The sequence below is a fragment of the Balaenoptera musculus genome, chromosome 15 (assembly GCF_009873245.2).
Source record: "Balaenoptera musculus isolate JJ_BM4_2016_0621 chromosome 15, mBalMus1.pri.v3, whole genome shotgun sequence".
Lineage (NCBI taxonomy): Eukaryota > Metazoa > Chordata > Mammalia > Artiodactyla > Balaenopteridae > Balaenoptera > Balaenoptera musculus.
Genome location: NC_045799.1, coordinates 48,683,261 through 48,971,618, shown reverse-complemented (window position 1 = coordinate 48,971,618; position 288,358 = coordinate 48,683,261). Strand labels below are relative to the sequence as shown.

The window sequence follows — 288,358 nt, the reverse complement described above, 5'->3', positions numbered from 1 at the left end:
ATCCATTCGTCTGTCAATGGGCATTTAGGTTCCTTCCATGACCTGGCTATTGTAAATTGTGCTGCCATGAACATCGGGGTGCATGTGTCTTTTTGAATTATGGTTTTCTCTGGGTACATGCCCAGTAGTGTGATTGCTGGATCATATGGTAATTCTATTTTTAGTTTTTTAAGGAACCGCCATACTGTTCTCCATAGTGGCTGTATCAATTTACATTCCCACCAACAGTGCAAGGGGGTTCCCTTTTCTCCACACCCTCTCCAGCATTTGTTGTTTGCAGATTTTCTGATGATGCCCATTCTAACTGGCGTGAGGTGATACCTCATTGTAGTTTTGATTTGCATTTCTCTAATAATTAGTGATGTTGAGCAGCTTTTCATGTGCTTATTGGCCATCTGTATGTCTTCTTTGGAGAAATGTCTATTTAGGTCTTCTGCCCATTTTTGGATTGGGTTGTTTGTTTTTTTAATATTGAGCTGCATGAGCTGTTTATATATTTTGGAGATTAATCCTTTGTCCATTGATTCGTTTGCAAATATTTTCTCCCATTCTGAGGGTTGTCTTTTCATCTTGTTTATGGTTTCATTTGCTGTGCAAAAGCTTTGAAGTTTCATTAGGTCCCATTTGTTTATTTTTGTTTTTATTTCCATTACTCTAGGAGGTGGATCAAAAAAGATCTTGCTGTGATTTATGTCAGACAGTGTTCTTCCTATGTATTCCTCTAAGAGTTTTATAGTGTCCGGTCTTACATTTAGGTCTCTAATCCATTTTGAGTTTATTTTTGTGTATGGTGTTAGGGAGTGTTCTAATTTCATTCTTTTACATGTAGCTGTCCAGTTTTCCCAGCACCACTTATTGAAGAGACTGTCTTTTCTCCATTGTATATCCTTGCCTCTTTTGTCATAGATTAGTTGACCATAGGTGCATGGGTTTATCTCTGGGCTTTCTATCTTGTTCCGTTGATCTATGTTTCTGTTTTTGTGCCAGTACCATATTGTCTTGATTACTGTAGGTTTGTAGTTTAGTCTGAAGTCAGGGAGTCTGATTCCTCCAGCTCCGTTTTTTTCCCTCAAGACTGCTTTGGTTATTCGGGGTCTTTTGTGTCTCCATACAAATTTTAAGATTTTTTGTTTCTTGAGGTAGGCTTGTATAGCTATAAACTTCCCTCTTAGAACTACTTTTGCTGCATCCCATAGGTTTTGGATTGTCGTGTTTTCATTGTCATTTGTCTCTAGGTATTTTTTGATTTCCTCTTTGATTTCTTCAGTGATCACTTGGTTATTTAGTAACGTATTGTTTAGCCTCCATGTGTTTGTGTTTTTTACGTTTTTTTCCCCTGTAATTCATTTCTAATCTCATTGTGTTATGGTCAGAAAAGATGCTTTCAATTTCAATTTCAATTTTCTTAAATTTACTGAGGCTTGATTTGTGACCCAGGATGTGGTCTATCCTGGAGAATGTTCCATGCGCACTTGAGAAGAAAGTGTAATCTGCTGTTTTTGGATTGAATGTCCTATAAATATCAATTAAATCTATCTGGTCTATTGTGTCATTTAAAGTTTCTGTTTCCTTATTTATTTTCATTTTGGATGATCTGTCCATTGGTGTAAGTGAAGTGTTAAAGTCCCCCACTATTATTGTGTTACTGTCGATTTCCTCTTTTATAGCTGTTAGCAGTTGCCTTATGTATTGAGGTGCTCCTATGTTGGGTGCATATATATTTATAATTGTTATATCTTCTTCTTGGGTTGATCCCTTGATCATTATGTAGTGTCCTTCCTTGTCTCTTGTAACATTCTTTATTTTAAAGTCTATTTTATCTGATATGAGTATTGCTACTCCAGCTTTCTTTTGATTTCCATTTGCATGGAATATCTCTTTTCATCCCCTCACTTTCAGTCTGTATGTGTCCCTAGGTCTGAAGTGGGTCTCTTGTAGACAGCATATATATGGGTCTTGTTTTTGTAGCCATTCAGTAAGCCTGTGTCTTTTGGTTGGAGCATTTAATACATTCACGTTTAAGGTAATTATTGATATGTATGTTCCTATGACCATTTTCTTAATTGTTTTGGGTTTGTTTTTGTAGGTCCTTTTCTTCTCTTGTGTTTCCCACTTAGAGAAGTTTCTTTAGCATTTGTTGTAGAGCTGGTTTGGTGGTGCTGAATTCTCTTAGCTTTTGCTTGTCTGTAAAGCTTTTGATTTCTCCATCGAATCTGAATGAGATCCTTGCCAGGTACAGGAATCTTGGTTGTAGGTTCTTCCCTTTCATCACTTTAAGTATATCATGCCACTCCCTTCTGGCTTGTAGAGTTTCTGCTGAGAAAACAGCTGTTAACCTTATGGGAGTTCCCTTGTATGTTATTTGTCATTTTTCCCTTGCTGCTTTCAATAATTTTTCTTCGTCTTTAATTTTTGCCAATTTGATTACTATGTGTCTTGGCATGTTTCTCCTTGGGTTTGTCCTGTATGGGACTCACTGCACTTCCTGGACATGGGTGGCTATTTCCTTTCCCATGTTAGGGAAGTTTTCGACTATAATCTCTTCAAATATTTTCTCTGGTCCTTTCTCTCTCTCTTCTCCTTCTGCGACCACTATGATGTGAATGTTGTTGCGTTTAATGTTGTCCCAGAGGTCTCTTAGGCTGTCTTCATTTCTTTTCATTCTTTTTTCTTTATTCTGGTCTGCAGCAGTGAATTCCACCATTCTGTCTTCCAGGTCACTTATCCGTTCTTCTGCCTCAGTTATTCTGCTATTGGTTTCTTCTAGTGTAGTTTTCATTTCAGTTATTGTATTGTTCATCTCTGTTTGTTTGTTCTTTAATTCTTCTAGATCTTTGTTAAACATTTCTTGCATCTTCTCGATCTTTGCCTCCATTCTTTTTCTGAGGTCCTGGATCATCTTCACTATCATTATTCTGAATTCTTTTTCTGGAAGGTTGCCTATTTCCACTTCATTTAGTTGTTTTTCTGGGGTTTTATCTTACTCCTTCATCTGGTACATAGCCCTCTGCCTTTTCATCTTGTCTCTTTCTGTGAATGTGGTTTTTGTTCCACAGGCTGCAGGATTGTAGTTCTTCTTGCTTCTGCTGTCTGCCCTCTGGTGGATGAGGCTATCTAAGAGGCTTGTGCAAGTTTCCTGATGGGAGGGACTGGTGGTGGGTAGAGCTGTAATGTATTTTTAAAAGAGGAAGAGAGATCACACTGTACTATATTTTAACCTGTTTTGTTTCCTTTAATACTATATCATAGATATATGTTCCATGTAATTAAATATGCATCTAAGGACCATCTTATCAGCATAGTTTATCTCCCTGTGGCTTTTACATACACAAATAAGCTTGACTCTCAAATTAGGTCTGTCCTGAATTTCTTCTGCCTAAGTCAGCTTCACTTTGCTCCACACACAATTCTAGTGAGTTCCTGGAATCCACAAAGTAGAAAACCACCCTCATCACAGCCTAAGGAATAGAAGCCACAGCCCACAGCTCTTAGACATCAGGAAAGATGCTCAGTGTTGTACATGGGAAGAGAAATGCATATTAAAATTGCAGTTACCCTCTTTCTCCTGTTAAAGTGGAAAAGATCAACAAGCCTGACAACACATTGCAATGGAGAGCACGCCGAGCATTGGAAATCAGCTCTGACTGATGTATTGCGGGTGGGAAGGGAAGTCGGTACAGCTTTTATAGAGAGACATTTGGCAAAATCCATTAAAATCCCAAGTACACACATTTTTCAATTCAGCAATGTCTTTCTAAGTCTAGGAAATATCATTCATGTTTATCTTCCCAAGTACAAAATGTCATGTGCTTGAAGTTAATGATTACAGCACAGTTTCTAATCAAGCAAGACTGGGAACATCTTAAATACCTATAAATAAGGGACTGGTGGCTTCTCCATAGAATGGAAAAGCACACAGCCACAAAGAATGAGGAGGCCTTCTATGTACTGATTTGGGACAAATGCCAAGAATTAATGTTAAGCGGGAAAAGCAAAAAATAAGATAATATATAGACTGTGTTGCCATTTGTGTAAGATGAGAAATATATTATCTCAAGAACACTCAAGAGATTCCTTTGTCATTCAGAATCTTGGGTACCTTGGATGGGGGTATAGCTCAGGGGTAGAGCGTTTGACTGCAGAATCTTGGGTACCATGGAAATTGATGTCTTTGAACAAGTAGCAATTTAGGTCCAAGTTTTGGCAAGTCTACACCAATTAGCAGCAAATGAGCTGTGCTTCTTGTGTCACTGTGTTGTTTATATATCAGTCTGCTTTTTTTTTTTTTTTTCCTACCGGTGGCTGTTTTTCTTATCAGGAAGATTGGGCATATTCAACAGTGTTTAAGGCTAGAAAAGGTAACTTCTGTATTAGGACAAGACTTTGATTCTCAGGCCAACACTTGTGTTTTATAAACAAACCCTTTGACATGAGTCCTAAATCAGTTCACAGGACTTCAATCAAGCAATGAGTTTGGAAATAGAGGTGGGAAACTGTGACAAGCTTCTCATCTGCTGCTGATTATTGGATGTCCGTGATTCAGACAGGGAAGTTCTCTTACAAATAAAGACAGAGCAACTGAGGCAGGGCACCCTGGACTTACCACCTGGTTATGCCTGGGGATAAACAGGGCTTGTCCCTGATGCTTTCCCTAGTCACACATGATGTCTTTCAAGCAGGCTCTGACCTTTAAACGGTAAAGCCACAAGTCTCCCATTACAAGAAAGAGTCCCACTGTGTGCACCCACTTACTATCAGCTCTGATCTGCGAAAAGATCCCGGCCTGTCGCCATCCTTCTCCAGGTCCATAGCTTTGTCTCTTCCCTTTACATCATTCTTCTCATAGCACAGAATTCCATGTCTTCCGCATATTCCTACCTTACCCTGGAAGTTGATCAATTATACTGTCAGATGGCTCAGCCAGCTCTTTGGAGCATCAGTGATCTTGAAGTCTGTTCTGTTCAATTAACAAAATTATCCTTCCATATGTCCTTGAATTGCTGAGGACAAGAAACCGAAAGCCTAAGTGCTTAAAGTTTCAGGTTTGCTTTAATCTTGATGTCACCCGGTGTCCTGTGGCAGGTACTATGAGGATCCCTTCCGTAACCTCTCAGTACTCACCTCCACGTGCTGAGAGCAAATCCCAGTGATTCTCGGCCTGAAGGCTCTCTTTTTGCCTGTGAACAGAGCAAGCCAGAGCAAGCCTGTTCCCACGTCCCTGGAATTGTCTTCAACCAATGATGAATGGGGAGCTGGTCCCTAATGATCTCAGTTTCCTAATCCTTCACTTACGATAACTTTAAGCGTGTTCTACACAGTCTCCCAGAGTTCTTCAGCTACATCGCACTCCAGTTGGCCAAAGAGGTAACCTCCTTGATCATATACATAGTTACAAATGCAGCAGTAATGTGGTATAATAAAATGTGAGGAGAAATTCTAGTTAATAGTACATGGATCACCCAATACTGGATTGAAAAAAATAAAGCAAACAAATTAAACTCATGGGTAAGTTAGCTGGCAAAGGAATGAGGGAATTCTTTAAAAAGTAGAAATAATGAAAAGCCAAATCCAAAGAAGTAAGCAATGCTGATGCCAACATTTTCTCTGTAGTTATCTCTGATCTCAGGTGCTCTAAACCTTGCATTTTAGTGCAAGCATGTGATAGGGAACAAGAGACAAAACTTGGGCCCAGACTGGGCGGGAGACTTAATCAAAAAGCCATACAAGAAGTGGAGACCTTTTGAAGACAATGTTCTGGGGTGTAGACCAGGAAAAAACACTCTGCCAGTGGAAGAGAGGGTGGTGATCCATTCATGTCTGGCTGTGGCAATGGGAGAAACATTAATGATAATAATAATTTTTAAAAGAAACTTGAAAATCTGTAACCATAAGCCACCATCACCAAGCTGGGGGCAAAATTTATATAACCCATGTGTCCTGAAATAATCTAAGCTCTGACTGTAAAGTTAAGTGTTCCTGAGTTGGTAGTACCCTAAGAGCTGACAGAAACAAAGGCACATCATATTGGGAGGACTATTATCTTGACTCAAAAATCCAAAAACATTCCCAGAGATGAAGTTCCAAAGAAAAGAGCTCACAATCAAATAACACCAGACACACAGGAAACAAGGTACCATGAGTGACAGTCAGGAAAAACAACAAATGAGATCATCAGACTGGTAATGAGAGCAGACATTAGGATTAACAGAGATAAAATCTACGATAAATAGGTTTAATAAACGTACAGATAGAAGAGAGTTAGAAATACGATGAAGGAATAAATAAAAGACACTCAAAATTGACTAAGCATATTTGAAAAAAGAACCAAATGGAACTTCTTAAGAAAATTGTTGTAATTAAAATGAGAAATTCAGTGGATGGGGAAAACAGCAGATTATACACATCTTGAGATGAGAGTTCATGAATGGAAAATCGCTCTGAGGAAAGCACCCAGAGATGTAGGTACAGAATGCAGTACAGTGACAGTACAAAGGAGGAGAGGGTAAAGAGGTTTAACACATGTGATCAAGGTTCCAGAAAAAAAAAACAGAGGCAGTATCTGAAGAACTAATGACTAAGAAATTTCCAGAAAAAAAATTACATTAATCCTCAGATTCAGAAAACACATTGATCTTGATTATCAGAATAAAGAAAAAGAAACCCATATGTAAATATATCCTAGTAAGACTGTATATTCTCATATTTTAAAAAAATCTAAATAGGCAGAAAAAAAGAAAAATATATGACAATTAGAAAGAGAGCTGTTGTATCAATGACAATAGAAAGCACAGGACTGTGGAATAAGATATTTCAAAGCACTAAGAAAAAAGTAACTACCAGCATAAAATTGTACAGCCAGTCAAGATAAATTTGAAAAAAAAAAGATTAAATAAAGACATTTACAGGCAAAAAAAATGGAGACTTTTCTACTGATAGATACTAACCACAGAAACTTCAGAAAATAAACTTCAAAAAGAAAAAAGTCATGCTTGGAAAATCTAAGATGCAAGAGAGAATGGTAAGCAAAGAAAATGATAAACATGGTGGTAAATTAATGGTAATTTAAATTTATTTTTTAACACCATAGTAAATTAATGGTGTTAAAAAATAAAGTTGAACTAAAATTCTTGACAACAATAGTATAGAGAGCAGGAGGTATAGTGACTGGAGGTAAAATATTCTAAAGTAAAATCTTATTTTGTATGGAAGAAACATAAAGATTATGCTGAATTTTAGAACTTGTTCAGCTTATGTTAGGTAAGTGTGTTTGATTTTCTAGGGTGTATAAGGAGGTCTTCTGGGCATGGGCTGTATTTCTTGATCTAGATGCTGGTTACATAAGTGTGTTCATATTGTGAAAATCCAGGAAGCTGTGTACTTATGATATGTACATTTTTCTATATGTGAGTTATACTTCAGAAACAATTTAAAATATAAGGATGGAAATATCTAGAGCAAATAGAATATATAAATAGGATATATAATTTTCCAACCATGAGAGGAAAGAATGAATTAGAAAAACACACACATGATACAAAAGACAGTAAACCAGGTAAAAAGTAAAGTAAAACAAGAAAAGAAGCATGAAAAGGTAAAATAAAAAATAAAATATAAAATAAGATAATAAAAGAGAATTCAAATATACCTGTAATTGCAATCAATGTAAATTTGGTTAAAGGACAAAAATTTACAGTCTGTTAAAAGACATAAATTTACAGACCACCAAAAAAATATTTACATACAACCATATAATCTTATAAATTGTCAAGCAAATGGTATTTATAAACACACCTAAAACAAATGACATGAGGTATTATGTACATACTAACTAAAGGAGAGTTGGTGTACATTAATATTAAGCAAAATAGACTTTATGGGCAAAGCATTATTCAGAGGTAAAATGGATCACTAAAAATTGGTAAAAGTTGCAATTCACAAAAAATATTATAGGAACTGTAAATTTGTATGATACTAACAACAAAGTTCTAAAACAAACACATTTTTCAGAAGGCTGGAAGAAACTGGCAAATCTACCATAGTAGTAGGCGATGTTTAACTCCCCCTTCTCGGTAAGGGGGAGGGGGGAGGAAGCATAGGCTAGAGAAGCTTTGAGTAACAGCAGGCACCAAAGCTTGCTCTTAAAATAATACCATTCTTGGGAGAAGCAAAAACCATTCTAAAACATGACAATACCTGAGATAAAAACACCTACGTATCTCTGGATGAGTTTGTTTAGAATGTTCTTTTAAAAAATAAATAAAATAAAACCCTATGGATTTTTTTTTCTGATTCCAAAACCAGTACAATATGTGCAGATAAAATTGCAAGGTCTAGGGGACTTCCCTGGTGGCGCAGCAGTTAAGAATCCGCCTGCCAATACAGGGGACACGGGTTCGAGCCCTGGTACGGGAAGATCCCACACGCCGCGGAGCAACTAAGCCTGTGTGCCACAACTACTGAGCCTGAGAGCCACAACTACTGAAGCCCATGTGCCTAGAGCCCGTGCTCTGCACCAGGAGAAGCCACCGCAATGAGAAGCCCACACACTGCAACGAAGAGTAGCCCCTGCTCGCCACAACTAGAGAAAGCCCGCGCGCAGCAATGAAGACCCAATGCAGCCAAAAATAAATAAACAAAAATAAATAAATTTAAAAAAAATTGCAAGTTCTAATAAATGTACTGTTAGGCAGTTGGTTTTCCTCAGACCTCCTTAATCTCGAGTGTGAGGCAGGAAGTGTTCTTACGGAGGCTGTGTACTGAGTCCGACACAGTGTCAAGCCCAGCACAGGTGACCACAGTCCTATCAATTAATTAGGCCTCTCCACTCTGCTTTGCTGCCTGGAAAATCACTGGTTCGAAATTCTGGAGGGAAAAAAAACAGTTCAGTGTATTAGCTGGGATTACAGGATCCAATAAAGAGATGGCTTTTTCTATCCAATTAGAGAGTGGATTTAACAGCAGGGTAAAAACTGAACAAATACTGTTTTTATCAACTGGAATTTTCCAGAGACCCTTCCTGAACAACAGTCTAGATGTACATGCAGCTTCTAGGGGGTCAATAAGATTAAGCAGAAGAGAACAATGAGAAAAGAGGAAGAGCCAGGTGTATGTCCTGGTGTTGTCCAGTTAGAGGAAACACTGAGAACAGATCCACTGGTTTCAAATCATGCACCCAAGTTCTCTCCCTCTTTTCCCTGATAAGCAGAAGTGCAATATGTGATTTGGTAAAGTATTAGTCTCCCTGTATTAGCCACCTGCAGGGAGCTACTTGCAAAGGTTTGCTTTCTCCTCTCAGAGGACTCCCAAGCAGGGAGAAAAACTCTTTAGATGGTCAGTGTATTCATTTCTCATTGCTTCCAGAACAAATAACTGCAAACAGTGGCTCATGGAACCACAAATTTATTTTCTTAAACTTCTTTAAGTCAGAAGTTCAACAGGGTTCACTGGGCTAGAATCAAGGTGTGGGCAGGGCTGTGTTTCTTTCTGGTGGGTCTGGGGGAGCATTCATTTCCTTGCTCATTTGGTTGTCGACAGAATTCATTTCCTTTGGGTTGTAGGACCAAGATTCCTTGCTTCTTGTCAGCTGAGGGCTGTCCCCAGCTTCTAGAGGCCACCCATGTCCCCTGGCTCATGACCTCCTTTCTGCATCTTCACAGCCAGCAGTGGGGGGTCAAGTTCCACTTATGCTTCAGATCGCTCCTCCTTCTTCCAGTGTATCTCTCCCCAGCTGGGGAGAGTGCTCTGCTTTTAAGGATTTATGTGATTAAACTGGACCCATCTGGATAATTCAGGCTTCTCTCTCCATCTCCAGCTGCATCACCTTAATCACATCTGCGTCATCTCTTCTGCCATCCACGTAAGGTGATGTGTTCACAAGTTCCAGGCACTAAGGTGTGGAACCTTTGGGGGAAACCTTTGTTTTGCTAAGCACAGTGGGATAAAGGGGTGGACCTAGCACAGGTTAGATCTCACAGTTTGGGGATCAAGTTGGCACTTCAGCTACAGAAAGGTTCTTCTTTGAGCTGGAAGCCCTGCGGTGGAGAAGGCACGTGGGTAGTCCTGTTCTTCCTTCCCCTTCTCTACTCCCTCCCTGCAGGGTCCAAGCCCTGGAGTAAGGAAAGCCAAGAAGGTAGTGCAGTCATCACTGGGCTGTGGGTCTTTCACTCACTGTCCTGGCCAATGGTTAAAGGACCCTTTCATGGGTTCCTCAGAGAATCTCTGCAGGGCCTCGCTCCCCTGCAGTTCTCTTGAGCAAAAGAAGGTACATCTCTATCCAAGTGGTCAAATGCACTCCTCTCTCGGCTTCTGTGCATTCAGCAAGGTTTGTCCAGCATATTCCTGCTGAGGTCTCCTCACCCCTTCACCACACCAGATCTATTTCTCTGGTGGTGGTGTTGGTCCATGAGAAACAGCTGTAGTTTCTCTATTCTTCCAAGCTATGTGTGATGGAAAGGAAAATAGGAAATCAGACTTCAGGGAGCAAGCACAAGGCGACAGGTGGGGGTCCGAGTGGGGACTTGACCACAGGACAGGGAGCTCTGAAGAGAAGGAGGCAGCTAATGCTGCCTTAATAGAGGGTGTGGAGGGAGGTCAGCGAGTGTGCAATGGGCTCTAAGACAACATCTTAATCTCAGGTGGGCGTTCTAGAAGCAGACGCTGAGATGAAAATTTGAAGGCAAGCAGTTTACCTGGAAGTTTCCTTCATCACTGGCCAGGATGTGGGGGCCTAACACAGGAATGGAAGGCAGCCTACAAAGGATGTGTTGTTAAGTTAGCTGTATAATGAGCAACTGGAACTTCACGCCACGGGAGAGCCTGAGGAAACTGTAGAACACACCTCTGAGCTAGCTCACCTGAGGGGCGAGGGGGCTGGGGTATTTGTACACCCTCTCCCATCACTCATTTGTCAAGTGTCCTCCTGGGGGATGCTTAATCCCCAGGCACTTCTGGCCTGTCCTGAGCCAGAGTAGCCCTATTGAAAGTCTCCAGTCACGGAGATGCAGGAGCAGGCCTCTGAAGCCATCAGCTGTATGTTGACATAATAGAATTCCAGGCAGACAAGTGACGCATCCAGGGCCTAGAGTGAAAGGGAAGGGAAGCTTAAGAGGAAAGCACGTGGGCTGTTGTTGAGCCCTTTAGAGATGGAATAGGTCCTACTATCTGGATAGGGATGAATCTAGAAGTGGACAAGAGGGCATCAAAGTAGAAAGATACAGGGTTCCTTTTGACTGAGGAGCCAAGACCAACACATAAGATGGCAGCACTAGAAACCAGCATGTAAGAAGAGCTCTTGTACGCGGCATGAACGAGAGTAAACGCTGTGGGGAATCAACAAGGAGGAAGAAGTGAGCACAGCCTTGATGGAGGAAGACAGACTGGCCCGTGTCTTCAAGGATGGGTAGAAGATAGCACAACTCTTCTTGTCATTTGCTTTGGTAATCTTCTTCAGCTGTGATGCTTAATTAAAGCCAGGAGGGAAAGTGAGAGAGATAATAAATGTGTCAACACCAGGAGGGGAAAGGCACATCACCCAAGGTTCACACTAGACACGGTCGTGGGGATGTCCCCTGGGCACGTGATGCAGAGCTCGTGTGTTACCTCAGGGCTGAAGTGCCTTTCTCAGCTCCCTCGCCTGAATTTTCTGGAGACTAGTCCAGAGAAAATAATTAGAGTTGTTTTGATAATGTGTATGCTTTACCACTTTCAATTAAGGACAAGAATACAGTGAGAGAGAGACAGACAGGGACAGAGACAGAGACAGAGACAGAGAGAGACAGAGAGAATGGATCTGAGCACATACCCAACAGTGAAAGTACTTTGTTGTGTCACCACCACCATTTCTCCATAGAAACTGGCACAATGTTTTCTTGGTTATTTTTAAAGTAATGAATTCCTACATTGTTTCATTTTAAACAACTTAATTAAGGTATAATTAACATACGATAAATTACACATATAATAGAGTGTACAATTTTGATGTTTTGATATGTATACATGATAAAACCACTACTACAATCCAGAGAGTGACCATATCCGTCACCCCAAAATGTTCTCCTCTGTCCCCTCCTACTGCTACTGGCACCCCTGTCCCAGGAAACCACCTGCTTTCTGTTGCTATAGGTTAGTTTACATTGTTAGAATTTTATATCCATGGAACCATACAGTATGTACCTTTTTTTAATCTGGCTTCTTTCACTCACCATAACTATTCTGAAATTCATCTGTGTTTTTTATATGTGTCAGTAGTCCATTACTTTTTTTTTTAAAAATAAATTTATTTATTTATTTGTGGCTGCGTTGGGTCTTCTTTGCTGTGTACAGGCTTTCTCTAGTTACGGCGAACGGGGGCTGCTCTTTGCTGCGGTGTGTAGGCTTCTCATTGCGGTGGCTTCTCTTGTTGTGGAGCAGGGGCTCTAGGGCGCACGACCTTAGTTGCTCCACGGCACGTGCGATCTTCCCGGGCCAGGGCTCGAACTGGTGTCTCCTGAATTGGCAGGCGGATTCTTAACCACTGCCAGGGAAGCCCAGTCCATTACTTTTTATTGCCGAGTGGTCTTCAAGTTTGCAAGTTTGCAAAATCAGGTACCTCTTAATTTTGAGGCCTGTCCATTGTATTAGTTTCCTAGGGCTGCCTTAACAAATTACCACAAACTGCGTGGCTTTAAACAACAGAAATTTTTTTCTTTCACAGTTCTGGAGGCTAGAATCTGAAATCAAGGTGTCAGCAGGGCCCTGCTCCTTCTGAGGACTAAAGGGAAGAATCTGTTCCGTGCCCTTCTTGTAGCCTCTGGTGCTGCAGCCGTCTTTGGTGTTCCTTGGCTTTTAGATACAGCATTTCTGTCTCTACCTCCTCGTCACATGGCATGTGTGTGTCTCTGTGTCTTTCCTCCTCGTGTAAGGACACCAGTGGTATTGGGTTAAGGGCTCACCCTATTCCAGTATGACCTCATCTTAACTAATTACAACTGCAATGATCCTATTTCCAAATAAGTTCACAGTCTGAGGATCCAGGAAGGACATGAATTTGGGGAGACATTATGCACCCAAGTACAGTCATCCCTCCCCATTAAACGCTATATGGCTCTGTTAAATCAAATTAGGAAGAGAGGGGCTTCCCTGGTGGCGCGGTGGTTAAGAATCTGCCTGCCAATGCAGGGGACACGGGTTTGAGCCCTGGTCCAGGAGGATCCCACATGCCGTGGAGCAACTAAGCCCGAGCGCCACAACTACTGAGGCCGCGCTCTAGAGCCCGCAAGCCACAACTACTGAACAAGAGAAGCCACCGCAATGAGAAGCCCGGGCACTGCAATGAAGAGTAGCCCCCGGTCGCCGCAACTAGAGAAAGCCTGCGCACAGCAACGAAGACCCAACACAGCCAAAAATATATTTAAAAAAAAGAAAAAAATTGGGAAGAGAGAGTGATTTAAAAAAAAATTCGTGACCTACCTTGAGATAATGTGAGCTGAGAATCACATTTCCCAAAGTGTGTTCCAAATAATTACGTATGAAATTGCATTCTCTAAAACTAGGATAGCATGCTCAAAAAAGTCTGGTGAATGCTGGGTTTAAAAAGAAGAAGAGTGTCTTTATTGAAGCCTTAACAAACCTTTAACATGTAAAACCGGAACAAGCTTGTCCCTTTTCATTACCTTTCTTGGCACAGCATTGCTTTCAGAAGAGCTACAAAAGAATTGAAAAGCAATTTAAATCTTTATTGCAGAACTCTTGAAAAACACCACAGGGGAAATATACTACATTATGTACAGTAAAAATGCCCCTAAATCCTCATTCATTTTCCCCAAGCCTACTGATCACCTCACAGCAACTGCCCCCAAACTGTAGTCATCCTTTTAAATAAACCTCCCCAAAGCTTTCTCCCAAGATGAACTCCAAGCTGATCTTGTCCCCTTTGTTCCCTCCTACCCTCCTCCCTGCACAAATACACATTTTTAGAGAGAGGAAAAGCTCTCAGTTCTTTCTAATGTAGAAAAATTTAGCCTTTAGGAACATCTCTGGTTTTCCTCCCTAACTTCCTTGCTAATGCAAACACACTAAGACTGTTTTAGAAAGTACAGATGCAGCAGGGTGGGGGGAGGTTGCGAATAATGAGGAATTCTAGCAGGTCACACGGTGCAAGTGCGGCTGAACCAGGAAGAAGGGCCAAGGGAAGGAAGATGGCGGACGTTTGAGAAAGATGGTCCATCCCTTTGCTCCAAGCCCAACCTCCAGGGCTTTCTGGAGAATTCCTACACAATGGAAATTGCTATCTTTGATGCCCCTAGTTGGCCTACTCAAAACAGTCTGCCCAGATGGACCTCCCTCTGCTAGCTTCCAGATAATCAGTTTATGCAAAAATGGTGCAAACAAGATTTACTGTTCCCAGACTGTACCAATCTCATTTTCTCCCTTCTGTCTTTGACTCCTGCTTTTGCCTTCATTCGTTGGCTCAAGCCAAGCAGCTCCTTCTCATGTGAGTAAACAATCTGCCTGCAAAATAAACTAACAAATGTCTCTGAATTGTTCTTTGACAAGAAACATTATTTTCGTCTTAGTCACATAAACTATCCTTCACTAAGAATATCCAAGTGGGGTATACCCTGTACTCTTTTTCTAAAGTTCTACCTTTGCCTTTTAGAGCCTTTTTCATGATGCACGAGAGGCTTTAAATGCTGACACCTGCTCCCCCACCACTTGACAGTGTTGGTACCAGAGCTGCTGAAGACCCACGATGTTTTCGGTTGGAAACCACCAAAAAGTAGGCGACCAGCCCATTGAACATTCACCATTCACAGAATATACTCAAAACACAATTTAATTTTTTCTACCATTTCCCTTTAAAGTAAATTCCCTGCCTGTTGGTAAAGATTGGGATACGTCTAATGAATTAGGCAATAGACAGTTTTACGGCTACTTTAAACAACACACAAAGCTTCAACATAGAATTTAGAAGGACCCTTCCTTGATAGCAATGAAATATCTGAACGTGATGATTTCGTGTCAAATCTCCCACTTCCCAGCTCAGCCACTGCAGCCTGTCAGGTTGCAGGGGTGGAGGCGGGGGTGGTCCTTCTTCACTCCTACCCCATCCTGCTCTCTCCTCCTGCAGGTACTGGCCCAGGCAGAGCTGGGCTTGTGAGAACCTCGCTCTTCAGTTACCTTTGCGGGTCCTTCCAGGTGCAGATCTTACAACACAGACCATTCTTCTCCTCTGTCCAGATACTCCACGTCCTGCCCATGGCGCACATGCTCACCGTTGAGGGTCTCATCATCCCTTCAAAGCGGTCCTCTTGCCCCGGACCTGAAACGGCTCCAGGAGGGTCTCTTTCTTCCAGGGTCAATAGCTGGTCCATGGGAGTCACTCATACATGCTATGTCCAGGGGTGAAGGGAGTATACTTACTTCCCACATGCAAGAGCTACTCACAGATGAACACCAAAGGATCTCACCAGCTTTCCCCTGACCTCCAGATTTCCTGGAGGGTAGGAGACAGACTTCCAGCTCCTGGGCCTCCAAAACTCAGGGGATATATCTCAAGTTCTCTGAGGGGTCCCACTGAGCCCTCCCCACAAGCAACTAGGGTTCAGACGTGGGAATCGCTAACCTCTCTAGACCTCTCAGGAGCAGTTTTCTCTAAAAAGTACTCATCACAAAATCCTCTCTACATCTGCACACTTCTTGAGCCTCTAGATGACATGCCCAGAAGTCTTGAAACTGATTATCTTCTATTTTCTTTATTAAATGATTATTTATTAATTAAATAATTAATATTTTTAGAAATTAAATTATTTGTAAATTAAATCCTCATTTTGGATTCCATTTCTATTGTGCCTTGGTTCTTTTTAGGAACTTCAGTTTCACAATCCTATTACAATAAGACATGTCAGAGGACAAAATGCTAGCATACCCTTTCTCTAAGGAAAAAAAAGCCAGGTATCAGACAGGTCTAGCACTATGTGATTTTTTTCTTTGATGCTGAGCTGGCCTGATTCTCTATGTTCATGTAATGTAGAAAAATAAGACCTATGTAAACGTGAAGAAAATCATGGCTCAGAGTAAAAACAAAGTTAAATTTTTTAACTACTTCTTTGAAGTTTTAAACAGTGTGTTCTAAGTTCCAATACAATTTTTGAGATAAAACATTTAAGAATAATTAATTTTTAAAGTGACTTTGAGAAATAATCTAGATGTCCCAAAATAAGTTGTTTATGAAGTAAATAGATGCATTTTAGTTTTTGGAGAACCATGAAGTAATTACGAATAATAATCTGCATCTAAGTTTATTGACTAAGAAATGTTCACGCTATACTGTTAAATTTAAAAATTAATCAAACAGTTCTTATGGTGTGATATCCTTTAATAAGTGTGTGTGTATGTATGAGTGTGTGTGTGTGTGTGTGTGTGCTCATAAAAAAATGTATGAAAGGATATATACCTATATATTAAAAGGAGTCACTTCTGAGTGATAGGATTACAGATAATTTTCAGTTTTGTTTTACATTTTTCTGCATTCTCTGATTTTTGTTTTTTTTAGAAGAGAGAGAGAAGCAGAGGTAGAAATGTGCAGAAACATTAAGAATCAACATTCCTTCAGCAGTATGTGCAGTCTTGTTTCACTAGCAGCTGTCTGTCTTTTAAATTTATTTATTTATTTTATTTATGGCTGTGTTGGGTCTTTGTTTCTCTGCGAGGGCTTTCTCTAGTTGTGGCAAGCGGGGGCCACTCTTCATCGCGGTGCGCAGGCCTCTCACTATCGCGGCCTCTCTTGTTGAGGAGCACAGGCTCCAGACACGCAGGCTCAGTAATTGTGGCTCACGGGCCTAGGGAAGCCCCTCTCTGATTTTTTAATATTGAATACTTTTACTATTTGTAGTGAGAATAAAAACAAGAAAGATGTTTTTATTGAAATGAAATATACTCTCAAAAATGTGAGAGTTTTTAATCAACATAATTGTGCTTGAGTTTACTGTTATGAAATTCAGTAAGAGCATTTATATATTAACTATAATTTGGCTTCGATTCTGAATTAGGCAGTTTTTGCATGTGAATACATCCTTGACAATTTTTTTAAAGATATTGATGAGCCAGACCATTTGCAAATGGGTTTATTTATAGTCTCACAACTTAATAGATATTCTTTTTATTCAGTGGTTGTAAACTGATTGTAGGCAAACCTTTAGCTATAAAATTAAAATTTGTAAGCATTTTCCCAAACCATAGGAAAATATCTGTAAGAATTGGGTGGCTTTAATACACATTATCATTCAAGGTTCTTGTTAAAATAGATTGCTTATCAAAAGACATACAGATGGCCAACAAACATATGAAAAGATGCTCAACATCACTAATTATTAGAGAAATGCAAATCAAAACTACAATGAGGTATCACCTCACACCGGTCATAATGGCCATCATCAAAAAATCTACAAACAATAAATGCTGGAGAGGGTGTGGAGAAAAGGGAACCCTCTCACACTGTTGGTGGGAATGTAAATTGATACAACCGCTATGAAGAACAGTATGGAGGTTCCTTAAAAAGCTAAAAATAGGGGCTTCCCTGGTGGCGCAGTGGTTGAGAATCTGCCTGCTAATGCAGGGGACACGGGTTTGAGCCCTGGTCTGGGAAGATCCCACATGCCGCAGAGCAGCTGGGCCTGTGAGCCACAATTACTGAGCCTGTGCGTCTGGAGCCTGTGCTCCGTAACAAGAGAGGCCGCGATAGTGAGAGGCCCACGCACCGTGATGAAGAGTGGCTCCCGCTTGCCACAACTAGAGAAAGCCCTCGCACAGAAACGAAGACCCAACACAGCCATAAATAAATAAATAAATAAATTAAAAAAAAAAAAAAAGCTAAAAATAGAACTACCATATGACTCAATAATCCCACTCCTGGGCATATACCCAGAGAAAGCCATAATTCAAAAATATACATCACCCCAGTGTTCATTGCTGCACTATTTACAATAGCCAGGACATGGAAGCAACCTAAACGTCCGTCGATAGAGGAGTGGATAAAGAAGATAGGTGCATATATACAATGGAATATTAGCCATAAAATAGAACAAAATTGTGCCATTTACAGAGACGTGAATGGACCTAGAGTCTGTCATACAGAGTGAAGTAAGTCAGAAAGAGAAAAACAAATATCATATATTAACACATACATGTGGAATAGGTGAACTTATCTGCAAAGCAGAAATAGAGACACAGATGTAGAGAACAAATGTATGGATACCAAGGGGAGAAGCGGGGGCAAGATGGATTGGGAGATTGAGATTGACATATACACACTACTATGTATAAAATAGATAACTACTGAGAACAGATTGTATAGCACAGGGAACTCTACTCAATGCTCTGTGGTGACCTAAATGGGAAGGAAATCCAAGGAATAGGGGATATATGTATACGTGTGGCTGATTCACTTTGCTGCACAGCAGAAACTAACACAACATTGTAAAGCAACTATACTCCAATAAAAAGAATAAAATTTTTAAAAAAATAAATAATAAATAGAAAAAAATAAAATGAAAACCTTTTACTTAGGAAAAAATAAAATAAAATAAAATAGATTGCTTATCAATATTTGATATATCATTGTGCCTACAATTTCTGCATGTTTATTTAAATACATATTTCATAGTCACTCACTGTAATATAACTACATGCTTCACTGACATCAGTTCTTCCTGGATCCCACAAGGAGGGAATTTAACTGCTAATGCAATTCATTCGGAGAGAGAGTAGAGAGCCGCAGCCCGGCTTAACATGTGCAGTGCATTCTTACTGCGTCTTCCTTCGGTATCACGGAGCTTATGGATGTGGAGTAAGTGTGGAACAAGAATGATCTGGTATAGCATTATCTTTTAATTGGAGTTTCTATTTCTGTCACTGTTTCATTTGCTCACCATAATAGCTTAAACCATAGCAATTGGCAGAAGCATCGTTGTTGGTTTGGACTGCAGACAAAAGGACACGTGCCAAGTGTTTTATTTCCAAAGAGGCTGGGGGAGGAATTTAGGATTTTGCCTAGATTTTGCTTGGGGAACAAATTAGATCCGAAAATAGCTAAGTGCACATTTAAACCAGGTTCCTGAGGTGTCTTTGCATCCAACAAGACCTGATGTGTCCTCCCAACTCTCTTTACCTATGCTACCCATTTCTACCTAAAGGTTAATATTTGTAACTTGAAAGATGTATTTTCCTGAAAATAGTGTATGAGGAAACTTGGAGCCCTTGTGTTTGTTGGGAGCTAATGTCCAAAAACATCAACACATTTGTACATAAAATGTGAGCAGGCAACTTTGTCCTCACATAAAAGATGGCAACATTTCTGGTAATTCCTGTATCTGGAGGCAGTTCACAAATGGAGTGAGATATGCTGAGTCTAATTCACCTGGAGAATTGTATTTATATCTGCTGTTCATGGGTCAACATGAGCTATTAAGGAATACTTTCTAAGTACCCTGTCCTTTTTTATTCGAAAAGTTGAATCCTGTCTTACAGAGTCAATTGTGCTTGTTCCCAAACTTGTTTATCCACGTTTCTCAATTTTTAAAATCATGCAAGCTATTAAAAACTCATATAAAACAACGAGATGTGAATGAAAAGAGATTTTTAAAAATAAAACTAAGTTGAGTACTTTGGAAAATCTCAGTAAAGATGAATGACTTTAAAAATTGCTCTCAGATTAAAAGTGGCCTCAATGTGAAATATTGGGGAGAAAATGTCAAAAGCAGAAAGATCCCACACTCAGGTTATGTCCCTCTTGTTGTTCCTGCTGTTGTCATTGTAATTTTATTCTTGTCCCTCTTTAAAGAGATCAGAAATTGGAACTGATAGGTGAATCATGGCACGGTTTATGCGAGAAACACAAAGCGGTCCTGAGCACTGGCAATTGTTAACTGATCTGTTTGCAGGATTCTTCCTGGATCCTATGTCCAGAGATGCTGATTTAGTTGGTCTAGACCCAGTGAGATATGAGCCTCCAGATTTTTATAATTTCCCTAACTAATTCTAACATGTAGTCAGGTTTTAGCACTAATGCACCAGAACAGGGATTCTAGAACTTCACCTGCAGATATAATCTGTGGATTGTAACTCAGTAGGTCTGCAGTGGCGCGGCCCCAGGTTCCGCATTTATAGTAAAGCTCCTGTGGGATGTTGATGCTACTTGTTCTGAAGCACGTTTTGAGGGGCCCAGGATTAAAGAACGAGAAACGAGTACCCCGTCTAGCATTGGTTCTCAGCCTTCAGTGCACCTGCAATGACCTGGACTTGTCTCACTCACGGGGATCCCGGTTTGATTTCCAGGTGTTGTCACCGTGCACTCAAGGCCCAGAAGCACTTCTCTGGAAGACAATGTGTTAAAACAACAACAACAACAACAACTGTGCATGTGGCAAAGAACATTTATGTTGAGGCACATTGTCTGTGAATTGCTGCTAAAATATGTTGTTTGTTTTCCGTCCTCAGGATGGTTCCCCACGCCTCCATCCTCTCCCCTTCACTTATAAAGTCTGCTGATTAAGGGTCCCCTTGAATAGCCCATATCATGACACCATTATTCTCCCAGGACTTGCCCTACACAGTCAATCAATTCTGTAGACTTTGAAAGCATGAACAAGCCATCTGAAAACAGAACCATGTGTTATTCTTACCCAGATCCTTCAAACTCAGCTCCTGGAGCTGTAGAAATAGCACACGGATTGAGGCCAGATGCCGTGCTCTCCAGCAAGCTGGTTTGGTAACAGGTTTCAGCTGTGTGAGCATTCGACTCCCCGGTGAGTTGGGAGGCCTGGAGTGGAGAAGAGTTGGAGGAAGATTAACCCTCTCAAGAGAGGATCTCTGGGAGTGCAGAGAGCAACTTAAATATCTAAATTCCACACCCAAAATTAGGAATGTTGAATGTGATCTCACTCTTGGAATAACTGATTTAGAGCTTATTATCAAGTTTCAAATCAGCAAAGATTTGCACAAATGTGTGATTCATTGTAGCAGATCAAGAGCAGAAGTCTTTCAGACATTAAACATTTGAAAAGAATTTGTTGGACATTTATCATGGATAAGATGGTGGGCTGCTCACGGGAGAAATGCCAAAGAACCAGTGAAAAAAAAAATGTCAGAATAAACTACGAGTGTGTGGTAGATTGCATTTTCCAAAAATGGCCACATCGGTTTCTCCCCATATGCTCCTCTTGCATGGTGATTTGACACTCCTCTCGTGGAGAGATGGGGTCTATGTCCCTCTCCTTGACTCTGGGTAGGTTCTGTGACTACAGCAGAAGTGCCGCTATGTTTCTTACAAGGCTAGGTCGTAAAAGGTGATATAGCTTTCAGACTTTCTCTTGGGGTACTCCTATTGGAATCCAGCTGCCACGCTGTGAGGAATCTCAGAGAATCTCATGAACAGGTCCTGTGTAAGTTCCTGCCAACAGCTAGTTTCCCCATCAGACGGGTGAGTGAGGACACCTCCAGGTCATTGTAGCCCCAGCCATCCAGACACACGTCTCCATCTATCCTCTTCAGCTAAGATCCCCAACATCCTGGCACAGATGCGAGCCATCTCCACTATGCCCTGCCCAAATTTTTGGCCTGCAGAACTCACGGTCGTAACAAAAGGGCTGTTTTATGCCCTACACTTTAGGGTAGTTTGTTACTCAGCAATAGATAACCGATAGAGGATGACTGAGTTTTCTTTTTTTTTTTTTTTTTTTTTTGAGTTTTCTATCATTTCTTATGACTATCATATCAAGCTTTCAGGGTAATTAAACCATTAAATCTGAGGCTGTCACATGTAATTTAAGGACGTTAGAAATCCAGATGTATAGCTTATAGTTTCTGTAGTAAAATTAAAATGATAAGTGTGTTTGAAATAAAAGATGAAACAAATCTAAACACTAAACACTGTCTAATGCTAACCACACATCATTGAATAGACATGCAATTAATAATGGGCAAAGAAATTGTGAATACCAAAGTATAATTCAAGTTCAGTATAGTATAGAACAATAAGGAAAATGCCTGGTTATTTTTTTAATGACCTACTTAGGAATTAAAAGGCACAGTTATAGCCAAGGCTTAACTTTCAAATAACAAAATACTAATTACATTTTATTTAAGGAAAATGAAGACAGGTAGGTAAACTAATTAGAAATGAAGTTCATTTTTGTATCATTTGTTCATGAATGTAATGTTATTCTATTTATCTGTTTTCTCTTCTAATTAATATGGGAAATGGAAAAAATGAAAGGGACTTGGGAAAATTGGTTTAGAGAAATATAAACATATTTCTCTATATATATTAGTTTCTATAAACATATTAGTTTTCTAATACATATATCAGTTTCGTGTGTGGATTTCAGCTCCTTCAAAAATTTAATGAGCTGCTAGCCTCCCAAGTTTCAGAAAACTGCAAAACTAAAGGTGGCTCACAGATATAATGAACATAAAATAACGAAACAGACCAATCAATTACATCACTACTGTGTTGCCAGGTACCTGCCTAGTGACTGACTCTTTTCTTCTCACAGATTCAGGAGCATGGACCTCAGGGTGAACAGGCTAAAAAGGGATTCTGTGGACACTTTCTCCATCATTCACCTCTCCTTCTAAAGCTCTAGCACTGAGGGATCCCAGTTCTAAAGAGCAGTCCTGTGTACCCCCTATTTATGGTTTTTTAATGTTCAATTAATATTATGGAAACAAATCCTTTCAGCAACTTTCTTCTAAATCAATTTTCTAAAATCTGCTTGTCTCAGAATTTACAAACAAAACTACAGCTTTTTGAAGATGCAAATGTTCACAGCCCTTTATGCCACTTTATCACACCTCATGTTCTCAAAGCCCCGGAGCAAAAGGAATTTTTCTTTGTTTATTTACATTTCTGGGAAAGAATTCCCACTTGCTTCTGTACCTTATCACTTTTTTGCCAAAATCAAACCTAAAATTTATAGATAATACCTTTTTCTTCATTAAAATCATGAAATATATTAAAACCCTACCTGCTAAAAAAAAGGAGGGGGAATTTCACGTGGCTCAAGACAAAAGGCATGTTTAATAAAATTAATCAAATTAAAAAGTGAAATCAAAATAAGAATGAAGTTGAATTCCAGCTGCCAGCCAGGGCCCTCCTCTTCCAATAAGTCACCAGACAGACAGTAATGTGAACCCTGATGTCTACTGCAATCACCAGTGCCAGGTGTGGTAGTAGGTACACATACCTACCATAAGAAGAAGAAGGTGATATTTAGAACTCTTAAAATTTTTCTTTTTTTTTACTTACAGAATTTCCCTCTCCAACAAGCTGCCTGCCTTAAAGGCTTGCTTGTTGGGGATATTTATGGTACTGGAGTGAGTCTTATTTATTTATTTTTTTCTCTTAATTTTGCCTCTAAGGCCAGATTCATATCTCTTTGAATCCCAATAATGTAGATTGTGGATTTGAGTAGATCTAGAGGAAGGACAGGAATGAGAAACACTTCTGGGATATTCAGAAGAAGTTGAAGCAAATTTGGTTGATGGAACATCGCCTCCAGTCTTAGCAAGCATGGAGGCTAAAACCTGGAAAAATGGCTAATGAAGGCAAGATTTGCACCTTGTTTTCAGGAAACAAAAAAGCACCCGCTGTTTATTTCTGCTTCCCCAAATGCAGGTGTTTTGAATCTAAATACCAGGGGGCTGGCATTTCTTCCAAACAAGCTGTGCTCTGCAGCTCTTAGAGTCCTAAATCCTCAACACATTTACAGGTAAGGGTCTAGCCTGGACCACACATCAAACACAGCCACTGCTGTCTTTGCTCCAGAGCCATGAGCTTGCGGGATTGTGGTTTCGCTTCTCATGAGGCTGGCTGAGAAATGGCAACTATTTAATGGTGTGTTGAAGAGGTAGAGGCCAATGGAAGCGGAAGTTAAAAACTAGAACTCAGCCCTCTCCTGGTAACCCAAAGAATTTCCCCAGTTGCCATTGATGCTGGTTTTTCTTGTGTGTGTGCGTTCATACGAATACATATACGCCTCAGCAGATTCCATATATGTTCTCATGCATGTTAATAACAGTGTTTTACCACAGACGGAGTGAGAGAGGGGGCACCGAATTTGAAGTGATGTGCTTGTAAAGGATGTCTGTGATTTCCAATCCAGCGAACCACTGGGGAGTGAAGGAATTATGTGGAATTGACATTTCTCAAAAATGAAGCCCGAGAAACTACAAAGGCACACAGTTTCAGCTCTCAGAGTTCCCCGTGGGAAAGAAGGTGGTTAAGAAGGTGGCATCTGGAGTCAGATGGCTTAGGTTCAAATCCCAGCTCCATTGTGTAAGTTCTCTGTGCCTCAGTGTCCCCATCTGCAAAATGGGATTGTTTGGGTAGTCAGTGAGCTAATACCTGTAAAGTGCTGAGAACAGGGCCTGGCCTCAAGCTAGAAAACAAGATAGGGCAACACTGAAGGACTGGCCAGGCTACACTTGTTTTCCTTCTACACTGTTGTTCCAAGGAGGCTGTTTCTTCCATTTTTATAACAGAACTTTTAGATTTGTTTTCTGAAATGCAGCTAAGCTTTGTCCCCTTTATTCTTTTCTCACGGCCATTACCCGAGGAGCGAGGGTTTTCCTCAGGCGAAGCTGGTGCAGTAACTTCCCAGGTGGTCTCTGTCTCTGCACACCTGCCGTCCCAGATCTTCCAGGCTGTCCCAGGTGCTGTTTGCTCAGTGCTGCTTTCACCTCACCACACTCAGTACCCCTGCCCCGCTGCATGCAGCCTAGGGCCTCTGCCTGGTTTCCACACCTTTCAATCCAAACTCCTCATGGCACCCCCAGCCCCAAAGCATCCCCACGTGCAGGGCAGGCCCAGGAATACCTCCTCTTTTGCTATGTCAGTGGCCTCACCAAGGACGGGGTCCTGTAGGATCTGCATTTTCTGAAAGGAGAAAGGAAGTGTTTTCCAAACAGAGGGTGGTAGCTGTGAGAAAAGAAATAAAGGAAACCATGAATCAGATGGACATTCTGAAGTCGAGAAATGGCGCCATTCCAAGACTCAAGGAAGAATGGAAAGCAGCTTGATACTATTAATTCTCTTTTGTCTTCACATCAGTGAGCTCTCCTCCCTCACCCAGCACCTGGGACATAAGAAGAAACCAATGCACATCAATGTATTGACGATGCCACAGGAAGAATTAATGTGTTGCAACCCTATGTTCTTTGAAAAAACTATAATGGTTATGAGAGGAAATAATTTTGAGCATAGCTCTTAGTTTTCATGTCTTCTACTCTTCGTTCCCGTGGTGTTTTTGGTTTTGTTTTTATCTCTGCAATGGCTGAGTGTACATCCTCTGTTCACACCCACACCTTCCTCTGGGGGGCTACGTCTCCTGACCCAGTCTTGGGTTTCAAGGAGGAGCTGCTGGTCATAGAATCCTGTTGCTCTGACTGTAGCTGAGCCAATCGGAGTCCTTCCCTGGGGTTTTTCAAAATCTCACCCCAAAGCCTAGTCACGTCGCCTCTCGCAGGCCACTGTGACACCACTGTGTAGTGTCCAGCTGGTCCCTGCAGCCCTCCGTCTGCTCCTCTCTCCACAGGCTGCTCTGCTCTCAAGAGCCAGACGAATCTTTCCTCCAAAACTTTATTCAAATGTCAGTTGTCTTCTCAGTTCTCTTTTGACTTAGCATCCCATTCTGATGAAATTCAGAATTTTCACCACTTCCCACTGGCTCCCCCATTTCATTTCCTGCCACTCTGCTCCCACCGCCACGCCATTCCTCGTACACACCAGACGCACTTCCACCCCAGGGCCTTTGCAGGAATCATCTGCTCTACCTGGAACACTCTTCCCACCAAGAGTGGCTCACCCTTCCCCTTATTTAAGTTTCTACTCAAATGGCACCTTCACAGAGAGGTCTTCCCCAAAGTTCCTGTACAAAATAACCCCTTGCTGCCCCCCTGTCCACACTCCCTGTTTTCTGACTCTTCCTAGCGCTTAACACTACCTGATATAGGTAGTTTTGGGATTTTGTGTATTGTCTATCTCCTCCTACTAAAATTTGTTTAAAAAAAAATTTATTTATGTTTTATTTATTTATTTTTGTCTGTGTTGGGTCTTCGTTGCCGTGCGCGGGCTTTCTCTAGTTGTGGCGAGTGGGGGCTACTCTTTGTTGCGGTGCGTGGGCTTCTCATTGCGGTGGCTTCTCTTGTTGCGGAGCACGGGCTCTAGGCATGCAGGCTTCAGTAGTTGTGGCATGTGGGCTCAGTAGTTGTGGCTCGTGGGCTCTAGAGTGGAGGCTCAGTAGTTGTGGTACACAGGCTTAGTTGCTGCACGGCATGTGGGATCGTCCCAGACAAAGGATCAAACTTATGTCCCCTGCATTGGCAGGCAGATTCTTAACCACTGCGCCACCAGTGAAGTCCTTCCTCCTACTAAAATGTAACCTTTACAAGTGAAGGAACTTTGTCTACTTTTGTTCCCTGCTGTCTCCCCAGCATTGAAAACAGTGTTCCACATAGTAGGTCCTCAATAATTATTATGTTGATGAATGTCTTACTGAACTATTGTTGAAAACTCCTACCCCAACGTCTTCAACCAAGTCCTAAGAGCTTTTGAAAGGCCACGTTAATAAATGTCTTATGCAATGAACGAACAAGAAGAAGATTCAGAAATAATCTTATCAAACCTCCTCTTTTTAAAGATGAGAACAAGGAACCCAGGTGGGTTGAGTGCAGTGCCCAGAAGCACACACGTATTCACTGCACAGTTGCTTTTGGCAGAAAATAAAAACCCAGGCTGAAGCTGTTTACCAGCCTCACGTAGGAAGGCACCCATGCCGCGTGTGAGCCCCTCCTGATTTCAGTACATCTGGGAAGCTTGGGGCAGGAAGCAGGTGCAGCCAGCTGGCTTTGTTTTCTCACAGGCCAAAGCGATATATGGCCTCCCCGGAGCGTGCTTCCAGAGAAGGGACTTGGGAAGCATAGAACCGAAGGTCTCCCTGCCCCTTCTCCTGTCTCTCATTATCTTTGGCTGCACAAAAGGATTGAATAAGTGCCTGTCACATAAAAGACTCCCACGCCCCCAGAGCCAGAAGTGGGACAGCACAAGGGAACGCGCCCGAGGTGCTTCAGTCCCCACCCCCGGCTTCCTTCTCCCACAAGGAAGTGTCCCTGTTCCCTCCCCACATCCGCACTGCACATCCACACCCCCAGAAGGATAGAGCATCACAGTGATAAATGATTTCCAACTTGTTTGGTAACAGAGCTCGCAGAAGGCAGTGCCGTTCTTTTATAGAATTCCTTCCATTTCCAGGTGAGGGAACTGAAGTCTGGGAGGTTTAATGACAGGCCTCAGGATCACCCATCTGGTTACTGCACAGTGCACCCCAGGCCTCGAACTTTTCCTCTAAACCTTCCTATCAAATTATATCAATTTTGGTTTCTGGGGAAGAAGCAAATTCAATTGCATTGTTCCCGTACAATACAATTCTTAAGGTGCTCATGGTAGATAATTAAACACTGCAAAGAGTTTTGTGCTAATTTACTTAATGAAATGCAACATATACATAATACATATGTGTATATATATGTTCTTTTTAAAAATATTTATTTATTTGGCTGCGCCAGGTCTTAGTTGCCGCGTGCGGGATCTTCGTTGCAGCATGCAGGATCTTTAGTTGTGGCATGTGAACTCTTATTTGCAGCATGTGGGATCTAGTTCCCTGACCGGGGATCGAACCTGGGCCCCCTGCGTTGGGAGCGCAGAGTCTTAACCACTGGACCACCAGGGAAGTCCCTATATGTGTTTTTTATACATAAATATATTATATAAATATATGCATATATATATGTATATACATATATATGAAGCTTCAGATATACAACAAGGCAAGTAGAATAATATAATGGACACCATGCACCCACCATCCAGCTTAAGATATAAAACATTAAAAATACCAGCAAATCGTCCTGTGTAACCCATCCAGAACATTATGGTTTTAATTTGAATTTCCTCATTACTAGTGAGGTTGAATGTATTTTCATATGTTTATTGACCGCTCATGTTTCCTATTCTAAAAATTGCTCATGTAATTAATTGATTTTTCTATTGGAGTGATCATCTTTGTAAGAGTTCTTTATATATTCTGGAATTGAATCCTAATCATGTATATTGATTATATTACAATCAAATACACTGATATTTTTCCCCAGACTGTGGCTTGTCTTTTTAAGTTTTTGTTTTGGCCTACAATGAACATAAGTGTTTTGCCCTAGTGTAGTTGAACTTACCACTTTTTTAAAGATTTGTGACTTTTAACTCTTAGAAATCTTTCCCTACTCCAAGTCCATAAAGATATTCTTTTACAGTTTCTTTTAAAAAAATTTAACGACTTGATTTTTGTTTTTAATCCAACCTGGAGTTTATATTTACATACATTAGGGAGGAAGGACCGAAATTAAATTTTCCGTACAGTTACTTATCCCATCACTACTGGTTGAATATTCCAGTCTTTCTCAGTACATCTGCATTGCCTACTCTGCCGTTTATCAAGTTTCCATGTGGGCACGGACCTGCTTCTGGGTCTTCTCTTTTGTTCCACTGTGTGATCTCTCGGAGCCATAAAGCTAAAAGCAGACATGAATTTCATTTTCCTTTAATAACACAAAATCGTTGAAGCTGGATGATGGGCCCGCAGGACCTCATTATACCATCTCCTCTACTTTTGTGTATGCTTGTTAGTTTGCATAAGAAAGAGCTGCGCAAGTACTGCATCTTGGACCGTAGTGGAATACAGACGGCATCACTGAATGCAGGTGCTCATGGGCCATGCTATTAGGGCACCAAATCTTTGCTGATCAGTCCTTCTCTGGGAAACGCCCTTCTTCTCATACAGCACCTATTCTCCTGGCTAATGGCACTCACCCCCTGGAAGCATTTGCTGACCACTCCAGGCTGAAATGTTTGTGGGGGGGGGCTTTTGTCCATGCCGTGCTCCAGCAAGACTCTTACCCCAGCTGTCTGGGGCCTTGCCTTTCCTGTCTAAGCTTGCCGCTACACTGAGCTCCCTGAGAGCAGGAACTGTATCATATTTATTTCTGTTTCCCTACAATAGAGCAAATTGCAGATATCGGATGCTTATTGATTACTCAGTGAATGAGCAAATGAATGTTCAAATATTCTTTTAGGACTAATGATAAGCAATAGGAAAGAAATGGGGAGACAGGCAGGTTTCTTTTTTCTTTTTTTTTTTAAATCTTTATTGAAGTATAATTCTTTACAATGGTGTGTTAGTTTCTGCTTTAAAACAAAGTGAATCAGTTATACATATACATATGTTCCCATATCTCTTCCCTCTTGCATCTCCCTCCCTCCCACCCTCCCTATCCCACCCCTCTAGGTGGTCACAAAGCAACGAGCTGATCTCCCTGTGCTATGCGGCTGCTTCCCACTAGCTATCTATCTTACATTTGGTAGTGTATATATGTCCATGACACTCTCTCACCCTGTCACATCTCACCCCTCCCCCTCCCCATATCCTCAAGTCCATTCTTTAGTAGGTCTGTGTCTTTATTCCCATCTTGCCACTAGGTTCTTCATGACCTTTTTTTTTTTTTTCCTTAGATTCCATATATATGTGTTAGCATACTGTATTTGTTTTTCTCTTTCTGACTTACTTCACTCTGTATGACAGACTCTAACTCCATCCACCTCATTACAAATACCTCCATTTCATTTCTTTTTATGGCTGAGTAATATTCCATTGTATATATGTGCCACATCTTCTTTATCCATTCATCCAATGATGGACACTTTGGTTGCTTCCATGTCCTGGCTATTGTAAATAGAGCTGCAATGAACATTTTGGTACATGACTCTTTTTGAATTATGGTTTTCTCAGGATATATGCCCAGTAGTGGGATTGCTGGGTCGTATGGTAGTTCTATTTTTAGTTTTTTAAGGAACCTCCATACTGTTCTCCATAGTGGCTGTATCAATTTACATTCCCACCAACAGTGCAAGAGTGTTCCCTTTTCTCCACACCCTCTCCAGCATTTACTGTTTCTAGATTTTTTGATGATGGCCATTCTGACCGGTGTGAGATGATACCTCATTGTAGTTTTGATTTGTATTTCTCTAATGATTAAGGATGTTGAGCATTCTTTCATGTGTCTGTTGGCCATCTGTATATTTTCTTTGGAGAAATGTCTATTTAGGTCTTCTGCCCATTTTTGGATTGGGTTGTTTGTTTTTTTGTTATTGAGCTGCATGAGCTGCATGTGCTGCTTGTAAATCTTGGAGATTAATCCTTTGTCAGTTGCTTCATTTGCAAATATTTTCTCCCATTCTGAGGGTTGTCTTTTGGTCTTGTTTATGGTTTCCTTTGCTGTGCAAAAGCTTTTAAGTTTCATTAGGTCCCATTTGTTTATTTGTATTTTTATTTCCATTTCTCTAGGAGCTGGGTCAAAAAGGATCTTGCTGCAATTTATGTCATAGAGGGTTCTGCCTATGTTTTCCTCTAAGAGTTTGATAGTGTCTGGCTTTACACTTAGGTCTTTAATCCATTTTGAGTTTATTTTTGTGTATGGTGTCAGGGAGTGTTCCAATTTCATACTTTTACATGTACCTGTCCAATTTTCCCAGCACCACTTACTGAAGAGACTGTCTTTTCTCCACTGTATATGCTTGCCTCCTTTATCAAAGATAAGGTGACCATACGTGCGTGGGTTTATCTCTGGGCTTTCTATCCTGTTCCATTGATCTATATTTCTGTTTTTGTGGACAGGCAGGTTTCTGACTCATATGTTTGGCCTTTAGAGTGTAATCAGTGCTGGGATGATTCCAAATGCTAAGACCCAGACTCCATCAGCAGAAGGGCTGGGAAAAACTCATCCTAAAAAGCAGGAGGTGTCTGCAAGCATCAGCAGAATGTGTGACCTAATGCACATGAAAGGATCTTGGAAACGTAAAATCCCTATGCTCTTACACAAAGTGGTGTGACTTATTATCAGTAGCTTCTGGTAACTCATACTATTCCTGAGTATCTCTTGCACTTCTGAAACTGTTTTTTTTAGGAATTCAAGCTGCATGTGAAAAGTCATCAAGATTATTTTCTAAAATAGCTAAGAAAAAGTACAAGATCTCTCAACCAGGCAGACAGCACAATTCGTCAAGGAGCTCAAAGGTAATATGACCTGCCCTGCCTCAATGACAATTTGAAATGCACTTAGGAGAAATAAAAATCTTTACCGGCAGAACTGGTTAATTGTCAAAGCAGAGCAATAGTGTCTGTTTTGAGCGATGCAATGCTTTCTTTTTGTTTCCAGGATCAAACACAAGTGTTTTCATGTGGCTGCTCAGACTTGTTTTCACCGACAGAGGAAAAAGCCTCCACTGGATAAGACACTCTTACCACTTCCCATCACAGAGTAAACCCTTTACTTTTCTTTGGTGTTTCTTTTACTTCTCCAAAGGAGTAGCAGGAAGCTATTTCTAACAGAATAAAGAGGACAACCTACGACGTTAATAATTAAATACCAGAAAGTAATGGTTGTCTTCGGTTTAGAATCTGGAGCCCAGGGAGATGAAGGGACTGGATCCAGGATCACAAGGTGGTCAGTAAGTTGCAAGATTTCCTGACTTCAGATCCAGTGATCTCTCCCCTCCCAGCCGGATTTGTTTGTAATTAATCTGCGTTACAACCCACTTAGGATGAATCAAGCAGATAATATGTGATGCCTTTTTGGAAACAGAAAAAAACTTGGACAGTTTGGTAATTGGACCGCAGATGAAATCCGTGAGAAATTAGGGGAAGATTCCAGGCATTCTGGCTGCGGGGTAACCCTGCATCAGATGGTGTCACTCCAGAAGCTTAAGACTAAATTTTCTACCAAGAATCTGAAAAATGCCTTGATCTACCTACTTAGCATAGCGTGAGACTGTCAGAAGGCAGAGAGGTGTGGCATGTGGTTTGATAAAAATTAGTAAAAACGGTGCCAGAAGAGAGGGAAAAACAAAAACAGATGTGTAGGCATGTATAATCAGAAAGGCATTATGTACATAATCCTACCAGCTTTATTCAATGGCTCATTCCATCTCGGTGATCATGTTGGTAGATGAGCTGATTGCAAATTTGTGAAATATTCATAACGAGCAATTTCTGCTAAGGGACAATGAACTGTCACAGTCGAAAGGATTACAGCCCCTAGTGTGACGCGATTCATAGGCTGCCTCCTGCCTTACCCAGAAATCATACCTGCCCGTTTCCTGCCTATGGCACAGGTATGAAAGAGCAGGGCACGGTCGGAGAAAGTGCCCAGGGGCGGAAGGACAGAGCGCAAACAGTGGCCTCTCAGTTTGGACACCAAGTGGAAAAGTGAGACCGATGTTCACAGGTTTCAACCCCAAGGCTGTCCTCCAACGCCCAGGCTTTCGCAAGTGGGTTTGAGGACTATTTTGTTCTGAGATCTATTACATTCTCAACTCCTCTTTTTTTTTTTTTTAAATGACATAGCTCTTTTAAAATTTATTTATTTATTTTTGGCTGTGTTGGGTCTTCGTTTCTGTGCGAGGGCTTTCTCTAGTTGCGGCGAGCGGGGGCCACTCTTCATCGCGGTGCGCGGGCCTCTCACTGTCGCGACCTCTCTTGTTGTGGAGCACAGGCTCCAGACGCGCAGGCTCAGTAGTTGTGGCTCACGGGCCTAGTTGCTCCGCGGCATGTGGGATCTTCCCAGACCAGGGCTCGAACCCGTGTCCCCTGCACTGGCAGGCAGATTCTCAACCACTGTGCCACCAGGGAAGCCCTGAACTCCTTTTATGTAAACACTGTCCTTTGGAGGCAGAAAAACTAGAGGGACAGGTGAAGCTTATTTTCACCCATGAGTTCTTCTGTCACATGGCGCCTTGCTTCTCAAGGCTGTGATCAGTGGGCCAGCAGCATCGCCTGGGAGCATGTGAGACGCCCAGCATCTCAAGCCCCACCCAGACCTGCTGGGTGTGGATCTGCATTTTAACAGGATTTGCATCCCAAGTGAATATTATGCGCTTTAAAAATCTAGAGCAAAGGACTTGCACTTTTTCAAGGCGAACAAATAACCTTTTGTGATTCAAGATCCCATGGGCTTAGAGCCTTAGATGAAATAGCACACAAGCCTGGGATTTTGATTTTCAGGAGATCTGTTAATACCCAAAGTGTATTTGGAGGCTAACCCATCTGGTTTGCATGATTCTGTCACAGTTACCACAGTTACTGTAATAACTGTCATTAGTGTCTCTCCTTTATCCAACGTGTGGGAATTCCACTGCTTGCTTTGTCGGCTTTCTCGATGCACTGCTCCAAGTGAGGTAATTCCTAGGTTTTCCATGTGACGCAAAGTACATTTTGTCAGTTAATTCCTCGACATCCTTACTCTTTGTTAGGCAGTTTCCTCGTGTAACCAGAGTCTGCTTCCATCTCCACATAGACTCCAACCCTTCTTACAGACCTGGTCGTTGGCAGTTTTACGTGTTGATTTCAGATTAGTCTGTTCACATGAATGTGGTTTTCATTTCACTCCGACATTTGCCATTATAGTCACAATTGACCAACTAGTTCATTGCTCTTTCATTGTCACAATGATCTGTCACTATTTATCAAGCACCTACTAGGTGCAGACACGTTGCTCAGAGATAACAGAGATGTCATCTCTAATCCTCCACGCAAAACAGCATGCGGTATTTCCCCAAAATACAGATGAAAAAATCATCTCAGAAAGCTCAAATGGTGAGAGAAATGGTAATGTCACGATTAGGACACAGGTGTGCCTGAGTCTAAAGTGGTGTCTTCTCACTGCCTCACATGCCCCCGTTAGCATTTGGCAACTCACATTGTTGCAACCACAATTTTGCATTCATGTAACAATGTTATTGATCCCTTCTCAGTGTTACAAGCATTGATTTCACATTGTGTGTTATGCATACATTTCATTTGGGAAAGGAATGTTGAAAAATGAACCCATGTTCTAGTCAGTTCTCTTAGTGTTGCAAGGAGAAACTCAAATTAGCTGGAAAAAAAGATAAGTGTGAAGGTCCAAAGACAAGGAGCTCACCTGGGCCCCAAAGGGGCTGAAGCAAAAACTCATAAGACAGGCATAAAGGCAGCCCTGAGCCCAAACGTCTCTGGGGGTCGCGGGGTTTGTCTCCATCTTGAATCTTTCTGCCCCAGTTTCCTCTGATTATGGACCACCCCCAACTACAGGAAGCGACTTTCCTGTATCCAAATAGAAAGGGCCCTGCTGTGCAAAGAGTCTCTCTCAGCGGCACACCCATTCCTGCTAAACAGACCATAGTCCTGATGATAAAGAAGTGAGCTACAGAAATGCCCTAACTTGAGGCAAATCCTAGGGAGCAATGCCTGGCCCTGTGTTCCTTGACCTCCTGTGTTTTACATCTCACCGAGCTCCCCTGCAAACCAAGTCCCTTTAAGCCGGAGAATCCTGGCCCAATTTTCAAAATGTTGTCATAAAATTAATGTCTTACTGCCTTCTCTTCCAATATCTGGTGGCCCCCAGATGGTTATCTTGACCTTAGCTTTGTATCACTGTATCTTATTCAGAGGGAACCGGACAGTTTTGTGGACAGAGATGCTTAGGCAGCATAGATGCTGAAATTCAAGGTTAGAGTAATGTGGCAAGTGGCCACCGGCAGCTGAAAAAGGCAAGGAATGGATTCTCCCCTAGAGCCCCCAGATGAAGTGTGGTCCTGCCGACACCCTGGTTTCATCCCAGTGATGTTAATTTCCTACGTCTGGCCTCCAGAAATATGAGAAAATAAATTTCTCTTGTTTTAAGCCACCACGTCTGGGGTAATTTGTTATTGCAGCCACAGAAAGCTAGCATACTTGGACATACAAAAATTCTGTACATATATGTGAGTATATCTCTACCATAAATACTCAGAAGATGCTGTCCTACAAATGTCCATTTATAATCTTTACAGGTATTGCCAATAGCCCCCCATGGTGGCCATTGAACAGCCCCACCAGCAAGGTTTAAAGCTTCTATATGCTAACACTCTTGCTATCACAAAGTTATTAAATGCTTTGATTATAAAATTAAAAATTATATTCTAATTATAGTTATAATGTGAATTTCTATTATTCATGGGCTTGTTATTTAAGAGTCATTTGTATTTCTTTTTTCTGAAATATCCGTTTGCATCCATTGCCATTTTTCTGCTGTGGTTTTCATATTTTGCATAATCAGTTTGTATGAATCTTTATATGTTCAAGTAATTAATCTGAATATGAGTAGCAATTAATTTTTATTTGTCATTTGTCTTTTGACTTTGCTTTGCATATAGGATTTTTACCATACAAGATTTTTTAAAAATTAATTTATTTAATTTATTTACTTTTGGCTGCATTGGGTCTTCATTGCTGTGCGCAGGTTTTGTCTAGTTGCGGAGAGCGGGGATTACTCTTCGTCGCGGTGCACGGGCTTCTCATTGCGGTGGCTTCTCTTATTGCGGAGCATGGGCTCTAGAGCGCAGCCTCAGTAGTTGCGGCACATGGGCTCAGTAGTTGTGGCTCACGGGCTCAGTAGTTGTGGCTTACGGGCTCTAGAGCGCAGGCTCAGTAGTTGTGGCACACGGGCTTAGTTGCTCCGTTGCTTCCCGGACCAGGGCTCGAACCCGTGTTCCCTGCATTGGCAGGTGGATTCTTAACTGCTGCGCCACCAGGGAAACCCCCATACAGGATTTAAAAAAAAATTTTATGTAGTTAATATTTATAGCTGCTGGCTTTTGGATCATGCTTTGAAAGTCTTTCCCACATTAAGATTATTTTTTAAAGTGCTTTCTTCTAATTATGAGCAGTTTCAGTTTTCACACTGAAACCTTTGATTAGTTTAGAATTCAGTTTTGTATTAGGTATGAAAGATTAAATTAAATGTAATTGATTTTCCACACATCTATCTTGGAGTCCTAATACTACTATAAATGATCCATATTTTAATCTTTTTTATGTATTTGGGTCTATTTCAGGACTTTCTCTTTGCTACAGAGATCTTTCCTTCTACACATTGTTTTAAATAAAATAAAGTAGGCTGTAGAAAGTGAATTCTGGTTATGGTGTTCGAGTCCCCCCGCGGCTGACGTGTCAGCCACCATCAGGTCTCCTGTTCCTTTGGCTCCCAGGCCCGATGTGCGGGATACTTGGGACCCTGCAGCGTCAGGAATCCTCCACAGACAGGCACCAGGCTGCACTCTGACGGCCACTTCCACTCCTGCCCATCCTCCTGGTGAAGCAAGGTTGCAGGGAAGGGCCTGGTCGTGAGGGAAACTAACTTCAGGACGCCTTCCTCTTGGCCTCAGGAAAGAGTCCCTTTGAAGGGACCGGTGAGAAGTCGGGTCAGCACAATTGTGGGGCACTTGGGAGATAAATGAATAAAAACCATCACTGTTTTTGCCAACATGGTTACACAGATAAGAAATTACAGTCTGGGCTGGGGACATAGCCAAGCACAGCCACAGGATGTCTCGGGAATCCTCTAAGCTTCCCGCCACAGGAAACATGAAATCTCTAAAGCCATTCCGGGAGTGAAAAATAAGGTGGTACATAGGGTCAACTGAGTTCTCTGCATCAAAGACTTGAATTGTGTTAAAAACAGCAGCGGGACGCAATGCCCCCTGCTTCCCGTAGATCCAAATGTGGGAGGGGAGATATAAAGAATTTTCTCTGACATATCCCTTTCCCGTGATTGTTTACAAATCTTGCCGTGTTCTATGATTTATGCAGCTCCTTTAACGTTTTTTCATGTTTGTTTACTCCTTCGGTTAAGCCTCTTTGAATGCACAGGCATGCATAATATGACTTGATATAGCAGGACTTCTTGTTCTAAAAAGTAAAAATAAATAAATAAAGTCAGCTAGCTAGATGCCTGTCACAGGCAAATGCAGATAGGTAGGAGAGGCTAGCTTGCTTGTCATGGTAAATGTGAAAAGAGGCTCCTGTCAATCACCGCCGTGATAACATCAGTCTTTGGCCTTGTCTCAGACTACAGACTGCACACAGAGAGCTCTCAAAGTGTCGCAGGACCTGCACAGTCTTAAAGATATCTTCAGAGCTCACGGGAAGAAAGGGATCCACCCTCTTTCCAGTTAGTCTAGATGGATCCCCATCTCGGGGGCAGCCACGGCAGCAGAAGTCTCTATTAAAATCAAAATTAGCTAAGGAGAGAAAGATAAGCATTTCCTCCTTCTTCACCTTTAAAGCAGAATGGCTTATCCATTGGGCTCAGGGAATTGCACAACTCTCAGGGAACTGTGTGAGAGGAAGTTCTGCCTGGGGTCTGCTGGGAGAGGAGCAAGAGGGTGATGGGAGAGACCAGACGCAGATCACAGATGGTGCCGCTTAAACGCATCCGGTCACATCTCAGACCTAGCAATATCGACTTTCTATGGTAACGTTTCTCATCCCTGACAGCCATTTACATTGAGCTACTAACTCTTCCTTAGAGAGGCTATACCCAGTTTGATAAAGATGTAAGGGCTGTCTTTGGGCATCTGAAATAAGTGGTAAGGAGTAAGACAGGAAGCTCTGCCACTTGGAATCTGAAGACTCACATTTCTGGTGATCGTTATACAGACACACTCGTGTTTATGTGCTCTCATACACTTACACACGTGTATGGCTATCTCTCCGCTCAATATTTTAGATAATTAAGAGATGATTAAATTGGAGAGTACTTTTTCAGAGACAGCGAAGAAAGAATAGTCTTTTCACTAAATGGGGCTCTAATAATTAGATATTCATATCTTTGATTCATACCTGGCATAGTATACAAAAATTAACACAAAATGTACCATACAGTTCAATGTAAAACCCAAAACTATAAACAAATTAAACATAAATATTGGGCTTCCCTGGTGGCGCAGTGGTTGAGAATCTGCCTGCCAATGCAGGTGACAGGGGTTCAAGCCCTGGTCTGGGAAGATCCCACATGCCGCGGAGCAACTAGGCCCGTGAGCCACAACTACTGAGCCTGCGCGTCTGGAGCCTGTGCTTTGCAACAAGAGAGGCCGTGATAGTGAGAGGCCCGTGCACCGCGATGAAGAGTGGCCCCCGCTTGCCACAACTAGAGAAAGCCCTCGCACAGAAACGAAGACCCAACTCAGCCATAAATAAATAAATTAAACAAACAAACAAACAAACAAACAAAAAACCACATAAATATTAAACAAAATATTTGCAGCTTGGTTTAGGCAAAGTTTTCTTATATATGGCAACAAAAGTATGATCCACATAAGAACAAATTGCTAAATTGAACTTAAACATGTCTGCTCTTTGAAAGACACTACTAAGAGAATAAAAAGGGAAACTACAAACTGGGAGAAAACATTTGTAGAGCACATAACTGATGAAGGACTTGTATCTAGAATACATAAAGAACCTTGAAAATTCAATAATAAGAAAATAAACAACCCAGTGAAAGTAAGAAAAGATTTGAACAGACACTTCACAAAAGAAGATACACAGATGGCATAAAAATACATGAAAAGATACTCAACATCATTAGTCATTATGAAGACGCAAATTAATACCACAATGAGATCCCACTACACACCTTATTAGAATTACTAAAATCAAAAAGACTGACCACTCCTAGTTTTGGTAAGTATGTGGAGGAACTGGGACTCTCAAACACTAATGGTGGGAATGTAAAATGGTCCAACCATGGTCCAACCGCCTTGGAAAACAGTTTGGGAAGATGTTACAACCAGTTCAAAGGAGAATCCAAAGCACCACACATAGGTATAGACAAAAGATGCTAAAATAAATTGACAGCTAGATGCAAAACCAGTCAATAGCCACAAGACATTAATCAATTGCATTCCACTGGACTGAATTTGCATTTCATGGACAAGAATCATTTGTATTACTATCAGTTTTCTACAAGTTACAGAGTTGTGAAAAAACTCAGAGACAATGGAAGGTGAAGATAACCAAGATGGATGAGCTATGAGTTAAATAAATCTTTGACAGGTGCTCATTTTTATCTGTATAAGTGTCACGATTTTACCTGTTAAAAAATTGCCCTTTAATAGGAACTTTGAACAATGCCTACCTCATAATAGATACTCAATAAATATTAGCTTTTATAGTATTAATTTTATTAATATTTAAAATGACTCGAGTCACACTTTAAATTCATCTGGGGAAGGTGCCCTGTGAAGATAGCATTTATGTGTTCAGTCACTTCAGATGTTCATCTAGTCATTATTGAGCTATTCCTGGAAATAAGGCCCAGTGTTAGTTGTAACTTATTTGATAAGACAGAGCTGAGTTTATTCTTCTGCAGTGAGTGAGAATATTACTTAGCAGGCCTTTATAGCATTTCAGAGGCGGCAAGGCAAAGTAGAGGTACTTATGAGATTTTGAAATCTAGTTTAAAGTGAATCTTTCAATAGGAGGGGCTGTGGGCTTGGTTAGGAATGGGTAAGGATCATGACATCATACTTTAATATTGGTAGATACAGCAGGGTAGGGAATTTGTGGTGAAGGTTAAATTTGTGAGGTTCAAAGCCTCGGGGTATAAAAATGTCATTTGATTCTTTCTTTGAAGAGTTGATGGGTCTTTCAGGAAGTTTCTGGAATGATCAATCATGTTATTTGCAACTTCCTGGGCAAGAGTTACCTGAAATAGTGACAGCATGTTAATAAAGACAGTGGAATACTAAAGTCATACGATGTAGGCTTTACTCTGTGTGGGTATAGATGGTTTGGTTCTCAAGTAACATCTTTCTTTTATACTTCTTATTGGTCATTTATTATTTATGGCCTATTTTGATAATTACATATCTGGTGCAAATGTCTAAATACTAATAGTACTGTTAATAATAATAACAACTACTGCTACTACAGCAACAGCAACGGTTGTGTTTATCCCATGCTTACTTGGGTCTGTAATTCTGAAAGCAGTCCTATAAGGTAGTACTCATTATCCCTACTTTATAGATGAGCAAACTAAGGCTCAGGGAGTGGCAGAACACAGAACTGAATGCAGGACAGCAGGCTCCAAAGTCTACATTATGCTTCACAACTAAACAGTGAGCTTCCAAATGCCAGGCCCTTGGTCATGATCTTCAGCATCCAGTACAGTCCTGGGCACAGAGTGTTAATAAGCACTGAGTAAGCATTTGTCAGGAATACTGAATAGTGAGACAGTTTGTTCAAAGGCATCTGAGAAGCCTTCCAAAATGGGAGCATCTTCTGACTTTCAACCTAAACTCTATCTATCAGCCACAGTTGCTGCTTAGTTGGCTGACCAGGAAGAGTACTGCACAGTTTTATTTCTGTTTAACGACTGAAGTCCTGGATTCAGCTGCATAATGCACAGGGAAAGCTATAAGGACTCTATTACCAGCAAATTGGTACTTTAAGCCACAACATTCATTCAGTCTGGATGCATTAAAGGCCCAGGGTGAGGTGGAAACCTTCGTTCTCTAGCTTTTTCCATTATATACCGAAGATCATTGATCCCCAGGGTGAAATAGAGGGAAAGATGAATTTAGAGCACACGACAAGGAAGGAGAACAAAACTCATGCTTGTTGTGTCATTTTCACCCCAGTCTCCATGAAATTTTTGTAGCTTTCAGCATGTGATTTTGTTCATTATTTTGTTTGCAGTATTTTTTACCTGGTGCAAATTAATAATTTGTCTATCTGAACATAATATTCAATGTTAATGATCCGACATGCCCTGTGCTTTTCATCTGGCCACATAAAGGACAAGTGCCATGGAAATCTATCATCCACATCTTGTTTTACGGTTCTGTTGGGAATCAAGTTTTAGTTGATTTGTCATATCAATTTTCTCTCCAAATCTTAACTCTTTTGAACTTTTCATTACCTACCCTGAAACTGTTAAAAGTAGTGACAGTACATGCTTAGGATTCACAGTGGTTTTTATTCACCTGAAGCCTTGAGTTCACTTTGTAGTTTAATTCTTTTGGGAAGTAAATCAGAACAAGGTGAAGTGGTGTTTGTATTCATTAGTGTGAGATGAATCACTTATGGGATCAGATTCTTTCCTTGAATTCATAAACAGTTCAAGGGAAAATAATCCACAAATAGAATAATCAGAATATGGGATTTAGCATAATTTCTTTTGTATTTAGGTAAAAAAATTCATTTTAAAACGTTCTAACAGATTTGATATAGATTTGATAGAAAAATTAAAAATAAAATAATTTATAGGTTGAAAATATTCTAGAACTGACTGTGGGAAGAGAAAATGATTAAAGATTATGGAATACTGCATTTTGTTTTATGGGCTTAATCCTATCAGAATTACTTCCTAATTTGTTTTTTACAATACTTTTTTCTCATGTGAAAACTAATATAAAATTTGTCCTTTTTTAAATGAAAAATGTAAGTTAGGAAAATTTCTGTTCCTGGTAATGAATGACTAGGTAATATCTAAACTAGACAAGCAGAAAAAAAAATACATAAAAGCACCAAAAGCTAACAAAAGTAAAGAATTTCTGGATCAAGTTCCAGGAGAGGAAGGGAATCCAGAAAGGTAAGCCCAGCATTCCAGGCCACCTCCATCCCAAGGACAATTGCCAGTCCTAAAAACAGGCCTGACAATCGGAATTGCACTTTTGAAAAAATCTCACCTGGCTACACGTGCCAGAGTTCTGAGCCTGCCACAGTAAACCACCCCAAATTTTGGTCTAAGATTCCAAGAGTAAGAGTGAAATTAAAATAAGCCAGCCTTTACACAGATGGTAGCCTTGCTTCAACTATTTTGGGTAGACCAGAAAATTGCAAATCTTAAAATTGGGTTAAGATCATCCCAGACTGCTGGTGCCACTAGGTGCCTAAAAAAGTCAACAGAAAATCTTTGGAGGAGGAAAGAAAAGTCATCCTATACTGTGAAGTATTTCTACAAATAATATTTCAAACACAATGCCCAGCACATAGTCAAAGATAAACAGGCACACAAAAAGACACGACATAATAAATGAGAATCAGCAGAAACAATGAAATGGAATAGCTAGAATATATGAAAATCAAAGAAAGAGATAAATACATAGGTAATTCTAAGTAATGATTGACTGCATAAGACACTAATAATGATAATAATAATATTATTTGTAATGTGCCAAAAAAAATGAGAGCAATCAAAATGGCCTTCATCGTTAGGACTGAGTATTAAATCATCTGGTGGAATGCTACAGAGCAGGGTTCAGCCAAATCCAGCCTGTGACCTGCTTTTTCCATAGCAAATACATGACAGACTTTGTGGCCCACAAAGACTAAAATATTTACTTTCTTGTCCTTTACAGAGAAAGTTTGCTTACCCTTGCTACAAAGAAATGAAAATAAATGAGCCCAACCTACATACATCAACAAGGTTGGATGTTTAACGTACATCATTCAACCTAAAAAAAGCAAGACCAAAAGAAAAACTCCAATATGATTCCATTGACATAAAGTTCAAAAAGCCAACAAACTATAGTTTCAGGACACATTTTTAGGTAGTATAATTACAAAGGAAAGCAAGGAAGTGATTACCATAAATGTCAAAAGAATGGCTACTTCTAGGTGGGAGAGAGGAGAATGTAATTGGGAGAGACTGCATCTCAGAAGTAGTGGCAGAGTTCTTGGCCTGTGCGACTGTTATTTGAGTGTTTGCTAAATTTGCTAAAATGTAGGTTTATGTTTTATGCATTTTTCTGTACATGTATTCTATTTTATAATAAAAGAGATTTAAAAGGTGAATTGTATGCAAATTAAAAGGAAAGGAAAGAAGGAGAGAGGGAGGGAAGAAATTGTATAATTTAGCCCACTGGCAAGACTGATGTTCTTTGCCTAAATGAAAAAAAAATCCTAGGCAATATTTTCAACTACTCTTTGATTTGAAAGGTAATTTCATAGGAAATGACTGCCCATTTATATGTTTATAAAGGGCTTAGCTTGGAGAAAAGGTCAGTGTTCTTGCTGTGAATAAAATATTTATGAAAATAGCCTTGGCTTTTCTTTCTTTGTTTCCCTACCTGGGTCCAGCCACCCAGACTTAGGATGTGCTAAAGACTTGCCCTGGTCTCCGTGCCGTTCAGAGATATTTTTGCCACATCCTCTCTAAAGGAGTTGAGCCTTTTTTCCACCGTTGGCAAGGTCTTCATTCTTTTATTCATTACCTCTCTCTCTCTGAAAATATTCCACTTACCTTATTTCACTAAGGTATATTAGTATAGTGAATGCCAATTTTAGTTCATGTGTCAGAAGAACTTCGGAGCTGCCATGTTGCACAGCTCCGGGGGGGTGGTTCGCGTCATGCCACTCTCTGTCGTTGTGCAGTGCTCAGAGCGCCCCCCTTAGGCAGCAGCCTGGCTAGCACCGTGCAGAGGAGTTAGCATTAATATTTCTATGGGTTTCAAGTAGAGGGGAACGGATTAAGTCTATTGCATAAAAGATTCAAGTTAAGCAATATATGAACTTCTTACTTTAAAAAATTCCAAGATAATAGTAGGCGCAATGTATTTGTAACACTCTTTAGGATACAAAGCTATATCCAATTTATATACCTTCTAGATTTTCACATAGATTGTTGCAGTTGATTCTCACAATCAAAACTAATAGCAGTAGCCAAAGTAACTTAAGTTTATGTGAACTGCATCAGATAGACCTGCCCTAAGGTCTGGGCTCTACCTTCTACTGTGAGATCTTGGGCAAGTTGCTTAACCTCTCTGAGCCTCAGATTCTTCAAAAGAAAATGACGATGATAAGAGTATCTATCTACCTTAGAGAATTAAGTGAGATGATATACATAAGGTACAGTGACTGGCACATATGTGCCCTATAACAATTAGATAATACTCTTTTTTTATTTATTCTCTGATCATTCCTGCTTCTCTTCAAAAAGGTTCCCTTCGTCCTGTATCCATCCAGTCCTCCAGTCCAGAAACTGGGAGGGATCCTCTGCACCTTCTAATCCTTCAGTCTCCTCACCCCTGTCTCTGCCATAGCTATGTAATCACCAAGCACCATTCATTATCCTGAATCCCCCTATGCTCATATTACTTCTTCTCAGACTCTTACAAACTTCCTGAGGGACACTTTGCCTCCATCCATCCATCCATCCATCCATCCCCCATCCATCCATCCATCCATTCATCCATCCATCCAACCATCTATCTCCCATCCATCCATCCATCCTTCCATCCAACCATCCACTGAAAAATCATACTGAGTACACAGAGTGAGTGGCTGAAGAAGACCTCTCTGAAGAGGTGACATCTGAGCAGCTGGGACAACTGAGGGAGTGAGCATGGAGATTTGGGGGTGGGGTGGGGAAGCATTCCAGGAAGAGAAAACGATACATGCAAAGGCTCTGAGACAGACGTGTTTGTGAGCCAGTAAGAAGGCAGAGAATCTCTGCTGAGTGCCAGGAGATGTGGCTGGAGCAGCTGCCAGAGGCTGAATCATACCAGAGGTGGAATGATTGACAGGTTTAAGCCAAGGGGAGACATTTTTAGAAAATCACACTGAAGAGGCAAGGGGGAAGCAGAGGGACAATGTACAAGACCATTGCATGGGTCCACGTGGTGAAGATTAGCATGGCAGCAGACAGTCTTTCTAAAACACAGTTCTGAGCAGGTCACTCTCCCTACCTGGCCCCTGCATGCACTGAACATACACACACCTAAAACCAGCCAGAGTTTTCTCCGCTGCCCCTAGAATAAAGTCAAACTCTGGACCCGTTTCCCACCTCCTGTCCTACATGATCCTGTCAGAGCTCATGATTCTGTACCCCTCCACCCGCTGCTCCCTCACCCTGAAATCCTCTTCTCTCCCTTGTCTTTCCATTTATTCTCCAAAACTCTGCTTTATGAGCTCCCCATAGAAGCTGTCCTTGATCCCCTTCCTTCTCCCCTCCCAGAAAGACATAACTACATCCTCTTCTGAGACATAAAACTATAATCATATTTATCATTCTGTCCTGTACATTGTGAGCCACTTATGTGCAATGTTCCTATGTTTTTTTTTGTTTGTTTGTTTGTTTTTTTGGACGCCTCGGGTCTTAGTTGCGGTATGTGGGATCTTTTTGTTGCAGCGTGTGGGCTTCTCTTTAGTTGTCACGTGCGGGTTTTCTCTCTCTAGTTGTGGCGCGTGGGCTCCAGGGTGCTTGGGCTCAGCAGTTGTGGCGCACGGGCTTAGTTGCCACGCAGCATGTGGGATCTAGTTCTCCGGCCAGTGATCCAACCCGCGTCCCCTGCATTGGAAGGCAGATTCTTTACCACTGGACCACCAGGGAAGTTCCCAATGTCCCCATGTTTTAATTTTTTATCTTGAGCCCTCTGCATAATTACTGCTATCAGGTATGTGTTTAATTTGTGATTAATTGTATAGTAAATAGAATTTTCTCTCTGGGTGATTTTTCCAGTGAAGCAGATTGCCTGAGATTGTTTGGGTATCTCTTGGCTGGAATGTCCAAGAATCTCAAAAGTATCCTTTTGATACTTTTGTCTCAGTGTTCACATATGGCACTGCCAGCTGCTGGAGGGCTAGGATTCAGAATTTAGCAGTCAGTGCCTCCCCCACATTCACTTTCTCTCTGCCTTTCCTGGGCTGTGAGTTCAGTTTCAGTAGTGAACACTGAGTCTACTGGTGCCACCCTTCCTGACCTCCAGCTAGTCCTAGACTAACTCTTCCTTCTCAGTCAAAACCAAATAAAAGTCATATACCCTTGTTGATTCGTATTGACTTCAGCTCTAAGAAATTCTCCTCTAATATTCTGTCTTGAAATCCATCATAAATGTTTCCCCCAGTCCTTTGGCAGGGGTCGGCTCCACTTCAGTAGGCTTTAAAATGCTGTCTTTTACAGATTTTTCACAAACTCCATGGAAAATGAACAGAGTTATGCTGAACCATAACCTGTGTCTTATTGTGTGATGTGCTGTGGTTTTGGCCTGGCCACAATTCTTAAGTCGTGATGTGAATTTCATTTCCTGTTGCTTATCCTGCATGTTAACTTTCTGCTTGGTAAAGTTGCAAATTCCCAGTGAAAGCATTCTGCAATTGATTAGACCCAGGCCGCTTGGCAATTTCTTTCTAATCTTTTTTTATTGTGCTTTCCATAAAAATGACAGCCCTGGTATAAATCCTAGTTTAAATCAATACCAGTAAGTGCTAATCTCTTCACAGCACTGGAGATGAAAATGTCAAATGGTACCTGCTGGGCATTAGAACTCTCACTGTAAATCATAAAAAATTAAAGCAACACCAAATTGATTTTATTTCCCGTCTTTTAAAAAAATTACTTTCAGATTCATTATTTTTCCGTTGAGTTATTCTTTTTTTCCAGTTATATTCTGATTGGATGAGATTGATGAACTGAATTTGGCATGGCAAATGTGTTGACGTCTGGTAGTAAAATGTGTAGGACCTGGCCTGTACTAGGAAGAGCCTTAGGATAAAGTTGATATTTTAAAGAATGATGCATATATTTAAGTTATATTTCAATCATTATTCATGTGATAACACCTCAATAAAGTAGAATCTTGGGTGAAGAAGCTATACCACATGAAGGTACCTAAAAATGGTACAATTACGGAAAAGAATTTCTAGCCCTTTGTCTCCCATCTTTGAAGTTATTGTCAAAGCCACTTAAGCTATAACTAAATGATACCTCCTCTAGGGGTTGGCTGCCTGCGATCTGGGCATCACAGTCAAGATATAGGGCAATGCATAGCTTAAATATTAAATTGTCAGGTGATCCTGGAAGAGCTGGGAAATCATATGGCTTTTAAATCCAGGAGGAACTTAACTAAGCATCATTTCCAACTTCCCACACTATTTATTTGACTAAATAAGAAACTGAAACCTTAGGAGATTTAGTGACAAAATGATGGTCATCACAGATTTAAAGGCAAACCAGCAGCTCTCTAGATGTTTAATCCCCATCTCTTCTTGTTGCATCACAGAGAAAAATATAAGAACTATACCCACATTAAGCAAAGGGCATACAAAACTCTGATGTGTGTGTATGTGTGTGTTCATAAAAATAGTTTTATATGAGGATAAACTCTTCAAATGTGCTGATAAAACGGAAGAGTGGCAGGAGAAAACATGTTACAGATTAGGCAAAGACTTAATTTAACTGGTCAGTTTCAGATTTACCTCCACAAAAAATATTATTTATGCTTCTTGCATGGTTCCCCTCCATCTCTCAAAGAGGATGCTAATTAGCAATGCAGTGCTTAAGAAATACGTAGCCCAAGGGAGTGGCAGAAAAAACACATCCCATAGACAAAGCAGGTCATGAAGGACCCAGCTCTTGAATAATAGAGGACTAGGGAAACTTCCACGAACTGACAACAAAGATCTCTCCAATCCCTTTTAGTTCCTCAAGTTATTCATCATTTTAAGTTCATTAACAGCAGTAACTAAAGTGCAAGGGTCTCAAAATTACCTGTCTCTTCTCTTATCAGCTTAAGCCTTGCAAGAGTAGCAAGTGCAGGAATGAGCAACGTGGACTGGGTAGAGACTGGCAAATTCAAGAGCACATCCAAAGGAAACAGCTCTTTTGCCTACAGTTAAGACAAACTCTGAGACATAATTTATACTCCAGAGTTTCCCTGCAGGGCCAGGTGGAGATTTTACCTGAAATCACACAACTGTTCCACCTACATCCCCCTCTCTTGTCTTGCTTCCCCCAGTCCTTCATCAGAGTGTTCTGGGAGCACATCCTTTATAAACCACTTACACGTGAACCCTTTGTTGGTCTGCTTCTAAGAGTCTGTCCTAAAACAACCACAAATGTATTGCCTTATTTTATTAAGAGCTAGATTTCCATCCAAATGTTTAAGATACTTTTACAAATGAAATGATTGTGTCAGCTCTGGAAAAGTTGTGGTGTGGTATGCTGTGTGTGTGTGTGTAAACAATTACACTTTAAAAATTACATAAGAAATATTAGTTACAGGACTTCCCTGGTGACAGAGTGGTTGGGAGTCCACCTGCTAATGCAGGGGACACGGGTTTGATCCCTGGTCCGGGAAGATCCCACATGTCGCGAAACAACTAAGCCCATGCGCCACAACTACTGAGCCTGTGCTCTAGAGCCTGCAAGCCACAACTACCGAGCCCACAAGCCACAACTACTGAAACCCGTGTGCCTAGGGCCCATGCGCCACAATAAGAGAAGTCACCGCAATGAGAAGCCCAAGTGCTGCAACGAAGAGTATCCCCTGCTCACCGCAACTCGAGAAAGACCGTGCGCAGCAACAAAGACCCAATGCAGCCAAAAAATAAAATAAAGTAAAATAAAAAACAACAAGAAAAGAAATATTAGTTACATTCTTCATGACATTCTATGCAACTAGAAAGTAGTGAGTGATACAAATCTCACTGTGCAATTAGAGACATTTAGGTATTAGACAGGATATAATGGCCCAGAAAAGCAGAACTAAGCCATTTTACCTGATTCCTTAGAGATGGGATATTATGATGTAAAGTATGATTCTATCATTTCTTGGATTTGAGGACCAAATATGTTACTTATTTCAAAAAAAGAGATAAATAATATGGCGTTTACAATTGCATTATTTTCCCATATCCCAAAATCAAGAAAATGTTTCTTCAACAACACAAGCTACATCAATTAACCAATTCCACAGTAATCTGCAAATGCATAGTTACATAATTGATCTAACAGATATTTGGGCAGCCAATGGGAACAGAAACAGTACTGAAATCATAATGTATTTTTTTAAACATCTTTATTGGAGTATAATTGTTTTACAATGGTGTGTTAGTTTCTGCTTTATAACAAAGTGAATCAGTTATACATATGTTTCCATATCTCTTCCCTCTTGCATCTCCCTCCCTCCCACCCTCCCTATCCCACCCCTCTAGGTGGTCACAAAGCACTGAGCTGATCTCCCCGTGCTATGCAGCTGCTTCCCACTAGCTATCTATTTTACATTTGGTAGTGTATATATGTCCATGCTACTCTCTCACTTCGTCCCAGCTTACCCATCCCCCTCCCCGTGTCCTCAAGTCCATTCTCTATATCTGCATCTTTATTCCTGTCCTGACCCTAGGTTCTTCAGAACCACTTTTTTTTTTAGATTCCATATATATGTGTTAGCATACAGTATTTGTTTTTCTCTTTCTGACTTACTTCACTCTGTATGACAGACTCTAGGTCCATCCACCTCACTACAAATAACTCAATTTTGTTTCTTTTTATGGCTGAGTAATATTCCATTGTATATATGTGCCACATCTTCTTTATCCATTCATCTGTTGATGGACACTTAGGTTGGTTCCATGTCCTGACTATTGTAAATAGAGCTGCAATGAACATTGTGGTACATGACTCTTTTTGAATTATGGTTTTCTTAGGGTATATGCCCAGTAGTGGGATTGCTGGGTCGTATGGTAGTTCTATTTTTAGTTGTTTAAGGACCCTCCATACTGTTCTCCATAGTGGCTGTATCAATTTACATTCCCACCAACAGTACAAGAGGGTTCCCTTTCCTCCACACCTTCTCCAGCATTTATTGTTTGTAGATTTTTTGATGATGGCCATTCTGACTGGTGTGAGGTGACACCTCATTGTAGTTTTGATTTGCATTTCTCTAATGATTAGTGATGTTGAGCATCCCTTCATGTGTTTGTTGGCAATCTGTATATCTTCTTTGGAGAAATGTCTATTTACGTCTTCTGCCCATTTTTGGATTGGGTTGTTTGTTTTTTTGATATTGATCTGCATGAGCTGCTTGTAAATTTTGGAGATTAATCCTTTGTCAGTTGCTTCATTTGCAAATATTTTCTCCCATTCTGAGGGTTGTCTTTTCATCTTGTTTATGTTTTCCTTTGTTGTGCAAAAGCTTTTAAGTTTCATTAGGTCCCATTTGTTTATTTTTGTTTTTATTTCCATTTCCCTAGGAGGTGGGTCAAAAAGGATCTTGCTGTGATTTATGTTATAGAGTGGTCTGCCTATGTTTTCCTCTAAGAGTTTTATAGTGTCTGGCTAAAGCAATCTACAGATTCAATGCAATCCCTATCAAACTACCAATGACATTTTTCACAGAACTAGAACAAAAAACACATTGCACAATGTGTATGGAAACACAAAAGACCCTGAATAGCCAAAGCAATCTTGAGACAGAAAAACGGAGCTGGAGGAATCAGGCTCCCAGACTTCAGACTACAAAGCTACAGTAATCAAGACAGTATGGTACTGGCACAAAAACAGAAATATAGATCAATGGAACAGGATAGAAAGCCCAGAGATAAGCCCACACACATATGGTCACCTTATTTTTGATAAAGGAGGCAAGAATATACAATGGAGAAAAGACAGCCTCTTCGATAAGTGGTGCTGGGAAAACTGAACAGCTACATGTAAAAGAATGAAATTAGAACACTCCCTAACACCATACACAAAAATAAACTCAAAATGGATTAAAAACCTAAATGTAAGGCCATAATGCATTTTTCAAAATAACTTAGTTGAATACTTTAGTTCAGACATATTTGGTTATAATAATTGCAAAAATCAGTGGGGAGAGTTTCCACTCTGTGCTTAAGAGCCATGTGCTATTTGTTTTATTTTAATGGCCTGCTCAGTTGTAGGTGTATCAGATCAGAAAATATATCCTCACAGATAGTATAATTTCAAGTCATTTTTAAAGAGACTAGAAATGGGAAGACTATTAAAATGTGAAAAATATCTTAGGCTGCTGAAGTATGTTTTATGGTGCTGAAGTAGTTTGCTAAGCCTTATTATTGGTGTCTTCCCTCAGTTATACAACCAACTGGTTTTTCTAGGGCTGTTTCAAAAATAATTCAGTAAATATGAGCACAAGTTTTTGCATCAAAAAATCTGGCATAAAAATCTAGTAAGAAGATGGAGTGGGCTTCCCTGGTGGCGCAGTGGTTGAGAGTCTGCCTGCCAATGCAGGGGACACGGGTTCGAGCCCTGGTCTGGGAGAATTCCACATGCCGCGGAGCAGCTGGGCCCGTGAGTCACAATTACTGAGCCTGCGCGTCTGGAGCCTGTGCTCTGCAACAAGAGAGGCCGCGATAGTGAGAGGCCCGCGCACCGCGATGAAGAGTGGCCCCCGCTTGCCGCAACTAGAGAAAGCCCTCGCACAGAAACGAAGACCCAACACAGCCATAAAAATAAATAAATTAATTAATTAAAAAAAAAAAGAAGATGGAGTAACACCTTCAAACTTAGAATCTACAAGTAAAAGTTACATTCAGCAAAACTACAATTTAATTGCAAAGGCAAAATATCAGTATTCTCAGACACTTGAGGTCTCAGGGAGAACAGCGCACACACGCACGTGTGCGCACGCACACACACACACAAACACTTTGCTGACACTTTCTCAGAAAAGAGAGAAATTAGTTCAGGACAAAGCAATGGCTTATGGGAAGTAAGGGTGTATAATGAAAAGTAAGCCACACACCTCTTATCTTTCCTATTAGTCCCCCCTATATTCCAATGAGAAAAAGTTTGGGAGCTCCAATCAGTTCTACAATCATTTGTTGAGCAAATATGAAGTGGAAAAAGCCTTAGTTATGCTCTGCACAGGACCACACTCACACATACACACATACACACACCAGACAACCAGCACTCTCTCCTCTACTTCTCCCCACTACTCAAATTCCAACCCTCTACTCAAATAAAAGTACTACTTGCTTTCCCACCTGCCAATCAATCCCAGCTCTTGCACATGGGCCCCTCTTGGGGGTGTGGTGAGGTCCTTCCCTCTTGACCTCCAGCAGCATCAAATGGGAGTGCTATTCCAGCCCAGACCACTCCCCCGACACACACACACTAAACTGCAAGGCGGGCTGGAGGTGGGTGGGCAAGAAGAAACCTTGGGAGGAAAAGAGTTCCAGTGGCCTTTCCTAGATTTTCAGACTCCATTCTAAGAACGCTCCACCACAGTAGGGATGGTGTTTCACAGGTGGAAAAATAGACGTTGGAAAGTATGGTATTGAAAACATTGATCCCTTGTTTAAAGAAAAAGCACCTGTATGGAGGTTCCTTAAGAAACTAAAAATAGAGCTACCATGTGATCCAGCAATCCCACTCCTGGGCATATAACCAGAGAAAGCCATGGTTCAAAAGGATGCATGCACCCAATTTTCACTGCAGCACTCTTAACAGTAGTCAAGATGTGGAAACAACATACATGTCCATTGAAGGATGAATGGATAAAGAAGATGTGGTGCATATATACAATGGAATATTACTCAGCCATAAAAAAGAATGAAATAATGCCATTTGCAGCAACATGGATGGACCTGGAGATTATCATACTAAGTGAAGTAAGCCAGACAGGGAAAGACAAATATCATATGATATCACTTACATGTGGAATCTAAAAAAATGATGCAAATGAACTTATTTACAAAACAGAAACAGACTTAGAGACTTAGAGAATGAACTTACTGTTACCAGGGGGGAAGTATGGGCGGAGGGACAGATTGGGAGTCTGGGATCGACATGTCCACACTGCTATATTTAAAATACATAACCAGCAAGGACCTACTGTATAGCACAGGGAGCTCTGCTCAATACTCTGTAATAACCTAAATGGGAAAAGAATTTGAAAAAGAATAGATATATGTATATGTATAACTGAATCGCTTTACTGTACACCTGAAATTAACACAACATTGTTAATCAACTATACTCCAATATAAAATAAAAATAAATAAATAAATAAATAAATGCAGTTAGAATGCTTAAAAAAATTTTGTATAGGTCATATTTTCTACTTGTTTTATATGTTTCCTGATAAATAATTTTAGTGTTATTAAAAAAAATAAAGAAAAAGTACCTGATGTCGATTTAAGCCATGCCTCAAGAGTGCTCAGCCTGGAAGCAACCAGGTCTCCTGTCTGCTTCTCAATTCTTGCCAACTGAGCAGGAACCCAGAGGCCTCAGATGGCAGATTCATTTAAGCCTTTCTCTTTCATTTGCTCTCCCTTTGTCTAAAAAGCCTTGGTGATTACACAGATTGGGGCAGAATTTCAGTCGCCAGAAATAAGTGCCTTCTTTGTCCTGTGGCTTCTCTTTATTGGACATGTGAGTGTTGCTTTCATACATCCTGGAGATTATTTAACAACCTGAGACTGATCGGGCTGGGTGATCCATGCCATATGCCTTATTGCCACCAAACTCAAGGAAGAGAGGAAAAAAAGAACAGCTACAATCTGTCTCTTGGAACTGCTGCCTTCCCCTTGCTCAGAGCCAACTCACAGCCTCTCATATCTTCCAGGAACCAGTCTTCCACACTAGCACTTGCTGTCGTGTCACGGCCAGGATGCTATTTTCCCAAAAGTATTAACGTAGGGATGTGAAATGACATCCTTCCTGCTCTGCTACACACTCACAGTCCTCTGAAAAGTCCTAGTGTCCAGGTCTCACAGTGAGGGCCATTCATAGTGAGGGGCCTGGGGTGCATTAGTGATTTGTGAAGGTGAATGTAGATGGTAGATGTTCAAAGGAATTAACATTGCCAAAGGAATACAGTAAAGAGAATTCTCTAAGACAAGGATGCAGTGGATTGCAGGGAGAAAGTGAAGAGCAAAAGGGAAGAGTTTCTTCAATAAGAGCCTTACTTGTCTTCTTACGGGAAGCTGGAATGAGGACCAGCTGCAGAAAATTTATTCCAATTAAGCAAGTATTTTCGGCATCTTTATACTTGTGTTCGTGAGCAAAACTCTTGACTAGTGGTTTAATTTTTCAGCCCATGGCACCTAGCTTAGTTCTTTGCTCATAGGTGCTCAATGAGTAACTAAATGGTTGATTCAAAAGAATCCTATCTCTTGGTACTGAAAACAACCCCAGAGAAACTGAGAATTAAAGAGATTAAGCTCAAGGTTACATAGCTAGGAAGTTATGGAATCCAGATATGAATCCAAATCTGCTCTTTTTCCTGGTCATTGGAAAGAGAATGAGGGACAAAATCATGCTTAAGAGCATAGACTTGGGGGCCAGACTCCCTGGGTTTGAATTCTAGCTCCACCACTTGGTAGCTCAGTGATCTTAATCAGGGGAGTAACTTAACCCCTTTGCCTTGGTTTTAGCATATGTAAAATGGGGATAAGAAAAATATCTATTTTAAATATGAAATGAGTTAATGTGTGTAAAGTGCCTAGAACAGTGCCTGACATACAGTGAGCACTCAGTTAATGGTTTTAGCTATTTTACATGATTATTGAAGTCAGGAAATATATTGCATCCAGTAATAAAAACCTCTGAATCATGATGTAAGTTCCCATATGCTGTACCTCTTGAAAATATATACACAATGAGGGAGTAAAGTGACTGAAAATAATCACAATTTTTCTTTGCAACTAAAGTGATACATCATCCTCTTCATCACCACCATCCTCTTAATCATTTTCATTATCACCATCAATTTCATTATCTTCATCACCAACTTCCATTTCAAAACACGTTTGCTTTATGTTTCACTTATATGCACAAACTTCTCTGCCAGACAAAGAAGGGACCCACGTTGAGGTCTCCATTCTCAAGTCAGGTTAAGAGGGACAGAGATGCTTATTTCTTATTTCAATGTGTCTCCTGTGTTTCTATCTGACTCTTTCAGTCCATAGGACAGCCTGACACAGCCTGTCATTGTCCATTTAGCATCCCCTAATCTAGTGGAAACTCAGTTTCCTTGTATGTGAAATGGAAGAAAAAAATAAGATAGAGAGAATGTCAAGCCCAGATGACACTAGGTAGGCACTGAATAAACAGATTTTGCCAATCCTTTGTTCTGTCTCAACCATTTCCTACTTGACACAAGTTAAAATAAAGGACAGATATACTCTAAGATTAGTTAAATAGAATTAATTAAATGCATAGAAGAGAGGAATAACCAAATACATTGGAAACTAAGATGATTCCTTTAATTAGGCATCATATATGTCTCTGAGCCTCCTAGAAGCTAGGGCAAAAATTGAACGCTCCAGAAAGGAAGAAGTATACCAATGCTTCAAAAGAAATAAAGTCTAAACTGGCCAGAAATAGTGATATTTTTCTCATGTGGAATCTTATAATGTTGAGTGACATGATAGGTCTCTTGATACCAGTTTCATTTTTAAAATGCTGACCAGGTTTTTACATGGATCTTTTAATAAGGAACTTGCCTAACAAGTTGAGAGGTTAACATCAAAATCCATTTCAGTTCGAATGATTTCTTGAGGGGATTAAGCTGATATGGTCTAAGAATGATGCTGACAGTAATCCCATGTAATACAAGGGCAGAATTCAGAAAGCATAACCACTCTGAGTGCTATGGAATAAGGAATTTCTTACAGGAATTTGACATTACACAATTGTGGGAGGTGCTGGGGAAGAAAGGGTCCAAAAAGAAGAGAAGGAAGATCAGGGGGAAATCACCAAGCTGGCCTCTGGTAGCACTGCCACGAGTGGATGGATGTGTTGGGGTTTTCAGGGGAATTTGAAGGCCAAGCACATCCTGCAACTGGATTGGGTTGTTCACCCTGCCAGGGCTGTGTAATAGCAAGATGAGAAACTCTACGTGCTTTGCTTAGAGCTGCCAGGCACACTGCCACTGACATCCTGGTTCTGGGAATTCATCTCAGTATGCCTGGGAAGCTAAACACTTGAAGTCCTCCTCCTTCAAAGTCGCACAACCCCAGTCCGTGAGTTGGGCCAGGACATTATGTGCCCACTCACACATCCATTTCAAGACATTCTTTTAGGACTTCCCTGGTGGGGTAGTGGTTAAGAATCAGCCTGCCAATGCAGGGGACATGTGTTTGATCCCTGGTCTGGGAAGATCTCACATGCCGTGGAGCAACTAAGCCCGTGCGCCACAGCTACTGAGCCCAGGTGCCACAACTACTGAAGCCTGTGTGCCCTAGAGCCCATGCTCCACACAACGAGAAGCCCACGCACCGCAACGAAGAGTAGCCCCTGCTTGCTGCAACTAGAGAAGCCCGCGCGCAGCAACAAAGACCCAAAGCAGCCAAAAAAAAAAAAAAAGACATTCTTTTAATATATTGTTCTTAACGCTATTGCATAATTAAGGTCTTTGTTTTATTGTCCATACGTCGGACTCTGGTGAGAAGGTGGAATTTTGTTCTGATTTTAAAAGCACAGCCTCCCATTCTGCTAATGGGGTCAAGGTACCAATGATCTGGACTGAAGCATGGCAAGAAAGAAGGGTGGTAGTCCTTGTTTTGCATCCTCCATAACACTGTTATCCAAAAAATTATGACCAAAATCATCAAAATAGACCCTCCACAAAGACCCCAGGAACCCCTTAGGACAGACCACCAGTTTCAAAAAGGAATTTATTAAGTGCACTGTACTTAATTTTGTTCGTAAGCAGAGAAACTTCTCTTTTTTTTTTTTTGGCCGCTCAGCATGTGGGATCTTACTTCCCCGACCAGGGATCAAACCTGCGCCCCCTGCATTGGAAGCATGGAGTCTTAACCACTGGACCGCCTGGGGAAGTCCCCAGAGAAACTTCTAATAACCCACATTTCTAAGAAAAGGAGGGGCTGTTATCTAAAAACAACTTGCAAATTAAGTTCAAAGGCTGCGCCATGTGCTCTGAACATATTTTTTCTTTAAAGCGTCTGCTAAGTGTCAAAGGACGGGCATACCACAGGATTGTTTGATTTATCCTCTACTGACATGAACATATCATGACAGAGACGGAATAAGTCTATCTCTAGTTCTCAGTGTTTTCTTCCTGTAACATTTCACTGGACTGCACCAGTCAGTATTTATGTAGCTTTGTTTGAGTAGAGTCTATGAATTCTTGTTATTTATTTTTGTATCATCTTAAGAAAGTTTCCATGGTTCTGTTGTATGATCAGTTTATTAGTGGTCATTAAAATCAATATAACAGGAAAAGTATTTTTACTTTCCGTAACTCACCTGCTTTCTACAGAGAGTGCCTCCTGCTAAGTCCACAAGCAAACATACTCTTGAGTACCTGCATGGTTTGGGAGAGAAAATTCAAGGCAGTCTTGAGTTCCACATCTGAGTTAATACAGTGTTGTGAAAAGCTGTCAGTGGGTACCAGGAGTCCAGCAGTGAAGGCAAGTATGAGAAAGTAGTCTTCAGGAATTTCCAGACACCTTGAGGACGATTAGGATTCCTCCAGGACATCCAATTGGGGCTTGGGACAATTCTATTCAGGTCCCAAAGGCTGGAAGAGGCAGTGGTGATCTCTGGGTTACTTTTTATCCATGTTTATCTCTTTTACATTCATGTGTGCTTGTTTAAAACCCAAGATAACCTTGTGAACAAGATAGCTCATGTATTTTGGGGACAAAATAAAGTTGCAAAAGGTTATACAGCTTGTCCAGCATCTTTCTGATAAGGCTGGGAACCTGGGTCCTGAGATACTTTAATGTTCCTGTCACCACACCAGAGACTTTTCCAAAATCAGAGGATGAAAGGCATAAGGTTGAACACAAGGTGGCTTTCAAGTGCTTGCATTTCCAAGTGATGATGGTTGGAACTGTGATTGTGAGGGTATTCTGTGCTTTTTGAGAACATGATCACAAAACTTGGAAGACACTTCCTGCTTCTGTTTGGTAACTTCATCAGATGAATTTTCTCCTCCTTGTTGCAATTTGTTCCAGGTTTCTTTTCCCCTCTTCACACCAGTTCATTCTAATCTAAGAAGTCACTACAGTGCTCCCATTAATATTAAATGCTACATTTTAAACTTAAGATCTTTAATATCAGAGCTGCAAAACTGCTCAAAACTGCCAGATGCATAAACTTTTCTCACTGACTATACGATATTTTCCTGAGAATCTACATTCTTTGCTTCTTTAATAATGATCAGACTTTAAAGAAAAGACCTATTTCTTTCCCTTGGTTAGTGTTGTTACATGTAACAATTACGTAAAAGGTAAAAGATTAGATTTAAATTTTGATTTCTTCCAAAAACACAAAAGTATCCTTTGTTGTATAAGCTAATTTACTTTTTTTTTAATAAGTTTTTTTTTTTTTGGACCAGTATTCTTTATTTATTTATGGCTGTGATGGGTCTTCGTTTCTGTGCGAGGGCTTTCTCTAGTTGCGGCAAGTGGGGGCCACTCTTCATCACGGTGCGCGGGCCTCTCATTATCGCGGCCTCTCTTGTTGCGGAGCACAGGCTCCAGACGCGCAGGCTCAGTAATTGTGGCTCACGGGCCCAGTTGCTCCGCGGCATGTGGGATCTTCCCAGACCAGGGCTCGAACCTGTGTCCCCTGCATTGGCAGGCAGATTCTCAACCACTGCGCCACCAGGGAAGCCCAAGCTAATTTACTTTTATCCTAACCTTTAACTTTTAAAAATCATTTTTGGGCATGTCATTACATAGAGTAATCATTTTTTTCAGCCCAGAAAAAAATAATGGAAGAAATAGGAGAAATTCAGTCCTGTATTTGTGTACAGACATTTGAGTATTTCCATCCCACGATCTTATTTTCACCCTGGACTCTTATTTTGAAACTGCTCCTCAGAGTTCTCACATTCACGCCTATCTCATGGTAGATTGTTGTAGCACGGTAGCATGCTTAGATCAATTGCCGGCAGCAGTAATGTTAGTATCAATCATGTACAAACGTGTAATAACTGGGAGACAGATGATATTACCCCCCTTCTTTTAGCCTGGTACAGTTTGCTCTTCTGGAGGATGCCTTTAGTACAAAGTAATTTCCCGGGAAGTCTGAAGGCACATCAGTCAAGCATTAAGAGTTCTTTCAGCTCACCTGGTCCTCAGAGGGAGAGGAGCAGTCCATGCAGAAGCTCGGCCAGCACCATGGACAGAGCCACCAGGCGGATTCTTTAGATGATTCTGAGTGCAGGGTCTTGCAACCTCCATCCCAGCGCTTTATGCCCTTCACACACACACACACACACACACACACGCACGCACACACACACACACACGCAGACACACATCTTTACTGACATGTCTCTTCTCTCTCCCGCCCCCCCCCATCTCTTTTTCTGTCTCTCTCATTTCTTAGCCCTCGATATTAAGATTTCCTGGTTGTTCACAATTTTGAATTCTGGTATTTGGTCCCGGGAACTTTTCCCCCAAATCCTGATTTTCCCATTTTATCTATGCCTCTGAACACAGCTTTCCTTAATATTATTCCACTGGCCCGAGTATATGTTACATTTTTGTTCTTGTTGGTTTGTTTGTTTGTTTTTACCTTGGCTACTGCTTTTATTCAGCTGGCCTCCCAGAAGGCTGAGATTTGTTTTGGTTATATTTGTCCTAAGTGCAGCATTTAAGTATAAATAACTTTAATGTAAATGTATTCTATGTCCTGAAAATATGTAGCATGTGTCATATTTTGCATAGGTAATATGTCAGTCAAGACGTTAGCAAAAAAGAGATGGAACATGCAGGTGGAATAATTAAGGAGAGCATATTAAGGGACTGTTTACAAATGTATGGGAGGATCAAGCAAATCCAACGAAGCATAGTCAAGTCTCTAGGACTAGCAACCTACAGGAGCCATTATCCCTTCAGCCTGAAGAGACAAGGGAAGGGAGGGGTCAGTGGAATTTGGAGAGGGAGTTTGTATGGAGAGGGCTCCCCAACAAAGCTGTGGCATTTAGAAAAGGGATGAAGTCAATATATAGTGACCCAAAAGGGAGGGAGCCTAGAAAATAAAAACCTTGAGTTGATTCTCCTGCCTTACTCTCCAATTTTTTCAAACGGTTCTTCCCATTGGCTGAATCCAATGGGATGCTATAAAGCAATGAATCTCATTGATGTGGCCCATAAAAGTCAATCTCCCAGGGCACAGCACACATTGGAGAAAGGTGGAGCGGAGATCTGAAGAGGAAAACAGAAATTAACAGACAGATATAATATGCATAGTTGACATCTACGTAATAAAACATAACAATGTTGAAAATTACAAAGATATTATACACTCAGATTGTATTACAGAACCCAGTGTATCCATATTCACCACCTGATGGCCTTATAACAAGTAGCTGACCTCAGGGGTCTCTTGTTCAGATATTTTGTTCTCTCTCTCTCTCTCTTTTTTTTTTTTTTTGGCTGCATTGGGTTTTCGTTGTGGTGCGCAGGCTTCTCATTGCGGAGGCTTCTCTTGTTGTGGAGCAGGGGCTCTAGGTGCATGGGCTTCAGTAGTTGCGGCACCCAGGCTCAGTAGTTGTGGCTCGCAGGCTCTAGAGTGCAGGCTCAGTAGTTGTGGTGCACGGGCTTAGTTGCTCCACGGCATGTGGGATCTTCCCGGCCCAGAGATTGAACCTGTGTCTCCTGCATTAGCAGGCGGATTGTTAACCACTGTACCACCAGGGAAGTCTCGTTTTGTTCTCTCTTGAGTATCAAAGCCCATTATTCTTCATGGGATTCCTCACTCAATACTACTCACTCAATAAATCAGACAAACATGAGTAGAAAACTCACCATTGTCTAATACTCTAACATATGTTTGAAATGCCTTCAGGCCAATACATTCAGCTACATGAGAACGATTGACTTCATGTTCTACCAAAATCTTTTCCTCAATTCATTCAATGATTTAGCTTTTAAAATTCCCCTTGATTAAGGCTGAACATAACCCTTAAAATCTGAACATAGCCACAGTGCTGTGGTTTTTGACAAATCACCTCAGCTAAAAGACGCAAGCTCATGCTTCATATTTATTCGTCTGTTCTTGCCAAGTGAACTTGCCAACTCTTCCTGGTGCATGTCTCCTGGGAAAGATGAGAGGAGAAATAAGGGCACCTTGAAGAAACATTGTAATTATACATAAAGTACTGTGGGCAAGGCATCTCATGTGGAACTGAGAACAAGAGCCCTCCTCTCCCTGCCAGTGAAAGAAATATGAAGACTCATTCTAGCATAGATGTATATCTTTGCAAAGATTTATTCTTATCACCATTTGAATCCTGGAATTTACATACTTCTACATAGTAAAATGACTCGTTGACTTTCCCTCTTAAAGACTGAACCCATGATTTGACTTTGCTACAGCTGTACCCAGAACAGCTGAGTCAGCCCATCACCAGCGTCACCAGATATGAGTTTGTGACATAGGACTAGGAACTATCATTGCCAGTTGGGCCCATGAAAATGGAATGATCTTTCTTAACATCCACAGACAAATAACTGATGCATCAAATCTCTCTCTCTGCCCAGCATTTAGAGGATGTGTTAGTATAGCACCAGATAATTTACATCTTAGCTTTATTGTAGTCAACACTTTTCAGTATAGTTCTGCTTCATAAATTGTCCCTCACCCTAATGCATTGTCCATCTTTGCTGAACAGGAATTTTAATAGACACATGTTGTTTTTACCCACCTAACATCCTTGCCCCTTTCTCTGGGGAAAAGCCTCTTGTTTTCCTTTGTCTAATAAAAATGTCTTTATACTTAGTTCCTGCAGTTCATGTCATGTGTCAGCTCCAGGAGAATGCACAACACACAGGCCTGGCCAGTAACTGATTCCAATCCTCTGGACCCTGTAATTGGGGAAGAATTGGTCTCATGCCATAAGTCAAGTTAATGAACTTCTATGCCAAGATTTTATAAAAATTACTGGGGAAAAAGCTCCCTCTCCTCTGAGGTTAAGCCAACAAAGAGGATAACAGATCCTAAAAATGAAGATGGAGAAAGTTCTGGATTAAGCCGTACCTAAATCTGTTTCTACCTGTGGACTGTTTAAGTATGCAAAACAAGAAATTTCCTTCATTGTTTAAGCCAGCTACTGTTGTAGTTCTATGAAGAAGAAGAAGAAGAAGAAGGAGAAGGAGAAGGAGAAGGAGAAGGGGAAGGGGAAGGAGAAGGAGAATAAGAAGAAGAAGAAGAAGAAGAAGGAGAAGGAGAAGGAGAAGGAGAAGGGGAAGGGGAAGGAGAAGGAGAATAAGAAGAATAAGAAGAATCAGAAGGGGTGGCACAGTGGATAAGAATCTGCCTGCCAATGCAGGGGACACGGATTCAAGCCCTGGTCTTGGAAGATCCCACATGTCACAGAGCAACTAAGCCCATGTGCCACAACTACTGAGCCTGCGTGCTGCAACTACTGAAGCCCACGCGCCTAGAGCCCGTGCTCCACAACAAGAGAAGCCACCGCAATGAGAAGCCCATGCACCGCAATGAAGAGTAGTCCCAGCTTGCTACAACTAGAGAAAGCCTGCGCACAGCAATGAAGACTTGCTACAACTAGAGAAAGCCTGCGCACAGCAATGAAGACCCAATGTAGCCAAAAATAAATAAATTTAAAAAAAAGAGAGAGAAGAAGGAGGAGGGGAGGAGGAAGGGGGTAGGAAGAGGGGGAGGGGAGTGGGGGGGGAGATTTGTGTAGGGTTGTTGTTTTTCTTCTTTTTCTTTTCTTTTTTTCTTCTTTCTTTTTTTTCTTTTTCTTTCTTTTTCCTCTTTCTCCCCTCTTTCTTCTGATTATAAATCTGGAATGTGTTCAAAAGTCTCAGGTCACATAACTAGATTCCATTACCTTGTCTCAACTCTGGGCTTCATATATTGCATTACGGCTTAGTCTGAGTTGATCCATTTTGAGCCAAGATCAGCCTTACTTCCATCATCCTCAAACTGAACATTGCCATTTAAGTCAGATTCAGACCCCAGCAATGCTTATTTGGCTATTCTGAAGAAAATGTCCAAAAGGACTCTAATTCTTGAGGTCTCTAAGAGGAGACTGATTCATTGTTCCACACAGAAATTGAATTATTGAAATGTTCTTTCCCAACACTTTAAAACAACATACCGCAGACACATTATAGATATCATTTTAAAATTAACACTTTAAAATGATTCTGGAGTCAGTCGTTCAAATTGGTCTTCAATCATTTAAGTTGGCTTGTGAAAATATGCTTTTCAATTAAAATGTCTATAGATGCTGGACGTTGCTTGGTGTTAAAGTCTGGGTTACTGTTCAACAACTATTCTTTCCCTTCACTCTCTCACTATGGACAGAGTTAGGCTTGGCCATGTGACTTGCTTTGACCAATAGAATAATAGTGGGCATGATGCAATGGCGGCTGTAAGTGTTGTTCCATGGCTTGGCTTGGGTTTTGAGCTCCATTGATAAGTCATAAGATGAGCATGCCTCAGGTAACCACTGCCATTTCAACCTGGGCTTCAGAAAAAAAACACACATGGAGAAGATCTAAACCAAATTCATGGGTTAGAGCCAAGCTGAGCCAACCTGCAGCTTGAAGTAAAGCCACTCAGCCAAGCCCAGCCTAGATCAGCCAAACCACAGGCAACTGTAACATAAGAATAAAACACTTGCTCTAAGCCATTAAGTTTAGGGTGATTTGTTACACAGCATCATAGTGGCAATACTGGACTGCTATACTTTGTATAACCACATTGCTGTGCTTCATGTACCATAGCATAGCTCATGCAGCCAGTAGATCTTAAGAGATATGACAGGCACAAGAGAAATAAGTGCTTGGTCTAGAATATTATTATTGAAAATTAACCTTAAACAGCATCTTAGGCACAATCAGTCTAAGCAAATACTGCACCCAATTTACATTGAAGCTTAGAAGATGAAGCCACTTACCTCAGGTCACATGGCTAAAATGACAAAGAACGAGCATTAAACAAAGGAATCTTTACTTCCAGTTTCGTGATCCTCCCACAAAGCCTCTCTACTACCCTCCCTTCAGTAGTTATAGACTAATAATTCATACTCTACTTCAATATCTCACTCTTCTCACATTGGCAACCCCGATTCTGTCTTCCCCTGGCATTCCTCTAAGAACTACTCTGTAAGCAGAAATGCAGAAATATAAGAAAAACTAACCATATTAGACATTTGGCAAAGGTTTTCACTACAAGAGAAGGGAGGGAAATCCCAATATGTCTACTCTGTGTTATCTAATGTGGATGAAGCGTGCCTTTGGCAGAGACTGCTTCCATTTCCCTGAGAGTCTGTAGTCTGGAAATCTGAGTCTAGTTTGTTAGACTTTCTTACATCTATGATGAATAGTTTGTTTTAAAAAGGATACATTCTTATTTCCATGTTATTTGAATGTGTCCCATTAAAGGCATTATAAAAATCTTTCTAGCAAAAGTAATTGAGACCATCATAGACTGTTTAAAAACCAGAAGTCACAAACTCAAGATGACTTTATGATCCAGGTCAGGAATGTAAAACACATGAATCAGAAAGCTGGGTGAGAATTCCAGCAAACTGGGCAGCTCAGGCCCTACTACATTTGAGGGTGGGTGATGGTAACTACTAACTCTAGCTAACTGTGACCATATTGCCAAATCTTTAATTATTCCAAAGGAAGCCGCATCTTGGAATTTTTTATGGGAAATGATCCATTTTTAAAGGATGGTGACTATTTTTTTTTTTTTAATAATCTAGGCATTGCTTTTTTTTTTTTTAAATTTTATTTATTTATTTATGACTGTGTTGGGTCTTCGTTTCTGTGCGAGGGCTTTCTCTAGTTGCGGCAAGTGGGGGCCCACTCTTCATCGCGGTGCGCGGAGGCCTCTCACTATCGCGGCCTCTCTTGTTGCGGACGGAGCACAGGCTCCAGACCGCGCAGGCTCAGCAATTGTGGCTCACGGGCCTAGAGTCCGCTCCGTGGCATGTGGGATCTTCCCGACCAGGGCTCAAACCCGTGTCCCCTGCATTGGCAGGCAGATTCTCAACCACTGCGCCACCAGGGAAGCCCTATTTTTTTTTTTTAACATTGTGATCCATACAAAAAATGTTTGTGGACCAGATGCCACTAGCGTAAGTTAATACATCATAGAGGGTGTTATTAGACATTGAGTACTGTGGATTAGGGTCCTCTATGAATTATAATCTCCTGACTGTAGAGTTTTAAAAGAGAAAATAATTCTATAAAAGCCACTAAGTAGGGACTTTCCTCATGGCGCAGTGTTTAAGAATCTGCCTGCCAATGCAGAGGACACGGGTTTGAGCCCTGGTCCAGGAAGATCCCACATGCTGCAGAGCAACTAAGCCCGCGTGCCACAACTACTAAGCCTGTGCTCTAGAGCCCATGAGCCACAACTACTGAGCCCACACACCTTAGAGCCCGTGTTCCACAAGAGAAGCCACTGCAATGAGAAGCCCGCGCACCGCAGTGAAGAGTAGCCCCCACTCGCCGCAACTAGAGAAAGCCTGTGCGCAGCAACGAAGACCCAATGAAGCCATAAATAAATAAATAAATAAAGCCACTAAGTACTGTTTTGAGTAGCTAGTTCTAGAAATGTGTTTCTAAGGTGTACTTTTTGGTTCAGTCTCTTTAGTATCATAAGAAGATAAAATGGATATTATATGATGAAGTTTCCTAAAAATAGACTAGGCCATGTTTCCAAAACCATGAAATTTTAGAATATTTTCAGAAGAAATAGAAAGTGGGATACCCGAGAGAACAGCCATAACTTTATAGCTGTTCTTCCAGCATGTTAAATAACATCATACATCAATTTCTCCACTTGGATGAGGTCATCCAAAACAATACTAAATGTTATATAATTAACGAAAGAATTTAGGTCTAAGTAAGGACTTTCCTCGAATCAGATGTTTCTTGCAATGGCAGAATTAACCTTAAAAAACTAGTATATACATTTTTAATGTTTGAACTATTATTTCACACATAAAATTTTTAACTTTTCAAATTCCAGGTTATATTTGCTAACAAGCCATGTACTTTGTTCTCTCTGAATTATTTCTATGTTATAGGTAGTTTGAAGAGCTCAAAAAAATCTCCCTGTTAAAGATAATTTCCATAATCATTGAAAAAAAAATGAATTGAGGAAGATTTGCTGTATTTTTAAAAAGACTATGAAACAGAAAAGGAAATAACACAAGGTAGAGAATTCATGAATAGGTAATCACTTTCTACAGACAATAAGCAATCTCCCAATAAGCCCTGAGAAATAACTAATTAATTTTCCAAGTGAGAAAACATTATTTTGTAGTCCTGTAGACCTAAAGAGGAATCTAAAGATAGTGAATAGTAATGTGTTCCTAATTTTCAAAAGGAGATTAAAAGGGCCCTTGGTCCTCATTGTTTAGCTTCTTCAAATCCTAGCAAAATAGTAGAACCTAAATTAGCACAAAAAAATAAATTTTTACTGTCCTGAAAAATAAGGAAGCAATGAGTAGCTTCTGTTTATGAAGAGTTGATTAGTCCGAATAAATTTGATAGCTTGTTGATGAAGTTATAAAATGAATACAACCCAAAGCATTCTAGATTTAATGCCTTGTTGATAACAAAACTCTCAGTAAAGCCCCATGAGTCCTCCGCACTATATTGATTTGACAGCTTAGATAACAAAAGTCAGCTGAGATAGAGTCAACAGAGATAGGTCATTTAAGGAAATGGTATAAGTTGGTAAAAGCTATAGGAATGGGAGGCAGGACCAAGTGAGTCCCGGTGATTTAAAAGGAGTGAATGTATGCCAAGGAAATAAAAATTTTTGAGCGCCTAAATTTTAAGTTACAGCAAATATGAGAATGTCAATACATAGTACAGGGAAATGAAGTGACATCTTGGAAAATAAGAATTATCTGGAGAAAACTTTTAAAAAACGTGATCAGTATTGAGTTCAAAATCTGGTAGAAACCTATAAGGTGAGAAATCACAGTACTTGAGAAAGCCCAAATATGGACTAGGGTGGAGAGGAGAAGGAGGGCAGTGTCATTAGGAGGGATCTTCCTGAAAAGGTTGGTAATACACTATGATTGTAGAGAGTTGTGGCACCCAAAGAAATTCTTATTACTGCACTGAAAGTGCTCAGAATGAACTCAACAGAAATGGAAAAGCCCAACCTGATTTTTAACAAGGCTGTATTTTAAACTGTGCATTCTGTTGTTCTTACCTTATTCCCCTTCATCTCACCCAATTTGATTACACACCCATCCAACTGAAGAGAAATGAATAGAAACATAAGATCTTTTCCCTAATGGTCCAAAGAATATTCAAAGATCCAGCAACCTCTCCTCGGACTGCTTCTACCTTTCTCTCTCCTCCTCAGTGATGGGTTTCCCTTCACCTGAAGCTCCCTGGGCCCAAAATTCTCCCCAGAAATACATCTGAATGGGAGGATCCCAATCATACTTTGGGTGATTTTGCCTCTTTTAATTACACATAAGCTTACTGATTTACAGTTATGAAGCCATAAAATGGGAATATTCTGGTCTTTTCAGGACAATGTCTTCAAAGAAACTGTAGGGGTATGTGCCACATATGAACCAGAACCAAATACCCATGTTTTCTCTACATATACAACAGTATCTTAAATAGTAAGAACCTCAGTACTGATGGTTTTCATGTCTGAATCTGAGTGTCAGCCAGTTTGTATCAGTTACTCTTTCCTCAAATTCACAAAATTAGTAAACACAAGACTCCTTGAGAGAGGTTATATAAAAATAAATAGATCTATTGGCCACCATAATGTTACCTAAGAAAGTATGATTATCCTCAACATTCCTCAAGCTATTTGTGACGCTTTCTACATCACAGTCTGTACTTTGACATCTCTTTGAAATTGTAGGCTTTCAGACCTGGAAGGTATCTAATTCAACTGTCTCCTTTTGTAGATAAGGAGATAGAGGCTTTGAGAGATGCAATGGTTCGACCCCAGTGGCACAGCCAGTGACAGCAGAGGATACAATAGAGTTCCTGTCAACTGGATTCCATTTCAGTCTGTGAAATATTCTGCTGCCATTCACTCTCCAGTTCACCTTCTTACACCAAAGTTACTATTGTTAATCAAAAAAATGAGCTAGAAATAGTTATATAAAACACATGGATGTATATTTGTATTTCAAATAATATCAATACATTTCCTCCACTTGCTTACTACTTTGTTATGCATTAGAAATTTAGCATTTGCATCACAAAAAATTTCTATTTTCATTTGCTATGCTGTTCTGACAATATTACGATCAGCTGCATTCTATGTAAACCACTAAAAAGGGCTTATTTTAATCAGCTATCCAGGCTTTATTTAGCTTGTATCCAATTTTACATGGTTTTAATTATTTAAAATGCAGATACATAAGATTCAACATTTACTAGCATTTCATCTTTGGAATTTATTTAGGAAATGAAGTATTGCTCTGTGGTTTCAGGAAAAAATTAATAAATATCTCTGAATAGATGGTAATTTCGTGTTCATTTTCAGAAAGAGTTAGCTACATTAGCAGCACTATTTCCCAACACCCATAATCTTCTAAATTGACTTATTTGATGCTCTTCAGATCTATTTTTCTAAAGGCTTAGATTTTTATCTCTGTTGCTGCTTTTGAAATGCTCTCCATGATTGTGAATCCATTGAATGTAATTTTCACATTTGGTGCCATTTTTCTCAAATGACAATACAGGGCAGGAAGAACCACTTGGTATTTCTTCATACCAGCCTAGTACTTTGATTCAAAATATGGGTAAAATATAAGGAGGTAAGAGAAAGGAAGAGTTGAAGGTCTCTGAGTAAGAAAACCTTGTGTTAGAATCAAATAGATGGACTATAAGGGGTAAGCAGTAGAGTAAGATAGGGTGATTTTTTTTTTTTTAATCTTGGCAGAAATGAGCCTCTGAGCAGTAAAGAACTGAGGAAAATAGAGTAGCTCAGTTCCCTTTTATTAATACTTTTCCAGAAACTTTGTTTCTACTCTGGCCCCTTTCATCTTTAGCCTATGTCCTAGCACCTTCTCAGCGTCTCACTTAGCTTTTCTTAAAGAAATTCAAGTAATAATAATACAAATAATAATAATAACTGCATACAGATTTCTTGTGCTTGTATCAAAGTCTTCAGTAATCCCTACATTTTTACTTGGCAATGCTTGAAAGGGCTTTCGGGGAGCCAACTCTGTCAACAATGAGATCTGTTTCAAAGACAGTGTGTCCCGTGGCATTGTGTATTCATTTCTACCATTAGTGTTTTTCTTGTGTAGATTCTAACTTCATGCTAAAGTGAAAAGGAGGAAGTCTGAAACACACACATATGTAATGTGTCAACATTATAATCTCTCTCTCTCTCTCTCTCCCCCTTGCTCCTTCCTCCCTCTCCCTCTCTCTGGATGTATTGCATACACTTAAGCCTCTAGGCAAAAAATTCTCTTACCGCTTATCCAAGTAAGGCAGGATTTTGGACTTTGCAGCTACACAGTCAAGATTGAGCTACACAGTCAAGATCTGTGTACATACTCTGTAACTCAACACTATTTGAGTTGCTTTAAGACAATCACTCTCATTTTGTTGCAGACATCGCCTCCCTGCTTCCTCTCACTAGGGCAGGAAGAAGTCAGTAGTAAGCAGTTTCTAGACTGTGAGTGCACGTTTCTTAACTGGATAACTTAGTTGACCCTTTGCCACTTGGCCTGAATTCGCCCCAGTCGAGGACGCTCAACCAGCCTCGGCCCAGTGCCTGGGATCTGTGGCTGCGCCTTTCCCAAAGCGCAGCCTGGCTGTCCTTGCGCAACGTCCTCAAGTCTGGGGGTGCACCTCGCGGCATGGCGATCCCGGCCGCGGCTTTCTTGAAGGCAGTCTCAGCGGAGCAGCCCAGACTTCTGGAGGGGTCTCATCTCTTCACACTTACTGATGGGGGCGAGCCTGATCTCCTGCCAGGCTTCCCAGCTGTTTAGTTCCAGACCCGCCTGGAGCCTACAAAATAATTAAAAAATAGCTCGCTTCTGCACTCTCGCCCCCATGAGTCACCCCAGGAAGGCTACTTTCCCCAACGCCCCCCTCCCCTGCCAGGAAGGGGAGCAGCCCTGCCCTGGGATTTGCCCAAAGTGGCGGGAGGAGGGTTGATGTTTGCTTTGTTATTGAGAGAAGGGGAAGCAAGTATGCCTTGAGTGCTTGTGTGTGTGTGTGAGTGTGTGTGTGTGTGTGTGTGTGTGCGCGTGAGAGAGAGAGAGAGAGAGAGAGAGAGAGTTGTTTTGCAGCAGAAAATAAACAGGGAAGAAGAACCGGGAGAGGCCGGTGCCCCAGCTCCCCTCGGGGCCTCAGAGAGCGGCACACACAGTAATTCCCTTTCCAGAGCCCTGCAGATTTCCACAAACAATGACATCACTCCGGCGCCGCCGACCAGATTACAGCTGGGGGGATTTTCCTGGGAGCGCGCGGGCCCGGGTGGAGGTGGAGGCGCTCTCCAGGGTGCTGAAAGGGGCGGGGGCGCGGGCTCGCCGCGCGGCGCCCCCCGCCGGCGGAGGCGGACCTGCCCGGCCGGGGGCGGGCAGGGGCGGGCCCGGGGCGGCCCAGGGCGGGACCCGCCGCTTCTGCAGCCCTCATTGGCTGCCGGCGGGCGCACGTCACCCAGGCTGGAGCCTTCCTCCCGCCCCAGTGGAATTGGAGCTGAGGAGGAGCTGAAAATGCAGATTTAGCATCAGGCACAGATACACTCGCTCTTTCTCTGAGATACACACAGCTCTCCACATTAGCACCTCTGCGAGCAAGCCGGGCTGCCTGACTGCACGGCTTCCCCGCCAGCCAGATGCTAGAGAACACACACTGATTTGCTCCTTTCCAAACCCCTAGTCAGTGTTTTTCTCTACACAAAGATTTTTTAAAAACAAGCAACAACAAAAACTATATATATATTTTTTTCTTTTTTTTTTTATTTGCACCTTCCTTGCGGGACCACTGCTCCGCCAGCCTGCGCGCCTCCTAACACCACTTTTCACTCCCAAAGAAAGATGAAAGGTGGCTGTGTCTCCCAGTGGAAGGCGGCCGCCGGGTTCCTCTTCTGTGTCATGGTTTTTGCATCTGCCGAGAGACCGGTCTTCACGAATCATTTTCTTGTGGAGTTGCATAAAGGAGGAGAGGAAGAAGCTCGCCAAGTTGCAGCAGAACACGGTTTTGGAGTCCGAAAGGTAAGACCTCTCTTGCATTTCGCATGTTGTTTCAAAACGGGGGCAGCCCTGCGCAATCTCATTGCAGATTTGCAAGTTTTCTCTCTTTCTTGCGCGATGCAGATATTCTGCCATCGGCTCTTTAACACAACGTTGCCTCCGGTGATCTTTCACGGGTTATGTAATTAAAATGCCCTTCAAATTGAACTCGTAAGGTCATAAAAACAATTTATTGCTCTTTGACTTGGGGGCGAAAACAGGATAACACCTTTCAAACAATGCGGTGCGCCCGGGCTGCTGTCCGAGCTACCAAGTTCTCAAGGCTGCCTGGGGATGAGGTAGGAAGTGCTGAACAGCTGGGCTTGGCGTTGGCAGACTCGTCAGGGATGTTTCCCCCGCCCCTGCCTCCCGGAGAACGGGTAGTTTCCGACGCACAAGGCTGGAAGCTTGGACACTGCGATTCGTCTCCGCGCTTTTCGAACCCGGCGCCAGGAGGACTTCCCTCCCTGACTCCTGTCCCAGCTCTTTTCCAGGGAAGACAGCTCCCTGGCTCCAGGAGACTTGGAGACAGAACTGGTTTTTCTTTCCAAAATCGGGGCTGAACTTCCCCCGCCCCCGCCCCCGCCCGCCCACCCCGAAGCGTACTCATCTCTCTAGCTCTCAACTCGCAGCTGTAGACGCTGGAGAGGTAGATTTTGAGGGTAGTTTCCTACGGAGAACTCGGGATGTCTCTCCTGGTATGTGGGCGGCCAACTTGGCTTTCCCACAAGAAAGCGGGGATCCCCGTTCCAAGAAGTTGTCAGAGTTCAACCGTTTGGGCAGCTGGATGAGGTCCCCAGCCTCGGATGCCTCGGGACTCCTTTGGAGACGCCAGGGTACCCAGTCTGGGAGGGAAGGGAGTGGAGAGCGCCGGATGGGGGCCGTGGCTGACCTACCTGCTTCCTGCGAAATATCTCGCCAGGGATCTCAAGTGTCCTTAGGGGACCTGGCGAGGGGTGCGGTGGAGTGAGGGTGCAAGGAGAGACCGGGGCGAGCTGAACCTGGAGGACGGGAGGGATGCGATCTGTCGACCAGAGCGCTGACCGGGGGGAGTTCTGTGGGATTCCGGGTCCCGTTTCCTCCCTCCTGATCCCAGGAGAGAAGCTAGAGTTGAGCGGTGGGTGCTTCTGTGCTGCTCTTGCCTCGCAAGGGCAGCGCGAACTGGGACTCAGTCCCTTCGGTCCGGACTTCCCACGTCTCCAGCCTCCCTCCCAGCCGCCGCAAGGCTCCTTCACCTGCTGCGGGTTCTCCCGCCTCCGCAGGGCGTTGGCCACCGCGATTTCGACCCCAAATGGGTTTGACAAGTGAGTTTGACAGAGGTCTGGGAGGCGGCGCCGGGTCTGCCTGTGGCGCGCGGGCGGGTCCCGCAGAGGGACTTGTTGCTCCCGGGAAGCGTGTGGGTGGAGCAGGGGAGAGGAGACGCCAGCTGAGGGTGCAACCCGCCGCCGCTCTAGCCCAGGGCCCGGGGGCTGTTTACAGAGTGCCGCCAATACAGTAAACAAGGAGACCCTCCTTCCTTCCCACCCTTACCCCTGCCCCAAACTTGGCAAGATCCAGGACCCAGGCGCCATAAATATAGTAGTGATTATTATTAGCTGAGAGTTATAGGACACCTTTATGTGATGCAGTCCTTACTTTTCTTTAATACGCTCAACAACTCTGAGGAAGCTACTCTTCTTTAATTCTTTTCTTTAATACTCTCAACAACTCTGAGGAAGCTACTATTATTATTAAGCCGATGGTTCTGATAAGGAAATTGGCTCAGATAAAGGCCCAAGATGAAAACAGCCAAGAATTTACACCGAGATCTTTCAGAGATGAACTTATGTTCTTCACCCCTTAGTACATGCCACACCAAGCTAAGTGCTCTGCAGGGTACGTTGGCCTTTAGGGTATGCTGAAAAGGGATGTGGCATCAGGTTCTTTAAAAAACAAAAGCAAAACAAAAGCTCTGTGAAAGGGCTGCGGTTGATGCAGAAATACCTGTTACTCTCTCCCCATACCAGGGCCCTTTCCATGGGGTGGGCAGACAGCACTATCCTCTTTACTTCCGCTTTTGAAAATATGCCCTTAGCGTTTGATCTTAGAGATGTAACCAAATCTAGGTGTAGCTGAGACTGATAACGGCGTAACATATTTTCTCCAGGAAGCTTACTTCTTTTTTGTATAGAGGTGAACAGCCTAATGAAGGATTTTTAAAGTTTTGGTGATGGAACTTGAACAAGGAAGTGTAGAGACAATCTCACCATAAATGAATCTGAATCCTCTCAATACACTTACCTTAAAATCTCAGGGAACTCATACTTTGGGGCGAAATCAGATACCTAAGCCTCTTTCCCATCCTTTCTTGGAGAGGAGCCCACTGGTTTTGCATTACAGTCTCAAACGGGCAGTTCCCATCCAGGAGAAATGGGCTTTTTACCTTGCCATCTCCTACTTACCTGTCCATAACCTCTCAGAAGTACTCTTATCCAAATGATTTTTGCTCTGATACATATTTAAGTAAACATCAGTCTATGGCAAGAGACTTCTGATGAATTGTTGCACGAAGCTACACTTGTCTGGAATAAACCCTCTTTTCCTCCTTTGGATCCATGTCCACCCATCCCCCAAGACTGAGCTCCAAACTTTCCCTGATGCCATGAGCTTTCCCTTCTCCAAATTCCTGTGGAATTAAAAAGCAAAGACTACATGACATAAGCTAGGACATTTCATTACTTGTCCTCTAGTCAGTTCATATATGTAAGTAAATATGGGTGTAAGTATTGTCTACCCACTTAAAAGTTAAACATTCAGGGATGGGATCTTCTATATTTCTGGTTTCCTCACCAGAGCCAGCATATTATTGCCAGGCTGTAAGAAAACTTCCTTAGTTTTATTTATTCCTCCAGGTCTCCCAAACACTGTCCCGTCTTCTTTTCGTCATGCTGTACTGTACTTTTGTCAACATTTCTTATTCATTTTTTCATTTTAAACCCCCAATACCTCCTTCTCCTTCCTCTTTCTAACACCTAGGATACCTCCCAACCCCCTACCGCCCCATCCTTCCAGACGCTCAGTGTCAGACAGCAAAGATTCTCAGTAATTATTTATTCATATGAAAGAAGGGAGGGACCTACTATTTTACAAAGTTATCTCATCTAACCTCACGACTCTGTGAGGTAGAAATTATTGGCATCAGCTCTGATTCTCAGATGAAAATCTTAAAGCTCTAAGAGGTTAAAAGTAACTGCTTATATCTGGAAAGTGAAAAAAACTCAGATTTAAAGCCAAAATAATTTTGTTTTTCTATCATGCTGCCTCCAGGAAGCCTTCCGTGACTGCCAAGAACTCTGCCTTTTGGGCACCATTTTAGAGTTCAGATATTTTTCCTTTCCTTTATTTCTTTTTTCTACAATATATTTAACACTTATTTGGTATTAACATATGTTGTTAACCAATGTGTATGAGTATACACTTCTTCAGATAAGTTGTAAATCTCCCAAGAGACAATATATTATGTCTTTTTATAACTTCTATATTTAGCACAGTGTCCTATATATAAGGTACTCAATGAATATTTGTTGATTATTTTGCCTAACTCTTACAAGACCATGAGCAAACAATTATATTTCCTCTCTCAAAAGGAATAAAAATACCTATAACTTTACCCTCAGAAAGGTGTGTTGAGACTAAAATTTTCTGTTTTATCATGATGTGGCCCAAAGATGTGAGTTCACCAGAGAAGATGCATATGTCTAGGAGAATGAGTGAGTTTGCAATAATGACAAAGACGTTATTCTAAAGATTGCCTTAAAATTCTCAATACACTACTAATTTTAATTCCTTTGAAAAAGAAAATGAAAATTATTTATTAATGTGTTGAGGGTTGGCCAAAAATCATGTGAGAATTAAGGTAGAAATCCAAAGAACTGACAATTAAGTTTTTTTCTTTTACTATAATATGTTTTATTTTTTATCCATGTAGAACTGAGGCTAGGATGATTAAACAAGTAAAATCATGTGACTGCTCTTATATGTATAATTGTTAAAAAAAATTTTTAATCTAATAATTGTGCTGTTATGTAATGAAAGAATAAACTTCTAGTCATTTTAATTTTATTGAAGTATAATATAATTTAGGAAAGAGCATAACTTGATAAATTTTCATGAACTGGGCACACATGTGTAACCAGCACCTAAATCAAGAGATAAAATATTATCAGCATTCCATAAGTCCCCCTCTTGCTCACTTGGGTAGTTTTTTAGCTTTAGGTTTGTAGGAGTTCTTTACCTATTATGGATAGGAATCTTTTGTCAGATATATGTATTTTGAATATTTATTCTCACCCTTTTAATGGTGTTTTAATGTCCCAACAATATTGAATCCATATTATATAATTTTACTTTCACTTCCACACACAATCAATTGTCAGTCAAAAGAATTCTCTAACCATATTCCCCCGTCCTCTTAACGTAGTTTGGGGGACGAAGGCAGAAATAACAGGAAAAAGATTTGATCCTAAATATTTCCAAAAGGATTCCTATCTTAAAAACCCTTAAGGGACAGTTTTTCTGGAACTACAAGATCTACTATCATGATAGCTAAAGGGAAAGAGCCCAGAAACCCATTTCTCCAACATGACTGCCATGAGTTCCTTTTGGACCCCAACTTAATACATTATGCCTTAGGTCAAGTCCAAGTTCATCCCTCATGCCTTCTCTGGTTGTTTTCTATCTCTTTGGAACTTCTATTGCATATAATCTGTTCCTTTCCCTTGGACCAGTCACCAGTCATATCTGTCACAGCACTCGCCATGCCCAAAGCCCCTCTGTGGCTGAAGGAAACCAGGAACAGTGATGTTAAAAGGTAAAGATGACAGGATTTGGATTAGACAGCACCGGAAACTTGGCTAAGTTAAGAAATCCCTCAGAGGCTTATTTTATTTGAAATGGTTAACAAAATATGGGGGTTGTGAAAAATCAATAATATAGTGCATGTAAGGTTCTGGACACAGTGCTGAGTGCATAGAATAAAAACCTATTATTGGTAGTAGTAATAATAATAAGGTGATGACCTAGCCACATTTTTTTTTTTTTTACTCAAGAAAGCAGTTGTGGGTTATACTTTCTCAGGAGTGACAACTGATTGAGTGAGGAATAGACACTCAACCCAATGGCAACCCATCCATGAGTCAACCATGGTCCATGAGATGGCCTGGCCCAAATAATTCAGTGGTCTACAATTCGTTACAGACCATGGTAATTATCTCAACCAATCATACTGGCTTCTTTAGGAAATGTGACCCATTAGTTGCTATAGAATGGAGAATGGAGTCTAGTTGGCATGAGAAAGCCCATCCAGGTTGTGGGAGATGCAAACATTGCATCTGAGTTTCTAATAACTTCCAGCCCAAATTCCCAGCCAAAGAACTTTGTGACAGAGGCTTAAAGCTAGTCGCCAAACTAATTTCCTCTTCTACAGGAGCCACAGAAAGACCACATTTCCCAGCCTGCTTTGCAGGTAGGTGTGGTCATATGACAATTCCAGACAATGTATTGTAAGCAGAAGTGATGTGCTTTTCTTGTATGCCTGATGCATAAAAACTCCGTGTAGGTTGATTTTCCACACTCTTTTCTATTCTGAGGCTTGATGTGATTGAGAACAGTAACTCTGGAAGCAAATGCTAAAGATGGCAGAGTCACAACATGAAAGGAGCCCAGGTCCCTGATTCCTGACTTAGAATTTCTCATTCCTTACGTGAAGCAGAAATTAAACTATTACATTAAGGCACTGAGATTTGGCAGTTTATCTTTAGAACAACCAGTATTACCTAAACCAATACATTCTCCATAAATATTCCTTTTCTCAAGCTGTTGAAATGACTCTCCAAACTTTGCAACCAAACCAAGGCAAATCACAACAACAATAATCTAAAAGCTTATGAGAGTTCTTAGATTTTCATCTCATAACATCAACCAACTTTTCAGGTCTTTGTGACTTGTCTTCTCCAGCAAGAATATAAAATCCATTCAACTCTCTGTTGCTCGCACTGGCAACCAGTATGCCCTACTCATAGTAGATACTCATTCTGTGCTTCTTGACTGATAAAGACACTTGGGTCACAAGATGATGGTTTAAGCCGTCAGCTCAGAGAGAAAGTACTTGAAGAACTAGTCTTAAGAAACTACCCCTGTAATATCCGTTTATTAATAGGCAGAAATTTAGCTAGGAAATAGAAGTAGTTAACAACCAGCAAATCACTGACTGACAGACTCCTGTTTTTCCCTAAAATTCCCAACTTTGAAATTATCAATAGTAGAATACATGAGTTCTTTGAGCAGAGAAAATAAAGCCTGCAGTTAAAACTTGATAAATACAAAAGAAGGGGGGAAATTACACCTCTTTTTCTCAAATGAATGACTATCTAGAAATCAATTTCTATTTCAAAAGGTCTTATTAGTTGTAGATCATAATGTTACAGCACATCAGAGAGTAATGCTGATAGTTAAATTTGCAATAGTTATATATTCAGCTATAACTGCTCAGAGAAGTCAGGCTTAAAAATAAAACGTGAAACCTGAAGTTCAAATGTTTTCCCCTCACTACAGCAGTGGCTTTATTTTACATTTGAGCTCAGGTTCATCATTTTGAACAGAAACACTGTACTAAATTTCTGGAATATATTAGTTGAGATTCAAAGAATCACAGGGCAGTTGAAAAACAGGAATTACAGCTTGACTTTGTCTACTAAGATGTATTTGTTATAGCTAAAGATGATTCAGTGGCTAAAATCCTCTAATGGTTAGGGAATCAAGAAATTAAATCTGAGTTAACTCTCTTCTATCCTAAATGTAATGATTGCATATTAATTGATTGCTTCTACATGAGGTATATAGAAAAAGCAATAAACTTTTGCAGTAAACTCTCTTGACAAATTGTTTTTGTCCCTAAAGCTCATTTGACCATGGCTTTTTGGATAATGTTGTGATATGTTGAGATCCTCTGATGAGAATAATTGAAAATAATAAACTCTTAGGTTGAAAGTGAAACATTGACACAAACTGTTAATTTTCTGATATAGAGTGAAATAGACTTAAGAATGTTACAACATGCTGATAGTTTCCCCATTAGAAAGTTGACAAGAACATGAAGAAAACTGTAGGATCCTAGAGTGGCCCTTCATTTATAACTTTAAATGTGGCATTGACTCCCCTAAACACCCAATTCTTCTCCTAGTTTTTCTTAAATTCTAATTTCATCACAAGTCCTTTTACCAGAACTTCTTCAGTCCCAAATTCTTCATTTTCATTCATCTCTTGGTTAGCTGGGTTTTATTGAAAAGCGAAGGGATTAGCCTGTACATGAAAAAGGAACTCTCCTCTCTTTGAGATAAAAGAGAGAAGAATGAGCAGATGAAGTTCAGTTTTTAGGTCACAGAGGAGGATATCAGGAGAATATCCACTTAGGAGTCACAGTTATTTCAAAGGTGTAGGAGGCAAGGTCAATTCTTAGAGTGAGGGAAGTGGTGCTGGGTTGGGGGCTTCAAAAGAGATAAAATTTTGTGCTCTGCAAATGGGGATGGGAGAGGATTCTGACAAAGGACCGGTAATGACTTCTGGCCAGTACTGAGGGGCCAAGTGGGAGAGCATGGATTTATAGCAGCAGCAACTGAGTCATTTTCTTCAATAGCACTCAAGTGGGGGTGGTGGAAGTAGGGAGAGAAGGAAATGGAGTTTTAAAAAATGGAATATCCATAAAATAGAAGAGAAGGTTAATTGGGATTAGTAGTGAGAGAGCTGAAAGGGAGAAAGCTATGGTTAGTGAGTAGGGTGTTGGAACTCAAGACTCCCAAAATTGAGCATTTCCAGACAATGATGAGGTCCATGGAGGTGAGCTACCAAAGCCAAAAAGAGGTGAAGGTGGTCAAGGAGCTGAAAGTCAAATGCACAAGCATCCATCCTCGTGCACCTCAGTCGTGCCAAAGCTAAATAGCATTGCCAAGGGAGAGTGTGGAGAGAAAACGAAGAGAAGAGGTTCTAGCACAAAATCTTGGAGAACTTTGGGCGTGGAGGGAGAAAGAGGAGACGGAACTTGGACAGTTAGGGATATGGAAGATTAATTGAGAAAGTGCAGGGCTGTGAAAGGAATGGAGATGAGGATTAAGAAAGAATGGGGCAACGGTGGCCACTGGTTTTGGAGATGAAGTCATTGGTGCGATTGGAGGAGGCACCTTAGCACATGGGAAGAGGAGAAGTACAATATGTCGGTTTGGGTCCCCAGGAGCAGTCCCTGGGACAAGGATTAAATGCAAGTTGTTTATCCAAGGCATGATTCTAGGAAATACCAGTAGGGGAGTGGGGAATTGAGACCGGGAAGGGAAGGCAGGAATTAAGGGTGTATTATAGCACAAGTTGTCACTGTGGGTAACCGGGGCTCAATCCCACCAGGAAACTCTGGGAGATGGTTTAGAACACGTCTGAGAGTCATCCTGCCTGAGGGGTGAGGGAACTGCGGTATTTATATGCCAATTGCAATCAGATAATTTTACATGATTGATAGTTTTTCCTGGGTGGCTTTGACTCTCCAGCATTTTGACTTGGCAAATGCTCAAACAGAGCAGAATTTGGCCGCCAGAGAAAACTCTCATACAAATAGATCCAGAGGCTTTCATGCACTAAATGCTAAGGCCCAAAGGGATGTAAGCAGGAAAGTGATAGTGTCTATGACCGGAAGGAAGCCAAATTGTGAAGGCTGCAGTAAGTATGATGAAGTAGAGGTATCAAGTGTAGACAGTTCCTTCAGAAAATATAGTGGTAAAGGGAGGACAAGAAGAAAAGTATTATTATGGTGACAAATTTATTTGGTTTTAATGATTTTTATGGTAATGGTTTCTAAACACTTGTCAGACCACTTGGAGATTGGTACCCCACCAAAATACTGTGACATACTTGACTGATTATTCTAACAGATTTATCCAGACTAATTTAAATTTTAACAAATAGTAACTGAAATTATGGAATTACAGCCTGTCAGAGCAGGAAGAGACCTTGGAAAGGCATTAGTTTAACCCTTAATTTTATACATGAGGAAACGGAGATCAAACATGATGTTTATGTTCCCAACTATTTGCAATGAGCATTGGAACCCTGTTGCTCCCTGACGGTGGTTCAGACGATGCATTATCAGAACCACTGCACCAGCCTTTCACGCTGGAAGGGAGAACCAGATTGAGAGAGATTTCTATGAGTCATTAGCCATATAAACCAACCTGTTGGTTACCAGTTCATTTCAGGTCCTCCTGGTCTGCTTTTCTCAAATTTACCCCTAAAATTTTTACAGATTCCAGTTTCCCAAACAAAACTGGGAAAGTTATAAGTTCAGGGATTCCACACCAACAACAACCTACTGGGGAATTCCCTGGCAGTCCAGTGGTTAGGACTCCGGGCTTTCACTGCAATGGACCCGGGTTCAATCAATCCCTGGTCGGGGAACTAAGATCCTGCAAGCTGCATGGTGCAGCAAAAAAACAAAAAACAAAAAACAAAAACCTATTGGATTAACACTTGGTAAAAAGCTAGAATAGGAATTTTATATTTCTTTGACTGCCCCCTTAGTGATGAGCACAGTGCTGTACTTTTAGCAAGCACTTAATAAATATCAAAATCAATGGTTAGAAAACATTCTAAAGGCTTAGCATTATCATCAGATGCTCACTAAATGACAGACAGATGTGTTATGAGATACCGCAATGAGGAAAACCACGCATGCGAGGAAACGTTATAAGAATATCCTAATATTTATCTGTGTTAAATGACTTCAATTAATTAACTACCATTAATAGCCTAAAATTTTGTGACTTAATGAGAAATTAAGAAGCCAATGACAGAGGAGAGCAAGGAGATCCACAAATCCTATCTTTCCTTGCCCTTAGCTTGTTCTTCACTTCTGTGAAGAGGGGAAAATATCAGTTTCATCAGAAGGCTATCAGTTCTCTTCAAAAATGATGGGAGTTCAAACATAAGAAGGTAGTTGGCATGAAAGAGTCAATTCTAGTCAATTCCTGTTGACTGTGTTTCTAGGGAGTGTCAACCAGGAATGGGAGACCAAGAGAGAGCTTGCAGGGCCTGAGATGGGGGGAGAAGGATGGGAAACAAGCCACTGTGGATCTCTTAAAGTCCAGGGGTAGCACCATGGGGTGGGGTGCAGAATCAGGCCAAAGGGAACCTTGGAGAGTGTGTCTTCAATGAGGCTTGGCATGAAGCAAATTTGGACCCAGAAGTTGAAGCCCGAAACAAGCCATTCTGGCCATTAACTTAGAAAGGAGGAAAGGACCAAAGAAAAGTTAAGGAAGTTTGAAACCAATGGACAAACAAAGTAACAGGAGCACCGTCATAGCGGGGGAAGCGCAGAAGCAGAAGAATATTCCGTTCATTCAGTAAACACGCACTTAGCGTATTCAATAAGCAAGTATGATATCAGGCACTGAGACATGGACTTGGGGACAAGTAAGAAAGTTTTCAGATATTAAGGAGCGATCAAGCTCCAGTGTGTAAACCCTTTTCAAGTCTTTGGTTGTGTCACATTTATTAAGTCCCATTGGCCAATGCAAGCCATATGGCCAAGCTCAGAGTCAGTGCAGGAGGGAACTATCCTAAGGAATTGATACAGAGAGACATAAACAAACGAGGGCCACTTCTGCAACATTCTCCTACCGAAGAGTCTGGGAGTTGCAGCATTTCTGAGTTATCCCATCCAAGGGTGAGGAAGCTAGGAAATGTAGCCACCAGCTCCCATTCTTCCTCGGTTGAGGGTTACACCTGAGGGGCATCAAATCCCTTGCACTTCTGCTTGCCCCAAGCAGGCCAAGCCTGCTTCCACAGTCAGAGAACACCCTCAGGCAGAGAGATGCATGAGGACTGTGGCATGTACAGGCACTGTCTATAGGGGACCTCCAGGGTAGGTAAAGGGAATGCAGGAAGGGCATCAAAACATCATCTGCTACACGGAAGGCACAGGTTAGATAAAATACAGGAATCACAGACAAGTAGGAGTGCTCTTTATGAGCAACCAGAGTACTGGCAATATGTTTTGTGAGAGATCTGTGATATAGGACATGTGAAGCAGAAGGGAAGCCTTCACAAGGCAGGCAGTGCCAAGTCGAGGTGAGTTTGCATTGAGGCTCATAGTTTCAACAAGTTAAAATAAAAGGGAGTTTATTGAGGATGGTACAGCACGTGAAACAAAGTGCACTGGAATTTTAGAAGGATTACAATTAGTGTTGCCTGACTAGACAACATTTTTGGGAGATGAAACCAAAAAAGTGGACTGAGGATGGTTCATGAGGGGTCACCCACACCATGTTTGGAGAGTGGATTTTGTGGATAAGTAGAAGGAGACATTGAAGGATACTTGGAAAGTATAGCAGAGCGGCCATATACAGGTAACCCTAGAAAAACAAGTTGAGCTAGTAGTGAAGTAGAGGGGCCTGGATCTCCCAGCCTTGTTCCTTTGTCCCAGGGAATCATTCATATCCTGGAAGCAGGTAGCACCATCCCTTTTAACAGATGTTGCTACTAGGGAATCATGCCTTTGATCCTACTGCCACTGGCTGATGACATCAGGGATAACAATAGCTTAATTATTGTCTTTGAAACCACAGTGGATGGCTGGTAGAGGCAGCCAATTCTATCCATGAAATTTATTCCAGCTAAGAACAAAATCACTAAATGCATACTACTTCCTCCCAGACACACAGATACATGAATCTAAAACAAGCCCCCTAACTTAGAAGCCAAAAAGAAAAGCCAGGACAGTAATGTCATCCCAGCACTCCTGATAAGTAGCTTACTCCCTGATAGTCCAAAGGAAGAATGCATGTTCTTACATTTTCATTTCTGAGATAATACATGGAAATTTTGCCTTAGGTTAGAAAGGAACTGTTTGTGAATGAGGCTGAGAGTCAGCTACTCTTCACCTATCTCATTGTCTGACTGTCATTTTAAACTTGATATAAATAAGTTGTGTAGGCTCTTGGGAGTGTATCATTGTTTGAATCCCACTGTGGACCAGTAACTCCATTCCACAAAAACAAACAACCCTGGACAACACAAGCCGTTTGGCATTTTTGTGCTCCTGGTCATAGGGAAGAGCAGCTCTTAGAATCACAGAAGAGAGTTGAGTGTTGTCCATGGAGAACAATACCTAGGAGAAGCGTAGAAATGGGCAAGGTGGGCCTAGAGCCAGGTGTCCTGAGTGCTGGGTCAAGGATTTTCCACTCTCCCCTCTCACTTCCCCTCAGATAGCTAATTCCCCCCTTACAAATAGCTAATCCAAAGGAACATCCATCCATACAGTCATATTTTATTGACAAGTTTTTATTGAGCCCTGCAGAGATAGAGCACATCGAAAGGGATGGGTTTTACAGACAGAAAGGTAACGTATTTAGATTTATGTGCAACAAAAAGCATATTATAGTTCTCTAGACCAGTTTATAAGACTTCCCCTGATCTGATGGCTCCAAGTTACCTATTTTATGTGCTGGGGTGTGGAAAACTCTGTTTAGCAACTGGTTTCTGGTTCTGTACCCAAAGGACCTCCTCAGAGCAGGCTAACCTTACAATATGCCCTGATAAGTTCAGGCTGAATAAGATTCTCTGTCACATCTGGTTACTCAGAGAAATGAGTCCTCACACCACAGGCCTCCTTCTGTTGACAGAGGAGCTGGAGGCGCAAATAAACAATTAGGCTCCTCTGCGGTATGAGCGGCATCTGTTCAAAGGAGCTGTCAAGCCTTCCACTCCTCTAGTGAAATCATATTTACTTTATTATTACTAAATAATGTGGCTTATTTGCCTTCAATATGAAATTGTCTTGGCCTGTTTCTTGTTGATTGATTTTTATGAGATAGCATATTTTTTGTGCCTCCATATGCCTCTCTGCTAAGAATGGAATGACTTCTTATTGAACAGTTCCAATTATTATACCCTTTCATAGTTTTAGAATCATTGGATATATTCAAAATGCCCAGCTCCTCATCTCCATTTTATTCACTGCCCATCTAGGCCCCTTCAAAAAATAAAAGGAAAAGAATGATCAAAATAAAGAAAAATAATAAATAAAAATTAAAACAATAAAAGCCACATACTCTATATTCCATTTCCAACACGTTGCTCTCCGTTTGGGTCATTATAGCAATTGGAATCCACTGAAATGGGCTATATTATTTTTAAGACTATTTTTTAAAAGCCACTTTAAGTGGACAACAATTAAGGAAAGTACAGAGATTTCTCATATACCCCTGCCCCTACACACGCATACTGTCTACTTTTATCAACATCACTCACCAGAATGGTACATTTTTACCAAAGATGAACCTACATTGACAATTATAATTGCCCAAAATTCATAGTTTATCTTAGGGTTCAATCTTAGTGTAAATTCTGTAGGTTTCGACATGAGTTTAATGACATATATCTATCATGATAATATCATACAAAATCTCTTGACTTCCCCCAAATTCTCTGTGCTCTGCCTGTTCTTCTCTGCCCCCACCTGCACCCCCTGGCAAACACTGATCTTATTTTTCTCTGCACAGTTTTGCCTTTTCAAGAATTTCAGATAGTTGGACTCATTCAGACTTTTCCGACTGGCTTCCTTTGCTTTAGTAATATGTCTTTTTGTGGTTTGATAGCTCGTTCCTTTTTAGCACTGAATAATATTCCATTATCTAGATGTACCACAGTTTATTTACCCATTCATCTACTGAAGGACATCTTGGATGCTTCCAAATATTGACAGTTATGAACAAAGCTGCTATAAACATCTGTGTGCAGGTTTTTGTCTGAACATGAGTTTTCAGCTCATTTGGGTAAATACCAAGAAGTGCAATTGCTGGATTATATGGTAATAGTATGTTTAGCTTTGTAAGAAACTGCCAAACTGTCTTCCAGAGTGGCTGTGCCATTCTGCATCCTCACCAACAATGTATGAGAGTTCCTGTTGCTCCACCTTCTCACCAGCATTTCGTGTTGTCGGCATTCCAGATTTGGGCCATTCTAATAGATGTGTAATGATGTGTCATTGTGGTTTAATTTGTAATTCCTCATGACATGCGATGTGGAGTATCTCTTCATATGCTTATTTGCCACTTGTATGTCTTCATTGGCGAGGCATCTGTTATGGTTCTTGACCCATTTTTAAATTGGGTTCTTTGTTTTCTGATTGTTGAATTTTAAAAGTTCTTTGTGTATGTTGGATAGCAATCCTTTATGTATCCTTTGCAAATATTTTCTCCCAGTCTGTCACTTGTTTTCTAAATTCTCTTGATATTGTCTTTCACAGAAGTTTTTAATTATAATGAAGTCAATACTTGAACAACTACTCAGTGAGCTTAAATTGTTGACCCAGGAAATCGTGAGCTAAATAATTGGTTTCTGTTTGGAGCTACTAAGATTTTTGGTGGTTTGTAGCACACATTATCATGGTGATACAGGACTGAAACTCAAGTGCCTGAGAGGCTTTCTCCAAGGCTAGAGAACCTTAATGAGGACCCCTGCGGCTCCTCAGCCACCAGAGCCACAGACTACCTCCATGGGTTTGCTTATCTCTCCAACTCTCAGTCGCTAATCATGTTCTCTGAGCTTCTTTGTGAATCACCTAAGAGCCTGACAACAGAGGCAATTAATGTTGGTCCTGTTGAGGCAGAAGACAAAGGAAGAGTCTTGTGTAGGAGAGGAGGTGGCCTTTCCCTGTTATTCTCCAGACCCACTTTTTACCCATCTCTTTTTCCAAAGCAAGACAGAAAGAGGTGAGAGTATTCAAAGAGCTGAGATGTGTGATCCTAGGTCCAAACTTTAAGGAGGAGGAACTTTGGTTGGGGGTAAGATGCAACTCAGTACAGGTGAGCATTGAGAACCTGTAAACAAGAGATTGTTCAGGCTGAAGCATGGTTGTAACATAGGCAGGACTATGCCTTTGGTGCCCCTCTCCTTCCTCTCTCAATTCTCCTCTCTTCCTTTCTGGCCCTAGGAACTTCCATCCTGTCAGCAAATCTCAGTGAGGCATTTAGCTGACCATGGCTTAGGTTGTTACCCACCCCATCCCCCCAGAGATAACTGGACTTTCGTGCAAGTATTCAATACACACACACACACACACACACAAATTAAAGTTAGGATGGGGCTGAGTGGGAACCTTTTAATGCTATCTAAATCACACCAGCTGACACTGCCTCTCCCCCAGAAGTTCTAAGGGTCCCCCTTCCTCTCTCCTTCTCCCCTTTCCTTACCTTCTCTTATCTAATGCACAGCTGTGATCTCCTTATTTCTATCCTTCTTTCTTTCTATAATATTATATGTTTCTGTCAATTGCACAATGTAGTTTTCCCATGTGTTTCCTCATTGGCCTATAAGTACCAGTAGGGCAGAACTTGGGACCCCACCCACCTCCACCCAGTTCCCTTTCTCCCTCATCCTTATTGCAAAGTGCAGTCCCCCACCCGTAAGAGATTGCATGCAATCCGGGGAAATTAAGAATGGTCTCAGGAAATGTCAGTAAAATGCAGAGCCTAGCCCTCCCTGTAAAATACAGGACCCCTAAATGAAATTGACAAGCAGTTATCAGCTGAACCAGTTTTCAATCCTTGATGTATTGTTTCCCAGTTTTTATTCCTTGAACCTCTTGACAGCCGCTCCCCTTGAAAATAAAATTATAAATTTCTTCATATGTGGAATGAAGTCCATTGTTCTACCAAACTAGACTCCCAAATAAACATGACTGAGCATCATGAAAATCAGCACAATGGACAAAGCCACTAAAGGAAAAGTGATGGGTCTGAGCCAGAGAGTCCTAACTGCTTGGGGGCTCTGGACCCATTTGAGAATCTGTGAGAAGCAGTGGTCATTCCTGAAACAAGCAAATGCATAGAAGTACAAAATTTGGGGTGGAGACAATGTTCGCAGACCAGCGTCCAGGGGTTGCCTGAGGGGAAAGAACTCTGGTCTAAAGGAAGGTGGGCAGTGGGCTCTAAGAGGATTTAACACGCCTTATTATCTGTTCACGATCGGCGGCCAGTTCCCTGGGGTTCCTGGCTGTTGAGGAAAGCGAGTGTGTGGGTTCAGAGAGGAGCTTTAGCTTGGAGCCATGGTTATCAGTGGGAGAAGGAGGCAGGCGGGACAGAAAAGAGGCAATGAGAAGCGTTGCTGGGATCCATAAAATTTCGCGGCATAATGAGAATTTCTAAAAACTGCAAGTCTGAGTTAGCAACGTTATTATACTGTCACCCAGCCTGAACCTTCAAGCTGACAATTTGCTGTGAATTCTTCTTTCATTTCTTTTTTTCTCCTTCCTTCTGGAACCATGTGTATTTTTGCCTTAAGACACAAAGGTGATGGTGTAAAAGAAAAGAAGGGTGTGTGTGTATGTGTGTGTGTGTGTGTTTAAACGAAGGAAACATTTGAGAATATACTAAGTGTTGAAATATATGAGAGGTTTCTTATTGGGACACAGGTGAGGGTTTGGGGACCTAAGATTGCTTTTAATATGTCTTTTCTATTTGGAAGATCAGCATTCTACTTAAGAAACGGAGGAAGGCGCAAGCATTTCTTCACTGAGGTCTGTGTGGGCAGCAGGTATCTTGCACTACTGTAAGCCGCACGGCATCTGTCTTTCCCTGCCCGTGATTAGCTTGTGCTTGCACGTGGTCTCCCCAGACAGTTGCTTCTCAGAGGCTCAGAGGGCAGTGGATTTGGGGTCTGCACTCCAAAGACAAGAGGCAAAAAGGGCTCAGAAAAATCACCAGTGCCTGCAGGTTAATCTCCTGTTAAGTCTGTGGTCAGTCAGTTTACCTGTTTATTGCCCGAGTTTCCAATTTCAGCTCTATGAGACCAATTGACTCCATTTCTTCCATAGCCAAGACAGTGCTTCTAATCAAAGAATCTCGGGTCGTGGGTCCCAAGTACACCGCAGAGGGTCACTCGCCAGCCTGGCTGTCCTTGAGTTGCACTCCTTCTTGTCAGGAATTCCAGCCTGCAATCTGTTGGATTCATAGCCAGGGTTATCAAGGCGGATGGGACATAGCGCTAGACAGCAACGGTAGCGGTGGGTGGGAAGCGTCTGGAGTTACAGTCAAGGAGACCAGGGATTTCTGTTGAAAGCTCCCTCTTGACTGGGCAAGTCCTGCCCCTCCCTGAGCCACAATGTCTTTCTCTATGAAATGAGGCACTTAGACCAAGCCAGGGGTGCCACTCAACTGCCTTCAGTTAACATAACCATGTGAAGTGACTTCAGTATGTGACAAAGGGAAGTGGTGGGACCTCCGGCTTGAAATTTTTAAATATATGGCCCTCTTAAGGGCATTCAAATTTAATTTTAAAAGTATTTTTACATTTTAAAAACTTTCAATTTGGGAATAATTTTAGACTTAAGAAGTTGGCAAAAATTGCACACAGGTTCACCCATGTTCATAGCAGAATAATTCACAATAGCTAAGAGGTGGAAGCAACCCAAGTGTCCACCATCTGGTGAATAGATAAACAAAATGTGGTACATACGTACAATGGAATATTATTCAGCCTTCAAAAGGAAAGGAGTTCTGGCAGTGCTTCACATGGATGAACCTTGAAGATATTCAGCTGAGTGAAATAATCCAGTCACAAAAGGACGAATATTTTATGATTCCACTTATATGAGGTCCCAGAATAGTAATATTCTTAGAGACAGAAGGTAGAATGGCAGTGGCCAGGGGCTGGGGGGAGGGAAGAATAGGAAGTTATCATTTAATGAATGTAGAGTTGAATGTGCAGGATCAAAAGAGTTCTGGATATCGATAGCGGTGATGGCCGCTCAACAATGGAGATGTACTTAAAGTCGCTAAACTGTACACTTGAAACTTTAAAATGAAAAATTTTTATATTCTGTATATTTTACCACAATAAAAAAATTACTCTTTTTTAAATGACAACAAAGTTCCCGTATACCCTTTATCCAGCTTTCCCAAAGTTAACGTCTGACAGAACCATAGTACAATTTATCAAAGCCAGGAAAAACATTGATATAACACTATTAATTAATCTACAGGCTTCGTTCACAGTTTTCCAAGTGTTCCACTAATGTCCTTTTTTCTGATCCAGGATCCAATCCAAGATTTGTATTACATTTAACTGTCCTGTCTCCCTAGTCTCCTCTGGTTTCAAAAATTTCTGCAGTCCTTATTTGTCTTTTATGATCTTGAAGATTTTGAAGGGTACTAGCCAGTTATGGGTTTGCCTGATGTTTCCTCCTGACTGAATACAGGTTATGTATTTCTGGCAAGGAAATTATGTAAGTGATGTCTCCTTCTCAGTGCATTGTATCATGAGGCACATGATTTTGATATGTTTCATCTGTAGTGAGGTTAACTTACATCACTTGGTTGAGGATGTCTCTGCCAGGTTTCTCCACTGTAAAGTATTATTTCTCTTTGTTTATCATTATATTTCCCCCACTAATTTTAGCATCCTTTGGTGACACTTGCCAGCCACAATGATTTATGGTGTTTCCAAATGGTGATATTCAACTTCTGTTCATTACTTCTACTTTTGTTAATTGGAATTCCACTGTAAGAAAGAGTTTTCCATTTGTCTCTATTCAAATTAAATTTTTTAAAAAAAATCAGTAAAACAGAGCCAGAAAAATGTCCCTCCAAAGCTCACTGGTGCTCTAGAGCCCCAAATTTCCTTTCTTGTGTTAAAAATTCTCAGATTCTTCATGCCCTCCAGAATAGGAAGTAAAACTCCAAGTTCACACCACCTGACAGTGGTCATAAGCACAAGTCTTTGGAGAGCAAAAGATAAGCACACGTACATTTTCTTTCCTTCTCCCTCCACCCCTGCACCTTTTTGATCAGATCTTACCATTACCCTGAGTACATCAGCAGGGTTAAGTAGAGAAAACATTCAAGAATCACTGAGCCTGGAAAAATGCACATGAAATATTTATGTTTAATTCTCCCTGAAGAATGTGGTTTTTAATGAACAGGAACAAAATCACAAATGCTACAGTGTTCTAAAAGATTTTCATTTGCACACCAGACCCCTAGCCAAACTTGCTGTGCCCTTGAAGTTCATCCAGTATCTGCTTCTCTGGCCTCAGGCCCCCTCCTCCTTTGCCAGGAATGTCCCTTGAGGGCCCTTATCTGGGCTGCTCCAGGCTGGTGTCACCCGCTGACAGACAGAGCCAATATTATTGTAGAGTTTCAGGTCTGCACAGTCCTAAAAAATGAAGGAATAAAACATTTTTTTCAGCTAGCTATTTGTTCCTGTTATCCATTGCTGAGTAACAAACCAACCCAAAACTTCTTAGTATAAACAACAACCATTTTATTATGTTCATGGACTTGGGATCAAAGATTCATACAGGGTACAGTGCGGATGGCTTGCTGTGGTCCACATGGGGCCCATTTCATGGGTAATGGTCTGTAGTTTTCTCTTCTTGTGATACCTAAGAGAAGAGAATGGAGAACTTGGTGTGGGGATGAATATAAAGGGAAGGCTCCACGGAGGAGAAGAGAAGATTAAAAGATGGATAAAAACTAAAGTAATGGAGGAAAGAATAGAAGGTTTGGGGGGAGGGGAGGTGAACGGCATTACATAAGAAAAGGTAGGGAAATGGGGAGGAGAACGGTGACAGGGAACCAGAGCGCCAAGTCTGACAGGGGGTTAGCAGGGGTTTTCTCACATACATGCCCATCCCAGGGGGCCCCGGCATGCACCCCAGCTCTGGGGTCCCTGTTCTAGGGCGCCACCAGAAGCTAACCACGCCTGTGTCTGTTTGACTCTCCACAGCTCCCCTTCGCCGAAGGCCTGTATCATTTTTATCACAATGGCCTGGCAAAGGCCAAGAGGAGACGCAGCCTGCGCCATCAGCAGCAGCTGGAGAGAGACCCCAGGGTGAGTTTTCCTGGAAACCTGCCTTCTAACCTCTGTTGCCACAAATGAGCCCACTGGGGGGGGGGGTGGTGTACAAGGGAGCAGGCAGGAATTCTGAAGTAAAGTCACTTGACGTGTAGGCCAAATGGATCCCTTGCAGAGTGGTCCTGGGGACTCTGCTTCTCTGTCTTATGCGTAATAATTAAACCCTCGATCGGCCGGAGGTGGGGGAGTAAACAGGAGTACCACCTCTTTTCTGGCTTTTTCTCCTGTGTTACCCTGTGAGGACTGCTGTTTGCCCGGGGACATGCTTTGGCCTGCGATGCATGGGAAGACACCAAGCAGTTTAATAAGTCATTTTATGGGCGGTTTCTACTGGTGAATCCACATGCTCTGAGGAGACTGCCGCGCCCCATATGGCCAGTGAGCGATCAGCTCACAATAGGCAGTGGGCTTCTCCGTGTGCAAGCACGACTGAAGCCACAAGACCTGCTCAGCCCCTCTTCCCACAATGTTCTTTCTGATAAGTTACCCCATGCCCCATGCCTTCTGGATGCTCATGACTCCCACTTTTACCTCCGATCTTTACCTTGCTCTTGGACACCAGCTCTCATTTCCTACTCCCTTTCCCCTCAGAAACCTAAATTCAACTGTCTTGTAACCAAACTTATCATCTTGGCCATAAAGCAGCTCCTTTTCCAGTGTTCCCACTTCCTGTTTTCTCAGAATAAGAACTTTGGGCGTCGTTGAATCCTGACTGTCCCCACCTCCTCCGCCCTCCCCACGCTCATTCAACTGGGAGATTCTGATTTCTCGTACGCAATTCACCAAGAGGGAAATTAATAATCCAGGCAGTTTGCTCTCTGTACACTGAAGGCTTCATACCCTCTTCCCCAGGACTTGGGCGACAGTGGATGTGAAGAGGGTCAGACGTTTGAGTTAGAGGTTTAACATGAGACTCCTTTGGAGCTGATGGAATCTGGAATCATTCTTGTGGGGCTTTTCATGTGAACATTTGACTGGGTTTAATGTGGCCTTTAATTAGGAACGCAGATGAAACAGACTTCCCCGCAGATCACCAACTGACAGGCCACAGGCAATTTTCCTTTATCTCCTCAACCCAGGGGATCCCGCATTCCCTAGAGTGAAAATACTGCTCTGAGAAGCCCCTTTATATTTGCTTTTGCAGTAAGATCCAAGCTGCCGGTGCTGTCAGCCCATGCCCAGCATTAGTAAAGGGTCTGTTGTAGAAGCTGGCACCGTTACCTAAGGGAGAAGCTCTCCTTTCTGTCATCACAGTCTTGGCCTGGCTGTATCAGTTCAGTGTCTGGGGATGCCCTTGAGAAGCCCTGGACAGATATGCTGCCTGTCTCACCTGTGGACCCAGAGTGGGTACCAGCAGACAATGACCACTCTGGGGCAAGTGACACTGGTTTTCCCTATGCTTCCTACCTGCCCCATGATCTTACCCTTTATGGCCAATATTTTACTTTTATTTATATAATTCTTAAAAGTTGCTTTGGTTTCTTTTCTCCCACAATTAAACACATTGCCCCGAGATCATTCAGAGAGGCACATAAAAGAAATTGGGGCAGAAGGAAAGTGGTGCTTAAAAGGCTTGGATAGGGAAAGAGAACCAAGGAACAGTGAAACTAAGAAGCCATTGTTGGGTTCAGAGAGACTCCTCAGGCCCATTAGGCTAAGATTTTCTTATTTTTGCACTTACTTGAAATGATCTTTGAAATGCTGATTCTTGAAGTGTGGAGTGATGTTTCTGAAAGAGAAGAAAAGATGGGATGGATAATAAGGAAGGAAATCATGTATTGGTGATTCCAATCATTTGTCTTTCTCCTCAAAATAGTATCTATTTTAACCGAAAGGAGCATCCATTCTCCATTGCCCATTATAAGGTCCCAGTAGCCATCTGCCTCTACCTGGTGGGGGTATGCGTGTACCTGCCCACAAAGACCAAGAGAAGAGAGCAGCAAAACTGAAGGTCGTAAATCTCCCGTAGCTTTTATCTGCCTTCTCATCAAGGTTAAATGTCAGGGCTGCTGTGAATAATAAAATCATTTTAGGAAAAGAAATAAAGCATAAGACCTCATGATTCTTTGCAAAAAGAAAAAAAAAACAAGAAACAAAAAACAAAAAACCCTGCTAGTAATGACTGCCTTGTTCCAAAACATTAGTTTAAGGCCTCAGTCTTTCCTGCAGGATGTCCTTGTGGTCACCTAATTTTGGCATCGGCTGACAGGAATCGGGTGACTACTCTTAAACAAAAAGCATTGATGATGAACAGTACAACAGCAGTGTTATGAGGATTCTGGAAGCCCTGTGGGTTTCTAGACCTTAAACTAAGGGCAGATATGTCGAGTTAGGATACCTCAACGTGGGGTTACCCAAGCACATTCAAACAGGTTTCTTGTCTCTTGCACAGACATTGCAAGTTACTTTTCATGAATCAAGATCTTAAGAACAAGTTGTTTTATCCTCCTCTGAAACACGTTGTCTCCTAGGCTTATCAGCTTTAATCATACTCGCAGCCCCAGCTTCCTTCTTCCGCTGTCTCTGCATTACTTCCTGGCCTCTCTCACTAGCTGTCCCCTGGCTTGTGAAAGACAATACAGAACCCAAGGAGCCATGTACATAAGTCCGGGAGGGTTTCAGCTTCTATAGACTCTCAGGGCTCAATCTACCTAGGTAGCTTTTTAGCCAAAGAAACTACCAAGATCTCCTATCAACCCAACAAATAGAGAAGAAAAAGATAGAGGACCAAGCTTACTTTTGGTTTTGTTTTGGCTTCAGAACAGAAATTTCAAGGATGTTTGTCCCTCATTTCACGACTAACTTTTATGTTTTAGGAAAAGAAGAAAACGACTAGAAAGGGATCACGTGGACTTTTTGTCCAGGCCAATACAGGGCTGCTTTCAATTATCTTTATATTTGTTCATCAATATTCAGGGCAATAGCTAAGAAAAAGATTCTGGTGCAGACTGTTTTAAAGGTATTCTCTTGCCTTTCCATTTCTTTCTGCTAAAAAGACTACCATAATGCCATGTAACATCATTTAGACGCTAAAAAGCAAAAACGGTGTCTTTTTTATTTCTGGGTATCTCTGTATAGTGCAGTTCTGAGCACACAGTAGATGCTCAAAAAGTGACTGTCAAACGAATAGATGGATGGTTAATGATTTTTTTCAGAGTTTTAATCTATGAAATAATACTGTTCATCTCATCTTATGTTTTCATTGCTATTCTAAAATGTGCATCCACTAGGAAACAGAAGTATAGCCTTCTTTCTAACGCTTCCTTTAAATACATTCTTAATTGTGGGTAAAAGAAACCAATTCATTTCATCATTTTCAAGTCTTGTCACTGAAAATCCCATGAGGAACCCGTTTTTAATTTCCAAAGTCACTCTGTGTTCCTGATCATATTCGAAGTCACAGTGCAACCACCGAAGCAAGAACAACATGTTTGGAAAGTGTGTGGATAGCTAAAATAATTTGAAGATGTAATAAATAAATCCAAAGCTGAAATGAAATAATAAAACCAAAAATTCCTTCTCAGCATCAAGGTCAAGAACAAATAATCCATGTTCAAAACCTCTGTGACATTTGTGAAACTTTAGCTAAGAGCAGCGTCAACAAATCTCAAAGTCAAACCTGACTGTGGTCCACAGTCTACACATCAAACCCCATACGTTCTACAAGTACTTGAAAAGCTGCTGGGGAATAGATTTATTTAAGACATTTGTTTCACAGTCCTGTTGAATCATATCTGCTCATCTGACATAGAGAGCATTGAAATGAAATACGTTCAGAAACATAAAGACTCACATGCTTCAATAACACCCACCAGTTATATGGAAGCCAGATAATTTAACAAAAAATAACCTGAACGTCATTTGTTGCGAGAAGTTATATTTGATTCAAGAATTACAAACGTTTATTTCCTTTTCTCAGCAATGCTACTAGACCATCCAATTATCCCTTGGGATCATTTTTACACCTGTTTCGAGTCAGAAACTCCTATCCATCCACTGAAACCTTTTCTCAGTTCCCCGGTCTCAAAGGACGTTTCACGTTTCCTCTGTGTTCTGTACACAGGAACTGTATCTTCCTAGCTTCTTCCTCATCCAAGTGTATTCACATGTCTTATGACCATAGGTGTCAGCACATGATCCCACAGTGATTCACTTTTGTTCTTTAAAGGTCTATTCTGAGCATATTTGTGAGTTTTCAGGGCACTCCAAAAACCCACAAAAGTTAGTTTCACTGGATAGTCTTCAAAAATCTCATAGAACAATACAAGCTGAACAAAAGAGAATTTTGCCTATTCTTTAAAACTAACTGGACATGACTGGTGTGATCTGTTTGTAAAAATCTGAATAATGAGTGAATCAGGCTTCCTTTGTCCATGGGACTTAATAATACAATCATTGATATTATTTTTTAATGGATTCATTATCATAGCTGAAACTCAGGTGGTTGACAGAAGCTGGGAATGGCTTGTAATTGCTTTGGGTACTTCAGCAGTTCAAACAAGCAAAGAAATTCATTTACGTTCTTCCTCCACAAGTTACGTGAAATTTTGTCATAATCACTAAGCTCTTAGCTTCCAGTCTTTTCAAATACCTAACATCAGTCACAGTAATTTGTAATGATAAGGACAATCCACTTGTATGTATTGTGTCTTTCCTTGGATTAATATTAAATAACTGTTTGATCACAGTCGTCCCTCAGTTTCCACAGAGAATTGGTTCCTGGACCCCCGCGAATACCAAAATCGCAGATGCTCAAGTCCCTTATGTAAATGGCATTGCGAAGTTGGCCCTTCATATCCGCGGGTTCCACATCTGCGGATACGGAGGGCTGACTGTACTTCGATTAAAATTTGGAGAAGAGAAGAAAAAACACAATTATGTTCTGGAAAATCTACTTTCAAATAGCAAATGTCGTGGAGAAAAATGGCTTCCCTCACTTTTCGTTTTGGTTTTGACCAAACCTTCCTCCAGTGGGCGTGTCCTCTCCTTACGTCACAGTGACGCATGAGAGTCTCAGCCTGCAGGACTGCTAAAAATAGAAATTAGATCATTTTAGTGCCTTTAAAAAAAAATTTATAACCGCCCCCTCCCAGAAAAAATAGCTTGGTTTATTTGGTTGGTTTTGATTTTTGTACCTTAAAAAAATTGTTTCTGGTTTCCACATTTCTTTTTTTTAATAGGTTGTTTTTTTATCTTCATACTTAACTCTAAAATGGTGAGGTTTGAGGTTTTGAGATACTGCTCTAAGAAATGTATAGAAATTCCCTAATTTATCTTCTAAATGTCTTCTTTAGGGAAAAAAAGAAAGCCGATAGATTTAATTATATTTTACTTATTTAGAAACACAGATATGGTGAGTTTATTATAAATCGTATAGCAAATACAATAGTATTTTGAATTTCTGTAGAGCTTTTATTCCAGAGGGCATTCATGGGTGCCTTTTCTTCATCTTCTCCTTTCCTTGCACCATGAGTTGGACCAACAGATGCTATTCCATCTTGAAATGGAGGTAACAAAGAGGTTGACGTGTGCCTGAGTCGCCCATGAGTTGGAAAGCACAAAACAGCAGTTCGGGTCCCCAACAATGGTGACCATCTTTTCCAACCTGGATTTAGGTCTCTTGGTCAGACAAGGGAACAACCTATTTGGAATTGGGATTCTCACGGGGAAAAGACGGTCCATGATGCACGATCATAAGAGCTCGATGGTCCATGAATAAAGCCGTGCAAGTATAGAGTTGGCCAATGGTGGGGTTTGAAAGTGGAATGAAATTCCCTTAACTCTTGGGGCCTTAGAGGCACAGATTAGCCAGAATTCCCAAGAGAGACTCCTCCATATGATAACAAGGGTTCATGGGTGCATCTGGCATGTCTATTGCAGACAGAGAAATAAACTGGGGACATATGGAACAGAAATAAAGTGATGTTGATGCCAGAGAGCGCAGAATAAGATAGAGAAGGAGAGACAGAGGCACAGGAAACATTAAAAAAAAAATTATTGGGTGCGACTCAGCCCCAAACCCACCTCCCAACAGTTGTCATGTGACCCCTTCAGTGACCTGGACCTTTCCTGTTCTGTTAACAGCTCAATTTTCTATCATAAAAAAGGGAACCACATTGCCTACCTTGAAGAGGCAAATCACTCCATAAGGAGTGCATAGCAAAGTTTAGCATCATTTCTTCCCTTTTTCCTCTGATTTTCCCTCCCTGCTTCTCTCCACCTTATTTCCTCTCCTCAAGAATCCAGAAGCAACAAGCACACGCTTTTAGAATGTGTGTCTCAGGGTTCAAGAGGAAAACTGCTTTACAAAAACTGAACTACAAATGCAAGTGAATACCTGTACAGCGCAATCCATTAGGAGGGCATTTGGGCTCATCCATCTCAATGCCCAGCCAGCCAGCTAGTGACCCTCTGCACATAAGTGAGGAGAAAGCAAGATTACGCTCATGACATTTCTGCAGGAACCAGACCACTGAGTAAGAAGAGGCCAGAGGGGATCTCTCTGGGGCTTCCTCTCAGTTTAATTTGATAACAATCGTAAGACTAGTTCGTGTCTGTTGAATGCTGTTGCCTTAGTTTGGGTTCCCGCAAAAAGCAAACCCTGAGGCAGGGGCTTAGAAGAGGGTCACTTATTTGGGAGGTTGATTCTCAGATGCAGAAGAGAACGAGTAAAATGATGGAGGGAAGTGAGGAAAGCAAATAGAGGGTGAGATTTTTAGCAGGTCTGCATTGTAGGCAGCTGAGACTCAGTCCCACTGGGGGCCCTTCAGAGCTGTCCCACAAGGAAGGCGGTTGCCCGATGAGTAATCTACTGGCTCTGTCTCTCATTTTTGAGCTGACCTGGGATGTTAAATCCCTGGCACTTCCGAACTACCCTGTGCACAGGCTGAACAAGCCTGAGGATGCTGGAGAAAGTCCCCAAGCAGAGTGGCAGATGGAGATGCTTGATGCAAGAAGCTGTCGGCAGTGGCAGGTGAACTCTTGCTGCAAATCCTACCATGCAACCCGTGCTAAGGATTTAGCAGGCATCATCTCATTAAACCTCAGATATCTCCTGCAAATTAAGTCGTATCAGATCCCCAGTTTACGGGTGAGGAAATGCGAGTTTAGGGAGGCTCATGACTTACTGACCATCCTGTGGTTTGTGAGGGGTTCTCACACTGCATGGTGCTGCTCTGTCACTGACTTAGATTTTATAAACTAATTTCCCTCCTCCTCTGCACAAAGAGAATAGTAGAGCAGGAAGATTCCAAAGGAGACATTGATTCAACGCTTTGCCTTGAAGCTTTAAAATATAATTCAGACAAAATAGACCCAGAGAGGGTAACTGACTTCTCTGGGGTCACACGACCATAACTGATGGGGAAGAAATAATAAAACTCATGACTCCTTGCAACAGCAGATCTGATTTAAATAAAAAGCTAAATGAGGGACTTCCCTGGTGCCTCATTGGTTAAGAATCCGCCTGCCAATGCAGGGGACACAGGTTTGAGCCCTGGTCCAGGAAGATCCCACATGCCACGGAACAACTAAGCCCGTGCACCACAACTACTGAGCCTGCGCTCTAGAGACCATGCGCCACAACTACTGAGCCCGCATGCCACAACTACTGAAGCCCTCTCGCCTAGAGCTCGTGCTTCGCAACAAGAGAAGCCACCACAATGAGAAACCTGCACACTGCAACGAAGACCCAATGCAGCCAAAAATAAATAAATAAATAAATAAATAAATAAATAATTAAAAGCTAAATGAGGATTGATACTGCTTACGAACTTGTGATTCTTTAAGACCTTGTTCTCACTAAATGATAACTGGATTCTCTAAATCAGAAATAGTGTAAAGGGAAAATATGAAGTTACATCATTGGCTTATGTGATTTATGTGAATTCAATGAACTCAGCTATAAATAGAAAAGTGAAAAAGGAGGGAAAGTAATAGCAAGGTGGGCACTTCTGCTCATGATTCTGCTCAACTGGGATATGCCCTGAAGTGGCGTGAATAAGTAGAGTCATCTGAGAATGCAGTCGGCCTCTTTCCCTCCTGACTCAAAGTGGGAGCAGTTCACCTTTCTGGGTGAGAGACTCCAGCGTTTAAAGATAATACTTTTGAAGCAAAATATTTCCTAAGCACAAGCCAACGTGTTCATCTGCTGTGTGAACAATAGGACAGGACCAGATTCCTTGTGGAAGGAAATTCCACACGTTTGTGATGAATTGAGACACAGTATATTGATTTCTAACTTTCCTAAGAAAATTTCAAAGTTCAATTTGACCGTGCATAGTTTGCACTTTACCCACTTCAGAACTGTATCCCTGCGGTGTGATTTCTCTACAAAAAAGTAAACAAAGATGGTATCTTAGCTTGGATTTCCTGGAAACAGACTCTGAGGTGGGGAGTTGCATGTATAAAAGATGTTTCTAAGAATGTAGTGTGCAGTGTTTTCATCTCTTGTGGTTCCCTCCATCCTCAAGCTGACAACACACGTCAAATCATTCTTGTGCTTCACATCTCTCTGCTTCCTCTTCTGCTTAAGGCTCCTGTGACTCTGTTGGACCCACCTAGATAACCCAGCATAATCTCCCTCTCTTGGTCTTAGCGGATTAGTCACCTTAATTACAACTATGAAGTCCCTTTTACCATGTGATATATCACGTAATCATGAGAGTAACGCCAGGGTCTGGAGACCATGGGGGCCAAAATTCTGCCCTGAGCCTTGGTCTTTCTGGAAGAGTTGGCATGCCTCTAGGGTCAGCAGCTTTCTCCAGGCAGCCCAGCTCCCCCGCACTGCCCTGCTCCTGGGATTGCATTTAGCTCAGAGGGAAACATGAATTTGTAGGCACACAACCCTGACCACACTTCGAGCCCAAAGGGTGAAGCTGAGAACCCACGTGGAGTGGCTTCTGACTTGGCATCCCAGCTGGTGACCAAATTCATTTTCTAGACACGTCATCAAGAGGTTGGCTCAGCAAGTGTACACCTTCATGGGTTACACATTTTGAGAGTGACTTGACGGCATCTGGAGAAGGGAAAGTGTATTGCGGGAGGAAGCAGAGGAGAGATGCCTTCAGTGGTGCTCTAATCTGTGGGAAAAGCTGATCTGCCCTAATCTGCTGGTTTCATTATTCAGCAGGGAGGACTTTCTGTATCTCCTCTGGGCGCTGCAGATGTGCCTGGCTTCCTGCCTCAAAGAACTGCTGCCAGTGATATAATTAACTCTTTGTGGGGAACAGGGGAGAAGTGTTTACTATGGATTCAGAAAGGCACAGGCAAATCTGCTAAGGAGTAAGCCAGGCTTTTTCTAGTTGTTGTGAGTGTATTTTAAGTGATCACTCCTGCTCACGCTGCCACGTGTACCAAAAGAGAAGGAAGGACGCTCTGGAAGACACCCTTCCAGCAAGCCCAGGGATCTCCAGGGAGTCTTAACTGTCTTTGGGAGAATTCTAAGAAGCTCTAATGCAGAGGAAAGCAACAGGGAAAGAAGAAAGTGCTTCTGTATTGTCTTCATAACTCACAAGATGACCCTCGGGCTTCCCTGGTGGCGCAGTGGTTGAGAATCTGCCTGCCAATGCAGGGGACACGGGTTCGAGCCCTGGTCTGGGAGGATCCCACATGCCGCGGAGCAACTAGGCCCGTGAGCCACAATTACTGAGCCTGCGCGTCTGGAGCCTGTGCTCCGCAACAAGAGAGGCCGTGATAGTGAGAGGCCCACGCACCATGATGAAGAGCGGCCCCCACTTGCCGCAACTAGAGAAAGCCCTCACACAGAAATGAAGACCCAACACAGCCATAAATAAATAAATAAACCCAAAGTTAAAAAAAAAAAAAAAGATGATGACCCTCGAATGGTGAGCTGGCAAACTTTTAGGATTTTCTACCAAAATCTTCAATGTTTTTAAGGCAAATTTCTCCTGACCTGCCTTACCTCGTTCCTTCCCCAGCCTTCCCCAAGATGCAAAGGAAATGCCTTTAAATATCTAAAATGCCTCTATTATATCACCTAAAAATAAGCATTTTGTGTACGCTCATTAAACTCACAATATAACTCCATTATCTAGTTGCTTGCTAGCAAACCATTTATTTATTCAGCAAGTATTTACTAAGCTCAACTACATGCTGTGCACTGTTCTAAGTACTGGGACACAACAGGGAACAAAACAGACCAAGAGTTCCTCCCGTGAAGCTTATATACTAGTGGGGATGAAGGACAGAGACAAAATCCAGATGAATAAAGAAATTACATGACTGCTGGTGAAGGTGTTATGAGGATAAATAGAGAAAATTGTGAGGAAGAGGGAGTGGCAGGGGAGGGGTGTTATTTTATAAAAAGCATCCAGGGTTGGCTACTCTGGTAAGGTGACATTTAAATATAGACCTGAAGGAGGTAAGGAAGGTTTCCATATGGTTGTGGAGAAAGGGCATCCCCAGCAGAGGAACCAGCAAAGGTAAAGGCCTTGTGTCCAAGGCGCACTTGATGTGTTCTGTGAACAGCGAGAATGCCAGGAAGGCTGGGAAGATGGGAGCCCAGAAGAACAGGGAAAGAAATGAGGTCAGCAAGGAAGCAAGACCAGAGAAGACATTACAGGTCAGGGTAAGGACTTTGGACTGACCGAATGAGATGGGATTTCTCTACTTTGGGGTGAATTATAGATGATGGGGTGGGCATGGAGGTGCACGCTGGAAATCAGGGAGATCAGTGCAAGGTGATGGCATCTTTTCTGAAAGGATGGTGGAGAAAGGATGATGGCTTAGACCAGGGTAGAAGCTGGTCGAGGTGGTGAGAAACAATATTTAGGAATATTTTGTGAAAGTAGAGACTTCAAATTTGCTGATTCTTTTGTTGACAGATTAGATAAGGAATGGGAGAGAAACAGAGCAGGCAAAGGTAACTCTAGAGCTATTGGCCTGAGTTATTAGCACGTGGAGGTAGCATTTATGTAGATGGACAGATTCGAGGAGAAGCAGGTTGACTGGGAATGGGTAGGGAATCAAGTGAGTAGTTTTAAGCATGTTAACATTTGAGGGTTGCATTGAGCATCCAAGTCAAGAAGTAAAATAAGCGAAGGGATATTAAAATTTAGGATAGAGTTTGGAGCTGGAGACATAAAATGGGAGTCGCCCATACATTGATAGCATTCAGTGCCATGAGACTAGTTGAGATTATCTAAGAAATGAGTGTAACTAGAGAAGACAAGCTGTGTGGGACAGAACCCTAGGGCATTCTAGAATGTAGAAGCCTGGGAGATGACTGGGGACCAGCGGAGGAGATAGAGAAGGGAAAAATAATAGAGGAAGAGGATCAGAGGTCAAGCAAAGACTAATCTAGTCAATGTGCCCTACCTTGTTCACATTTTACCAGAGTATCTTGGCCGTCCCTATAATTATTTCTTATGAACCACTTAGAGATGTCAATGGAATGTGCTTCTTCAGTTTTTCCATATCTAATCTATTTTTTCTGAAAGCGTATTGAACTTCATGGTGCAAACATGAGATTATGAAATAAAAATGGTGGCATGAATTTTATCTCAACCAGACACTGCTGTATCTGGGCTGGATGGTGTCACATTTGACTCAGAATGCATAAGAACCAAGCTTCTAAAACCTCAAGCCCAACTAGGCAATATCTCAGAGCCAAGACCCAGTTCTGTGAGCTGCTGGGTGAAGTTACCGGGAAACAGCCTCTGTTTGACGTGGCAAGAGGAAAATCTGAGTTGGGCATTTCTTTTTAATTTTAAGGAACTATAAAAGCTGTGAGACAGATCAAGTTTGACTGTAGACCCGAAGGTAAGAACCTTAATCTGCAATTAAGAAATACAAAAATCCAAGCTGTGTTGATTCAACCTTGATCACATTTTCATGGATTTCAGAAAGATAGAGTTCTTAAAATAATTCCCCATTAAGATTCAATATCTTTCTAGAAAGTAATTCCTCACTCCTTAAACCACTGCTCCAAAGTGAATTGTATTCAACGCTTAGCTGAAGGAGGCTATCGGTGTTCCTTAACGATGACATGAACAAATGGTTAAAATAAGTATGTCTATCTGGCTAAGATCATGTTTCATGAGACAAAGTTATGTTTGGAGTTGGGTAAGCCTCAGAAAGTTTTTAAAAAACACTCTAAAACCCTCTTCGGCTATTTTTAAATTGGTTTAGCCATTTTCCTTTTATGATGTCCATTGACATGTTTGTGATCACATCTTCATCCATAAACAAGCTTCGTGCTCTTAAATCTAAGTCAAGGGAATTTAGAAAATGAGAGGAATTGAATTCTTACCATTTCAGGTAGTTTCAAACCCTTTTGGGTTGAGGAGAGGAAATGACTGAAGCCAGGTCTGGAAAAGAGTAAAAAGCCGCGAGACAAAGAGATTCAGGTCTGAATAACAATCCAATTGCTGGAGTTTATCTAATTGGTTTCCCATTATCTGTACCAAAAATATTGTGTTTTCCATCTTCTCTATGGCAAGTATGTCCCATTTAGCAATAAAGAACTAACTGCCTGAGAGAAAACAGGTAAGACAAAACAATTTTCTATTTTCCATTCCCCCTGAAAAGGAAGAACAGCCCGCCCCATGTAAAGAATTGCTTAATGGATGTCAGTTTGTAAGGACACCTCAGAGAAATGACAGGAGAAATCCCTCCCAGAGAGCAGAAGAAAACCAAAGTGGTTCAAATCTATTGTGTGGAAACAGACTCAAATAATTGCCTACGAGGGAGAAAAGGAGCGTGAAGGAGGGCATGCAGCTTGAGGTTGCTTTTGGGTTGTAACACTAGCTCTGATACCAACTAGCCACATTTCCTTGACAAACCGTTTTATCCCCCAGTCTTCAGTTTCCTTGTCAATACAGTAAAGAGTGTAGACTAGTTAAGCTCTGAAATGTCCCTTCAGGTGTTGATATCTGAGATTCCAGGGGCAACTCTGAAGTTCCTCCAACTGGTTGATGTGAAAGCCAGAACTAAAACCCAGATTTCCCACTAGTTTGTGATCCTTCCTTTGCATGTCTTTACTTTCATCTGAGAAATGGGGATTTTCTTTAAACCAATACTCTAAAGTGTTTGGAAGAACTATCATTTATGTTAGTATCCTCATCTTTTACAAGAAAATTTCACGTTGTGTGTTGTTCAAACTAGTTCATCTGAGCCCTAAAATTCCACTTCTTGCCTCAAGGGAAATGCTAGATGATGAGGTGGAGGTTTTTCATCCACCTCAAAGATAATAGGTTCTCTATCCTGTTTTATGAATTGGGATTTGGTGTAAGATTTCATTTGGCAAGCTGGGTGTGATGGAGCAGAGGTATTTCAACTAAAAAAATTAAGTTTGAAAACCAGTGATTTCTAATTAAGTTCTATTCTCCAACCCAGTCAATCAGTGTGTCAGATCAGGATCACAAACAGAACGCCTAGAGAGGCTGGGCAAATAAGTTACCAGTTGAGGTGGGTTGGGTGTAAGCAAAGCAGTAACTCAAGCAAGAGGACAAATGATCACATTTTCTTCTGCCTCTAGGTGGGAAGACAATAGGGAGTGGAGGGGACTGTGGAAAACCAGAGTTACAACCCTATCAAAAGGAGGAAGCAGAACCTCTTCCTCAGATGATTGTCACCTCACAAAAATGGAGGTCCATGGTTGCCAGATATCCCAGTTTTTCAAGAAAATCAGAAAATGCCAACCTTTGTGCTTCTTAAAAGTATTAGTGACTAAATAAAAAATTCTTGACACGTGAAAAAACTGAAGAAAATCTGTCAGCAGAACAGATTTGTCCATGGGACTCCATTTTGTGATCTGTCCTCTTCAACCTCCCAAAACAAGGTGACTTGGCATCGGGCAAGTCACCTCTATGACAAGCCCCCGACCTCACAGTTTGCAAAGGTGGTCCGCATAAAAGTTCTTCCTTAAGGCAACCCCAAAGCATTGGGACACAATCCAGGCTCTGCTCTCTGGGGCCAAATCATTTCCTCCTCCATGCGAGAAAGCTCCAAACATTTGAAGATAGTTACCATGGCCCTGGACCTTCTTCAGAGTAAACATTCCTGGTTGTTTCAGATGTTTTCATTGAATTTGGTCTTATTTCCTGGCCTTCCTCATCACACCTCTCTGAACATTGTCTGAGAACTAAACAGACAATCCAGCTACCTTCTGATGATGTCAGAGTAGCACTGGAATCTTATTTCCCATATTTTGAAAGCTGTTCTTCTATGAACATACCATAGGATCACTTTATCCTTCTTTAGAGGTCACGGATCTTATATTGACGAATACTGACCCTACAACTAGCCAGAACTTCTAGTTTCTGCTCAAATATGCTGCAAATCAATCCGTCCTTGGAAGATGGGGATATTGGTCCTAAAGCAAGGACTTAGGTTTAATTTTTGAATGTTTCATCTTATCAGAGTTCATTATGACCTGTCAAGGTTTTGTTGGATCCTGATTCAGTCTCCTCCCTGTCATCTCTGATTTTGATCAACATCAATATCCTCAACCAGTTCTTAATAAAAAGGTTGAATAGAACAGAAAAAAATGACAAAGCTCAAAACCCTTTGTCCGGGATGATATAAATCTATTACTATAGACGCTAAGGAGTATCTCACACTGACCTCATATTGAAAGGAAATTATGAAGTACCCAAAGCCCCCAAAACAGCATTCAGGTTAAATGAAAAACAGTGTCTCACCAGGGAGGCTATTTGGAGGCTGGGTTTATATAGCTTAACTGCATCACTCTGAATCTAGTTGATTTGTTTGTGTACACTGCTCTCTGAGCAATCAGTTCGTTTCCCATGGAGCAGTCTAATTCAGCTATTCACATGACCAAAATCACCAGACCAATCAGTTTTCAATCTCGTCTTTAGAGGTAATTTGAATTCACTTGATAATTTGTCCACACATCTGCAAATGGTTGTTTAATCATGAAAATTTTTAATCAAAAAACCAAAATCAATGAGTAATCATCAACGCTAATCATGAGAGTACCAGGTGGCACTCATGTGTGGACCAAATCAGATTTTTCTAAAACTTAATACAGTGATTCCTTTTTAATGAGTAAGTGAAGACATCTCAGAAATAGACTAATTCAGCTCAGGATCATATTCTCCATGGCTAAAATATAACCTATCATTTGACTTCTATCAGAGCACTCCAAAAAATTCCTCTACCACTTATTCATGTGACATGGGCAAGTCACTTAACCTTCACTAATTGCCTCTCTTTTACCATCTGTATCATTAAATAACAATGAAAGTCCAAATGTCTGAAATAAATTGCCTTAATTTTTCATCTCTATCATGGAATCACAATGAAAGTGCAAACGTCTACAAATAAATGCCTAAGATTTCAAAACTATAAGGGTGACTTCATCTTTGAAAGTACATAGTTGTTTCACAAATACATTATAACTTTTGCCAGAGCAGAAAAGGGGATGGTGTCATCTACTTCTTTTGCATTTTCTCCCACTTAATTCTCCACTATTCTCCTTGCCCGCCTCTACTCCATGAAAAATTGTAGTGTGAATTAAATCAGTGTTCCTCAAACTGTATTATGTTGGGGTCCTTGCATTTTCTACCGGCATGTTGTGAATAATACAAATATTAGTTAAGACAAGCTAGATTATGTTGCCCCCACGTCCCAATGGTTTGACGTACAAATGTTTACCGTGCACTCGTGCTGCATGACCAGCACGCGTCCCTGGGGGCCCTGATTAACTTAATCTTTCAGTAACTGATGCTATTGAAGGTTCCAGCATCTTGAGGTGCCACCACCCTAACATGGCTCCCAGGGCACCGGAAGAGAAAGGGGAAGAGGAAGCATGATGAAATGCTTCATCTTGAAAAGGACACATATCACTTCTCCTCATCACCCGTGGGCCAGAAAGAGACACCACGCCTGAGTCAGCGTGAAGAAGCCGAGAAGTGGAGCGCTCCTATGTGCTCAAGAAGGAGAGAAAAACTAGACATGGGGAACAGTAGAAGTCCCCTGTACGGTGTATTTTTTATTCAGGACCATAATAAAAATATGAATAAAAGCATGTTCTAACTTTATGGGTGACTCCTTGGGACTGAGACTTTCCTATAAGCTTGGCACTCACGTTTATAATTATATCGGCAGCAATTACTACCATGCAGTCTCTGGCTAGTGAGAACGGATGGGGCATTTGTGCCAAACTGGGGACCTTGCATTTTGCTAAGATGTCTAGAACAACATCTCTCATCACGTGTGCTCTTCTGCAATGTGACCTGGCCCTTCTCTATCAATAGCTAGAGTCTATTTCTCCATCCCGTGAATCTGAGCAGGCTTGTGACTTTTTGTGCAGTAGAATGTGGTAGGAGTGATGCTATGCCAGTTCTTGATATGGCCCTTACCTGACCTGGTAGCTTCTACTCTGGCCTCTTGGAACCCAACCGCCATGCAGGAAGTGTGACTACCCTGAGAACACCCTGCTATTAGACGGCCAAGCCAGATGGAAAGGCTGGTATGCCACGAGGAGAGAGGGATGCTAAAGTGTGCGCAGATACAGACGTGGGAATGAAGAATCATCCTGGAAGTGGTCCCTTCAGCCTCGGCAGCCACTCTGTCTGCTACTACCTGGAGACAAACCACCCAGCTGTGTCTCCTCTGAACTTCTGACCCACAAAATCTTGAGCCAGATAAAAGAGTTGATACAAGGCACTCACTTTTGGAGTAGTTGATTGTACAGCAATAGATAATTTTCCCACCATTCAGCTGGGGATGAATTGTGGAGGACTGAGTCAGGCGTGGAGCCTATTACAATGGACAGACAGGCTGATCCCTGAGACACTGCCCCTCAGTGGTCTGTAGCATATCCGCAGGGTCTTTTTGTCAATGATATTTCTTTGGATATTATGCTGTTGATATTTTACTTGTAAACTTGTGTTAGTTTCATAGGTATACAGGAGGTATAAGCATTAGGAGTTGCTACCAAATTTTATTTTGTGTATATTTTAAATAACCTGCCAAGATGGGGAAGCCAAGGAAAAATGGTTTTCCTTATAAGAGTCCATTCCTTGTTTAGGTTTGTTCAAGTTTAAGAAATTAATGAATTTGCAAAAGATCTAATAGAGGTGGGTTTCTCCAAAGCATGAACTTTGGCGTGAGACAGAAGCAAAATGGCCCTTTCAGGGCAGAGAGACCAGTGGGTGCCCCGTGAGGAGCCACGTGAAGAGCTGCACGGTGGTGGGAAGAGTGGTGGAGGCAGAATCAGGAGTTGTGAGTTCTAATCACAGGTCTGTCACTTATCGTCTGTGTGGGTTACACAAAACCACTTGGCTTGGGCTTCCCTGGTGGCGCAGTGGTTGAGAGTCTGCCTGCCAATGCAGGGGACACAGGTTCGAGCCCTGGTCTGGGAGGATCCCACATGCCACGGAGCAACTGGGCCCGTGAGCCACAACTACTGAGCCTGCGCGTCTGGAGCCTGTGCTCCGCAACAAGGGAGGCCGCGATAGTGAGAGGCCCGCGCACCGCGATGAAGAGTGGCCCCCGCTCGCCGCAACTGGAGAAAGCCCTCGCACAGAAACGAAGACCCAACACAGCCAAAATTAATTAATTAATTAATTAATTAATTAATTAAAAAGAAATTCATGCTGAAAAATGTAAAAATAACCTGATGAAAAACAGGTAGGAAGTGAGTTTAAAAGAACTTCAAATTATTTTTTAAAATGCAAACCTGTGCCTTACCAAATAGCAAATTACATTGGATTTAAATTTTCTTTGAAGTACAAGGAAACTTGCCGTCTGCTGGGTTGCTCGGTCTGGAAAAAGAGGGTGAATCCAGAGCTCTCGCCGCTCTCTGAATTCCTGTAACCTCCTAGTCTGTCTGGAGTGTAGACTTGTGGTCAAGTTTAGGAGCTTTGGTAGATTCAGGTTTTAATCTCATGTCCACCACTTCATTCTCCAACTGCATAAATTTACATAAGTTATTTAGCTTCTCATAGTCTCATCTGTGAAGTGTGGTCAGTATTAATAGCACCTATCTAGAGGGTTGGGGTGAACATATCATGAGATGATCTAAGGTAAATGATCAGAAGATGATAGCCGTGACTAGCGATATTTTACTCTGCAGTGTGTAATTACAAAGTGACTGATACGGATTTCTGAAAATTACCTGTTTTAGCACGTTTATTCACTGCAGTCCTTTAACAATTTTACACCTATGTCATGAACACATCACATTTAGTTGAGTAGGTGATTTTATTTTCACTGTAATTTTGCCAAAATAATACAGTTTTAAAAATTAAATGCAAGGCTTAACGTTAATGATGGCAATCTTTTGCCCCACCTCTACCAAGTCCCAGTCCCTCAGAGGCATTATCCGTCAATGCTTTAGCTGTTCCTTGTGTTAAGTCCACATTTTAAAATAATATGTGTATGCTGAAATGTGCTATTTCATCTCAGATATAGTCTATTGGCTTTCTTCTATGGAGGGTGAGAATTTTACTTCTTCAAATGCAACACACACACACACACATTTATATTTCTTCCAGCTTTTGAATACAGTAGTCCCCCGTTATACCTGGGGAATATGTCCCAAGACCCTTAGTGGATGCCTGAAACCACAGATGGTACTGAATCCTATATATACTGTGTTTTTTCCTACACATACATACCTATGATAAAGTTTAATTTATTAATTAGGCACAGTAAGAAACTAACAATAGCTAAAAATAAAATGGAACAATTGTAACAATAGACTTTAATAAAAGTTATGTGAACATGGTCTCTCTTTTCTATCTCACTCAAAAGATCTTATTGTACAAATTTAATGCCTTTTCTGTCTTAACGAAGCACTTATCACTCACCGTGGCCATAACCTTTACAGTTGGAGGTGCCACGGCAAAAGTAGCACAAATTTCTTTTTTCTTTTTCACAGTTTCACAGATAGAAGATTCATCCTTACTGTAGATCTTAGCAACATCAGCATATGATTTTTTTTCTTTCCTTATTAAGTACAAAACTTTCACCTTTTTACTTAAAGAAAGCACTGTATGTCTTCTCTTTGGCGTATTTGAATTGCCAACACAGCATCGCTACTCTTGTGATTTGGGGCCATTATTCAATAAAACAAAAGTTACTTGAACACAAGCACCAAGACACCTTGACAGTCAATTTGATAACCAAATGACTAAGGGATGGACATGGGATGGAGTGGGATGCTGTGAGATGATTATTATTGATATTTTGTACTATTATTATTTTTATTATTTTGATATTATTATTATTTTGATAACTTCCTTCTCTGCTCTCTCCTTTCTGGAGACCTATCAGTTTGTTGTTGGGCAAATTATAGGCTAAATCTTATAGTTTTATTATTTTTCCTTGTTTTATTTCCATATTCTTTGTCTTTTTGTTCTACTTTTTGAGAAGATTTATGTGTGTCCATATATCCATATATATGTTGTGTGTGTGTATGTATACAGACTTTTTTAACAGTAAGAGCTCTTGCTTGTTCCTTTTGTATAGCATCGTGCTCTTGTTTCACTGATGCGACTTCTATTCTCTGCAGAGTTTTCCTCCTAGTTCTTTTATTTTTATTTATTTTTGTTTTCCACCAAAGTATTTATTAATAACCTCTATGGCACTTAATGCATAGGTTAACGTAAAAAGATTTAAAAGAATACACTGTTATATACTTCTTGCTATACATGTGTCACAAGTCTAGTATTTTCACTATATAGAATGGATTAACCCAACTGAGAATGACTTTCTTTAAAATATTCCTATATATTGAGTTTTTAATTTTTAACGTTTCAGAAAATGCTTGTAATGCACCCTTCCATGTAGGTTTCTGCCACATAGAACTCCTAGTTCTTTTAAACTTTTGTTCTACTCCCTGCATTTTCTCTTTCCTCTGAGTTCACTATTTTATGGTTTTAGTTAGTATTTATTTGCTTAAACTTTTATTTTAGAGTATTTTCTCAAATGCCTGGGTATCCTTAGCTGTCCATTCATTTTAAAAAATTGATTTGAACCTCTGTGTGCCTGAATGGAGACACAGCCTTTTGGGGGGAGTACCCCCAAATAACTGTAGGTCCTATCTCTTGATCATGTCAGTTTTCCAAAGAGGAATACACCCACATGCAGCCTGAAGAGCAAAGTCTGGCTGCTTCCATTCTGGGATCTAATCATGAGAAGGGAATATCATGGTGCAGTGGTGAGACCATTTCAGTTAATCCCCACTTTTAATATAACACCTATTCCCAGCTCTTTATGTGTTTGTTATTTCCAATACTGAAACTTTCTGGTTCATTTTCCAAAATAGAAACCCTAATTGTTCTCCACACAGATTTTTAACACCTCTCCTTGCCTTTGATGTGGCTGGTGCCTCTGATTTTTGAGTGTTTCTGGGATGGCATGGTCTGAGTCAGCTGCATCTTATTAGCTTCTCCCTCAGCGTACACTTAGGTTCCAGCTTCCCAGTTCAGTTAAATCAATGACATTTTTTTGTCTGCAGTAAATAACCCATAACATGAAGTCTACCCTATTATCAAATGTTTAAGCGTGCAGTACAGTGTTGTTAACTGAAAGCAGATCTCTATAACTTTCTCGTCTTGTGTGACTTAAACTCTATACTCATTGAGCAGGAACTCTCCCTTTCCCCCTCCCCAAGCCCCTGACAACCACTGTCCTACTTTCTGCTTCTATGAGTTTGGCTACCTTAGATAACCTCATATGAGTGGACTCATGCAGCATTTGTCCTTCTGTAACTGGCTTATTTCACTTAGAATAATGTCCTCAAGATTCACCCACATTGTAGCATATGACAGGGTTTCCTTCTTTGTTTAATTTGTTTCAAACTTGTTACTACATGTTACGTGTAGTGAGCACATGTGTGATTGAGCAATTGAGCACGTGTGCAATTGCCTCTTTCAGGTAGCCACCAGAAATGGAATTGATGGGCCAAAGTTGTGTTTTGACCCTGGACTGAGGGTTAGGCTTCATCCCACAGAATTTGGACCTGGGCCCTTTGTGTTTCAGAAAGTGTGGCAGAGCCTTCCTCTCGTCCTCAGAGTCACCCAGAGGAAGTTCACTGGTGGCCTAACTAATTACGCCTTGTCTGCATTTAATTTTATCCCACTGTGCGATGGACTCACCTCCCAGCTGTTGAGACACTTGATCTCTGATGTCCCCAGCATCAGTGGTCACCTATTAATGCTGACCATCAGACTGGATGCCGCATCCAGTATACCCTGGCATCGCATGCAATGGAACAGAGTAATGAGTTATGAAAGTCACAGAGGACCTACGCCTAAGTGTTGTGGGACATATATAATAAGCAGGTGGCTTTGTTCCAGAATTCTTTGGTTAGGAAAATAGTCCAGCACCTATCAGATCTATCTAAGACAAATAGAAGATTCTCCATTTACTCCTCCCTTCAAGAAGTGGTAATGAGGTATACCTAGTGCCAGGTGTTTAAGGTCAGAAGTAACCTAAATAATTAATTGCCATTCTGCATGTCCCGTGAGACTTTCTAGAGTCCAAATAGGTATATTTGCAAGTAAGCGTAGCAAATGATAAACTTCCAAGTCAACAGTTTGGGGACCCTACGTCTCCTGCAAAAATCAATTGTTCTCATTTGCTTTTCAGTAACCTCACTGGATTATTCCACTCTACACACTGCACTTTTACTTGCTCAGCAGGCCTAGCAAGTGATGTAAATACAGCATGGAGCCGAATCTGATATTCTGCCATCTTTGCCTTCTCCCTCTTTTCCCTGAAGACTTCCTTTATGTCCTTTTTGAAACCATTTTAGCTGAATGTGAAGTGGCCCTGGTGAAGTTCACCATCAAGCCTCTCTATTTGGGTCAAACTGGCCATGTGATCCTCCCTCTCAGTTGATTTACCACTCATGTTGACTACCCATCTGCTGCGCAGACTTTGGAGGCAACCTCTTTATCCTTCTAACTGCGCAGTGGAATCAGATGTCTCCCATACCTACAATGGGCCCTCACCTAGTTTCAGCCCCCCTGGAACTCCCTTCTTATCTGGACACTTCCCCTGACCCTGATGAAGAGTGGAGTTCAGAAGAAAAACCAATGAACTTTGAAGTCAGGTGCTCCTGTCCCCTTGGGGGAAAACCTTAGTAAGGTCAGGATCCCAGACTTGGGTGCTTTATACAACTAGTTCCAGCCTTTGCTATACCTGGGTTCCCATGGTGATGCTGAGAATGTCTCAGAGACCTCCCACCCAGTTATTCTACCAGCCAGGGTGGTAGGTCCGGGCATGTAAGTGGCCCTATGCAATGTTTCTCTTTATTCTAATTAATCTGCCCACTTAACATGGGTGGAATGGCTTCTTATCTTGGATAGTCATCTTTATATTTGTTGCTCCCTGTTGGTTGCTGTGAATCCCAATGCATGCTGTATCTGTTAGCCAAGCAGGATATTTAAGTACCTTTTCCTATAGGAATGAGAATGTCTCTGAACCTTGGATGTTGCCCTGCCTCTCTCACCTGACTCCCAGGCACACTGTTCCTGCCTGTGGACGGAGGCTTTCTCTGGGAATTGTGGGGAATTCTCTGGGATCCTACTTGGCTATTGTTACTCTGATGCCCAATAAGCCACTTGACTCTTGCCCTTGGATACCGCCCTATCCTTATATCCATTCTCAAACTTTGAGCTTCCCAGTACCATGTGCACAACCCATAACAGCACTCTCCTGCCCTATAATTCTCTATTACTCTGGATTCATCTTTCAGAAATTTCTTATGGCATATGCTACCAAGGGAACCCTTTCTTATTTTCCAATGCAGTTAAGGGTTTTAAAAATATCTGTCTATCTCTGTATCATTTATCACCCTGTAATATTTAAGGAATTGAAGGGGGGGTGGCTCTCAGTGTGCTATTTGTGCTGATTCCTGTGTAACTTTAAATATGGAACATCCATGTCTTTCCTTGGCTGTGCTTGCTTTTGACCCAAATATAATCTGTAAGCCATGGCAAGCTTACTCAGGGAAAGAAAGAGGGAAGCGCCCCATTGTTGTATCAAATGCAGATAAGCTCATGCCAATATAATACCTCGTCCTCATCTTTTTTATGTAGCTCAGGATAAAAAGAAAATCTCCAAAGGAGGCCTAAAGAACGCCACGTTAATTAAAGGAAAGTTGTTTTTTTCCTAAGAAGTGTCTAATAACGAACGGACGAGCAAAAGAGACTCATTAATGGAAATATTTCCTTGGAAAGGGCATACATGCTGTGAAAAAAGTGTTATGCCAGGCTTTTCTTTTTAATGAAGTAAGACCTTTTGTCTTTTTTGCTATTTATCACACAGGCTGGAGAAAATGAGTTTGTGAGTCTTGTAGATAAGCTACCATGATTTGAAGATTATTCAGATCTCAGGTTACTTGTTTCTCCCTGTTCTTAGGGGAAATTTTTCTTCACTGCTCATGGTCTTGTGTGAAGGATGGTTAGAACTGGGAACCCCTTTAGGGAGTCAGACCTAAGTGTGGCAGCTTAGACCCCATCATTCCCAGTTAACTGGTCAACCACTTGCCAATAGCATCTTCTGTGGGTCCTTCCCCACTGAGCACCTGGATGGGAAGATGACCCCTTCCCTCAAGATGCTACAGTCAAACAGGAAAGGAAAAGGTGCTACAATAGATAGATGGATGGAGGGGTGGATAGATAGATAGATAGATAGATACATAGATACATAGATAGATACATAGATAAAGAGACTAGAGAACAATTGAAGACTCAACTCTGAAGAAAGACCTATAATGAAAAAAGGTATTCACAGATAGGGGAGCTTAGGCTGAGTGAATCCTTAAGGAGGTTTCAAGGAGGTGCGGAGTAATGTCTAGTATTTGCATGATAAGCTGAGATCTTATTTGGATTTCATTTTGCCACCCCTCTCCCATCATGATGGTTACACACAGAAACGGCCTTGGAATCTCCAGAAGAAACTGGCCAATTCAATGAGCACAATCCCTGCTGGACCAAAAGAAGGGATGCTGAGGCTGATTTCCTCACATGAGGTATCTAGATGCTAGATCAGGCCTGATTTCTCTTTCTCTATCAGGCCAGAGTATGATCGCTGTATGATTTCAAGGGTAAGCAATTTTGACAGGTGCTTAAGGCTTCAGTTTCTTGTGATGAAGAACTAATAGCTGTCTTGTCACGCTAAGGAAAGAGGCAGAGGACAATTAGATTTCAAGTTGCTAAACCCACCCTCCAAATTGAATTTGCAGCCACACCCAGACCAGGATCAACAGGCAGAGAAATCACTTATCTACTTCACTGCTACTCAAGCCTCTCTTTATGGCACAGATGAACAAAATGAGCCTCGTAGAAGTGTTCTGACTTTCCTGAGATGACCCAGTTGACCACTGCTCGTTCCACGGCTGGAACCCACATCGCCATCTCCAATGTGTGTGGCTCCACTGGTATTCTCAGTTGATATTTAGATCTTTGGCAGGCATCTATATAGCACCCATGTAACCCTGCCTCTCTTGGGCATCCCATAGTATTACCTCCACCCCCACCCTCCTCAGCATCTCAGTGGGGTTGGGAATTTACAGAGCTCTCCATCCTCCCCGAGCACTGTGTGAGATGATCCAGAAGGTATCATTGTCCCCACTTTGGGGACATTGTTCCCACTAGACAGAGAGACTGAGGTTTATGGAGCTAACAAGTCAAAGAGTGAGAATAACATCCACGTCTTCATCGGTATCAGTCTTGGCCTCTGACTACTTCTTAGCTAACAGGACTGACCGAATCTCCTGGGACTCCCCCTCGTGTTTGGCTAACTGTAAGGTTCGGCATGCTATTATTGGCAGTGCCTTTCACCCTATCCATGAAGCATTTCTCAGGTTTCCCTGAGGCATTTCTTACTTGCCACCATGGCCATTTGGCTCTTCCTTCCAGGAATTACATCCGCTGCATTTTCCCTGTCATTTCCTTGTGCGAGAGAGCGGGCTCACACAAGCTGTAAATCTCTCAATTGCCCTGAATTCTTGAGGAGGCTGTGTTCTGAGCTCCTCCTTTGGACAAGGGTGGATAGAGTGGCCCCATGAGATGAGTAACCTTCAGACCGAAGCTTTGCACACATCCTGGGTCTCTTCTGTCCCTGGCAACCATGACCCATCATTACAGTTAAAGAATCAGGAGTGGAATTCTCCTTCCTCCAGATCTAGAAGTCAGGCCGTAGTCTACATCGTCCAGGCCCGAGCACATCACAGGCCCGCCTGTGGCTCAGCACTGTGGCCTCAGAGGACGCTTGAAAAACAATCTGACTATACCAGAACCCACGGGAACTGCTGCAAGTATTCCCATAGGACAGTAACTGCAGGTTTATCGTTGGTATGTTCAGTTAAATTGTATTTTATATGAATTTTAATTGATAGAAAATATAATTTTCAAAGCCTGCAGAAAATGCATACATATAAGGTAAAGATGGCCAAGACTGTCCTGCAAATAAAATCTCCACTCCGTTGTTCCTGTTTTCTCCACATAATGAGGAAACTACTCTTCCTGGAGCCCACTGCCAAAAACTGGCAGTAAAAGAAGACGTTACTACCTGGCTCATGAGGCTACTCGAAAATTATCTGAAATAAAAATAGGCCAGAATCAGCATAATAGTGTATAACAAAACCCAGATGCCTCTTGAATAAAAGGTTAATCAAATGCTAATGTTAAATGAAAGAGTTTCAAAGGCAGGAGGAAGAGTGTTGAAGATAAATGGGGAAATTAGGTGCAGCCTCCTTGCACTAGAAGAGCAAGCTCTGCACAGAATGTTTTTGAAAGGAAATTAACCTTTTCTTTAACACCTAGAATGTGTCAGATGCTTTATAAGAAATGTACTAAATACCGTTCCAGGAGTTTAAGCTTAAAAAAAAAAAAAACACAAAAACCTACTAAGATGCATATGAAGGGAGAAAAATGTAGCAATTGCTGCAATGCATTGACTATTACCCTTCCGCCATATTTTGGTAGATGTTTACATATAAATCCTGGTTTTGTCAAGAATTCCATGAGTTTGCAATGTCTCTAAGCCCACCTGCTTTGCTTCATGGATTGCAGACGGGTCCTGGCCTCACTTCCCAACACCCTCAGCCTTTGTCCCCGCCCTGCTGGAGGGGGTCGTGTTCGCAGTCTGTATCTGTCAGGGTTCTCCAGAGAAACAGAACCAACAGGATGCATATGTAAAGAGACAGAGATTTATCTTCAGGGATTGGCTCATGTGATGGGGAGGACTCAAAAGTCCTAAATCTTCAGGGCAGGGTGGCAGGCTGGAAATTCCAACAAGAGTTGGTGGTGCAGTCTTGATTCTGAAGGCATCCTGGAGGCAGAATCCCCGCTTCCTCAGGGGACCTCGGTCTTTGCTCTTAAAGCCTTCAACTGATTGGACGAGGCCCACCCACATTATGGAGAGTGATCTGCTTTACTCAGAGTCTATTGATTTACATGTTAATCACATCTAAAAAATACCCTCACAGCAACATCTAGACTGGTGTTTGACCAAATATCCACGCACCATAATGTAGTCAAGTTGACACATAAAATTAAAACCATCACACAGTCCAATGGGCAAGGCCACCAAATCAAATAGCAACTGATGTGCAGGGGTGTTGGGGAGGGCTGCAGGGAGAAGGTGATGAACTGGAGCGTAAACCACAGCAAAAAGGGGGGCAAGGGGGACATTTCAAGGGTCTTCATGCCCAGAATGTTTTTATTTATTTATTTTTTAATTAATTAATTAATTTTTTTTGGCTGCGTTGGGTCTTTGTTGCGGTGCGTGGGCTTCTCATTGTGGTGGCTTTTCTTGTTGCAGAGCACAGGCTCTAGGTGCGCGGGCTCAGTAGTTGTGACTCATGGGCTTAGTTGCTCCGTGGCATGTGGGATCTCCCCGGACCAGGGCTCGAACCCGTGTCCCCTGCATTGGCAGGCGGATTCTTAACCACTGCGCCACCAGGGAAGTCCCCAGAATGTTTTTAATGTAGAGGGAGTGTGTGTGTTTGTGTGTGTGTGTGCCTGTGCGCACGCTCATGTGTTAAAATGAGGAGTGGGCTCCTGTGCTACAAATGACCCCGTAGAGGTAAACAGGCCAAGGAGGAGAAGGGTTATTCTTTTGTGTCCAGTGTGATTTGTCCCTCAGGCATAGCAGCAAATGTGGGTGTATATTCTTTAACTGCTGGCTTGGGAATCCCCATCCTTACTGGAAAGAGGTCCTCGGTTCTCCAAGAACCTGGAGCTTCAGCGGCGGCAGTGCCACTAGCAGCCGTAGGTGCCACTGTTCCAGGGTAGCCGGGCACCAAACCCACAGCTCCTTGTAGGTAAAATTCCCACTCCTGGCCACGCAATGTTCTCCCAAGGCAACTTGAGGGGAGGCCTGGGGAGGCTTAGGGAGGCCTGGGGAAGCCTGGGGAGGCTGGGTGAGCCTCCCAGAGCCCCTGGGCCATGTAGGATCTGGCCTGAAGGCTTTCCTGCATTTATCCTCAACGTGGCTTTACTCCGGGGGCCTCGTTGCCCTTGCCGTACAGCTGCCACCCCAGCCCACCCCACCCCACCCTGAGAGAGCCACCTGACCTGGAATCTGGGATTTGGATGGTTTTTCCTTCTCTCCTATAATGCCCTGCCTTCCTTAAGTAAAATGACCTTGCCCCGCCCCCAGGCTGGCTCTGCATTCTGGATCATGTGGCTCCACCTGCCCTTCCCTCCTCCTGACCTATTCCACCTGGCCAACCAGGAACCCTCCACGAGGCCCTTCCTGGGACAGACAGCTCTGCTCTTAGGCGAGCCCTTCTTGTGGAAGATGACATCAGCACCGTTACAAGGAGGTCCTTTAACGGGGCCTCCAGCTAACCTGCACCTCAGCAGGTACCCTGTTACCCTCAGACATATGAGAATGCTCCCAAAGGCAGCAGAAATCCAGGAAAGCCCTTCAAAAAGAGGAATAACAAGGACTTTGCAAAATGGTCTGGCCCAGGGGAGGGTGGCTTTGACAGGGAGCCACACCAGGGCAACAAGGCAAGGGCAGGTATGAGTCCAAGGGTGCAGAGAGAAATGAGAGAGCCCAGGAGAGGCAGCAGTGGTGGGTCTCTCCAACAACAAGATGCCGGCGTTACAGGCTAAACTGTGTCCTGCCAAAACTCTCATGTAGCTGTCCTAACCCCCAGTATATCACAATATAACTCCATTTAGAGATAGAGTCTTTAAAGATCTAATTAAGCTAAAATGAGGTCATCGGGATGGGCCCTAATCCCATATGACTAGTGTCCTTACAAATGGAGGAGATCAGGACACAGACACACACAGACATAAGACTATGTAGAAGACACAGGGAGAAGACAGCCGTCTACAAGCCAAGGAGAGAGATCTCAGAAGAAACCAACCCTGCCGACACCTTGACCTCAGACTTCTGGCCTCCAGGACTGCAGGGAAATAAATTTCTGTTATTAAGCCACCCAATCCGTGGTACTTTGTTACAGCTGCCCTAGCAAGCTGATACGCCCGGCTTCGCTCTAAATCGAATTAGAGTTGGCAATTCTAAAAGACTGCACGAAGCTATCCTAAAAGGCTATGGGAAATGAAAAGCTGGGTTCTTGGGCTGTGCTATTGGATCATAGAAGGAAATAAGGATGCAGATGTTGCTACAAAACACCTGGTACCTAGAAGGAGACGTTTCATTTCCCTCAAAAGGGGAACCGCAGCAGAGTGCAGGCAATGCGGAATCAATAGTGATAAAATTCCTTACCATTTTGAAGATAAATTTATGCAGTGCTATTACCTCTCACCTTTGCTTGATATTATAAGCTGGTTGGATTAATCAATATTTAGGTTGAAAGGCAAAATGGGTGGTGGAGTTGGTCTTTTTGAAATCTAGATTTGTACACCTAAAATGAACCTAATTAGTTTTGCATACAAAAACCCCACAAGAGGTAATAAATGTATACTGGAGGGTCAGTATGACCCTCTCTTAAAAACTAACAAACATGCTAATTATAACACATGTTCCACGGCGGCGCAGGATGTCAGTAGTGGGGGGTTCCGTGCGTGTGTGTGGTGAGGGGGGTGTATGGGAACCCTCTGTACTTTCCACTCCATTTGCTGTGAACCTAAACCTGCTCTAAAAATAATGTTTATTAATTCTAAAAAAGAACTGAAATAGTAACAATTAAAAAACATGTTTACTATTAGAAAAAGGAACCCATTAATTTATCTGTATCTATAAATCAATATATATTTTTAAAGAGTCTAACTTTTGTCTTGATTAGTTCAGGCTGCTATAACAAAATACCATAGACTGGGTGGGTTAACCAGCAGACACTTATTTCTCATGGTTCTGGAGGCTGGAAGTCTAAGATCAAGCCAGCAGTTTGGGTTCTTGGTGAGGGCCCTCCACCAACCCACAGCATCCAGGAGGGCTCCTGTGTCCCCCTTCTTTGGCCTCCAGCAGCTGTCAGTCACTCTAAAGCTCAACCAGGTACCAGGTCTTCCCAGGCTGAACCCCAGCTTCTATCTCCTTCAGGGTCCTTCTTCCCCCAAGAGGTCGTCACCAAGGCCATGTGACTCAGGCTCTGTGAACGTGATGCTCGCGTGGCCTGGCCCTTTCATCCAGCCTCCTATGGTGCAGATATGGACTCTTAGTAGAAGTGACTGGCCCAAAGCCCTCTGCAGTTAGAGACATCTGGTCCTACAGCCTTTTGTGCGTAGACCCAGGACTAGCCACACAATTTTCAGGGCCCCTTATTCAAAAATTATTAAGAATTTCAAGGGTGGTGACAGCAGAACCGATTTAACCAAGGGCAGGGTCCCTGTGATCACACGAGTGACACCCACATGAAGGCAACCCTGTGTACACCCCACCTCTCCCAAAGAAATCTCTAAGAGGCAGGGTGGGCTGCTTCCAAAACAATGGCTTTCCAGCTAAATAAGCTGTGTTGGAATCCCAGCTTTGCTTTTCACCTGCTGTGTGACTCACAGGAAATGCTCACCCCTCTGGCCTGAGTTCCTCATCTGCAGAGTGGGGAGGAGATGTAGCGTGTGGCACAGAAAAGGCGCCGAGCAAAGGGGGGTTCTTTGCCCTTTCCCCCACCTCCTTCCACCAGATGAGTTTCTTCCCCTTCAGGCTAGAAGAAGTGGGACATTAAACTTACAGATTATGGGAAAAGGTGAAATCGATACCCTTAAAATATTGGGGCTTCCCCTTCAAGATCATGGTATGTCTCCCCATTTATTTACTTCTTCACGTGGGTCCTTCAGTAAAATTTCATGGTTTTCTTTATTTAGTTTTTACGTATTTCCTATAGATTTGTTCCCAGGGCTTTTATCATTTGGATTGTTATTATGAATACTTTTAAAATTATTTTTTCTGCAAGACTATTGCTAGTGCATAGGAGAGCTGTGAAATTCTTAAATGTCGGCTTTCTCCAGCTTGCTGAATCTTACTTATTATGATAGCCCGTAAAATGATTCTCTTGAGTTTTCTAGGAAGAAGCTCAGATGAAGTATAAATAATGATCATTTGTCATATCTTTTATAATATTTATATCTCATACCTGTTTTTTGACATTTTGGTTACAACCTCCAGAGAAATGACCAAAAACTGTCAGTGTGGGTGTCCCCGTGCTGTTCATGATTTTAATGAGAATGCCTCTGCTTTGTTTTTATGTCTTTTGGTTCCTAACAAATACCCTTTATCATGTTTCAAAACATTTTTTATTTTTCTGATTTATAAAAAGTATTTATCAGAAATGGTAACCTTATCAAACATACTTGCAATATACATCTACATGATCATATTGTCTGTTTTTCCTTTAAACAATTAATTCAATAAATTATATTATATTGACAGATTTCCTAATATAAAAGCACCCCCAAATTAATTGATTAAATTTTACTTTGTCATGAGATATTATCTTTATTATGCTCTGGATTTAATTTATCAATATTTTATTTAGAATTTTAAGATCTATCTTCTTAAAAGATATTTGTCTGTGGTTTCCCTTTTTGGCAGCCTGTTTCTTAAGAACTGTTAAGTCCATAAAATGAACTGGAAGCTCTGTTTTCTAATGCTTCTTTTTTTTTTTTTTTAAACATCTTTATTGGAGTATAATTGCTTTACAATGGTGTGTTAGTTTCTGCTTTATAACAAAGTGAATCAGTTATACATATACATATGTTCCCATATCTCTTCCTCTTGCATCTAATGCTTCTTAACAGTTGATAACAAAAGAACAACATGCTCCTTGAAGGTCAATGTTTTAAAGGTAAACTTGTTTTAAAACAGGGCTATTCTGGTCCTTCTTTAGAAGTGTATCTTTGACAACTTTTCAACTTCTTTTTAAATGCACATTGTCTATTCAGGTTTTCTACCACTTCCTGAGCCCATTTTGGTCATTTATATATTCCTTGAAGAGTACTTATTCATCTCAATTATCAAATTTTTTGCTGTAAACTTGTGTACAGTATTTTCTTACCATTTAAAAATCTCTTCGGTATCTATAATTATATGGTTTTATTTCTAATGTAGTGTATTGCTACTTTCTCTTTCTTTTTTATTATACTTTCAGAAGGTTTGTCTATTATGTTAGCCTTTTCAGAAAACCAAAACTTGGATTTATTTTTCAATACAACTCTTACAGGGGGTGGATTTTGTTTCTGTTTTTATCTTAATGCCTTTTCCCTATTTCCTTTGAAATTATTGTTTTTGTTTTTTGATATAATGCTATGTTATTTTATTTGCAGTAAAAGCTGTATATTTTCTATTTATATATATACTTTATTAAAATGTTTTCCTTTGAATCAAGATTTGGATTCATCTCACAGGCTTTGAAATGTGATCTTCCATTATTATTCCCTTCTCAGTAGCCTACAATTATTTTGTGAGTATTTGAAGAAAATGTGCAGTAACTCCTTGACAATTGCAGTTTTCTACATAATAAAATAAAATAGTATAATAAAATTCGATGTGTTCATGGCGCTACATAAGTCCTCTGTATCCTTATGGTTTTTTGCTCTTCCTAGTTTGCCAGTTTTTGAAAGAAGTATGTAAAGTCTCCACTATAACTGATGTCCAGGTGATTTTTCCTTTTATTGCTAGGAGCTGTTGATTTGCATATCCCAAAGCTATAATGAATGTGTAAAAGTTTGTGATTGTTGTAGCTTCTGGTAGGGGTTCCTTTTAACAGTATGAAATATTCCCTTTCGTTCCTTTTAGTACTTTTCACATAATTTCTGTTTCTCCTGATATTAACATTGCCAGCTCTCTTTTTGAGGTGGTGGTCATTTTGCATTTGTTTGGCAAATCTTTCACCATCTATTTTCAAACTTTCTCTTATAGTTGTGTCTCTTGGTGATGGTATATAACTGGCATTTGCTTTGGTTTATTTTTTTGGACAACCTTTGTCTTTTATTAGGTGTCTAAATCATTCATATTCATGATGACCACTGATTTATGTGTATCTTATTCCTCTCATATTAAGTTGTCTGTACATTTCCAATATCTCCTTTTTTCCCTTTCCAGTCTTTTGCTGGAAAACCAAGTTTATTTCTTCTACCCTCACACATGGAAGTTACAGCTTCCAACTGAATCCAGGGGACACAATCTCTTTTCCCCCTAATTCTGTAAACCTTATTATGTTTTCTCCTAGCATTTAATATTTCAAATAAAAAATGTCTAGAATCTAAGAATAGCTAAGTCCAGTTTGATTCTCTCTCCTTTGCAATTTTTTTTGCCTTGTCTAAAAGTTTATATAAGTTTACCTTTATCCTGGAACTTTAGAAATTTCCCATGATATGATTTATTTCCAATAACCTTGTCTGTCATTCAGTGAGGGTTACCAATCTGAAACAAAACTTCTGTAGATCAAAAATATTTTTGCTTACTCTCCTCCATTGCCTCTGTTTTCTCCTTCTCAAAGTGATGTAATAGAGATATGAGATATTCTGGGTCCATGCCTCTGACCCTTGCTTGCTTGCTTTCTTTCTCTCTCTTTGCTGTGTTCTCTGGGATAACTCCTTGAATTCATCTTCTTATTCATCAACTTGGCTTTTAGCAATGTCTGTTTTATTCCTAAATTAAATTTGGGACAGCAATCGTTTCGAATTTCTTAAAATGTTCTCTTTTTCCTGTTCATTCTTTTCGCATAGCAAATTGTTCTTGTCATTTTGATAGAAGTATCCCTCAAATTTCACTGAGGTTATGAATTCAAAGTTGGGATAATACCCTCTGCTTTTTCCTTTGTTTCAGTGAGGTCCACACTTATATTCAGGTAACATTTATGGAGAGTTAAATGTGTTCTAGATATTGTTTGAAATGCTTTACATATGTTAACTCATTGAATCCCAAACAACCCTTGAGGTTATCATTACCAACATTTCACATACAAGGAGAGCAGGGCAGAGTCTGGAAGCCAACCCTGGCCATCTGGCTCTGGAGCCTTAAAAGCCCCACCACCCACCGTGCAAGCCTGGCGTTTGCTTTTTATGCTCAGGAGGGTCTCTTTTTTCAAGCTGCTGCTTCTATAAATGTATGTCTATGGTTTTTCTATTTGCCTCCTTTTCATAAATAAAAATTAAAATGTATTCATATCAATAACCAGTGTGACCCTGAGCGAGGTAAAATGATAGCAGGGAATCTGCGAAGTGCTTGCTCCAGTGAGGATGAGCCCTGGGGCAAAGCTGTGCAGCTTCCAGGGTGCAGCGCTCAGAGCCACTCCAGAGCCCCAGGACCTGGTGTCTGTCTGACTCACGGCTCCAGCCCCTGATGGCTGCCGGGCAGAGATGCTACAGTCAGCGCAACGCCACAAGGCTGCCTGAGCACAGCAGGCAACTCCTTCGGGGCCAGAGACATGGTGCGGGGAGGGTGAGTGCCAGCGGCATACGAGCAGGACATCAGCAGAATCTGCTACACCTCACACAGCAGACTCCCAACATCCCAGAACAAGAGATAGCTAATCACCTACATAAATTGTGAAACCTAAATCACAGGTTGTTTTTTTTTTTTTTTTAATCTAAAAGTGTAAAAAGAGTGATCAATTTTTTAAGATAAAGAATAAATTCAAAGGTCCTACGACGTATGACACTTTGCTGACATCTCTACCTTTGAAGCAGACAAACCATATGCGCCCCCATCACCCTTCACCTGGACTCACCTTGATGCCGTCTGTTTCCTGTCTTCCGGAAATTCTTCCAACCTGGACTGTCAAGTCTGTCCTTCTGGGTTTTCAGCTCTGTTGCATATTTTATCTTACATTTACATTCCTTTGGTTATTTCAATAGCATTTTTGTAAGGAGGAAAAGGAACCTCTGAGCTCAAATCACTGCTTTGAAAATGGGTCTTGCTGTATTTCTAGCAGATTTTGTGTTGCATATTTTAAAATTAATTATCATAATTTTTCTAATCAGAATGAGAAAGTGTGGGATGGATTTCTTTATGGCAAAGTCACCTCAACCCTAATAGTTTCGGTGAATTCACTTCTACTTTAAAAGGTAGGCAGCAGGCTCACTGGTGACAGCTCCTAACAATATGTTAACATGTGTTTTAAAAAGTTCCATTCATTGGCCCAACGATGCTACATGAAAGTAAAATATATTTTGTTGCAGATCACGGAGCAACGTACCTAGAGAGCAACCTAAGCTCAGATAATATTCAAAGTGGCCCCTTCGTATTTTTATATTTATTTTAAAGAGTATTTTAGAGGATCAATGTTTTTATGACATTAGAATTTAATTACAGTGGCATAAGCTACATTAATTAAGAGTTGGCGTTTGAACAGAGAATTTAGTGAACGTGCAAATTTGCAAAGTACATGCTGGGTGCTGTACACAATGGGACAGCCAAGTTCAAAGTCAAAAAGGATCTGTGTATATTAGAGAAATAGGAAGAGGCCAGCCTGGCCAGAGAAGAGGGAGTAGAAGGCGACAGGGGACTGAGTGTCAGGTAGAGACCTGGGGTTTTGGAAGTGAAGGCAGTGAGCTTTGATTTAGTTTGGAGAAGGAAGTGAGAAGAGATGGGATTTGGGAGACTAGTCTGGTGGCTCCGCTGAGACTTTAGAAGAGGGTGGACGTCAACAGGATGACACTGGTGAGTGGCCGGGTGCTGAGGTTGACTTCCTCAGGCAGGAGGGACAGAGAGGCTATTCAGCATGGGGGCATCGTCTGGCCAGCTGGGAATGGACTTGTCACAGAGGGAACCAGGCTCAGTGCCGCCATCTCTGAGCGGCACTAGCTGGCAGTGGGCCTGAGGGCGCTTCAGCCTGCAAGTTGGGTTCAAGTCTATCCCTGTGTCTCTCTTTCCAGGACTAGCGGCTCCCTGGAGCCTGCCCTTTTCGTGGTGCCTGGTCCGCTGGGGCTGCTGTAGCAAAAATGCCATGGGCTGGGTGGCTTAACAACAGACATTTATTCCTCTCAGTTCTGGGGGCTGGAAAGTCCAAGATCGTGGTGCCACAGATTCAGTCTGTTGAGGGCCAGCTTCCTCACCTAGATGGCTGTCTTCTGTGTCCTCACGTGGCAGGAGGGGCAAGGAACCCTGTGGGCACTAATCCCATTCCTGAGGGCTCCACCCTCATGACCTAAGCACCTCCCACAGGCCACCTCCCCACCTCCAAATACCATCACCTCACACTGAGGGTTAGGATTTCAGCGTATGAATTTGCAGGGGGGAGACAAACGTTTAGTCTATAGCATATGGCAAATGGCAAGAGTGGGTTATGTACTTTGACATAATATTATTTGGTTCAGGGCCACCATTGTTGTATCCTCATTGTGAACCTAATTTCTTATCAATAAAAAGTCATATTATTCAATGCTTTTTGCCCTCAAGTCTACTTTGTCCAATATTAATATCACCACCCTTGCTCATATTAGTACATGAACCAGATTTGTCTTGCTAATCCCTTTAGTCTTTTGCCTTCCTGAGTCAATTACTTTTTTAGGTAATTTTTAAAAATAACATGTCTCAACTAAAAGTATTTTTCTTTTAGTAAAGCACTCAAAGGCTTTTTTATTTATTATCAAAACTAGTACATTTGTTCTTATGACTTTTACACTAGTTCCTTTTTTCTGTTTTTTATTTTATGGATTATATTTGTATTGTTCTTTTCCTTCCTCTTGGGCTTTAAAAGCTGTAATCCATCTTTATTCTCTTTATGGTTCCTGTAAAAATGAAAATATATATGAACCCATTTTTCGCTAATTATAAAATGTCAATGATCAAGCAATATTTATTAAATCATTCCTGAGGCAGATACTACATTTCAGCAGGCTGTTACTGCCTCCCCACTTGGCTACTTTCCAGTTTCAACTGATGCAGGTGGGGCTTAGACTTAGCTAAAGTCCACCCACCCCCCACCCCATCGCGACATTTTATAATTTAGCTTTAGAGCAATGGTTCTCACCTGGGGGAAGAAGGGTGATGTGGGCCCCCAGGGGACACTCAGCAATGCCTGGAGACAGTTAAGATTGTCCCAGTTGCTCCTAGCGTCCAGCAGGTAGAGACCAGGGATGTTGTTCAACATTCTTTGTGCCCAGGACAGAGCCCACAGCAGAGAGTTATCCAAACCCAAAATGCCAACAGTGTTGAGCTTGAGAAACTGAGCTCTAGAGGTTTTGTTGCTGTGATGGTCAAGTTAATATTACTTATCATATTTAAATTTTTTTTAGTGCCAGTATTTTTATACCCTCATTCTTAAAGATTTTCCATTGCTATTTATCCCTTGACTGGCTAGAAAATGTTTTCAAGTAATTTTTTTGTCAAACAGACCTTAGAGAAGAACTCTATTTTCTGAAACTCCCAGTGCTGGAGCATTTCCCACAGACACACTCACCCGAAGGAGATGAGACTATTTCATCTGCCGCCCCTCCTCTGGGAAGGGGTCTTTTCCTGGTAGATGTTTTCACCATACGTTGGCACATTTTACACTGCTATCCGTTCATTGCCTGTCCTTTGCTTGCCCCTGTTTCTATCTCTGTTGTCTCTTACGCAATTATATTCTCTATGAGTAGTAGCCCGATGTCTACAATATGGACTACAAATATTTAATCTATGATATTTAAGATATCATTGCTATCTTAATCATATTTCAGACTTTTTATGTGCAGAAAGTTTAAATTTTTAGTTTTTCTAATTTACTTTTAAAATTTACAACCTAAGTGTCCATCAACAGATGAATGGATAAAGAAAACATGGTATATATTGGGTTAGCCAAAAAGCTTGTTTGGGAACTATATATATATATATATATATATATATATATATATTCCATTGTATATATATACATACACAATGGAATACTACCCAGCCATAAAAAAAGAATGAAATTTTGCCATTTGCAGCAACATGGATAGACTTAGAGGGCATTATGCTAAGTGAAATAAGCCAGACAAAGATAAGTACTGTATGATATCACTCATATATGGAATCTAAAAAATACAACAAACTAGTGAATATAACATAAAAGAAGCAAACACAGATCTAGAGAACAAACTAGTGGTTACCAGTGGGGAGGTGAGGAGGGGCAAAGTAGGGGTGGAGTGGGAGGCACAAAATACTGGGTGCAAGATAGGCTAAAGGATGTATTGTACAACACAGGGAACATAGCCAATATTGTCCTTTTTAAATTTTTTTTATTGGAGTATAGCTGATTTACAATGTCGTGTTAGTTTCAGGTGTACAGCAAAGTGATTTGGTTATACATATGTGTATATATATATATATATATGTATATACATATATATATTCTTTTTCATATTCTTTTCCATTATAGGTTATCATAGAATATTGAGTAGAGTTCCCTGTACTATACAGTAGGTCCTTGTTGGTTACATATTTTATATATAGTAGTGTGTATATGTTAAAATATTTTCTAATGACTGTAAATGGAAAGTAAACTTTAAAACTTGTATAAAAATTAAAAATTAAAAAAAAAATTTGAAATGACATATAGCAAAAAAACACTATAAATGAAGTATTAAAATATTTAAAAATAAAATTTACTATATGATCTCCTCCTTTACTTTATTGCCAGAATGGCCTTCTGCATCCTGAGATCAGATAGTTTTCTAGTTGTCTCAAATTATGTTTTCAAGTGCAATAATTTTAACCCAACAGGATTTATCTGGGTGTTTATCATGAAATACTCTCAAACAGTTAAGCAATTCTCACAATATGGTTTAGTAAAAAATCCATCTTTGCCCCTCTAATTTGAAATGCCACGTTTATCATGTGCTAAATACAAGGGCCAGTTTCTGGAGTTTATGTTTTGTTTCATTGAACCTAACTTTTCTGGCACTAACTTCTCAGTTTTAATTATTTTGGCTGTAGAATATGTTTTCATACCTGCCACTCTTCCTTCACTACAATTACTGTTAAAAACCAACCATCTGTTTTAGATTTCCCAGCGCATTTATTCTTCCAAAAGAACTCTTGTAATTTTATCCAATTCCAAAAAAATATCCCTCGGAACTTTTGACTAAAATTGCATTAAATTTTGAAATTAATGTATGAAGGACTGACACCTTTGCAATACTGGATATATCCCTGATATATCTTCCATCTCTCTTTTCTCCCATCATTTTTATGTCCTCATCGTTTCCTCTGAGTTTGGGAAGAATTATTCAAATTTACCTTCTCCCTCACTAATCCGATTTTCTACTTTATCTGCCCTTCTTCTGGCATGGCAGTGTTGAATTTAATAATCCTGTTCTGCTCTTCATGCAATCTTTCCTGATATCAAAGCATTTCCTTTTGGGGACTGTCAGCTCTCCTTTCACAAACCTGGTGGGGAATTAAAAAATACCTCACTCTTTCCTCCCATCGCTGGCCATGGATCTATTCTGGTGGAAAGCATCAGCACTAAGCCTTTGCAATGAATGACTCAGGCTTCTTAGAGCCTGGGGAAGCAGGTGTATCTACCTCGCTGGCTCCCGGAGAGACTGCTGTCCACGTATGTTGGGGCCAGGGAAGGAAGGAGTGAAAAGCTGAGATTCACGCTGGTTGGATCCCACCTGTTCAGAGACCCAGGACAAGGTGCCCGAGCCCAAGGCCCCCTGTCCCCTTGGCGGAGCAGCCGTGAATTAGCCCCAGCAGGGTCTCCCCCGCCCACTGGGGGCAGCTGCCCTCATTACACATCCGCAGCCCTGTCCTCCCGGCAGGGCCATCTGCGCCCGTCTGGCGCGGAGTCCACTGCTGTGGGCGCCTGCTCCCAAGTGAGCGGGGTTGAGGGGATTAAAGTGCATCTCCCAGGGCCTGGCCGGCTGGGTCCTCCCCGAGGGCCGCTGCCCGGCCCATCTAGGCCCATCCTGGAACATTCCCTAGTTTACAGCCTATGTGTCGGTTTCTCTTTTTACACCCCTTTTGGTGATTTCCACAGCAGTTTGGCAGGATGAGATTTTGATGTCTGTGTCCAGCCCATTCTCTGGATTTAAGAAGTTCAGAGGTGGTCAGGGGAAAGTTGAGCTTTTATTTATGTTTCAATGGCTTAAAAAGTGAGAATATTCTTATTCTTCTCGTTTCTTATTTTCATACTTTTTTGATTAATAATGATGAGAAGGATTTTCAGTAATATTATTTAAAATAATTCATAAAATATTGCATTTGTCCTAATGTGAGCTGGGATTTTACCAAACTTACTTGTAAACAAGCCTTTGAAAAATCAATGTAAAAAACAAGACACTGAGAGTGGAGATGGTGACCTACAGGATAAATGAAAAGAGGAAAGCTGTTTGATGTTATATGAATAGGAATGGAGACTTAGGAAAAAAATTCCAGCACTGACATCTTATGTGGATTCAAAAGTGCTATATCTCAGATACTCATGGTAGAAGTGGAAATGTTAGAAGCCCTGCCTGACAACTGTGATGACTCAAAAAGCAGCTGGAGGAGGAGGGTCAGGGTCAGGATCTGATGTCCGAGGCACTTGCAAAGAGTTTGGAAAAAATAGTGTCACAGACTATGGAAGTGAGAAAGCAACTTTTACATTAATATTCCATAGATGTCATTTTAAAGTCAAGTAAACAGATAACCTAATTACCATAAGGAGACATTCGACTGATTCATCTATATTCCAAAAAGCTTTTATATTCACATTGCCCTTAAGACATTTTTTGGATATTCTTCTTGGGAAAATGGGGCCTCGCCTTAGATTTGAGGTCACCTTTTATTTGGACAGATTCAGTATAAACACTGTCATAAAACCTAGAATATTGCAAGGCAGAAGTGGCCCTTTCATTTCATTTTATAGCCCAATTCTGTTTATGACCTTATAAATCACCAAGGTTATGAACAATGTATAGTTGATTCTGTGTTGTCCTCCTTGCTTATTAGCAAGTTGCAATATGTTCCCAATGGAGTGTCTTGATGATTTTAATTTCGATTAAGGGGTACGAAAGATAATGGTTGTTTGGTGCTGGCAAAAAAATATTGCTGACAGTGAAGTTGTTTGGGATCCTCAAACTGAAGGATCCCCTACATTTTCCAACAACCAGGATCCAAAAGATCAAAAATAAATATACAGATAGATTTCTCCTCTTTCACTCGCTTCTTGGTACTGTAGCCTTGACCTTCACATCAAGTCAATGTGTGTGAACCTAGAAATTGCCAGGTTTAGAAGGCAGGCAAAAAAAAAAAAAAAATCACACGTTTTTCTGACTTCTCTCCATAGGCCATCTCTGCTTAACCCAGAACTTCAGGCAACCCCAAGCCTTGAGGAAACCAAGAACTTTCTTGTTGGTTTCCAACAGGGGCTCCTTGCTCATGTCAACACAGCTATCTGACACTAAATTTTCTTTAATCCTAGAATTTCATGAACCAATACCCACTTCTCAACCCCCCTCCAACCCATGTCAGTTTCCATCAATTTTTTTTTATCATTTATCCCTGAACACGATTAAACTTACCAACATTTTCCCAGATTGTTTGTTCCTATTGTTCACTCTTGCTTCTTGTGTTTATTCTTCCTCTCCAGGCCTTTACTTCTTGCTTTAAATCCCAACTCTGCCACTTTCCAGCCACGTGGTTTAAACTAGTCTCTGTTTTCTCATCTTTTTCTTAAATTGAAGTATAGTTGCTTTACAATATTATATTAGTTTCAGGTGTACAACATAGTGATCTAGTATTTTTACAGATTATACTCCATTTAAAGTTATTTTAAAATATTGGCTATCTTCCTTGTGCTGTATAGTATATCCATGTGGCTTATTTATTTTATACATAGTAGTTTGTACCTCTTAATCCCTTACCCTTATTTGCCCGACTCCCCTTCCCTCTCCCCACTGGTAACCACTGATTTGTTCTCTATATCTGTGAGTCTTTTTCTTTTTTGTTATATTCATTCTTTTTTAAAAAAAATTTTTTTAGATTCCACCTATAATTGAAGTCATACAGTATTTATCTTTCTCTGTCTTATTTCACCAATCATAATACCCTCCAGGTCCACCCATGCTGCTGCAAATGGCAAATTTTCATTCATTTTTATGGTTGAGTAATATTCCATTGTATATGTATACCACATCTTCTTTATTCATGCATCTGTTGATGGACACTTAGGTTGCTTCCATATCTTGGCTATTGTAAGTAATTCTGCTGTGAACACTGAGGTGCATGTATCTTTTCAAATTAGTGTTTTCATTTTTTCTGGATATATACCCAGTAGCAGAATTGCTGAGTCATATGGTAGCTCTATTTTTAGTTTTTTGAGGAACTTCCATACTGTTTTCCACAGTGGTGGCACCAATTTACATTCCCACCAAGAGTGTACTAGGGTTCCCTTTTCTCCACATTCTCACCAACATTTGTTATCTATAGGCTTTTGATAATAGCCATTCTGACTAGTGTGAGGTGATATCTCATTGTGGTTTTGATTTGCTTTTCTCTGATAATTAGTAATGTTGAGCATCTTTTCATGTGTCTGTTGGCCATCTGTGTATCTTCTTTGGAAAAATGTCTCTGCCTAATTTTTCAGGTCCTCTGCCCAATTTTTAATCATTTTTTCGGTCTTTTTTTAAAAAAATTTATTTATTTATTAATTAATTAATTTATTTTTGGCTGTGTTGGGTCTTTGTTTCTGTGCAAGGGCTTTCTTTAGTTGTGGCAAGCGGGGGCCACTCTTCATCACGGTGCGCGGGCCTCTGACTATTGCGGCCTCTCTTGTCGCGGAGCACAGGCTCCAGACGCGCAGGCTCAGTAATTGTGGCTCACGGGCCCAGTTGCTCCGCGGCATGTGGGATCTTCCCAGACCAGGGCTCGAACCCGTGTCCCCTGCATTGGCAGGCAGATTCTCAACCACTGCGCCACCAGGGAAGCCCTTTTTGGTCTTTTTGATATTGAGTTGTATGAGCTGTTTACATATTTTGAATATTAACCCCTTATTGGCCACATCATTTGCAAATATTTTCTCCCATTCAATAGGTTGTCTCTTTGTTTTGTTGATGGTTTCCTTTGCTATGCAAAAGCTTTTAAGTTTAATTAGGTTTCATTTTTGCTTTTGTTTCCTTTGCTTTAGGAGACAGATCCAAAAAGATATTGCTACAATTTATGTCAAAGAGTGCTCTTCCTATGTTTTCTTCTAAGAGTTTTATGGTTTCCAGTCTTAGATTTAGGTTTTTAATCCATTTTGAGTTTATTTTTATATGTGGTGTGAGAAAATGTTCTAATTTCGTTCTTTTACATGTATCTGTTCAGTTTTCCCAGCACTACTTGTTGAAGAGACTGTCTTTTCTCCATTGTATATTCTTTCCTTCTTTGTTGTAGATTAATTGACCATAAGTGCGTGGGTTTATTTCTGGGCTCTCTATTCTGTTCCATTGATCTGTGAGTCTGTTTTTGTGCCATTACCATACTGTCTTGATTACTGTGTCTTTGTAGTATAGTCTGAAGTCAGGGACTGTGATACCTCTAGCTTTGCTCTTTTTTCTCAATGAATACAGTACAAGATCCCTCAAAGGATCATTATAAGAACCTAATTAGAAAAAGATGAAGCATACAGCCTATTAAATGTGCATTCAGGACACAGAAACTTAAAACATAAAATAAGCACAGAAAACGGTTTTATTTACCTTATTTATTCTTTGCACTTTTAGCACTTGACATGGCATCTATAACAGTAAGCACTTACTAAATCTTTCTTAAAACAAATAAATGAACAAAAAAAGCTTTATTAATTCACTGAATGGGTAATTCATCAAACCTTTGCAAGTTTAGCAGGGTGCCATATACACAAACATTGAAAAGAATATTACTACTGTCATTAAGTTGAACATGATACATTTCCTTACTGTTAGACGTTCCCATTGTAAGTGCCGCAGTATTTTCATAGCCAGACATTTTTCTGCAAAAGTGTCACTTCCAAAATGAGGGCAGAATTTGCATAAATAGTGTTTTAGTACTAACCACTGGATTTATTAGGATGAACTATTTTTATAGGGCTTTCTAAAACATAATTATATGGACATAAGATGGACAATACAAATCTTATCTCCCTTTAGCTAAAGAGTATAGCCAATGCCATTTGTGCAAAGTTTACATGAACTTCTAGTTCCACGGTTCTTTCTTGGTTTGCAGTTAAATTATTCATGTTAAGCAGATGATTTGTTTTCAACTTGGCATCAACACTAAATGAGTGAAGTATGCCAAAATAAATAAGTTAATTAAAATGAGCCCTTTGGTGAGTGAGCCTGCACACTGCCTGATTATAAAAGGTGGAAGCTTCCTAAGGAGAAGCATTTGAATCCTCAGACAGATGGCCCCAGACAGGTGATGACTTACTGTGTCTGTAAGTCACAGACATTGGATTTTGAAGGTGAAACTGCTTTTCTCTAAGTTTAAATGTGTATTATATGTCCTCCTATCTCATCACTGTTTCTCATTAGCACTCCCCCTATACAAGGCCTAGTTAGACCATTGGGTTCATTAACAGAACTTTCAGTGACTCCAGAATCTTTACGTCCCATGTAAAGAGTTCAGAGCAATATGTAGTGAGTGGCATACAAACTCTTTCAGTCTTGATACCTTACCTGAAGAAATTGCTGTCGGAATAATTATAACTCTGCCATAGGTCTTAGAGGAAAGTCTCTCTTAAAACTATATTGATACTTAGAAGAAACTTTGAAATCCAAATGTTATGTATCACTCATTTAGATAGCTAATTTGGGAGGAAAAATATTCCAAATGTGCCTTACTCATTCATTACACTAAGACTGAGGTGAGATGTTAATGTTTTCAATATTTTTACCCAGCTAGGTCAGCCCTAGAAACAACCATGTTAAATTGTAAGACTATAATCCCCTCTACCATGCAGAGTTATTTCACAGACTGTATCTTGTTTAATTTGGCAAATACATATTTTTGGACAGCCTTCTTGCCAAGCACGGGGAATGCAAAGTTGAATAAATAATAGTCTCTAACTTCAGTGAATTTTCAGGCTAATGGAGAAAAATATCATAGAAACATTTGTGATGAGCTCTAAAAATGTAAAGGAATAATTAATTCTCCTTGGTGACCAGGGATGAAAAGAGGAAGGAACTGAAAGTGGAGCCAAGAGCCTTGAGGGATGGATGGGAGTGTATCAAAGCCCATTTTGAAGTGAAGGCTTGGTCAGAAGTAATGAGCCATTAGGGAATGTGACACACAGCCCAGTGTGGCCAAAGGGTGGTGTTGGCAGTGTCCGGAGCAGACAGAGAGATGGCCAGGCCAGAACAAGAGCTACAGGAACTCTGCTAGTACCCGTGGGTAATGACTACCCATATTTTATATATTGCTTCTGCCAAACTGTAGCAAGCTATAGAATGCCTTCTATTCCTTCACCAATGTGTTATTGAGTGCCCTACCATGTACCAGCAGGATTCTAGGCCCTGGAAATACAACAGACTCCCTGATTTCATGGAGTTTACATCCTAATTAGGTAAGATAGCTAATAACCAAAATAGCAATAAATTAAAAAGAAAACATCAAGAAATAGTAAATACTATGTAGAGTACTAAAGCAGGGTAATATGACTGAAGATAATTAGGTGGTACAATTAGGAAGTAGAGTCAGGGAAAGCCTTTCCAAAGAGGTTCCATTTAAGCTGATACCTCGATCACAAAAAGAGAGCCAGACATGCAAAGATCTGTGGGAAGAGCGTTTGGGCACAAGTGCAAAGGTCTTGAGGAAAAAACAAATTTAATGTGTTTGAGGAATGGAAAGGAGGCCAGGGTGGCTGGAATGTAGGGAGTTTTGTATATAAATATCAGGCAGCTATTGCTGCATAACAAGCCATCCCTAAACTTAATGACTCAATATGACAATGATTTATTCAGCTAACTATTCTGCACATCAATAATTCAGGCTGAGCTCAGCTAGGTGACTCCCTCATACATCTGTGGATACCTGTGTGTTATGTAGGCAACTTTGCTGGTCTTAGCCAGGATCCCTAACATGTATGGGGCCTCGGTTGGGACATTTGAGCTACTCAACTCTGCTCCTGTGGTGTCTCATCTTCCCGTCGGCTAACCCCGCTTGGTGACTGCATAGGGCCCCAGGGAGAGCAGAGGCTGCCATGGCTCTTGAGGCCTCAGAATGGGCACAGCATCACTTCCGCCAAATTCCGCTGCAGAATAACTATCAAAGCAAGTGAAAAGACCAGCCCACATTCAAGGACAGGGGAAATAGACTTTACCTCTTGATGAAAAGAGGGAAAAAATCACCTTGCAAAAAGAGTGAGTGAAGCATACAGAGAGAAGTGAAGTGTCACGGCCAGTTTCGCACAGTCTCCCATAAAATTGCAGAGACTGGCCAGAGACAGACCACGAAGGGCTTAGCAACCTCTGCTGCTTAACCCATGACCAGAAGAGAAGGGAGGGTATCTTTTCATATGATCATAAAATGACAGGGCTATGGTAGCAAGGAGGAAATAAAAGCCTTAATGATGATCATTCTAGAATTGTCAAGCTGGAAGAGGCTTTGTTGATCCGAATGCGATCTTCTCCTCCTCACTGAGTTCCAGAGAGTTAACAGATGAGCTGACAGGTCTCCTAATTTCCATCCAAGAGTCATTCCATCCACCATGCTGTCTGCTTGATTAAAGACATTGCAGCATTTGCTGCCACCTAAGAGGCTGAGAAATGCAAAAGCAGACGTCTAAAGTTTGACCTCTTCTCCCAGGCACTATGTCCGGAAGTTTGGTTGCTATCATAAGGTGGAAAACATTGATGATAATAAACAAGCATGATTATATTTCCTTTATGTGGAAATTTTATCATCTGATATACCCACCCGTTTAAAAGAGCTAATAAAATAATAATATGATAATCACTAACGCTGGTTGAGAACTTGCCTTGTTCATCTTACCTTGACCTCTGAAATGCCAAAAATAAATGTCGCCAATCAATGCATGTCAGATTGTTCAAACTATATTTTCTTCTATTGAAACATAATTCTCAAAAGTGGTCTGTTTCCTCACTGCATCGCAACTTCCTTGAGGTCAGGAACTAGGCCTCGTTCATCTTCATGCACCCAGCTGGTCACATAACCCCCTGCACCAAGTGGGTCATCAGAAAATACTTGTGGAACAAATGAATGAAGTTTTCCTCGAGAATAGAGGAGATAAAAATGAAAAGCCATCTGCACCCCAATGTTCATAGCAACACTACTTACAGTAGCCAAAACTTGGAAGCAACCTAAATGTCCATCAACAGATGAATGGATAAAGAAGATGTGGTACATATGTATGATGAAATATTACTCAGCCATAAAAAACAATGAAATAATGCCATATGCAGCAATATGGATGGACCTAGAGATTATCCTACCAAGTGAAGTAAGTCAGAGAAAGACAAATATCATATAATATCACTTACATGTGGAATCTAAAAATGTGACACAAATAAACTTATTTACAAAACAGAAATAGCCTCACAGACATGGAAAACAAACTTATGATTACCAAAGGGGAAAGGTAGGGAGGGATAAATTTGGAATTTGGGATTAATAGATACAGAATACTGTGTATAAAATAACAACAAGGACCTACTATATAGCACAGGAACTATATTCAGTATCTCGTAATAACCCATAGTGGAAAAGAATCTGAAAAAGATTCAATGAATCACTTTGCTGTGCACCTGAAACATTGTAAATCAACTATAGTTCAATTTAAATAAATAAATAAATGAAAAATTTAAAAGCCACCAGAAAGATTCAACAATCAGAGTAGTTTGAGGCCATTAAGTGCAGGGCAAATATCTTCTGAGAAACCCTGATTTCATCACTGTGTATTAACTGAGCATCTTAATGAAAATACTCTACCTCTAAGGAAAAGCGTTAATTTCTATTCTGCATTCTAATAGATTTTGGAAAGATTTCCACTGAAAAATACCTACTTTTTAAATCCCGTTAATGATAAGTAGATCAGTTTCAGTTCCTGGAAAATTCACTTATTTGGAATAATTTATTTCCTGAAAAATAATGTAGGAATATCTCATGTGTATATATTTCTTTTATTTTTTTATTTTTGGCTGTGTTGGGTCTTCGTTGCTGTACGCGGGCTTTCTCTAGTTGCGGCCAGCGGGGGCTACTCTTCATTGCAGTGCGCAGGCTTCTCATTGCGGTGGCTTCTCTTGTTGTAGAGCACGGGCTCTAGGCGCGCGGACTTCAGTAGTTGTGGCTCGCGGGCTCTAGAGTGCAGGCTCAGTAGCTGTCGTGCACGGGCTTAGTTGCTCCACGGCATGTGGGATCTTCCTGGCCCAGGGCTTGAACCTGTGTCCCCTGCATTGGCAGGCGGATTCTTAACCACTGCACCACCAGGGAATTCCTCTCATGTGTATATATTTCTTAAAGAGCTTAAACGTAAATAGCCTGATTGTTATTCCAACAGGAGCAATGAAGGGCCGGGTGGTATCAGTACCATTGAACTGATGCTGTAAGCTGCTGGACTTCCAAGGTGACCCAGAAAGTAGATGACTGAATCTAAAAGTGGGTGATTTATCACTTCATTCTGGGGGAATGAGAAGAAGTTCTTGGCTTTTCGGATGCAACTTGTGCCGTTCAAGTTCATGTTGACCATGATGGGTGTGCCTTCATTATGTGGTTTAAAATGGATAGATCAGGCCTGGGACAAGAACCCACGTCTTCTGGCTCTGGTAAAGTGTCTTTACAGGAAGCATGACTCCCCTGGACGACCCTGCAAGGAATCTGGACTGGAGTGAAATAGGCTGTGAGTTTTACAAGACATAAAACAATGGCTCCAAACCTGATTTTATAGGTTTAGCAATATCTCTAGAGAATAATTCTCTTTCTCTCTCCCTGCTTCTGTAATTGGCATAAACTCCAAATGCCATTAAAACCAGCTTGCTCCAAAGATCTGTGGAGATAGCACTTTTCCTGGTTCTTTATTCAGTAGGCACTCATGGCTAACTAAACAGAGGGACCCAGATAAATAAATAAAAGATATTTCATTTGGTATAACGTGACTGCTTTTCGCTGCAACCTCTTTTTATTGAGAATTATCTATTTCGGCTGCAAACACGTCATTTCAACAAAGCAGTTGACACTGAAAGGCAATCTCTCCTTTTTCCATTTTAGAGACTAGATTTTATGAACTTCAAAACTCAGATGTCAGCTCTCCAATCCAGCCCAGACCTCCGGCCAGGAATAAATTCTGAAATCAGAGTGACAACAAATTCAGGGGCAGGGAAACAGGGGACTTCTGATTTCCTGTAATTTCTCAAGAAGTAAATCCTCTCTCTTCCTGGACCATCACTCTTTAAGAAACTTCAATACTTTCCAAAATGCTTCCAAACCCGGGAACTCCTTTGATCCAGATATCAATCTTATGAGGTTGGCAGGACAAACATTGACACTTTTAGTGAATGAGAAAGTGAGAGACAGAGTGTTCAAGTGTTTAACCCAAAAGTGAACAGAAAACTGGAGCATCACCAGGATAACAAAATCTGACCTGATCCCTGACTGGGAGCTTTTCCACCCTCTTCCTCTGCACAGTTTCTCTTCAAGACTGTGAGGGAGGAGGTGCAGTCTTATCCAGCAGTGGGCTAGTGTGGAGTGTTTTCAATACAGTGAGTCCTCTACCTACGAATGAGTTCTGTTCCGAGAGCGCGTTCGTAAGTCCAATAAAGTTAGCCTAGGTACCAACTAACACAATCGGCTATATAGTACTCTACTATAATAGGTTTAGAATACTTTTCACACAAATAATACATAAAAAACAAACCAACAAACACAAAAAATAAAGAGAACATTTTTAATCTTGCAGTACAGTACCTTGAAAAGTACAGTAGTACAGTACAACAGCCGGCACACAGGGGCTGGCATCGAGTGAACAGGCAAGAAGAGTTACTGACTGGAGGAGGGAGAGGAGGCGGGAGGTGGTAGAGCCGAAGGATCGTCAGCAATAGGAGATGGAGGGCAAGCTGCAATTTCACTCACACCTAACGTTGATGGAATGCACGTTCGCATCTTTGAAAGTTCGCAACTTGAAGGTTCGTATGTAGGGGACTTACTGTAATGTCTTAGCACTGGCCACCAGCTTGCTCTGAAGAATTGCCTCCAAACTAGGGAAGGGAGCCGGTACAACTGTATGTCTGGAACTCTAACACCGTTAGATTTATTTGTCCCAAATTCAGGGTTTCTCCCCCTCCTTCAGACTCTTCCCACAAGTACTAACTTTATTTCCTTAAAGGAGACTTTGGGTCACTTGTTCTAGTCAAAGTGTTTTCCCCCTCTGAATTCACCATCATGACAAACACTGTCCCCTAGAAATGTAAAGTGGGCCACGAAGGCCATCTTAAACTTCTAGCAGGCACATTTTAAAAGGGAGACAAAACAATTAAGATGTAATTTTAATAATAGATTTTATTAATCCAATATAACCAAAATGCTATCATTTCAACAGGTACTCAACCTTCTCAGATATGTTCATGAGCTCTTTACCTTCTCATTTCCTCCCACGTCTTACTAAGCGTGTACTTTACACGCACAGTGCACCCCAGTTCGGGCCACCGCCTCTCGAGTGCCCAGAGCCTCATGTGACATGGCCCGTGATTGACAGCACAGCTCAAGGGCTCTTGTGAGCCATGCCTCGGATCTCATAAAACCGTCTCTTCAGGGCTGAGCCCACCCTGCCCTTCCCACCCCTGCTGCTCCCCCCATCACCAGAGGGGACCCCAAAAGGTCTCATACTATTGTTTCCAAGGAGGCCACAGGCAGCACTAAGGCCAGGGGTGGAGGACAGTTGGCATTAGACCGTAGAGTGGTGTCTTCGTGGGGAAAGCAAAAGGAATCGCTGTCCCTCCTCCTCACCAACCTCGTCCCCAGCCTGTTTCCATCCTGGAGAGGGGAGAAGCCTTCATAGCCGCTTTCTGGGTCACTGCTGGTTGATTCAACCAACAATGGACCATAATTTATAAGGTTTCTCTCCGCAAGTCGACTTTGGCTAATGGTGGTTCAACATTAATGTTGATGCTGACAGACTGGAGAATAAAAGGGTGCATGTTTGTTCCGTTGAGAAACCCAGACCCAAAGCCATTAACATTTCCTACTAGATAAATGAGACACAAATCATGTGTACTTGATTGTAAATGAATAGCTCGCATGCACAAGGTAAACTCTGAAAACTCCATTTTTCAGCCAAGGTAGCAGGGATGAATGACTCACTTGTGTTTTTACCAAAGACTGAGTGCTTCTCTCCGGTGGGAAACAGACCTGAACGTCCACCCCACCCCGAAAAGGCTGGATAACTCTGAGCATTAACATATGTCACCAAACAAACATGCAGATGACCAAACACCGAACAATTGCAGCCATTTAAACTCTGTCTTAAAACAGCACCTCACCAGATAAATACACCTTCCACCAAGCAATTTCCAGGATTTCAAATCCGCTTTAATGTCCTTCCTACGTAGCTTTTTAATTTTGTGTTTCATCCAGCACCAACTTTGCAATATCAAGGGAAAACCGGGATTGAGAACGTTGCCAGGACATTGAGATGCAAACCCAGAGCACAAGTGGGCAGAGGTTTCCAAATCTACAGGCAGTGAAATATCAATACTTCAGTTCCGGCAGCGTTTACCATCCGTGTAGAAACTGTGTTGGTTTGGCAGTGGTAGACTGAAAGAGTGTTGCCCTAGTTATGTTCTGAGCAACTTTCCGTCACCGCCTTGGGTGTGACCACGTTGGGGAAGGGACAGTGACCCAAAGGAAGGTGCAGGCTGGTTTCTGGCTGGTCTGCACAGGTGGGCTTGTTTTCTCTTACTGCACGTTAAACCAGATAAACTCAAAGATGCAGGTTTTTGCTTTTTTAATGATTTTTAAAACAATATCTCTAGTAGAGGATATTGATTTGCTCTATAGATTTTTTAAAAACCCTTTCCAATTCTCCAGTCTCTGCTAGTCATTGGTCTCAAGAATTAACTTTTCATATGTTGCCTTTGTCACTAACACTATCAGATGTTTCTTAAATATTTACTAATCTAAATGTAATTCTTTTCATGTTTGTTGTGTCTCATGTTCCTTGTGGTCGCAAATTTGTTCTCTGGGGATGCGCTGATTGTTACATTGCAGCAATAGAGATTTAGAGTAGACACAAGGAAGGACTTCCTCACAACAAGAAGCTTCTCAAATCCTTTCTGAAATAAGCAATGGGACCACTCTAGTGGGGCTTCCCTGAAAAGTCCAAATGGTACTCCCTGTGTGTCCCCCAGTTTGGAACGCCAGCCCGATACCTGAGGGTACGCCAAGGGGTAGTTCCTGTCGTGAATTTGACGTAACTGCTTGACTCTCAGAATGCAGCCTGATGGTGCTGGTGTTGGTGTGCATCTGTGGATGTGATGGCTGGGGAGGGTGGGAGGGGCTGGGGAAAGGAGTTGAGTGGAGAAGTGGAGGAAGAGGAAGAGAAGTGGAAATTAGCTTTTTCAGAACCTAGAAAAGCACAATAAATGTTGGTCTTGGCAAAGTTATTTATTGACGTGAACAGTGAGCTTGGCTGACAGTTGACGCTTCTCCCTGCCGGGCAGATCCCTCCTGGAGAAGCAAGTTCCTGCCCCCAGACCGGCTGCTCCTCGGCGGCAATGCTGCGGGGTGCAGTCTCCACACGTCCCTGAGGCCAAAGCAGAGGCCCTGCAACCCCAGGCAATGCCAGCTGCCTTTTTCCTTCCCCTTCCCCTGTGTCTCCAACCTTGCCCCCTCCAGGCTCCAGACATGGCACCGTGGGCCCCAAACAGGCTAGAGAATCAGGGCAGGGCTTCTAGCCATGAACGTGCCCATCCTTCCCCACATAACTGTCCAGAGACACGTATATGGTGAATAGTTGAGAAAAAGGAAAACCAAATGTTAAGGTGAAGCCAGACCGGGTGAATATAAATTGACCTCAAGGCCTCTCATAGGGCCTCCCACTCCTCTGACCGTCCCGCTCTCCTGTGGGTTCACCCCACGGCCAGGCACCACGCCAGAGTGACGCCAAGCCTGCGGGGAGGGCAGGGCGAGGTAGCTGGGGGTTCCCTGGACACGACGTCCATCTCCCAGAGTTAAAGATTAACCACAGGGCTTCACCCTCATCTCTGTTAACAACTCCATCGTCCCTGCTGACAGTACGGCTCCCCCGCCTCTTAGCCTCCCCACCGCCCACCCCAGGAGCAGGTGCAGCTCGGCGGCCAAGGACTCAGCCCCTGAAGTCAGGTTGCCTGGGTGTCACCTCTAAGCCTCATTCTCTTACGGCTGCTTCCTCAGCGATCAGGTGGGAATGGCAGTATCCCTGACCTCACAGCGTTACTGAAGCACCCCAGCACCCGGCGCCAGGTGTGGGCAAGCTGTCCCTGCTCAGTAAATATTAGCGCCATCCCCACAGCCCTCTCTCTGCTGCACTGCCACATTTCCAGACACACTGTTACTGACCCAAAGCTAGGCTGATGGACGCAAAACACACCAGGAGTGCAGAGTAATGTATCCAAGTCATTCAATGGTTTTGAAATTATCGGGTATGTGTGTGTGTATGTGTCTACACACACATAAACATGTATGTTTGTATGTATATATATGTATATATATGTCAGCCTCTGTGTGTTTCAGTCGCTTTACAAATGCGTGTATAGGTGAAATACCATTTCAGCTAGGCTTTGTACAATTTTCTTCAGACATCAGGCTTGAAAACATACCCTCCACTGGTTTCCTTCCCTTCCCTGTGTCCCTTCCTTGCTTGCCTACCTGAGCTTTCTGACCACCTCCAGATAAGCTCCTTGCTCTCGAATCCCATGTCAGGATCTGATTCCAGGGGAATCCAGAGTGCTGGCACATAGCATCCTTTCCCAGAATTCAGGTGCTAGAAAACCTGCATCCTTACAAGAGAGTTAGGATCGTAAAATAGCTTCAACTTGTGTTGATCATTAAAGGAAGAGTGGCCCCTCTCCACTCTCTCTGCATTTCTGATGTTATGGTGTGTGATGTGTGGTGTTGTGACGTGACAGCTGGGTCCTAAGAGTTGAACCAGGAGATTTTCTGTTACACAGGTAACTCCACCTAGCCTCCACCTAGTCCAGTCTCAGCCAGCACTGCATTCCCAGTCCAATTTAGATTCATTCGAATCTTGCCCGACCTCTTGCGAAGAATGCTAATGGGAGCATTTCCTACAGACCTTTTCTATATGCTCTGCTTTTCTCCACTTTGTCGAGGGTGTCACATCCTCTCTACTTGCCCTCACATCTCCCAGCACCCTGAACATCATGCCCAAAAGGCTTTTTTTCCTCTCTCAACAAACTCTTTCCCCAGCCAGCTCTTAGGGGAATCACTTGGCGTCTCCACGTGCATTAATTTTTCTCTCAGTTTCCAAAGTCTCCGTAATAATGGGGAGCTTGGGAGCCGGCTCGACTGATCCCCAGATGAAGGCGGTGAGCATGAAAAGGGAGAAATGTTAATATTTACACATTAATAATTTTAGCCCCTGTTAAACTTTCCTCCCTGGAACATCCTTGTTGGTTCTGTACATCAGGGGTCCAATATTTACTCGGGTTCTCCAGAAGCTCCTTCCATTCTTTTGACCTGTCTCTCTCTGACTTTTCTTGCCGGAGTGGGCATAGTTTCTTGCAGTTTCCTGGTGTGTTGGCCGGCTGATTCTGGCTGTGTCCATTAGCGCCCCTGTTGGCAAACTTGGGTTTGGAAAATGGGTAACTGAATATTCATTTATTAGAGGTGTTTTCCTTTCACTAGCAGCTGCCATCTGTTCCCCTCCACCTCAACATAATCCCCCTTTCCCTCCAACATCCTCTTGAGATATTTCTATTCACTGTTCTTTATTCATTTGTGCATTCAATTGACAACCAATTTTTGAAAGAAGAGAAATAAGAAGTAACTCAAAATAGAACTACTAATAAAAATATTACCCCTAAATAAAAGAGACGTGGAAAGAGTTTTTTTAAAAGAAAAAAAGAACATATAAGCAACATGTGAAATATTAGGAAATAACAAAGAAAGTGAATATTTTAAAAGAGATCTAGATGCAGGAAGAACAATTAGGGTATGGCTGGAAAGATGAATAATAACTAAATAGCTGGAAGACAGCCTACGACAAAGATGAAGGGTATAAATCAGAAGAGGAAAAAAATGTTTGCCTGATTCTGAGCTCCCGGCAGGAACACAGTTCCGAATGCCAAAGAAAGCAGAGGACAGAACACGTCCAGTTCCATTCCATCCACAATGTGGAAAAATAAAAACAGTCCTCAGAATGGCACTCCGATCTGTTATTTGCCATTCAGAGTTTCTGCGGGGACATGGCTTCATGCCCGCCCACTGTGAGAGATGAGAGATGTGCCTGGACCCTGGAGAATAGTATGTATTTAATATCCAAAATGTATTGAAGTTGCCGTGTTTGTCTTCATGTTTTTCATCTGCCCTGGTCCCATATAGACAGAAAACAACATTACCAGCCCATTTCAAAGGCAAAATGCATTCTGCCTTGTATATGAGCTGGGTAATGTCAAGTGGCTATGATTGCAGCGTGGGAGTTGTTTTGTTTTGTTTTCATCTAAGTCAGGAAACAATGAGTATGTTTGTCATTTTCTAACCGTTATGGCCCCAAACCACTTGGGGCTGGTGGTCTTTCATCTCCACGGGGCATTCCACCCAACAACCACGTCCGCGGGGACGCCTATACGAATGTCAGAGTTCCGCTGGGTTTCTCTGAAGCCTGCCTCTGCTTTCAGAGCTTTGAATAAGCTACAGGGCCACAGTTTACTTCTATTGTCATTTCTTCAGAGAGACAGAGAGAAATACATCTGCTACTTTAGACGAGAAGCCCATGGGAACAGCACACACACAATCAGAACGGCCGGTGCAGGACCATCCAATTCAGCTGCAATCAAAAGAAGGGAGGGAAAAAAGAGAGAAAATCCCCATCTCATTATTTCTGCACCAGTGTTTGAGGAAGGAGCATGCTGCTAACTTTGTGAGAAGAATATATTTTCTTTTTTCATCAAACGGAGTACGGTCAACCAAGAATCAATCATTAGAATGGGCGGTTAAAGGGTCAGTCGTAAGGGGACGGGGCACTAATTTCTGATGATAAAAATGATTTTTTTTTAATCCCCATTTTAAATAACTACCAAGCCCTGTTTAAGAAGTTGTAATGGAGAATTAAAGACAAAGAAGTCATATCAGATTGGCTTTTGCAGCCATCAAGGTGCCGTAGCTTACAACCAGCTTGTATTAGCTCCTGATTCTCTGGGTCAACAACTTAGGACGGGTTCAGCTGGGCAGAGCTGCTCGCCTCGCTCTGGGGTTACTCAAGTGGGTGCCATCAAACGGTGGCGTGGTTGGGAGCTGATTGGTCTCAGATGGCCTCACTCACGTGTCTGGTGTTTAGCACTGGCTGTTGGCTGGGGTGGGAGGGGTGACTGGGCCCTGCACCTCCAAGAGGCCAGCTGAGTTTGTTCACATGTTGGTAGTCACACTGTTCCCGAGAGCAGCAAGAGAGGGCAAGCCCCAGGGCACAAGCACTTTTCAAGCCTCTGCTTGAGGCACTTTTGCTCTATCCCATTGGCCAGAGCAAGTTACGTAGTCAGGCCCAGGGTCAGGATGGGCAGGAGATACTCAAAGGTGTGCTTACAGAGAGAGAGAGATGAATAAATTGGGACCGTTACTTTGACAATCTACCAGGAAAGTGTTCCTGGAAACATTTTTATCTGTATCTATCAGACTGAAATTAGGGGACTTAGAATCAGGCAGTCATGATTTAAGATGAGGCAACTTAAATTCACACAGGTCACTTTTTTGCCCAAGATCACATGACTAACTTGATAATTCATTAGTTATAAGGACTTTGGAAAGCATCTAGAATCACTGATATAGTAGTTTGATTTAGTGTTTAGGGTAGGTAAAATGATTTTTAGTGGGGGAAAAAAAACACCCTATCAGGACTAGATAGTGTGGAAAATATTTTAGGAAAGAAAAGACCGAGCTCAGATAGGCGGGTGAATAGGTAGATGTAATGAGAGAAAACCAATTGAAAGCTCAAGGTATATTTTCCTCTTATTTTTTTAGATTTATAAGGTAGTGCTTCTCAAATTGTATGCATATGAATCACCTGAGATCTTGTTAAAATGCAAATTCTGATTCAGGAGGCGGAGCCTGAGACTGCATCTCTAACAAGCTCCCAGGTGAGGCCAGGGCTGCTGGTGTAAGGACCATGGCGGCAAAGCTCTAGAAGCTGGTCTTGTCTATCTAGTTCCTCATCTCTCATCTTTGTTTTCAGCCTTTATTCATCTCCCCTCACTGCCATCACCACTTCCCATATTAACACGTCAGAAATCTGACTGCAGTGCCCTTCCTGGTGAGAGAGGTGAATGCCCAGGAGACACTTAGTTCTCACTCAGGTTAACCCCCCAAATAACACAGCATGCATAAGACATATCCTGAAACCAAGATCCCTCCCCTCGCTACGTCCCTCAGTGAGACTCCTTCCTCTCTCCCCACGTCCCCTCCTCCCGGAATCGGCATCCTCCTTTCATCACTGTATTTATGACCCACAGAAGAGGCAGAGGAGGCCTCAATTCTCACGGCCCCACTCCCTGTCCAGGCCAGTTTGTTTAAAAGGGTTTTATACCCGGGGAAGAGCCTCAGGAAGCACCAGGAGGGGGTGGGGAAGTGAGACAGGGGAGGGACTGACTCCCATAAAGTGTGTGTTGTGAAGCAAATTCCCGCCGCCGTGGCACAGGGGCTCAGGCCTGTGAGGCCCTCTGGGAGACTGTGCTGAACGTGCCCTGGGGTTACCCCGCCCTCAGGGAGGCGGGGAAGGTGTTTACACCAAATCCCTAGCAGGCACCGGTCAAGGGGGCTCCCACTGTTACAGTGGAGGATTACTGGACTGAATGTCAATATTATGACATAGTATGAGTGTGTTTCATGTTTGGTAATTGCAATCATTGTTGCTTTTGTTGTGGTCAGCCATGTACAATGCTTGGTGTCAGTCTATTTATCTCTTGTAAAAATAAAATACAGTGTGTGTGTGTGAAAAAAAAAAAAAAAGAAGTAATTCTCCAGCACTTTCGGCTTCTTGAGGCGGGGGCCTAGCATTCGAGAAAGGCCTTCAGGTAGTCACTGGAGTTTGTTTACAGAGGCAGCTCTCGGCTCGTAGAGGACAGAGCAGAATGTGTGTGGGTGAGCCGAGAGTCCTTCCGCCTTAGCCATCCTTGGAGAACTAACCAGAAAGGCAGAAATAAATGTATAAAAGCTGGGAGTAAAACCAAGGGAAGCACAGGAAAAGCAAAACATTATTAAAATGAGCAAACCCTTATGACAACCACCCTTTCGGTTATTTTATATTTTTCCTCTTGAATTGACATTTTGGTTGGTTTATTTTGTTGTTGTCGTTGTTTTTATGCAAACTAGGAATGCCTTGGCTGCCTTAAATAATACATGCTTGGTTGACTTTCAAAGTTATCTACCTAAATCTCTCAACAGGAGAGCAAAGATTTTTTTTTTTTTAATTTATTTTTGGCTGCGTTGGGTCTTCGTTGCTGCGTGTGGGCTTTCTCTAGTTGCGGCAAGTAGGGGCTACTCTTAGTTGCGGTGCGTGGGCTTCTCATTGTGGTGGTTTCTCTTGTTGTGGAGCACGGGCTCTAAGCACGTGGGCTCAGTAGTTGTGGCGCACGGGCTTAGTTGCTCTGGGGCATGTGGGATCTTCCCGGACCAGGGCTCAAACCCGTGTCCTCTGCGTTGGCAGCCGGATTCTTAACCACTGCGCCACCAGGGAAGTCCCAAAGATTTTTTTTTACTACTTTCCATTAGGAAGCAATAGTAGATCTGGACTTCACTCTGTCCCTGTCATTTATCTCATTTGTGACCTTGGCCAGGTTACCCCCTCCAAGCTTCAGTTTCCTCATCTATTAGAAGACAAGAGCAATTCTGTCTGCACAGGATCGTGGGTAAGGACTGAATGAAAAGAAGTATATTGAGCAGCTCACCCATGAGAGAGGCACACAAATGCCCTCCTTCTTCACTCCCCAAGGCTCTCCTCATTACTGAAGACTAAATTCTATTCTATTCCATCAATTTGTATCGAAGCCTCACTGTGTGCGAAAAATCCATCTTAGATTATAAGGGAAGCATAGAGTTAGTAAAACATAACCCTTTCTTCCAGTCACTTTCTGCTTTGCAGAAAGGCAGACATATATAGAAGTAACTAATAAAATCAGGTAGCAGTAGGTATTGCTTTCAATATAAAGAGTGCTAAATTCCGATCTTACAGAGAGAAATTATTCTCTATTTTCCTGTAATTTACATAACAGTAGTTGGTTCCCTAATTCACACTCAACTGCTAGAGTCTGCAAAGTTCCAGCAACTGCCATGTTCAAGGGAATCGTATTACACATGAAAAAACCTCTAAGCTCTAATTGATTCCAACATTCTGAAGATTATAAGAGTTGAAAATAATTTGGAAACTGTTGATTTGTATTAGGCACAGATTTATTCAAACCAAACAGAGAGACAAAGTTTCTGAAGTGAGATTATTTTGTCAATTGGGCATGACCAAAAGAAGAAAACAAAAATTTTTTTTCCGATCTTTGAAAACCCTTTCTCTTGTGATGAGATCGGACCAGGAGAAAAAAAATCTGACATTTATTGAGTACCTCTAAGTGCCAGGTATTATGATGGGGTCTTCCTTTAACATTTGATTTGATCCTGTCAAACTCCCCAAAGATCCCCAGAGGAAGCTGTTGATCAAGCAAAGCTATACTGACTAGACTTGCTGCAGTAAGGGAGAATGCTCTCTTGACAGAGAATGGTTTTAGAACTGAGCTAGGTGATTTGGAGGTGAATCCTGCAAGACAAAGAACTTGTTGGAATTGGGCAAAATGTATGACTTTATTATTATTTACTTCAGGTTGGTGAGCACATTGAGGTAATCTTGATAAGTAGGCTGTTTAGTTGGTGTTATTTGAGTCTCCTCCTAACTCCTAGTACCTCAGGATGAGACCGTATTTGGAGATAGGGCCTCTAAAGAGGTTGTCAGGAGGTCAAATGAGGTCACATGGGTGAACCTTCATCCTCATAAAAAGAGAATATTGGGACACAGACACACACAAAGGGAAGTCCACAACTACTGAAGCCCGTGTGCCTAGAGCCCGTGCTCTGCAACAAGAGAAGCCACTGCAACGAGAAGCCCGCACACCGCAACGAACAGTAGCCCCGCTCGCCACAACTAGAGAAAGCCCGCACGCAGCAACGAAGACCCAAATCAGCCAAAAATAAAAATAAATTAAAAAAAACAAAAAAAGGACTTCCCTCGTGGTGCAGTGGATCAGAATTCACCTGCCAATGCAGGGGACACGGGTTCTATCCTGTGATGGGCTTTGTTATGCCTTTTATCGAATGGTTAGCTTTTCATGGGGCAGGGGACAGCACTGGACACCCATGGCGGTTTTTTTCCTACAGCCTCCATGTTAGGTTAACATTTACATTTACAAGATATAAGCACCAGATGGTGAGAACATTCTTGTGCCTCCTGCCCTCCCCCAGCCCAGCCCCCGACACCCCTCCAGCACTGACCTTTTTTGAGGGCAGAGATTCTGAGACTTCCAACTGCCAACACCTGCAACTCTTCACCTGAGCGGGTTCCCTGGCCACTGTAGCCCATTTGGCCCTTGCTCAGGACAGACAGGAGGTTCTGGGCAGTGAATACCCTCCTCCCTGGAGCAGTTCTTAACCAATGACCCATGGGAGTTGGTGGGTAAATACCCCAGTTCCGGCCTCGCTCAAGTAGCATAACTCTGTTCCCACAGCTCCCAGTAGGACTGACCCCCAGTTGTCCACGGAGGTAACTGGCTTGTTAACACACTCTTTATGGCTGCCATCTGTCCCCTACTGGTGCTCACTGGGATCACTTCCCTAATAAGCTGTTTGCACTCAACTCCTTGTCTTAGGGACTCAGCTGGAGACACAAATCTCTAACTCCTGGCTCTAGCAGCTCTGTGGACCTCAAGTTCTCTTAGGCTAGAGGCATGTTCCTCAGTCTGACCTAGAAGACCCAGCATGATCTGCTCCTTTTCAGGGTTCTTAGTTTTAGCAACAGAAATAGAATCTGGATAACTAAAGCAGAAAAATAATTTATTAGAAAGGCCTCTCTTACAGAATCAGCTAGAAGGCAGGGAACCAGGCTAATTCAGAGGTTAGCAGTCAAGGTCCTGCTGGAAGAACCGTTTGTGCAGGAAACCCCTGGTCACCCTGTTTTCACCTTGTTCTGATCACTCTTCTGCTGCCAGATGCCATGGCTAGACACCCCCCACCACTGAAGGCTCAGCCACCAGCAGCCCCCATGGGAAAGTCCCCAACCATCACGTGCCTTCTTGGCCCACCCTCGAGTTAGAGCCTGAGAAAGAGCTGCAGGCCTGGCGTGTTTAAAAAGCATGGCACCAATTCCATGTTTAGTTTTTTAAGGACCCTCCATAATGTTCTCCATAGTGGCTGTATCAGTTTACATTCCCACCCACATTGCAAGAGGGTTTCCTTTTCTCCACACCCTCTCCAGCATTTACTGTCTGTAGATTTTTCGATGATGCCCATTCTGACTGGTGTGAGGTGATACCTCATTGTAGTTTTGATTTGCATTTCTCTAATAATTAGTGATGTTGAGCAGCTTTTCATGTGCCTCTTGGCCATCTGTACCCAGCAATCCCACTACTGGGCATATACCCAGAGAAAACCATAATTCAAAAAGACACATGCACCCCAATGTTCACTGCAGCACTATTTACAATAGCCAGGTCATGGAAGCAACCTAAATGCCCATTGACAGACGAATGGATAAGGAAGATGTGGTACATATATACAATGGAATATTACTCAGCCATAAAAAGGAACAAAATTGGGTCATTTGTAGAGATGTGGATGGACCTAGAGACTGTCATACAGAGTGAAGTAAGTCAGAAAGAGAAAAACAAATGTATATTAACGCATATATGTGGATTCTAGAAACATAGTACAGATGAACCTATTTGCAGGGCAGGAATAGAGACACAGATGTAGAGAACAAATGTATGGGGGAAGCGGGGGGTGGGATGAACTGGGAGATTGGGATTGAAATATATACCTAATTTGTATAAAATAGATAACTAATGAAAACCTGCTGTATAGCACAGGGAACTCTACTTCACATTGCTATACAGTAGAAACTAACACAACATTGTAAAACAACTATACCCCAATTAAAAAAAAAAACAAGCATGTTGCCAGGATGTGAGGAGAGGAAACTTCCCCACTCTGGCATGCACAGCGGGCAGTGGGGACACCCCAAACAGGTAATGTGCTCTCAGACAGTAGGCAGTCAGGAGCCAACCCCCTCCTGCCCCCGGGCCCTCCCTGCCCTGAAGTCCAGCCCACCCTTCCTCCTGCTGTAGAAAGTGCTGTTCTCTGCTTCCCTCTTCTGCCCAGTCAACTCCCGTTGATTCAGAATTCAGGTCACCTTCCTCAGGGAAGCTTTTCCTGAGACTGCAGACAGGTCAGATCCCCCACAAACGCGTGCACAATAGCTTTCCTTGGAGAACCACACCCCCTCGTCACTGCATTCTTACTCATCTCTCCCCTGAAGTCACCTCTCTGGGGACGGGGACCATGTCTGTCCCCTTTTGCTCTAAAAGCCTCGGCTCAGTCCTGGCCCGCTGCCACTTCTGCCCACTTGCCTTTGGCCAGCAGAACTTAGATGATCAAACCTAAAGTCAAGTAGTGGGGAAATACAGGAAATACCTTCATTTAGGGGTGAAAAATCAAGGCCACCAATTCAATCGACCTCAAGGGCAGAGGTCAAGTAAGCGATCAGATGCATTTAGAAAAACAAATGGTCAGGTGACAATCACCTCCTCAGTTGGTATGTAGGTTTAAATTCCTGTGGAGAGCAGTACCCTTCAAAACTGTCAAAGTATCAAAAGTAAGAAAAGTCTATAAATTGTCACATCCAAGAAAGAATCAGGAAAAAAGAAGAAAAAAATATAATGTGGAACTCTAGATGAGATAATGGGACAGAAAAAGGAGATTAGGTAAAATCTAAGAAAGTTCGAATAATGTATGGGCTTTAGTTAACAACAATGTTTAGTTGTGAGAAATGTACCAAACTAATGTGAGATGTTAATAATAGGAAACTGAGTGTGGGGAATATGCACGCTCTCTGTACTTTCAACTTCTCTGCAAATGTAAACTATTCTACTGAAACAAAAAAGCAGTTGGGTATGGAATATGGTTTATGATAGCAAGAATAATCTGCTGTCCAGACTCATCAAATACTTAACCTTATTACTGTCTTACAAACGTCAGATTTGCTGCCTGACCCAGGGGTTGGAGGAGGGGGGAGTGGTGGAGGTTGGGGAGGGGGAGGACCCCCTTTTCTGAGACTCTAGGACCAGTGATTACACTCACCTGAGAGGGGCTGGAAGTATGTGTGGAGGGCTCCTGTCAGCCAGGAGGAAACAGCTGCCTGCCGGGTCCCCAGCCCTAACCATAACCCTAACCCTAACCCTAACCCCGGGCCTAAGTGCCTCCCCTTGGGTCCCTTCCAGCCTTGTGCCACTGCAGTCTCGTTCCTCTCAGCACCTAAACCCTCTACTCGTTCCTCTCCTTCTTCTGTTCCCTCAGCTCTACGTAAAGTAAGACTGGGTAAGTTCTAGACCCAACACCAAACTTCTAAGATTTTGGAGTTACACAATGCAAACAGGCTAACTTAAAAATCCACAGCTACGATGGGATGAGGGTGGCCACTTCAATTTCATTTATTCTTCAGGATCTAATTTAAATCCTACCTCCGTCTGAGAAAGCTTCCTTGACTGTCCTAGCCTTCATCAATTGCCCTTCCTCTGGACCCATGAAGCCCTTATATCACATAATATACCTGTGGTAGGGCATCTCAGCCTAACTGTAAGTTCCTTGGAGGCAGGGACCAACTTGAATGCATCCTGTATCCACCAAAGATTAATGGAGAGCTAGGTCATATGCCCCACCTCCACCCTGCCAACCCCAAGGAAGGGCCCGTACTCTGCGCCCCTTCCCCGGGGCAGAGCCTGCTGTCTGAGGCTGCAGGCCGCTCACTGGCATCGCTGCTGCTATGGCAACTGGCATCCCTCAAGTAGACCACGCTCCATGGAGTCGTGGAGCAGCTGCTACCGCTGGTCTCCACCAGAGCCATTTCTGCTTCCCTGAATTTTATATTGGCCGGGATAATAACACAAATTAAGGTATTTGCTGGTTTCTGTTACCATTTTTTGATAAATTACTTTTTCCATATTAATGCATGGGAAAGAGATTATCAGAAAACACACCATTTATTTTACTGAGAAAAAGCTTTAAATGCTCAGTCATGTTTTTCTAATGCAATTCAGGGTTCCCAAATTTATTTACTGCCGCCTCAATAAATCCAAGTAAATCATGCTTTTATACACGCACGCCATGCCCATGTTGAGAAGAGGTTTGTTAATAGTCTGTGTTTGTTGGGTCCTGAGTCTGACTATACACCTAGAGCAACTGTAATGAAATTCTAGTAGACAGTGGAATGAATGCTAGCAAAGAACTCTTCATCCTTCAAGGAGTTCTAGTTTAGAGATGTCAGGGAAATGGAAAAACAAAGCAGGTTAAAGAGAATTTAAGCTTACCATCCATTCTCTAAAATTCAATTTCCAAACAACAGTTATGAAGCATTTTTAAACTTAGGTTTTATTACATATTTGGAAATATAATTACATAGTTTTTTTCTCTGACTTCTCCCAGAGAAATTTTTGCAGTCTGGGAGTTTATGTGTATGTTTTCCACAATGAAGTTTCTTCCCCGTGTATGTATGTATACACATACATATATTTAAATATAGTATATAATTAGATGTAACTATATATATGATTATATACATAATATAAAATATATTAAATATATATTAAATATATTTAATTTAAAAATATATTTTTAAATTAAAAATTTCTATTTTGTTTACATTTATATATAAATTTATGTTATTAAATATTTGATAAATCACCTTTATTAAAATATAATAAAATACATAAAGTGTATAAAATTAAATGTATAATATTTTATATTGTACATACTTATACATAATTTTGATGTTAGTCTATAATTTAATATATAATATAAATATATAGTATATATAGCTTAATATATAGTACATACAATTTAATATACATAAGGTATATATTTTAGTAGTAGGGACATCTGTAATGCAGATAATTAACTGTGGTTTTAAATGTCAGACAATGGGACTTCCCTGGTGGCACAGTGGTTAAGAATCTGCCTGCGAATGCAGGGGCCACAGGTTCAAGCCCTGGTCCGAGAAGATCCCACATACCGTGGAGCAGCTAAGACCATGTGCCACAACTATTGAGCCTGTGCTCTAGAGCCCATGAACCACAGCTACTGAGCCCACATGCCACAACTACTGAAGCCCGTGTGCCTAGAGCCCATGCTCCTCAACAAGAGAAGCCACCGCAATGAGAAACCCACGCACCTCAACAAAGAGTAGCCCCCGCTCGCCACAACTAGAGCAACCAAGACCCAACACAGCCATAAATAAATAAATAAATAAATAAATAAATTTATAAATGTCAGACGATGGCATGTTTCTCTGATTACACTGAACACCTGGAGAGAGAGAGTGATGTAGAAGGGAAAGGAAGAGGAGGGCAGGATAAGACAAGTTCAAAGCTGGAAATGATTTTTGAGATTATCTGTTTTACTGGCCTGGAAGATGAGGTCTGAAGGGGAACGTCACACAGCCAGCCTGTGGCTGAGCTGTGAGGAAAACGATGAAACAAGCAAAACCACTTGGATTTCTGCTTGAATTGTGGGAAATCATGAAAACACTCGAAGCCTCCACTGTATACACCTAACGTCAATTATCAAACCTTTGCCGGAACCCAGCAAGCAGCAACTAGGCCGTCCTGCAGGGTGTCCTCCCTCCCCACAGCTGGGCCAGTGAATTGTCCACCATTGGTTTCCAGGATCCTAGCTGTTATTTTCTTCTCCAGCTCCACGAGCAGGTTGAGAATTGTGTACTGACTTTTTAATTAAAAATAATAATAATTAAAGGACTAAACACAGTCTTGATTAGAAACAAACCATTATTCTTCCTTAATCACTTAGGCCGAGCAATTTATCTTTGTATCTGGCAAACTCTCAAAAGGAATAAATCAATGTTAAATCTGAAATTCAATGACTCAGAGGTTTTTGGAGAAAAATAAACCTCCCAAGGCATCACAAAAAGGCAAGAACCAGGATGAGTTCTACCAGTGAAAACAGAGGTATCATCAATATTGCTAGTTATATACGAGCTAACCCCAAAGCACCTTAACTTCTTTATGTCACCTTTTCAGTTTTTTGATGTTGATTTCATGAAAATGTCCCCAATTCTTCAAAAGCAAGCTCACTTTATATATAAAGTTTTCTGGTAAAAAACAGATACACTCTTTTTCATTACCATAAACACTACCTGAGTACTTCTCTATATATGTGTTGTCTAAAAGTTGTAGAGAGTTAAAATGCTTGGTACCTATATTCAAGTGCAAATAATATTCCAACATAAGTGATTATCAGGTTTAAAAGCTGTGTCCTTACAACTCACATGTGCATAACTTCACAATTGAAAAGGCAGGATTGCAAGTAAGTCATTTATTTTCATTTTGTCCTATATTCCTAAAACTCACAGAATTAGCCTACGAAGATATGCTCATTGTAGAAAATTCAAGAAATATATATAGAAAAACATCTCCCTCCATATCAAGCCCCTCTTTCACTTTTGCACTCCAGAGGTCACCATTGTCATTAGTTTGGTATCTATCTTTCTAGAACAGTGCTGTCCAGTAGAATATAACATGAGCCATAAATGGGTGCATGATATTAAATAACCACATTTTTTAAAGTAAAAGAGAAAGTGAAATTAATAATATATATATATATATTTTTTTTTTTTTAGAGAGAGAATGTTTTGCTTATCTCTTTTAAATTTTATTTATTTATTTATTTATGGCTGTGTTGGGTCTTCGTTTCTGTGCGAGGGCTTTCTCCAGTTGTGGCAAGTGGGGGCCACTCTTCATCGCAGTGCACGGGCCTCTCACTATCACGGCCTCTCTTGTTGCGGAGCACAGGCTCCAGACGCGCAGGCTCAGTAATTGTGGCTCACGGGCCCAGCCGCTCCGCGGCATGTGGGATCCTCCGGGACCAGGGCTCGAACCCGTGTTCCATTGGTGTCCATCGGCAGGCGGATTCCCAACCACTGCGCCACCAGAGAAGCCCCAATAATATATTTTATGTAATCCAGTATACCCCAAATATTATCATTTCAACATGCAATCGATATAAAATTACAGTGAGATATTTTACATTCTTTGCTGGTACTAGGTCTTCAAAACCCAGTGTGCATTTTATACTTACAGCACATCTCAATTCACACTGACCAAATGCTCAGTAGCCACATGGGGCAGTGACTATCTATTGGACCGTGCAGGTCTAGAAGTTTCTTTCTATGTGTATCGAGAGTATGGTGTATGTGTGCGGGTGTGTGTGAAACAGAAAGAGAGAGAGGTGTAGGATGGTATATCAGTTAAGAGTTCTTTTGCTGCCAGTAACAGAACTAATAATAGCTTAAATAATAAAAGCCCTAATTAGCCCACGTAACAGAAATCTAGATTTCCAAGGCGGCCATTTCCAAGGCTGGGCCAGCGACTAACAATCCAGGGTCTGGGTTGGTGTCTCTGCAATTCTCTCAACCTTACCTGTGGTTGCAAGATGGCTGCTGCCAGTCCAGAGAGCACATCTTCATCCACCAGCCTCCAAAGACAGGAAGCAGGATGGCTGGGAAAGTGAGAACAGGCTCTCCCTCTATTCATGGAGGGAAAAGCCTTTCCCAGATTCCCCCTTTATAGCTCATTGGCCAGAACAGATCACATAGCCTTCCCTAGTCACAGGAAAGCTGGGTAAACAGGTGTCTGGCTACTTTAGTCTCTGCAGTGAGAAGCCGGAAAAGGAGAATGGGCTCAGGAATGGGTAACGGGGAGGCACCCAGAGATCATGTACAGGTCTGGGAGTGGGATTCCTGGCTCAAACAGCATGCTCACTTTAAAGTCAGATGGACTGAACACACACCCCACGTGGGCTATTTACAGTTCCTCCAAAAATGGATTTAAAAAAAATTTGTTTCACCACATCTGCAGCAGCACTGGCATGATTGGATTCTCAAACATCCCTATACAGGTTATACCTTTATGAGCATTGCCTTTATTCTACCCAGAAGTTAAATGACTTCCCCAGGTCACAGACAAGGAGAGGCTCTTCCATGAACCATCCCTTAAATCTAGGTCTTCTGTTGACAAACTCAATGCTTCTTCTGTTCTCAGCTGAGATCTGCCTGACCAGTAAAGAATCGTTCATGAAAACTGAATGCATAATTAAAGAATCTCAAACTTAATTTTATGACTGGTTTGAAAACACAGTGTAAGCTTCAGTCCTTTCCAGGCATCATCTCTGGTATTTTTGAAAACCCCTGTGTGCCCAGTTCTTGTCTGAGCACCAGGCAGACAGATCCTGGGGCACTGAATGATCTTTCTACTGTGATCTGCTCAGGATATTTTTATTCTTGAAGAGAAGATAAAAATCTCATGGTAAAAACCTAATGATGAGTATTGTCCATCATCTGACGTGATTTGAAAAGGAGAAGAAAAACCTATGAGGTTGGCAGAAGTGTCCAGATCTACTTAATTAATTATCACTGAGGCTTGGAGAAGTAAAGTGATTGGGTCAAGATCAAATATGTGAGCTAAGACCCAGGTCTTGGATTCCAGAACATATAAGAAAGGCTTGGATGCTAGTGGTGAAGGGAGGATTCCATTTCTCCTACTATCAAAACCTTCCCAGTGGTCTAGGCACTAGGTGTAATAATTACAGCCCACACCTACAGAGCATTTATGATGTGCTCAACACTGTTCTGAGCCCTTTGCATTTGTTATCTTATTTAATCTTCACAGTAGTTTTATAATGTTGTGTATCAGTCAGCTATTTCTGCATAACCAACAAACTTTCAGGGATCTACGACAGACGCTCAGTTCTCATTAATGTATATGTGGTTTGGCTGTGGTTCAGTTGATCTAGGGTAGGCTCAGCTAGGCGTGGCTTTAAGCCAAGGGCTGGGTTCAAGTTTGTGCCAATTATCTTATCACTTAATGACCACTGGGTTATCTGACAGAAGTCAAAAATTCCCAAAGGAAAAACAGAAATACATGATTCCTTATACTTATATATTGGTTTTCTGTAGCCCCCATACTTATGCCCACATCCTATTGGCCGAAGCAAGTCACATGAGCAAGCCTAAAATCAATGGGATGGGAAGTATGCTCCTCCCATGGAGGTTGAGGGGGAGAGGATGATTATCTGCTGTACAGTAATTTAATCTACCATAGGCGAATTGTATTATTATTCCTTTTTTAAAGATGAGGAAACTAAAATTAAGAGAGGTTAAGAAACTTTCCCAAAGTTGCACAGCTACAAAGTGCTAGAGTTGAGATGTAGTGGTTGAAAGATGAATAGGACTCACTCTGTCTAGAACATGCTTCGCTTCCTTAACATTGAATTCATATGGCACAACAAAAAAATGGGGGGGGTACTATCTCAATTTCCAGCTTTGCTTAATCTTTTCTCTTTTTTTTGAACATTTTTTTGAATTTTTGAATTTAATTTATTTTTTTATACAGCAGGTTCTTATTATCTATTTTATACATATGTCAATCCCAATCTCCCAGTTCATCCCCCCACCACCACCCCCTGCCACTTTCCCCCCTTGGTGTCCATACGTTTGTTCTCTACATCTGTGTCTCTATTTCTGCCCTGCAAACCGGTTCATCTGTGCCATTTTTCTAGGTTCCACATATATGCGTTAATATACGATATTTGTTTTTCTCTTTCTGACTTACTTCACTTACAGACATCTCTATCGTCATTTCAGGGAATTTACAGAGACCAACCTACATCGTGTGTCTGTCTGTCTGATTAACACAAATAACATCTTGCCTGTAGGGTTCACAGTCAGTGGATCTCACACATAAATAGTATTTTCTCGGTACACCTGAATGGGAACTGGAGTCCCTCAGTGTCTGGGTACAAATGGGAGGCCGCCAGCAAGTAGAGAAATTGCCCCATGTCTGCCTCTGTCACAGGATGGAATGGCATTGAGAATAGGTCACTGGATTTGATAAGGAAGTGATCGTTGATTAAGCCAGCATATGAAATTCCTGGGTGGGGGCATCACCTGACACGGGTTTCTTTAGAGCAACAGGTCTCAAGTTGTGGTCCCCTAGATCAGCAACACCAGCATTACCTGGAAACTTGATAGAAATACAGATTCTCAGGCCCCACCCCAGACCTACAGAATCAGAAACTCTGGGGGTGGGAACCAGCAATTTGTGTTTTAACAAGCTTTCAGAGGCTTCTGATGCTGCTTCTAAATATAAGAACCACTGCTCTAAGGGATTCTGAGAACACAGACAAACACAGCTGCGTGCAGCGTTCACCACTGCTGACCCGCTAAAAGGTTAACGGTCTTCTACGGTGGCTTCCAGACTCTTGGTTCTGTGAGCTCTGCCTTTATTTTACTGGATACACAGTGGATGGCTTTGCTTATAGTCTTCTTAGCCAGTGCCCTGCAAGGAGGACCCCACCTCGTATTATCTTTGGCTTTGGTTTCTCTAGAGATGGAAAGTTGGCAACATTTTCCCATTTGAAAATTATATAAATCATCCTGGATTGGATCTGAATCATTTTTTTCTTTTGCCATAAAGAACATTAGTGGGATAACTGATGAAACTTGAATAAGGTGTGGAGATTAGATAATAGTAGTGTTTCAGTGTTAATTTCCTGATTTTCACAATTGAAATGTAATTGTTTTTAGGAAACACATACTGACATATTTAAATGTAAGGGGGCATACTGTTTACAACTTACTCTCAAATGGTTCAGAAAAAAAAATTGTGTGTGTGTGTGTGTGTGGTGAGAGAGAAAGAATGATAAAGCAAATGTGGTAAGTATTAGTATTTGGAAAGTCTGAGTGAAGAATAAGTGGGAATTCTATTCTGTTTTTCCAATTTTTTGTATTAGTTCAAAATAAAAGTTCAAAAAGGAAAAGCAAGTAGAATCACCATGACAGTATGCATGCAACTGATTTCACAGAATCTCACGTTGTTATTACCATATGTGTCTTCATTATAAGTCACTTCATATATTTATGGCTTCTAGTCCAGACAGCTGTGAATCCATAGGAAGTTCACAGCATGTTCGAGTTTATCTGGGTCACTCTCTCACTTTACACCTGATGAAAAGGAAACCCGAGAGGTTAAATCACTTGCCTGAGGGAACACAGCCTGTCAGGATTACTTACCAATTCAAGTCACCTGTGCCTGAAATCTCTCTGCCTGCCAGCATACTGTCAAGGTTAGGGGTTTGGAAGAGAGTGGTGAGGGCACTCTTTGCTTTTCCAGAGAAAGTTTTCAGGTGGGAGATAGCTTTGCCTTAAGGTACCAGGCACCCCTGAAGTGGAAATAATATTTCTCATCAGACTCATCAGAATGGGGAAGGGCCAGGTACCACAGGAGCACAGTACAATGAGTCAGAAGACTGTGGGTTAAAATTTACCAATTAACTTGAGCAAATCACTTAATTTCTCTAAGCCCCAATTTCTGCATCCACAAGAGGCGGGTGGCAGTACTTCTCCCTCAGTGGGGTGACTAAGATCAAATGAAATGACTCCCGGGGGGATGTGTCTGGGGCCACGGTGGTCAGTGATGGTTGGTTCTTTGCCCCAAAAGAGGGGGATGGCTGACTTTTTGGCAGAGAAGCTGATGGTAAATGTCAAGCTGGGGGGGTCAACAGGAAAGCGCCAGGGTGGGGTAGAGCACGACACCTGGGCAAAGGCGTCCAAGGCTTCTGCCCTGAGAAAAGACCCAGGATCCTGTGACCAGGACTTTTCATTCACACACTCGTGGGCCTGGGATGAAGATCTTCACCACCAACTGGATCTTCAGAGAAGCATATAAAATAGCGAGATTTCATTTTTTATTCACACATTCTCAGTGGTGTTGTGTTTCCCCTGCAATTACCTGGCTGATTAGAAAGGCATTATGGTATGGAGTCAAGGGCATTGGTTTCAAACTAGAACAAATCTGGCACACAAAAAAATGGCAACTTTGAAATTGTGTGATTTGGGGCAAGTTCCTGAAACATTGCGAGGCTCAATTTCTTCACTCGTAAAATGGTGGATAATTGTTCCAGTTAACATTGCTGTGTAATAAGTCACCCTCAAACTAGAGAAGTGAAACAATCACAGTTTTACTCGGCTCACTGTTTTGTGGGTCAAGAATTTGGAAAGGGCTCAGCAGCTCCTGCTTGGGGTCTCACATGGTTGCAGTCTGATGGGCCACTCCCACGGCTACAGGACCCGAGGACTCGCACACGACCTTCCAGCATGGCAGCCTCGGGGTGGTTGGACCTCCTTACATGCAACTGGCTTCCCTGGGTCAAAAGGACCAGGTGGCCTTTCTGACCTGGTACTGGAAGTCAGACAACATCTCTTCTACCACATTCTACTGGTCGAATTGGTCACAAGCCCACTCAGAGCACAGGGAGGGACATGGGTCCTCCCTGTTGATGAGAGGACCACTGAAGAATTTACAGACATGTTTTAAAGTTGCCATAATAATAACACCGTGTTATAAGATTGCTGAAATGACCAGACATCTAGTAATTGTATTTTGCATCTAGCGTTGTTGAGATTTTTATAATTATTGGCTTATAGCAGGATAATAGGGTGCTGCTTCTCATCAGTCAGAGAGGCACGTTATAAGAGAGAAACATGGGTAGATGGTATAGTTTCTTCAAGCCACAGTTTTATAAAATCCTAGTCTCTTGAATCCAGGCTAGCAACTAATCCATCGATCGCTTAGATGAATTGACTGAATGCATTCTCCAGGTCCCTACAATGCATAGATCTCCTGCGTTCCTCCCCAGCACTGTGTGAAAGTAGCTGAATGGTGAGAGGCTGTCTAAATTGGCCGAGATATTGATTTTCTTTTCTACCTTTTCTGAAAGCTCTTTGCTTACCAGGTGCTGAGCAAACATCAGGCAAATGACAGACCACGTAGAAATAGGTCAAGTGAGGAGCAACAAAGGCCTCCATGGCTTTCTGACCATGAAGCTGGTTACGTTCAGGTGCTCCCCAACTTTGGTTTTAGATTGGAAGGTACACACCATTGTTCACACTTCATTATCTGCCAATTGATGATACAACTCACTAAATGGCATCATGGAAAATATCCCCAACCAACCCATGGAAACGAAGCTCCAGCCCCATCTGGAGTGACAGGTAGCGCTGTGCGTTTCTGAGGATGGGGTATGCATCCCAGGAGTCAGTGCAAAATTGCTAATAACCTTGGAAATGATAAGGAAGGTCTGTCTTAGTCTATCTCAGTGGTGACAGATAAACCAGAATTTCTTTAATATAGAGGAAGTTCAAGAAACCACTCATAGACACTATATTGCCATTGACACCCAGGGAAATTGAGGTGTGGTTATCTCTGCTCAGGAAAAAAAAGCCAGGGGTTCCCCCCAGGCAGCCAAAGGGAGGCAGATTAGAAATCACCTGCAACTCACACCATTGTAAAGGATATCAGTGACTAGGGGTGGAGAAGGGCCCTTTGGGATTCTAATTGGCTCTGCTTCCAATATCAATTCCTAGAGAACTTGCCTCAAGAAACAATAAAGGAGAATCTCCAAAGAGTAATACTTTGGAGACCAAAGTATTTGGCCTTTGGAATGAACATCTTTACACCTTAGGCAGCCCCAGCCCTTGAGTCACACCCAGTATTTGAGTCATTCCAGCCAAGACCCCCAAAATAATGTCACAGACACAAGCCATCCTTCTGTGCTGTCTCCAAATTCCTAAACCACAGAATCTGTGAATGTAAGGAAAGGGTTGCTTTAAGCCACCACACCTTGGGGCAATTTGTTATGCAGCAGCAGTAGCTGCAACACAAACACTGACCTCTTGAGCTGTCTACATTCCCTCCTTGGATTCTGGCATTTAGTGTTGCAGAGAAGGCCCAGCCTGGTTTGATTTTTTTATTCCTTTGTGGTTAATATGTATTTTTTTCTGCTTGGATGCTTCTGAGATTTTGTCTCTATTGCTGCAATTCAAATATTCCCTGGAATATGGCTAAGTATAGATCTCACATTATGACTCTTGCCTTTCCATTTATATACTCAAGTGTTTTGCTTTGTGTCTCTGTCTCTTCCAATGGCTCTGAACGCTTTCTCCCCACAAGAATATTGATAGCAACACTCCCAAGCTGAGGAGCTGGCTCCCTGGTGAATTGGGGACCTTCAGCTCAAGCCACCTCCCTCTGCTGCCCACCTCCTGTTACTGCTCCAGATCTAAGGACCAGCAGCAGAAAAGAGTCAAGCAGCTTCTAACTATGTGCAGACTACAGGCTCAGTTTACTTGTGATCACAGTGAATACCAGCAGTGGGAGGGTCTCCAGTGAACACTTTGGACCTCTTAGGACCTGAGGCTCAACCTTTGTCCTTTACAACATCCTTGTAACCCACGCTACAGGACGCTGCCTGTTACGGAACTCACTCCTCCCCTTAGATCTCAGAAACTATGGCTCTCTGGCCATAAATTCCTAAGCAAGATACCCACCCAAAAGGCTGGCACCAATAAACACAAATAAGACCAGAAAGCCCACCCTTATCTCCTCCTCTTGAGGCTTTTCAGTAAGGAGTTGAAGCTTCTGAAGTGAAAACACACAGACACCTTAGAGATGGAGACCTCCAGGGCACAAGGAACTGGGTATTTGACCTTCAATTATTCCCACTAGAGGTCAGTAATATTTGTTACTGAGAAAGCATTCAGGAATATTCCCATTCCCCCAGTTAACTATAACTTTTATGTTGAATCTCTGTTTCTCTATGTCCTACACATCGATAATTTTCTCTTCAACATTTTTATCTCTTTCTGGTAAAACCATTAAAATTTACCTTTATCATTACTGATCTGTTTCTGCATTGTCAATTCTGCTCTTTGCTGCTTTCAAAACAAATTTTCATTTTGCTTTTGTGTTTGGTATCCTCTTAGTTGTTCTATGTTTCAACAATTCACTTTTTGGTCTTGATGTGTTTTTTCCTCTCAGTCTTATGGATGTGGACTACCTATTTCATTAAAATCTCGATTTATGTCCTAATCAATGTATCAAAGAATTTCCTTCTGGCGCTGATGCTGAGTCACTTTCTCGTGCAATCCTTTCCCCTAAGTCTTCAGCATTACCTCCCTCCCTTTTCCTAGTATTTTTCTTTCCAGTTCTCCTATGTGGGTTACTTTTTTTTGGTGTGTTTTTTTTTCTTCTTTTTTATGGCTATTTCTGAATGAAATAAGCTCTATCCAAACCCAGCATTTGCCAGCTGACTCACTGTTGGGTTGCCCTTGGCCCTATTAGTTAAACTGCCTTCTTAGATACAGTGTTGGGAGCACAAAGTTTGCCAAATTTCCAATGTCTAAAGGACTTGCAGGGTTGAGATGGAATCTCCTCTGACCCTCCCTGCATAGTTCTCTGACACTCTGAACAAATGACATGGTTACAAATTGCAATCCACTGTATACACTGCCACCAGGGCTCTTCCTAGAAGATTTTACCCATACAGATGGCACTGGGCTTTTGTGATTTACAGCTCCTGAAGTAAAATGGGCCACCCTGGGTATATCTTCTCATGGCCATGACTGAAAGGCAAGAAGTACAGGAGTGGACAAGTAGACTTCTTCCAGCATAAGTTCCAAGCAATTCACACAGCCAAACCCAGTATCAATGGAGCAGAGAAATACACTCCTGTAAGTAAGGTGGGAGGTCAGAAGCGGGTAAATAGATACAAATAGTATAGTTCAACTGGTAAAAGTTTCTGAAACAGGCCTTGGAAGATTGTGCCTGATGGGGTCACCATCTGGAACTCTCAGTAGCCCCCCAGTCTGAGTAACCCCACTTGCAGTCCACCCCATGAGCTGGGTTTGTATATTCGTCTCCAGTTTCCTAGATGTGATGTTTCTCAGGTTTGTCATCACTCTAGTTCCTTCCTCTGGACACAAAATTTGCCAGTGCCCTCCTGAAAGTGGACTCCAGAACTGGACCAGATGTCTCAAAAACATCTGCCCTGTCCTTCATCTGGGACCCTACTTCTCCTAAAGCACCCAGAGTTTGACTTTGCTTTTTCAGGTTTTTCCCATTAACTATTATTATTCTTTCATGTTAAGCTGGTCGTCGCTAAAACGCTACCGTCCCACCAAGATACTCTTCTCTTTCCTGTGATCATACAGCTGATTATTTTTAACCTAAGAACAGCGTCGTACATCTGTTTGTGCTGTCAAATTTTGATTTGTTGATATAAGCCAATCAGTTCAACCTGCTAAGATCTCTTGGGGTGAAGATACTCATCCACAGACTGGCCATTCTTCTGAATTAGTATCATGTATCAGCTGTTGATAGAAACAGTTCCAGTTACCCCACTATTGTCTTTTCACCACTAGGTAAGACACCTTCATCAGCACTTTGCCAACTGTGGTTCATCCAGCAGTGTAGCTGCTTTGTTTCTTTTTCTGAAGAATTCTGGGTGCTCTGTATCTCCATCAAACTGCCTTCATCCCTGTATCTTCAGTAGAATTAGTCAACACTCAGCCTCACTTCCCCAGCATGAATATTAGCTCCCTTCCTGCATGTGGTAGGGAAAATAATGGCCCCCAAAGATGTCCACGACCTAATCCTTAGAGTCCATGAATATGTTATGGTACATGGCAAGGGATAAATGAAGTTTCTAACAGCTGCCTTTAAGATAGGGAGATTATCCTGGGTTATCCAGAGGCCCGGTCATCACAAAGATCTTATCAGATGGAGGCAGAAGAGGAGGTCAGAGTGATACCATGTAAGAATTTGACCCACTGTTGCTTCCTTAGAAAGTGGAGGAAGGGGACCATGAACCAAAGAATGCAGGCAGCCTGTAGAAGCAAAACAAGGCAAGGAAATGGAGCCTCTAGAAGGAACATAGCCCTGCTGACAGCTTGATTTTAGACTTCTAGCCTCCAGAACTGTAAGAGAATAAATTCATGTTGCTTTAAGCCACTGAGTTTTGGTGATGTGTTACAGCAGCCATAGGAAACCAAGACACTGCAGAATGAAAAGCTATTCTCTCCTGGCATTTCTCAGAGGGCAGATCTAAGCGCATGGTTGTTTCTCTACCTTCCAGGAGCATGATTGCAAAGTCAATTCATTACTTTATTTGTTCTGCATCATCTTTCTGGGACTCGTTAATGCTCTGCACTAGGTGCTCTGTGCCTAAGTAGAAGTGTTTTAAGAATCCATCACTCTAACCTTTATGCCCTGTTGCTGTTTTGTCATTCGTGGGCCGCTTGGCTTGACGTATGAATTACTCTCCAGCCGCCTGGTGCGGGGGATGCACAGTAACCAGCCCCCAGATATTTCAGACGTACGCCAATTGTAATTTCAACACACATCTACTTTTCCACTCTGTCAACCCGGAATTTTTCCATTGGCAATTGATGAAATACCGATAGAAGGAAAGAATTGACAAGGCATTGCTGTTGACAAAGAGGCTAACCTTTGAGGAAGATTAAAAATAGATGTCCTTTAGGAAGAAGAGGAAGGGAATCTTCTCTTTTCCTGAACTCTTTAGTCTATGGTCCTAATCCAAAAATCAAACCTTCAGCGTGTGTGAGTTTCAGAAAAGGAGATTGTGAATTTTCAAGAATCCATTTATGCTCTCTAGCAGACAGCTTTTTGGTTTGTTCCCCCACTGAAAAAGTATGAAGAAACAATACAACCTTTGTCATAGCGAATAAACAGTAAGTGTATCCTGCGCTGAAGACACGTCAGGCGTAAAAATGTCCAGAGAAGCAAACAAGTCCGAGAGGGTTTTCACTGCCCACTCTCCTCCTTTATCTTTTTTTAAAAATAAATTTATTTATTTTATTTATTTATTTTTGCCTGTGTTGGGTCTTCGTTGCTCTGCACAGGCTTTCTCCAGTTGTGGCGAGCAGGGGCTACTCTTCATTGCAGTGCAGGCTTCTCATTGCGGTGTCTTCTCTCGTTGCGGAACACGGGCCCTAGGTGCTCAGGCTTCCATAGTTGTGGCACGGGCTCAGTAGTTGTGGCTCTCGGGCTCTAGAGTGCAGGGTCAGTAGTTGTGGCTCACGGGCTTAGTTGCCCCGCGGCATGTGGGATCTTCCTGGACCAGGGCTCGAACCCATGTCCCCTGCGTTGGCAGGCGGATTCTTAATCACTGTGCCACCAGGGAAGCCCTCCTCCTTTATCTTAATCCTCCCTCTTCCAGGGGCACCCAGTTCTAAGCGCTGGATCCTTTGTTTTTGCTTTCAGTAAGCACTTCTCCCTGGCTTGCAAGAAACTGCCTAAGAATTTCCACAAATGTTTCGGTAAACTCCCATTCTTTCCTTGCACCAATCTCAACCAGCATCATTGAGAAAAGCCGTCTAATTAATGAGTTCATGCACAAGTGTTGGTAAGTGGTAACACCTGGATGTGTTGCCTTTCCCAGAGGGCTTGTTTTCCAAATCTTTTCAATCCATAATCAACCTGGATGATGAAGGCTTAAAATTAAAGCTTAACTCTTCGTGGCTGGAACTGAGTCAGTGTGCCTGTGGTCAGGGTAGGTGATTTGAATCACCCCCAGAAGGTTTCTTTGTGCCCCTCAATTCACACCATTTGCACCACTACTCAGAATTCTGCCCCTGCTTCCACGCTTATAGATGAGACAGATTCCGAAAACATATTATTCATCCTAGTTATAGAGAGTAACATTTATCGTATGCCTCGTAGTGTCCACCAAGGAAAGATTATTTTACATGATCCTCACCATTAGCCTGTCTGGTCAAGAATTCCGTCATCTCCATGCTGTACATTGGGGGTCGACAGGCTTTCTGTAAAAGTCCAGAGAGCACTTACTTTAGGCTTGTGGGCTTTGTGGTCTCAACTCTGCCATTGCAGTGAAAGCAGCCAGAGGCAGGATGTAAACACATGGGCACCGCTGCATTTAACAAACTTTATTTACAAAAACGTCTCTGCCCTAGATGAAGAAATCATGACTCGGAGACCTAGAGGGACCTACCTCAGAACACACACAAATAAGAAGCAAACCACCATGCCAGGACTGAACCCTGTTCTTTCTGGTTCTGAGTCTAATGCTTGTTCCCTGCACCACACTGCATGGTCTTTAGCACTTAGGTAGAGCCATGACTTTGTATCAAATCACCCACACTCCCCCCATCCCCTTTTCCCCACAAACATTTTTGGGGCAGCAGCTGGGCTGGGGTACCATTAGTACCCTGTGATCATGGAAGCAAAGTGAAGGTAACTAACCCACAGGTCTAAGCCAGGTGCCCTTGACCTTGTAGCTCTGCCTGAAGAGGCTTACCAGCAGCAGACACGTGGTTAATGAAACTTGCATTGCATATGCAGTCAGATTCACCCATTCCTTCCAGAAGCACACTCTTGAACCCTCAGTCCAGCAAAGAACAGGGACATCCTGGATACATCCTACCCAGTATCCTCTGTCTGGTCCACTAGCAGAACTGGACCATGTACCAGCATCACACTGGAGGCTTTGCAGGGGATGTAGCCACTCACTCCCACCTGGGTGCCATGAGCACTTTCTCTGTGGGCCCTGCTGGCCTCTCTTCACCTCTTTCTCCCGGTGCCTTTCTAGGAAGTTGGAGGGCTGAGTGAGCTGGTCGTGTGTGAGGACACTCGGAGGGGGCCACACCTGGAGTGGACAGGGCAGAGCCTTTGCCTCACTCCTCTTTTCCCCCTTGTCCTCCTCCTCCTCCCCCCATTTGACTTCCCTGGAGACTGCTCTGTTAGACTGAGGTCCTTCTGCCCACCTGCAATGGGAATCAGAGCCATACACCTGGCCAACAGGCTCTGGATCAATACCCAAAGCTATTAATATATTAAAGCGACTTAGACTTGCTTTGCTTCTTTTCCACACTCACTTCTCAGGAGAACCTCATTGAAAGGGTCATGTCATTGTGGCCACAGACAGCGTTTAGGGGTTCCTGGCATCCTCTCAAGTGTACCCCAGTCTAACCATCCCTCTCCCAACATCTGGCACAGCACCTACTGTCTTTTAATTTCCTTTTCCATAATATAATCCCCTAAATCCAACTCGTGACATTCCCCACCACCGTGGAAACAGGAGCTAGATGAAGATTGAGATCATGATGATACACACACATTCCAGCTGGAATTTTACCTTCTACAGGCATTCCTGTCAGTGGCCTCTACCCTTCGCTCTACTAGAAGCATCTTTCAATCCCTCCCTAATTACACTGACTTATCTCGTAGCATAGCTTGTATACACAGCTTTAGTTGTTAGATAGCAATTTGTTAATATCTTGTCACTGAGACGCAGTGGCTGGAACTGTGGCCAGAGGCACGAAGCCGTATCCTCTCCCCTCAATTGATCGTCTTCATTCTCTCACACCTCTCTAAATGAGGGCAATCAATATGGTGCATTCAACCATAATTGTGGCTTAACTCCCTGTTCTTTGAAAAGTTAAGCCCCGTGATTTGCCTATAATTGGACTTTCAAAAAGTCACAACTGCCTGTTCAAGGAGGAAGTTAAGCAGCCAGACTCTCCGACTGTTCTCTGCCTGCTCTCTCCCTGCTTGCCGGTGATGGACCTCCCTGGGTCAAGTCTTCCCTCCCCAAACCTCCGTCTCTAGATCCTGACAACCAAGGCCAACAGTTCGTAGAAAGCGAGGAACTGGACTATCTGAGTTTAGCCGTGGCCTCCTTCCTCCATAATCTCCCACATCACCCCAGCAATGAGGGCTTTTCTGGGTCTCTTGTTTGATGAGCTGTGTTCAGCTCCTCGGTGCAAACACTGAGCTCACATGCTGCCTTGGAAAGGTGAAGGCAAAGAAGTGGAGATGTGCTTTTCCTGCACGGGGGTCTTCTGCTGTCAGGACATACATGGGAATGGACTCCAGCTGCTTTCTCTTGCCATGTTGAATTTGATTTGTCTTCCACTAGCTAAGAGCAAGAAGAATGAATCAAGGACTTCCCTGGTGGCGCAGTGGTTAAGAATCCACCCGCCAATGGAGGGGACACAGGTTCGAGCCCTGGTCTGGGAAGATCCCACATGCCGCGGAGCAACTAAGCCCGTGCGCCACAACTACTGAGCCCGCGCACCTAGAACCCATGCTTTGCAACAAGAGAAGGTACCGCCATGAGAAGCCCGCGCACCACAATGAAGAGTAGACCCCGCTCGCTGCAACTAGAAAAAGCCTGCGCACAGCAACGAAGACCCAACGCAGCCAAAAATAAAATATAATTAAAAAAAAAAAAAAAGAATGAATCAAAGACTCTCTGGGCTGCTTTGGGAAAAGACAACCCTGGCTTGATGTAGGATGGAACAAGGGAAGGCGCCACCCCGCTATCTTTCCACAGGGCCGGAAATATGACAACACTGGCAATAATTCCAGTAGCAATTGCTGGCGTTTACTGAGTATATACCAGGGGCCAGATGTGTGTCTGCATTGTCTCATTTGAGCCTCACCCTCACCGCAACCCAAATATGAGGCAGGAGCAAAGCAACCACCTGGGACAGTAGGGGTATACTCAGACTGTGCAACGGGTCTGCTGGGGCAACGTGTGAGTTTCCTAGGGCTGCCGTAACCCAGCACCAGAGACCAGGCAGCTTAAACAACAGAAACTTATGCCTCACAGTTCTGGAGTCTGGAAGTCCAAGATCAAGGTATCGGCAGGGTTGGTTTCTTCTGAGAGCCATGAGAGAGTGACCTATTCCAGGCCTTTCTCCATGCCTTGAAGGTGTCTGTCTTCACCCCGTGGACAGCAGCCATACTGGATTAAGGCTGACCTTAATGACCTCATTTTAACTGAATTATCTCTTTAAAGACACTTTCTCCAAAAACGATCACATTCGGACATACTGGGGGTTACAGCGTTAACGTATGAATTTTTTTAGGGGGACATAATTCAGCCTGGAACAGATCTGACTCATGGCTCCACCCTTGGCTAACTGTGTGACTTTTCCAGCCACTTAACTTCTTCATGCCTTCCCTCCTAGCCCCCCGCCCCCGCCCCAAGGTTGTTGTGAAAACTATCTGAGATGAGGTATGAAAAGGACTAAACACCACCTGGCACACAGTCAGCCCTCAAGCATTGTGAGTCGGTGTTAGGTCTCATCCCCATTTTACAGGTGAAAAAACTGAGACTTAAAGAGTTTCTGTAGCTTGCTCGAGATGTCACAGCAGTGGACAGTAGGTACACCAGGGCCTCCATGCCTGCCTGTCCCAAAGACCAACTCATCCACATTGCCACGCAGCCTCCTCTTCCACATTTTATACTAAATAGAAGTCAAGCTGTACTGTCCTTTCCATGAGATGAAGCCCACCCCAATCCATTTCAGTTCTCCCCGGCAGCTCAAATCTTAAAAGGACAGCCCCCCAGCGCACCTCTGGCATCTCACAAGAGGAAGACAGGTTCTCTCCAGGTTGGCTGACACAGCAGAAAGGACGGGTCTTTCCCCTCCTCCCCAGGAGAGTAACAGCAGACAGGATGGTCAGGCCAGGGGCCAGAGGGCCGTCTACTCCAGCCTTAATCCTGCGCCCCATGTGGACTCATCTTCAAGTCCACCCACGGATGTTCCAGCTGATGTATTGGACAGGATGTTTCTGGAACAGCTATTTTTGTTTTGTCTGAACCTATCAGGGAACGGCAGTCCTCGGCCCATAATAAACGCTAGGTAATTTACCTCACAAATTAAGAGGGTTTTAATTATTTTTTAAAGAACAATGTTCTTTGGAAACTTGGCTATATTCTTGATACTCCTCCCACTGCCCACGCCCCCAGCCTGCCCTCTCCCCACTCCCAGCAACTAGTCTGAGATGAATAAGGAGAGATGAATTTTTAGTGAGTGAATAGAATGTATTTTCTTATGGATTTGGGTTTGTTCTCCTCCAGAGAGCGCACTCTTGAAGTTGCTTAGTGTCGATGCTCTTTGTCCCTCTCTCAGCTGTAGTTTAATTTGATTTCACTTCTCTGTCCGTGATGTGTCAGGACGGGGTCAAGAGAGAAGAAAGGGGAGCAGAGGAGTCCAGCACACTGTGTCTCAAGCCCGGGGGCTCTTCAGAATCACCTGGAAAGCTCGAGAAACCCAGAGGCCATGACCCACCCGCAGGGACTCGTTTTACAACTCCCCAGACGATTGCTCTGTGAGGCCGGGCTCGGAACCTCTGCTTCCCCAGACAGAAGCATCACTGGATGCATCAGAGAACCAGAAGGGACCTCGGAGTTTGGAGCCTCCTGAAGTTCTCAGCCCCGGTCTATAGCCCAGTCCCCTGGGAGCTCTTCAAAGTACAGGTTCCCGGGCAGCACCCCAGGCCCCTGGTTCAGAATAGCCCCATTACGGTGTCTGAGATCCATAACTTTTTAAAGTTCCCCACACTCTGATGCATTGTCAGTGAGCACGCAATTTGTTATAAACTTTCTGGAGGGCATTTGGCAAAAACTGCCTGATGAAAATTTAAAGTCGTACTCATCAACCCAGCGATTCCACTGCTTATAATTTATCCTGATGACATACTTTAGAAACATCACCACTCTGTGTGTGTGTGTGTGTGTGTGTGTGTGTGTGTGTGCGCGTGTGTGTGTAGATATTCACTGCGGCACTCAGTGGAACTGCAAAATAACAACAACAAAAGATGCAGCCAACCAGGGCATCCTTCGACAGGTGACGAGATAAAGAAATTTTCTTGAACCACATGATGAAATAATATGCATCTGTTAAAGGGAATGAAAGAGTTTTTGTTAAGAAGAGTATATATAATGCTGGAGAGGGTGTGGAGAAAAGGGAACCCTCCTGCACTGTTGGTGGGAATGTAAATTGTTACAGCCATTATGGAGAATGGTATGGAGGTTCCTTAAAAAACTAAAAATAGAACTACCATATGACCCAGCAATCCCACTACTGGGCATATACCATGAGAAAACCATAATCCAAAAAGACACATGGACCCCAATGTTCACTGCAGCTCTATTTACAATAGCCAGGACATGGAAACAACCTAAATGTCCATCGACAGATGAATGGATAAAAAAGATGTGGCACATATATACAATGGAATATTACTCAGCCATAAAATGAAATGAAATTGAGTTATTTGTAGTGAGGTGGATGGACCTAGAGTCTGTCACACAGAGTGAAGTAAGTCAGAAAGAGAAAAACAAATACAGTATGCTAACGCATATATATGGAATCTAAAAAAACAAAAAAAGGTACTGATTAACCTAGTGGCAGGGCAGGAATAGAGATGCAGACGTAGAGAACGGACTTGAGGACACAGAGGGGGAAGGGTAAGCTGGGACGAAGTGAGAGAGTGGCATGGACTTGTATATACTACCAAATGTAAAATAGATAGCTAGTGGGAAGCAGCCGCATAGCACAGGGAGATCAGCTCGGTGCTTTGTGACCACCTAGAGGGGTGAGATAGGGAGGGTGAGAGGGAGGCTCAAATAGGAGGAGATATGGGGATATATGTATATGTATAGCTGATTCACTTTGTTGTACAGCAGAAACTAACACAACATTGTAAAGCAATTATACTCCAATAAAGATGTGGAAAGGGGCTTCCCTGGTGGCGCAGTGGTTGAGAATCTGCCTGCCAGTGCAGGGGACACGGGTTCGAGCCCTGGTCTGGAAAGATCCCACATGCCGCGGAGCAACTAGGCCCGTGAGCCACAACTACTGAGCCTGCGCGTCTGGAGCCTGTGCTCCGCAACAAGAGAGGCCACGATAGTGAGAGGCCCACGCACCGCAGTGAGGAGTGGCCCCCGCTCGCCGCAACTAGAGGAAGCCCTCGCACAGAAACGAAGACCCAACACAGCCAAAAAAATAAATATAAATAAATTTATTTAAAAAAAAAAAAGATGTGGAAAAAAAATAAAAACTTTATTATGTTCATCAAAAAAAAAGAGAATAGTATATATAGTTAGCATGATCCTTTCATAGTAAATTTAAAAGATACCACCAGATATTATATCTATATTACAATAGATAAATCTACAGATATGTAGAAATATATAGATTATAACATACATATTATATATGTAAATCTGCTAGTTATATACTATATAATATCTATATTTAGATATTAAACATGGATATTATATATTGATATTGTATAGATGTATGTGTATATATAAATCTCTCTTTTAAATTTGCTACGTTTTATGAGTTTCCTATGGCTACAGTAACACATTCCACAAACTTGGTGATTTAAAACAACTTCTATTTAGTCTCTCACAGTCCTGGAGGCCAAAAGTCCAAAATCAAGGTGTCCTCGGGGCAGTGCTCCCTCCAGGGGCTCTGGGGGAGAATCCTTCCGCCTCTTCCAGCCTCTGTTGGTTGTCACGTTCCTGTGCTTGGGCTGCATCACTCTCCTCCCTGCTCCCACCTCCACGAGGCTTCTCCTCTGTGTTCCTCTCCTGTGTCTCTTGTAAGGATACTTGCTCTGGATCACGTGTCATTGGATTTAGAGCCCACCCAGATAATGCAGAATGATCTCATCACAAGATCTATAATTACATCTACAAGGACCCTTTTTCCAAATAAAGTCACATTCTCAGGTCCCAGGGTTTAGGACGTGGACATAAAATTTGGAGGGAGGGGGATTCCCTGGCGGTCCAGTGGTTAGGACTCCGTGCTTTCACTGCTGAGGGCCCGGGTTTGATTCATGGTCGGGGAGCTAAGATCCCACAAGCCATGCGGCCCAAAAGATAGATAGATGGTAGATAGATAGATAGATAGATAGTTAATAGATAGATAGATAGATAGATAGATAGATATAGATAGATAAAATACAAAAAAATTTTTTGAGGGATATATATTTTGGGGGAACATTCAACTCACTACGCTGTAAAAGGATCATGCTAAATACACTGCTTTTAACAAAATTTCCCTCTTTCTGTATATATATGTATTAGAGCGTATGTATAAACATTTCCTGGAAGAGCTCCCAAGAAATTACTAGCAGCAGTTACCTTTGAGGGGAACTATTTGTGAGCAGAGAAGAGGAGGGAAGGATAAAATGTTCCCTTTCCATCATGTAACTTTCTTTCATTTTCAGAGGTAACTGAACAGAGGTAACTGTACCTCTTTCATTTTCTAATCATGCACATGTGCTACCTTATTTATTCTTTTTAGTGTCAACAGGAATTATGGGGAGGTAGGGGGAAATCATGTTTTTTCTTTTCTTCTTTCCTACTTCTCTGTTTTAAAATAATTTTTAATTTAAGAAGCAGCTCACCCCGGTGACTCTGCTGTGCGCCCCAGTTAGAGAATAAATGATCCAATCCAACCCCAACCTTCCACAGACAGAGAGGGAGGAAGAGCCAGGCCCGGCAGTGGGCGGGGTGCCAGCTGAGGGCAGTGGGCGTCCCCCCGCCCCACCTTGGGGTGACACCTTCAGCAAGGTGATGGCACGAGTCCCACGTCTGCAGAGCTCTTCACCAAGTGAGGATTCCACAGCTTGCATCCAGCCAGAGTCTCATCATAATTCCCAGAGGTGGAAGCAGGTCTTTTACGGAGGAAGAAAACCTGCCTCTAAGACAGAGTCAACCTTTGTGCAGGGCAGGGCCCCCTGGAGAGTTTGAAGAACCTCCGAAGCTCGGCCCCAGCCCCAGAGGGTCTGCTTGGGTCCAGGTGTGGCCTGAGTGTGGGGATTGTTAAAGCTCCCAGGTGATTTGATGTGCACCCGGGTCCAGGACAGCCGACTAGAGGACCGACCAAGGGAACTGGCGTTTGTGGGACCTGACCTGCCGTGTGCCGGGCACTGTGCTGGGTGTGTCACAGCAGTTGACATGATTCATTTCTCAAAACAACCCTCAGAGGTAATTATGATTCCCATTTTAGGGGTAAGGAAACTGAGTCTCAGAAAGATCGCTATGATGCTCAAAGACACAGGGTTAGGGGCAGGTGCCGGTTTCAAACACACATCCGTGGCTACACCTCAGGCCCACCCCAGAGCTCCTGACCCCGATCCAGGGCTCTACCCGCAAAACCTCATCACTCCCACAGACGACTGTCTCCCAGTCCTCTTCTCAGGGTCTCCAGTCCTGGGGTGAGGCAAACTGAGAGAGGTTCCACTGTGATTAACCCCTCAAAAGTTTACCATCAGGACTTCCCTGGTGGCGCAGTGGTTGAGAATCCGCCTGCCAATGCAGGGGACATGGATTCGATCCCTTGTCCGGGAAGATCCCACATGCCGCAGAGCAGCTAAGCCCGTGCACCACAACTACTGAGCTTACGCTCTAGGGCCTGCGAGCCACAACTACTGAGCCTGTGTGCCGCAACTACTGAGCCCGTGTGCCTAGAGCCCGTGCTCCACAACAAGAGAAGCCACCGCAATGAGAAACCTGCGCACTGCAACGAAGAGTAGCCCACGCTTGCCGCAACTAGAGAAAGCCCGCGCACAGCAACAAAGACCCAAAGCAGGCAAAAATAAATAAATAAAATAAATTAAATTAAAAAAGAAAAGCTTACCATCAGAAAATCTAGAAAAGCCAAAACTATCATACACCATCTATTCCTAAGTGCATCTTACAACTGCTCTCTGCAAATGCCAAGAGTGACAAAATGTTCATTGCCTCCCCTGGTGCAACAAAACGTGCGGAATAGGTGTGGGCAGCTTGGAGGAAAACCCTGGAGACAAGAGTGAAGCATTTTCTCAAGAAAGGTTGACCACCAACGCGCTGGATGGCACGGAGGGAAACAGACACAGACAACTCTGAGTTTGACTCTGTCTGTGAAGGAGTTTAGGAACTTCTTAACCAATTTATTTTACTAACGTTTTCCTTTTGTTTGTTTGCAGAAGTGACATATGGTAAAAAGCAATCTTTGTCCAAATGAAACTACAGGAGCACTTTACGTACCACATGAAGCTTACAAATAAGGAGGAAGCATTGGGACATAGTTTAACTCTTAGCTGTTGTAACGGTTTTCATAACCAAGTACCACACACTGGGTGGCTTTAACACAACAGAAATTTACTCTCTCACAGTTCTGGCCAGCAGTTCAGACTTCAGATCAACGTGCTGGCAGGGCTGTGCTCCTGAGATCTCTGGCTGGGGCCCTTCCCTTGCCTCTCCTGGCTTCTGGTAGTCCCAGGGCTCCTTGGCTTCTAGTAGCAAAGTCTGCCCTGTGCCTCCTCCCTCCAGAGGTGGCTTCACTCTGTGTCTGTGTGGCTATGGGGGTGGCGGTGTGTATGGGTGGGGGGGTGAGTGTGTCTTTCTGTGGCATTTTCCTCCTGTGTCTATCCATCCTCTTCTTATGAGGACACTGGCCGCACTGCATTAGGACCCACTGGGCCCCAGGCTGCCCTCACCTTAACTAATCACATCTGCACCGACCCTGTTCCCAAATCAGGTCACCTTCAGAGGTACTGGGGGTTAGGACTTCAACATATTTTGTTTTCCATATTTTTTTTAATTGATGTATAGTTGATTTACAGTGCTGTGCCAATCTCTGCTGTACAGCAAATTGACTCAGTTTTACACATATAGACATTCTTTTTTAAATATTCCTTTCCATTATGGTTTATCCCAAGAGATTGGATATAGTTTCCTGTGCTACACAGTAGGACCTTGTTGTTTATTCATTCTTTTTTTTTTTTTATTTTGCAATTAAAAAAATTTTTTTTTCTTTTTTTAAATTGATTTGTTTTTTGGCTGCTTTGGGTCTTCATTGCTGCACGCGGGCTTTCTCTAGTTGCGGCGAGCGGGGGCTACTCTTTGTTGCGGTGCATGGGTTTCTCATTGACGTGGCTTCTCTTGTTGCGGCGCACGGGCTCAGTAGTTGTGGCTCACAGGCTTAGTTGCTCCGTGGCATGTGGGATCCTCCCGGACCAGGGCTCGAACCCGTGTCCCCTGCATTGGCAGGTGGATTCTTAATCACTGTGCCACCGGAGAAGCCCCTGTTTATCAATTCTAAATGTAATAGTTTGCATCTACTAACCCCAAATTCCCAGTCCCTCCCTCTCCTACCCCCTCTCCCCCTTGTCAACCCCAAGTCTGATCTCTATGTCTATGTGTCTGTTTTTGTTTCGTAGATAGGTTCATTTGTGTCATATTTTAGATTCCACATATAAGTGATATCATGTGGTATTTGTCTTTCTCTGTCTGGCTTAGTTCACTTAGTATGATAATCTCTAGTTGCATCCATGTTGCTACAAGTGGCATTATTTTGTTCTTTTTTATGGCTGAGTAGTATTCCATTGTATACCACATGTTTATCCATTCATCTGTTGATGGACATCTAGGTTGTTTCCATGTTTTGGCAATTGTGAATAGTGCTGCTATGAACATAGGGGTACTTGTATGCTTTTGAATTACAGTTTTGTCTGGGTATATGCCCAGGAGAGGGATTGCTAGATCATATGGTTATTCTATTTTTAGTTTTCTGAGTAACCTGCATACTGTGTTCCATAGTGGCTGCAAGAACTTACATTCCCACCAACAGTATAGGAGGGTTCCCTTTTCTCCACACCCTCTCCAGGATTTGTTATTTGTAGACTTTTTAATGATGGCCATTCTGACTGCTGTGAGTTGCTACCACATTGTAGTTCTGATTTGCATTTCTCTAATAATTAGTGATGTAGAGCATCTTTTCATATGCCTACTGCCCATCTGTATGTCTTCTTTAGGTCTTCTGCCCATTTTTTAATTGGGTTTTTTGTTTTTTTGTTGTTGAGTTGTAGGAGCTGTTTATGTATTTTGGAGATTAGCCCTTGTTGTTCGCATCATTTGCAAATGTTTTCTCCCAGTCCATAGGTTGTCTTTTCGTTTTGTCTCATTTTGTTTTTTCTGGTTTCCTTTGCTGTGCAAAAGCTTGTAAGTTTGATTAGTTCCCATTTGTTTATTTTTGTTTTTATTTCTATTGCCTTGGGAGAATGACCTAAGAAAAAATTGGTATGATTTGTGTCAGAGAATGTTTTGCCTATGTTCTCTTCTAGGAGTTTTATTGTGTCTTGTCGTATATTTAGGTCTTTAAGCCATTTTGAGTTTATTTTTGTGCATGGTGTGAGGGCATGTTCTATCTTCATTGAATTTACGTGCAGCTAGGACTTCAATATATCTTTTAGGGGGACTAAGTCAACGCATAATAGTGGTAAACAAAATAATTCTGAGTAATACAGAAAAGAATAGTGTGATACGATCGACAGCATCATAGATTTCATAAACCAGTATTCTCAGCAACATAACAGTTTTGTATTTTGTGGTTTTTCTTCTCATGCTCACTTCAAGCCAAGACGTTCTGCACGCCCTTTGGAGTCAGCACTCTGGATTGCCCCCCTTTCTCCTGACCCCTCCCTGGCCCTGCACAGTCGGTGCTAATTAGCCGCTGTTTAATTATCAGCCCAGCAGGGAAGTGATCCCAGCCCTGATCCTTAGAGAGTTTTATGAAGTTATGCTGTCCCAGATACAGGAAGGTTGACTGTATTCCGTGCCTTAGGGAGAGACTGCGTGCTTTAGTGGAAAGTTCATGGCCTTTAGAACTGATCAACCTGGGTGACTGTTGTGTTTTCAGTTTTTGGACAATGGTCTCTGAACCTTCGTTTCCTCAGTTGTAACCATACCCACCCACAGTTCTGTTGAGAAGGCTAAATGTAGGGAAAGTACCTTGTTAACATAAGTTATAAAATAGTACGCCAATATGCAGGGGTGGTGTCTTCCTCACCCTAGTATCATCTGTATCTAGCACACTGTAGATGCACAAAAACTTTTGTTGACTGAAAAATTCTTGATTAAGGAGAGACACCAGGAGAGCAAAGGCAGTGGGTGTTGTTTGGGTAAAATCTGTGTTTGCACATGTGTCAAATTCAGGTTTAAAATTTGAACCAGAATTGTAGAATATCCTTCTGTTCATTTTTAATAAAATAATACCCAGTAACACACACACCTGCTTTCTTATATTTCTTATTTGTATAAATGTTTAGGTCAATGGGCCAACTTGGGGGAGAATTCTACTGAAGCTAGCTGTATGGTTTTTGTTTTTGTTTTTTGTTTCTTTTGAGAAGGCAGGAAGCTATGGTTAAGTTGTATGCATGTCATTCGTACTACATCTAAGTGGTAGTGAAAGGAATTGTCTGTGAAAGGTCACAATTCAGAGGAGGGAGAAAAGAGAATGAAAGTGGCCTTTTAGTTATAATGTGAGGGAGGATTATAAATGCTTGGAAATATTTCTTTGACATTAAGAGCTTTATCACACATAGAATTGTAACACTGAAATCTTCCCCAGAGGTCTTTAAAACTAGTTTATAACCTCATCTCTCAGCTCATGACAATTTCACTTATAATAGAAAAAAACCCAGATGACCAGTAAGAGGGAACTCATTGGGTAAGTTATGGTACATTCCTCTATGGAATATTCAGGTAGTCATTAAAAATTAAAGATGAGAGGGACTTCCCTGGCAGTCCAGTGGTTAAGTCTCTTCACTTCCACTGCAAGAAGTGCGGGTTCTACCCCTGTTCAGGGAACTAAGACCCCACAGGCTGCACGGCCAAAAAAGATAAAATAAAAGATGAGAGCTATGTAGCAACATATGAAAATTTCTATGATTAGATACTTAATGAAGAAAGGATACACAATTTTATCTATAGTATGATTACTATTATGTAAAAATTAGGTTAAAATGCAAGTTAGGGTTGGACAAGAACCAAAAAAATGGAAACAGCTGATGGCAGTACTTGGCATCATTGTGGGGGGGGGGTGCACTCTTCTCCAGTTTTTTGTGTGTAACAAGTGAAAATATGTGCCTTAAAGGTGTTCATCTCTCTTGGAATTGTAACTGTGATCTTCATTGAGGTCACGATTCAGAAAGCCCTCTGCAGTGTCTTAGGATTCCTGATTTTTAATAACATGAGGTGCAAAGTGGCAGACCCTTGAGTCACGCTTCGGTGCTTTTGAGTTGCAAGGAGGGCGCCGTCCAGGGAGCACAACATCCTAAAGCATCATTGGTTTCCATTAAAACCTAATTTATGGAATTAAAAATTAATTTTATGGAAATGAATTTAAACAGCCTTTCATTAGAATGCACTTGGTCTAACTGAGTTTGGAGTGGTGTTGTAATAGCCATTCCTCCACCGTTATTGGAAAAGATGGAATCTGAGATGAGTCTTCCTGTCCTTACACTGCTGGGAACAACTTGCGGAGGAGTTTTCCAACATGAGTCCAGTATAATGGGGACCCTTCAGGGGAAGTCAGGCAAGGCTCCCATCCGTGAGCAGAGCAGGTGAAGACTTGGTTGTGGGACTGAAATGGGAAGTTGCGAATTCAGGATGGACGGCCAGTTCCGGCTCCTTCTTTCCCAAGTTGCTTGAATACTTGCTTCCACAGTAACAGGAAGTTTTGAGGGGGCATGTTGTGGTTCTTTACAGGTTGAGAATATAGGGGATGGGGAATCTCCCCCCTACCACTCTTGAGTTCTTATGGCTGGACTAATAATACACGGAAATGAGACAGATGAACGGGAGAAAAAAGAAACACAATTTAATTCATGCACGTGCAGGTCTCATAGAAGCTTTTATACTTTTTAGACAAAGAAACAATAAATTTAGGAAAAATTGACAGGACGAAGAAATTCAGGTTTTGGGTGCCCGATTAGTGAAGAATCTAAATAGAATTGGGGCTTGAGGTAGTGAATTAAAGAAGTAAGAAGGTTTGTTTATACAGGCTCCTTGGCTTCGAATTCCCTGTCTCTGGTGATAGGGTGTCCTTCTACCTCCAGTTGCAGGGAGTGCACCTTTCATATAAGAGATTTATTTCCTGTTTCTAGGGACACAGGAAGGAGGGTCAGAATGTCCGTCTTGCATTGGCCATTTCTTAAGTAACTTTAATAAATAATCAATATGCCATTGAGGCACAATTTCGGGTGGCCCCCCAGGGCTCCAACAAGAGCTACATTTACTTCAACATTTTAAATGTTCTACATTAATGAATGCACACACACAGAAATGCATAGATAAGCATATATATATATATATATATATATATATATATAACATATATACATGGTGGCAGCTGTGAGACTACACCTTGTAGACCTGTGACCTCAGGGACCCTAGCTGCCATCCTCTGAAAGCTACCACTGTGTTGACCACAGGCCACACTTTCCACGGCTGCTCCAGCCGAGGATGGGAGATGCAAGCGTGCTGACGCAGTTCTACCCTGAGAGACTCAGGGTTCCTCCAGCAGCTGCCTCTGATTCCCAGCAGCCTTGCCAAACCTGCCTCAGACGATGGGGCAGTGGATGGGCAGTGGAGGACACTTTGGTTCCGCCTGTTCACTCTCTTCTTTATGGGGTCAAACTTGCATCACTTTCTTGTGTTTTCTCTCCTAACAAAATCCTTACACATTTAATCTCCTCTTGGCATCTGCTTCTCAGAAGGTACATGTATATACACACTCACATACATATATGAATAGATATATTTGAATCATAATTTATCTCCATTTGATGGACACTAGTTGAGTCCAGATTTGTGACATTATAAAAATAACCATCCATCCCATTTTTTCCAATTATTTTGCTCTTTCTTTCAGGGGGCAGGGGTTAACTCTGCCACAATGAATGTCTCTTGTTGGAATCCCCCTCAAAGAACTCACAGAGCAAATGCCATACCCACTACTTCTCTAGAAGTAGAATTTCTTGTAGAATTAGAGTTTTTCTGCAGATGAGCCCCGGGCCTTCCGGCGTCTGCATGTAGAGCAGGGAAGTGAGGAACTACCCTCCCATAGCCTCCCCCGCCTTCCAGGGCAGCAAGGAAAGGGAGGGTTATCGGCCACATCTGTGGTCCCTTTGTTCCTGACTTGGAGTCTTCTATTTTCCCTCATCCCATGTCAGTTTGTGGGTGCAAGCAACAGAAATTGATTCTGGGTCATGTGAACGAAAGTGAATCTGTTGGAAAGGGATGCGGAGCTCACAGTCTGTAGGAGGCTGATGGATTGGTCTTGGGGGAGCTCCAGGCTGGGCTGTGGGAACGATGGCCAGGATCTTTTATGGGGAGAGCCTGGTGAGTGAGCCTCTGAGATAAATAGCCTCCAAGGGTCCCTTCTGCCTTCACATCACTTTCCCAAGGTTCATATCCTAGAAGAGAGATACCCATTGAGGCACCTCTGAGGCAGAGAGAGGCTTCAGATTCTTTACAGGAGGCTGGTGCCTTGAATTTCACTCCCACCAACACAGAACCCAGTGGGCTTGAGGTAATCTCCCAAATGCACTGGGGAGTCCTGGCAGAAGGAGAAATGAATGTTCAGAAGCAAAATATAACTTTAAAAAATTAAAAGCACCCAGCACACACCCTTTTATCCATTTGCATAGTCCTTGAGTATGTAGATGCTCGGCCACAGCTATTGGATAATGAACTAGTTATTGCCCAAGTGAAAGAAAGGTTCCCGTTTGGGACAAAGCCCAGCTGTTGCCAGGAGCCTCCTAATTCAGCTCCTAAGTTTCATTTCCATCCAAGGGCTTAGGGTTCTGTCTGACTGTCCCCAAATGAAGTGTCATTATTGCAAGGACAGCATCAATTTATCTTCAAAGGTGCCTCACTTACCTTCTAGAACTTTGCTGTGGACTTGCTTGCTTGTCAGGCAGGTTTTTCTTGTTTTGTTTTTGGCTGATTCCCAAAATGGATGCTGGGTAGCCCTCCAGAAAAATAGTCTGTGCCAGTTCCACTGTTTCCCTCTATGAATCCACATTCCTTTCCTTAATAGAAGTGCTTCACTGTTTTATTTCACTAATGCCCCTACCGCCTTATCTCCCTTGAGAATACTTTTCTCCATCTCCTTCTTATTTTAAGGACGCTCACTTTGAGCCATCCCCAAGGCCTCTTTGTTGAGCGCAAGCAGAAGTAAATGATCTTGGAAAATAATCATAAAGTAAGAATGTGCATGAAATGAACTTGGTTTCTGCCGAGGAAAAAAAAAAAACAAAAACACATTATATACAAATAGAATTTGAATTTGCAGAAATGAAGTCCAGAAGAGGGGTGTTCAGGTAACATGCCAGTATTGTCATTCCAGGTAAAGAGGGCCTTGCAACAGGAAGGGTTCAACCGAAAAAAGCGAGGGTATAGAGACATCAACGAGATCTACATCAACATGAACGACCCTCTTTTTACGAAGCAGTGGTATCTGGTAAGCGTCTCGGTATCATTCCTAACGTTTCTCAGCTTGGAACTTCAGATAGAAGATGCGTTTCTATTTCCTCATTATTCTGTGGGATGTCACCTAACACCCCACTCGGTACTAGCTGATAGGTATTGACAGCACCCGACTCGGTGCTAGCGACTCAGTGCCCCCTCTGATAGGTATTGATTTTCTATCACCCTCCATGCATCTTGTCCTCTAATCTGCTTTGTTTCTGGAACGGCTTAAATAGCCATGACCTCCTAGGGTCAAAGCAACCACCAAGAGCTGATCAGATTCTCCCAGACCAGTGTATGAGTGAAGACTTGCAAAACCATGTGAAAGTCAAGTCAAAATTCTGGGAGGAGCAATCCGGGGGTCTCAATGGACAGAGGAACTGGAGGACATGGTGGAACCACAGGCATAAGAAAAAGAATCAGGTGACTTCACAAGGGACAAGCAAGAGAGCTCAGAGGCTAAAGTAACAAAAGTAGCATGTATTAGTGGTTCCTAAAATAATGGCAAGAAATCAGTTCACTGGGGCTTAATTGATGCAGGATTCAAGGCATGGAAACCCCGTCAGCCTGGTGAAGTGAATATTTTCTCACACACCAGCAGTCCTTCTTGACCTATTTGGGTGAGTTGGTTATGTTTAAAAGGGGCTCAGTGTCTCCAAACCAACCCAAACTGCAGGGCATATTGAAGGAAAAGGAGTGACTAATTTATAAATATTTATAATTTATAAACCGCCCATTGTAGGAATGCATCACAACTTCCCTCTTGGGGCTTCAGAGCTTGACTATGCTTTATGCTTTGGGGCATGGAATTCTACAAATCCAATCTGCATAACTGAATGAGCTTATGTGTATTAGGATCGGCTACATTTCTTGCAATAACAAACAATCCCCAAATCACAGTGGATTAACAGAATCAAAGCTTGTTTCTCACTCATGCTTCACATCCAATGCTTTGTAATCCCCAGGGACCCAAGCTCCATCTCAGCTGTATCCCAACCCCCGCTTTCATGGGCATCTCAACCAGGGGAAGGGGCAAATCACACTCTGGCTCTTAAAGCTCCTGCCTGGATGTGACAAATGGTTCACGAGCTCACATTCCAATGCCCCAAACCAGTCATGTGGTTCTAGCTTCCAAGGGGATGGAGGGGTGTCATCTTCGCATGTGCCTAGGAGGGGAAGAGCAGTCATTTTTATAAACAGCACTAATGACATTCACACAATGTTTCAGCAACACCGTAACAGCCAGTACAAGCTCTGACTTCGCTATTTTTTTTTATGATTTATCTTTGAGAAAATCTGCACAGGACAAAAAAGCATAAAAAGAGGGTAGTGAACATATTTGTATGGAATTTTTCTTTTTTTTCCTTTCTTTCTTTTTTGATTTTTTAGGGGGAAGGCATTTTTGTTTTTTGCATTAGAACATGCACCAAAGTTGAGCCAACTCTCTTGAATTCAGTTCAACAAATGTTTTTAAGCAAGACTTGCTGTGGTGGTACTGAAATTACAAAGATAAATAGAACATGCTCCCTCTTGTAAAGAATATTGTTATTTAGTGAGGAAATCACATTCAAATAAGAATAATCCGAGACAATATGCACTGAATTCTGAAAGTGAGGGATAAAAAAAGAGCTACAAGAGCGAGCATTTAATTCTAAATTGGGGAGGGTTTCTTGCAACGTTGGCTCTAAGGAGTTTAAAGATAATGATCTAGTCATAAGAGATAGGAAGATTGAAACTGTGTTTGCGTGTTTCCGTAAAACAGAAAACATCGATTTTGTGTATATCAGAAAATGGAGGGAGAAGACTAGAAGAGGTGGATGGGAAAACACCCCAAAGCATTGTTTCATGGACGATGTTGCCATTTATCTGGCCCTGGAATACCAGGTGGCTGAGGAATGTGGCAAGTAAACATTTATGCAGGTGCTTTACCACCTACACCAAACTAATAAGATTCTCTGCTTTGGAATTCCTGAACCAGATCAATACCGGGCAAGCTGATGGTACTCCTGGCCTTGACTTGAATGTGGCAGAAGCCTGGGAGCTGGGATACACAGGGAAAGGTGTTACCATTGGAATTATGGACGATGGTGAGTATTTCAAAGGCTGTACATCACCTGGAAGCAAGTGTGTCTTTGCACACCTTTGGAACACAAAAGATTCATTGTTTTGGAGATGCAAATTAGAGGCAGAACGGCCAGATGCTGGGCATGGTCGTCTATACTGTGTCAACATCCTCACATTTCTCCACATCAGTGGTCCTCAAGCTTGAGGATGCCCTTCACAAATATTTATCGAATTAATAAGTTAAAAAAATTTAAATGAACTAATGAAAGTTGACCATCATTGAACTGTAATTTCTTATTGGACCACTGCTTATACCTTACCTTAAAACAGCTTCTGTTTATATTTACCATCTATTTCTCTAGATCTACACTGTCCAGTGTGGTAGCCACTAGCAATATGTGGCTATTTACATTTAAGTTTAAATTAGTTAAAGCTAAATACAGTTAAAAATTCAATTCCTCGATCACATTCGTTTCATTTCAAGGTCTCAGTAACCACATGGGGCTAGTGGCAATTCAATTGAACTTCATTTCTAGCATCCCAGAAATTTCCATTAGTCAGTGTGGCTCTAGATCCCCGCAACAGCTTTTTAGTAACGGGATTGGGGTTTGGAGAATTTTGACTTTATTGCTACTTTCAGAATGAGTCCTTGTAAAGCAAACTGATGACATTTTATTATACATGCCCCCTGCAATATGTTATTCTATCCCACATGCCTGCCCAGCAAAGATTTAGCAGAGCTTTCTTTTTTATAGTTTGTGATATGAAAACCAATGGGTTTGATGAATTGCTGTTTTTCTAACTACACATGCCCTTGGCTCTGCCAAGACTCTGGAGCATCTCTGCCCTGCCGTCGTCCCGTCGGGGGTGTATACTTGCTCTTCGTTAGCTGTCTGGGTCCTGCGTAAAAGCTCCACTGTGCACTATTGGTCCAATTACATATAAAGTCTATACAGAGATGAAACAATGGAGCCTCTCTCTTCTCAAGATCCTCAAAGAACACTATGTTCTCTACAGCAAGCCTTTGAAGCAGGATTGATGGGAAAACAAGGAGAGCCAGCGTGCTTAAAATCAGCACTGTCTTTGTGTGGGCTCATTAAATATTAACATAAAAACAATGCGCAGTGTTTTCTGAGGTGTGAGGTGTTTTGAAATGGATGTAAAAGCTTTCTCCAGGGGCCAGGGCTCTCACAAGAAGAAAGGCGCTCTCACGAGTGTGTGTGTGTGTGTGTGTGCGCGCGCGCGCGTGTGCCAATGTGGAGAGCTTACCTGCTTCTCCTTCCTAATGCTTTGGCTTAGAAACCACCGTGGATGAGGCCAGTTCACCCAGGAGAAACATGCATGTAGGTTTCGGGGAAACCTGCCTGGGATACATTGTAATCACCATTTCATCACACAGATGTGGGGGACAAGAGAAGCACCCTTAAAAGTGGCCACAGACAGGCACGGTGCTCTCACAGAACCCCCAACAGCCCCCGAGATGCCCGTTTCAGGATTCTTTAACTCCAGACCCCTTGACTGACCATTCTTCGTCCCTTCTGAAGAGAGCTAAGGAGAGGATGTTACCTGCCTCTGGTCCACATTTCCTGGCCCGAGAAGCCGAGCCCGTTACAAAGTCTCAGCAGAATTTCCTATTTGATGTTATTTCTCCTGCTGATTTAGTGGCCTTTGAGATTCAAAAAAAAAGTGAACTCTCTGCCCCTCAATTGTATTCCTAACTTCTCCATTGTTTTGGTCGTCCACTGCTGCAGAACAAACCACCCCAAAACTGAGTGGCTTAAAGCAACCACCCTGTTGCTAACTCTCACCATTCTGTGGGTTGCCCAGGCTCAGAGGGACAGTTTGGCTCTTGGTCTCTCTGGCGTCTCTCATACAGTTGGGGTAAGAAGGCAGCTGCGGCCAGTGTCAACTGGAGTCTCAACTGGGTGCTAAAACGGCTCGACCTCCCTCCAGCTCCACGTGGTCTCCCCAGCAGGGTGGCTGGATTTCTTACGGCTGGCTCGGGGCTCCCAAGAACAGGCATCCTAAGAGACAAGAAGCAGGAACTGCCAGCGCTCTCAAAGGCTGAACCTGGAATGGGCACGCATTGCTTTGCCCCTTCCACGGGGTAAACAGTCTGAGAGCCAGATTCCAGGGGAGGAGAAATATCAATAGATCCTGCCTCCTGGTGTGGAGAGAGACAAAGGATTTGTGGCTATGTTGAAATCGGCATATACTCGTCCAGTAGGATAACTGAAGAAAAGAAGATGACTAAGCCGTTCTCCAAACCCACTGTTGAACAGCAAGATGAGCGCAGCTGGGGCAAGAGCGGCCACGGCAAGGGCAAGTCCAGACGCACAGCCTCTCACCATGTGGTGGGGTCTTTGCCTAAACAGCCACAGACGGGAAGCAGAGATGATGAGCTGGGAGCATCAGAGCTGCATCTTCTCTCTCAGCTGCCTGCACACGTGGATGGTGTGGAATCGTTCCCCAGATAGTCTCTCAGCAAGACATCACCCCAAAACAAGGTCAAAGACACACACGGATGCTGACCCTGAGACCTAAGAGCAAAATTAATGTCATATTTTACAAGCCTGCCTTGTGTGGGAAATAATTGGTGATCTGCGTGTGGAAGGTTCGATTTGTGGACAAGCACAGTTTTAATACCCGTTCACCCCTCTCCGGTTGCCCAGCTCAAAAACTCAGCCGTCATCCCCTCTGCTAGATCCAATGACTTGATAGATGCTCACTGCTTTCATGTAGGTGCTTTCGTTAGGTGCAACCCAATGTGACTGCTATACCCTACATACCTCTGGGAAAGAACCTCCATGGCTAACTGTTGCCAAAAGGGCAGAAAGAATTTCTTAAGGGTCTGCTCTGACATTCTGGGCACGTTGATGTCAGCAAGGACCCTGCTTAATGATGACGATTCATCCCTTTTGTTGTGATGGAATTGTTTGGTGTTGGGAACTTAACCTGGTAAGTAGGATGTGGCCGTAATGAGACTCAGTGATAGACAGGAGTCACCCAGCCCCAGGACGGGTGCTGGCTATCGAGGTCAAAGATGGTCAGCGAAGGCATGAGTCAAGGCCTTTAGCTGATGGAGCCAAGGACGTAAGATTGAAGGCCAGTGAGGCAGGGTCAGAGAGAGATTTCCAGCTGAAGTAAAAATAAAAACTAGCATTTCGTGAGTACTATGTGCTAGGCTCCACTTAACATTTTGGAAACAGTCATAATTATTCTCTAAGGTTTGTGTTATTATTATCAACATTTTGCAGATGAAGAAATTAAGGTTCAGGGAGAGGAGAAATTGCCCAAACTAATCTTCACCACCATCTTCAGTGCTTGAAACATACCCTGTGGCTCTGCCTCCCTGGTGAGACTTTGTGATGGGGCCTCATCCTTATAAGCAGAGGTACAAGTTTCAGGGCCAGACAGTCACCCACAGCCTTCCAGGAGATTTAGAACTCTGTCATATGCTGGAAAGCGGTGTTTTCTCTCCTACCTTGGGCTCTGCAGGTCCCAGAAGGTCCAGCAGGGTGTCTGTTCCCGTTATTATTGCTGTGTAACAAGTGACTCCAATACTTAGCAGCTTAAAGTAACTATCTTGCTCATAATATTTGTGGCACAGGAATTCAGGAAGTCTGGACAGTTCTCACTTGAGGTCTCTCATGCAGTTGAGGTCAGGCGTTGTCTGGGTGGGGGGCATCTGAAGGCTAGAGTGGGCTGGGCGTCCAAGACGGCTCACTCCCATGGCCAGTGGTTGACTTTGGCTGCTGGAGCTCAGCTGAGGTTGTCAGAGCACCTGCAATTGGGCTCCTTGCATGGCAACTGGCTGCCTCAGAGTAAACGAACGTCCAAAAGCAACAGGGGGAAGATGCCTGGCCTTTTCTCACCTAGACTTGGAAGTCACACAGTGGTGTTCCACTATATCCTATTGGTAGAAGCAACTCAGCCCACTCAGATTGAAGAGGAGGGAATAGACCGACCTCCAATGGGAGGCTCACATTGTCACATTGTAGAAGACCATATGGATGGGAGATATTGGACCACCATCTTTGAAAAATCCAATCCATCCACTGAGGCTACTCCTCATCAAAATATAAGTCATTCAGTGTGGTGCAAGGGCTAGCTCTCTTGGGACAATGGAAGGAACTGGGTTTAGGACCAGAGTCCAGAGATGTTATACATCTCAACTGAACTATTAGCATTATAACTAAGAATATGTACATGGAGCTCACTAATTCCCTGAGGTCTCCAGAACTGCCAGCGATTCCTGAGAATATGGACTGTTGTAGATTAGACTTTCAAACTAATGACAGGATACTAATGGTTTATGAACAAAAATATAACCAAGTATTTGTCATTTGTGTGCATTATGATTGTCTGGTGATGAGTCAGTGCCCCCTGTAGACTGTGAGGCTTAGATGGTTGTACAGCTCAGGTTCTGTGTCTAAATTGTGTTTTTCCAGGACCTACGTAGCACCTGGCTTTCATTACTGAAAATAAACCAGTGAGTGAAAATAAGAGTGAATACATTAATAATACAAGAACTGAAAAATAAACAAACTGATTAAGAAGATGTATTCAGTGACTTCCACCTTCAAAGATAATCAAATATACAAAAATATTGAAATACTATTTAATTGCCAGGTTATTATTTTCATGCTTAGTTCATTATTATTTTTTCTGAGTCATGTCTGTCATCCTTAATCTATCAATAATATTTTCTTCCTCAGACCAAAGTCTGTATCTGTTCTAACTTCACATTCAGTCTTCCACTTAACCTAATTAAAGATCCTTTATTTTAATTAGGCTAAATTTATCTTATTTTCATTCTGATTTCCTTCTGGTTTCAAATTACCTCTTTGCTTTAATATTTTCCCATCACAGAGAAGAGACTACTGCCTCTTAGAAAATTCCTTTCCTAAATAATTTGCACTATCAGAACTTGAGGCCATGTTTTAAAAACTGACTCCCTGTTAAGAAAAAAAGTATTCTCTGTATCTTTTAAACTCATCTGTATGTTGTAAAATGTTTTGCCTAATAATGAGTTCAAAAAATGTAACCAATTTCCACAAACATATAGGACAATTTAATTTCAACACAACACTCTAAAACCAAGTAGATTTTTCAAATATTTCTGCTCATCTGCACCATCCACAGAACCCTAATAATGTGGTAGATGAAGGTACTAATGAGGATGCAAGAAACGTAATTTATTAAGTGTTTACTGCAAGCTAAACACTTTCAATGAACTGGCTCCAACCTCGAAAACTGCTTTGCAAGGTAGACAATATTCCCATTTCAAAGATGAGGAAGCTGAGGCTCAGAGAAGCTATGTGGCCAAAGCCACACAAATATTACAGTGTCTGAGCCTGGACAGAACTGATCTGTTGGTCTCGTAGCCTGTGCTTGTCCCCAACTCCACCCCACAGCCTACACTGACCATCTCTGAATCAGGGTCCAGAGCAAAGGTGTGAAACTTTTACAATATTAGCCTTTAAATCTCCTGACCACTGTCCTCCTGCAGCTTTGGGGAGGGGAGAGGAGGATGGTGGGGGGGGAAGGGCCTGGCTATAGTCTCACAAGCAGCCTGAGGACAGCAATTGCTTCCGATGTCAAAACATCAAAACATCAGCAGAACAGTGACTCCCAGTCCAGAAATTACTTGTGTAACCAGGAAAAACAAAGGAAAACTTCCTTTTAGAAATATACATTTGGATACAAGTTCTTTTTCACAGGACAAAGCTGCAGTGTGGCCTGGCCTTGGTGTGCATGCAGTGAAGATGGCCACTATGATAGGGACTTAATGACGCTTCTGGCTTTCAAATATTGCAACCCAATAGAGTTACGAATGCCACTGGAATAATCGGACCACCCTGTTCTCACCCCTACCAGGTTGAGAAGAAAGCAAGCACAGAGAGGCCAAGCACCCTGCCTGAAGTCACACAGCCAGTTGGCAGCGTGGTTGTGATTAAAACTCGAGTCTTTGACTCCAAAATCTACACTCATAACCATGATGCTAGGTAGTACAGGAAACCAGCCGATTTCTGAGAGGGCTGGATTCTCTGTTGTCACTGCTGCAATGATTATATGGCTCTGCAGACCTGGATGAGAGCTTTGCAATTTGCCCTTTGAAGTTTCACAGTGCTTTCTGAGATCCACGTGTTAATGGAACCCAGCAGTGCTCATGGACCAAAATTCTACCATTGCAACAACTCTTGGACAGCAAGACAGGCCACATCCAGGAGAAAGGGCAGGACTCCTGCTGGGAGGCTCCCTGGAAAGCCTTCTGCGGAGACAAGAACCAGCTCCCACCCAGGACACCTCGTGGGAAATCACTTGCCCTTTGCCTAATGGCTTTTCTCGCCGAGCCGTGTTCCTCTGGTTTCTGGGCCAGGCAACGCGCTCCTAATCCATTGCTGTCTGGGCTCTGTTAAATAATAATCGCTCTTCCTCCCCAGAACCGGTTTCATTTCAGAAGAAATGCCAGTTGATGCTTTAGAAATGTCAGGATTTCCACAAATCTCTCTTAGATCAGTTCTCTGTTGAGCCATCCGTCTTAGGGTCACTAAGCTGGCGTTTATGTCAGAAGTGTTATCCTGGGGCCTCAAGCTCTAACTGGCTTCCCTCCTCTGACACATCTGGTGGCCGCTGGCTCTCCACGTGGGCGGGGCAGCACCCTTCCCCGGGGATGGAAACTCGAAGCTGGGGCCCAGCGCTAATCCCCCCACACACATCTCCTGGTGCCAGCACATAAGGGGCGCGCCTTCTCGAGCAGCTTTCCTGAGGATACGTGGCAGGTATTAACCTATTGTTCCTGTACTATTGTCTTTTCACAGGGATCGACTATCTCCACCCGGACCTGGCCTCAAACTATGTAAGTGCAAGCTGCCCTGTGTGGGGAAACGCGTGTGTCCTAAGTGTTCTGGTGCCCCTCAGAGTGGGAACTCACACAGACGCACACACATGCCTGCATGCACATAGGCCATGCACACTGGCACACAGGCACACCTGCACTTGCATGCACCCCAGACTGCCCGTCTTATAAGAGCCACAGCTCAGGCCAAAGACAGACGAGGTATGGGGCCTGGCGGCAGGCAGGGGTGAGTGACTTCACCAGAAGAAAAGAAGGAAACTTGAGATCTGAAAGAACAAAGTGCCGAGAAAAAAGGTACAGGGAGCGGGAAGAGAGAGCCTTGGCAAGTTTTAAAATCAACTCCAGCTGAGGATGTTGAATGGTGGGTGGGAATGAGCCATTTGGGTTCTTGCTGGATAAAACCGATGGCAAAAGCCAAAAAGAGCAGCAACTCACATTGCACCCGTAGCTTTGTGAAATCAAGCATGCCGCCTTCTTCTTATTTTGGGGCTGATGAGCGCTCCACACTGACTTTCCCCACAACTCTGAGTATAGCATTTAGTATCCCTTGACAAATAACAAATATTAACAGGGAATCACAGTAAATGCTATTGGGCTGGAACCCCATGCTCTGACTTTTGACCCAGCAAGTCACCTGCTGATTTCCTGATAAAATCTCCAAACCCTTTAAACATTAAGCGATGGCTTTATTTTAACCCCAGGGAGTATACGATTCAAGCATTGGGGTAGTCACTTAAAATTACCCAAACTATTATTAAGTTACACTTCTCCTGTAACTTCCAGAGCTAAGTATTTTTTTAAATGTTATTTATTTGCTGAAAAGACTCATATTTAGGAGAACATGAATTTAAATAGAGGAAAGTTGGTTAACAAGCAGAAGTGTTTGGGGATCAAAATTCCGGGTCATTCTTCCTGGAAGGTGTGAGTGTCCACATTGCAAGAAGAGAAGGGAGATTTTCCATGTGTGTAGTGGACTGGGAATCGGGAAACAAAGCACCAGTGTGCTGGGTTTCTATTTCCTGCATGGGTCTTATAAACCTGGGAGAGTATACACTGGGCGTGGTCCAACCAACGTGCCTCCAGAGAGAAATGACAGAAATCAATCCAAAGCTCTACTCCCCGAGATGAGAATCCACTCTGGCAGATAAGGCAGTGAAGAGCCACCTAGGAGTTGCAGATTCTGCCTCAACGACCATCTGCAGAGTCTAAGGACAGCATTCTCTCCTCCCCTCTGACCCCCTGCCCCACTGCTGGCACACGGAGCTGGCTGTTCCTTTGCTTCCTTAGAGGCACTGCCCCACACAGGGGCTTGTCTGTCCCCTCCAAAGCCCTGCCTTTCCCAGCCTCCCCAGTAACTGCAGGACCTTGGAGAATTCTCCAATGGGGAGGTTGAGAGATGCATGTGCCTCATTTTCTCCAAGGTTCTGATACCCAGAGGCCCTTCCTCATGGAGAAATGGCAGGAACAACAGCCTGGAGGGGGGCAGGTTTGGCCTCAGGGCTGCCGTGCACACGAGGCATTTCCAGTCTCCTTCCCAGCTGAGCTGCGGCTGCACAGGGTTCCCACCATCCCCCAGACCAGCGCCTCTTGGGGAAGCCAAATGAGGGTCTGCTCACTTTTGCAAACCAGCGTTGCTCCTCTTACAGCTTCTAAGACTTCAAGGTGGGGTGGCTGCCAGTCAGGATGGAAGGTGGGCAGCGCACGACCTCCCTCCTTCGAAGGCCACTTACACGGAGACTGACCTGGGCATCCCTGGCCAGCCCAGGTGTTTCCGTGACAGCTGCCCCTGACACCAGTCACCGGATTAAAAAGAGATAGTAATTCAAGTGGGAGAAAAATCCTCTGGGGCTCTGATGAACTGCAGGTACGATGCCAGTCGACAGTGTGATTCATCTGCCAGAAACTCTAATCTGAAATTGGAAAGGGAAAGATACCCATTGAGAGGTGCCAGCTTCACCCAATTCTGCAATATCAGAACATACTTGAAAACCCTATGGGTTCTTTGAGTGTGGTTTTCTGCTTTCCTTTTTTCCCCCTTTGTTTCTTTCCAAAAAACTTTTTTCTAATTAAAAAAATATCCAGGAGGGAGGGGATATGTGTATACATATAGCTGATTCACTTTGCTGTACAGCAGAAACCAACACAACATTGTAAAGCAATTATACTCCAATAGAAACAAAATAAAATACAATAAGTCACTGCTGACCAAAGTAAAAAAAATAAATAAATAAATACCTGTCCTCTATAGAAAATGTAGAAAAACATAAAACATATTCAAAACTAGCTATATCACCATTCTTAATACTTTAACATATTTTGGACTTCATTTCTCTGTATATATTTTTAATAAAATTGGGCTCTTGTTGCATATACAGTACCCCCCTTCCATGTGATACATCATGAACATTTTTATATTATTAAATAATCTTCAAAACATGATTATAAGGGCTATATAGTATTGCCTCATGCGGTAATTTACTTAAACTTTCCAATCCCCAATTCTTGGACAACTAGGTTGCTTCCAATGGGAGTCTCACTCTTAGAGGGAGTGTGACAGACAGTGACAAGGGTGGTAGAGGTCTCCAAACCACAACATGCTTAGGAGAGTGGAAAGAACTGGAAAAAACACAACTTAAGAAGCACATTAAATATGTTTTCAAATATTTCCAGTTCTCCATGATAGATGAGGCATTCAACTTGTTCAGTAATTTCTCCCATGAAAATTCGCACCAACGTGTGACCATTGCAGGAGGAGGATTTTAGTTCAGTTAAAGGAAGAACTATCTAATGATTAAGGAATAAATAAAAAGAATTAGCTCTCCCAGGAAGTAATGGGTTCTCCTTATCTGAAAATGTTTATGAGGAGAGTTGATGGCCTTTTGGCGGGGATGTTGAGGAGATGACTTAAACTAGATGACACCTAAGAATTGACCAGAAAATGTGAGCTCTGGACAAAACTGCACAATTTGACAACTTCCATCCAAAGGAAGGTCCGAGTCTTCAGCAATTATCAAAACCCTTGGAACTTTACAAACCAATTGTATCTAATTACACATGGCTTTGAAAATGTCCTACGTCTTTGGTATAGGTGAGAAAACTGAACGCCCAAATAGCTCATCCTTAATTCCTCAGCAGAGAACCTGAACCAGCTAGTTTTCGCCAGTCACAGCTCTCCCTCACTCTGTGAAGGGCTGAGAGTGACAACTTTGAAGCTACTAACCAGATTTATCTTCTTTATTTTTAATTAAAATTTTTACACTATAATTAACAGAATGAGCATGGCAAGTGGAGTAGACCTGCCCAGGAGGGCAATGAAATCAGTGGATGGTGATATACTAGAAAATTGTCTGAGCAAAGGATTAACAGGCAGCTTCACACCTTGTTAGGTGACTTAATGGCTTGAATGTGAGAGCGAGCCCCGTGCCCTTCCAGTGGAATGCACCTTGGGGAGGTCTGTGTTTGGGTTCCCGCAGAATCAGACCTGGGACAAGGGTTTGAGGGCAACTAGTTTATTTGGGAGGAAGGTCCGAGGAAGGGAGAGCGACATGGGGAAGGGAAGGCAGCCAGTAAGGGGTGCATTTCAAACAAGTCACTATGGTGAGTGGCTGGAATCCCACTGGGGCATCTGTGAGATGACGCAGAAGATGTGCACCAGAGTTATCCCACTGGATGGGATACCCGGGAAGCTGGGGTATTTATATAGCAACTCCCATCAGTCGTTGGTTGAGGGTTGGTCACGGGGGATGTTAACATCCCAGCTACTCCTATGTTCCCACTGTCTTGGGAAACGCCCTCGGCAAACAGAAGTGGGTACAGGCAGCTGGAGCCCACCAAGGACGCAGAGATGACAGAAAGAGGCATAAGGCTGGGTCCAGGCAACGTCTGCCAGAGGGAGGATGCCTTGGAAATATATTAAAGATTAAAATAAACAGAAATGTGCTCAGTGAGAAGTAAAAACCGTATCAGAGGTTCTTAGACAAATATGACAAAAACTTCTTCAGAATCAAACCAGGCAAAATGTTTCCCGAAACAGAATAATTTTCAAAGCTTGTTTATTCTGTATATTAAAAGAAAAGACTCAAAGTAGGCTGGTCATCCAGTGTTCTTTCTATTTAAACTGAGAATTTTAATCCTCTGAAAGCTGTAAATCAATATATAAATATAAGTCATTAGTGTTCATTTAATTCAACAATTCTACCCTGTATCTGTTGAGTGTTAGGAACAAAGGATAATAATGGCCACTTTTATTGTTATTCTATCATTCTATGATTGAATTTAATCTGAGGAACTCAGTCTCACTGGTAAATGCTCACTATTCCAAATAAATACATTCACCTCTCTTCATCTCAATAGTAATAACATGAAATGAGTCTTGGCCAAGACCCTATTTTAGACCAACTTGAAACTGGGATTCCTTTACCCCGTCCTCTCTGGATATTTGCTCCAGCTCAGTCAGATGGCTGTGCATTGGGCCTGCTATGGCCGAGCCCTGGAGGAAGAGAAACCAGACACAGGTGTTCTCCAGAGGAGCCTGAGGTCAGTAAGGACACAGGTGTGGGGCGTGGCTTGCAGGTGAGGGGTGGGCAGGCAGGGAGGTGGCCGTCTTGGTGCTGTGTGGCCCCCATGCAGCAATGATCACGGGCCCATGTTCACGGTACAGGTCCAAGCCTGGGGTCCTTTCAGGCCTGCAGAATAGAGGGAGACTTCTATTCAAGAACATGCAAGTGTGGGTGAGGCGGCAGCTTTCAGAGCATGGGGGCGGCTGAAGCCGAGCATCTCCTGCTTTGCTCCAAAAGCAGGAGCCTTTGAGGTGCTTTGCTGCTGGAGCTAAGGAGGTGAAGAGATGGCTACTGGTTCTGTAAAATCCAGAGAGAGCCTTCCCACGGGGGTGAGGGTTTTCTCAGAGGCGAGTAGCTTACCTAGGAGGAGACCCCAGCAAGCACGAGCCGCCTCTCCTGGCCTGCCCGCCATACACGCAGAGTAGGGTCAGGCAGGGTGGCCTTGCTGACCCTTGGAAAGCGGTGAAACCTGAAACTCAGTGAAACCTGAGTGTGACTCCCGGCTGCCTGAGTCTAAGATGTGCAACCTTAGACTCACCTATTAAACCTCTTTGAACTTTAATCTCCTCGTTTGTGAAATGGGCCAAAAAGAGTATCAGGTGTGTTGTGGGGTATCGCTGAGATACTGTGTGTACAGCACCTGGCAGATAATAGATGCTCAATAAAAATCCATTTCCTTCTCAAAAGAGTTGAGATGACACGAAGGCAGCCTGTCCCAATGGAGAAGCAGGGACACGCCTCCAGAAAGCGGTGCAATTACTCGGGGCACGCCCAGCAAGCTCAGCATTATCAAAAGAGAAAAAAGGACACCTCCAGACTAAGCGTAAGACTGTGAGACTAGGAAAAGCAGAGGGCAAAGGTGGAGGTTACCAAAGTCAATCTCAAAGATCTCTTTGAAAAATAAAAGATTGATCTGAAAAAGAGCAGCCAAGCAAACAGAAGGAACAGGGAGAGAGAACCAACTGCCTGCAGCCAGGATAGAAGGAAGGAGGAGGCCCAGAGAGAGAATTTCTGATCTGTTTTTCTCCGTCACAGACCTTTGAACTAAAACGATATTCACGGATATTCATCCCCTAGGTGGGTGAGGAATTGTACAACAGTAACTTTTCCAAATGAGGTTTTCTCCAGGCTGGAGAAACGACCTCTCCTGACGCCTAAGTGGTCACAGTGCGGAGCCCAGGCTTCTGCCCTGACGCAGGGTCCTGGCCCTTCTCACTCTCGGGCCTCCACCTATTAGCTTGGAAACTGTGGGTCACCCTCTGAGCAGCTCCAAGATCCTGCGCTGAGAATCGGTGCAGGTTCACGTGCTCTTCCTGCAGTTTTTCCACAAATTCTTGAACGCAGCAAATGCGGAAGGTTGCCTGACTCCGCTCCCCAGCCTTCTCTCAGCTTCTGCTATGGGGTTCCACAGAACCTCCCCCTAAAGAGTGAAGTGTATTTCCCAGCCCTTGACTTTGGGCTGGGCCTTGTGACTTTTCTAAAGCAATAGAATAATACAGAAGTGTCAGTGGGCCAGGTCAGAGGCCGTAAGCGGCCTTGTGGGGTCCTGCGCTCCTTCCTAGGCTTCTACCATCACCATTAGAAGAGCAAGCCTGGGCTGGCCCTCAGGGGCCTGGGGGGGCGATGACAGGCTTATGGGGAAGTGCTCCCCCAGCTGCCAAAGCCTAGAGCGCGGCCACCCGCGGCCACCTACAGAACGGCAGGAAGAAGCTGAGCAGCCTAGTCGAGCCCCCCAAAATCAGCTGAACCCCAGGCAACCCCCAGCAGCAAGCAGGCACCGCCAAGATCCGCAGAGCTGCCCACCTGCGCCCAGCCTAGGTCACCTCACTCCTGGCCGAACTGCAGACTCATGAGTGATACACACGCTTGCTGTTACACGGCGCTGACACATCATGATGGTTTTGATGCGGCAACTGTTACAGTCACCCACACTGGACCCTCTTCCGGGTCCTCTGACGGTAATTGAGGCCCATCCCAGCCTAAGTAGAATATAGATTTCTCTGGCCGCACCCCAGACCTACTGAAACAAAACCTCTAGGAATAGAGGTCATCACATGTATTTCTTTGACAACATTCCCAGATTCTGATGATGAACGTCATCATTCATTTCAGCACTTTCCTCACTCGTTCATTCAGTCATTCATTTATTCATTCCACAATGCTATTCCCCTAAAATGTGTGACTCTATCACAACTAGATCACAAGCTCTGTGTAGGGAAGTGAGTAACTTTTTTTTTTTTGTAAGAGTAAAGTTAAAATTTACAGTAATTTTTTTTCTATATACAAAGAATTACAGTACATGTTTATGGGGATGCCTAGTGCAGGGCTCCCCTCTTTTTCACTGAGTTCCACTTACCACAGAAAATCTATCGGGGTGAAGGGGGGCAAAAAAAGTGATGGACCTCAGCTGACACCCCCTCTGCCCCTTTCTTAAAAATGTAAAGATAGATCTCTATTGTCAGCTTGTTTTTTTGCCAAGACTTAGAAAGCTGCTCTTCCATCAGTTCCTGTGTGCTGCACTCGCCCATCTTCAACAGTGAGTAACTTTTAAATTTTGTGTCCTTCTTCACGTTTAACACAGTGCCGAGCAGGCATTTAATAAATATGTGTTAAATTGCATTGCATATTAATTAATCATTCATACTTTGCAAATGAAATCAGGAGCTAAATCGCATGATGGGCCTCTATCAGTGTTGATGGGAAATGCTGGCATACAGAGCTTCCTCTGACTCCCAGCTGCCAACCATCTCCAGGTGATGCCACCACCCCATTCCTCATAATGCGTGTTGCCAGTGAGGGGATAGAAGACCCCGGAACTAACTGAGGTCCCCATGGCTGAAGGCCTGGAGAGAATGTGATTCTCATTGTGGATAAACCACCTACACATAACCAAGAGCTCTTTCTTTTCTGTAATGTCTAGAACTCCTCAGGTTGGGGGAGATACAGTTAAGTTCCCAGATGGGAAAAGATGAATTATCCTCTTTGGTTCAGTTCAAAATTTGGAACATCATTTATGCTCCAGGGCTGTTATTTCACCAACAGAAGTTCTTGGAAAAGAAAAAAGCCCACCCCTAAGGACCCACACTTTTCCATTCTTTTGATGGGTTCCTGATTGGTGACTGGCTTTGAAGAGGGGCCTTTGAGCTCCACGTGGCAGACGGCCGCCGTGCTGAGAGGGTGGCTGCTGGACATGGGCCAGGCCTCAGCCCTGAGTGACTCAGATGCTATGAAGTATTGATGGCATGCATCACTTCAGGCTTTTAGGCTGATTAATATTTAAATAAGCACATTAATATTGCATATGAAATTGAGGTTTAAACAACCTTTGTGTCTTGTTGAAAGGAGCTGGCATTTTTTGATGTACTCATTAATGCTGGCCAGATCACAGCGAGTACTTGATCACCAGGAGGCTAGACTGAATATTGGGGATAAGAATTTTTTTTCAATCATTTGGACAGACCAACAGTCAAATGACTATGATCTGACTCCAGCCATGTACTAGAGGAATCTGTCCATTCTTACAGGAACGTACTTTGACATAGAAACAGAAGGAAATAGAATCTTGATTAACTGAAAAGGAGCTACTTATTTGGACCTAGACTTACAACTGCAGATGAAAGCAAAGGGGAAAAAAATCTGGTTAATAGATTTTTCCACATCGCTCAGTTGACTAGTTTTCTTCCATTGAACCTAGTCAAAAGTTAAGAGAACTGTATTGAGTTTCTAGTGTGCTCAAGATATTGTGCTAGGGGCCTGGACTATAAAGTGTGAAAAATCCGGTCCCTGCCCTTGGGAAGCTCAGAGTTCAGTGGGAGAGGCACACAAGTAAGTATGACATGATATCATTACATCATGACATGCCCAGCCCTGTCCTGGAAGGAAAAACACCGCCCACTATGGGAAAACAGCAACAAGAACAAGCAAGTTGGCCCTAAATGTTAGAGGTGGGAAGATACTTAAGTGCATTTAAAGAATGTTTTCTTGGGTCGATACAGCATAGGAACTCATCTAGAAGCTTGATCTATATGATACTGAACAAAGGGTCATTGGATTATAATTGGTTTTTCATCTGTAGCTTTGTTTCGACCAAGAAGCCTAGACTAAAAGTAACCCATTAAAATCATTTTCTTATCCCCAAATGTCAGTGACAGAGTCTCTTCAACTAAATGTAAGTGTCTTAAAGACTAAGGTAACGTCTTCCAATTCTTTTGTTCATGAGAAACTCAACCAAAGGCTTCATTCCCCAAGGAGATCATTAATAGAAATTCTTCTATAAATGAATGACTGAATTTTGGATGGATGGATGCATGCATGGGGGGATGGATGGATGGAAGGGGGTATGGATGGATGGGGGGGTAGATGGATGGATGGATGAGGGATGGATGGATGGGGGATGGATGGATGGATGGGGGGATGGGGGATGGATGGATGGGGGATGGATGGATGGATGGATGGGGGATGGATGGATGGGTGCATGGATAGATGGATGGATGGGAAGATGGATGGATGGATGGGGGATAGATGGATGGATGGAAGTGGGGATGGATGGATGGGGGATAGATGGATGGATGGATGGATGGATGGATGGATGGACAGTGAATGGATAGATGGGGGGATAGATGCTAATGAAACTATTAGGATTTGAGAGGTGTTTGTGTCCAGTTCCTCACTCAATACACAGGTGGAAACTGAGGCCCAGGACAAATGTGAATGGCCGGAGGCCACACAGCAGGTTAGAGCAGAGCTAGTCCTGGACTTGGGTCTCCAGCATCTCCTGATCCTGAGGCATGGCTGTACCCACTCACCTCACAGTTCACACCACAGGGCGAAGGCACACATCAGGCCAAACCTGGCCCCAGTGGGGAAGTACCTGCGTGTCCCTCTGCAGGGGCTTCAAGCCCCTCGGCCCCTCTCAGCACAACCTTCCCCTGCCAAGTCCTCTCAACCCACCCTCTGCCACTACTACCCCGCATTCAGCCACCAAAGAGAGCCCTTGGGAGCAACGTCTGCCTCGCCAACCCCTTGAACCTGATTTCCGTGCCCACCCTGGCATTGGTCTGGTTTTGCCTCCAGCTCCCAGCACCTGTTGCTCTTTTGGAGGGTTGCCCTAGGGCTCCTGGAAACTGCTCTGCCCCACACGCGTGGCGACCTGATGAGACTGGGAATGTCCACCCTGTCTTGGCACCCGTTAACCCTCGGCTGGCTGCGGGAGCCTGAAAGCCTTGTCTCAGGCTGGGAAACCTCTGGGCTGTAACCAGCCCTCCAGGGCCCCCTGCCGGACTCACCTGAAATCACACCCTGGCTTGGCTTCCTCCCTGTTCCCGGCTGCCTCCCTGGCTCTTTCACTGTTTCCCCTGGGAGCACATCTTTAATAAATCACTTGCCCACGAGTCTTCATCTCAGAGTCTGCACTGGGAATCCTGACCTCCTTACATTTGAGCAATCTGGAGCTTCAGGCAAAACAGAATTTTCCATCCTGTGTGGCCAAGGCAGAGAGAATCTCTGACATAGAAATAAGATTAGCTTCTCAACCACGGTAACCCTGCTGGCTCCCAACCTACGGGAAATTATTTTTCATAAAGAAAGAACCCTTAATTACCAACCGATAATTAAAACCTGAAGCCAAGTGCAGGAAACAGGGGCTCAAGTCTGAGCAACGCTGCTCACCATTGTCTGCAGGGGGGTGGGGAGGTCTGTACTTTGAATGTCATGCACACACAGCCCCTCCACACTGAGTGCTGTGCTATGCGGAAGAATAAGATGTATTACAGTGTGTGGGAGATGTTTTCATTAAGCTATGGAAATAGGAGGCTTACGTTTTATAGCTCAAACGTTGCCAATTTTTTAAATAAGAGGTTTAGTGTAAATCTCAGCTATTCAGGGAGCACCAGCTTGAGGAGTCCCATTGAGTCACTGTGAGCAAAAAATGCCGTGTTTGATCTTCATGGTCCTCAGTTTCCCCATCTGTAAAACGGGGTGATCGTCTTCCCACTTCAGAATCAAAGGAATATGATGACTGGCCATATTACTGATATGAACAGTGGGTCTTCGTTGATCTATCAAAAAATATACATTGAACTCCTCAGAGTGCTAAAGGCATGGATGCCCATCTGGTACTGATCCTGGGCCTCTTCTCCAACATCCCCCACAAAGGCACACACACATGTCCTCTCTTGGACTTGTAGAGAATGTTCCAGAAGCCTCGGCAGGAAGGAGCCAGTCCCTGTGTGGGTGCCAGCGTGATGACCAGGCAGGCACTGAGTCATTTGATACAGTCAGTACCTTGCTGGGATTCTTACCAGGAACCTTTCAAACAAGAAATATGTCCTCTGTGAACAAGACCATAGCATAAGTTCATTAACTCTTCAAAAACTAGTCACTTGCTAGCAATTGCAATGATTCTATCCCACATGATGGTTTGGTTTGGGAGTTTTCACTGTTTCTTGTTTGGTCTTAGCTCACAAATCCATCCCCCCACCCCCAACATGGAGAGTTGACTGTTTGTAATGGAGTGTAAGATCCCTCTTTTCTCCCTGCCTTGGTCCTGATATTTTGATCCCTTCGGTCTTGAGCGGCTTCTTTGGAAATGTGGAGGTTCTCTACCCGGCAATTTTTTAGAAGGTGCTATGTGCCTGGTTTTGTGTTTTGCATGTATTATTGCATTTAATCTGCATGTTAAACCAGCGAAGTAGGCGCTTTCTCATCCACCTCCCACAGAGAGGAAACTGAAGATCAGAGAGGTTAGTGATCTGCCCTAGCTCACACAGCCAGCGAGGGGTGAAATGTGAAGTTCACCATCAGTCAAGCAACTTTGTTCAACTTAGTCCCCCTCCAGCCTCCCGCAGCTCAGCCAATGGCACTGCCGTGGACCCAGTGACAAAGCCCGAACGCAAGAGTGGTCCTGGACTCCTCTCTTTACCCCTCTCCTCTCAGCCACCAGATCTGCTAGTCCTAGCCCCGCTCTGCAACAAATATGCTTCTCTGTTTCTGCCACTGGCATCCAGGACCAAGCCGGCATCAACTCCCCCCTGGACCCCATGAAGGCCCCAGCTTCCTGCTGCCACTTTTGCCCTCTGCAATGCCATCTCCCCAAAATAGCCAGAGAGGGGGACTTCCCTGGTGGTCCAGTGGTTAAGACGCCATGCTTCCAATGCAGGGGCGTGGGTTTGATCCCTGGTCAGGGAACTATGATCCCACATAGCAGCCGAAAACTAAAAAATAACCAGAGAGTTATTACAGAGGAAAAAAAGGACAAGAGGCCAGGTCACACCCCCAATTAAACCCATCCAGGGGCTCCTTCTGCACCCAGAGTCATACCCCTCCCTCCCTGCGAAGGTCCACGTGTCCTGGCTCTGGCCACCCTTTCAACCTACCTCTTGCTCCCTCAGTATTTATCAAGCTCTACGATTGCAGGATTTGTCCTAATTCAAGACTTAGAAGGCTCATACACTGAGTCTGTTTCAACCTCTGGCTTAGTCCCTTCCTAGCTCTTAAAACAGTTTGTAGTTAAGTGTTTGGTTTTCGGGTTTTGTGCCTCCCATTGGAATATCAGCTCCAGGAGCTGACAGGGGTCTTCTTTACCTCATTCACTTCTTCACCCTCAACAAAGCACAATGGCCTTGACCAATATGCATTGGATGACAGTCTGATGAAGAAGTGCTTTCTGTTTCCCTTTCTTTAGCCTGCACCCCCTAATATCTTCTGGTCATGCTTTGTCCTCACAAAACCCCTCTCCCTGGCTCTTTTTGTTCTGCTCTTTTTGTTCTGCTCATAAAAGAAATTATTTATGTGCACCTCCATAAACACTATGAAAGGAAGCCTCTGGTCAGTGCACAGGAGGATGGTCTGCACAGGAAATGAGCACTTGTTAGTACTTGCCAGCTTCTGGGGAGAGCTGCTCTATTTCTTCATAGCCACAACCCAAGGAACAGGAGACCCCCCTCTACCCAGGCTGACTTGTGTCCCTCAAGAGAGGAACTAGAAAAAGCAACAGCCATGGTTGTCTTGATGTTTAACTCATTCATTTGTTTTAGGCAAGTGACAATAGCCATTCGACTTCTCCAAGCATGTGTTTTCAAGCTAAAAAAAATTAACCTAGGTTTTTTATACTCTGTTAAGTATCTAAAAGATTTAGAAAATTGAAAAATAAAAAAGCTGTACATGGACATGTTCTTAGCTGGTAAGCTTTGCTTATCCACTATTCCACCAGGAGAAGGGAATTCCCGACATATGGGACCTCTACTCACAGGGCTCTCCTAAGAAACATGTGGTGTCATGTGTCCTCATGATTAGTATTAAACTCAATGCACCATATATACAAATCCTCCCAAAGGAAAACAAACCTGCCCCGGAAACAAAGCTTATAATTATAATCACAGATGCTCTTTGTTCCTCACAGGGAATGCTTAAAATATCAATTTAAATGCAAATGAATCTTATCATTCCAAATTAGGCCCATTCCATTGTGTTGAAATTAATATAGAAAATAATTTCGAACACTAAATTATGAGTAATTAATGTTGACACTGTGAAAAAATACACTCTTATTTCGAAATTCTGGGGAGGGCCAGACTTGTCTGTGTGTGTGTGCTGTGTATGCTATAAGTAGTGCCTGGCAGGGCTAATTTGCAGGATTAACACAGCAGGGATAAGGGGCGGGAGACACATGGCAATGATACATCTTAGCTATCCTCTGGGTCTAAGGAAACACACTTACATGATATTTAAGAATAAATTATACCGCGTATACTAAAGAGCTGAAGAGTTAAAGGAGAGCTTGAAGAATTAAAATCTTTCCCTTAAATATCAAAACAAAAAGGACCTGTGTCTCCTCTATCATCTAATCTAGGAGTTGGCGAATTATGACCCATAGGCCGGCCACCTCTTTGGGTAAATAAACTTTCATCGGAACCCAGCCATGTCCATTTGTTGACTGTCTAGGGCTGCTTTCACAGTACAATGACCAAGTGGGGTGGTTGTAACAGAGACCATCAGACCTGCAAAGCCTGAAATGTCCACTATTTGACTCTTTAAGGAAAAGTCTGCTGAAATCCCCTCATGTAATCTGCTGTGCGTCAAGACATAGGAAAATGGCTTATTTTAGAAACACGCGTCCAGAGAGTTGCAATGCGGGTCCCATCACGGCTGTACCACTTTCTAGCTGTGGGGCATCTGACAAGATGCTCTACATGTTGGGGGCATAACATCCTCATTTGTAGGCGGAGAAAGTTGGACTCTTTTGTCTGCTGGAACCCTAAAATCTTATGAAACTCTCCTCCTTTCCAGTAATATCACTGATTAAGAAACAAAAGCTGAGTTAGTTTTCTAAGGAAATGAAATTGTCAAATAGTTTGAATCTACTTAACTTGCTTTTGAGAATGACAGACATAAAGTCAAAGTCATGCGCCTTTTCCACGCATAACGCTCTCTACATTAACCACTGTGGCCGAGTGATTTCAAAGAGTTTTGCATTTGTTTACTGTCTTAGTTTGGATTCCTCCAGAAACCAACCCTGAGGCTTGGATAGTTTATTTGAGAGGTGGTCCCAGGAAGCAAGGGCAAGGGAAGGAGTCCAGACAGGGCATGTTTGAAGTAAGTTAGTGCCGTGGAGCTCAGGTCTGCTGGGAAACCCTGGGCTGTGGGTTAGACCATGAGGGGGAAAGAGTTGGGGTACTAATACACCAACTCCCATCAGTAGTTGATTGAGGGCTGCTATCAGGATGAGGGGAGAGCAATTTCCTCTTCTTCTGGGCTGCCAGGGTCATGGGCAGATTGGGCTCCTGAGATACAGAGATGGAAATCTGGCAGAGGAAAGTTGTGTCAAAATCGAAAGGCTAAAAGCAAGAGGTCATGAATGGGATACCCAACAACATCTGCTAATTACAAGTCTCCAAACTTTCTAATCACACATCCCCATCCATAAAAATTTTTGAGCAGACTTACCAAGTATATTCATAGTTATTTATTCACACAGTGTATGTACTACTGTAATAATGGAGTGTGTACATTATAAAACATACTCGAGAAAGACAATTTTAAAGATAAAATAAAAATAAATATTTTAAAAGTTATAATACACTCTCATGTTCATGGCAGCATTAGTCACAAGAGCCAAAAGGTAGAAGCAACACGAGTGTCCATCAACAAAAGAATGAATAGACAAAATGTGGCCCATGCATACGATGGAATATCATTCAGCCTATTGCATGCAACACTGTGGATGAAACTTGAGGACATTATGCTAAGTGAAATAAGGCAGTCACAAAAAAGACAAATACTGTATGATTCCCCTTGCTTGAGGTACCTAGAATAGTCAAGTTCATAAAGATGGAAAGTAGAATGGTGGTTGCCAGCAGCTGAGGGAACTGGGGAATGAGGAATTATTGTTTAATAGGTAGAGCGTTTCAGTTTTGGAAGATGAAAAGTTCTGAGATTAGTTGCCCAGCAATGTAAATATACTTAACACTGCTGAACTGCACATTTTATAAGGGTTAAGATGATTAATTTTATGCTATGCCTTTTTTACCACAACTGAAAATAAATACATAATTTTAAAAATCAAGCTAAAACAAGGAAGTTGTAATATTTTCTCCCCACACCCCAGTGGATCATCTTACACATCCCCTGGGGTGGCCATGCCCATTTTGAAGACCTTTGCACTCACTAGCCAGTGTGTAACCCTGTCTAGTGTGATCAGTAAGAGGTTCTGAATAGAAACTCTTTTGGGTAGCTAGATGTGACGATTTCTCTCTTCAAGGGAGATAAAACAGTACAACAGAAATGGCACTGAGAAGGTCCATGCAAACAGGTGGCTCTGGGTCCAATCCCTCTCTACGACTTAGTTACTGAGACTTGAGGCAAGTTAATTAACCTCTCTGGGTTGTACATTCCTCAAATGTAAAAGAAAGATAGTAATATCTTTTCATTTAGTCATTCAACAACTAGTTATTGAGTGCTATACTTTATAACAAGATCTATGGTATATTAGTTACCTAATGTAATATTTGGTATATAATATTTGCTATGTTATTTACCTATATTATATTTGCTGCAGAAAAATTACTCCCAAAACTTGGACATAGAGTATCTGTGGGTCAGGAATTCTGGAACAACTTGGCTGGATGGTTCTGGTTCAGGGTCTCTTGAGGTGTCGCCAGGGCTGCATCATCTGAAGGCCTGACTGAGGCTGGACCTTCTGCTTCCAAGACGGTGAGCCTTGCTCACTGTGGGAGCCTCTGTGCAAGGTCATGAACGCCGGGAGGCCAGACTCACTGGGGGCCGGGCTGCATGCATTGATGAACAGAGTGGACATGGTCCCTACCCTCAAAAACCTTTTTGCCTAGAAGTGTCTCCAGATAGACTCCAAATAAATAATTACAGAAACAATTGCTTATTTACAACTGCGGTGCTTTGCTGTGGTGCAAGAGTACTGGTTCCTGTAAATGTGTTTTATGTGAAGAACTTGATCTCGTTTGCTGGGTGAGGGAAGATTTCCCTGGAGAAGAGACACTTATGCTGATGCCTTAAGTATGAGGAAGAGTTAGCCAGGTATCTGGCGGCAGAGGGAACAGCTGTGCAAAGGCCTTGAGGCAGAAATATGCTCAGCCCTTTCCAGCATCTGAAGAGAGCTGCTGTGTGTGTTGGGGGTGGGATGGGGTGGACGCAGGAGCCTATCAATATCAATCCAGGGAGAAAACAGCCTGAGCGACACTGGAGATGCAGAAAGAGACCTGACTGTGTGGACTTTGTGGGCCATAAAGATTTTCTACTTCATCCTAGCAGCAAAGGGAAAATTTTTCTTTTGGGTGACAGTGTGGAGTGGGTGTGTGACATGAAATGATATGCCTGGGTTTGGTATTTTTCAAAGATCTGTCTGCTATGGAGATGGATTGGGGGTGGGCAAGAATGGAAGCAGGGAGACCTCATAGGGGGACTTTTCTAGGAGAAATTATTTTTAAAAGAGCTGTCTTTTTTTTTTTTTTTAAAGAGAAAGCAAAAGAAAATGTAACACTCTGAATTTAGGAGACGCTAACTAAATATTACTTCCCTCTTCCTCTCAAAAAACAAACAGCTCAGGAACATTTAAAATAAGGTGATATCTGCAAACGAAATATTTCTAAATAGTAGGCAAAAATATTGTTAAATAATGCAGGCCTCACTAGGCACCGTGTAAGCTCAGGGTCCAGAAGGAGCCTTGTCCTGGAAACACGGAAGAGGATTCAGTAGCAATCCTAACGCTTTGCTCTACTGTCAGCAGGAACCCGGACCAGCCCACAGAGAGCTCTGAATAGCATTTATGATCCTTAATCAGCAAGCACGCAGCGTTGATCTGGAAATTAATTGGATGCTCAGGTTTTTCACACACCATGGACAGTTAGATATTACAAAGATTTTGACAGGAATATATTTAGTAGCAGCATCACTGATGTTCCATCACAAGCAGAGACCTATATCCACTTTGGGGCTCATTATATCCTGAGTGACAATGGGTGCTTAGCAAATCTCTTTTGATTATGATGATTAACCACATTGCTCAGTGTCTTTAACAGCTAGTGAGGAATTGGACCAGAGCTGGGGTTTTCTAAATATGATCCACTATACTATTATTTATTTAACCATCTTTACTTAATTGACTCACTCATTTATCAGATTGCTTTTAAGGGTAATTATATGTTTACCACCATAGTGGAAAACCTCACTTGCTATGCAAATAGGATAATCTTTCAAAATAGATACAGTCCACCCCAAATCCCCTGTGCACGCCCCAAGAAATGCTGGGCTGGGATGTGCTTGTAGCAAAGGATCTCAGAATGCATAGCCAGGGTCATGGGTTCCCACAGCTGTGTGAGTCTGCAACACACAGCAGGTGATGCAGGGAAAGGACGGAGGAGGAAAAGAGGATGGTTTCTCAGGTGAACAACAGTGAATACCTGCTGCAGCTACAGGGACCACCAGCTAAGAGACAGAGAGAGGCTAGTCTTCTGGACTCACCTCCTGGGCCAGGGACCAGGACTCAGTTATCTGGGGAGGGGCAGGGAATGAAATGGGTGGGAGCTCAGTACCATGTTTACTGCTGCTGAAAGATTCCTTTAGCCTTTACTCTATTAAACAATATTTACAGATGTACCTAAAGGTAGGTGTTTTCAGGGGCAAAACCTACATTCAACTTCATACGTTGCTAGTGGGAATGTCAAATGGAACAATCCCTTTGGGAAAAGGCGTGGCAGTCTTACAAAGTTAAACACACACTTACTGTACAACCAGCAATCCCACCCTAAGTATTTACCAAGGGAAAATGAAAACATATGTTCATTAAAAGACATATACAAGAATGTTCATAGCAGCTTTATTCATCTTTGTAAAAACTGGAAATAATTCAAATGCCCACTAACATGTGGAAGGACAAATAAAATTGTAACATCTTCATATAATGGATACTGTTTCACAACCAAAGGAATAAAGCTACTGATGCAAATAACAAAGTAAGCAAATCTCAAAAATGTTATGTTAGTTAAAGAAGGCAAACACAAAAAGTACATACTCTCTGGTTCCATTTACATCAAGTTCTAAAACAGGCAGAATTAACTTACAGTGATAAAAATCAGAAGAGGGGTTGACCAAGGTGGATGGAGGGCGTGAGAGAACTTTCCAAGGAGGTGAAAATGTTTTATATCTTGATTGCCGTGATGGCTACATGGGGGTGTATGTTGCCAAAACTCAGAGAGCTGAACATTTAACATCACATATTTTGCTATAGGTAAAATATACTTCAATTTTTTTAAAATACAATTTTAAAAATTACCTGTTAGCAAAAGAGCCGATGTAGGAATGAGTTACTACTGAAAATGCCCTGTGAATGTGGGAAGAAGCAGAGGGGAAGTCGCCCATCTCCTGGGAGAGGCGCTTTCTCACTGGCCCTGGGAGAAGACAGGTGCCTGCCCTCCTCCCTCCAATCTCTGGAAGGGGTGTAGTTTAATGATTCTTAAGTCTTAGAACCCCATCACTCTGTATAGAATACTACTCAGCTGTAAAAAAGAACAAAATGTTGCCATTTGCAGCAACATGGATGGATTTGGAGGGCATTTTGCTAAGTGAAATAAGTCAGACAGAGAAAGACAAATACTGTATGATATTTATATGGGGAATCTAAAAAATACAACAAACTGGTGAATAAAAAAAGAAGCAGACTCACAGATGTAGAGAACAAACTAGTGGTTACCAGAGGGAGACAGGGAGGGGTAATATAGGGATGTGGGAGTGGGAGATACAAACTACTGGGTATAAGATAGGCTAAAGGATGTATTGTACAACACAGGGAATATAGCCAATACTTTGTAGTAACTGTAAATGAAAAGTAACTTTTAAAATTGTATAAAAGTTTTGAAAAATTTTTAAAAAGAACTGCATTACTCTTGCTTTTTTCCATATTTGCATTTTTAATATAGGAGGCTTGCTCATCATAAAAAAAGATTCAGACTGTATAACAGTGTAGATAAAATTAAAACTGCGATTTCTCTTCTCTCCCCTCTCCTACTCCTCCTCTACAAAACCTACTCACTTCTCAGTTTTCGTGATGTAGCTGTTTTGTGTGGATCCTTCCAGATTTTCTCCCCCAAAACTGGAATCATACAGTAGATCATATTGTGCAGTCTGCTCTTATGTACCAACATCTTCTCTCCCATAGAATGGATACACCATAATTTGTTTAATTGAACCCCTAAAAATTGCCTTTTTGATTCTCCCCCAATGTTTTGCTATGATAAACTATGGAATGACTATATTGCCTTGAACATAGATCTCTGAATTCTTGTGTGAATATCCCTGTAGAATAAATTCCTAGAAGTAATATTTCTGGGTCGAGGAGTATATGCAATTTTAATTTTGATAAAGCTTATCAAATCATTCTCTGAAAAGCTTGAATTAATTTACAGTCCTCCCAAGAGTATCACTTCTTGTTTTGATCTCAGAGAGAGGGACAATAAACTGAAGAGAATACTGCAATGTTGAAAGACTCTCCAACGCCCTTGAAAAACAAAAGTGATGCAGAGGCCAACACATCCCTATTTTCACTGCTGATCTGAAATTTCCATAATGAGGAAATAAAACACATCATTTAAAAAAAAAAAAACTCAGGCTATGAGATTAATGAGAGTTGAGAGGTATGACTTGAACATTTGCTGGTTAACAGAGTTATAGAAACACTGTTATGTCAATTACAGTAATTAACCAAAGATGAAGATGAATCACAGGGACCCTCTTTGCCAGCCAAGTCTCAACCTAAGTGCTGAGTAATGAGCTGCTGGTGGGGACGGGACGGCAAGAACTGGCTAGACTGAGAAAAGGATGCCGCTCTCATCCTCCAAAACGTCTGCTGGGTTCTCAGAAACACAGAATTCCATCCTGCCTCGGCTTCCCAAAAAACCCCCCGCCTCATACAGCTTGCCCTTCAGGAAATAGGACACTTGCCAACAAACACACCTTGGCTGTATTCCCAAGGTATTTTTCTTCCTTAAGTGGAGTTAAACTCTTTCTGAACCTGAAAGAATATGACCCTGAAGGAAACAGAGCCTGTCCCTGAGATGAAATGCACAAACAGGAAAAAAACCCAGAGGCAGTGCTTCAGCATCTTGCCCACCAGGTCAGAGAGAATTCATGACCCACCTAGTAGTCAATTGTGTTGGAAATAGTTCTTTAGAATGGGGGGAAAAAAGATTTGAGGGAAACGGCGGTATATTCCAAAGCTCTAACTAGAAATCATATTGCATACTCCATCAGGATAAGAGCACTTCACTTATTATCGCTTAAAATCACTCTAGTCTAGGAGCCAATTATTATTTTTTCAATTCACTTTTTATTTACAGAAAGTGAAATTTACTCTTTTTGGTGCACCATTCTATGAGTTTTGACAAATGCATAAAATCATGTAACCACCACACAACTGATAGACGGAACACCTCCATCACCCCCATCCTTGCAAAATCCCCTTATGCTGCCCCTTTGTGGTCAACCCACTGCAGCCCCACCCTCAGTCCCTGGCAACCACAGATCTGTTTTCTGTCCCTGTAGTTTTGCCTTCTCTAGAGAATCTCATATACAGGGGATCCTACAGTAAAAAAAAAAAAAAAAAAAAAAAAGTAAAAGTCTTTTGAGTCTGGCTGTTTTCATGCATTTGTGATCCATCCATGCAGCTGTGTATATCAGCATTCATTCCTTTTTATTGCTGTGTAGTATTCCATTGTGCGGATGTATCACAATTCGTTTATCCATCCTCCACTTGCAGGACATTTGGATGACTCCCAGTTTGGGCAATTATAAATCAAGTCACCATAGATGTTCACATACAGGTTTTTGTGAGAAAATAAGATTTCCTTTATCTTGGGATTGCTGTGTCATATGCTAACCCAACTGCTACTTAATCTCTAGAAAATATAAATGTCCCGAGAGTGCAAGGAGCCTGGAAACATTTCTGTTGCCTCTGGGGTGAGAATGCTCTTCTCCAGGAATACTGTTCTCACACAGCATGGGTCTGGGGGTAAACGTCCATTCTAGCTGGGATAGGGAACTCAGGGTGTGAACTCTGATGCCTTCAGTCCAGTGAGTTCAGAAAATCACTTGCCCATTTTTGTTTTAGGCCCTAAGTCAAGCTAAACCAAGACACTTCCATTTCCTTTCTTTTTCCCATCAACTTTTGTATCTTAAAAGTCTCATTAAGATTTACACACAAATAGATATTGGGATTTTTAACTGAATGAAATAAATTTCAGTAGAAGTCTGATCATTTTTCCATTTGAATTTTTTAAATATATGCAGTCCCAAAATTTGAACACTAAATGTGAATTTATGTGATTATATTCCCAGAAAGTTAAAAAAAGTCTAAATCTCCATAATTATACATTCCCTATTATGTCTCAACTCAAACATAAGTTTTGATGATTTGTCTTCAAAAAGATAAATATTTTAAATGTTTCCTCTTTTCTATCACAGTTGAACACCGCTGAGTTAAATCCAGTGACTGTTAGATTGAGGCTAAAGGTTCGCTGTTTGTAGCACAGCTAATGATTTCTATCTTGCTTCAATTGAATTAAGTTTATGAGACCTCTATTTTTATCTCTAATATCAGCTTATTTTATTTTTCCATTTTCCACTTGTTTTTCTAAAATAATAAGGGCAAAATGCAATTAAAATATGCAAATAATGCTGCTGACAACACCGCCATTGCTAAACGTGGTATAAATAAAGTGGCATGAGGCTGGTGCTTATAAAAGGAGGCCTGGGAATATCAATATTTAATGTACAAAAATACAAGTAATGAAAAGGTGAATATTTAAAGGTTTGGAAACCCTTGGAAACATACTTGTGCTGTTTTGCCCAATTCCAAAAACAAACGACCTTATTTTAATAATTTTGTAATTCTGTAAGGTACAGAAAATGAGTACACTCCACCTGATTAGTCCCATAACATCAAATGATACTGGAGTCCACAAAATAATTTAGACAATTCTTATCACTAGTTCGTTCACTCATTCAACGTGTAATGAAAGTCTGCTCTGTGCACTGTGGCATCAAAAGACCCACTCCACACTCTTGAACTGCTTACTGTGATCTGGAGGGGATGGAAGTGAGGTGAGGGCTGTGAAGGGACATCTACCCACAGCAGAGTGTCACCCGAAAAGAGGTGACATCTGAGCTGACTCAAGTGAGCCCAACTGAGGGAGGAGAGAGTTCCAGACAGACGCCACAGCATGGAGTTCAGACACGGCTGGATGGAGCTGCATGCCGGGGAGGGGGGAAGGTAACAGTAGAGCCACATGTTAGCTCCTAGGGCTGCTGTAACACACACCACAAACTGGGAGGCTTAAGACAACAGAAGCGGGTTCTCTCACAGTTCTGGAGGCCAGAGAACAAAATCCAGGTATCAGCAGGGCTGGTCCTTTGGAGACTCTGAAGGAGAGTCTGCTCCCTGCCTCTCCTAGTTTCTGGTGGTTGTGGGCAGCCCTTGGTGTCCTCAGCTTAGAGACCCATCACTCCAATCTCTGTGTCCATCTACACCTGTCCCTCTCCTCTGTGTGTGTCTTTGTGTCTCAGTCTCTTCATATGACTTTCTTATCAGGACACAAGTCATGGGACTTAGGATCCACCCTAATCTAGCAGGACCTCATTTCCAAATAAAGTCACCTTCACGTGGGGTGTGGGGGTTAGGTTTTCCACACCCGAGTTATGACTTCAACATACCTTTTTGGGAGACGCATTTAACTCACAAGAAGAGGGGTTCTGCAAACCACAGCCCACCCACCCACCACCTTTTTGCTGCTGTTGTTTGTAAATAAGGTTTATAGGGACACAGCCACGCCCATCTGTTTACATGTCACTGAGGGCGGCTCTCCCACTTTAAAGGCAGAGGTGGGTCCTTGGGACAGAGACCACAAGGCCTAAAACACTTACCATCTGGCCCTTCCAGGGGAAGGTTGGTGACCCCTGAGCTAGAGAGAAACTGGTAAAAGGCTGATCATGAACTGCCTTGGGAGTGAAGCTACGAACTAAGAATTTGACCCCGAAAACTCTGGGGGATGCAGCCCGGTGTTGAGAGAAAGCGTGCGAAATGGGATGGAGAAGTGGCAATAAGAAAGTGGAGTGGGCGAGGGATTTGCAGGCCCCTTTGTAACATCTCGGTGATTAGAGAAGGAGAGAAGTTGGGGAACAGGCAGTGGAGGGCGGAGAATGAAATGGGGAATTTTGTGATTTCAACAGAGTCACTGTTCTGGGTTATGAGAAGATGAAGGAAGATGCTGGGATGAAATTGAAGGGGAATTGTTGGAGTGGCGGGGAGAGGGCCAGGGGGCCAGATGAGCGTCGTCATGGTTCTTAGAAATGCCGGGAACAGCGATGGTGGTGAGGAACACCGTGAGTCAAGGGCACGTTGTCCCCAAAAGGTCTAGAGCAGAGTATTTTCCTTCCCGAGGGACTAGTGTCCATAATTCAACTGCTGCAACCCCCGTGCACAGATTGTGTGATCAATGTGGATTCTGCTGTTCGATCCTTGTAGCAACTTAATAAGGTATGTGCACAGCCTCGGAGTGAAGGCTGTAATCACTTTTCCATAGGTTATGAATTATGAAGTTGGCTTCCCATCACAAATGCTGTCAAAGTTTTTTGGCTTCAAAACCAATTAAAATGATGAATAGCTGTGAAAGAAACCAGAAGTGCATTTAATCTTTCTCCAGAACAGTGGGGGATCAGTCCTTTTTTTGTGTCACATTTCACATAGGCTGGGAACATAAAATTGGTCTCGTTCAAAGGTAAGATTCAAACAACTTCTTCGTGAAAGGGAACCGATCCACTTCGCTTTTTTCCAGCCATAAACACTGAGATATTTATGTGCCTCCTCATCCTCTTTGCTTATCTCCCAAGGTCACAACACTCTCTTTCCATCTTCTCCTCTTAGCAAGGTTATCCTAAAAAGAATCACCAAAGCAGAGATTAGCTCTTTGAAGCAAAAAGGGACAAGCGAGAAGGGTGCTGACAAGCTTTTGAGTTTGATTTATTAACGATTTGAAACTGCGTAACAATCCAAAGCCTTGGGGTCCCCACTCCCCATCTCTCTGCCATTTACTATATCTTAGGTCTTAATGCTCGCACTCAGTTCCAAGGGCGTTGGGACAACCAAAGTGATCAGTCTCATAATTTTTTTCTTTGCTTTTTATCATAGGAAAGAGCTGTAGATGCCATGCACTACAGAAAGGAGAGAATGAGTCTGAATCAGAAGTCCTAATTTTTAATACTAACTCAACCACTTCTAGCTGAAAACCTTGAGCAAATTACATAACCTCCCTGAGCCTCGGTTTTCATATCTGTAAAATGGAGGTTGCAATTCTCAATTCTCAAAACTGTTGTGAGACAAAAACAAGGCCCTACTACAGAGCACAGGGAACTATATTCAATATCCTGTGATAAACCAGAGTTGAAAAGAATATGTATATATGTATAACTAAGTCACTTTGCTGTACAGCAGAAATTAACACAACACTGTAAATCAACTATAGTTCAGTAAATTTTTTTTAATTTTGAAAAGGAAAAGAAAAACTGTTGTGAGGCTCAACTGAGTTCAGTTTGTGTTGAATTATACACACACTTAGTTTATACATAAAACTGACATGTGTATGTGTAATAGCAACAGACTCCTGTGTGATGCAGTTATTATTCACAGAGCTATGCCTTTGACAGAAGGAAAACATTGTGTAAATGTGTTTAAGACAAGGTCTCCAATAAATAATATTTGGACAGAACAACTCCTTCGAAGAGGTGACTCAGCTATCAGTGAACTCATCTTTGCTATTTTTAGGGCTGGAAAAAAGAGAAGCAGGTGATGCTGAAGTTGTATAATCGGTCGCACGGGGAGGGTACTCAAAGGTAGTGGCCTTGACCTCGGCAGCCATTCCAAGGCAAGCAGAGCCTTCAAAGAGGAAGCAGAGGAGCAGCCTTGAGCATCTCTGCAGCATCGTAGGGCCCCCAGTCACAGGAGATGGAAACACAAATTGATTTGTACCTGGCCCCCTTGACAGCGCAAATTTAGACCCCAGAACTGTGTCTCTCTCTCCTCGTGCTAATTTACAGGGTTGCTATCGCAGGGCCTTGACAGCACACTCAGTCTTTGTGGAACTGCGCGAATCAGGCTCGAACTGCCTTTAGCCAGTCGCTCCCGACCCCTTCAATCTCCCACCCGGGGAGGTCCGTAAGAGCAGCTACTTGAGCCCATTTGTTGGCTGCCCCGCTTCTGTCCGGGGTCCCGGAGCGCGATCGCTCTCCTTACCATCTTATTACATCATTAAGGCTAAATTCAACTGCCTTTCTTAAACCCCCATCTTTCTTCTCCTCTGCTGGAGTGGTGGGCACTGAACTGATGAAGGTTCCCAGCACTGCCCAGAGCTGCTTTTATGCAACTTGCTCAAGTTCACCTTTGTCACTGTGGGGGGCACAGAGAGACCTCAGCAGTAAAGGCTGTGGAGGAATCCAGTAGGGCTGGCCCAGAGCTGGGAGGACTGGCCAGTTCTAGGGTACTCGCCTGAGTGGAACCGGTCAGGAGCTTGGATTGGCTCCAAGTTGAATCCATACGCAGATTCGGACTGTGAGGCCAAGCAAAGACCGAGCACAGAATCTCAGCACCCCTGCGGTTACCTGGGTGCACCCTCATTTTTACCAAATCCAAATTAGATCTTGCTATACTGTTCACTTTAGCTTGTCTGTACCATTTGTTAGGATCCAGGAAACATATCATTTCTTTTCAGGAATAGAGGCAAGGCATAGAAATAGGTATGCATCGTAATATAAACACATTGTTTAATGTTTTAACTCCTACTGCTGCTAAAACGGCTTGGCATTTAGTTTGATTATAATTGCGTGTATTTTTTAAGTTTTGACAGAAACTTTATTTTAAGCAGCAGGAGGCAAAAAATAATTCAAACTTTAATATTCATCAAAATTTATCTAACAGCAGGAGACCCTACACTCTGAATTTTACTCTCCTTTCTTGCAGAATCAACTCCCCACTGCCCCAAGAGCCCTCACCTGCCAGGAGCACAGGGAATCCAGTAATATTGTGCATAATAGCCACACTTTATCTTGCTTTCTTTTGTTTTCTTTGGTTCATCAGGCCTTCCCTTCCCAACCAAAGGAATTCATTGCAACAGCTCTGTTCTTAGAACTGAACTTCTCCATAGAAAGAACTTCAGCCTAAGAGATACCAAGAAGTTCCTGATGCTCCCAAAATACCACCCTTCAATCTCTGCTATTAGAGATTGAGAACTATAGTTTTTTCCAATGTCCATGCTCTTCTGTTAAAGCGAATAATACTGGGAAGGGCAGTGTACTGAACTTATCCATGCTAAAGTATGAATGGCTTCTCAAATTCAATTTCTTTCTGTTATAGAATTTAGGTAGAAGAGGGAGGAAGGAAAGTAGGAGATTAAGGGGAAGTGAACGGGACAAAGGCAAACATGCACTTATTTTATAAATAAAAGAATCAGTGCGCACACATGAATTCCCTGGAGATCCTGCTAAAATGCAGATTCAGATTCTGCCAGTCTCGGGTGCAGCCTGAAGTCCTGCAATTCTAACAAGTTCTCCGGTGATGTCAGTACTTCTGGTCCACAGACCAGACACTAAGCAGCAGGGGGGCCGGAACTTGAGCAGTGAACAGAGATGTCAGCTCAGTGGTTCTCGACCTTGTCTCATCAGAACCACCTGAAGAGTTTTTGGGTCCTTTTTTAAACTACTGATGCCCAAGCCCCACCCCAGATGAATTAAATCAAAATCTAGGGGTCACTCAAGTATTCATATTTCTAATAGCTCCCCAGGTTATTCTATTGAGCAGCCTGAGTTGAGAACCACCGTTAGCCAATAAATTCGTTGGAACCTCAGGTGTCAGTCCCTGGCTGATGTATTAGCTCGTGAGGGCTAAAGGCAAGATACCCCAGCCAAGGGCATCTTCTTCTCCAACGGGAACTTGCTATTGCACAATGTTTGGTAAATAGTTGGTACTCAATAAATATGTGTTCCATGAATAAATAAATGATCGGCCGAATGCATGAATGATTGAACACCTTCGAAGGCCAACAGTCTACAGACTGTCAAGGATTGAATTCACAATGTTGAAATGACAGCTGACAGGGCTGAAATTTGAAGACAGAAAGTTTTTTCCATTACTCTTACAAATCCCCCAAATAGACACTCAATTCTCGAGCCACTGTTAAGGGTGGATCTCCTGGTAACTAGAGGAGTCAAAGCCATAAACATCACCATCTCTTTATTCCAGTGTTTCCCCGTCATCCACCAGTCATAACACACTTCCACAATTTTTGCTATCGGTGCTATTACTTACCTAGCATGTTTCCTTCAATTGACTCACTTTTTTCACATAGATGGATGTATTTGAAAGGGAAACTATAAATCACTGTTTCAAATAGAAAAACAACCAATATCCCTCAACATATATAGAAGTACCTGTCAAAATAAATACAATGAAAGCAACTCAAGCTGGATGTTGCTGCCTGCCAATGCTTGCCCCTGTCAGATAAGAAGATGGATTTGCAAGGAATAGGGAAGAATTAAAGACACGGGCGCACTTAATGGAGGCTTGTCGTTGGCATAATAAGAAGGATCGGAGGGGTGCTTTGCAAGGAGTCACAGTCAAGTTCTGCGATGCCAGGTATTGAAGGCACCACGTGCAAGCACCTCAGGGAACACCATTCCCAGCCAATGAAGTTCAAGTTGTACCCAGAAACCCAAGGGTCACCAACTAGTGCAGATGGAGCTCTGGAACAAAAAAGGAAGTATTTCCTAGATCTCAGTTTCTGGGGAATCCAGTCATCCATGTGATCTGTCTGTAAACAGGGTGATGTTTGTTTTCCTACTTCTAAGAGGAAAAGCATCATCAACAGAGAAAATCAGAACAGGTTGAACCTGGCTGTCAAAAACAGGGGAATTAGCTTTCTCTTTGGAGGCATATTTGTTGGTTTAAGCCTTGGATAGAAAAGTCACTAAATAAAACCATGCTGTTATCAAATGAATGGATCAGACAAAGTAAGAGATGAGCTTCCCGGCTCTTTAGTGAGGTGTGTCCCAGGGTCAGGAGGTAAATTCTTATCTCGGTTCATATGCTTGGATTTGGACAGAATGACCCATTGATATTTCAGGGAATAAACCCACTGAATTATTCTCTTTTATTTGCTGATTGTTCTTCTTTTAAACAACACACGCAGAATGTGACATTGTGATTCTAATGCAGAGGCAAGACTGAGGAGTTAGGGGAGAGGCCTCCGGGACCAGACTGCCTGGTCTAAGTCCCTGCTGTGCCCCCTTTTTATATCTGTGTGACCTCAGGGGAAATAGTCAACCTCTCTGTGCCTCACTCAGTCTCCTTGCTCCCAGAATGAGAGTGATAATAAGGGTCCTACCACATAAGGACATCGCAGGGAGGAGCAAATGCAGACGAAGCGTCTAAAAGAGCCCCTTGCACAAAATAAGCGCTCAATATGTGTTACCTGTTGTTATTATTATGCCAGAAAAATACACAAAACAAAAGGCAATGCAATGAAATCTGTCTTCCTTCCACCCCAGGCCCTGGGCCTCTCCCTAGACACAAAGCAGTATAAAAAGGCTCCTGTGTATCTTTCCAGAAATACTTTATGCATTTACCATCAAGTGTATCCTTCTCTTCTATGCTAATGGGGGCTCACCATGCACTCTGTTTTACACGTTGCCTTTTTTACTTGATATTTCTTGGGAAGGAGTTCATTGCAGGCCACGTACCTTGTTCTTTGCTGAGACTGCAGTTTTGCATCGTGTGGCTGCACCATCATTGACTTACGTCATCCCCCATGTGGGACACAAGCCATTTCTGGTCTTTCACTTTTACAATCATGCTGCCGTGAACACATTTAAACACAAATCTTTCATATACGTACAAGTATACCTTTAGGAGAGATTCTTACAGGTGGGATCTCTTGGTCGAAGAGTCTGTGCATCTTTTATTCTGATAGATATTGCCAGATTTCTCTTTGAAGAGATTACACCAATTTGCACACCACCTACCTATGTACACAAGTACGTCTTTCTTCTCATACTCAGGATAATATTTTAAATTCATGAAACAAAATGCATAGGATAACCAAGGAAAAGCAATTCTATTGAAACAGTTATCAAAAGATTAAAAATATGCTTTTGCAAAACAGTAGTATGTATCCCTCTTAATAAATGCACTAAATAACGAAATCTAGTGCCAGGTAGGAGTGAGTAGAAAAGATATCTCAGCAAATCTGTAATAGTTTTAATGCGGTATGAAAGTACATATTGGTGACAAGCTCTCAGGCACTGTTAGTAATATTGTGACCTGTAGTTCACATCCATAATTGAAGGAAATGCTAAATTTGAGTTGTCAGCTGGTGAGAAAAAAAGATGTAAATATTTTCCAAACAAGTGTTGGACCCTGTCTCAGAGTCAGCGCTTGGAGATTAATCACAGTGAGTGGCAGCTTCTCCTCCATGCATCAGTTCAGCCCCAGGAATTCATGCTTTTAGGGCAGCTATTAAAATTCATGAGTGGGAACTGGCCTCAATCTAGCCTGAGACAGGCTTCGTTGGCCTTCCAAAGCAGTAAGACGGGCTAAGAAGACATGAGCAGGCAGAGATAGCTCTAAAGCCATCCAGAGGGGCTGCCTTGACCGTGTCTTAGAGATAGTAACTGCCCCACTTCTGCCTTCAATGTATCTGCTCTCCTACCCGCACAGGGTTTTGGAGAATATTAAATAAAATAAGAGAACGTAACCTGCTTTGAAAAACTTAAAGTCACTCTATTAACTTAGGGCACTGTGTTAACCATTAGGAATTTACATTATTATTATTATTACCTCCTGTTATGTTTAGTTCTTAGAACCTCCCTCAGATCGGCTGATAAGAGTGACATTAGGGCCAAAGAATGGAGCCGCTCAGTTTTGGAAACTAAAAAGCATAGCGGTCCAGGACGTGGCTTAGGCTTGGTGGTACCTGCCCGGCTTGGCTATTACGCTCCTCTTACCCAGACAGTAATCCAGTGACTAGCGAAGTTGCTGGAATGTCTAGGAGCAAGAAAGAGGTGATGGTAAGGGGTGTCAAATCCACAGAGAACACTCCGTCCCTGGAAAAACACATGACTCTGGAAATCTTAGGAGTATAGAAGAAAGATTTCAAACAATTTTCTGACTATGCGTCTTTTTTTGGTGTGTGTGTGCTGGAGAAATGTTAAATTTCATTAAGTTTTACAGCCAGACTTAAGATAGACATAAATCCCTTTAATGCTGGTTTTAGTCAAAAATGAGCTGAACATTATCATTAAACCAGTGCATGTGGGAGAATTATTTGAGGAAAATCCAAATAGGCACAGTCGGGAAATTTCCGCCGTGACCATGTTAAATGCAAGTAGGTGCAAAGCAAAATTTTTTCGGCTCTAGTGGACTGGACCCTTTTGCTGCTCAGTTTCCATACAGAGGAGCTTTGTTCTGGGGCAATATGGTTGCAGCCTGAGAGTCTATCTGGGGAAGCTCATTCCTGCTTCATTAATCCGTGAGCACAGTGCAATTTCAGCTAATACCGTTACACAGCTCCTAGCTGGGTTATTTGATTAAATGCCTTTAGGAAAAGTAGCAAGTTGGAATAAAGGGACATATGCAATGTACTTTCTTGTTCTGAGTGCCTATAGCTGTGGAATTACATTGCCAACGTATCCTAGGCCATGCTGTACCCATAGTCACAAACTCCTATTGCCTGAGATATTATGTGAGTCTGGTATTACCTGACATCTCACAGGGGCCACATTGTCTCCCTGGTTCAATTTCTCTGCGGTCTGAGCTTGTACACGGCTGTAACTAGGAGACGCATTTCTTGCCGTGGCTCATAGACATGCTAGTACTTAAGTGCCTTCTTGTGAAATTGAAAAAAGCACCCCTTTCCGGTGGGTGAATTGCAAAACAGCACTTTCTTCTGGGCAAATAGATTAGAAAATGTGCCCCCTTCTGGGCAGACAAATGAGAAAAAGGTGGCTCCTCCGGGCAGGTGGACCGATTAGTTTTTCAAGCCCCTCCCCAGGGCACAGGCTTGCGAGTCCAGTGCAGCCCCTCATTGCTCCCCTTGGGCGTGGCTGCTTGTGAAGGCATGACCTGCACAGCTGTGCAAGGCAGCCCTGATTAAAGATGCCACTTGCCTCCTAGAGGGGTGGGATAGGGAGGGTGGGCGGGAGACACAAGAGGGAGGAGATATGGGGATATATGTATACATATAGCTGATTCACTTTGTTATACAGCAGAAACGAACACACCATTGTAAAGCAATTATACTCCAATAAAGATGTTAAAAAAAAAATGCCACTTACCTAATTTTATAGTCAGACCACAGAGTTTGCTCCTTAGTGCTCTAAAAAATTCAATCACACCAACGGACCTTTATATTAAATACATTGGTCTATTACGAGAGCCTGGTATTGTCAGAATGTCGAAGCAACATCAGGTTTAAAAATGAAAGATGGGTGAGCCCTTGTGTAGCAGACACCACGTGTGCCCATATCACCTGGGCACATGCTGTTTACTGCAAACACATGCCAAGGGTGATGTTCTGACCGTGGGCACAGACAGGATAATTGTAGATGGAAAGACAGATGAACTAGAGGGTCGGTGCCCCTAGGACTAGCCTTCAACCCACGATGGGCAGATGGGCGGTGGGGACGATGGTGGGGCTTCCCCGCCATCCCAGCGGGATGCCCTCACGGCCTCCACAAGCGCCCCAGTGGGCTGAGCCCCCATTTCTGGCCACAGGAACACCCGATAACCTACTTTTGATGGGTGTGAGGCCCAGGACAGGTAAACTTCAGACTCTTAGCAACATAGTGAGGTTAGTTTGTATCAGATTCCTTTTCGGCAGCTGCAGCTCACCTAGAGAGAAAGGGCCATGGGACAGGTATGTCTCAGGGCAAAGGAGCCTCCCAGGAAGGCAGGACTGGGTGAGGTGCTGTAGCGCAAGCCTCAGGCTATCAGCAGGCAGCCTGGGCGCCCAAAGGCCTAGGATGCCAGTCAAGCATTGATGAACACTTTCTATAAAATATGGTAAATATTTTAAGATTGGTAGGCTTCTGCCACAACAACTTAAGTCTGCTGTTATATTGTGAAAGCAGCACTAGGCAACCCATAAACAAATGCACATGACTATGTTCCAATAAAACCTTATTTACAAAAACAAGTGGTGGGCCAGATTTGGCCTTTGGGTCGTATTTTGTGACTCTTGTCGTAGGTGATCAAAGAAAGTAGAGGACACAAAAGCAGAAGAAAGAGGTGAGACATCGTCCGCAGTGTGCTTGCTGGCCCACATCCCTTCCTTCCTTTTATCCTCACAACAACCAACCAGTTACTTTTTTATCGTCTGCATTTTAAAGATGAGGAAAACCTCAGTTACCAGAAAACAAGAATATTGCCAAGACCAAATAGCCTGGGTTCAAAACCAGATCTGTCTGATTTAATGCCTCTCTTCCTTCCCTTACTTCAAGCTGACACCTGCAGATACATCTGTCTTGGGCTACCCAGCAAGGAAAGTCCACTTGTCCCAGAGGCAGTAAATTCCAGATTTGGGGGTTAAGGGTGGCAGTGCTAGAGTTGAGTTCAGTCTCAAGGGGCTCAGAAGCTCCTCTGAAAATGTTAAAGCAACAAACATGATTGCCACTGGGTCCACCACCAGCTTCCAAGGTGAGACCAGCCATTGCATCAGACAGGTGCCATTTGTCAGCCTGTGCCTTTGATGGCAGCACCTCAGATATAACGGAGTCAGAAGATATCATGAAAATAAGTAAGTTCCTTGTCCTTACTTAACCTAGTGTGCGGGCAGGCCATCTGATGGGAAAGTGCGCAGCGCAAACAACAGCCAAAAGCGTAATTATTAAACTTCTTTGCTGGGAGTTAATCTAGCCTTGCTTTCTGACTATGCATTCAAGTGTTCAGACACTAAGCTTTAGAAATACTAATTGCTAGAGGGATTTTTTTTTGCCTGCACTCAACTCTTAAAGAGAAAATGAGCCATTATCAGAAGTTTCTTCTAGAAATAACTTCCAGGGATGCCCTGAGGTCAGTTTGGATTCAGCCCAATCTTTCTACTTTCTCCACAATGGTACAATGATAATTCAAGTTCTTAATGGTGACTCTGAATCATCCTGATACTGAATCATCAATGATTAAATTATGTTCACTAAACAGCTAGTATTTTCTAAAAGAAAATAGACTAATGCATTTTAGGACGAAGTTACAGAATTCAAACCAAAACAAACCTCTGGCTAAGCCTAGGATACCAGAGCATTAACTCTACAGAGACTCCACTTCCTCCCACATGTCTACGTTAATGGATATTTTAGAAAATTCCAGTATAATCCAAGACCAGTTTAATTTATTCCTGTACACAAACAGTTTTATGGAAGACGACATTGTAATTCAGATCAATAAATGACTCGTCGGTTTGGGCTATAAAAGTATAAACAGAACCCTTGCAAAAAATCGCTCATTCTTCTTCCTTGCTGTAAACCATTTGATTTTTTGCCAGAAAATATACAGCCAAAGAAGAACACCTGTTTGCCTTCCTTAATACTCAGCCTCAGCCTAGACTATTACACAAGGAATTAGCATTAGTCATCAAATTAATTGTAAAGACAACAAATTAGAATTCCTAAGTCCTCATCCATCTCAACATTGAGGTGAATTTGACTGCAGACAATACATGATCTTTCTTCTTGCTGTAAAAGTGGTCTCAGGGGCTTCCCTGGTGGCGCAGTGGTTGAGAATCTGCCTGCCAATGCAGGGGACACGGGTTCGAGCCCTGGTCTGGGAAGATCCCACATGCCGCGGAGCGACTAAGCCCGTGAGCCACAATTGCTGAGCCTGCGCGTCTGGAGCCTGTGCTCCGCAACGGGAGAGGCCACGATAGTGAGAGGCCTGCGCACCGCGATGAAGAGTGGCCCCCACTTGCCGCAACTAGAGAAAGCCCTCGCACAGAAACGAAGACCCAACACAGCCATAAATAAATAAATAAATAAATAAAATTTAAAAAAAAAAAAAAAAAAAAAAAAAAAAAAAAAAAGTGGTCTCAGAGTCCCGTGGGTTCTCAGGAACAAATTCTGCTGTCTGAACTCTCCAGTTCCCCCCTCTGCCCCCACCCACCTCGCGGCAAGCCATTTTCTCCAGAACCAGAAATCAGAGCCAAAGACCTCGGCCCAGACCGCAGGTGACAGTTGTGAGCAAGAAAGGTGAGCCAGGGCGGAAAGCTGGTGAAATAGGTCAATTGCTTAGGCAGCAAACACAAAGGTGCAGAAAATTCTGATTTTATTTTTCTCTAGTGGAATTTAATTTCTCTCCAACAACCTACTGGCACTGATGGTAGAAATTTGACCTTGGCCAACACAGGTTTTGCTCCCACCCTCCTGCCTCCACCTTCAAGTTGCAAAGGAGTAGCACAGCATCAAGAAGAGGGGATGGGCTCCCGGAGCTCACGTCTCATCATCTGTCCACCGTGGAAACTACTGCTGCATCCCCACCCCACTGGCCTCGGTCATCACTTCACGCAGATCCTGCCTGAACCCTGGATCCTCAGTGTCGTGACCGTTGGACTTCCTAGGGCAGCTGGTTCTCTCTGTCGTGTTCTCACTAATCTCAGCCTCCCACACAATATTCTGCTGCTTCCTGTTCTGCAGTGAGCGTCACAGGAACACGGAGTGGGGCGTCCCTGAGTCCCTCAGCTAAGACACCTCATGGAGCTACCTCTGGTCCTCAGCTCCATGCCCCTGTCCTAGGATGAGTCCCAGACCTCTCTGAGGTTGGACATCCCAACACACCCCCTTCCCACTCCAAGAACACAGCTCAGAAGAGAGAGGTAGCACTCAGGGCTCCCTCTGAGGGCCCTACAAGTGCTACTCAATGAATTTTCTATTCAATTCACCTTAGACTGGGCCATTTTCATTTCTTCTACAGAGAAACAAACCAGACCTAGCAAATAGTCTTCCAGATCTATCGCTTAACTTTCAACCTCAGCTTTGAAACCCCAAAGAAAAACTATTAACTTGTGTTCCTCTTAATATTCCAACCCCACCAGCTCTACCTACGCATGCTCTTGTCTCAAAAATTCAGGGAAGATTGGGGTAATTGAACATACTTAGGGAAGACGAATAAGTTACTTTCAAAATAGTATCCCTCAAAAGAAGTGAGATCCAAATAGCTCAAGAAACATCAAGAAAAAAAAAATATGCCAAATCTGAGAGGGTCTCCCAAAGACTGGGATTATAGCCCAGATAGAGAATTAAACTTTTAAAGGTGAATGAAGGTAGTTTGGGATCTCCATGGAGGAGGAGCAGACCTGGGTATTTGCCAGTAATTATGGCCAGTGGAGACAGGAACACATCCTCTCTAAAGACTAGGATTTGAAGGAAGACCTAGATTCTAGAACACAAGATAGCCATGTTCAATGCCCAAGATAAGTGACTGGTCCAAATTTTGAATAGAAAGGTGGGGGAGGGAAAAATGAGGAATTGTTTTTCAATGGGTATGAAGTTTCTGTTATGCAAATGAATAAGTTCTAGACCTCTGCCATGTAACAGTCAACAATACGGTATTATACACTGTAAAATATGTTCAGAGGATAGATCTCGTTAAATGTTCTTACCAAAAAAAAAAAAAAGAAGAACACACAGACACAAAAGAACACAAGGAAATTTTGAAGGTGGTGGGTATGTTTAGTACCTTGGTTATGGTGATGGCATCATGAGTGTACACATATCAAGATGTAGACATTAAATGTGTGGAATTTTTTGTATAAGAATTATACCTCAATAAAGCTAAAAACTTTTAAGTTAAAAAAATTTTAAAGAAATTTCAAAGTGACTTCTGCCCCAAGCACATTTTTAAAAATAAATTAGTATTACAATTCTGGTCATTCCAGCTACTGATGGCCCTTTGTCATCCAGCAAATGGAAACACATAAACTCATGGAACTAGTCAATTTGCTCTTAAAACCATTATGCCACTAATACATTAAGTTTACAAACTAAAGTGTTTTGACTCATAAAAGAGCACAATTCTCTAAAACGTCTCAGGGCCCATGAAATTGAGAAATTTCCCAGCTGGAATATGTGTCTAACCCAGTGTTTCCCAGCCCAGTGTATACTGTGGACCAGGAAACCATCCAGGGTCTTGGCTGCACACCTCAGAAACAAAGGAGGGAGGATGGGATGAGGAAAGAGGAGCTTCATGGAGCTCAGCATCCCTGGGCAACTGACAGGCAGAGAGGAAGGAAGGGATTAGCCAACAGATGGTGGGGGACCATCTCCCGTCATGGACCAAAATAAAAGGCTGACCAACTGAAGACCTAAATGGACAAAATTAAAGCATGAAATCATTTTAAGTGAATAGGTAGTTGATTTCTGTGGGGAAAGACTCTCAATGGGAAAATTGGAGGTATTGGACTGAATAGAATTTAAACTTCTCATTGTATCTTGTAGTGTTAAGAGGACTCCTGTTTGCAATCAATTATTTTGTGTGGGATTGATGTCTGTCCCCCCAACCAGGCTGTAATTTACATGTGGGCAAGGATGTCACCATTGTATTCCCATACTTGGGAAAGTCCCTGGCATATATTAGACTCAATGATATTTGTTGAATGAATAAATGAGGTTGATATCATGGCCAGTATTCGGGGCTTGGGTTTAACACCTGTAAATGTAAAGGAGACAAGCCTCTGTCAGCCTGAAGCAGGGAGCTGGAGTGAGCTCTGCATAAAGCAAGAAAACTCTAGAGGCTGCCTCACTTGTGACATGAGAACTAGATCCTTCTGGCCATCAGTGCAAGGAAGCTTAACGAGAGTCCTGGCTTCCGGGGGAGACCCACTGACCCACAAGTGTCACTCAGCTTAAAATGGAGACAGTCCTGGGTAGCACAGGACGCAAATTTGCTAACCCTTTGAGGGCCTGGAATAGGATGGGATGAGGGAGTCTGGAAAAGAGGATAACGGGAGGATAGAACCCTCCACGGACACACGTCTGCTCTGTCACCTCTTCAAGGGCTGGTCCAGAGAGGATGTTAACACAGCCCTCCATGGAGGGACCGTTCACATAAGACGGTTGCATCTCTTGGATCCTCTTGCGCCCGTGCCTCTGGCTTTATGACCTAATGACACACCTTGTGTTTTGCAGAACGCCGAAGCAAGCTACGACTTCAGCAGCAACGACCCCTATCCTTACCCTCGATACACAGATGACTGGTTTAACAGGTAAATGGGGCCTCCTGAGGTGTCTGGGACGTCAGGTGTGGGGTTTTATTTCGCTCTGTTGTGTTTTTAAGGCTTACATGTCACCAGCAAAATGCTCTCAATGCCTTGCTAAATTATATGGTGATTTATTTTCCTTCTTCGTGGCTACATTCTCTAAATTCTTGATTTTTTTTTTAATATGGCAACGCTCCTCTAGAATTATCTCTTGACTCTTTTGTTCTGTTGAACTAGGAATTATTTGCCACCTTATTAAAGATTAAAAAAAAATAGGAATAATAAGAAATCCTTTCTCAACCCACCACAAGTTGATTGTAAACATGGGTTTCACTTGATCTGTTGAAACTATTGCAGGGAGCTCTTTTGCCCCAGGGGTCTGTGTCTATATGTTTTTGAAAAGTGTTTTTGCTGTAACCTTATAACAGCTCATGTAGTCCCTTTTGACAAAACAGTAAGCATAATTGGCAGAGGTTTGAGGTATTTTTTTAACTGAGGTATAATAATTAGTTTCAGCTGTACCACATGATTCCATATTTGTATATACTGCAAAAAGATCACCACTGTAAGTCTAGTTAATATCTGACACCACATATAGTCACATAAAAAAACTTTTTTCCTTGTGATGAGTACTTCTAAGACCAACTCTCTTAGCAACTTTCAAATATGCAGTACAGTATTGTTAACTCTAGGTTTGAAATACTGCTTGCCATCCTGTTATGTAACACTACCCAATGAATGGTTCATCCAAAAGTGTGATTTTTCTTCAGCCTGTTTTGCTACAAAACGTGTAAATGCAGTCTCTTTCTTCTCCAAGTAAAATTCTCGCCTAAGTTGTTGATCACATGTAAGAAATATCAAGAAATTAAGGCACGTGGCTTGTTCAATCAAAATTGACTCAGTTCTAAACCTAGTGCTTCCCCATTATTGATGTTTTTGAGTGAAGCTGATGAGAACGTATGAACTTCAATTAATGATATAAAAATATATTGTGTGTACAGCACTTTACTCATTTCTTCTACTTCTCGTGACAAACTCAAGGTAGATGAAACAAATGCTGTCATCCTCAGTTTAGTGACAAGGAAACAGGCTCAGAAAAGTTGCCTGACTTCCCTGGACAAACAACCAGTAAATATCAAAGCCGACACTTGAACCCAAGCTCTGTAAGTGTTTCTAAACCCAAACTGTACCCTTCTTTTATAAGCATCATCTTTATTATAAAACACAGAAGGCATGATGACCAGAGAGTGGCCAGGGATGGGTCCCCAGTGGACCAGGTAGCTTAAACTCTGTTCCTACAGTTAGCAAGTTGACCAGAGACTGTGTGGGGCACAGACAGAGCACACGGGGCTTGGTAATTACAGAAAATGCAGAAAAGAATAAAGGGGGAAACACAATTCGTATTTGTAACATTTTTAAAAGATCATTGCTAATATCCAAGAGCACAGTTCACTCTCTATCAACCCCATCTGCAGCTTTAAAATCATCATGCAGGGTTTGGAAGTGTGCGTTTGAGGGGGTGAGGGTGTGTAAAAAAGGCCAGAGAACTTTTGACTTGAAGTGTCTCTTACTCACCTAGATCCTTGCATACCCTTAGCTAATAAACCGTTTTCAGACACAGGGATGTGAAGTCATCAGATAGAAGTCACTAAGCCAGGGGCGAGACATAATTATTAACAGCGGCCTGGAACCTTGTGCTGAGAAGGACAACGAGGGTGGCCATGGCTTCAGCACCATCGGTCACCAGCTGTCCACACGCTATCAAAAAGGGCAGTAGCAACACACGTGCCAGCTCCTAGCTTTCTCTCTGCAGCTAGTAGGTACTAAATTCATCTTCAATGGATGGACCCAGGCACAAAAATATAACCAACAGAATGGTTCCCTCCATCCCATTTTCTGAACCCAAACACAACCCCCCACCAGTAAGTCTTCCTGTGTGATGAGCTGTAAGAATATTCTTTAAACAAAAACAAAAGCAAAACGGAGATGTCCTCTACCTTAAATAATTTCATTTGCAAACTTGTTCTTGAAAGTTCAATTTTAAACTGGCTAAGATCCTCTAGGACTAATGAGCACTTAGGGCAATAAAATTCTTTTTTTTTTTAAAATTTATTTAACTTATTTATTTTTGGCTGCACTGGGTCTTCATTGCTGCGCATGGGCTTTCTCTAGTTGCGGCGAGCGGGGAATACTCTTCGTTGCAGTGCGTGGGCTTCTCACTGCGGTACCTTCTTTTGTTGTGGAGCACGGACTCTAGGCGCGAGGGCTCAGTAGTTGTGGCGCGAGGGCTTCATTGCTCCGTGGCTTGTGGGATTTTCCTGCACCGGGGCCCGAACCCGTGTTCCCTGCATTGGCAGGCAGATTCTTAACCACTGTGCCACCAGGGAAGCCCAGGGCACTAAAATTCTTCATTGCCAGAGGTGGAATCCCCAAGTGTCCAACTGCCTGAGACACAGTCATCGTGAGTCAGGCAAGTATGATCCTTGCCTCTTAAGGAACCAATGACTCAAGACACAGTGGCCACTTTGACCCATAAATGGGGTTTTTCACAATTATCAAGTCATTTTCAAAGATCCTCATCTATCATGACTTGTTATTACAAAGACTGGACGGTACCACGGTTCAAATCATGGCTTCTCGAAACAAAACTACTGTTGTAAGTGATTATGAGAGGAAGGCGGGTCAAAGTTCAGGCCACAGCCCTGGGAGGATCTGTGGTCCGAAAAGTCGTGTCTGTCCTGGAGGTGGTTCCTGCTTGGCCCAAAGAGAATTTGAAGATAGCACCCTTCCCTTGAGTGTAAGATAAGTTTATTAAAAATTCCCTCTTGGATGAATATTATGCCTAGTATTTCTTTCAGTATAACTAGGGGCTTGTAGAAGAAGGAAAGAGAGTAAAGGGGGGTTTAAAGGAAATATAATTGGCCATGAGTTAATAATTGTTAAAGCTGGATGATGGTTACATGAGATTTCACTCTACTTTTGTCTATTCTGATATTTTCTATAACAAAAAGTAAATTTTAAAAGCATAGGACGTAAAAAGAGATAAACAGAACTGGGCCTTTAGCTTGGTACTCATGAAACTATTCATTTTGGTGGTTAAGCTTCTGAGGCGCTTGCAATGTCCCATGAGGAGGCGACAGCAGCCCGGATCACTGCAGTGCTAAGTGTAGCCAGGGCTGAAATCATACAAGGAAAGCGAACGCCTATTAATTACTATGTTTAAGGCACTGTTTTAGTGCTTTGCACGTATTAATTCTCAATCTAACCCTCTGAAATAGGTGTGAACATTATTATCCCTATTTTGGAAAACGAAGCACAGAAAGATTAAGTAACGTGTGCAAGGTCACGCAGCTAACAAGTGGTGGAGACAGGATTTGACACCAGTGAGGGGCCATTACAAGCACTGCCTCATAATAAAAGTGCTTTGGAGAGAGAGCATGGAGAAATGCAGTTATCTCTGGCTGGGGAAACTGGGACAGGCTTCCTTGAAGATGTGTTATTTGGTCCGGGATTTGAATGAAGGTACTAGGTAGAGTTGGGAGGGGAGGGGAGGGAATGTATTCTGGGGTGAGGGTACAATTTAGGCAAAGAAGCAGAGGCGGGAGGTACAGACGTGTTCAGGAGGTGTCCTGGATAACTGGTCCTGGAGTTAGAGACTGGTGCAGAAGGCAGCAATCTGAGAAGGCTTCATGGAGGAGGTGAGCATGAAAGGTTTGGACAGGTTGCTAGGAGAAAAGAGGAGAGATCTTGTGATTGGGTCGGAAACTGGGTGTGGGGCGTAGACAAGGACGATTCTCCCATTGCACTCTAGGAATGCCGCTGCCCAGAAGCTCTGAGAGGCTTGAGCACTTGCCCTTGGCTGGAGCAGGGTTTACTGCCCAGGCAGCCTGAGCTTCCGGCCTGCCAGTTTCTTCAGGTGTTCTCTTCTGGGCTTGGGCACCAGTCCCAATACCCCATCTTTGCTCAGCAGACTCGGGGCTCTTGGATAAGCTAGTTTCGGCACCGAAACTCCAATGAAGGGCCGCCCGATGCTGACCAGCAGTGGGTTTGCTGCTGCTTCTCCAGCCACACTGCCTGCCACACAGGCCGGTTAGAACGTAGAGGCAATTCCTGCCCAGAAAAGGCCACGCTCTCCATCACTGGCTTCTCACTGCTGTGGAAAGTAGAAAATAAAACGCTCTACCAGGGGCGCTCTCAAAAGCAAGCAAGGAGAACGTTCCCCTTGGCTGAGAAACTGAGTTTAATAGCCGCGTGTCTCCCCTGGGCTTTCCTCACACTTTAAACCATCATATCTCCTCTCTGTGCTTATAGGTTAACTTGTTTTCCTTCAAGTGTACGCTTCTTTAAGAACATACTTAAAACTCCAAGCCAAGGACTCCTTATGAAGGCAAATTTCATACATATGCAGAACTGCTTTTAGGGGACCTGTATATTAGAACTCCTTGCCCTGTGCTTCATTTGATTTTGTAGAATTATTCCTTTTTCGGCAGAGCAAGTGTATTTATTCTACTGTGAACCATTTGATAATTGTATGCGGTATCTGCGCTCCAGGTATGTATTTGAAACACAGTTGAGAAATTTGGAAAAGGAGTATCATTTCCTCCTAGCTTGCAATCAGAGAAATACAGATGACCAAGCAAAATAATAACAGCCACAGTAGCAACAATAACCCAAACTGCAAAAAGGTAGAAAATAATACATATTTAATCAGCATCAATAATATGCAACACAGCTATAACTGATTTGCTATGAGGTATCAGGATCTAGTATCACATTTTTTTTCTGGCATTCAATAAATATTGATTGGCTGGTTGATGGATGGGTGGCATACTTTCTCAGCCATGCCAAGATGTTGAGTGCCCTTGACATCTGTCCATTTCAGAGCTGCCTGCTTCTCCCAAGGTTTGCGGCTCACACTTTGTCAATAATATTCCAGCCTTGCTGGGTTTTAGGTCAATGTTTGGTGATGCACTGCAGATCTGTATTCCATTGCTGTGCTGTTGTCCATAAAACTCTCTCTTGCATAGCATTTCTTTGACAGGCATGCACCACTGAAATGTCATCCCCACCATCGGCAATATTGACAGAGCACCACTGGGTGCAGCATGCTCTATCTATTACGCCCTAAAGAGTAAGAGATTCTGGATTAGATGCAATTCCTGGTCACAAAAAGTTTACTGTCAATTCAGGGAGAGAGAAGACATTTATTATTCAAGCCACCAAAATGAAGGGAAGTATGGATAAATGGATGCCAAGGATCATCTGTCTCTATGTGAGCACGTTTGATTGATAGCATTAGTTAAACCTTCAAATAAGAAAGATTTTCAGTGATTAACTTTTTTTAATTAAAAGTCATATTTTATTCTGAAGAACCCAATAAACAGGCCTAAAAAAGAACATGGGGGGAAAATTGCTCTCTCTGGTTGGCTATTAGCACAGTGATGGAAACCAATACTTTACCCTGGGGACACGTAACGGCTTAGAGATCGACAAACATCTTTCCCTTCTGTCTTTACGGACTAATTCTGAAATTGCCTCCTGGATAACAAAATCCAAACTGCCTTCAAAGACCTAATCTAAGTTTTTCTTTCATGTGAGCGTTGAGACTACCTCATAAGCCGATATCAGTTCAAAGGTTGGTCTTTGCAATCAACCCCCTCTCTCTAGCCAATCCAGAGCACAGTGAAATCCAACAGAGTTTAATTTTGTGAGCTCTTCTGAGCCACTGGAGAAATACCACAAAGTTGTGAGTTTTTAAAAAAATCTCTAGTCCGCTACCTGGATGACACAAGTTTTCATTATTTAAATTTTCCCCTTCAGCTAAAAGAAATAGACGTAACACAGATTTGGGGTTGTGGAGAGAATCATATAGATTGCAAAAGAAATATCTGTATGTTGGTATAATCATTTCTACTTTGGAAACTAATGTTTGCCATATGGGGGGATTTTATGGTCCTCAGGTGGCAATTATTCTTTTCTTAAGAGAGAAAAATACAGTAGATTATAATGGACAAAGGTTGTGGTATGTTGATCGCTTGGTATGGAACAAGTGATCCCTGAATCAGTTTCCCCTATCTGTAAAATGGAACTAAAGCTCCACCTTGGAGGTTTGCATGAGGGACTAGAGAGAAAGAGCACGGACAATGGCTCTGGGGATTTTTATGAGCCGGGCCTGGAAGCAGCGTACATCCCGTCACCCACATAACATCAGCTGAAATTCAGTCACTTGGCCACATGCACGTGCGGGGGAGGCTGGGAAATGGAGCCTAACCGGATCCCAGGAAGAAAAGAAAATGAGCTTGGTTACCAGTTAGTATGTTCTGTCACCAAAAAAAAATCATGTGGCAAAGACAGACCATGTTGTAGCAGAAAACCTAAGCCAAGGACCCTAACCAGTGAGTGAGCCAAAGAACCAGTGAAAGCTGGTTAAACCACTAAGTTACTTTTTGAATTAGTCAGGATTCTGCAGAGAAAAAGAACGAATCAGATATGTATTTAAAAAGAAAGAGATTTGTTATAAGGAATTGGCTCATGCAATTATGGGGTCTGGCAAGTCCAAAATCTGCAGGGTGGGCTGGCAGGCTGGAGACCCAGGAGAGACGAGCTGGAGTCCAAAGGCAGTGCTGGAGGATTTTCTCTTACCCAGAGAAGGCTGGTCTTTTTGTTCTATTCAGACCTTCAACGGATTGGATGAGGCCCACCCACACTACGGAGGACAATCTGCTTTACTCAGAATCCACCAATTTAAATGTTAACCTCATCCAAAAAACACCTTCACAGGAACACCCAAAATAATGTTTAATCAAATATCTGAGCGCACCATGTCCCAGCCAAATTGACACATAAATTTAACCATCACACTTTTTATCTGCACATTTCTGAGCATCAGGAATACATGATATATTTTTTTATTAGTTATCTATTTTATGCATATTAGTGTATACGTGTCAATCCCAATCTCCCAATTCATCCCACCACCCCCCACCCCCTGCTTTCCATACCTTTGGTGTCCATACCTTTGTTCTCTACATCTTTGTCCATACCTTTGTTCTCTACATCTGTGTCTCTATTTCTGCTTTACAAACCAGTTCATCTGTACCATTTTTCTAGATTCCACATATATGCGTTAATATACGATATTTGTTTTTCTCTTTCTGACTTACTTCACTCTGTATGACAGTCTCTAGGTCCATCCACGTCTCTGCAAATGACCCAATTTTGTTCCTTTTTATGGCTGAGTAATATTCCATTGTATATATGTACCACATCTTCTTTATCCACTCGTCTGCCGATGGGCATTTAGGTTGCTTCCATGACCTGGCTATTGTAAACAGTGCTGCAATGACCATTGGGGTGCATGTGTCTTTTTGAATTATGGTTTTCTCTGGGTATATGCCCAGTAGTGGGATTCCTAGTTCATATGGTAGTTCTGTTTTTAGATTTTTTAAGGAATCTCCATACTGTTCTCCATAGTGGCTGTATCAATTTACATTCCCACCAACAGTGTAGGAGGGTTCCCTTTTCTCCACACCCTCTCCAGCATTTGTTGTTTGTAGATTTTCTGCTGATGCCCATTCTAACCAGTGTGAGGTGATACCTCATTGTAGTTTTGATTTGCATTTCTCTAATAATTAGTGATGTTGAGCAGATTTTCATGTGCCTCTTGGCCATCTGTATGCCTTCTTTGGAGAAATGTCTATTTAGGCCTTCTGCCCATTTTTTGATTGGGTTGTCTGTTTTTTTAAATATTGAGCTGCATGAGCTGTTTATATATTTTAGAGATTAATCCTTTGTCTGTAAATTCCTTTGCAAATATTTTCTCCCATTATGAGGGTTGTCTTTTCATCTTGTTTATAAAGGTCATGCTTAAGAACAGGGGGTCGGAAGCAGCAAACCTGTGTCTGAATTCTGGTTCTGCCTCTGAACTGAGAAGTGACTTAGTATCTTGATGTTCGACTCCCTCTTCTTTAAAATGGGGATAATGATAGTTGTGAGAATTAAATAAAACAAAGCCTGCAGCACTCTCGGCATGGTGCCCGCCCACGGTGGGTGTCAGTAAATGAGAGGTGCCGTATGCACGCTGCCCCGTGCATCTCTCCCTGAATGGAGTCACAGAGAAATGCATGCTTTGGCTGGAAAGGGCAAGAAGGGTGGCCAGTCGCTCTAGTGAAAGGTCAGCAATGTGGAAGAAGGGGCACTGTCTCTCCGGAGATGTGCCCCCTCCCCGGGTCGGAGCAGGTCCTCAGGGTTTTCTTGGACATCTCAGCAGCTGCCAAGGCTGTAGGGAAGCCCCAGTGCAGCCATCATCAGGGCCCTGGCTTAAGCCCCACCCCACACAGGTTAACCTGGGATTGTCCCTCCAGCCTTGCTTGTCCAGCGTATCAGTTATCTATTGCCAAATAATGCCACATAACAAATCATCCCAGAAGTAGTAGCTTAAAGCAATAAGCACTGATATCGCTCACAAGTCTGTAGGTCAGCGGGACAGTTCTGTTGATCTGACTCGTCCCTGCATCCAGGGTTGGCTGGCAGGGAGGCTGGGGGCTGGCTGGCTTAGGATGGCCTCTCTCACATGTCTGGGGGACAGCTGGCTGTCAGCTTGGGTGACAGGCATGAGGGGTTACAGTCTCTCACCATCCAATGGGCCAGCCTGGGCTTGTCCACATGGCACCAGGGCAGTTTCAGGAGAAAGGGCAGCTGTGGTCCTCTTGAGGGCCAGGGCCATCACTTCCACCACATTCGTTTGTCCAAAGCAAGTCACGAGGCCAGCCAGACTCAAGGTAGGGGAAATGTGCTACCCCTCTTCATGAAGGAGCAAGAAAATCACACTGCCAAGGGCATGGGCCCAGGAGAACAGTAGATCGAGGCCGTTCTGGCAACGTGACACCCCTGACTCCTGTCACTTGCCCCACGATGACCTTCGTCAGAAGGAGGCCATTAATTAGTTAAAGCACAAAGTTACGGGCTTGTTTCTATAGAACCAGAGAGCACTCACTAACCCTAGTCAGCGGTTCAGGTCTCCCAGGGGCCAGACGATGAGTCCACACAAGTGTTGGATCTTCACCAAAAATCAGTCTTCTTGCCCTTCCCGTGGAGCACTGTTCAGTAATCTATTTTTTCAATTACTTTCATTCTGAATATGTTGAAGACGTTTTAAAAGGTTATAAATTACTCAGATTTTGTTAGATAACATCTTTTTGGCCAAATCCCACTCTTTTGTGAGCTCATCAGACTTCTCACCTGGACTGTTTTATTCAATCAGCCAATCAATAAACATTTACTGAATTTCAAAAAAAAAAGGAGGCCAATCAAGCCACAGAGATTTGTCCCTCCTCCTCACACCCACAGCTATTTCCACTTCTGACAGACTCATGTTTTACTCTAGAGACAAAGGGAAGCTACTGGATGTGCTTGAGAGAGCAAAGGGACCAGATGAACATGGACTTGGAAAAGGATTCTCCTGATATTCAGGGGAGCAAGCTCGCTCTCTGAGATGATCAGGAAAACAGGACTGAAGGGAAGGCACTCAAGGCCGTGGCGACAGAGCTGACAGAGGCCCAGGGGTGCGAAGAGGCCTGGTGTCACCAACAATTACAGGGAGCCACTACCCGCTTATAATTAGTGTCGCCTAGTTTAGCAATGAAATGTTTTTTCCCATATGTTCCTCTGGAGGGACCACGACGGTCATCTCCCCACTTAAAGGCCAAAATTAAGGATATGGAAGCATTCAGTGTCTTTAATCTGCTCAAGGAAGTTCGCGCGATTTTGTCCTCCAGCCTTTCGTGAGCAATTTTAGGGCAGAGAAGGTCTGTCACAGGGTGGGAGGGTGATGGGTGGTCCAGTAGCTGACCCTAGGTCTCAGACCTGGCCCAGATCCTCGGATACTCAGCTTTGACATCTGTGAAATGCAGCAGTACCTACTCCCGCGAGGGGTAAAGGGGGTGCGACAAGAAAAGCACCGATTGTGGTCCCTGGTGAGGAACGACTGCCCCGTCCACAGCAGGTGCTGTTGGTCCTCCTCGCTCCTCAGAGCGGGGCTCCCCCTCCACCAGCATAACGTGTGCTTCACAGATGTCGGTCACAGCATCGACTGTTCCAGGCAAGGCCTCGGAAAGGAGAGCCTGGCAGGGCTGATTATTAAATAATAAGGAAATTAGTGCTCACTCGAATTAGATGTGGCACTGCTTTTTAAACTTTTATTCAAATACTTATTTGTTCAGCATGAACCAAACAGCAAGGGAGCCAGCCAAATTTAATCAGTGTCTGCACAAGTTCCATTTTTAAATATATATGTGTGTATATATAAAGTATATGCATGTCCTCTTAATACAGCGTGTATTTTATATATTTAAATATCTAATATGTGGATTATATATAATGTATAAGTATATATACATATGAATATAGAAGTATATAATTACAAATACATAAGTAGATGTAAGTACAACTCTGTACTTAAATATATACATTTAAAGTCTACATACGGATCAATATAAAATGTGTATGTATATATTTCACTTTATATAGATACATGTGTATATACTTCCATGCTGTTTTTCAGAATTTTATTTACCATTTTCTTCAGCACTGAGAATAAGATGGGGGCCATGAAAGCCACGTCCATGGTAGTTTCTCCCATCAAGTTAAACCATAACTAAGTCCCTTCTCAAAAATCTCAAATGAGATCTACCAAAAACTTACAGGCAAGAAGACAGGGGTTTTGCCTGTCAGTTTTTGGTAGATACTCAGTCGGCACGTGGGCTCTTCACAGAGCTTTGACCACAGGGCTGGCCTCTGCAGTCACAGCGAGGTCTCCTCGGACACCGCATACAGATTTCATTCTTGTTCCAAAGGGAATTTTGAGTCCATGAGATGTGTAGCCTTCATGGAGGCAGGATTCACTTTTGCTCATATAGAGAAAGAAAATATGTGTGTATACTTTCAGTCCTCCGATGTGATTTTTTAAGGGTGGGTGCGAGCTTTGCTTGCCCCAAGAGAATGTGGCAAAGAGTCTACACTGCAGAAATCAGGACTTCTTGGGCTACGCAGCCAAGAAGTCCCCTTCCCCACATCCCTTCCTGCACCCGCCCTGTGAATAGTGAGGGGGAAGCCAGTCCTCACCACCATCCCCTCTGCAGGCCAGCTGACACTTTTGCAGCCGACTTCGTATTTAGCTGCCTCATGGGCCATTAGGATGGACTTTCAGGTTGGGGCTGGCCATTTCCAGTGATGTGTACATTGGACCACTCCTCCTCTTGAATGCTGTTTGGGGTTAAAACATGGCATTCTGATTGACTTCGAGCTTATGCAGGGTTCAGTTCCCCGTTGCCGTTTAACAAACGGCCCCGAAACCAAGTGGCTTAAAAGAGAATATTTACTAGCTCACAATCCTGCAACTTAGGTGGGCACCTGTCTCTCTCCATGTGCTGCTGACGGGGTAACCTGGCAGGGTCTGGGGGAGGGAGGCCTCCAGGGGCCTCACCTGAGGTGTTGGAACAACGGGGGCTGCCCAGCTGCACTGCCCGCATGGCCTCAGCTGTAGCCCAAGCTCCTCTGTACGGACCCTGGCCCAGAGGACAGAGGGCATCCTCTCGCTGCCTCCCATGGGTCCAAGCCAGCCACCAGGCCGCCCCAGTTCAAGGGGAGAGCCGTTTGGATTCCTTTGGTGGAACGGAAAAGGGAGCAAAAGGGAAAAAGTTAATGAAATTCCAGTGTCTATTGCAGAGAACATTCTGGAACATAAGCCCTGAGAAGGCCTTGCTCAGAATTGTAAGACCGGCAAACTTCAGAAAGATTATCTAATAGATGCCTGGGATTCTTAATCTGGTCGGCCTCAAACTTTCTGTGGACCCCTCGAAATTGAATGCAAACAGTTGCCAGTGTGTGTTTATTTGGTTCCAGAGGAAGGTGGGGGATGTGTAGCATTCAGTATGTCCTAGAGGAGGCTATAATCCAAAAAGGCAAATAACTTTTATCCCACAACTGACAGGCAGCATTCATTACCTGCCTGTGGACAGAACCAGCCTTGAAAATAAACACCAGCCCACAATTCTAGCACTTCAAAAAAAAAAAAAATCAGCTGTTTTGACCAGCACCAACCTGTCTTAGATTGTGTCTCCTTTTCACAGAAAGCCTATAACTGTTTTCCGCAGTAAGACACTTCGAATTTTAAAGTAAAGATCACCTCTCAAGGTTGAAAATGTTCTGAGAGGACTCTTCATGGTAGAAAGAAGCCAAGGTCAGGAAGGGCAGCTGGGAATTGGAAGGGGTCGAAAGGAGAGACACAGATGGAAAATCCAGGGGCCTGGGCTGGAGAACATTCTGGAACATAAGCCCTGAGAAGGCCTTGCTCAGAATTGTAAGACCGGCAAACTTCAGAAAGATTATCTAATAGATGCCTGGGATTCTTAATCTGGTCGGCCTCAAACTTTCTGTGGACCCCTCGAAATTGAATGCAAACAGTTGCCAGTGTGTGTTTATTTGGTTCCAGAGGAAGGTGGGGGATGTGTAGCATTCAGTATGTCCTAAAGGAGGCTATAATCCAAAAAGGCAAATAACTTTTATCCCACAACTGACAGGCAGCATTCATTACCTGCCTATGGACAGAACCAGCCTTGAAAATAAACACCAGCCCACAATTCTAGCGCTTCAAAAAAAAAAAAAAATCAGCTGTTTTGACCAGCACCAACCTGTCTTAGATTGTGTCTCCTTTTCACAGAAAGCCTATAACTGTTTTCCGCAGTAAGACACTTCGAATTTTAAAGTAAAGATCACCTCTCAAGGTTGAAAATGTTCTGAGAGGACTCTTCATGGTAGAAAGAAGCCAAGGTCAGGAAGGGCAGCTGGGAATTGGAAGGGGTCGAAAGGAGAGACACAGATGGAAAATCCAGGGGCCTGGGCTGGCTCCGGGCTAACTGAACCATTGAAAAGAACCATAGATAGAGTTTAAGGGATCTTCTCCAAGTCATTTGACCCTGTATCTGACTTGTCTTTACTGTTCTCTGCAGCCATGGAACCCGATGCGCCGGGGAAGTTTCTGCAGTCGCCAACAACAACATCTGCGGGGTCGGAGTGGCCTACGGCTCCAAGGTCGCAGGTAGGCTGTCCCTGGCAAACAACCCCAGGAGGCATCACACTCGGGTCTCGGGCCTGGCCACGGCGCGGCGAAGATTCCCAGTGGAGCCGGAGGGCGGGGACTGGTACATTTAGCAAGAGTGAAAAACACTTTTTTAACTTAGCCTATATGGCAAGATCAATAAACTTTAAAAATTTTTAAGGTGCACAGATCATGAGCACACAGGTCAATGAAGTTTCACAAACTGACCACATCCATGTAACCATCAAGAAACAAAACACGACCAGCACCCCAAAGCCCTCCTTGTGTCCCCTCTCAGTTACTGCCCATGCACACAAGAACAGTCATGACCCTGATTTCTAACAGCAAATGTCAGTTATTCCCAGTTTTTAAACTTTATATAAATGGAATTGTACTGTGTGTACTCTTTGTGTGTCAGTAGCCATAACATCTTTTTTTTTTTTAATTGGAGTAGAGTTGATTTACAATGTTGTGTTAGTTTCTGGTGTACAGCAAAGTAATTCAGTTATACATATATACGTGTGTGTGTGTGTGTATAGATATTCCTTTTCATATTCTTTTCCATTATCGTTTATCACAGGATATTGAATATAGCTCCCTGTGCTGTACAGTAGGACCTTGTTGTTTATCTATTCTATATATACTAGTTTGCATCTGCTAATCCCAAACTCCCAATCCAACACTCCCTCACCCGCCCTCCCCCTTGGCAACCACAAGTCTGTTCTCTATGTCTGTGAGTCTGTTTCCATTTCTTAGATAAGTTCATTTGTGTCATATTTTAGATTCCACATGTAAGTGATATCATATGGTATTTGTCTTTCTCTTTCTGACTTACTTCACTTAGTATAATACTCTCCAGGTCCATCCATGTTACCTCGAATGGCATTTTTTCATTCTTTTCATGGCTGAGTAGTATTCCATTGTATATATGTACCACATCTTCTTTATCCTTTAATCTGTAGATGGACATTTAGGTTGTTTCCATGTCTTGGCTATTGTGAATAGTGCCGCTATGAACGCAGGGGTGCATATGTCTTTTCAAATTATAGTTTTGTCTGGATATGTGCCCAGGAGTGGGATTTCTGGTTCATATGGCAACTCTAGTTTTAGTTTTCTGAGGAACCTCCATACTGTTTCCATAATGGCTGCACCAATTTACATTCCCACCAACAGTTAAGAGGGTTCCCTATCTTTTCGAATTATAGTTTTGTCCAAGTATCCATAACATTTTAATAGGAATCAAATAAAGATGGTAGAATATAAGGAGGTGTGTACAAATTATTGTAAACATACTCAGAACTCTTCCAAATGTTTTTGGTGGGGTTTTTTGTATGTTTGTTTGTTTGCACAATGCCTCTCATCTTTAAGGGAAAATATTCTACCTAGAACCTTTTTATTAAGTTCCACCGGAAAGATATTTAACAAATTCCTCTTTATGGGCCTTTAGAAACAAGGGTGGCTGGTCACCAGAAATTTAGAAACCAACACCTCCCCCCGCAAAAAAAAATAGAGAGAGAGAGAAAGGGAGAGAGAAAATGAGAGAAAGGGGTTCATAAGCTTTCAACAAGATGCTGGAGAATGGAGTGGCTCCTGGCTCATTCCCAGTTTTGCATCAAATTTGGTTCTTAATTTATTCAGGCTGAGTCATCCAACCTTGCTTTTCTTTTTTTTTACAACTGTCTTGATATTTTTTTCCTGGTGATTTAATGGAACCATAAACATACTTTGTGCTGACACTTGCATTTCCAGGGACCTAAATAAAGCAAGAGCAACCTATACAAACCCACCATTAACCTCTTTCAACACTGTCTGCTAAGAGGTTTGCCTGAGCTGGGTGCTGAATTCCTCAAACGAATACATCCAGAGGGTTCTGAAATGTAACTGGGGTGGCTTTGCCCCTTGGCTTTCATCTCTCTGTATTCTGTGTGCCTCCAAAATGCTGGCAACAGAATGTCAGAAGACATTATGAGCTCAGGGGAAAGAATATCACCTGATTAATATTTTATAAGCCAGGCTCACACTCTGGGTGCTATCTGAGTGGGGGGTTCCCTGTTCGCAGGGCAGAGTGGAGGCAACTGAAAATGTCAAATGTGGATTTCTCATTCACAATGACGGTCTTCAAAAGAGTTTTGAAGTTTCTGCATGCCCAAAGTAACTGGGTTTTTGAACAAGGGCTCCTCAGAACAACTGCCTGCAACAGTGAAGAGTTGGGATTAGCTCATGGCGTTTGGGGGTCCGCTGGGGTCTTTTTCTCCATCTGCTTCTTCTTTTTCTCTCTTGTAATTTGCACTCTGAAAACATCTAAGCTGCTTATGAAATGTACCTGATTCTCCTGCTCCCTTTGTTTGAATTCCCTAAAAGCAAACCTGAAGCAAGGATCTGGGTGCAAGGAGTTTCTTTGGGAGGTGACCCTGGGAAACCAGTGAGGGAAAGAGAGGGGAAGATGGTGGGAAGAGGGACCAACAGAGGGTGTGTAGATGAGCTGGTCGCTCCCTAACTGGGGCTCTGGGGGGCTGTTGCCCCCTGAGAGGAGGAGGCTGGGAGTTTATCCACCAACTCCCATCCCTCATTGGTGGGGGGTGGGGTGGGGGTGGGGGGCGAGACCTCAGCCACGAGCACCTGGCCTGTCCAGCCTGCAGCTCCACCCCCAAGGCAGAGGACACGCCCCAGGCAAGCCCCTCGTTGGGGTCGGCAGATCCAGGCAGGGTGTGACAGCCTCTGACTCACCCCTGATGCCAAAGGCGAGCGAATGCAGCCCGATACCTCAAAGACACGACCCGACCCGTGTCCGTGAACCCCGATAGCTCACAGGTCTCAAGGCAAGGCTCTGAGGATCCAGGAGCCAAGCCCAGAGCCGGGGGGAGGCAGGCCCAGCTCCACAGAGGCTCTGAGCAAAGGGGCCGCCTTCTTGCGCTCCCTTAACCCCAGCTTGTCTCCTCTGTAGCCACTCTTACGGGTCCTAAGCGCTCATGGGCAGGAAGGTCCAGTCCCCACCCTGTGCCCGGCACGACATCCAGTGACTCAGGGCTCCCACAGGGGAGCAAAAGGAATTCTTCCTGAGAACGCCCTGGAGAGGTACTCAGGAATCGCAACAGAAGCAGAATTCTTCCTTACAGATTTGGGGGGAACATTTTGTTCATTCTGGCTGGCAATTTCAAAAGTTGGCTGATTTTCCTTTTCTATTGATAAATGGGCCGTACTCTCCGGAGACTTTCCTTTCCCGAGCTTTCTGAGCTGGTGAGGTCTGGAGCGCCATCTGCTGGCAGGCTAATATCACTGCTCGTCTCAAGGTGTTCAGTCACAGGGTAGGGAGGCGATGTCCCAAATGCCCCCTGGATCCCGGGTCTCTTGTCTTCAAAAAAAGGCTAAAGTTAAGGTGCTGCAGAACCTCAGTCCAGAAAAAGAAAGGAAAGTGGAGACGAGATGATAAAATGAGTCCTCTGAAGGGAAACAAGGAAAAAAATCATTGAGCATCTCTTCATCGGCCCGTGAGCCTTTTGGCTTTCTCTTCTACTCATACACTTTCTCATTTTTCCATGGGGGTTCCTGTCTTTTTCCTGTTAATTTGCACATGTTCTTGGTATGTCCCACATATTAGCCCCTGATCAGTTTTAATCAGTACAAGGATCTTCTCCCAAACTTTCACATGAGGCCATTAGTCCACCTGGATTCCACCTCTGTATGTCATGCAGCTGGGGATCAAGTTTTAGTTTTCTCCAAATAGTGAGCAAACATCCCCAATACCATCTATTTAATAATCCATCCCGTCCCTTTGATTTGTGGTGCCACCTTCATTGTATATTAAGTTCCCATACACATGTGGTTAGTCTCTGTGTAAATATAATTTAGAGGAAACTTCCTAGCAACTGTGAATCAGGAAGTGTAGCCATGCTCCTTCCTCTACTGGGCCTCTGTATGTGCTCTCCCTCTGCCCAGAACACCTGCCCCCTACGGCCCACCTGGCCACCACTTCTTCATCCTGCAGCAAGCGGGTCCCCACGGCATCCTCCAACATCATTGCCCAGGCCAGTCCCCATCCACAGATAAAGATGCTGAATCTTCTCTTCCCAGCACTAATACTGTCAGTTATCGCAAATTCTTGTGCCTGGTTCTTCGATCAGTATCATTCTCCGCAGGCAGACAACAGTGTCCACAAAGACAGGAGCCATGTCTGTTTACTCTCCCCTCCGCACCCACAGCAGGGTCTGGCACACAGAGGGTGCTGAAACCCTATTTGCTGAGTGACAGAAAGCAAGGAAGCAATAAAGAGAAGGAAGCGTCAGTGGATAAACCCATGATAATCAGTAGAGATTAGTCACTGAATAAAAGAATCGGTGGATGAATGGAGTTGAGGGATTAAGGGCATACAGATCTTAAGTACCCAAAGCTGATGGAATTTCTACCAGGTATCTCCCCTTCTACCAGCACCGTCTCACCTTTGCTACTTTATCCCAATCAAATTAGTTCCAAGGAGACCTGGGCCTTCTCATCACCCACTTCCCCTCCCCAGCAAGGGCACACTGGGAATGTCCACCAGCAGTGAAGACAGGCAGGGGACCCCTTTGCATCAACACCCTAGGCCACTCCAGGCCAACGAGCATCACGGCCATCCAACCACTGTATGTCATCTGGATGCTGGAAATAGAGCGTGTGAATTCCCAGCGGCTCATCTTTTCCACTTACCCGTCAGAATCTCAAAATCTTGGGCCCCAAAGAGGGTCTAAAGTTCCCTGAGTCCGAACACCCACTGACATTTGCATGTTGATAACACCAATAACAGTAGCAATAATAATAATAACATCTCGTCGCTTCCAATGTGTCTGGCACGATGCAAAACCCTTTACTCACTTAACCCTCTTTACAGCCTTATCATACATTATTATATATTTTATAAAGAGAACATATTTATTATATATTATTATCCCTCTTTTATAGAGAACGAAACTGAACATGGGGCCACACAGCTAGTAAATTGTAAAACAATTTAGCACCCAGTGCAGCCTGGGTCCCTGCACTAAAATGCTTGAAGAGCTTCTCTTTCTTTCTTTCTTTCTTTCTTTCTTTATTTATTTATTTTTGGCTGTGTTGGGTCTTCGTTGCTGTGCGCGGGCTTTCTCTAGTTGCAGTGAGCGGGGGCTACTCTTTGTTGCAGTGTGCAGGCTTCTCACTGCGGTGGCTTCTCTTGTTGCAGAGCACGGGCTCTGGGCACGCAGGCTTCAGTAGCTATGGCACGCAGGCTCAGTAGTCGTGGCGCACGGGTTTAGTTGCTCTGCGGCACGTGGGATCTTCCTGGACCAGGGCTCGAAACTGTGTCCCCTGCACTGGCGGGCAGATTTTTAACCACTGTGCCGCCAGGGAAGTCCCAAACGGCTTCTCTTTTCCTGCTCTCCTGATGTAGCCTGGACCCAGCCTGGAACTGCATGCCTCCAGTGACGGGAAACTCACTCCCTCACAACAAAGTCTGTTCCGCCTTTGGACATGGGTAACTCTAGAAACTTCTTCCTTAAGATGAGCTCTCTCTTTGATTTCTGTTGCCTGTTTCCATGAGCACAGCTGTTACCACTTCTTCTAGCTAACACATGGCAAGGAGAGAGGAAAATTCCAATTAGTCTGGCTCCCAAAGAGTAAATGCTCTGTAACACGCAGACCTGTACATCTGGGCTGTCCCAAAGTCTTGGTGCTGTCTCAAAGCTTTAATAACTTCAGAACTTTTTGAAAGTTTAATTACTTACATTTCCTTATCCACTTATTTATATGTTTTGAAGAGAAAGGTTAATTTCCATTTTTTATTTTAAACATGCCTTTATTAAAGTAACTCTTTAAGACAACCTAATTCTTTTCTTAGTTTTAATTTTTAAATCAATGTTTGGCATCTTTAGCCAAAGGGACTGAGACAAAAAATCGAAATTGGAAGTGTATTATTCAAAATTCACAAAACCAAATAAATGGACAACCAATATAAATAATGAACACTTCAAATGATGTTTCTTGCAAATTTGTCAGATTTATACCTCTGAGAGTATGAAAAAGGCTCGAAATGCATCATGCCTTTTGGGAGATGCTGTCTCTTGCCTTCAGTCCCTTCCAGGACTCAGGAGTTGCAGCCGGGTGCCCACCGTGTGCCGGTCCTGCTGGGGGGCAGGGATGCAGCAGTGAGCCAGCAGACAAGACACCTGCCCTCACACAGCTTCGAGTCTAAAGGGAGACCCAGACAAGGAGCAAACAAGCACGACAGTATCAGATCATGATTGCTGGTTGCCGGGGCACGGCAAGGGACTTGAGGGCAGGTTCTACAGCATCACACCTGGGCTTCTGCAGAGCCCCTCAGAGCAGCCCCAGGCCGGGGCCAGGCCAGGTGGCATTGGCCTTACCTGCCTTCCTCTGAAGGCAGAGCAGATAGACTTATGCATCTGCTGACGAGCGCTCCCTTGAGCAAAGATTCTAAAAAGAGTTTGAAAACCACACTGTAGACCGTTATCAAAGTACCCTGAAATTTCTCTACCAGCGATGAATTGCTTCCACATATTTGGCCAATAAAACTCCTAATAGCCCAGTGAGTTTGTACATATTTTATCTGAGTTTTTAAATAAAGTAGTAAAAATCGCTTGTTGGCACAATGATTAACATGTTTCCAGATCCTTAAGACCTAGACCAGCATGCATCAGCTCCTTAGCCTGCAGATGAATATTAGTGAACACAAAAGTGGCGATTATCGACACTGAGGTGTGGGGACAGATGTAGCACTTCCTGGTGTCCGTACAAGCTCACCTTTTGTAACAGGAGGAGAGGCAGAGGATTTAGCTCAAATCCCTGGGCTGTGCAGCCCCTAGAGCCCAGGGCTGCAAGCAAGCAGTGCAGCAGGCGTGAGGCTCAGGTTCTAAAAGGCAGGAGGGACTCACAGATTCACTGCTGGTCATGAATGCGGTGCTCAGGCCGGCGGGAGGGCAGGGGACAGAAATGCTTGATGTGCAGGCTCTCCTGCCATCACCTCGCCGCAGCCAGCAGAGCATTGTGCAAACGTGAGGATGCTGAGTCCTGGTTCCCTGGGCTTCCCGCTCTCCCTCTGCCTCTCACTCTCACCCTCTTGCCTTCCCATCTTTCTTGCTCTCTCTCTCCCCCCTCCCCGCCCCCCTAGACTATCCAGGGACAGAGTCCCTCCCTAAAAACCCTTGGGTCACCCTGAGCCTGGGTCTTGGCTGCTAATTGGGCAGTTGCCTGCAAAAATTAATACTGTATCTCATTCAATTCATGCATGCCTCACTCCCTCCGAGCTTAATGAGATTCAAAGAATGCCGGGGGCCTGGCCCCTGAATGTGAATGAGAGCCCTCCTCCCAGCCTGTGGCCGCCCCTGCCTCCCTAGATGCTGAACAGTCAGAAGATTAATACACAACAGCTCTGATGTTCTGGGCGGCACAAAGGGAGCCAGGGCGGGATGAAGAGGGAGAGAGGCAGAGAGACAGGACCTGCAAAGAGAGAGGGCAAAGGGCACCAGCTGGTGACAAAATGCAAGGTCGCCACTGTTTGGCACGTGGGACAGTCCGGGCGCACTTTGGCCGGAGTTGAACTTCTCCCTCTTTCCAGTGGAGGCAGGCTATTCAGTGCTGGTCATCTGGGCACCGGATGAGTTCAAGACCATCTGAGTTTCCTCCTTGCAGACAAGTGAATACCCGCCTCTCTGCGACATTTCCAGTCCACAAAGTGGACACGACGTGTGAGAAGAAGCTGTGCTCTTCAGTTTATTGTGTAAGCTGTTGGCCACCTTTGTTAAACAGACTTTTTAAATGAGCAAAATATAGGTGGGCCAAAAGCGAAATGTGGAGTTTTAGATTGCCTATCCCTAATGAAATGAACCATAAAACTTAGCTTCTGGAAAGTTGAAACCAAAGACTATGCTTATGCTGTAGGAGCTTTCTCCAGGAGAAAGGATATTAACTAATAATTAGACTCGTTGGCAAAAACGGTGACCTGATTTATGAGTAGAGGATGGAAAGTCTGGACCTGTTATCTCTGCTAGGGAAAAAAAATCAACCCAATTAGGTAATAATATCATGCATTTATTCACCAAATATTTATCAAGCTTAAGATAAATTCCAGGGGCTTCCCTGGTGGCGCAGTGGTTGAGAATCTGCCTGCCAATGCAGGGGACACGGGTTCGAGCCCTGGTCTGGGAAGATCCCACATGCCACGGAGCAACTGGGCCCGTGAGCCACAATTACTGAGCCTGCGCGTCTGGAGCCTGTGCTCCGCAACAAGAGAGGCCGCGATGGTGAGAGGCCCGCGCACCGCGATGAAGAGTGGTCCCCACTTGCCGCAACTAGAGAAAGCCCTCACACAGAAACGAAGACTCAACACAGTTATAAATAAATAAATAAAAGAACGTATTTTTTAAAAAATTAAAAAAAAAAAAAAAAAAAAAAAAAAAAAAAAAAAAAAAAAAGATAAATTCCAAACACCATGCTGATGCCCAGGGACATAGAAGTACACAGAATAGACACGTGCCCTGTACACAAAGAACTTGCTGTCTGGTGGTAAATGAAACACACAAATAAACAATTGTAAGAGAAGGCTGACAGTGCAGTGCAAACAGAGGGCCTGCAGAGCTGGACCCAGAAAGACTTCGGGGGGAAAGGCCTACTGAACTCACAGGTTAGACAGGAGGAGGGTGAGCGCTGGGGAACTTTGCAGTGCAAGCGCAAGGGATGGGCCATGCGACGTGGGAGGAGGAAAGAGAACCTTAAGAGAAAAGACAATTTTGTGTCAATTTCATGGGCCCTGTAAGAGCCTGAATCTTCCTTCTTTATTTTTTTTTTTCTGGAAAAATGTTTATCTCAGAATTAACAAAACATGCATGTAAAAGCATTAACTTTATACACCCAATGTCCCAATTACCTAAACAGTCATTCTCATGTCAGGTTGCACTTCAAAACCGCCTTAGATCAATACCTGCTTAGGCCCTGTGCAAATATTCAGAAACTCCAGGGACCGGGGAGAAGCGGCCCAGGCACAGTATTTAGGAAATGCTCTCCAAATGACCCTATGATTGGGAACTGCTTTAAGATATACAAGCCTATTACCTGCAACTAGAAAAGAAAAATCAAGATGCGAAGGCAGTCCTATAACTTTATTCGACAATCAGCAGTTAGGTCTCATCCACCTGAACTGTCTGTAGATTTTGGGTTTTTTGTTTTTTTTTTTACTTTATTTTTGGCTGCGTTGGGTCTTCGTTGCTGGGCACAGGCTTTCTCTTGTTGCGGCGAGCGGGGGCTACTCTTCGTTGCAGTGTGTGGGCTTCTCATTGCAGTGGCTTCTCTTGTTGCGGACCACAGGCTCTGGGCGCGCAGGCTTCAGTAGTTGTGGCGCGTGGGCTTAGTTGCTCCATGGCATGTGGGATCTTCCCGGACCAGGGCTCGAACCCGTGTCCCCTGCATTGGCAGGCGGATTCTTAACCACTGCGCCACCAGGGAAGTCCCTGTCTGTAGATTTTTGAAAGTGGTGACAGGTACATAGGTAACCAATGTATATGAATCTTCCTTCTTTAAGTTGGTGTGCACACCACATTAGGCGATGCTTGTGTAATAATGCCCTTTGACCACTGGGGACAAGTAAGAAGGGCCAGAAGCCAGGCTCTGACTATGTACAGCCCAGCCCTTCGTTTCAAAACTCCTGTGGATGGAAAGACTTAGGTCAGCTTCAGCAGCACTCTAGGTCCCTTGCTACGAAATAGCGTATCAGGCAGAGAACAATCTTGGCCCCAGACAGCAATGTTTTGAGGGTAATGATGAAGGAACAAATGCCCTTCCCATTGGCTGCTGCTGAGTGAACCCTGGACAGGCTTTTTCTAGACAGCCCAAGGGTGATGTGAACCGTGGATGCCACAGGCCTGGGCTCCTCCTGAGTCCCTGTACACACAGTCACACAATCAGAGAAAAGTTCCCAGCGAGAAGTCACTCCTACAAGGCATCAGAGTAGCACAAACTTTACAAAGGTGGCCTAGGGGAGAAGGAGGAGGGGGTGTATCTTGCACCCCACTGCAAATATATTTTAGAATGACCCCTTCAACATTTCTGTCCCCCCCGCCAAAGCCCCTTCTCAGCTACGATGCAAATGAGAGTTCCTTCCCTGCCCCTCCCCCTTGCACTGTCCTGCCCCTCCCCCCTGCCCTCTAGAATTGTTCCTTAAATATCTAAGAGCAATCGCCTCCCCACACTGTCATGCCCAGTAGCTTTATTTCTCCTCTGAAACGTGTCCCCCATCAACCCCCCAGTCCCTGGAAGCCAAGCTTCTCCTTAGAAACAGACCACATTAGGAATTCTAGCAACTTTTGTGAGGGGGATAAAATTGTCTTCAAATAGTTGCATAAGGAAAGGAGTGGGTGGGGTCCAAAGGGATGGAGTGGATCGGTCAGTGCACCTGCCTGATCCTCTGATCACACACACACAGCGTGAGGCTGGATTCAGGATCGCCCGGCTGAGCCCAGGGCACCAGGAAAGCAGACCTCAACCACACCCAGGACCCCAGCCCCCTACCCCACCTTGCCTCCTGTGAACCGGGGACCGGCACCCAGCGCTCCCCGGCCCTCACTGTCCACAGGGATCCGGATGCTGGACCAGCCCTTCATGACGGACATTATCGAGGCCTCTTCCATCAGCCACATGCCTCAGCTGATAGACATTTACAGCGCCAGTTGGGGCCCCACCGACAACGGGAAGACGGTGGACGGGCCCCGGGAGCTCACACTCCAGGCCATGGCGGACGGCGTGAACAAGGTAAGGTCGTTCCTGTGCCAGGAGGCCCTGGGCCACTCCCGGGGAGGAGGGGTACGGGGTGGGGGTGGGCGAGGGGGAGGGGTGACGAGTGGGGGAGGGGCGGAGCGGAGGTGCCGATTGAGCGCAGCGAGGGGCGGGGCGGCGGCGGAGGTGGGGCTGTTACTCTGTGCCTTAGCTCAGGTCCTTCGAGAAATGGACCCCAAATCGGGTTAGAGGTCCAGACTTATTGGAGGGGGCGCCTGTGAAGGACAAAGGCGAGGGGGCGGGGGCCCTTCGGAGGGCGACGCTATCCTGGCCCCTGCGAAGGGAGGGGGGAAGGAGGGTCCCACAGGGAGCTTCACTAGCACCCCACCGTGCAGGCGTGGCTGGGAGCAGCCCTGGGAGCGGGGTCTCCGCGCAAACCGGGTGTCTTCAGAGCACAGCAGGGGAGCTGCGTCCAGATGTTCCCGTGGGGGAGTCAGCGCGCGTTTTCGTGGCTGCCCATCCCTGGGATTAGTCCGGGAATGGACAGAGCCAAGGAGCAGGGACCAAAGCAGCACCTCAAAGGGAGGCAGCCGGGAGCCGTGGGTCACTGTGCGGGTGAGCGGCCCGTGGGGAGCGGAAAGAGGTGGCCTCTGCGATCCCAGGGCAGAGTCCCCCTACAAACCACAGCCAGGCCAGAGTCTCCCTGGGTTCAGGTCCCAGGTCCGCTGTTCAGGGTCTGCGTGTCTATCCGCAGTGACCTGACCTCACTGCGCCTCCGTTTTCCTGCCTGTAAAATGGTGATAACGGTGCATTTCTCCTGGGGTCGCTGTGAGGTGTGAGATGGACATGCAAGCGCTGGCCCTGGGAGGCCCCACAAACGGCTGGTGTTTGCCTGGGTCGTTAGGGACTCTCAACCAGCCGCCCCAGAACTTTGAGGCATAATGCACAGTGTTTCACTAGGCTTGTGGACTCTGTGGTCCAAGAATTCAGATGGGAACGGTGGGGATGGCCTGTCCCCGCTCCACAATTGCTGGGCCTCAGCTGGAAGGCTGGGGACTTGAATCTCCAGGCTGGTGTGTGTTTGCAGGCCCCTGCGAGGGGCTGAATTACTGGCCGTTGGTGCCACGGCACCACCTCCTCGGGGCACTTAGTCACTTTGTCTTAGTCTTTTCCCAGGATTGGACTTTCCATCAGGTTGATGCGATGCCCTGTCCCTGCCCTCAGCCCGTCTGAGACAGCCACAAAGATCCCTGACATTGGAATGGCACAGTGCAGTTTACAGAGGGGGGGGGGGGTCACCAATAGGATGGCGGGGGAGGGGCAGGAGGTAGTGCTGCTACCCCATTTCAATGCCCAGACCCTTAGGAGTTTATAGGGTGAGACTTCTGACAGACAGACAGCTATTTCCTTATTGCATTATTCGCGGTGTGGCTGGAGAGAGACGGTTGCACATCCAGGCCCGGGACCAGGTGACAGTGACAGCACATGCCCAGGGGGACACCTGGCAGATGCCCCCCTTCCCCATCAGACACGGATTTTCACTGAGAAGCATTTTTTGACACCTGAGACCAAAAGAGAGCCAGAGAGTAGGTGACATCTGGCCTCTGTCAGAGTTGACAGTGCAGATGGGCTCAGTGCAGTGCATCCCCGGGCGAGTCCTGTCACTCTCCACGAGCTTCTGAACGGCTCCATCACATTTCAAGGCAGGGTACTTCTCTCTTTCCATCTGTAGCGTCCCCTGATGCAACTAAAAAGGCTCTTTCAAGTGTGATTGTTCTGCAAAGCATGCCAAGTACGCCAAAACTTAAGAGAATAATTTGTTATGACTTATCTTCAGCTGACAGCATGTAAATATTTTACAAAGTGGAGTGTGGTGAAAACTACAGTTTCTCATTTGACTTTCCCCCAAGCTGTAGGAAGGATTCTTTCCTTATTTCAAGGTAAAATTTTTTTGGACAGTGTTATAGAATTGTGTGAACAATGAGGTATTATACATGAGCAAAAAAGACTTCCTCTCAGTTATTTCAGCTGACTGGTCAGGTCTAAAGGAAAATGTACCCCTGAAAGGTGATCTCCACCTAAACAAAGGAGTCAGATAATTACCTGTTACACTAAAGAAATTCTTATGCTTGTCTTTGAATTTTAGCATCTTGCAGATAGGTTTTGTTTGACCAACACTGTAATGATAAAAGGGAAGAGGAAGAGGAAACAGAGGATAAGAGAACTTTCCAGGGATGTACCGTCTGCCACAGACCCCACCACTCCCAATCGGGTGACATCTGCTTCTCACATAAACATCACCTACCTGGCTCCTTAGGGATTTGAGTTTGCATCTCCTAAATTTTCTCAGTAAATACTTAACGGAGACAGCAAGCAGCTGGCATGAAGGAAGAGAAGAAGGAAACCTTTCCCCCATTTGTTTATTTCAATTTTTTCCTCTTTATAGTCTACGTGTTGAATTTACAGTTAAGACATTCTTCACATTACATATGGGAATAGGTGACAGACAGAGACCCCTGAATTATGATATATCCTGAAATTGACTTCTTAGTTCAGGATCCCCCAGAAGCAGACCCTGAGGTGAGGGTTGAGTTCAGGTCATTGATTTGGGAGGTAAAGGGAGTGAATGGGGAGGTATAACAGGGAAGAAAGGGATTATTAAAGGATTTGTTATCAAGTCAGCTACTACCGTCAACTGGAGCTTAATCCCACGGGGAAACTGGGAAACCATGCAGAACACACACTGAAGTTATCCCAGCTGGCGGCACGGGAGCTGGCGGAAGAGTCAGTGGTTCAGGTTGTTCCCAAGGGGCGTAAATGTCCCAGCACTTTCAGCCAGGAGGGAGGTGTGCAGGGCAGCCTTCAGCCTCTGGGGAGAAATCCCTTACATGAAGAGACGCCTGTGCTGACATCTGGAAACCCCCAGCGCACAAGAAACCACAAGCTCGAAGGAATACGGGCGACACCCACTACCATCTACCACAATCTCCAGAGTGCAGTTTGGGCAAAGCCTAATCTGAACTTGGAGTCATCCCTCTCTGGGTAATAAAGGACCAATACGGCGATGTGTTTGCTGGTCAGAAAAGGATGTAGCCCTTACAAAGAGATTGATGGAGAACAAAGCCCAGCTGGTATGGGATACGGCATCTTACATCACTCTGACAACCAGAAGAGGAATTCAGAGACCACTAGAGGGTCTTCAAAGTGACAACTGACTCATGAACTTCTTTCCACATCTTAAGGAAATGCACCCAGGGCAACTCTGGCATGTTTTTGGCTGGCTCTGATGACTACACCCCAACCTCTTATTAATCACACCTCAGGGTTGCTACCAGAGGGAACATCTCAGGAATATTTAAAGACAAGGGGACAGAAAATCCTCTGAGGCACAGATGAGACAGAGCATTGATAGTTTATTTCCTGGGCGGGGGATGGGAGGTTGCAAAGGGCTCAAACACAGATCCCAGATCTTGGAGCTGGAATATATTGTGCTAGGGGTCACTTGCAAGACTGGCTCAAAAGCCACCATCCAGGAAGGGGGGTGGGGTGGGGGAAGGCTGCCCAGGGAGACAGTGATTAATCAGGACGGGCGAGGAGGAGCCTGGTGCCCTGCTGAAATTTAATCAGCGCAGTGGGCCTGACACAGCGGCACAAGTGCCGGGGCCTCTGGCGGCAATGATGCCTCCTGCCAAGAAGCTCTCAGGACTCCTCCAGGAGCCCTGACTGGTGCTCTGGAACCAAACGAAGGTTCCCAGCTGCGCAGCGGATGCTGCTGCTTGGAATCTGCGGTTCGGCCTCTGAGACGCCTTTCGTGGTTACAGCCCCTCCTTTCATTTCTGAGAAGGAGAAACGGGGGTAGAAGCTGGCGGGTTTCTGGTGACCCTTCCTAAGAGCTGGCCAGCCCCAGCTGGGGTGGCCAACCGTCCTGGTGGCTCAGGACTTTCCCGGGTTCTGCGCTGAGAGCCCCACTTCCCAGGAAACTACCCAATCCCGGGCAAACCGCGGCAGTTGTCACTCACCTTCTTGATGGTGGTGACCCATCTGCGCCCAGGGAGAAACCCAACCACCAGGTTAAGGGACTGATGTGGACCTAAGCCTTCAACAACCCCCATGACATCAGAAAGGTTCATCACGGCGTGTTTGGATCCTGCTAGAAAGAGACAGGATGGCACAGGAGCCTTACCTCCGAGGTGGATATACGGCAGCACAAGTCAGGGGCAACCGCAGGTGTGGTGAAGCACGGGCTCAAGTGAAGGATTTAAGCAGAGGCTACGTAGTGCCACCCTCCGTTCGGCTTTCTTGGGGATCTGACACCCCACCCACTCCTGCTGAACTCCGTGGAACCCACGGGGGTGCGAGGCAGGCGCTGCGGTCCCCTGGCCCGGGGGTGGCTTCCTGTGTGTCACCAGCTGCCTCTCGCTGCGCCTCTGCCTGAGGACCTGCCGGCCCCACGGGAGGTGCTCCCAGTCCCAGGGCGCGCAGCCCGGACTGTGGGGCAGCCGACGGCGCGCTGTCCTGGGGGCAGGTTCTCGGGGGTCTCCAGAGGCTGGGGGGAGGCTCCTCATCAGCTCACACTTGGTTGGCCCTTCTCCCTCCCCCCACCCCTATGCCCATCTCATGCTCACTTGTGCCTCCTGAGATCGCCCCCCAAGTCCTGGTCTCAGCATCTGTTTTTGAAGGGGCATAAATTGGGACCAACCCCCTCTCCCTGTAGGCGTGACCAGCAGTTCTCTGAGAGTGAGCCCCCGCTCCCACGAGGGGTCCACTCATCTGTCGCCCTTGTTTAAGGCTCTGTGTGACTTCACCACTACCCCCAACATTCCAGGTACAGAAAAGAAGGGAATAAAGAATGAAAACATAAAACAGCTACACATAAATATAATGCAATCACTGATATTGTGCCAGAGAGGGACTTTCTACATGTAAAAGAGGAAATATTTACCCCGCCAAAAAAGAGTAATAAACATTACTCATAAAACCTTTCAAAATTTCTGCAACTCTGGTCATTGTTAAAGCTGATCAATGGATACAGGGAGATTCATTATACTATTCACTCTAGTTTTTGTGACGCTTAACGTTTTTCAAATTAAAAGGTTTTTATTCACACTAAAAAAAAAAAAAGCAAAAAGCAATTCAGTAGGTGGTTAAGTTGTCAAGAGTCAGAATATACATTTAGAGAAAAGTGAAAACAGCAACTGTTCTAATATTATACAAATGGCTACTTGTGGCTTGGGATAAAATTTTCAGGGACTATATTATATTCCCTGAATATATATATTTCAGGGACTATATTAAAAAGATAGAGCTTTTTTTAATGCTGTATCTTTTTTTAATGTTATATCTATATAAACTAAATGGAACCAAACGTGATGAACTGTATCAGTCAGGAGAGGCTACATTATGCTGCAGTAACAAACAGCCCCCAAAGCTCAGGGGCCTGAAAGCACAAAGGTTTATTTCTCAATCAGCTGCTCAGCCATCATGGTCAGTAGAAGGCTCTGCTCACCACAGTCTCCTGGGGATCAGAGCCGACACCTGGAACATTGCTACTCACTGTGCAGAGGGAAAGAAAGAGCTCTGCACAGCTGGCACTGACCGGTAAATGGTTCAGCCAAAGAATGATACCATGTATCTGTCACTCCCACTCACAACTCACTGATTAAAACAGCTTACAAGACCCCACCCAAGCACAAGGGGGCATTATCATGGGCCTAGACAGTGGGCAGCTAGGAATATTTGACAATCAGCACCAACAACTACTACAATGAGCCCAGAAAAACTGCTAGGTGACCAGTGATCTTGTGAGGACAAACACACAAATGTCAAATGTGTTTGTGAATAGGGTGAATAAAATTGTTCCATGAACTGTGAGTACAGAAAAGCAGTGCTTGTAAATCAATACATAGTTTTATATGGTATTTAAATATATATTTGTAAAAAAATAATAGACATAAGTAATAAAGTGGAAATTTTTCTGCAAGTCAAAATGCAAAATACAAAAGAAAAAAGTGGGTAAATATATATATGCAATATAGATGACAAAAACTTTGTTAAGGTCTTTAATATAGAAAGAGCTCTAACAAATCAATAAAAAGGATATCATGAAAGAAAAAATAGGTACAGGACATTATCTTTGGGGGCTTGGTGCTTTACTAAGGTATTCATAAAGCAAGAATACTAATGAGCAGTAAAGGTATAAAAAGATAAGCTCAACTGATAGTGGAAAAAAATATATAACTCAAAACAATGAGGTACCAGTTTTGTCCACCAAGCTGGAAAAACTATTTTTTTAATGATTCTAAATCTTGACCCAGATGGGCTGGATGTGGAGTTCTTGTGCACTGCTGGTGAAAATATAAATTATTAATAAGCCATATAAAGAGCAATAATATGGCACTATGGATCAAGAATCTTCATTCATTCCTTTTCACCCAAAATTCCCTATTTTAAAAACTCTGCTTGAAGAAATAAACAGAAATACAAAGACATATATAAAATAATGTTCATTTCAGCACTTTAAAACCTAGAAACAGCCTTCCACGTACGTCTAAGAAAAAGAGTAAATAAATTAGGGAATGGCGATTTAAGAAGACTAATAAAAACTTATAACGTAGAGTAATATTTAATTATGTGAGGAAATGTTAATAATGTAATGGTGAGAAATACATTGTAAGCAGGGCCACAAAGGTGGATATACTTTATGATCCCAATTTCATTCTTAAACCTGTTTTTATATTTTGCATTTATATATATAACTGACAAGAATACACAAAATATCACCAGTGATTTTCTGTTCATGGACGATCACATAGGATTTTTATTTTCTTCTTCATGCTCTAGATTCCAGTTCTTCCACAATGAATATGGTTTTCATTATAAAAATACAATGACTTTTTTAAAGTATGTCAATGTTGTATTAAGATGTCAAGGTGACTAGAAAATAAAAATGAGTGTAATTGAGTGTTTAGGAAATACAAACTTTATCAGGCTGGCCTCACCAGTGTCTGCAGGCAGATACCACCACTGGGCCAGGGCCTGGGGAGGGGGGTCATTAGTCCGGGTCACTAAGCACTGGGGAGGATGAAGGGACCAACTCACTTTAGCCCCAAGTCTCTCAAAGCGGGATCTTCACCTCCTGGGACAGGTGGTGTGCTGAGGGTACACAGAGCCACCGCACCAGCCTCAAGCTGGAACTTTACCACAGCCAATGGTAAGCAATTTGTGCCATTATTTTATATTATAAGCAAAATACAAAATCGGCAAGAACTTTTAAGAAATGTGAGTCTGTGAAAGGCTGCTTTAGGCTATGCTTTTAAAATCGGCAAGTTCCAACTCACTGCCCTTTGCCAATAGGTTAGAGCAAAGACTCAGCCTCAGCACTGTTGACACTTGGGCCAGATAATTCTTAGTTGGTGGCTGGTGGGGACAGGAGGCAGAGGGCTGCCCTATGTGTTATGAAAGTTTAGTAGCATTCCTGGCCTCCACCCATTGGATGCTAATAATACATACACCACACACATCTACCCACTAGATGCTGGTTGTGACCACCAAAAATGTCTCCAATGGTGCCAAATGCCCCCTCGGGCACAAAATCACCCCCTGGTTGACAACATCGGTGGTTAAATACCACCAGTAGTGCCTTGGCGAAAAATTCTCTTTTTGTGAAAACTTTTGAGAGACATTAATCCCGCTATACTCCAGAAGACTAAGACAAAGACAGAATTCAAAGTGGAATTGCACCACATATTTAATTTCATCTAAATGCACTTGCCAAAGGGAAAAAAAAAAAAAAGCAGGAGTGGTAGGAGAGGCAGAGAAGGCAATTCCATCGTCAACCAGAATAACATGGAGGGCAAGTGTGCCCACCAATCTCCACTGAGCATGCGTTACAGAGTAAGGGCGGGAGACCCCCAGCAGGAACCCCACCCCTGCGCAGTGCAGGCTCTGGGCCATCTACCCCCTCATCTCTGGGTGACCCTTCCACACCCCGTTTGGGGTTTTGCTCTTCTTTACCACTTGCTCCCTCGGTAAAATTCCCTCTGTTGAACTGCCCAGCGTGGCAGTATCTCGATCAATGCAGTGTATCTGTCGGGATCAAGTTAAATTTGTAAGTTAACTTGGGGAAAACTGACATCTCTGTGATGCTGCCTTTCTATCCAAGAACATGACAGTGTTGATGTGTCTTTCCACCTGTGTCCCTCCATAGAATTTCAAAGTCCTATTTTTTTGTTTGTTTGTTTGTTGAATTTCTTCCTAAGTATTTTATCCTTCGTGTGGCTGGTATGAATTGTGCTGCTGCATAGGATTGCTGTGAGGATGCAGTGAGTTACTATGTAAAGTGCTCAGAGCGGTCCCTGGCACACAGTAAGTGCTGCAGAAGCGCTTGCTGCGATTATCATGTCATACCCTCCAATGGATGATTGCTTGAATGTGGGTCACAGTTGTTCTATCTTGGTTTCAGCTCAGCTGCTGTTCAGGTGAAGCTGGGGGGCAGAAGTGGATCTTGGGGTGTCATTTCAACAGGAAAGTGTGGCATGCTGATAACAGGCCCATCCCACAGCCAGCTCTCAGCCTCTTATAGATGCCCCTCCCCACTCATCCGCCCCCAGGACTAGGGTCTGCTCCTCAGTGGCCCATCTTCCCCAGAAGCCAGGGACTATTTGGTGCTGATAGCCAATCATTAGAAGCAAGAATATAATTATTACTGCCTCATGTAAACACACACACACACACACACACACCTTAGGAAAATGAAGTTTAATATTCCTAGCAATCAAAGTATTCTTTTTTTTTTTTAATTAATTAATTTATTTATTTATGGCTGTGTTGGTTCTTCATTTCTGTGCGAGGGCTTTCTCTAGTTGTGGCAAGTGGGGGCCACTCTTCATTGCGGTGCGCAGGCCTCTCATTATCGCGGCCTCTCTTGTCGTGGAGCACAGGTTCCAGACACGCAGGCTCAGTAATTGTGGCTCACGGGCTTAGTTGCTCCGCGGCATGTGGGATCCTCCCAGACCAGGGCTCGAACCCGTGTCCCCTGCATTGGCAGGCAGATTCTCAACCACTGCGCCACCAGGGAAGCCCCAATCAAAGTATTCTTGTGGGCAAGTCTTACATCCAAAACTAATGTTTGCTGCTTACTCTTCAGAAACACGCTGATAGTTATTCTCTGTGTATCGGTGAGCAAAGCCGCATAACAAACTTCCCCAAAACTCAGTAGTTTAAAATAACAACCATTTAAGTCTGATCATGGGTCTACAGGTCTGCCGACCTGGGCCATCCTTGGCTAATCTCAGGTGGCCTCACTCATGCATCTGTGGTCAGCTGTGGGGTGAGCTACAGACTTTCTGGTCTGAGGTAGCCTCCCCTGTCTGGCAGCTGTTGGCTGTGACAGTGAACCTGACTGGACTGTCGGTCATCAACCAGCAGGCTAACTCGGGTTGGTTCCCATGGTGCTCTGAGGGAGAGCGGAAGTGGGTAGGGCTCCTTGAGACCAATGCTTGGAACAGCACCACTTCCCACCACATCCTGTTTGCCGAAGCAAGACAGGAGGCCAGCCCCGATTCAAGCAGTGAGAAACAGACCTCTCCTCTTGATGGGCAGGGCTGCAAATCATGCAGTAAAGGGGGCATGAATACAGAGAAAGCCTGACAAGTTAGATTCACGATCCATCTCCCTACACCAAACTGAGAACGCTTTTAGCACTGGTTTCCTTTTAGCGAAGGTTGCTTGTCTCACTAGCAGCCCACCTGTGGGCTGGTTCAGAGGAAGATTCTTCAGGTGGCAGCCTCACCCATTTACCCTGACTCACGTGTTTCACTTTCCAAGGGTGCCATTTCTTGACATTGAGCCCAAATCTGAGTCTGCTTGAGAGGGTGATCCCCTGCACCAGCTGTAAGGATGATACATTTGTTTCCCTCTGTGTCCTGGTTTCTGAGAGTAGTTGCTCGTTTGGATAGAGTTTTCCAGGACAGATATACCAAGTGCTGAAGACAGTTCTCAGCTAGTGGCTGAATCAACCTTTGTTGATGTATTGACTCAGTCAGTCACAGGCTAATTAACTCCAAGTCCTGTTAGAAGCAATCAGAATGTCACTTCTCATTGTCAGGAGGCAGAGAGACTTTGGCAGTGACCCAATCATCCTCTCTCCTCTGGCGTCGCTGCCCTTAAACCACTGAGTTAGGACCGAGGACCGCTGGTGGCTGCGCAGGGACAGACTTTCTCTGCCGTGATTTCTACTTGTGTCCTCGCCCTAGAGGGTTACCCAGGGTCCTGGCCAGGCAGGACACCTACTGCTCACCTGCCACACGGCATCCCTGCCCTCCTCACCGCCCACCCAGCCTGCGGGGCAAAGCAGGGTAGCCCGGCCCTCCTGCCCCTGGGGTCAGAGGTAGGAAGCCAGAAGGAATGGCCACTTCAGGTTGTGGAGGCAGAGAGAATTCTCCTAGAAGACAGAGAACAGGAAAAGAAAAATAGAAGCACTAAGAAAGTGGTTTAAACAGAAAAGCAATGCAAACTGTAGGTACCTATAAATAAGCTTGCTGGTTATAACTAATCAGCATATGGTAGTGATCACTGTGCACATCATTATGTTTAAAATTATTTTTGCTGTATGTTTTACTTGATCATATTAGACTTTCTTCTTATATTTATATATTTTGTGTTCCCTTACACAGGTACAATATATAATATTTTGCTTAAAATAATTCTAGTATGATCCAACTGAGTAAAAAAAAAGTGTATTATACACACACACACACACAACATATATATAATCTGTAAGTAAAATGTGTATTTTATACTTAGAATATCTACATATATATGTAAACTTATATAAAATATATATAATATATAAAATAGAAGCTATAAATATCTTTTATATCTTATTTAGCTAAGTATTGATATAAATATACAGGTACATTTGCATTTTTGCTGAAAAATGCCTGAAAGAATATATAAGAATTACATGCAGGGGGATTTTTTTTTTTCATTTTCCTTTCCATATACTTTGCCTTTTTACCATGAGAATGTACTATGTTTAAAAGCAGTTCATTTGTTAGTTTTAAGGAGATTCTTCCAGTTTTTCTCACTTTGTTATCCCCAGCTTAAATTGTAAATTCGGATGACTTTTCTATTGAATCCTTCCTGAAAAGAAAGATTCTCACGGTGCCCGGCCAGAAGGATAGTGGTTTTCAAGGGCAGATAGAAAGGAAGCCAGTCCTTGCGCTCAGCTGCTGAAGAAGCCCAGGTCCCCACCCGGACCCCGACCCCAGCCCCGGCGGGACCCCCTGCAGCCCGCGCATCTCTCCCTGTCGCTCCCCCCCCCAACCAGGGCCGAGGGGGCAAAGGCAGCATCTACGTGTGGGCCTCAGGGGACGGCGGCAGCTACGACGACTGCAACTGCGACGGCTACGCCTCCAGCATGTGGACCATCTCCATCAACTCGGCCATCAACGACGGCAGGACCGCCCTGTACGACGAGAGCTGCTCCTCCACCCTGGCCTCCACATTCAGCAACGGGCGCAAGCGCAACCCAGAGGCTGGCGTGGTGAGTGCGAGGCCGGGTGGGCGGACACTCCTGACGTCATGTGCAGACACAGTGACGTCATGGGAGGAGGAGCTCCCCGCCCCCCTTCCCTCAAAGAGTCAGCGCCTATCCCCGGGGGAGATCCACCCTCTTCCAGGCTGATGATGCCTTGTTATCAAGGTAGAGACCTACGATAAACGAGAACGTGATGACCTCCTTCCCGCTCATGTTCCATCGATTTTCTTGTTCATTGTTTTGGCTTACAAACAATGATGAACGCTGGTTTGCCCCCAGCACGTCACTTCTAAGGATAACTAATATTAAGAACTGGGGCATCACACCTGCACCCATCTGAGCCAAGAACTCATCCATTTATTACAGTAATTTAAAACTAGCATCCATGGACGGACTTTTCTGGGGCCATAAACCCCCCAAATTGGGCACATGTGTGTCTTCTCAAAGGAAGAGTCGTGTGTTCCAGCGTATTTTAAAATGGGTCCATGACTGAGAAAACAAAAAGGTTAGGAATCACAAACTTATTTATTGCACTTTGAGCACCTCTTCCTTCCTGGGCACCGAGGTTTCATAGTGAATTTTCCAAGGCCCCTAGAAATATCTGTCTGTAGGGCATAATGAGCATTTCTGGATCTCTTCCTCTCTCTGGGTATCTCACTCACATAGGGGCCTTTCCTCAGTCTTCCAAGCCTGGAATCTAGTGGTTGGTTCAGGAGTCCCGCTGAGATACATCCTGCCCGACCTCCGCCTCCTCTGGGGTTGGGAGGAACACAGTCACCAATACCAGCTAGTCCTGCAGTCCCAAGTGCCTGCCTGGGCTCCACCTGACCAGCTGGCCAGGCTCTCACGTGACCCAGGAGAAGCCCTTTACCTACAGGAGACACAGACCTTAGCCTGACTCCCTCCATGAGCCTGGGGCTGCCCCTGGTCTTGGGGAGGACGGAGATCGTGTCAGCTCCTCCCAAGCAGAAGGAGGTTTTGCCTCTCTCATCCTACAAGCTACATGAGCAGAAAGGGACGAGTGAGAGCGGCCCCAATCCTGTTCTGTTTGTAAGGCTTCTCCTCCCCCTAGAAGCTCCCCCTCCCTGCCCCAAGAGCCTCCCAATGGTGTCACTTTGTCCTCAACGCCTGTCTATGACTCTCTTTCTACGACGGCTGGGGAGGAGCCTTGAGTTCTCTTTGAATATTGTCATTTTCCCCAAGTAGATGCTTTTAAACCTCCCTGATACTTTGTCCCCCAAAATAATAGGCCCACTTGAGGAGCCTACAGACAAACAGGAGGAAGGAGTATTCTCGTGGTTTATAAATGATCTTAATGAAAACCCTGGCTCTCGCAAACACTGCAAATGGCGATTTTCTCTTTGTAAAATCCTTTAAAACTCAGTTGATCAGCCTCCCGTGGGGTGATCACTCCTGTATCAGATGTGTTGCTCAGTGTGTTCCAGACTCTCTCCGTGGATTTTAGATGTAGAGAATGTAACACTTTCTCTTTAATGGCCTGTCCCTCTAGGCAAACTGGCTGAGCTCGTTTTGTCTTTCCTCTTTGGGAATGCCACCCTTTTTCCTGAAGGGAAAAGAAATTGCTGATGGACTGGCCGTGAGTTTTCCGAGCCAATCCCAATGCAACAAAATTCGCCATTGCTTTGACTATGGTGGTGATATTGGCTTGTCACTTTCCACCTATGATGTTTCCTTTTAGGATCCAGAATATAAATGTCTCTCTGGTCTCTAGAATAGCTGCAGATACGCTTCTCTGAACAATTGACTTGCTTTTATCTTGTGGACACTGTAACTATAACTGACTGTGTTTCCCTTATTGCACGGGCTACTAGGAAACTCAGATAAAATGCATGGCAAAATAGATACATGGGTGCTAAGCTTATCCTTACCTTCGTCTTAATCTTCTTCAGAACAAGGCAGAGTTTAAGTAAAAGAAACAGAAAATCCTCTGCTCCATGTCGTTTTGGGTTTAAAGCAGTGCGACTCACTCATTACTCCCTATCTTCCCCTCCAGGCAACCACAGATTTGTACGGCAACTGCACCCTGAGACATTCTGGGACATCCGCGGCTGCTCCTGAGGCAGCTGGAGTGTTTGCACTGGCTTTAGAGGCTAAGTATGTTTCCAGCTCGGGACCAAGGGCCGGTTCTGTAGGGTGGACTGAGACATGTCTCCCCACCCAATACCAGGTGTTCACAGAGGCAAAAGTGGGTGTGAGAATCAGTAAATAGTCAGGGCCAATGAACTCTGGTGGGCATTGCTAAATGATACACACACACACACATACACACACACACACACACACACACACCACAAAACTACATCCCTGAGAGAGCACAAGAGCCCAACATCCAACCACGCATAGGGGCACATAGATGTTCTCTTGGTGAAAACACCCTTTCATCTTCTGTGGATCCCGTGGCTGTTTTACTCTAATAATACTCCCAAACAGCTAAATGAAGGAAAACCATTGCCAAGCCGGGTATCCAGCAAGGTTTTCAGAACGTGTGTTAAACAGGACGCTCTCGCTCCAGATTTGTTAACTTATAAGGCTGAACTCATTTTAACACTGAGACAAGGTGGGCGAAGTCACACAACGTAGACCAAGAAATGGGCTTTGCTGGGAAACCATCCAGCTACCAAAGAGGGGAGACCATCCCCTCTGTTCTCACCACCTCCGCAGAGGTACAGCTGGACCCACCCTGGATTTGAGCATCAGCAGAGGTCCCTGCCCACCCACTCCCCTGTCTTCTCTTAGTGCAAACCAGAGGCTGGCTTTGGCTTTGAACAATGAACTTGTGGCTTCAGGCACCACCCATGTGGTGTAAGTGCAAATGCCCGCTAGGCAGGGAATTATCCGAGAATACAGAACCAGCAACTTATAAGAAGTTGAATTCAGGCTCCTGGGGAAGGGAAGTTGAGTTCCCGTCCCTGTCAGCCATTGCTAGGCAACCGGAACTTCTAACATCATTCTTCAGGCAGCCCTGCTTGACTCTCCACATATGCAGTGCATTTTTTGACTTGCAAAGGAGGTAAGAGCTGATTCCTAGAATAGGAAAGGACTTCAAAAGATTATCTAGTCCAACCCCTCTGCCTTTAAGCAGAAAAGACATCATTATTCTCCTTTTACAGATAAGGCCCCAAATTGGGAGTGACTTCTCTTTTGGACCAGGCCAAGCTTTGATTCTTTTAACAAAAGTCAGTTGGACATTTTAGGAAAGAGGAGATGGACACTGGTCAAAGCCTTCCTATTAAGCACAGAGACCAAAACTTACTCTCATATTATGTGCATTTCCTGAACATGAAGCTGTTCCTCTCAGGGCCTGTTGGGTCCTGGAGTCTGAGCTGGCCTCGCTCACTCCAGCTGGGAGCAGACAAACAGAGGGAGGCTGCTGTCTGCCGCAGAGCCTCGCAGAGGACAGGGAACAAGAAGGGGTTCCTGGTCTCCCCTTAAATCTAAGAGGGCAGAACCTGACTCAAAGTCTCCTTAGATTCTGGCAAGCAAAAAGTCACTTTCCCAGGCCTATATGCCTACAGAGTGACCCCTTACATACATCAAAGTAATGGAGCAGGCTGCTGGAACTTTAAACAGATTCATGGGCTCTGCACCAATTATTCTCCATTCTTCAGCACACTTGCAGATTTCCTTACAGAAAAGAATGCAATCACCACTTAGGCCCACTTTGTTTTGGAGCAATGGTCATGAATTGAGTGCTCTCTATTGCCCTAAAGAGGGAAAAAATGATACCTGGTGGTAGGTGGTTCAAGCCCATCTTGGGAGCCAGTCCTCAAAAATTCCTCAGAACACCAATCACCTGAGTTGGAAACACACCCTGAGATTAGAGTTTGATGCAAGCGATTTATTAAGAGAGGGCTCCCGGCAGGGACCACTGGGGAGGAGAGGAAGCAGGTTAGGGGTGCGGAAGAAGCTGAGCAAGGATGCGATTTCAGAAGTTCTGGCCTCAGCCTGATCCCAGGGAGAGCTCTGGAGGGTAAATTATGCCTCAGAGTTTGTTCCACATCAAGGCAAGGGAGCTGGGCTGCCATATTCTTGTGCTGTTCGGCCGTTGGCTAAGAGCCCCACCTGGGAAAGTAAACTCCAAGGCTTCTCTGTGGGCCAAGAGGCTCCAACAGCCAAAAGCTGAAACCACTGCTCACCATGAAATAGCCCCAGGAGAGAGCCCGGAGGGCGGAGGAGGGAAAGACTCTCCAGGAACACTTCCTACAGTTCATCTCTCTTTATCTTCAGACGAGGCAGCTGGGAGTCCTTGGTGACATATGTGGCAGCAGTCGAGGGCTGTTTCCCACCCAGAGGTCCAATAAGACAGCTTTTCCAAAGCAACTTGAATACAGTAAACAAATGCATTCCCATCGGGACTGTGGAAGAGGGAGAATGACCACCCCCATGGCTTCAGGGGACAAAGGGAAACCACGCCTCTGTCCTGACCAGTCATCACCTTGTTGTTTAATCTCATAAAACGCTTTTCTGCCAAATGCTTGAAAATGCCTTCTTGAGTTGTCGGTAACATTGCTCACATTTCCCAGTGAGACCGATATTAGAGAAATTCCAGAGAATTTCTTTAGTGGGGTGTTACTGCTGCCTTCAGATATTTGGGGTTCTCTCCATGACCCCAGGCTTTCTGGGTGGTTCAAGAGGGCTGAGCTGGGTTTGAGGGGTAGATGTCAAAAGAGGCAAACTTGTGACCCAGGAGAACCATCCATAGTAAAGCGGCCCATATACTGAACTAGAACAGTGTTTCCAAAACTGACCTTCCAAGGGATGGATTTTTTCATGCGAGCTCTATCAAAGTCTGCTAGATACAGAGAAAAGTGCACAAATATTAGGTACAGCTCAAAGACTTCTTGCAAAGTTAACAGATCCATGTAACCAGCACCCAAATCAGGAAACAGACCACTACCTAAGTCTCAGGATGTGCTCTTTGGTTCAAGATTATGTCTGAGAGATTCCTGCATGATGCTGTGTGTGCTTATAGGTTGTTCATACTTGTTGTTGAATAGTACTCCACTGTATAATTGGATATTTGGGTTGTTTCCACACTGGGGCTATTGTGAGTAGCATTGCTGTGAGCATTCTTGTACATGTCTTTTGGTGAAGGTGTGGACGCATTTCTGTTTGATGTATATTAGGGAGTCAAAAAGCTGGGTCATGGGGTATACATAGGTGCAGGTCTAGCAGTTTTCCAGACTTGGTGCACTTGCTGACACTCCCTCCAGCAGTGTATGAGAGTTACAGCTGTTCCACATCCTTGCCAACATTTGCTATTATCTGTCATCTACACTTTAGCCATTCTTGTGGGTATTCCGTGGAATTGCACTGTAGTTTTAATTTTTATTTCCCTGATAACTAGTGAAGTTGAGCACTGGGGAGTTTTGAAAATGATAGATTCCCAAGACTCAGCCAAAAGTCATTGAATCACATTCGTAGGGATGAATGGCCCAGGAATCTGTCTTTTCAATGCCTTTTTCAGGGACTACAAGAGCAGCCAGCCCCGCGCTGGTCTGTGGCCTGGAGGGTGTGGCATCCAGAAGTACGGCAAGGGCTCTGTGAACCTAGCACTCAGGGGCTGTTTGCAGAATATGAACATCGGACCCTGCCTCTGGCTAGGTGCCCATATTAGACTGAAAACAGGGAATCCAAAAACAACAGCTAAATCGAGACAGGAGTTTATTTTTCTTTTCTTTTCTTTTCTTTTCTTTTCTTTTCTTTTCTTTTTAATAGCATAATAACAATATATTTAAAATAGAATATTAATTTAATTTAATAAGTTTCTTATGAAGGAGTTTATTTTTCTGTCATGCAGAAGATAATACAGAGGTGAGGAACCCGGGCAAGTGGAGGGTGGCCACCGAGAATCAGGGACTCTGTCTCTAGATTTCTGTTCTTCTACACCTTCGTGTTATCTAGATGCCACGGGAGCTCCAGCCATCATGTTTACATGTCAGGCAGGAAGAGGGGAAAAGCAAAGGGAAAAAGGAAATCCACCAGCTGAGTGATCCCTGTTTAAAAGTTTTTCGAAAAATCACCCAGGGACTTATTTCTTATTGGCCAGAACTGTCACATGGCCACCCCAGACTGCAAGGGAGGATGGGAAATGTAGTTTTTTAAAAAATTTATTTATTTATTTATTTATTTATTTATGGCTGTGTTGGGTCTTCGTTTCTGTGCGAGGGCTTTCTCTAGTTGCGGCAAGCGAGGGCCACTCTTCATCGCGGTGCGCGGGCCTCTCACTGTCGCGGCCTCTCTTGTTGCGGAGCACAGGCTCCAGACGCGCAGGCTCAGTAGTTGTGGCTCACGGGCCTAGTTGCTCCGTGGCATGTGGGATCCTCCCAGACCAGGGCTTGAACCCGTGTCCCCTGCATTGGCAGGCAGACTCTCAACCACTGCGCCACCAGGGAAGCCCCGGAAATGTAGTTTTGTAGCTGTTCTCTCCTTAAATTCACTTTGCTGTCTTGATTATCAGGAGGAAAATGTGAATGGGGTTCCAGAGAATTTGATACCATAAATAGAAGAACTCTGAAAAACAATGATCTTTCAGGGGTAATCCTCACAAATAGGGAACTCAAAAAAAAAAAAAGAAAAAAAAGGTCACTATTTTGCACCAGTGGGAAGTTAGTACACCAACCCAACCGTAAGTGCAGGGCTCTGTAGGAGATAGGGTTCTATGGATCATTCATTGGCAAAAACTCACTTGCCAGGACCAGCTTTAGAGGCTCAGGAAACAGCCCATCCTGAGGTCTCCCTGGTGCAAGATTCCTCTTCCAGCCATGCGGGGCCAGTCTCTCCCTGGGCTTCACACTGGTTTTTCCAAGATCCCACACTCTCTTGCTCAAGACAGCTGCCACCTTGGCCAGGCCCTGGGTGACCTCTCTCCTTGGAGCCCTGGCCTGTCCTCACATCTTATCTAGAAGCCCTGGGTTTGGCTTTGACCTCCAGGGATGTTCTCTCTGAACCGAGAGGCAGATGGCCCATCCCAAGTGGCCTAGGACCAGTCTGCTGACAGCTGAACGTTTACCCCGGAACATCACAGGGTCCTATGAGCAATTGGACCCAGCCAATAGGTGCCCTGCCAGCTGCACAGATGTCACCGTTTTCACTGATAGTTCACAGGGGGTTCCTTGCACATGGCCTTGTTACAGCTCCCGGCTCGTTCCTCGTGGTCGCTTGTTCGTGGGCCAGGTTCCTGCAGCATCCGCTGACTAGTGTGGTCCTGCTTTCCAGTCCCATGTCTTGATTCCTTCTCCCTGGTGATGTTTCTGGAGATCGGATCACGGGTCTCTCTGCCCTTCCTGTCTGTCACTAAGATAAAATCCCTACGTTCTACTGTGTCATCCTCTCCGCCTCTGTTCCTGGCTCTACCTCCCTGACTCACGCAGGGCTCCCAACCTCCTGTGCTGATACGTGCCTTCTCCCGCCTCTAGATCCTTCCTTCCAGAACCTTCTCTCCCTAGGAACTCCCCTTCCCTGTGTTTACTCAGTCACTCCCACTCATCCCTTTGACCTTAGCTAAAAATACCGCTTCCTGAGAGACCCTTGCTGACCCCCCGGACCAGAGTTTCTCAAATTTGCCGCTGATCAGAATCCCTGGAGTGCTTGCTAAGAACAGATACCCAAGCCCACCCCAGGTCCACAGACTCAGAGTCCCCAGAAGCTGCAGTTTTAACAAGCACCCCCAGTGCCTCCAGGAAGTTAGGAACCACCATCCCCCCCACCCCCCGCCCGGAGCAGGTTTGCTGGAGCCTTTGGCAGATGCTTGGACAGGTCCATGGGATCAGCATCTCTGGGTCCTGTCTGACTTCGTCATTGTGTTCACGTTGGTTCACATGTGCAGACGAGGTTGTGAACCGCCATCTCAGACCCGTGTTCTCAAACCCCGTGTGCAGAAGCATCACCTGCGCTCTGTCTTGAGTGCACATCCTCAGGCCCACAGCCTCCAGGAGGCCGATTCCAGAGACCTGAGGTTGAGGCCAAGAATCCATATCTGTCACGAGTCCCCATGCAGTTCTGATGCAGGACCATAGTCTGTGAGACTCCCTGGCTGGGATAACCCAGGGTTCCACTGTTGGCTCCCTTGGCATGACAGCCCACCACCTTTTAAAATATTGAGTTGGGGCTTCCCTGGTGGCGCAGTGGTTGAGAATCTGCCTGCTAATGCAGGGGACACGAGTTCGAGCCCTGGTCTGGGAAGATCCCACATGCTGCAGAACAGCTGGGCCCGTGAGCCACAATTACTGAGCCTGCGTGTCTGGAGCCTGTGCTCCGCAACAAGAGAGGCCGCGATAGTGAGAGGCCCGCGCACAGCGATGAAGAGTGGCTCCCACTTGCCACAACTAGAGAAAGCCCTCGCACAGAAACGAAGACCCAACATAGCCATAAATTAAAAATAAATAAATAAATAAATAAATAAAAATTTAAAAAAAAAAATAAAATAAAATAAAATAAAATAAAATATTGAGTTGTCTGTCTGTCCCCCGGGCTGTAGGCTCTGAGAGGGCAGGGACCTTCCTACGACCTGCCCGGAACTAGTGCGGAGCCTGGACGCGATACCTTTCCATATATCTGTCTTACTTTCCCAGCTATTATATAAAATATTTGAGAAAATGTCATGTTCCTTGTCCTGTAGCACTGAACACAGTGACTTTTATATTGTAGATATTCTGTAAATTTATTTTTTATTATTTAATAGGTATCACCTACAATCCTTGAGCTGCTATGGTAGGATTAAAGCCTAAAGCACGTTGATGAAATAATTATTTTACACAATAGTATCTTTGGTCAATTCAGAAGTTGCTCAGAATGGGGAAATAAGAGGGACTCTGTTTTACTTTTCAGACATAAGCAAATGGTTGTTCAAATGGTGTCACAAATTCAGTGACATTGGAGTATGGAGCCCCCTCTGATTTATTTTAGAAGTAGAACATCCTTGTTCTAACACATTCTTTCTCTCTTATGGACCCGATGAGAATAAATCCGTGGAGAAACGTCTAGTGGGGTTAGAAGCAGGGCTCATTTTTGCAGCAGAAACCCTAGCAAAGATGAGAGATGCTCCACCTGCCAGCCAGCCCTTGGATCACCTTGAGGTCACCAGATCCTTGTTTATCAACACTTTTGAGTTAAATGAATTCAGAATCCTATTCCAGCAAAACACTGAGCTTTTGGCCATAATCAACTTCAGGAAATTTCACACTGTTCACCTGGTCCATATGTCCAGGGGAGCATATGTCCAAGATATGTTCCTACATTTGTCAAATAATCATGGACCTTCCTTGAAACTTTCTCTTTAATAGCTGAAGGTCTTCCTGGACTTCCCTCTGCTCAATATTATGTACAAACCTAAATGGGAAAAGAACTTGAAGGTCTGCATTTCAAGAACATATGAATCACTATCATCTTTTGACTCTGTTTTGAAGCTTTGAACCAATGAATGCTGCCTGTGTTGAGATTTTATCAAATGAGTGATGGTGTTCTTTGAATCATTTGATTCTAAGGAGAACCGTAGTGCAGGGTTTTCCAACTTTTGTGACCGTGACTCTCAGTGAGAAATTAATTTTGCATTGCAACCCAAACACATACCACAATACCACACACGAGTGCGTGCAAACACACACACACACACACACACACACAGAGTTTCCCATATTACGTGCACACTGTTATTCTTTTCTGTTCTATTCCACTCGTGATAGCCCCATCCATTAAATCTCTGGTTCTCAACCTCAGCTGTCTACTGGAATGACCTGGGAAGTGTTAACAATCTCCAAAGCCTGGGTCCCACTCCCAGAGATTCTCATTTAAATAGTCTGAGATGTGGCCTGAGCAGTGGGGTTTTAAATGTCCCCACCAGACAGTTTTACTGTGCAGCCAAGATACATAGCCTGTGCAATCAGTTGACCTCCTAGCCCACAAACGGGTCATGACTTACACTTTGAAAAGCACAGACATTGACACTAATGTCAATAGCACAGACTATTAGACATTAATTTCCAAAGACAAGTCTGCAAGCAAACTTGTCTGTTTGCTGAACGAAGAGTGTGCCGAGGGCTGTCCTGGGCACTGGGAGACAAATATGCTGAAGCTGTTGTCTCTGCCCTTGAAGAACTGACAGTTCATGTCCCCACATGGAACACTCCTGCATAGCCAACACCCAGATCAAGAAACAGAACTCTGTCAGCACCCAGCAGCCCCCTGTGTCCCTTACAGGCACTGCCACCCCAAGACCAACCACTAACCTGGCTTCTGACAGCACAAATTCATTGTGCCTCTTTTTATACTTTAAACAAATGGAACCATACAGTATGTTCTCCTCTGTGTCTGGCTTCTTTGGGTCAGAATTCTTATTGTGAGATTCACACAATTGTGAGATCCCTGTTATTCTGAGTAGCTGTAGTTCATTCTCATTGCAGTGCAGTGTTCCACCTCCTATAAACACACCTCAATTGGTTTATTCACTTTACTGTGGATGGGCATTTGAGGACTTCATAATTTAGGCCTATGAACATTCCAATATGTATATGTCTGGTGAATACATACACACATTTTTGTTGGATACATACCTAAAAATGGAACTTCTGGGCCATAGCTTAAGCACATGGGCAACATTTGAAGATAGAGCCAAACCATTTTCCAAAGTGTTTGCAATAACTTACACTTCCATCACCAAAGTACCCAGTTGCTCCACATCTTTGTCAACACTTGGTATTGTCAGTCTTTTTCATTTTAGCCATTCCAGTGTGTGTTAGATATCGCAATTGAAATGTGTTTAAGTAAGAAAGGCAAGATATTTTTAATTGACATATATCTATACCTATATTCTCAGTAGTGCATGGAAATCCTCCCTTGACTTGTGGGTTCATAGATGTTTCAACATCTTACCAGGGGTCTATGTCCTACCTTAGTCATTGTGTCTCTCTCCCTCTCTCTCCCCCCTCTTCCCCCGCCCTTGCTCTCAAACACTCTGCCTCCGGTACCCAGCCTGGGTCTGACCTGGAGAGACATGCAGCATCTGACCGTGCTCACCTCCAAACGAAACCAGCTTCATGACGAGGTCCATCAGTGGCGGAGGAACGGGGTCGGCTTGGAGTTTAATCACCTCTTTGGCTACGGGGTGCTTGACGCAGGCGCCATGGTGAAAATGGCCAAAGACTGGAAAACTGTGCCTGAGAGGTTCCACTGTGTGGGAGGCTCCGTGCAGGACCCTGAGTAAGTGGGGGCAGCAGTTCTACTGCTGTTTGTGGAAAATACCCAGAGATGGCGCCACTGCACTGGTGACCATAACAGATTCCCTCTCTGCGTCATCCCGAGATGCACTGGATTTGATTCAGGGACAACCAGCTTCCAGGCAGAGCTGCAGTGTTGCACAACTCCAAAGTATCCAGTCTACAAAGCCCTAGGGCCTGGAACTTCTTTCCCTTATTGCAAAGAGGGAGAGATTTACAAAGAGGGATTACCAAGGGGAAGACTTAACAGCGTCTGTGCCTTTGCGGACGCTGGGCCACAGCAGTTGAGGACCATGGGCAGTGTGACCAGCGCAGGATGTACAGTTAGTTGCATCCTGGCTACATTCGAGATTAACAGGAAGGTGGCACGGTTGCAGTATTTAGAGGAACGGGCGCTGGGGCCTGCTTAGTCGAGGTTCACCTTGATATCAGACCTTGTTCTCCGCAATTGCCCTGGACAAGCACGATGGGTCTCTGTTGATCCTCAAGCTCTGTGCTTCTCGGGGGCGGAGGGGGGAGGGAGACGCGGAACGTATGCCGAGATGAATGACCGTTTCTCTCCCAATTCCAAGTGCGCTGAACATTCTGTCATAATCCAGGTACAGGCTGGAATTTGGAGCCAGAGACAACACTGGAAATAGGCTGTCTGACGCCATCATTTTAGTTAAGGAATCTGAGGCCCTGAGATGTGACCGTCCCAATGGCTCACAACTAACTGGGAACTTATCCAATATCAGCAGCATTATTTTTTTTTTAATCTGGAAAAGTCTTTTATTATATTTCAGTTGATTCACTAGGTTAAATTTATTTCACAATATCTATAGATGTTCTTGCCTATATAGAAAACATATTTCTCACAGGTTTTTATGCAAATCCGTTGAGAATTTACCTTCCACAAATAACCTTCTGTTAGTTGAGACAATTTTATTCCAAACAAAATACACATGTACACATATACTGTGACAGCAATGTTTAAAATTTAAAGTATAGAGGAATTTCTTGGTTGGTGTGTGAAAATACGTATGTCAACGCCCCACCCCACAGAGGTTCTGATTTCTAAGGTTTGGGGTAAGGTCCAGAAGACTGAGATTTGTGGGTGGTCTCAGCAGCATTATTTTAATGAAAGGAAACTCGAGAACTATTTCAGCACTAACTCAGCTGAGCTCCAGGAGGACAGGGACCTAGTCTGTCTCGTTTGCTGGTGTGTCCTCAGGGCCTAGAACAGCGCCTGGAACTTAGTGGTCATGGGATCAATATTTGTGGAATGAATGAATGAATGAACATTTAGCCAACATCACCTGGGCACAAGAAAGATGTCTACACGGTGGCAATAGGACCACCAGACCAGCCAGGGAGATTCAGGTGCAGGGGGCAGGCAGCCTTGTTGGAAGGGCTCTGTGTCCCCTCGTCCACCCACACCTGAATTGTTCTCAGATGCAGGTGAGTGAGGTCTGGGGCAGATGTGCTCATGGAAGAACTCAGAGGCTGGGCAGGGGGTCCTGAGGGCAACGCCCAGGCCAGCTTATGCCTCTGGCAGAGGAAGCCCTATCACCAGGAATCTAACTTCTCAGGGGCTGGGACGGAGGGATCCGCAGGCTTGACAGCTGCCACTTTCTATGCAGGGCTGCACAGAAACGGCCTCTGAGCGGGTGAGTGGCAACCGTCAGGGTTATGCGTTTCCTCAGCACTCATCTTCCCAGAGAAGCAGTCAATTCGAAAAGCAATCTTCTAAAGAGACTTTATCGGGAGAGTCTGTAAAGGATGCTTGACTAAAATAAAAGGGAAAAATAGAACTGGCTGTGAGCATCTGTGCTGGACCAGCCAAGGGCCGTGAGCAGAGGAAGCCCAGGCCGCCCCATCGGCCAGTGTGTCCCCAGAGCACGCTGTCAGGCGCAGGCCACTTCCACCCTCCCCTGTTCACTCAGCTCCTTGAAGACTGTGGCGAACTCTGGATTTTAAGTGAATTTGGAGGTCGACGTTAAAGCCTGATCTGAATGCCTGAAGCAGCATAGTAGAGAGAGCAGAGGGTGTGCTCGACCACACCGTGCTGGCCGGGTGGCTGTGGACTGGTCACTTCTGAGCTGCAGTGTCTTCTGTGTGGGTTAATGCCCACCTGACACTGTGACATGGGGAAGAGCAAACATTGAGTGACCCCTGTTGAGTGTTCTTCAGTGACTACCACATGGCAGGCATTTTAGAGACTCGGGAAAGGGCAGCTGCCATTGTTACTATTATTATTCTAGCAAAACAACTACAGCTTCATAACTGTTTTTATCATACGGCTGAGGATTGAGAACCCAAAGGGCATTCCAAGGGCCCCCTGGGAAGCAACGCCTATTTCTAGGCACAAAGTCACTGAGCCCTCATTTTGCACCAACATGCAGTAAGACAAAGATATAAGCCATGTTTGTCTTTATAGGACTTGAGCCCCAGGCTTCTGTGCTTATTTCTGAAAGTGCAGAGAGCCCACACCTTTTGATGGGTGCCGCATTTTCAGCAGCGAGCGTGTTCCCAAACGTGGCTGCGTGGCTATATCAGGGTCTCTGAAGAGCCTCTTTGGTTCCGCAAACAACCACCTCCTACTGCAACCTTCTGATAAACTGACTTTTCCTGAACACCTGTCCCTGTTCTTTTAAAATAAGAATGAGTTGTATTCCTTTTCTTCTAAAAGCAATATATGGCACTGGAGGAAAGTCAGAACATTCAAAGCAGCAAGAAGAGGGTAAGAAACATCCACGAGAGCTGCTCCCCGGCTCTCCCGACCGACCGACGCCAGGTCGCCTGTGAGAGGGGGTGGTGTTCTCTTTTCTCTACCAAGTTTGCTGCCTCTGGAATTCACAATTCAAGTCAATTTCAAAGTGACTTAACATTCCAAGAAGAGTGCAGTTGAATGTCCTCTCCCCAGGGCCCCACGCCCTCAGCGGGCAGGTGGGGATGGGAGTTTGGGGAGCCGGCAAGTCCCCCAGGCGCTAAACAAGCCAGACTCCCCGGGGGCCCAGGGGTCCCTGGAGGGGCCTCTGATCCTGGCACACACCACAACCCCAAGGCTTCTAGGACAATTTGTGAATCCTAACAGGTGTGTGTGCTTGTTCCCATGCCAACCTGCCCAGGTGGATGGCAAAATTCCAATTATTTTCTCAACGATTAGATCTGTGCTATACAAAACAGAAGCAACTAGCCACGTGTGGCTATTTAGTGAAATTAAATAAATTTAAATTGATCACTAAAATTAAATTTAATTAATTAAAAATTCAGTTCCTCACTCATACTTGTCACATTTCGAGTGCCCAAAAGCCACATGTGGCCAGTGGCTACTGTATTAGCACAGATACAGAACATTTTCGTCCTTGCAGGAATTGGTAGTGCTGTTGGCCAGCACTGGTCTAGACATTTGTAAATGTAAAATGTATATGAGTGTGTGTCTATATTTATCTTCACAGCAACTCTTCAAGGTAGGAAGTCATATCCCCATTGTACAGGTAAGGAAAATGAGCTCAGAAAGTTCAAATTCCTTACCCACAACTGGACCTTTAGTCTACCCATGTAGCTTTCTGCCCAGGGGCCGGAGCCCATGTGATCATTAATCATTTATCAGCTCACCTGTTATGTTTCTGACCCTGTTCTGAGTAAGTGGCATCTTCTTTGAGAGGTCCAGGTAGTGGCTTGCCATACTCACATCTCCAAAGCTGGCCTAATGCCTGCTTTCCACCAAATTGGATGATTTCCCCAGAGCCTGGTGCTGGGGACCCCCCGCCCCTGCACCATCACTGGATCTCCGTGGCCAGAGTCCACGCAGAGCACACACGGTCCATGAGACTGTTTATGTGTATATTTTTAAGTTCCTTGGGAAAGTATTGCCTTTATCAATGAGCTGCAGGGGAGCTCCAGCAAGCCCACCCAGGTTCATTGCCTTGGTTCCAAGGGCAACGTAGAACCAAGGCTTGGCTCTGAGCTGGGTGTATGGCCAGCATCTTTTTGTAGATGTATTCTACAAGATGTGTATTTAAAAATACACACCATGGGCTTCCCTGGTGGTGCAGTGGTTAAGAATCTGCCTGCCAATGCAGGGGACACGGGTTCGAGCCCTGGCCTGGGAAGATCCCACGTGCCATGGAGCAACTAAGCCCGTGCGCCACAACTACTGAACCTGCACTCTATAGCCCGTGAGCCACAACTACCAAAGCCCATGTGCCTAGAGCCTGTGCTCCGCAACAAGAGAAGCCACCGCAATGAGAAGCCCATGCACCGCAACGAAGAGTAGCCCCTGCTCACTGCAGCTAGAGAAAAGCCCACATGCAGCAACGAAGACCCAACGCAGCCAAAAATAAATAAATAAGATAAATAAAAATTAAAAAAAAATACACAGCATTTTATGCTCCAAAATAAAAGCCATGTCCAGGGAGGACATTAACAAAGACAAAGGGCCAGAGAAAGGGAGCTAGTATCATGGTCCAGGCACTGTGCCCAGTGTTTTCCTACATGGTCTTATTTAAACCCACCCACAATGACAATGAGACTTCAAGTATTTGAAAAATTTTCCCAAGCTCTCCTGACCACTAAGCATAGAAGCAGAATTCTAACCCAAATAGGTTTATTCCCGAAGTCTGGAGTCCTTCCATTATACCATGCACTCCTCAAATGTAGTTTCCTGTATTATGTTTCTAGTGCAAGAACCTTTGAGCATCTCACCTCCAAAGGAGGCCACTTCCAGAAAGGAGATCAGTTATATGGAAAGACAGCTGAGGAATCTTAGACTGACCATCCGTGGGGCTCCAACTCTGTGACCGAAGAGACTCCCAAATTCCCCTGATCTGTCACAGAACTGTTCTTCACTAGGATTAATTAACCCAATTTCAGCTTTTTTATGATAGTGATAACAATCACATTAGCAATAATTTCTCCTTATCAAGGTAGTGAGTACTTTAAAAGAAAAGTATATGAGCTCCTGTCTCAGTCTGGGTTGTCCCAAAAGTAGACGCTGATGGGACTTGCGTACTGACAATTTTTTGAGAGATGATCTCAGGAAACAAGTGAGGAGGTGCAGCTGTAGGCGGGGAAGAGGAAGCAATCCAATAAAGATGCATTGATGCTCGATTGACCGGCACCTTGCCACCCTGGGCAACACTGAGTTGTCCCCACCGGGAACGAGGAAGCCAGGTGTATGTACTCACCACCTTCCATCAGTCGCTGGTACGGGTCTTTCCCTGTGGGCTTAAATCCCTGACACTTTGGGGCCGGCCTGCACGCAGGCTGAGGACGCTCCCAGGAGGCAGGGAAAGGCTCCAGGAGAGAAGCTGGGAGTAGCTGATATCCGTGGTGGATGCAGTCAGGGTCCAAAGTAGCCTCAGCTGCAGGCAAACCCAGCAGTGACTTAGGAGAAGCGGGAACGGGGTCCACAGCATCTGCTGCCTGCCCCGTCCACACACAGTTGGTTCCGAGAGTGTGGGTGACTTGCTCAGGCTCACACAGCAAGTGTAAGAGTTAACCCTGGATTTCGTTCCTTTTTATGGCTGAGTAATATTCCATTGTATATATGTGCCACATCTTTATCCATTCCTCCGATGATCTTATTTGTAAAGCAGAAATAGAGACACAGACAGAGAGAACAAATGTATGGACACCAATAGGGAAGGAAGAGGGTGGGAGGAATTGGCAGATTGGGATTGACACATATACACTATTGATACTATGTATAAGATAGGTAACTAATGCGAACCTACTGTATAGTTCTTTTTTTTTTTTATAAATTTATTTATTTATTTATTTTTGGCTGCGTTGGGTCTTCGTTGCTGTGTGCAGGCTTTCTCTAGTTGCAGCGAGTGGGGGCTACTCTTCATTGCGGTGCACGGGCTTCTTATTGCGGTGGCTTCTCTTGTTGTGGAGCACAGGCTCTAGGCGCAAGGGCTTCCACAGTTGTGGCACATGGGCTCAGTAGTTGTGGCTCATGGGCTCTAGAGCACAGGCTCACTAGTTGTGGCGCACGGGCTTAGTTGCTCCGTGGCATGTGGGATCTTCCCGGACCGGGGCTCGAACCCACGTCCCCTGTATTTACAGGCGGATTCTTAACCACTGCGCCACCAAGGAAGTCCCTACTGTATAGTTCTAAATTTTAATTTTCTAATAAAATTTTCAGCTACCTAAAAAAAAAAAAGAATTCACCCCAGGGCCCCTGGTCTCCCCGCTCCCCGGAGCTGCCTCCAGAGCCCCTGGGAGGGTGTGCCCAGCCCTCACGGTCTCCTCCCCTCTGCCCTCAGGAAAATACCGCCCACCGGCAAGCTGGTGCTGACGCTCACCACCGCCGCCTGCGAGGGGAAGGAGAACTTCGTCCGCTACCTGGAGCACGTGCAAGCTGTCGTCACGGTCAACGCGACCAGGCGAGGGGACCTGAACATCAACATGACGTCCCCCATGGGCACCAAGTCCATCCTGCTGAGCCGGCGGCCGCGGGACGACGACGCCAAGGTGGGCTTCGACAAGTGGCCTTTCATGACGACCCACACCTGGGGGGAAGACGCCCGGGGGACCTGGACCCTGGAGCTGGGCTTCGTGGGGAGCGCGCCCCAGAAGGGGGTGCTGAAGGAGTGGACGCTGATGCTGCACGGCACGCAGAGCGCCCCGTACATCGACCAGGTGGTGCGGGATTACCAGTCCAAGCTGGCCATGTCCAAGAAGGAGGAGCTGGAGGAAGAGCTGGACGAAGCGGTGGAGAGAAGCCTGAAGAGCATCCTGGGCGAGAACTAGCCCCTCGGCACCCTCTCCCCAGCGCCAGCCCGCCGCCCCCGCCGGGCACCTAGCAGCGAACCTCCCCCCACACAAGCGATTCCAACTTCTTGCTCCGAAGCTTCGCTCACTGTCAGTGATTATTTTCATTACCATGGAAGCCACCTTTTTTATTCTGTGCCCCAAATACAGTGTTCCCACCAACACCTCTGTCCTATTTGTGACTCGAAGTTCTTTATTTCTGTCATTCAGATAGGTGATATCTTGCCAACAAACCTGGGACAGCTTTCCCCTCGGTTTCTTTCATAGAAGAGAGTGCATTTAAAAAGCGAGGCACGGTGACTCCAAGGACGTTTATTCACGGTCTCAGCTGAGGACATGTTACTTAAAAGGAGAATCCAAGATTATGACAGAGGTGAGCTCTGAGTCTCTTAAAGCACAGATGCTGTAAATCCTTTGGGGAAAGATGTTTTGACTTTTAGCAAGATTTTTCAGGGACGTAAATGAAGGTGGCGTGAATTGAAATGTGCCCTAATTACCAGATGGGGAAGAGAGAGTCAGAAAGCATGAAGGTTGGAAATCTTACCACCAACGCCCACGTCGTAGCTAGTCTCACTCGGCCGGCGTGATACATGTAAAATCTCAGTAGCCCGGCTGCCCTTTACCAGCTGCTGCTCTGAGTGATGGTAAACTCTGCCAGAGATGCCCAAATTACCCTGTGTGTGTAGCCTTCATCCCCAATTTTCTGGGGTTCCTCCCATAGTTATCCAAAAGAAGAAAGGCAAGGCAGGATGGCAACACTTCTGGGAAAGAGTAGCTTAGTGGTTTTTAACACAGGAATGTTCCTTTTCTGCAGTCACTCTGGGGCTTCCTAATCTGATGGAAGTGAGAGGTAAGCTGAGTGTTTTCGAGAGCTTTCTGCTTGGGCTTTGATTTCCAAAGCGCATGACTAGAGGGAAACACCTTCTGCATGTTGTGATTTCTCCGATGAGTTGGGGAAACGGCCTCTGTTCCGGAAGAGGTGTGTGAAGGGCGAGGGGGTCAGCCATCTCACATGGACCCTCCCTTTGTACGGAGCCCCTTCTGCTGAAGAAGGGAAAAGCCAGCTCATCCCCCAGGAACCTGAGGCCCGAAGGAAGCAGGAGGAGCCCTCTATACGGAAGCATTCAGTTACCATCTCGGCAGCTAAGCTGTCAGGAGGGGGGTTTACATGTAATCCAAAGGTGACACATCCTCTTCCCCAGTCAACCCCCAGAGACCCCATCTCATCACCAAATAGAAATGCTTTCTGAGCAGCTGTCACTTTGTTTTCCTATTTGAGGATTGGCTCCTCATCACCAATCCCAATGCCCACCCGCTCCCACGAAATGATGTGTTAGTTTGATTTGATTCCAAAGAACTGATCAACCACTTCTGTCCACACTTCTCTCTTCCCATGGGAGCGGGTAGCTCAGCCTGGAGTTCCTTTCCTTAAAGCCAGCAACACAAGAGCAGGAGGTTCCATCCCCTGAAGGTGGCAACTTGAAGGGAAAAGTCTGGAAAACCCATTTTCTTTCTTTTTCCCCCCACGTTGGCATGAATTTCTGTCTTCTCTAACACCATGTGACCTTCTCTATAGAATGCTTTACAATGTAATACTATTTATGATTTTTAAAAGAAATTTATTACATGTTGCAAAGGTTTTTTTAAACCAGATTAGACTTAAAGAAAAAATAAATGGAAATCATCAAAATTTCATTTCACATTAACAGTCTGAAAATAAACCAAAGGACGTTATGTGTGCATGTGTGTATAAGTGCACACAGAAATATATATACATATGTAGACTATATACACGTGTGTATATATGTGTATATATCTTTATATACACTTGTATAACTGTATATACACACATATACATAAAATGTGTGTATGTGTATTTATTGAAGAAACAGACACCACATTCATCTCTAAAAGAATATTCAGAGGGTATCAAGATGATTCTGGCTGAAGAAAAAGGCTGGTGGAAATTCAGGTGAAATGTTCGTCAACTCCCATTACTTCACCTCTGTAATCTTGCACCTCTCTGTATAAACATTAAGTGTCTTATATAGCAGCACAGATATAAAATAGTTGTCCATATTTTCACAGTTATGGTATAATTTGTGAAATTAGAGAGTAACTTACCAGCTTCTTAATAGAAATGGCAAGTTTTGATATGAGTATACAGTACATAAAAAAATATATAGTGCTATTTAAAAATATTTGGCCTCTATTTCATGTTTTACACCAGTATTAACACTAAAATATGTCTACCTAGTGAGGTTTTTATGACATCCTGATTCTAATGCAAGAGATAGTTATTTATAGTCATTTATTTTAAAAATGAAAATAAGTGAATAATAATTAATCAAGTTAACATTGTTATTCCCTGTGACAAAATTTTATAAGTAAATTTAAAAGTACATGATGTAAATTAGGAGATTCAACAATAAAACATTACCTTCCAGAAATTACGTGGGATGTGATATGTATTACATAAAAACACTTCCATCCATTCTGGGAGCAGATAATTAAAAGTTGCCAAAGAGAGATCTAAAAAACTTGCTTTCATAAATATTCATGAAAGATTTATAATTAGCAAATAAATCATACCCAAATTATGATCTATAGCAGCATTTTTCAAACTCAGGTTACACCCCATTAGTAGTTGTAAAATAAATTTAGGGAGTTAAAACCAGCCTTTTGGAATAGAATAGAATACATCATGCATATTAATGATAACTATTGTTTCCTGAGATGTTTTTTTTCAGAAATGTGTGTGTGTATGTGTGTCTGAGTGTGTGTATTGGCTCACAATGTAAAATACATTTCTTACTGGGGTCACAGTCAAAGATCTTTCAGAAACACTATTCTAGAATATATTCACCAGGCTAGACTAAGTTATACTGCAGTAATGAACAGCCCCCAGATCTCAGAGGTTTAACACAACAAAGGTTTATTTATGATTTACACAAATTTCACGGAGGATCTGGGTGACTCCCCAAGGCCACAGATCTCCATTCAGTGACCCAGGGATTCAAGCTGCTTCAACCTTCAACCTTAGGTTTATCATCACAACATGAGGCTGCGAGAGTCGGCAGGCAGGAGAAAAGAACCCATGAAGATTTGTTCACTCTGAAGGAGACACACATGTCACTTGACCTACCGTGCACTGGCCAGTACTGGTCAATGACCCTGCCTGCACGG

The 288,358-nt window shown here is 43.3% G+C and overlaps 1 protein-coding gene and 1 non-coding gene across 2 annotated transcripts; one reads left to right on the top strand and one right to left on the bottom strand.

The window, feature by feature from the left end:
* Window positions 1–27,688: 27,688 nt before the first annotated feature.
* On the bottom strand, window positions 27,689–27,761 carry TRNAG-CCC. The gene has a single exon. It is a non-coding gene; the product is annotated as a tRNA-Gly (tRNA).
* A 42,563-nt stretch (window positions 27,762–70,324) lies between these two features.
* Window positions 70,325–285,332, top strand: PCSK2 (proprotein convertase subtilisin/kexin type 2). Its single transcript, XM_036827204.1, has 12 exons — window positions 70,325–70,840; window positions 90,662–90,766; window positions 185,400–185,513; window positions 187,500–187,608; window positions 194,410–194,447; window positions 231,740–231,816; window positions 244,818–244,906; window positions 255,498–255,673; window positions 266,967–267,182; window positions 269,191–269,291; window positions 278,166–278,393; window positions 284,665–285,332. Exons 1-12 carry the CDS (start codon window positions 70,664–70,666, stop codon window positions 285,149–285,151), a joined length of 1,917 nt encoding a protein of 638 aa, XP_036683099.1. The 5' UTR covers window positions 70,325–70,663; the 3' UTR covers window positions 285,152–285,332.
* The last annotated feature ends 3,026 nt before the right edge of the window (window positions 285,333–288,358 follow it).

Excerpts from the sequence above, each read along its gene's own strand:
- PCSK2 (XM_036827204.1), top strand. The coding sequence starts at position 70,664 with ATGAAAGGTGGCTGTGTCTCCCAGTGGAAGGCGGCCGCCGGGTTCCTC. Across the intron at positions 269,292-278,165 it reads GCACTGGCTTTAGAGGCTAA|CCTGGGTCTGACCTGGAGAG; the intron begins GTATGTTTCCAG and ends TCCGGTACCCAG. Across the intron at positions 278,394-284,664 it reads GGCTCCGTGCAGGACCCTGA|GAAAATACCGCCCACCGGCA; the intron begins GTAAGTGGGGGC and ends CTCTGCCCTCAG.